Source organism: Mus caroli, unplaced genomic scaffold (genome assembly GCF_978045245.1).
Source record: "Mus caroli unplaced genomic scaffold, Mus_caroli_1 scaffold_3, whole genome shotgun sequence".
Lineage (NCBI taxonomy): Eukaryota > Metazoa > Chordata > Mammalia > Rodentia > Muridae > Mus > Mus caroli.
Genome location: NW_028227258.1, coordinates 153,729,338 through 153,995,122, shown reverse-complemented (window position 1 = coordinate 153,995,122; position 265,785 = coordinate 153,729,338). Strand labels below are relative to the sequence as shown.

General features: G+C 38.8%; 3 protein-coding genes and 2 pseudogenes across 13 annotated transcripts; 2 read left to right on the top strand and 3 right to left on the bottom strand.

Annotated features, from left to right (window-relative positions):
- Positions 1-37,679: 37,679 nt before the first annotated feature.
- On the bottom strand, positions 37,680-37,798 carry LOC115030781 (small nucleolar RNA SNORA17; annotated as a pseudogene).
- Positions 37,799-39,177: 1,379 nt separating this feature from the next.
- Positions 39,178-90,231, top strand: Zc2hc1a (zinc finger C2HC-type containing 1A). 2 transcript variants are annotated; one of them, XM_029475486.2, is made up of 10 exons: positions 39,178-39,284; positions 51,789-51,865; positions 53,214-53,330; positions 58,784-58,925; positions 60,917-61,065; positions 62,670-62,769; positions 63,227-63,326; positions 70,394-70,510; positions 73,224-73,331; positions 89,474-90,231. In XM_029475486.2, the coding sequence occupies exons 1-10, from the start codon at positions 39,269-39,271 to the stop codon at positions 89,637-89,639; spliced, it is 1,092 nt and encodes a 363-aa protein (XP_029331346.1). In that variant the 5' UTR covers positions 39,178-39,268; the 3' UTR covers positions 89,640-90,231. The 2 variants fall into 2 exon arrangements, with proteins under 2 accessions (XP_029331346.1, XP_021014364.1); XM_021158705.3 differs by lacking the exon at positions 70,394-70,510.
- A 10,720-nt stretch (positions 90,232-100,951) lies between these two features.
- Positions 100,952-143,727, bottom strand: Il7 (interleukin 7). Of its 6 annotated transcripts, none has more exons than XM_021157925.2 (5): positions 143,152-143,727; positions 134,073-134,206; positions 106,076-106,156; positions 104,892-105,023; positions 100,952-102,863 (listed from the first exon to the last, which is right to left on the bottom strand). In XM_021157925.2, the coding sequence occupies exons 1-5, from the start codon at positions 143,159-143,161 to the stop codon at positions 102,756-102,758; spliced, it is 465 nt and encodes a 154-aa protein (XP_021013584.1). In that variant the 5' UTR covers positions 143,162-143,727; the 3' UTR covers positions 100,952-102,755. The 6 variants fall into 6 exon arrangements, with proteins under 6 accessions (XP_021013584.1, XP_085692156.1, XP_085692159.1 ...); XM_085836030.1 differs by having other exon boundaries at positions 104,892-104,990; XM_085836033.1 differs by having other exon boundaries at positions 134,117-134,206; positions 143,152-143,229.
- LOC115030595 (uncharacterized) lies at positions 105,129-180,030 on the top strand. 5 transcript variants are annotated; one of them, XR_003836179.2, is made up of 5 exons: positions 141,323-143,173; positions 143,667-143,749; positions 163,066-163,241; positions 163,817-164,004; positions 177,240-180,030. XR_003836179.2 is itself a non-coding variant. In XM_085836034.1 (3 exons), exons 1-3 carry the CDS (start codon positions 142,997-142,999, stop codon positions 144,301-144,303), a joined length of 264 nt encoding a protein of 87 aa, XP_085692160.1. In that variant the 5' UTR covers positions 141,323-142,996; the 3' UTR covers positions 144,304-145,859. The 5 variants fall into 5 exon arrangements, 1 of the variants encoding a protein (XP_085692160.1); XR_015046794.1 differs by lacking the exons at positions 141,323-143,173; positions 143,667-143,749; positions 177,240-180,030 and adding exons at positions 105,129-105,334; positions 122,353-122,483 and having other exon boundaries at positions 163,817-166,647; XR_003836178.2 differs by lacking the exon at positions 177,240-180,030 and having other exon boundaries at positions 163,817-166,647.
- A 13,018-nt stretch (positions 180,031-193,048) lies between these two features.
- On the bottom strand, positions 193,049-196,215 carry LOC110291116 (thyroid hormone receptor-associated protein 3 pseudogene; annotated as a pseudogene).
- Positions 196,216-265,785: the final 69,570 nt, after the last annotated feature.

Below are 265,785 nucleotides of genomic sequence, written 5' to 3'. Positions count from 1 at the left end.
TAAGTGGAAACTAAGGTTAGAACACATTTAGTGTCAGGTAGCCATGCATAAGAAATATTTTATCATAACACTTGGTTTGTAATTACTTTTGGAAGAGGTGGCACAATCAACTCCATCCTGTTTGTTTGACAGAGGGTTTTTATCATGAAACTGGCCTCAAATTTAAGACCCTACTTTATTAGCTTTTCTAGGGCTGGGGTTACAATCAAAGGTAACAAGCTAGGTATGGTATTCTTTTAATTTCAACAACTTGCTCTTTTGTTGGAGAATAGCATTCTCAGAGAACTGCCTGGTGGTTTGTTTTCTATTGTTCCATGGTGCCAGGATATGATCCATCCTGATTTGTCTAAAGTCCCTTCTGTCTGTCCTGTGGGCAATATACCAGCATCTCAAAATTATTGATGTTCCTTTGTCAAGAACTGTATTTCTTTTTTTAGATTGTGGGCAGGGTCTCTGGAAGCCCAACAGTATCCATTTCAAGCAGGTGCCAGTTGGTTTCAGGAGTCAGTAGCTAAGGGAGCCTTCTCTGTCTTCTCATGACTATTTACTTAGAGTGATGGCAACAAACAGAAAAGTACCTGGGCTATATCCAGGGATTTGTTTTATTTTAGTTTATGTTACTTTTGTTTTGGTCTCCAAAGATAGGCTCAAGAGCAATGAGCCCAGGATCTGCTTTGGGGCATTTTGTTACTATGGGTGTTGTGTTTTGTAAAAAAGAAAAAATAGAACGAGGATATGTTTGGTGACTTAGAAGGGGGTGCCTCTGCAGGCCCATGCTGAGGTATAACTTCCTCCTAAGGAATCAGCCATACAATAGATATAGTATGCAGTTGAGTTTATTTAGAACATGGGGGAGTTGAGGAGGGAGTAGAGATAGAGAAAGACAGAGAGAGAGAGACAGAGACAGAGACACACAGAGACAGAGAGACAGAGAGGTTGGGGGACAGAGAGAGGGCAGGCCAGGAATAAGTTGAGAGAGAGGAGGCAGGGGAAGGGAAGAGAAGGGACACACAGGGAAAGAGAGTAAGAGATTAAGAGATAGAGGAGAGGGCAAACAGCCTTCTATACTAAATCAGGCATTCCTGGCCTCATCAGGTAATGGAGGGAGGTGTGCAGGGACAAAGACTAGAAGGGATGCTATAAAAAAAAATAACTTCATGATATTCACAGGAAAGTGGATGGAACTAGAAAATAACCCTATTTAAAAATGGAGTACAGAGCTAAACAAAGAATTCTAAACTGAGGAATAAGGAATGGTTGAGAAGCACAAAAAAAAAAAAAAAAAAGTTCAACATCCCTAATCAGCAAGAAAATGCAAATCAAAACAACCCTGAGATTTTACCTCACACCAGTCAGAATGGCTAAGATCAAAACCTCAGGTTACAGCAGATGCTGGTGGTGATGTGGAGAAAGAGGAACACTCCTCCATTGTTGGTGGGATTGCAAGCTGGTACAACCATTCTGGAAATCAGTCTGTCGGTTTCTCAGAAGATTGGACATAGTACTACCGGAGGATCCCGCAATACCACTCCTGGGCATATACCAAGAAGATGATCCAACCGGTAAGAAGGACACATGCTCCACTGTGTTCATAACAGTCTTATTTATAATAGCCAGAAGCTGGAAAGAACCCAGATGTCCCTCAACAGAGGAATGGATACAGAAAATGTGGTACATTTACAGAATGCAGTACTACTCAGCTATTGAAAAAAAATGAATTTATAAAATTCTTAGGCAAATGGATGGATCTGGAGTATATTATCCTGATTGACTAACTCAATCACAAAAGAACTCACATGTTATGTACTCACAGATAATTGCATATTAGCCCAGAAGCTCAGAATTCCCAAGATACAATTCCCAAAACACATGAAACTCAAAAAGAAGGAAGACCAAAGTGTGACTTCAGTCTTTTTTAGAAGGGGGAACAAAATACCCATGGAAGGAGTTACAAAGTGTGGAGCAGAGACTGAAGGAATAACCATCCAGAGACTGGCCTACCTAGGGATCCATCCCATAAATAACCAACAAAACCGGACACTATAGTGGATGCCAACAAGAGCTTGCTGACAGGAGCCTGATATAGCTGTCTCCTGAGAGGCTCTGCCAGTGCCTGACAAATACAGAAGTGGATGCTCTCAGCCCCACTGGGGACTGAGCACAGGGTCCCCAATAAAGGAGCTAGAGAAAAATATCCAAACACCTGAAGGGGTTTGCAACCTCATAGGAGGAACAACAATATGAACTAACCAGTACCCCAGACCTCCCTGGGACTAAACCACCAACCAAAGGAAATACATGGTATGACTCATGGCTCTAGCTGGCTATGTAGCAGAGGATGGCCTAGTTGGTCATCAATGGGAGGAGAGGCCCTTGGACATATGAAGGTTCTGTGCCCCAGTATAGGGGAATGTCAGAGCCAGGAACTGGGAGAGGGTGGGTTGGTGAGCAGGGGAAGGGGAAGGGGATATCGATTTTTTGGAGGAGAAACTAGGAAAGGGGATAACATTTGAAATGTAAATAATGAAAATATGTATTAAAAAAAAAAGAAAAGAAAGGAAATATCATCCTGAGTGAGGTAACCCAGTAACAAAAGAACACACATGGTATGTATTCATGGATAAGTGGATATTTGGAAAAAGTCTCAGAATACGCACAATACAACTCCCAGACTATAAGAAACTTAACAAGAAGGAAGACCCAAGTGTGGGTTCTTCAAATTCTCTTAGAAAGAGGAACAAATTAACCATGGGAAGCAAAGGGAGGGACCTGGGTGGGAGAGGAGAGGGAAAGGGTAAAAAGGGGGTGGCAGGACCAGGTATGGGAAGAGACAAGAGAGAAGTCCAGAGGGTCCCCAGAGAAGGAATAGAAATAAGTAGCAGTGGAGGATGTAGAAAGTCCCCGACACTAGGGATTTGAGAAGCTCCCAGGATCCAGTGGGCATGATATTAATTGAAATACTCAACAGCAAGGGGCTAGAACCTAAACAGACCTCCTCCAGTAGATAGACATGGCCACCAGTGGAGGGATGGGGCCACCCACCCTTCTCAAAAATTTTAATCCAGAATTGTTCCTGTATTTAGGAAATGCAGGGACAAAAATGGAGCAGAGTCTGAAGAAAAGGCCACCCAGAGACCACCCTACCTAGGGATCCATCCTCTGTACAGACGCCAAACCTCGACACTATTGCTGATGCCAAGATGTGTTTGCTGACAGGTGCCCTGTATAGGTTCCCTAAGAGCCTCTGCCAGCATCTGACTAACATAGATGCAGATACAGCCAACCATCAGTCTGAGCCCAGGGAAGCCAATGGAATGAAGGAGCTGAAGAGGATTGTAAGCCCATAAAAAGAACAACAATTTCAATTAACTGATACCCCTCTCCCCTCCCCCAGAGCTCCCAGGATTTAAACCACCAACTTAAAAGTACATATGGAGGTAGTCATGGCTCCAGCTGCATGTGTGGCAGAGGGTGGTCTTGTCTGAAATCAATGGGAGGGGAGGTCCTTGGTCCTGTGGGGGCTTGGTGCCCCAGGGTAGGAGATGGTAGAGGGGGTGAAGCTGAAGTGAGTGGGTGGGTGGAGGAGCACTCTCATGTAGACAAAAGGGAGTGGGGATGGAATTGGGAGTTTGTAGAGGGGAAACCAGGAGGGGAACAACATTTGAAATATAAATAAATAAAATAACCATTTTTTTTTTTTTTTTTTAGGAATGCTAAACTCTGGGAATGGCAAGAGTCCCAAGGTGAGGTCTCTCCTGTATGGTTTCTTACATAACTCACTCAGACCTTTGTGACTCACCAAGGTTTTCTAGCTTTGTCTCTATCTTTCCCTCTGTGGAAAACACACAGCCAGTCATTTTAATTTAATTTAATGCAAATTCTCCTTATGTTACAGGATCCTAAAGAGAAAAAAAACTTGAGTGGCCTGAAAAAAAATCAGTCTTTAATAACTGCCAGCAAGACTGCCCCAAGCAGAGCATTAATGAAAAGCCCTGACTTTTTTTTTTTTTTTTTGGTGGTGGTGGGGTGTCTGCGAAAAAAATGCAGTTTTAAGTACACACTAAAGGCAGCTGTAGACATCTGCAACAAGCCTATTTACAGAAGCAGAGAAAACAGTTAAAGGTTGGGCACTGGGCCTTTCAGGTCAGCCTTACATTGCATAAAATTAGGGCTGGTTCAGTTTATCTTAGGAATTTATGGCTAGTCCAAAGACACATTTGACCTGAAATAATAATAGCAGTTAAATAAGATTGTGTAATTATAGTTTAGCAGCCCATTACACTTGTTCTGATATAGGAATTCATTAACTTTATTATGGTTATAGAACCTATATTGGAGTCTCAACTGAGTTTTCCACTGCTATGATTTCATTAGACATCCATGAAGTTGAAAATCAAAAAAGAACTAAAAAAAAAAAAAAAAAAAAAAAAGGGACAAAGGACTGGGATGTGAGACTGAATGCCTAGTCCGCAGAAATTCAAAGGATACAGTGGTCCTCTGTGATCTCAAGGGAAATGGGAAAGGAGTGGTCTGGGTTCCCAACTGCCACCATTTTTGTTTATTAATATGTAGTTTCCAAGTGAAAAAAATATGTCTATCTCTTAAAACACAAGGAAAGAAATTTGCTTTTAGAAAATTGTTCGATTTGAAAAATAATAATAAAAGAATACACTGAATAGATCGTATAGAGTCCCTCCCGTCAGTAACATCTCTCATGAATACAGTGAGTGTGTTAGAAGAGATGCAACTGTGATAATCTGTGAAAACTAAATACAATCTGCATATTGCTCAGATTTCCTAGTGTGTGTGTGTATGTTTCTTTGTTTTGAGATAGGGTTTCTCAGTGTAGAACTGGATGTCCTCAAACTTGCTCTATAGACTACCAGGTTGTCCTCAAACTCAAACATTTATGCACCTGTACCTCTGAGTGGTGGGATTAAAGGTTTATGCCATCATGCCTGGATCTTTGTGTTTTTTTTTTCTTATGGCCTCTGTTGGATTATTTGTTTGTTTGGTTCAAATATTCTACCTTCACAATTGGCCTATGAGACAAGGAATGTGTAAGCTGTAATGTAAAGGGCATATTATCAGTTGTTATGTATTAAAGCACTTTTAAAGTAAACTGAATTGCTACATCCACTCCAGTGAAGTCTGCTTGGTAGGCCTAAAAGCCTGGAAGCAGTCAAGAGGCAAAGAGTTTCACGGAAACAGCCTCCTGGAACCTTGGCATTCCCGTAGCTAGAATGCCCTAGATTTGTCCCTGCAATACTGTGGAGGGTCTTGCATGCTTTCTTACAGTATTTTACTGGATAAGAGTTAGAAATCTTGGGGCAAGCTTAGCAAAGTATACTTAGAATCTTCATTACAGTCAGTGTACTGGTTAGTTTTGTGTCAACTTGACACAGCTGGAGTTATGACAGAGAAAGGAGCTTCAGTTGGGGAAATGCCTCCATGAGGTCCAACTGTAAGGCATTTTCTCAATTAATGATCAAGGGGGGAGGTCTCCTTGTGGGTGATGCCATCTCTGGGCTAGTAGTCTTGGTTCTATAAGAGAGCAGGCTGAGCAAGCCAAGGGAAGCAAGCCAGTAAAGAACATCTCTCCATGGCCTCCTGCATCAGCTCCTCCTTCCTGACCTGCTTGAGTTCCAGTCCTGACATCCTTTGGTGATCAACAGCAATGTGGAAAGTGTAATCTGAATAAACCCTTTCCTCCCCAAATTGCTTTTTGGTCATGATGCTTGTTCAGTAATAGAAACCCTGACTAAGACAGCCAGGAATAGTAGACTACATTGCATATTAGAAGAAAGTTGGTGAATTCTTCTGACAAATGGAGATTCCCTACAGTTACTTAAAAGAACAGCCAAGTTACTCTCATATGCAGGAGTTTACCAAGGACTAGGAAATAGGGGGGTTGTGGTATTGCATTATTCATGAGGAGGTCTGCTAGAGCAGAACCCCTGGTGCTAGCTTCCACAAGGCTCAAAGGAGTGGCATAAATTGTGACTAGGGTGTGAAATCCTTACCTGCCATTAGCTGACTCAAGGCAGGGCTGTTTTATCTTTGCTATAAACATTACCTGGTTTCTGTCAGTCCTTTGAAGTCATTCCTTTGTTTTGTGTCAGATAACTTCTAGGTACCTTGCCTGCTGTGACATCTTACTCCTTTGTTTTCTGTATTATATATAACAGATGCTAACTTTGACAAAATTACATTCAGATTCTGCACTCTCTTGTGTTTGTGTCTCGCTGACCCTTGCTCACCTGCAATCAGAAACCCTTTCCCTACAGATAGGAGACCCAATAGAGGTTAGTCTGCAGCACTGAATCTTTTTTTTTTTTTTTTTTTGGTTTTTCGAGACAGGGTTTCTCTGTATAGCCCTGGCTGTCCTGGAACTCACTTTGTAGACCAGGCTGGCCTCGAACTCAGAAATCCGCCTGCCTCTGCCTCCCGAGTGCAGCACTGAATCTTGACACTTCACTCTAAGCATGTACAACTGATGTAACGGTCATTTTCTTCTTTGTCGATTTAGTTGATAACTTTCAGTTTACATTTTGCTAGAGTTGACTACTCTTCAGAAGTCAAAAACCCTCTTACCACCAACACCCTCTAGATTGAACATGGAACAACTTTATCCTCAAATAGGATTCTGCAGTGCAAGCCCAGATGAGCAAAATTGTCTGTCATATTCACAATGACAGTGAATTTTTTTCTTAGTTCCCAATTCCTTTTCTTTTTTTTTTCATTTTTATTAAATATTCCCTTTAGTTATATTTCAAATGTTGTCCCCTTTCCTGGTTTCCCCTCCTAAAACACCCTATCCCCTCATCCCTCAAACTACTCACTAACCCACACACTCCCTCTTCCTGACCCTGGCATTTCCCCTATACTGGGGCATAGAACCTACATAGTACCAAGGACCTCTCCTCCCATTGATGATCAACTAGGCCATGCTCTGCTACATATGCAGCTGGAGACATAAGTCCCAACATGTGTTTTCTTTGGTTGGTGGTTTAGGCTCAGGGAGGTGTTGGGTACTGGTTAGTTCATATTGTTGTTCTTCCTAAGGGGCTGCAAACCCCTTCTGTTCCTTGGATCCTTTCTTTAGCTCCTTCATTGGGGACCCTGTGCTCAGTCCAATGTTTGGTTGTGAGCATCCACTTCTGTATTTGTCAGGAACTAGCAGAGCCTCTCAGAAGACAACTAGAACAGACTTCTCTCAGCAAGCTCAGGTTGCCATCCACAGTAGTATCTGGGTTTGGTGACTGTATATGGGATGGATCCCCAGGTGGCATAATCTCTGGATGGTCATTCCTTCCATCTATGCTCTACATGTTGTCTCCTTCCAGGTGTATTTTGTTCCCCCTTCTAAGTAGGATTAAAGTATCCACACTTTAGACTTTCTTCGTCTTGAGTTTCATGTGTTTGGGGAATTTTACTTGGGTATTCTGAGCTTCTAGGCTAATATGCACTTATCTGTGAGTACATATCATGGGTGTTATTTTGTGATTTGGTTACCTCACTCAGGATGATATCTTCCAAATCCATCCATTTGCCTAAGAATTTCAAATATTCATTGTTTTTAATAGCTGAGTAGTAGTCCATTCTGTAAATGTACCACTTATTCTGTGTCCATTCCTCTGTTGAGGGATATTCTTCTGGATATTATAAATAAGGCTGCTATAAACATAGTGGAGCATGTGTCCTTACTACATGATGGAGCATCTTCTGGGTATATATAGCCCAGGAGTGGTATTGCTGGGTCCTCCAGTAGTACTATGTATAATTTTCTGAGGAACTGCCAAACTGACTTCCGGAGTGGTTGTACAAGTTTGCAATCCCACCAGCAATGGAGGAGTGTTTCCTCTTTCTCCACATCCTCGAAAGCATTTGCTGGCACCTGAGTTTTTGATCTTTCATTGGGTCCCATAAGTTTGGGTATGTTGTGGTTTCATTTTCATTTAATGCTAAAAATTCTTTACTTTCTTTATTTCTTCCTTGACCAAGTAATCATTGAGTAGAGTGTTGTTCAGGTGCCATGTGTATGTGTGTTGTCTTTCTTCTTTTTTATTAGTATATGAAAATTTATTTTGATGTTTTTAGTACAATGCCCCAATAATCCACAACATTATGTATTTATTTCAAAATCCTATTTTGTACTAAAAATTACACTAAAATGTTCAATGTGGATAAATATTTGATCTCAAATATTATTATTCAGCACAATTATTTTCTCATATGAAATTGTTTTTTTTTAATTTATTTTTTTAATTAGGTATTTTTTTCTTCATTTACCTTTCAAATGCTATTCCAAAAGTCCCCCAGAACCTCCCCTCACCCACTCCCCTACCCACCCACTCCCACTTTTTGGCCCTGGCGTTCACCCTGACTGAGGCATATAAAGTTTGCAAGACCAATGGGCCTCTCTTCCCAGTGATGGTCAACTAGGCAATCTTCTGATACATATGCAGCTAGAGACATGAGCTCTGGGGGTTCATATTGTTGTTCCAGCTATAGGGTTGCAGATCCCTTTAGCTCCTTGGGTACTTTCTCTATCTCCTCCATTGGGGGCCCTGTGATCCATCCAATAGCTGAATGTGAGCATCCACTTCTGTGTTTGCCAGGCCCTGGCATAGCCTCACAAGAGACAGCTAAATCAGTGTCCTTTCAGCAAAATCCTGCTGGTGTATGCAATGGTGTCAGCGTTTGGAGACTGATTATGGGATGGATCCCCGGGTATGGCAGTCTCTAGATGGTCCATCCTTTTGTCTCAGCTCCAAACTTTGTCTCTGTAACTCCTTCCATGGGTATTTTGTTCCCAATTCTAAGAAGGGGCAAAGTATCCACACTTTGGTCTTCATTCTTCTTGAGTTTCATGTGTTTTGCAAATTGTATCTTGTATCTTTGATATTCTAAGTTTCTGGGCTAATATCCATTTAACAGTGAGCACATATCATGTGAGTTCTTTTGGGATTGGGTTACCTCACTCAGGATGAGGCCCTCCAGGTCCATCTATTTGCCTAGGAATTTCATAAACTCATTGTTTTTAATAGATGAGTACTACTCCATTGTGTAAATATACCACATTTTCTGTATTCATTCCTCTGTTGAGGGACATCTGGGTACTTTCCAGCTTCTGGCTATTATAAATAAGGCTGCTATGAACATAGTGGAGCATGTGTCCTTCTTACCAGTTGGAACATGTTCTGGATATATGCCCAGGAGAGGTATTGCAGGATCCTCCAGTAGTACAATGTTCAATTTTCTGAGGAACCACCAGACTGATTTCCAGAGTGGTTGTATAAGCTTGCAATCCCACCAAAAATGGAGGAGTATTCCTCTTTCTCCACATCCTAACCAGCGACTGCTTTCACCTTAATTTTTTAACTTAGACATTATGACTGGTGTGTGGTGGAATCTCAGGGTTGTTTTGATTTGCATTTCCCTGATGATTAAGGATGCTGAACATTTTTTCAGGTGCTTCTCAGCCATTCGGTATTCCTCAGGTGAGAATTTTTTGTTTAGCTCTAAGCCCCATTTTTTAATGGGGTTATTTGATTTTCTGGAGTCCACCTTCTTGAGTTCTTTATATATATTGGATATTAGTCTCCTATATGATTTAGGATTGGTAAAGATCCTTTCCCAATCTGTTGGTGGCCTTTTTGTCTTATGGACATTGTCTTTTGCCTTATAGAAGCTTTGTAATTTTAGAGTCCCATTTGTCGATTCTCGATCTTACAGCACAAGCCTTTGCTGTTCTATTCAGGAATTTTCCCCCTGTGCCCATATCTTTGAGGCTTTTTCCCACTATCTCCTCTATAAGTTTCAATGTCTCTGGTTTTAAGTGGAGTTCCTTGTTCCACTTAGATTTGACCTTAATACAAGCAGATAGGAATGGATCAATTCACATTCTTCTACATGATAACAGCCACTTGTGCCAGCACCATTTGTTGAAAATGCTGTCTTCTTTTCCACTGGATGGTTTTAGCTCCCTTGTCAAAGATCAAGTGACCATAGGTGTGTGGGTTCATTTCTGGGTCTTCAATTCTATTCCATTGGTCTACTGGCTGTCGCTATACTAGTACCATGCAGTTTTTACCACAGTTGCTCTGTAGTACAGTTTTAGGTCATGCATGGTGATCCCACCAGAGGTTCTTTTATCATTGAGAAGAGTTTTTGATATCCTATGTTTTTTTGTTATTCTAGATGAATTTGCAAATTGCCCTTTCTAATTCATTGAAGAATTAAGTTGGAATTTTAATGGGGATTGCATTGAATGTGTAGATTGCTTTTGGCAAGTTAGCCATTTTTACTATATTGATCCTGCCAATCCATGAGCATGTGAGATCTTTACATCTTCTGAGTTCTTTAATTTCTTTCTTCAGAGACTTGAAGTTCTTATCATACAGATCTTTCACTTCTTTAGCTAGAGTCATGCCAAGGTATTTTATATTATTTGTGACTATTGGGAAGGGTGTTTCCCTAATTTCTTTCTCAGCCCCTTTACCTTTGTGTAGAGAAAGTCCATTGACTTGTTTGAGTTACTTTTATATCCAGCTACTTCACTGAAGCTGTTTATCAGGTTTAGGAGTTCTCTGGTGGAATTTTTAGGGTCACTTATATATACTATCATAACATCTGCAAAAAGTGATATTTTTGACTTCTTCCTTTCCACTTCGTATCCTCTTGATCTCCTTTTGTTGTCGAATTGTTCTAGCTAGGACTTCAAGTACTATGTTGAATAGATAGGGAGAAATTGGGCAGCCTCGTCTAGTCCCTGATTTTAGTGGGATTGCTTCAAGCTTCTCACCATTTACTTTGATGTTGGCTACTGGTTTGCTGTAGATTGCTTTTATTATGTTTAGGTATGGGCCTCAAATTCCTGCTATTTCCAAAACTTATATCATGTATGGGTGTTGGATTTTGTCAAATGCTTTCTCTGAATCTAACAAGATGATCATGTGTTTTTTTTTCTTTGAGTTTGTTTATATAGTGGGTTATGTTGATGGATTTCCATATATTAAACCATTCCTGCATCCTTGGAATGAAACCTACTTGGTCAGGATGGACAACTGTTTTGATGTGCTCTTGGATTCAGTTGGCAAGAATTTTATTGAGTATTTTTGCATAGATATTCATAAGGGAAATTGGTCTGAAGTTCTCTATCTTTGTTGGGACTTTCTGTGGTTTAGGTATCAGAGTAATTGTGGCTTCATAGAATGAAATGGGTAGAGTATCTTCTGCTTCTATTTTGTGGAATAGTTTGTGAAGAACTGGAATTAGATCTTATTTGAAGGTCTGATAGAACTCTGCACTAAACTCATCTGGTCCTGGGACTTTTTTGGTTGGGAGACTATTAATGACTGCTTCTATGACTTTAGGGGATATAGGACTGTTTAGATCATTAATCTGATCCTGATTTAACCTTGGTACCTGGTATCTGTCTAGAAATTTGTTCATTTCACCTAGGTTCTCCAGTTTTGTTGAGTATAGCCTTTTGTAGAAGGATTGGATGGTGTTTTGGCATTCTTCAGGATCTGATGTTATGTCTCCCTTTTCATTTGATTTTGTTAATTCAGATGCTGTCCCTGTGCCCTCTAGTGAGTCTGGCTAAGGGTTTATCTACCTTGTTGATTTTCTCAAAGAACCAGCTCCTTGTTTGGTTGATTCTTTGAATAGTTCTTCTTGTTTCCACCTGGTTGATTTCACCTCTGAGTTTGATTATTTCCTGCTGTCTACTCCTCTTTGGTGAATTTGCTTCCTTTTGTTCTAGAGCTTTTAGGTGTGTTGTCAAGCTGCTAGTGTGTGCTCTCTCTCGTTTCTTTTTGGAGGCACTCAGAGCTATGACTTTTCCTCTTAGAAAGGCTTTCATTGTGTGCCATGAATTTGGGTATGTTGTGGCTTCATTTTCATTAAACTCTAAAAAGTCTATAATTTCTTTCTTTATTCCTTCCTTGACCAAGGTATCATTGAGTAGAGTGTTTTTCAGTTTCCACATGAATGTTGACTTTCTATTATTTATGTTGTTATTGAATATCATCAGCCTTAGTCCATGGTGATCTGATAGGATGCATTGGACAATTTCAATATTTTTGTATCTGTTGAGGCCTGTTTTGTGACCAATTATATGGTCAATTTTGGAGAAGGTGCCATGAGGTGCTGAGAAGAAGGTATATCCTTTTGTTTTAGGATAAGATGTTCTGTAGATATCTGTTAAATCCATTTGTCTCATAACTTCTGTTAGTTTCACTGTGTCCCTGTTTGGTTTCTGTTTCCTCGATCTGTCCATTGATGAAAGTGGTGTGTTGAAGTCTCCCACTATTATTGTGTGAGGTGCAATGTGTGCTTTGAGCTTTACTAAAGTTTCTTTAGTGAATGTGGCAGCCCTTGCATTTGGAGATTAGATATTCAGAATTGATAGTTCCTCTTGGAGGATTTTACCTTTGATGAGTATGAAGTGCCCCTCCTTGTCTTTTTTTGATAACTCTGGGTTGGAAGTTGATATTATTCGATATTAGAATGACTACTCCAGCTTGTTTCTTCAGACCATTTGCTTGGAAAATTGTTTTCCAGCCTTTCATTCTGAGGTAGTGTCTGTATTTTCCCCTGAGATTGGTTTCCTGTAAGCAGCAAAATATTGGGTCCTATTTGAGTACCCAGATTGTTAGTCTATGTCTTTTTTTTCTTTATCTTTTTTTTTAATTTTTAATACTTTTATTACATATTTTACTCAATTACATTTCCAATGCTATCCCAAAAGTCCCCCATAGGGCCCCCCACTTCCGTACCCACCCATTCCCATTCTTTTGGCCCTGGCATTCCCCTATATTGGGGCATATAAAGTTTGCAAGTCCAATGGGCCTCTCTTTCCATTGATGGCCTACTAGGTCATCTTTCGATACATATGCAGCTAGAGACAAGAGCTCCGGGGTTCTGGTTAGTACATCATGTTGTTCCAACAATAGGGTTGCAGATCCCTTTAGCTCCTTGGGTACTTTCTCTAGCTTCTCCATTGGGAGCCCTGTGATACATCCAATAGCTGACTGTGAACATCCACTCCTGTGTTTGCTAGGCCCCGGCATCCTCTCACAAGAGACAGCTATATTTGGGTCCTTTCAGCAAAATCTTGCTAGTGTATGCAATGGTGTCAGCGTTTAGAAGCTGATTATGGGATGGATCCCTGGATACGGCAGTCTCTAAATGGTCCATCCTTTCATCACAGCTACGAACTTTGTCTCTGTAACTCCTTCCCTGGGTGTTTTGTTCCCAATTCTAAGAAGGTACACAGTGTCCACACTTTGGTCTTCATTCTTCTTGAGTTTCATACGTTTAGCAAATTGTATCTTATATCTTGGGTATCTTAAGTTTTGGGCTAATATCCACTTATCAGTGAATACATATTGTGTGAGTTCTTTTGTGATTGTGTTACTTCACTCAAGATGATGCCCTCGAGGTCCATTCATTTGGCTAGGAATTTCATAAATTCATTCTTTTTAATAGCTGAGTAGTACTCCATTGTGTAAATGTACCATAATTTCTGTATCCATTCCTCTGTTGAGGGGCATCTGGGTTCTTTCCAGCTTCTGGCTATTATAAATAGGGCTGCTATGAACATAGTGGAGCATGTGTCCTTTTTACCGATTGGGATATCTTCTGGATATATGCCCAGGAGAGTTATTGCTGGATCCTCCGGTAGTACTATGTCCAATTTTCTGAGGAACTGCCAGACTGATTTCCAGAGTGGTTGTACAAGCTTACAATCCCATCAACAATGGAGGAGTGTTCCTCTTTCTCCACATCCTCGCCAGCATCTGCTGTCACCTGAATTTTTGATCTTAGCCATTGTGACTGGTATGAGGTGGAATCTCAGGGTTTGTTTTGATTTGCATTTCCCTGATGATTAAGGATGTTGAACATTTTTTCAGGTGCTTCTCTGCCATTCGGTATTCCTCAGGTGAGAATTCTTTGTTCAGTTCTGAGCCCCATTTTTTCATGGGGTTATTTGACTTTCTGGAGTCCACCTTCTTGAGTTCTTTATATATATTGGATATTAGTCCCTTATCTGATTTAGGATAGGTGAAGATCCTTTCCCAATCTGTTGGTGTTTTTTTTGTCTTATTGATGGTGTCTTTAGCCTTGCAGAAGCTTTGTAGTTTCATGAGGTCCCACTTGTCAATTCTCGATCTTACAGCACAAGCCATTACTGTTCTATTCAGGAATTTTTCCCCTGTGCCCATATCTTCAAGGCTTTTCCCCACTTTCTCCTCTATAAGTTTCAGTGTCTCTGGTTTTATGTGAAGTTCCTTGATCCACTTAGACTTGACCTTAGTACAAGGAGATAGGAATGGATCGATTCGCATTCTTCTACATGTTAACAACCAGTTGTGCCAGCACCATTTGTTGAAAATGCTGTCTTTCTTCCACTGAATGATTTTAGCTCCCTTGTCGAAGATCAAGTGACCGTAGGTGTGTGGGTTCATTTCTGGGTCTTCAATTCTATTCCATTGGTCTATTTGTCTGACACTATACCAGTACCATGCAGTTTTCATCACAATTGCTCTGTAGTAGAGCTTTAGGTCCGGCATGGGGATTCCACCAGAGGTTCTTGTATCCTTGAGAAGAGTTTTTGCTATCCTAGGTTTTTTGTTATTCCAGATGAATTTGCAGATTGCACTTTCTAATTCATTGAAGAATTGATTTGGAATTTTGATGGGGATTGCATTGAATCTGTAGATTGCTTTTGGCAAGATAGCCATTTTTACAATGTTGATCCTGCCAATCCATGAGCATGGGAGATCTTTCCATCTTCTGAGATCTTCTATAATTTCTTTCTTCAGAGACTTGAAGTTTTTATTATACAGATCTTTCACTTCCTTAGTTAGAGTCATGCCAAGATATTTAATATTATTTGTGACTATTGAGAAGGGTGTTGTTTCCCTAATTTCTTTCTCAGCCTGTTTATTCTTTGTGTAGAGAAAGGCCATTGATTTGTTTGAGTTAATTTTATATCCAGCTACTTCCCCGAAGCTGTTTATCAGGCTTAGGAGTTCTCTGGTGGAATTTTTAGGGTCACTTATATATACTATCATATCATCTGCAAAGAGTGATATTTTGACTTCATCTTTTCCAATTTGTATCCATTTGATCTCCTTTTGTTGTCGAATTGCTCTGGCTAGGACTACAAGTACAATGTTGAATAGGTATGGAGAAAGTGGACAACCTTGTCTAGTCCCTGATTTTAGAGGGATTGCTTCAAGCTTCTCACCATTTACTTTGATGTTGGCTACTGGTTTGCTGTAGATTGCTTTTATCATGTTTAGGTATGGGCCTTGAATTCCTGATCTTTCCAAGACTTTTATCATGAATGGGTGTTGGATCTTGTCAAATGCTTTTTCCGCATCTAACGAGATGACCATTTTTGTCTTTGAGTTTGTTTATATACTGGATTACGTTGATGGATTTCCGTATATTGAACCATCCCTGCATCCCTGGGATGAAACCTACTTGGTCAGGATGGATGATTGTTTTGATGTGTTCTTGGATTCAGTTAGCAAGAACTTTATTGAGGATTTTTGCATCAATATTCATAAGGGATATTGGTCTGAAGTTTTCTATCTTTGTTGGGTCTTTTTGTGGTTTAGGTATCAGAGTAATTGTGGCTTCATAGAATGAGTTGGGTAGAATACCTTCTGTTTCTATTTTGTGGAATAGTTTGTGAAGAACTGGGATTAGATCTTCTTTGAAGGTCTGATAGAACTCTGCACTAAACCCATCTGGTCCTGGGCTTTTTTTAGTTGGGAGACTATTAATGACTGCTTCTATTTCTTTGGGGGATATAGGGCTGTTTAGATCATTAACCTGATCTTGATTCAACTTTGGTACCTGGTATCTGTCTAGGAACTTCTCCATTTCATCCAGGTTCTCCAGTTTTGTTGAGTATAGCCTTTGGTAGAAGGATCTGATGGTGTTTTGGATGTCTTCAGGATCTGTTGTTATGTCTCCTTTTTCATTTCTGATTTTGTTAATTAGGATGCTTTCCCTGTGCCCTCTAGTGAGTCTGGGTAAGGGTTTATCTATCTTGTTGATTTTTCTCAAAGAACCAGCTCCTTGATTGGTTGATTCTTTGAATAGTTTTTCTTGTTTCCACTTGGTTGATTTCGCCCCTGAGTTTGATTACTTCCTGCCGTCTACTCCTCTTGGGTGAATTTGCTTCCTTTTGTTCTAGTGCTTTTAGGTATGTTGTCAAGCTGCTAATGTGTGCTCTCTCTAGTTTCCTTTTGGAGGCACTCAGAGCTATGAGTTTTCCTCTTAGAAATGCTTTCATTGCGTCCCATAAGTTTGGGTATGTTGTGGCTTCATTTCATTGAACTCTAAAAAGTCTATAATTTCTTTCTTTATTCCTTCCTTGACCAAGGTATCATTGATAAGAGTGTTGTTCAGTTTCCAAGTGAAGGTTGGCTTTCTATTATTTATTTTGTTATTGAAGATCAGCCTTAGTCCATGGTGATCTGATAGGATGCATGGGACAATTTCAATATTGTTGTATCTGTTGAGGCCTGCTTTGTGACCAATTATGTGGTCAATTTTGGAGAAGGTACCATGAGGTGCTGAGAAGAAGGTATATCCTTTTGTTTTAGGATAGAATGTTCTGTAGATATCTGCCAGATCCATTTGATTCATAATTTCTCTTAGTTTATCTGTGTCCCTGTTTAGTTTCTGTTTCCATGATCTATCCATTGGTGAAAGTGGTGTGTTGAAGTCTCCCACTATTATTGTATGAGGTGCAATGTGTGCTTTGAGATTTACTAAAGTTTCTTTAATGAATGTGGCTGCCTTTGTATTTGGAGCATAGATATACAGGAAGGATAGTTCCTCTTGGAGGATTTTACCTTTGATGAGTATGAAGTGTCCCTCCCTGTCTTTTTTAATGACTTTGGGTTGGAAGTCAATCTTATCAGATATTAGAATGGCTACTCCAGCTTGTTTCTTCATACCATTTGCTTGGAAAATTGTTTTCCAGCCTTTCATTCTGAGGTAGTGTCTATCTTTTTCTATGAGATGAGTTTCCTGTAAGCAGCAAAATGTTGGGTCTTGTTTGTGTAGCCAGTTTTTTAGTCTATGTCTTTTTATCCGGGTGTTGAGTCCATTGATATTAAGAGATATTAAGGAAAAGTAATTGTTGTTTCCTGTTATTTTTGTTGTTAAAGTTGGCATTCTGTTCTTGTGGCTGTCTTCTTTTAGGTTTGTTGAGGGAGTACCTTCTTGTTGTTTCTAGGGCGTGGTTCCTGTCCTTGTATTGGTTTTTTTCTATTATTATCCTTTGAAGGGCTGGATTCGTGGAGAGATAATGTGTGAATTTGGTTTTGTCGTGGAATACTTTGGTTTCTCCATCTATGTTAATTGAGAATTTGGCTGGGTATAGTAGCCTGGGCTGGAATTTGTGTTCTTTTAGTGTCTGTATAACATCCATCCAGGATCTTCTGGCTTTCATAGTCTCTGGTGAAAAATCTGGTGTAATTCTGATAGGCTTGCCTTTATATGTTACTTGGCCTTTTTCTCTTACTGCTTTTAGTATTCTATCTTTATTTAGAGCATTTGTTGTTCTGATCATTATGTGTCGGGAGGTATTTCTTTTCTGGTCCAGTCTATTTGGAGTTCTGTAGGCTTCTTGTATGTTCATGGGCATCTCTTTCTTTAGATTTGGGAAGTTTTCTTCTATAATTTTGTTGAAGATGTTTGCTGGTCCTTTGAGTTGAAAATCTTCATTCTCATCCACTCCTATTATCCGTAGGTTTGGTCTTCTCATTGTGTCCTATATTTCTTGGATGTTTTGAGTTAGGATCTTTTTGCATTTTACATTTTCCTTGATTGTTGTGCCGATGTTCTCTATGGAATCTTCTGCACCTGAGATTCTCTCTTCCATCTCTTGTATTCTGTTGCTGATGCTGGTATCTATGGTTCCAGATTTCTTTCCTAGGGTTTCTATCTCCAGTGTTGCCTCATTTTGGGTTTTCTTTATTGTGTCTACTTCCCTTTTTAGGTCTAGTATGGTTTTGTTCATTTCCATCATCTGTTTGGATGTGTTTTCCTGTTTTTCTGTAAGGACTTCTACCTGTTTGATTATGTTATCCTGTTTTTCTTTAAGGATTTGTAACTCTTTAGCAGTGTTCTCCTGCAATTCTTTAAGGGATTTTTGTGCTTCCTCTTTACTGTCTTCTACCTGTTTACCAGTGTTCCTTTGTATTTCTTTAAGTGTGTTATTAAAGTTTTTCTTGAAGTCCTCTACCATCATCATGAGATATGCTTTTAGATCCGTGTCTAGCTTTTCCGGTGTGTTGGGGTGCCCTGGACTGGGCGAAGTGGGAGTGCTGGGTTCTGATGATGGTGAGTTGTCTTGGTTTCTGTTAGTAAGATTATTATGTTTACCTTTCGCCATCTGGTAATCTCTGGGGTTAGTTGTTGTTGTTGTCACTGTTTAAAGATTGGAGCAGAAGCTGTGTTCCACTCACCAGCAGTCTCAAATTCCTGTGGCGGGGGTCGTGGGTAGCTGTCAGTACCCCGGTGCTGGTCCAGCCGGAAGAGGCCTGTGGTCCTACACAGTCCGGTTTTCTGCTTCCCTAACTAATGCAGTCTCAGGTCCCGCGAGCAATTGGATTGGAGCAGAAGCTGTGTTCCACTCTCCAGAAGTCTTAAGATCCTGTGGCGGGTGTTGTGGGTACCTGGCGAGTGTCAGCTGACCCTGCGTCCTAGCTTCCCCGGTGCTTTTCTGACCGGAAGAGGCTTGTGGCCCTATGTAGGCCGGATTTCTCCCTCCCCAACCAAAGCAGTCTCAGGTCCCGCGTGATTGGACTGGAGCAGAAGCTGTGTTCCACTCACCAGCAGTCTCAAAATCCTGTGTCGGGTGTTGTGGGTAGCTGGCAGGTGTCAGCCGACCCTGCGCCCTCGCTACTCCGGTGCTTTTCTGACCGGAAGAGGCTTAGTCTGTGTCTTTTTATTGGGAAATTGAGTTCATTGATATTAAGAGATATTAAGAAGTAATTGTTGCTTCCTATTATTTTTGTTGTTAGAGTTGGCATTCTGTTCTTGTGATGGTCTTCTTTTAGCTTTGTTGAAGGATTACTTTCTTGCTTTTTCTAGGGCATGATTTCTGTCCTTGTATTGTTCTTTTTCTGTTATTATCCTTTTAAGGGCTGGATTCATGGAAAGATATTGTGTGAATTTGGTTTTGTCCTGGAATTCTTTGGTTTCTCCATCTATAGTAATTGAAAGTGTGGCTGGGTATCGTAGCCTGGGCTGGCATTTGTGTTCTCTTAGTGTCTGTATAACATCTCCAGGATCTTCTGGCTTTCATAGTCTCTGGTGAAAAATCTGGTGTATTTCTAATAGGCCTGCCTTTATATGTTACTTGACTTTTTTCCTTACTGCTTTTAATATTCTATCTTTATTTAGTGCAGTTGTTGTTTTGATTATTATGTGTCAGGAGGAACTTCTTTTCTGGTCCAGTCTATTTGGAGTTCTATAGGCTTCTTGTATGTTCATGGACATCTCTTTCTTTAGGTCTTGGAAGTTGTCTTCTATAATTTTGTTGAAGATATTTGCTGGCCCTTTAAGTTGAAAGTCTTCATTCTCATCTACTCCTATTATCCATAGGTTTGGTCTTCTCATTGTGTCCTGGATTTCCTGGATGTTTTCAGTTAGGTTCTTTTGGCATTTTCTTTGATTGTTGTGCTGATGTTCTCTATGGAATCTTCTGTACCTGAGATTCTCTCTTCCATCTCTTGTATTCTGTTGCTGATGCTTGCATCTATGGTTCCAGATTTCTTTCCTAGGGTTTCTATCTCCAGCATTGCCTCTCTTTGGGTTTTCTTTATTGTGTCTACTTCCCTTTTTAGGTCTTGGATGGTTTTGTTCAAATCCATCACCTGTTTGGTTGTGTTTTCCTGTTTTTCTTTAAGGACTTCTACCTGTTTGGTTGTGTTTTCCTGTTTTTCTTTAAGGATTTGTACCTCTTTAGCAGTTTTCTCCTGTATTTCTTTAAGTGAGTTATTAAAGTCCTTCCTGATGTCCTCTACCATCATCATGAGATATGCTTTTAAATCCAGGTCTAGATTTTTAGGTGTGTTGTGGTATCCAGGACTAGCTGAGGTGGTAGTGCTCAGTTCTGATGATGGTGAGTGGTCTTGGTTTCTGTTAGTAAGATTCTTACATTTGCCATTAGCCATCTGGTAATCTCTGGAGTTAGTTATTATAGTTGTCTCTGGTTAGAGCTTGTTCCTCCCATGATTCCGTTAGCCTCTATCAGCAGACCTGGGAGACTAGCTCTCTCCTGAGTTTCAGTGGTCAGAGTACTCTCTGTAGGCAAGCTCTCTTCTTGCAGAGAAGGTGCACAGATATTTGGCATTCGAACCTGCCTCCTGGCAGAAGATGAAGGCCTGAAACAGGTCCTGTCCCAGAAGCTCTTTTGCTTCTGCCTGTCCCTGAAGCTGTGTAGCTTCTGTAGTCGGCACTCTCACCTACACAGTCTAGTCTATGGAGGTCACAGACTGGAGATGGTTCCCCCATGTGCTCCGGCAAAATCCTCCCAGACGGTGTGGACTCCTCTCCTCTGGCAAGGAAGGTACTGGGATGTCTGGAGCCAGAAACAGGGTCTTCCCCAGAAGCTGTGTGGCTTCTGCCTGTCCCAGAAGCTGTTAGCTTCTGTAGTCCACACTCTCAATGGCAACATAAATAATAGAAAACCCATATTCGAGGGCTTTGCCAGAGCTCCTTAGGGAACCATGTTGATTCCCAGACCCCACAGAGACTAATCATTGAAAATCAGCTTTAGTCTGTAGTTATCTGATAAGGTTTCTTTGATCATTTCAATATGTTTTCATCTGTTGAGGCCTGTTTTGTGACCAATTATTGGTCAGTTTTGGAGAACTTACCATGAGGTAATGAAAAGAAGGTCTATCCTTTTGTTTTAGGATAAAATGTTCTATAGGTATCTCTTAAGTCCATTTGCTTCATAACTTCTGTTAGTTTCACTGTGCTTCTGTTTAGTTTCTGTTTCTATGAGTTGTCCATTGATGAGAGTGGGTTGTTGAAGTCTCTCACTCCTATTGTGTGAGGTGTAATGTGTGCTTTGAGCTTTAGTAGAGTTTCTTTTATGAATGTAGATGCCCTTGCATTTGGAGTATAGGTGTTCAGAATTTACAGTTCATCTTAATAGATTTTACTTTTGATGAGTATGAAGTGTTCCTCCCTATATTTTTTGATAGCTTTAGGTTGAAAGTCAATTTTATTTGACATTAAATTGGCTACCCCCGCTTTTTTCTTGGATCCATTTGCTTGGAAGATTGTTTTCCAGCCTTTTATTCTGAGGTAGTGTCTGTCTTTGTCACTGAGATGGGTTTCTTGTATGTAGAAAAATGTTGGATTTTGTTTGCATAACCAGTCTGTTAGTCCATGATTTTTTATTGGGGGAATTGAGTCCATTGATATTAAGAGGTATAAAGAAAAAGTAATTGTTGTTTCCTATTATTTTTGTTGTTAGAGTTGGGATTCTGTTCTTGTGGCTGTCTTCTTTTAGGTTTGTTGAAAGATTACTTTCTTGCTTTTTCTAGGGTGTAGTTTCCCTCCTTGTGTTGGAATTTTCCCTTTATTATCCTTTGAAGGGCTGGATTCATGGAAAGATATTGTGTAAATTTGGTTTTCTCATGGAATATTTTGGTTTCTCCAACTATGGCAATTGAGAGTTTTGCTGGGTATAGTGGCCTGAGCTGGCATTTTTGTTCTCTTATGATCTCTATGACATCTGTCCAGGATCTTCTGGATTTCATAGTTTCTGGTGGGAAGTCTCATGTAATTCTAGTAGGTCTGCCTTTTTATGTTATTTGATCTTTTCCCTTATTGCTTTTAATATTCTTTCTTTGTTTTGTACATTTTGTGTTTTGATTATTATGTGACAGGAGGAATTTCTTTTCTGGTCCAAACTATTTGCAGTTCTGTAGGCTTCTTTTATGTTCATGGGCATCTCTTTCTTTAAGTTAGGGAAGTTTTCTTCTATAATTTTATTGAAGATATTTGCTGGCCCTTTAAGTTGAAATTTCAAAATTTTCATTCTGATCTATACCTATTATCCTTCGGTTTGCTCTTCTCATTGTATCCTGGATTTCCAGGATGTTTTGGGTTAGGATCTTTTTGCATTGTGCATTTTCTTTGATTATCAGGTCGATGATCTCTATGGAATCTTCTACACCTGAGATACTCTCTTCTATCTCTGTATTCTGTTGGTGTATTCTGTTTATGGCTCCTGATTTCTTTTCTAAGATTTTATCTCAAGAGTTGTCTCCCTTTGTGATTTCTTTATTGTTTCTACTTCCATTTTTAGATCCTGGATGTTTTTTTTTTTTTTCAATTCCTTCACGTTGGTGTTTGTTTTTGTTTTTGTTTTTGTTTTCCTGTAATTCTTTAAAGGATTTTTGTGTTTCCTCTCTAAGGGCTTCTACCTGTTTACGTGTGTTCTCCTGTATTTCTTTAAGGGATTTATGTCCTTCTTAAAATCTTCTACCAGCAGCATGAGATATGATTCTTTTCATCCAAATTTTGCTGCTTCAGTGTGTTGGATTATCCAGGACTTGCTGTGGTGGGAGTACTGGGTTCTAATGATACCTAATAGTCTTGGTTGGTAAAATTCTTGAGTTTGCCTTTCGCCATCTGGTAATCTCTTGTATTAGATGTTCTTTCTGTCTCTGGCTGGAGCTTGTACCTCCTGTGAGTCTGTAAGCCTGTGTCAGAACTCCTGTGAGACCAGCTGTCTCTGGCACGAGCAGTGCACAGAGGGCTATGGAACAGCCCCACCTCCTGGGTGCAGATGTATGCCCATAAGATACTTTCCCACTTGCTCTGCCACTTCTGTGGCCCATGTGCTCTTGAGTGTTCTTTCCTTAGAAAGTCACCAGAGAAAAAAATGTGATCTTCCTTGAATCCTGGGGTCAGAGCACTTCCTGGAGGCAAGGTCTCCCTTGGCAGGCAAGGTACACAGAGGGCTGTAGTACAATCCCAATCTTCTGGGTGCAGATGTAGACCTGTAGGACTCTTTCCGGGCTCCTTCGTTCCCAATTACACCTATGAATTTCTTCTCGTTTTTTAAAGGGACTTGTTTATGGTCATGACAGCTAATGTTAAGCAAACTAGACAAGCTGTTGACCTGATCATCTCCACAATTAAAAATATAGAAAGCTTAAACTTTGTGGAAAATTAATGACAATTAAGAATTTTAATTCAAGGCTCAAAGATTACTTGCTTTCTAAAAATTTAGCATGAAAACCAGTATTTTTTCATTATGGTCATCTTGCTTTCTGGTCCTTTTCACCTGTCACACTGTTCTGACCTCATACTCAAAGGAGCACAAACAACATACCTGACATGTCTCATATCATTGTATGCTTTCTGTTAATTGGAAAATGCAATGTTCTCCTAGAAGCACAGTTTCTTCTTTTCAAGTGCCCAGGAGGAGTGCCTGATTCCAATAAAAGAATCTATATTTGCAAGCATTGCACATGTCACCATTCCATTCAAGAGCAAGCCCAGGCAGAATTGCTTTTCATTCACTGAAAAAAAAAATCCCTGGGCTTGAGCTGACTTGTCTTGTGTGTTTATGTAAACCCACAAGTGGCACTGCATTGCTGAAGACCAGAATTCTTCCTGCTATTCTTAACAGAACTTAAATATGTCTCTCGGCTGTTCTACAGCTGTTTTGTCTATTAAATAACACACCAAGTGGCAGCTTTATGCTCCAGATAGAGTGTCAGGAATAGAGTGTTTTTTAAATGAATAAATGAATGAATGAATAAAAAAATAAATAATACCTAAATTGAAAGAACAACATTGATTTCACAAGAAAATAACAGCATCAAAAATTTGTAACTGAAAGTAGCATGGGGTAAGTGACAGAAATATGTTACAATAAAACACACACACACACACACCCTTGTTTAGGAGCAGGGATTAATGTCCATATTCTCTTAAAAGATTTATCATCTTGAGTATTTTATCTTGGGGTCAAATAGTATTAAAAGTCCAGTAATTATTTGAGTTTGAATTCTGATTGAACATATCCTGTAATACTTCTCTGCAATTGCCATAGTCTAAATATTTTGTGAGTCTTATAAACTCCAAAATTTGGCTATCAATATCACTCTTAACTAAGTTTATTTGATAAACGGCAATGAATGCTTTACTTTTTAGTTTACTAAGTGGAACAGATGACATGAGGCTATATTGAAGTACCAGAGGGGATATTAAGTATATTACAAATAGATGATGTAGAAAAGGTGGAGACCTGAGAGACTTGTGCCTTAATGTTCTCTGCCCTTGATTCTGATAACAGGCTTGACTATTGCATGCTTTTCATAAGAACACCTTTTCAAAAGATCAGGAGTTGGAGGTAAAAATATATTAGTTCGTTTTTTCCAAAATGACCAAAAGTGAATAGTATGTTTCATGTTTAATTTACTACATTAGAAATGTCCTTTTATGCAACCCACAGAAAGAATTTCAACAAATGTATTCTTTGTTGTTGTTCTGCCTACGTTATACACATGAGGCATTAATAGAAGAAACTGTGTCCCTCATTTCCTCTACTCATTTCATTAATTCCATCAATGTACCTCAACAACAGATTTAGAATCCAAAGAGTAATCCTAAAAATGAAGTAACAGAACAATAATTTTGACAAAAAACTAATACGATATCCAATTTATGTTGTATTTTTTTATTTGAAGAATCCAGACATTTGAGGTAGAAGTATTATGCTTTGACAATCCAAAGCAATAGGTATGCTCTGCTTCCTTCTGTTAGCCTGTGATTACCCCTTCATGGATGTGTATGTTCATCTATCTTTCAACTGTTCCTTTGAGAGTAGCTACTGCTCTATCTAATTCTTTTTGCAAGAAAATATTCCTTGATATACAATAAAAGTAATTTGCATGCTTTGTTTTCTTATTTTAATTTATAAAATTATGCTTTCTTGCTTAGCCTGTCTAATTTTGCTTGACATAATGATTTCTAGTTCCATTCACGTTGTTACAGATGGCAGGATGCCATCCCTTTATTAAGACTATTTCATTGAAAATATTACTGAAATGAATCCATATTTATTGCTCTGCACAAAACTCAAGTCCAAATGGATCAAAGACATCAATGTAAAATCAGAAATAATAAATCTAACAGAACAGACCATGGGAAATGGCTTTTAACTCATTGGTACAGGAGAAAACTTGTTGAACAGAAAACCAGTGGCCCAAGCAATAAGGTGAAGAAATAATAAATGGGACCTCATGAAACTGAAGAGCTTCTGTAAGTCAAAGGACACTGTCTTTAGGACAAAATGACAGTCTACAGATTGGGAAAAGATTCCCTACATTGAACAATTAGGTTGTTTGGCTAATATCCAAAATATTAGGAAATTAGACACCAGCAACCCAATTAAGAATGGGGTACAAAACAAAACAAAGAATTCTTTACACAGGAATCTTGTATGTCCAAGAAGCACTCAATGAAATGTTCAATGTCAAAGTCATCATTGTTAGCATTCTAAGCTCTGCCCCATAGTAACCAGGCAACAGCCAGGTATGCCTGACTCAATATAAAAGGAGTTGCTTGCCCCCTCAGCTTTGTCTAGCAAATGCTCTAGCATTCCTGCTCCTGCTCTCTCCCTTTCCCTCTCCCAACTCTCTCCACATGTTCCTGGCTAGCCTCTTCTCTCTTCTCTTCTCTTCTCTTCTCTTCTCTTCTCTTCTCTTCTCTTCTCTTCTCTTCTCTTCTCTTCTCTTCTCTTCTCTTCGCCCCTCCCCTCGCCTCTCTTCTTCTCTCCTCTCTCTCTCTCTCTCTCTCTCTCTCTCTCTCTCTCTCTCTCTCTCTCTTTCTCTTTCTCTCTCTTTCTCTCTCTCTCTTTCTCTTCCCCCGTCTCCCCTCTCACTGCAAATCAGGATGTAGCTCTCAGGTAGTGTTCAGTACCATACTGGTTCCCATGCTCCTCACCATAATGACAGTGACTGACCCTATGAAACTATAAGGAAACCCCCAATTAAATAATTTTATGAGTTCCCATGGTCATAGAGTCTCTTCACAACAACAGAACATTCTGGTGAAGTCTCTAGACTAAGGTGCATGTAAATTTAGTTATTATGACAGATGACAATGGTGACACTTGAACAGTTTGTATGCCATTTATATCTGTCCCATAGTTTTCAGCTGTATGATTTGATTTTGACTGTACATTTAGCCAAACAACTTCCTCTCTTTGTATGAAGTTTACTTCTCATTGCAGCATGCCTTAGTAACTTAAACTGAGTATATCTCCTTAAAAACTTAAATTCTTAAACTTGTTCTCATCAATACCATTACTTAAATCAGTTTTCTGATAGAAAATAATTTAGTCAAGAGGAGTAAAATGAAGTCCTCAGAGGTACAGTAATCACACACATCAATTAAGGAAACTTAAAAGGATGATTGTGGTGAAATTCTGATTTATTTCACTTTTAGCATAATTGTTAAGGATTAAAAGATATTCCAGAGAAAATCATTGAAGCAGCCGTCAGAAAAAGGGATGTACAGAGTACGGTTAACTTGGTATGTGTATATGCATTAAACTCACTCTCTCTCCCTCATGACTGTGCATGTGGCACCATAGAGACTTCATAGACAGTTTAAAGCCTCCTGTGTCACAAGACGCAAGAAGTAGATTTATATACTAAGAGAAAAGTCAGTCTATATCCTCATTAGCCCCAATTTCCAATGTTCTTTATCTAAATGAATAGTGAAGCAATAGTTAAAAGAACAATGTGTGCACAGTCACAATGTAGCTGGCTCATCATTACAAATGTTAGCAAAGGTTGCAAATTATTTCTAACCCTACCTTAGTGTTTCTAATGCCCCACTCTTCCTTCCGTCACTCATATCATGTACCTTTTTCATAGGTTATTCTTGTTTTCTGAATAGCATATTGTTTATTTGCCTTAGAAAATAGAGAGCCAGAGCCATTTGTTTACTTTATATGCACTCGGCATGATGGTTTTGGAACATAAGGAAAGCAAGAGTGCTTTGAACATTAAGACAAAAACAATAAGAAATTCCAAAGAGCAAAATAGGACTTTCTGGAAAAAAACCCACTTGATTGGTGGTAATATGGATAGAAAGTCTTTTTGGAAAAGTCAACCCCACTATTACCTTTTGTAAAATGTATTTTTAAAGCTTGTGTACAAGCATATGTTGCTTGTTAAGCATACCCACTCTCATATGCCCTGACCTGCTATTCTGTCCATCATCAATCCTCTTTCTCCCCTAATCAATTTTACTTATATGTTCATATCATAATATCTGCATGATTTCATGTATCTACATAAAATCTAGGAAACACAAGTAAGAGAAAGTTTATAATATATTGCTTTCAGTGATTGGCTTTATTCTTTTAATACTAGTATCTTCAGGTGCATACAATTACATGTTGATTTTCTTTATTTCTCAGAAATTATTTTGTCTTTTAAGTAATATTTACACACATGCAGGTATATTCATTTTTATAACAAATTCAAATCGTGCAACTTAATTGCATCTAATAAACACCCAAACAAAATTCATTCATGGAACTAAAATTGCTTACTCAATTTTCAAATCCTAACTATTGTTGAGAATCAAATATATTTTAAGTATGGTTGTATATAGAGTATATGGGAAATGTAAGTATAGGTGGGTAGAGTAATTTGTTCATCAAAAACATCATGTCACACAGAATCAGAAAATGCACCATCAATATGGTTACATAATTATGATGAAAAGAGATTACTATTAAATGTGTTAATTTTAATGATCATCTAATGGTCTTCTAATGGTCACAAAGCCAGAGACATACTGTTACATGTCTCACAGTGGCATTGTATTTCCTTTATATAATGGAAAAGTAAGTTAATTTAATGAAATTATCTTTTAATCTTCTTTTTTTTATTTATAGAATGATTACCTGCATCTTAGAATATGACAAAGACTGGGATGTAATCACACAGGCCCAAGAACTTGAACTATTTTAATAAGTGAAAGTTTCCATTTAAGTGTTCTTTCATATACTTGTTATAGAACTGAAATTTCTCCTAGTTAAGTCCTAACAGAATACACTAGGGGGCGGCCAAGCATTATTTACATTTTTTCCCTTCAGCATATGCATAATGTATGATAACCATCTGATTTCTTAAGGATTTATATTTTTATAATTCAATTAAGTACAAACAAATTGCAGAAATATTCCTAAATCCCACATTTTACTTCATATTTCATGAGGCATTTTAATATTTTTAAAATCTGAGTAAAGTTCAAATGTAAGTTATGGATTGTTTTCTCCAGAAAACCAGAATCAATAAGACAAATATTTTTGGATAAAATGTATTATACAGAATTGGTTTTACAATATCGAATCTGCTCTCTATAAACTAGAGATCTCCTGGGAACACCTCTGATGGAATTCCTATAAAGTAGGAACACAGAGAACAGGAGAATGCTCCAGCCCAGCAATAAGGCACAGGAGAAGAGTAGTGGGTTCTTCCTTTTTTTTTTTTTTTTTTTGTTGTTGTTGTTATTGATTTAGTGACTCCTTTGAACTTAGTGATGAAGAAGATGATGGTGATGATAACTGTGATGTTGATCACTCAGGTTGGGAGGAATCTGATTTTCAAAGATAGTGTTTGACCTGGCATTTTTTTCCTTCCTTCCTTCCTTCCTTCCTTCCTTCCTTCCTTCCTTCCTTCCTTCCTTCCTTCCTTTTCCCTTCCTCTCCCATCCTCCTTCCCTCCCTCCCTCCCTTCCTCCCTCCCTCCCTCCCTCCCTCCCTCCCTCCCTCCCTCCCTCCCTCCCTCCCTCCCTCTCTTCCTTCCTTCCTTCTTTCCTTTTTCCCTTCCTCTCCCGTCCTCCATCCCTTCCTCCCTTCCTCCCTCCCTCCCTCCCTCCCTCCCTCCCTTCCTTCCTTCGTTCCTTCCTTCCCTTCCTTCCTTCCTTTCTTTCCATTACTTACATTCCAGCCATTGTCCCCCTTCCTAGTCTCCTTTCCCACAGTTCTTCATAGTATTCCACCTCCCTCTTGTATCCAAGAGGGTAACCCCCCCCCCAAGGCCTCCTCCTTCCCTGGGGCCTCAAGTCTCTCTAGAATTAAGCACATCTTCTCCCACTGAGGCAAGACCAGCCTTCTGCTATATATGTGCCAGGGATCTCTGACCAGCACAGTATGCTCCTCTTTGGTGGCTCAGTCTCTGGGAGTTCCCTGGGGAACTTCTGGTCTTCCTATGGGGTTGATTTCCCCTTCAACTTCTTCAATCCTGCCCCAAATTCAACCATAAATGTCCTTGACTTCAGTCCAGGTTGGGTGTAGGTGTCTGCATGTGTCTCAGTCAGCTGTGGGTTTGGCCTCTCAGAGGACAGCCATGCCAGGCTCCCATCTGTAAGCACATCATACCATAGTAGTGTCAGGTCTTGGTGTCCTCCCATGAGATGGATCTCAAGTTGGATGGGTCATTGAAAAGCCTTTCTTTCAATCTTTTCCCCGTTTTTGTCCCTGCAGTTCTTTTAGACAAAAACAATTCTGGACCAGAAATTTTGACTTTGGGATGGCAATCCCATCCCTCTATTTGAGGCCCCACTTCCCTTCCCTACCTCTCAGGCTGCTTATTTCCATCCGTTCTTCTGTTTCTATTTTATGGGCTAATTTGAGGAGGATTGATACTCTTCTTTAAAAGTTTAGTAGAATTCTACACTAAAATGATCTGGCTTTAGGCTTTATTTCTATTATGCAGTGGTGGTAGAGAGGATAGGCTTCTATTCCACTAGGGGCTATATGTATGTTTATATACCTTATCTGATTTTGATTTAACTTTTGTAAGTGGTACGTATTGAGAAAATTACACATTTCTTTTCAATTTCCTCATTTGTTGGAATACAGGGTTTTATAAGTATGCCCTTATGATTCTTTTGATTTCTTTGGTGTCTGTTGTTACACTTCTTTTTTTATTACTAATTTCACTAATTTGGAAATTTTCTCTCTTTTTTTTTCATTAAATTTGGCAAAGGTTTATCAATTGTATTCATTTCCTTAAAGAAACAACTTTGGTTTACTTTAAAATTTTATTGAGAGAGTGATATATATGAGGATTTAGAGAGAGGAAAGGGAAGGGAGAACTGTTTTAATTATATTATAATCTTAAAAAGTAATAGAAAATCATTAAAAATAAGTAAAATTTTCAAGTAATTGAGACTCTATACATTTTCTGTAGCATATGAAAAACCGAGTTTTATGATGTTTTCTAGATAACAAATCAAAAAATGTACATATCAGAAAGTACATAAGAAAGATAGTGATGTTGCATTACATATTAGGAAATTTGTAGGTAAACTTATTTACATTTCACAACATAGAACTTAAAGCAGGAACATTCAAAACAAAAATAATTACCAAAAATTAATCCTCTCAGCTACAACATTACCAATGAAAGCTAGTTAGAACTGCAAGCAGTAGCTTTGTTTTACTTTTTAAAAATAAAAGCCATTTCATTTGCTTAACAAAAAAAGTAAAGAGAGATATTAGAACTAGTGTTAAAGGCTTAAACAGGGATGGGGCAAGCGTGACCACAAATGTAGTATTTACCGGGTTGAATAACCAAAACTAAGGATGTATTAAATTTTTTTCTTATGGATCAAGCCAATAAAAACACTCAATATTCCAGCAGGAAGCACTGATTTGGACTTGCTATGTTATAAAATAAATAAACCTCTTTCTTCCTGCATGCAGAAGAGTGCAAATTGTACCATATTTATCTCCCTGCACAAAGCATAAGTCCAAGTGGATCAAGGACCTCAACATAAAACTGGATACACTAAATATAATATAATAGAAGCAAAATAGCCTTGAATGCATTGGCAAAGGAGAGAATTTCTTGTCAGAACATCAATGGCTCAGTGGTAGGGGCATGGATGGAGTCTCTAGGAAGTCACAGTGACCTGGGTTGGGGAAGGCTTCCAGGAGTCAATGCAGTTGACCTTAGCCAAGATGCCTAACTGTGGGGATATGGATTCTGAACAAGCCAGGCAGAATGATAAGGACACCAACGAAACCACAGAACCTTTGACCCAAAATTTGTGCTGTCTAAAAGCAATGCATGATAGAGATGAAGCAGAGAATGAAGGAATGGCCAACCACTAACTGTCCCACCTTGAGACCTATCTAATGGTCAAGCACCAATCCCTGATGCTATTAATAATACTTTCTTATGCTTGCAAACAGGAGCCTAGCATAACTGTCTTCTGAGAGGCTCTACCCAGCATCTGACTGAAACAGATACAGAGACCTACAGCCAAACATTAAATGGAGGTTGAGGAACATTATGGCAGGGTTGAAGGAAGGATGGAAGGACCTGAAGGAGATTGGAATTCCATAGGAAGACCAACAGAGTCAACTAACCTGGAAAGTCTCAGAGACTGAGCCACCAACCAAAAAGCATACATGGACTGGACTGAGTTCCTCAGCCATCCAGCTCCATTTCCATGGCTTCTTTATCTAGCTCCAGTGGGAGAGGGTGCGCAAGGGTAGAGGGATAACCATGGAGGACCCACCCTCTCAGAAGAATAAAAGAGGGGTTGGGGGAGTGACTCTGTGAGGGGACACTAGAAGAGGGTAGAATTTGGGATGTAAACAAATAAATAAATGAATTTAAAAAATTCATTTTTTGGAAAAAAATATAACATAAGCCAAAAATGAAGAAAGGCATAAAGGGGGGAAGGAGGGTGTCCTGAGAAGTAAGAAGGGTGTGTGTGGATGACAGATATGGTCAGTTTATATTCATATATCTGTATAGATATAAACTATCAAAATAAATAGTTAAGTCATGATTAAAAGATACAGATTAAAACTATTATAATCTAAATCTTTTGTTTGAGTATTTATTCTATAAATTTTTCCTATCAACTTGGCAAGATGTGTTAGTTCAAAGCTTTCTCCCTCCCCACAACCTCTGCTCCTGAAACATCTACTGAAAAAGTCTCTCGTTCTTTCCTGGTAAGTCATTACATTCCTAGCTGAGGCTTGTTGATTCTGGCTGCAAAAGTATTTTTGAGTAGAGTTCAAATAATATAACATTAACATTTTCTGTTTTCAGATTGCAAAAGAGTAATCATGTTTGAATCTAGACTTGGGTATAAAGAACGCTTACCCGGAGTCTTAATATTAGCAACTTGAAGCACTTTGTCTCTTATTACTAAAATATCTTAATCCTTCTAATATACCAAGAAATTTAAATTGAATTCAAGTTTCCTTTCAAATTAAAAAAATATTTATCACATACATATGGACATAAGAAAAACCGAAATGGAAAGCAACATGCTATACTTCTGTTAGAGCATGTGCTTATTTTCTTTATACAGAGTGAAGCTGTTCTAAGCACTTCATGGTTCTTTACAAAAAACAGGATGAAGTAACAAATTACTTTCACTTTTTAACTGAGTAATGGTGTTCTTACAAATGCCACCTTGTGAGCTGGAGAAATGCCTTACTGGAAAAAAAAAAAGCACTAGTTTACAAGGTGCTTCTTTCTATAAAGGACTCAAATTTAATTTCCAGCATCCATACTTGGTGGCTCACAACTGCTAAATTCAGTTCCAGAGAATATAACACTATCCTTCTTCCAGCCTCCATAGGTACCTGTATGCCTGTGGTTGACATAGAGACACAAAGACACACACACACACACACACACACACACACACACACAATGATATTGTGATATTTTTGGTATTAACAAGTGGACATTAGTTGAGTAAGAGCTCTGTGCTAGGTGTGTTGCATGACATATGGTATACAGTATCAAAGACATTTTACGGAGCTATTTTAAGAGATTGAAATTCTTTTGAGATCCTCCCTTTTTGAGAGTTGAGATAATTGTGTTCATGTATATAATTTCTTCACCGGGTCAAACAATTATCTTTTGACAAAGTCAAGATTCAATGTTCAGTATATTGCCTAGAAGAAGTACATTATATCTGAAATATAAAGCATTGGCTTGTTTAGATGCAAAAGCCTGTGAAGTAGGCCAAGAGCTGGGAAAACTGACAGGGTACAGTGCTTTTGTTCTTTGCTTTGTTTCAACTACTTTTTCTCTTGACTTTGACAAATAATTCATTTTGTTTGTAAACAAAATATTTCTTTTTATAGTTGCTTACTGTTTTTGAAAATGTCAATTAATAAGTTAATTTGTATGTTACAAAATTTCATTATAAAATTAAGACTCTTGAGAGTTAAAGGTATATGCCTAAAATTATGCTACAAAAGTGAGCCACTTTTAATTTGTGATTACTTATATATTTTTCTAGGATTTTACAAACTAAACATCAGGATGATTCTTCCCAACCTGTGTGATCATCTTCATCACTATGTTCTTTGTCTTCTCCTCATCTCCATCTACCTCCTCTACGTTCTTCTCTTCCTCCTTTCCTTCTTCTTCACTAAGTTCAAAAGGGACAGATAATATTTAACTGTATACCAATCACTTTTCTAAAAATTAGTCTCTGGGTTATTGCAGTTCATCATATTTGAAGAATTATGCAATTTTTAAAATACTAAGAAATGCTAGGACTCACTGTTTTCACAGTTACATTTTCTTTTATAAATTGTTGTTAATTCATAAAATATATATAAGAGAGTAGAGTGATGATTCTGGAATTTTGCTTTCTTTAAAAATTATTATTAGAAAGTATTTTTGTTTTAATCCCAGGTATGGGGGATGTAGTAAAACTGTTTCAGATTGTCCACTACAGCTAACTATGATTAGCCTCCTGCTCCAGCAGAGGCATGATTTTGCAAGCTGCAGATACTTTTGGTGATTGTGTGATGTTAGAAATTCTGGGAACTTTTCAGAAGGTACATAAATGCTTCAAGAGGCAGGATCAGTGGTTGTTGTTGGTTCAGGAGATGTTGTTTGCAGTTTGTTAGTACTCTAGCTCAAAGAAGAAACAGAAAGAAATTTGATTTCTGGATCTCTCTTCCTCCTCCTCCTCTTCCTCCTCCTCCTCCTCCTCCTCCTCCTCCTCCTCCTTCTTTGTCTATCTAGTGTTAGGGTGGAACCAGGAGGGATAATTTGTGGGAAAAAGAAGAACCTCACTATATTAAGAAGTGCCAGGTCACTTCCTTGTCAGCTCCCTTAACTAGGATAGATCAGCAGGCCCAATACCTTCCCATACCCTACAGTCTGCATGCCTCCCAGGAGATCTATAGTAACCAGGTACACAACCTGCTTGCCTCCCATGAGGTTTGAAGTAACCAGAAACACAGGCAGCCTTTTCTAACCAGAGTCATAGGAGGCTCACCCTAACCAGAGACAGCACTGCCTGCCTCCCAGAAGACTGACTCTAACCCCTGTCACAGAGTTCTATTTGCTTCCAAGGAGGCCAGCTCCAATCAAAGACACCCAATCCAGTTGACATCAGAGTTAACCAGATGGTGAGAGGCAAGCATAAGATCATAAGGTACAGAACCCAATGCAATGTGGTACCATCATTATCCAGTTCTCCCACGACAGCAAGCCCTGGATACCCTAATATGCCTGAAAATAAAATAAAGACCTAAAATTCCATCCTACGAAGATGATAAAGACCTTTAAATAGAATATAAATAACTCCCACAAAAAATTACAAGAAAAGTCAGGCAAACAGATAGAAGCCCTTTAAGAGGAAACAAAGAAATACAGGAAAGTACAATCAAGCAGATGAAGGAATTAAACAAAACAGCTCAAGAACTAAAATTGTAAATAGAAACAATAAAGAAAATACAAATAGGGACAACGCTGGAGATGAACAACTTAGGAAAGAGGCCAGAAGCTACAGAGACAAGCATCAACTATAAAATACAAGAAATAAAAGAGAGAATCTCAGGTATAGAAGATACCATAGAAAATATTTACAGATTGGTCAAAGAAAATACAAAATGTAAAAAGCTCCTAAGGCCAAATATCCAGGAAATTCAGGACATAATGAAAAGATCAAACCTAAGAATAATAGGAATAGAAGATGGTAAAGAATCCCAGCTCAAAGGGCAAGAAACCATCTGCAACAAAATCGTAGAAGGAAACTTCCCAAACCTAAAGAAAGAGGTTGCTATAAGTGTACAAAAAGCCTATACCACATCTAATAGTTTGGACCAGGAAAGAAAATCCTCTCATTACATAATATAACACTAAATGAACAGAACAAAGAAAGAATATTAAAAACTGTAAGAAAAAATGGCAAGTAGTATATGAATGTAAACCTATCAGAATTACACTAGACTTCTCAACAGAGACTCTAAAAGCCAGAAGATCCTGGGCAGACGCCATACAGATCCTAAGAGAACAAAAATGCCATCCCAGGATACTATACCCAACAAAACTCTCAATCACCATAGATGGAGAAACCAAAATATTCCATGACAAAATTAAATTTAAGCAGTAACTTCCCACTAATCCAGCCATACAGAGGATACTGAAAGGAAATCTACAACACTAGTAGGGTAACTACACCCAACAAAACACAAGAAATTACATATTTCACCATAAGCCCAAAAGAAGACAATCACATACCACCACCACCAAAAATAACCAGAACTATCATGTCTTTGATATCTTTCAACTTCAGTGGACTCAATTCCCCAATCAAAGGACAAAGGGTAAGAAACTGGATACACAAACAGGATTCATCATTTTGCTGCATGCAAGAAACACACCTTAGCGACAAAGACAGATACTACCTCAGCTTAAAAGGCTGGAAAAAAAGCTTTCCAAGCAAATGGTCTCAAGAAAGAAGCTCAAGTTGTCATTCTAACATCTGATAAAATAGATTTTTCAACCAAAAGTTATCAAATGAGATGGAGAATTCCACTTCTATTCATTAAAGGAAAAATCCACCCAGAGGAATTCTCATGTCTGAACATCTTTGTTGAAAGTGTGAAGGCACCCTCCTTTGTATAAAAATTTTACTAAAGCTCAGACACACATTCAACCTCAATTCAATACCCCACTCTCACTAACAGGCAGGTCATTGAAACAGAACACTGATGCAAACATACTCAATAAAATTTTCACAAACCAAATCCAAAAACACATCAAAACATCATTTAGCACTATCAAGTAGGCTTCATCCCAGGAATACAAGGATGGTTCAATATACAAAAGAGTAGGCAATCTTGTCTTTCCCTGATTTTAGTGGGATTGCTTCTAGTTTCTCTCCACTTAATTTGATGTTGGCTGTTGCTTTGATATATATTGCTTTTATTATGTTTAGATATGTGCCATGAATTTCTGATCTTTCCAAGAGTTTTAACATGAAACTGTGTCATATTGTGTTCTATTATTGCAATGACTTATTGGTCTGGTATGTAGTCTCTGGCTTCTGGTACACTAATAATACTGGATCCTCACTCAGTATCCTATAAGATATCCTGTTGTTGCCCTGAGTCATAGTAAGCCTTTGGTTTTGCATCTTTATGACTGGCACTTCCAAGCACTCTGGCAGTTCATCACTGGAGTAGATGATGGGGTGGGTCAACATATGGGCCTGGATCTGGGCCTCAGAGTTATCTGATTTGGTCAGCCCTCCAGCTCTCCTTTTGAATATTGGGTCAGCTAAACAGCATCCCGTTATCAGGACCAGCTCTATCCTGCTGCCCAAGTGAGCTACAGGGTGACTCTCCCGAGTGTTGCAGTCTGTGAGGGATCTGGTCAGTTATCCCACTCTCATTAACCAGGGGCCAGATCTCCTACCTGCCATAGATGGTAAGAGATGGAGGGGAGGAGGGTATCTCTGCTTCCTCTGCACAACAACCCAACGGACAAGAGGCAGTGCCAGCTCTCCTACACTTGTGCCCTTAGGGCTAGCTCACTCACAACTCCCACAACTCCCACAACCCCCAGCTATACTGTGCTGCTCAGGTGAGGTATACGGCCTGCTCTTTTGAGTGCTACAGCAGATAAGTAGCAAGGGCAGTTTTCCTACTCTCATGATCCCAGGACCCACTATCACAGGATGCTTAGGTGAAGGATTGGGCCAGTTCTGTACAGCCTTCAAACACCAACATTTCTCTAGGCAGAAGCCCAGAACAGGGGCATCCACTTTGCCTTTGGAGGTAACAGAGTTCCGCTGCTGTATGGCTATGGACCCAGACATGGCCTGGAGGTAACAGAGTTCTGCTGCTGTATGGCTATGGACCCAGACATGGCCTTCTGTAACAATGCAGGACTACATCACCATGGTCCCAGATGACATCACAGGCTACTCACATCAGGATGTTCCTCACTCCAGTTCTGCCTCTCCTCGTGTGCCATGCCCTTCTGTTTCTCCTTCTCTTCCATTTCTCTAGCGCTTACTTGCTCCTCTTACTAGCACCTGGGGGTCTCTGAATGTCTGGGGTTTTCCTGTTCATGCATTATGGTGCTGGTCAGGGGTCCTGTCAGGCATGGCCTATCCCCTTAGGCCTGCATAGCCCTCCACTGGCAGTCATCTCAGGATACCTCTCTGCCCGGACCCCATGGCACCATTCTGATGGTCATCTCAGTCCTGGACACTGTATGCCCCCCCACCCCCACCCCCCGGCAGGCCCCTCATGCCAGACTGGTAGCTTTTCTGACAGGCCTTTTTCCTGAAATGTGAGGTAAATTATTCATGGGTCAGAACACTGAGCTAGACATAGCTTCTCTCCTCTCTGCCATCTACTGACAGACATGATATAGCAGCCACACCTGTAAGGCTTCTAGATGGCAGGACCTCTTAAGGTACTTTTGTTGTTGTTGCTATTTTTATTATTGTTATTGATATTACTGTAGATGTTATGACTAATAAGGCTTGTGTCCATCCTAATGTTTGTCTAAACTTGCAATATACAAAGTAAATGTCTTCTTTATTTTGATAATTCTTTTTGTGTTCTTTTTATTTTGGGGGGGGGGCATTCTTATAAAAGCTGTCCTCAAACTCATCTGATTTTGTCTTAGAAGTATGGCTGGGGGCTGGTGGTGGAGGGGCTCTCTACACCAATATAGGGTAACTAGGTTGCCTGTATGGAGGTCCCAGAAACTCAGAAGTTAGGGAAGCCCACAGCAGAACAAGGAAAGGACTCATGAGATAATTGCAGAATGGGAAGTTTCTTATACTAGTCTGTACCAGACACGGACTCTACCATCTTCTTACCCACTGTGAGCATCTTCTCACAGATAAGACCTCTTGGCATTTGCTTGTTTAAACAAAACCAGAGACTTACTGAAATTGTTCTCAACAGGAAAACAGTGTAAGACTTGTTACGGACAAAATATATTGATAACTTAGTAATGGACACCCCAGAATCAGCAAACAAGATGATTGATTTATTCTTGCTAAGTAAAATTTTCAAAGAGTTTTAGTAAGGGTAAAATGTGTTAGACTGTGAAGCAAAACCATTTGAATGGTTGGATTTCATTTTGACTCTGACAGAAAGACACCTTTGTGTCGTTGATAGGTTAGTTTCCCAGTTTAAAGCGCTTAGTACAGTATAGCCTTGATGAGATGCAGAACTGCAGTAATCGTACGGAGAGCAGGTTGAGGGCAAGTACAGTGCTGGCCAGGGAAAGATTGCACATGGGGGGAGTTTCATTTCTAATTTGGGGCCTAACTTTTTATAGTTAGAAAACTGTTTTCAAAAGTTTGGTACAATCTCAGTTCCACAATCCCATACAGGAAATATGACTTATCTAGGAAACAATGTCTTAGCCCATAGAGCTGTGTCTGAAGAACAAGGCTAGAGGATGTTGCTTGATTTAAAAGGGCAGTGAACCCAGGATGGTGCTGGACAAAGGCCCCCTTATCTTGTTACAAGAGCTCAGAGGGACCTGTAAAAAGACAGTCTCTTACTGACTAGAGATGAGGAGCTCCGAGATGCGGAGGCATTCTAAGCAGGAATACAAGGTGTGAACCTAAATGTGGCTGGAGTGGAACAAGGGCGTGTAAGGATCACGGATTGCCAACAAAAGTAGCTGCGGTTTCCAGGGAGGGTGGTTGGAAAAATCTTGGTGGAAGGAGAGTCCCTCCCGAGAAGCCAGGAGGCGCAGCCCCGCCCTTAGTAGCCCCGCCCCCGTCACCCCGCCCCCCACCCGCGCGGACCAATAGGAGGCCGGGATGTTAGAGTGTAGGAGGTGCGGCCGTGTTGCTACAGCAGGAACTGGGCGGCGGCGGGTGCTGCCTGCGGAGCCTGAGGCGGCGCGCCATGGACGGACTGGAAGGTGAGACGCGAGGGGGATGCGACCGCGGGCTCGAGGGGGCCCGAACGACCGGGGCCTGGACTCCCGGGGCAAGTGCGGCCGGCCGGCTCTGCAGCGAGGTCCCCGCGCTCGCCGACCCCCGCGGCGGAGCTGGACGGCCCCTTACGGGAGCGGTGACCGCGGGCTGCCCGCCGGGCACGGTGCTCGACTTTCCCGCGGGGTTGGAGCCCCCGCGTCCTCACTTCTGCCAGGCCTAACTACCATGTCGGGTCCTTTCTGGACGCCTGAGTTTCCTGTGGGCACTAGGTGTCTCTGGCCAAGTCTTATCTTTGCAAAGTGTATTCTTGGTTAAGGTTCGCGACGCCCGGGTCGCCAGCTCTTGCTGACCCCTTAGGACCTGCCCTGCCTCCAGCGAGCTCTGGACACACACCTTGGACAGTCATAGGTCCATTCCTTCCATTTCTACCGCACCTTGCTCGGAGAGATGCCTGAGCATCTCCCAAGGAAGTGTCCCTGGCGAGCTCTACAGCAGGGACAATAGCTTCAACATTAATGGTTTATTCACGAGGACTGTCTAGGGAAAAGCCAGCTTTGCTTCCTTATCTTCACTTTATCCTGGTGCCTTAGCCATGGCTTCAGATTTTGGTTTGTTCCCAGTTCTTTCCCTTTTCCCTTTCTTCATCCATTTTAATCCCGCGCTAGGACAACATTTTGCTTAAAAAACAAAGGAAGGAAGAAAAAAAAATCTTAACAGTGGTGACAACAGTTTCAGGATTTAAAAAGACTAGGAATCTTTCTGATACACAAGCTTTCAGAAATTTTGGATCCTGGTGCCTTAAAATAGTTTTGTTTTGTTTTTTTCTCATAAAATTGTTTCACCACTTAATATACTTGGAATGAACAGGGGAATTGAACCCTTCATTTTCTTGTATTATAGATAGTCAAATATTTCAGGACACGTTACGAAGTTAACAGTGGTAACTGATAACCTTTCCCCAGTGATTTAAGGGTACAGAAAGAAAATATGATGATATGATTATGAGTTTTATTTCATAATGTTACTTTGCAGTTAAGCTTTCTCCAAACATCTTGAAGGTGATAAAGAATTCTAATAGATCATATATGCTGCAGATTAGCTGTGAAGGTCTTGCTTGGTGTCCCACTCAAGTTAACATGAAATGAGAAATTGTAATGACAGCATACCTTTCAAAAATCTCCTATTTTTGGATCCCCCTGCAGGCAGCTCATTTTAGTGATTTATAACTCCACTAGTATAGGGACTGTATAGAGAATAGAGTTGAAACATAGGTGTGAAGATTTTACAATGCTATCATACTGTATGAAGAGTGTTTAAGAATACTTCCCAGATTTTTACTGATCAACATTTACAGGGAAAGAAATATTCATCTGATGTTTCACTTATTTATCTATGCATGCAAAGAATAAAAAATTGTCAAAGTTCTTGCTATCTAAATCAGAAATTTAGGAGATATAATTGAAAACTAGTATAATATACACTGTGTGTGTGTGTGTGTGTGTGTAGAACTTAAGGATCCTGATGTAGTATGCAATGAGCATGATTCATGAGTCAGGTTTATGTTAAGCAGTACTGGCCCTTAAACTCTCTGATTTTTTTTTTCCTGAACAAACTAAGATACCATCATGTCATGCATTCAATTATAATAAATTAAGTTGAAATATAAGGAAATCGTTGTTTCTGTCTGGCAGAACAGGTGAATATTGGCAACTTTAAGTGATCCAGCAGGTAAAGCTCAAAGTGTTCTGTTGAGTAGAAGAGCAGTGCTTGCTCTCTTGTGGTTTTGTACTGACTTCAGCCCCACTCCACTTCTGTCATCCTTCAAAAAGTGAGTTCCTACAATGTCACAGTTTTCAGAGTTCAAAACTTTGAGTCTTAAGGATACCATTGTTAATCTTTTACCCAGGCTTTCACTTAATAAGCAAGAAGTTGTATTTGATAGTTTTTCTCTATGGTAAAAGTCATAGGACAGCATGTAGTATAAAATCTTCAAGCTTGTTTGCTTTATCTTTGTCATTGAGCAAAAGTCTTTGACGTCTATCTGACTTACATTTCTAGTTGAAAGTAGTTACTGGTCGCCTATTCTTACCCTTTAAAAGGAAATTTAATTGCTTACATATACTGTTTACATTACTGATGGTCTGGGAATTTTATGTCTGGAATTGTCACAAAATGAACTATTAAATTGTACATTGTATTTTGAAGCCATATGTTAAGTTTTCTTATAATTTTGTATAATTAATTGCAGAACTTTTTGCATGGCTTGAGTAATTAGAGAAAAGCCTTTAATCTCTTTTCATGGAAAGTTATACCCTAGACTTATCTAAGGAGCAAGGTAGTAGTTTTAGAATTGGTAAGTTCTAATATCTTACAAGTTTTATCATCTGTAAGATTGAGGTGATAAAATCTAAGGTTTTATCCTTAGATAAGATATTGCCATTGCCTTCATAAAACCCTAAAGTATGCTTATAACAATTATGGTAGACATTAGACAGGCCATTCCTCATCTGGTCTGTTTAATTTATTATCTTAGTATTGTCTCTGAAACTTGATTCGTTCTATTCCACAGATCTAGTGGCAGTCTGCCATCCTACCTTGTTATTACTTCTGTTTTGTTTGAACTTAGCATAAATGTATACTGGTTTACTGAAATGCTGTTCATCTTATCAGCATTCATTTTATTCTTGTTGTGCTTGTTAATTGGTGCTGAGAAGGAATTCAGGTATTTTAATGATCAGGATTTAAATAAGCCTTTATCTGAACTCTTGGATTTTCTTCTTTTCCTTTTTTTCCCTTCTATGATTTAGCGATTAGTGTGTGTTTGTGTGTGTGTGTGTGTGTGTGTGTGTGTAATCTTTTGTGTATGAGTACTTTGTTTGCATATATGCTTGTGCACCATGTATTTGCTTGGTGCTGACAGGGGTTACAGGACATGCCAGATTCCCTGGCGCTGCAGTTACTGACAGTTGTGAGCCCCCATGTGGATATTGGGACCTAAACCCAGGGTTCTTTGCAAGAGCTGCAAATACTCTGAACTAGTTGGTCATCTCTCTCTAATCCACAACTTGGGTATATTATTCACATCAGAATCTCATTGACTATATGAAGTATTAAACATACACAGAAAAAAACATTACCTAAATGTCAAGTTCATAAGGAGGCATATTAGATGCTTAAAGAATTCCACTAAATCTGAAATAGAGCCCATCTTTATTGGCCTACTAGTAAAGAAGCCCAAATAACTGTGCCGGAGACCAACTGGGAACGGGGAGGTAAGTCAAACGCGTGCACATGATGGTTAGTGTTACGGCAGGTGTGAGTGGAAGCAAAGAGGATGCATTTTGAAGATATTTCTGAGATGGGAAAATGAGATATGAACACTTGGTGCAAACGAGTCACGATCCTGACTTAGTGACTCTGGCTTTAGAAATGTGTTTATGCAGCACTTGGGAGTACCAGATCTAAAATAAACAAACCTTGTTGTTACTGGGAAATTATTTACCTGCAGATCTTAGTGATTATCACTAGCAAGTGGGAGCCATTGTCTAGGCAAACCATCCTTAATTGAGTAAAAAACTATTTATAAAACTAAATATTTCAGGGTTATGTGGGATGGGAAAAGTTAGTGGGTGGAATCTTAAGGAAGTTTTAAAAATTGCCAAAGGAAACAAGGAAAGACAAGACAAGAGAGGAATGCGGGGAAGACACGAACCTATAAGCAAGTGAGGGAGAAGTTGATAGTCCGTCCTGGGTGTGGGTAGGAAAGCTAACACTAACTTGTCAGATCCTGCCTATGTGATGAAACCTGGGAAATTCAGGATTGGGAAGAAATACAGAAGAAGAAAGAGCAAGAAGGTTAAAGATCTTAGATTCTTGAACAGTCCCTCGAACTATGGAAAAGCCTAGTCATAGGTTGCAAAGAGGCATTTAAATGTGACATTAGGAGACTGATGGTGAGTAGCTACCTCCCAAGGCTACTCACCATGATCTTTGCTATCATAGCTCTCTGGATCCTGACCCCTTCCCAAAGCCCCATCCTGCGCTAGTTTTGTTCTTTTCCCTTATTCTTTTTTTTTCCTTCATGAGGTTATTCACTTGACATTTTAAATATTTGTTTTTACTTAACTTTCCCACCTAATATTTGATGAGTACAGTCTCCATAAGATTGGGACCTTTCATTTTATTTTATTTTATTTTATTTTATTGCCTTTCATTTCAGATGTTAGAACAGTTTTAGCTAATGCCAGAAAACCAATTAATATTTATTGAATCAAGCAAGGGCCCTATTTTAATATAGAGGATTGGCTTAGAAAGTGTACCTCTAATCATGTAGGGAGGGGGACTGAGAGGGAGAGACTTAGCAGACAAGTGTCAGTATTTGAAAATATACTACTCGGAACATTGATCTTAAGTATTTATTAGTTGTAAAAAGGATTCGTGATGATATAAGTGTAGGGAAATACCATCATTTTCATCTTTTTTTTTTAATTGAAAAAGTAAGAAAGATCATTTAGCTTTGTTAACTAGAATATTTCATAAACATTTGCCCATGTAACAAGGAAGTTGAGACTGACTGATGAAAGGGGAAGCAGTAGGTGCCTGTGCAGACCAGTTAGGTCAGGAAGCACCTAGGGATGAGGAGTGTGTGCAGCAGCATCTGTGTCTGCAGTCATCCCTTCTCAGCTCCTCGGGATGCTGCTGTATGTGCTACGGCGTCCACGTGTGCACGGAAGAATGAAACAGCTTTTATATTCACCATGCTAAGACTGGCAACAAATTGAATAATCATACTCTAACATTAGCTATAGAAATGTGGCCTTGAGAGAGCAAGTCAAGGTTCGTGTTAATTTCGTGAATTGTGGTTAAATAGGTGACATTACAGTAAATGAAACCCTGGGTTAGAGGGACAACTGTATTTAGAAAAGAAATCAGTCACTCTAAGATATTGACTGAGAGATAGAAATCTAGAGCTAGGGCTTGAATATTTTAGGAAAATTTTAATCTTTTAAATCATATTTATTAAGCCAAAGTCAGATAACTGAAGTGGTGTGGATGGTGAAGGTTATATATAGAATGTGGTATGAGTATTTGTAGAAGCTTAAAATAATTTGAAAGGGACATTTTAAGACATTTTGGAGATTGTAGATCTGAAAGCAGATCACCTGTACAGGATCTTGGGAAAACATGGTATAACCAATTTAGGAGTTGTATTGTGTGTTAAAAGTTGGATTGGGAAGAGCTGTGGTTCTTTATAGACTATCCATGACATGAGCAAGCTGACATAACTATACTGGGTGCCAGAATCGTTTCTACCTTTCATAATATCTGTGGAAAATGTTTCCTCCTATTAATTGTATACATTTAGAGTATTATAACCATTTTAGGTAATAGTATGTTCTTTAATATCTCCAATATTGTATGCTAGTATTATATAAAAGTATATTCTCACATATAAGCTTTATGTAAGTTTTGAAGACAGTAAATATAATAACTCTTGATAAAATCAAGTTTATACTAGAGTTTCACAAGGAAAAGTTTTTTTTTTAATTTTAGAATGCTAAAAATATTTTTAAATAGAATATTTTTTATATGTAGGCAGTTTTATATATATCTTCAATGTATCATGATCATATCCACCTACCTACTCACCAGAGACATTTTACAGCACATGCCCCTGTTCTCACTTTTTTTTTTTTTTTTGCCTTATTATTTAATAGCCCGCTAAGTCCAGGCCCAGATTCATGCATATAGTGCATCCTCAGTGTTCTAAGTGCAGTGCCCACATCATGTCCATTGGGAGACATTTCGTGATGGACCTTCCCATATTTCAAGTGCTCTGCTCTTTATGCACCCTTCTCTGAGATGTTGCCTGACTCTTGGCTGAGCAATCAGCAATCACTTACTCTTAGCACTTATTCTTAGCACATCGACTGCTCTCCAATTCAGAAGAAACATCTCGAGGCAAAGCTGAAGGCAGCACTGATCTGTGGGTATAAACATAAATATTGAGAGCACTGGTTGCCAATATATTTAGTCTAACCATGTCTAAAACTATCTGTTTAGTAATAGGCTTCTTCTAAAACCCATGACCACTTTAGCTAGGGACCTTGAACCAGATTTCATGAATCCCCTCCTGTGGAACAGGCCTCAAATCCAATCAAAAAGTACTTAGTTTCTTTGTATTCTTCATGCCACCATTGCAGGCTGGTTGGTATTGTAGCATCTAAGTCCAACACTAGGTAAGACTTTGTATGCCTTGTTCTCTCCCAGCAGCTTCCTGTTTTGTTTTGAATGGAAATGGTTCCCATAGCTCACAGGGAACAGCAATCTTAGGAGGTATGTCTTGTTGGAATAGTTGTGACCTTATTGAAGGAGTGTGCTACTGAAGGTAGGCTTTGAGGGTTCAAATGCTCAAGCCAAGCCTGGTGTCACTCTGACTTCCTGCTGCCTGTTGATCCAGATGAAGAACTCTTGGCTCCTTCTGCAGCACCATTTCTGTGCACGTGATGCCATGCTTGTCACCATGATGATAATGGACTAAACCCCTGAACTGTAAGCCAGCCCCAATTAAAATGTTTTCCTTAATTTAAGTTTCCATTGTCATGGTGTTTCCTCACAGACGTAAAACCCCAATGAAGACACCCCCATAGCACCTTTGGGTATTATTGAAAGCTAGCTACCAGGAAAGATTATTTCAGGTCAGTTCCAGCTTGTTTTCTCTGTCTTGCAACCAACATGTATTATGTCTTCAGCAGTAGGGTCTTAGCTATCTGTACTGGCTAGTTTTGTGTCAACTTGACACAGCTGGAGTTATCACAGAAAAGGGAGCTTTAGTTGAGGAAATGCCTCCACGAGATCCAGCTGTAAGGCATTTTCTCAATTAGTGATCAAGGGGGAAAGGCCCCTTGTGTGTGGGACCATCTCTGGGGTGGTAGTCTTGGTTCTATAAGAGAGCAGGCTGGGCAAGCCAGGGGAGGCAAGCCAGTAAAGAATATCCCTCCATGGTCTCTGCATCAGCTCCTGCTTCCTGACCTGCTTGAGTTCCAGTCCTGACTTACTTCCTTGGTGATGAACAGCAGTATGGAAGTGTAAGCTGAATAAACCCTTTCCTCCCCAACTTGCTTCTTGGTCATGATGTTTGTGCCGGAATAGAAACCCTGACTAAGACACCATTTAATAATGGTGGGCAACCAAGAGCAATGGCAGTAGCTTTGTTGGCTTGGGGGGCCTTTTGATGTCTTTGACCAGTAAATAATAAGGAAATATCCTGTATGTGGTACTGAGATTCTCATTTCATATCCCATGTCTTCTGGGAGAATCATTGTCCACCCATGCAGAGTTCCCGTGGCACAATAAAATCCTTTATTGACTTGTGTCCACCAATCTGAGTGCCTTTTCCCCAACCATGCTTAGTCTCTGTTACAGTTTTCTTCCCTGTGAATTATGTCATCTCTCTACTGTATTTTTGTGTGCTTTAAGATTTGCCAGATTTATGTCATATGGGAGAGCTTAGCATGGTTTTCATAACTCAGAAAGTATGATTACTTCTTTATGTAAGGTAAATAATTCTATTATGTAACATCTTAGTCAAATTTTAGGAATATTTAATGTATATTATCCATATGTGACAAGTGTTAAGCTGAACTTAACTCATGTGATTAGCTTCATATTTATAGTTCAGCTGGTGAGAACCTGTAATGACTAGAAAGCACATTTTCTTTTATATAGATCCCTTTACATTCTCAGTCCTCTGTCTAGACTGGAACTGATTTCATCAGCATAGTACATACTTCCTGGGATGTTCTTTCCTTATGTATTGGCTTTTTCTTACATCTGAGGAATTTGCAAAATACAAGAGAAATGTTTTGTTATCCATTTATATTTCCTACTAACTTAGTTGTGGTGTTTTGTTAAATTTTGGTATGTTGTAGATGCAAAAGAACCATGTGCATCATGTAATCTAACATCCTTATTTTATACCAGAGAGATTAAATTCCTTGCTCAGGGACTTGGTTCCCAGTGATAGAGCTGCGATTAAAAGTTAGATAATATATAATGACAGACTCCAATTATTTTTCCAGTACACTATACTACTATTACTGTCATATCTTTTAAATAATTGCATAGAACAAAATAGAGCTTCTGGTTTTTGAGACCCAATTTATTTATCATGACAACTTTGTATAATTTTTTATTAGGTCTTAATATCAATGAACATGCACACATTAGTAAATCAAAAGGAAAGTAGAAATTTATGTTTTCCTCATTTTGAAAGGCTTTTTAACAATGAGAATGGTCCCCATATACTTACATGTGTAACTATTTGGTCCCTAGTTGGTGGAACTACTTGAGAAGGATTAGAAGGTGTGACTAACTTTTTTAGTGGTTGGACATATGTCACTGGGAGCAGGCTTTGCCCAGTTGAAGCTCTTCCTGCCTTGTACTGCCTCAGGATGTGAGCTAGCAACTACTGCTAGCCATGCCTGCCTGCTGCCATGCTCTTTGCCATAATTTATATGTCATAGACTAACCCTCTGAAACTGTAAGCCCCTAATAAACTCTATAAGGTGCTACAATTATAATGTCTTAATAGCAATAGATATGTAAGACAGAAGGTGATATCAGGAAGTGAGCTATTTCTGTGACAGGCCTGACTATGATGTGGATTGGAGGGATGTGGAAGACTTTAAGACTTTGGACTAGGAAAGCGATGGGATATTATGAGCTGTCCTTAGAGGAGCTTTGAAGACAGTGCTGGGAGCAGTGTGGACTATGGCAGGGCTCAAGAGGTTCCAGAGAACAATATTAGCAGTGGAGATAGAGAGCATTCTTGTGATATTTTGGCAAAGAATGAGGATGCTTTTTCCCTTTGCCCTAAGAATCTGCCTAATCTAAACTGAAAACTCTCTTCATAGAGGAGATTCCAAGATAACCTAGTATTGACTGTATCACTTGGTTATTAGTAATTACACTTTTGCAGATAAACAATGAAAAAGTAACTGAGGCAAAAAGAGATGTACAAAATATACTACCTGAGGAGGAAAAGCACCAGGAAATTTAATATTGGAGCCAAGGTTTGTGCTGAGTGAGATAATGAGAGGCCTGATGTGAAATGGAATAAACACAGTAGTGCCGCAGGGCAGGAACTCACCCCTGCTAGGTTTCCCACTTTATGCAGCAAAGGGCAGCTGATGCAAAGGCAAGGAGAAGTAAGTGGTTTGCTTTGGATTTTACACAGCTTAATATGAAGATTATCTTGAGTATTAGAAGAGACTCTAGACTTTTGAACTTTTTTGAGATTGAAAAACTGGGAAATTTTGAGGTTGGACTAAATGCATTTTGATATGGCTATAAGCTGTAGAGGCCAGAGAACGGAATGTGGTGGTTTGCCCGAGACTGGCCTCTGTGGCTCACATGTTTGAATCCTTGTTCTCTAGTTCGGGGGACTGTTTTGAAATCTTGTGTGGGTTGTTGGAAGATGTGTCACGGGGTGGGGGCGGGGGTGGCTTTGAGGTTTCAAAGGCCTGTGTGATTCACCATCCTTAGCTAGCTTGCTTGCCCTCTGTCTCTGCCCCCTTGTTCCCCTCTCTGCTGCTTCCCAAGCTGACCCTGCTTACTTGCCTGCTCCCTGCCAGGATAGTCATGAACTCACCCACCAAAATGGTAAACCCTCAGTAAATCACATTGGTTGTGGTATATTTACAGCAAGAGAAAATTAAGATACTATCTCTCCACTGCATCCTTAAAACAGAGTCTTGCTAAGGAGCACAAACTGGCCCTACTGTCCTAATCCTCACATCTCAGCTCTAGAGTGCCGTCCATGACTGTAGGAATGGATGGCTCATAGCCTGAGATTAATGCTGCTATATATATACGCTTTTATGTTTATTCTAGTGACAGTGCTTTTTCCCGTTTCAAGACATTTTGAAGATGTTGGATAGCTTGTAAGGATTAATTCCAGTAATTATATTTTATCATATGGTAAAGCTATTAAGTTTTAAAATTTTTACTTAAAACATGAGAGGTGATTTCATTCCTGCTGAGTTGAACAGATAAGTAAATAAGTGGATTGTGATGGCTTTAGAGAGTAATGTTGTGTTGTTTAACCCTTGTGCTCCAGTATATGCCTGGTAACTCGTAGGTGCTCGAGTATGCACTCCAATCATGTCAGTGAATCAGTGAATTGAATTCACTTTTTCTGAATGGTTAAGAAAGAAGTGTGTGTGGGAGTGGGGTGCAGGGATTAACCATGTGGCTTTCGATATGAGTAAGAGCATACTATTAAGCCACACCTATAGCCCCAGGAATTCATTGTCCTGAGGTTTTCCTTTGTACCAAAGTAGATAACCAAAGAAATTCACTTTTAACTAAGTGAACTGTGTGTGTTTTAATTTATAATATTGAATTTTTAGACCATGAAAATATATGAAAACTCAGGAAGGGTAATAGGTTATTAAGCATGTCCAGTTATTTTGACTCATTAATGTAAAAACATTGTCATCTTAATGAGGTTCCGTATGAAAACCACTTCAGCCTTCATAGTCCAGAGCACTGAGCTTCCTCTTAAGTGACCTTTTTAATGCCAGTGTTTAGTGCCAGGAGGAAAAACAAAACAAAACCATCAGGCGAGTCCTAGGCTTGCTTTTCTACCATGCAGCTTAACTACTATTACAAAGACATCTCACCTCCATCTGCCCTGCAGATAGCCACCATTCACCAATGAAATAGGTCAGTGGGGCAGGAGGAGGGCGAGAGCGAGCAAACATTCTTCTGTGACTGCATTGAGGACCTGCTGCTGGGCCATTGTGTTCACTCTCCTGCTTCTCTGTGGACTCACCTCATGGCCAAAGGGCTGATTTTATGAAGTCAAATTCTGCGGGTTTTTTTTTTTTTCAGGAGTTTATTATCCTGAGCAGAAAACACTTTTTCCCTAGTTTGTCTTTATATAAGTAAAGAACTTTAACAGAAGATACGTGGTCAGTTTACAGGTTTCCAGTTTACTTTTACAGAAATCCAGGTATTTTTTAGGGGGGAGGGGAATTTTTAAACGTCTTTATTTTAGGTCTCAAAGCTAAGGACACAGTGTTGTGAGCCTCCATGCGGCTGCTGGGATTTGAACTTGAGTCCTGTGAGCTCCTAGGGCTCCCTGAACTCTGTGTAGCCAGGCGTGGCTGTCCTGGAACTCACTCTGTAGTCCAGGCTGGTCTCGAACTCAGAAATCCTCCTCCCTCTGCCTCCCAAGGGCTAGGATTAAAGGCGTGCGCCACTACTGGCATGTGACCCTGAAACGCATAAACAACAAAAATACTCACCTCACGTTTTAAAAAAGCCCTCAAGGACACTAAAGACAACTCTAACAGCACAGTAAAGCCCTGAACACCCCACCACCACCACCACCCAAAACCCTCTAAATCCTTCTTTAAAACACCCTACAGAGCCCAGAAAAAAAAAAAAAAAATACCCTGGTGTCCCAGGGTACAACGACAACTACAACTCCCAGCATGTTTTGGGGCTAAAATCCTAAAAACAGCACAGGAACCCTAAAAATGACCCTGAAACCGTATGTTTTTGAGTGTTTGGAGACAGTGTCTCAGTGTGGCTGGTCCTGGCTGCACTGACTGTGCACAGAGAGAGTGCTGCAGGCACCCAAAGAAAAGTTCAATCCCTTCTAAAGATCCCATCTCTGTGTAGCCAAGCCTGGCCATCTGTCTGTCCTGGAGTTTACTGTGTGCAGCAGGCTGGGTTTGAACTCAGAGCTCCCCCTGCTCTGCTTAAGTTTCAGTTTAATAGGATAGTTAGGTAGAAAAATAAAGTGTTTAATTAAATCAGTTGCACAGTATCCCAAAGAACATAGATTTATTTTTCTCTTGAATCATTTCAGCAATAAAATTTCTTGTATAATGGTACATGGTAGCTCTGCTTTTAATTACAAATTATAGCTAAGTTTTATTTATTTATTATGCCCAGTGATTGCATGTAAGTATTACATGTATGTATAAAAGTGAGTAATTTATAGGGTACACAACATGCAGTTTCCATAACTAGATGGTCTTAACTTTGGGTGTTCTATTTTATATTTTCTGTTGATAAATGAAATAAGATTCTTTTGATTCTAGACTCCCAGATAAGCTCAGGTGATTAGCTGCTCATACGAGGTAGTTCTTCATACCTTAGAGCATTACCAAGACAGAGCCGATTCTGAATTCTTGTACTTACATAGACATAAGTAATTAAAAGATAACTGTATATTTCCAACTATATCAATTTGGTTTTCCTTGGATTATCACCGTTTTGTGTGTACTATTGTCTTTTAGGTCACTGACAACTCTTAAGCCTTAGGCCATTTGAATTGATAATTTTGCTCATTTTAAAATGAAACTTTTAAATAAGGGCTCTTAACTCACTTATGACACCTAAGAGAAAACATTAAAAACTAAAGGTTTAGGATTTGACTTGTGAACATTTCTAATTGGGCTTTTTTGTTTCAGAAAATGGAAGTGTTGTGCAAGTTGGAGACTTGTTGCCCTGCAAGATCTGTGGAAGGACCTTCTTCCCATTGGCTCTGGTGCGTAGGCTGCTTCTAACCTGTTCGCACTGGAGCGTCACAGACGAGACTGTTTCATGCTTGAGGACAGGTGCTCTGTACTGCTGAACCCTGAGGTTATGCTCGCTCTTCCAGCCTTGTGACAGCGATAGGCCTAGTAGGAGATAGAAACACTCAACATAAATTTAAGAGGCAAAGTAGCTCATAGATATCAATGAAAATGTATTAGCAAAATTGATAATTTCTAGACTTGGTAGTTAGAAGCCCTTGTTACCATTGCAGAAGAGCCAGTTTGTCTTTCCAGGACCCACATGTTATCTTAATGATGACCCGCCATTACCAGGGATCCCACACTCTTCTGATGTCTGTGGGTACTAGACATGCGTGTGATACCCGTACATACTTGAAAGTCTGCTTATACACATAAAAGCACATGTTCAAACCTTTTAAAAGCATTTATAGTGCAATGTTTAGTGAAATAAAGCAAATAATAGGAATGGACAGTGAGTTCATGATTGGCATCAGTACTAAATAAACCAGTTCTTTTCTTTTTTCTTCCTCTCCTTTTCCTTTTCCTTCCTTTGTTTCTTTGTTTCTTTCAGATAAACTGCATTTACTGAAGGAGCATAGGTGTATATAGTGTGTCATCTCAGTCAGCAGACTTTCTGTACTGGACAGAGAGTCGTCTTCTATAGAACTGGTCATTTGAAGACTAGCTAAGATAATTTTAACTGTGCATGCTTAAAATGAACAAATAATTTAGCATTGATTAAGAAAACAATCTGTAGATACAGACCCTTACATATGTCAGGAAAAGTCAGAGTTGAAGAAAACAAGCTTAGGCTCTAGTAGGAGGGAAAATTGTGAGTTCTAGGAGAAAAGGGATAGTTTTATAGGAAGGACACATGCTGGACAACTCTGCTCGCTTTGAGTTAGTGTTGTATTAATCCACTTTTATGTTACCTTATATAACCTAAGTCCTGTGGGGTAACATCTGTAACCCAAGACTGAGTCCTTCTGAGTCTTCTTCTGGTCCTCATGGCTGTGTCTTTACTTATGAGGACTTCTTACTAAAGGCTCTGAGTTATTTCACTGCTGCTTCTTAGCAATGATGAAAACTAGAATTTTAAATGATTCCTGACAAAATCCAAAGATATTCCTCTATAATTTCCTGAAAGGTAGGTGTGGGGGTGGGGTGGTGGGGGAGGGGCAGTGTACATGTTTTGAAGGTTAATCTAATTAAGGAAAGATGTAACTTTTCCTCTGGGTCTTTCTCATATGGTAGTTAAGCAGAACTGACATTTTAGTTTTGCTATTTTCCCTTCTGTAGAAAAGAAAATGTTATACTGTGTTTCTTGATTTTTAACAGAAAAAACATGGACCTATTTGCCAGAAAACTGCCAGTAAAAAGCGGAAGACTTTTGATTCCAGCCGGCAGAGAGCTGAAGGGACTGATATTCCCACGGTCAAGCCTCTCAAACCCAGGGTAACTCTGCCTTCTGAGCACTGTAACTCGGGTTGCTATGCTTTGTGAAACAATTATGAGTATGAGTCTAGGTAAACAAAATTACGTGTTATGTGTTCAGAATAAATATCATCAAGAACATAATTTTATTTTAATTAAAAACACAAATGAGTATAAATGTCACTAATAATGAAACTTTAAAACTATACAAGAAACTCTGGTGTCAGGTGGCCATTCTAGCTGTATAAAACTTCACTGTGAACTTGTTTATATTTATGTGGCTTCCTTAAACTAGCCATATGTTGTTGGGTTTTTTTGTGTGTGTGTGTGGGGGGGGGATTATTTGAATATAGTGATAAAAATAAGTCTAGTAAAGTATATATATATAATTTTTAAATTTTTTACTTTTTGTTTCCTTAAGTTGCTTGGTTCTGGAGAGATTACTCAGCAGTTGCTCCTCTTTCAGAGGAGGCAGGTTCATTTCTCAGCCCTTGTGTCCAATAGCTCCCTTTCTTAGATAAAGTTATTTGATGCTAGGCTAATCTGATATTTAACTTTGTTTTGCTGTCTGTGAATACTTACAGGAAAGAGGGTGAGACTTGACTAAGAAACAGAAACAAGTATTTGAAGTTTTTCATACTAGGTGCCATTTATGTGATTACATTAGTAAACGTAGGCAAGGTAGCTGAATATCTGAGACAATGTGGGCTCATTGATACAGAGACTGACTACAGGGGTGAGAAGCCAGCGCTTTGATGTGCTTCGGTAACATTGACTGCTGATTGGGCCAGTTAGCCTGTGCGTGCTTCTGTTTCCCTTCACAGTGCTATTGAAGCGGCGTCTTAGGGGGTATTGTGGAGCTTACACAAGACTATGATATTCAAACGTTACAGTTTTTTAAAAGTCTTAGTTAAGTGTTTTAATAAGAACAGCAGATTTTAATTCAGTGTGTGTGTGTGTCATAGACACATAGACACATAGACACACACACGCTGTTCACAAGATCCTTGGGTGAGTCACATACATATTATAGTTTGGAAAGCAATTAGAAGACATTGTAGTATTCTTATTAATGTATTTATTTATTTTAAGGAAATACTGTAAAATTACAAGCACGTAAACAATAGAACAAACTCTAATTTTGGTAAAATTAAAGACAAGATGCCTTGAACAGACTACCAGATACACATTAGAATGGCCTAAAGCAATTGAAAACTAAGCTAAACCACCCCAAAGTGACTATGTAGGAAGTTTATGGGATTCTGTGGCCAGGAATCTGACACCATCTAATACATGAGGGTCTTTTCATCTTAAAGGTAATCTCTCTAAGGTGAGTCTTTAAAGAATGTGTGTCTTACACTAGAACTATGTGAGACACAAGATAAAATATGCAAACTTGTATTGCCAGGACCTGGAATGAGCCAGGCTAAAGTTGAACAAGTGAGGAGTGGGGATAGACAGCTGTGCTAGAGGTTTTCAGAGCCCTTCCTGAAGGGAAGAGGGTTAACTAAGTTTTTAAAGTGGTTGTTTGAACAGAGATCCCATTAGTAGTTTCCTGTTTCCCAGAGAAGTGTAAGCGGCAGGTACTTGCGGTCGCACAGGGCCTGATTTATAAGAAACAGTCTGTTCCTCCCAAGGAAGACGCTAAGGGCTGTTCCCTGCAACCTAGCAGTCTTCCAGGCCTTTTCCTCTCCTCATCCCTCAGCCTCCCAGTAGCTCCTCCAATGTTGCTACTCTAGTTGGCGGCATGAGCTTGGGAGAGCAGAACTGAAGCTGAGTCAATTAAAGCCTCATGCAATAGCCAACTTTATTCAGGACATCAGACAATTTGTATTCTGAGGGTTAAGCAAGGTCATGTGAGCAAAGTTGACTTTGAGTTCAAGTTGTATATAGTCACAGGGAAAGGTTATATTACTTTAGGCTTTGTAGAGTCAGGAGGGGAACCCCTGGTTCAAATCATCATCTAAGTGACCATCGGTAAGATGATAGGTAATCTAAAGTAAAACCCATTCCTGCATGGAAGCCACATTCCAGAACAACCAAAGTTGTAGGAGAACAGAAACTACAAGACTCTGTCCTTTTAGTTGTAGTTTTCTCACAAGGTCTCAGAAATCTGCTCAAATAGTTCATTCATGGACCATGATACAGCACACCAGGAAAACCATCTTCATTCAGTGATAAATAATAGAAACACTGTTAGCTGTCACTGATACAAAGATCAGTCTGTAAGGAAAACACATAGAAAAGACCAGCACACCTTGTCATTAGATGAGTAATACTACAGAACAGATAAATGTTATTACCAGTTAGCTGGAACATAAGAACTTTTTCTATATCTTTTATGTAAGAACTATCCATCATAGCTATTTTTAATTAGTAGGAGAGTTTGAGAACTTCATATATGAGCACTGTATACACAGCACTCCTGGTTCAACCTTCCTCCCCTGTCTTTATTATATGCACACCATATGCACACATACACATGTGTATGTACAACCTATTGGATCCATTTAGCATTATTAATATGTACATGTGTCCAGGGATGATACGTGGGGTTGTGCATACACGTGTGTGTGTGTGTGTGTACATATACTGTGTATGTAATTCAGGAATAGATCATTCCTAGAGAAAATGTATTCTTCCTTTCCCAGGAGCCATGGACCACCTGAAGCTCCTAACCAAGGGCTTTTTTCCATATACTTTCATATGTCAACTGGTATTCTCATTATGCTAGTCTTCTCCAGGCAAGCATATTGTTTAGATTTCATATGTGCAATTTTCCTGTTATGTTTAGAGGTCACTATTTTGTACCAGGTGTCCTGTTCTTCTGGCTTTTATAATCTCTCTGTCCCCTTTTGTGTGATTTTTTTTCTTGAGCCTTATGTGTAGCAGGTTGGCTTACAGTTGTATCAGTTGGGGTTGACCACTGTAGTCATGTATTCTCTGCAGCGTGGACCTCTCTAAGAGTCTCCACCTGTTATAAAAAGAAGCTTATTGGATGAGGTGTAAGAACTACACTTGAAGCCGGGTGTGGTGGCTCGAGCCTTTAATCCCAGCACTCGGGAGGCAGAGGCAGGTGGATTTCTGAGTTCGAGGCCAGCCTGGTCTACAAAGTGAGTTCCAGGACAGCCAGGGGTATCCAGAAAAACCCTGTCTCAAAAAAACCAAAAAAAAAAAAAAAGAACTACACTTGACTAGACCAGGCCTACACACATGCTGTACGACCAGTCTAGGCCTGGCAATTAGGATTTTAGTTCTTATTGTTTAGTTTTGGATTTGTATTTTTAAATAAGTGTCTTTTGACGGTGATTAAATGCATATTCTTAATTTAAAAATAAATGCACTAAGAATGTAATTAGGACTAATTAATGTAAGCCAGCATCATGTTTAGTGGGAAAATGACAGAGATGGTAGATTTACAAGTCAGGGCTGGATTCAGTTACATCTAGCACATAAGACTCCAGCTGGTATGATTAAAGAAATAAAGTAACACTTTGTGCATATTGGGAATTATGACATACCTAGAGAACTCAAGGGAATCGACTGAAAAATTATAATGGACAGTAAGACAAATTAAAAAAGGGGAAATTATAGAGGAGTTTTAATTCAGTAACATGACTGCTCTGACAAAGGATCACATCCAAAGACCTTCCAGGTTTGTGTAAACTGGCTGGAATGCAGGCACACACTGCATTACAGTATGATCTTGCCCAAATATAGACATGCTATAGTATAAACCTTTAATCCCTCACAATGAAGGTAAGTTTAGTTTGTAGACGGAAACAGCCATATCTGAAAGTGGCCTCTAACTGAGGAGCAGACAATGTGATGAATCAGAGGAAGATTTGACAGAATGAATCAGAGCTAGGGTCTGCCCAGCTCTTGAGAACTGCACAGAAAGGAGAGGCTACTTTGGAGCAACACAGGGAGAGAGGTGTGTGTGTGTGGTAGTTTTAGTAGTTTTAGCGTAACAGTTTTGCAAAGACAGGTGGCAGAGAGAATAAGGTAGACACAGGTGAAGACAAAAATGAGCCAGAGATTAGAACATATTACCAAAGTTAGTATGAGGCTAAGCAAAGCAGTTTACACAGAAGCCAAAGGAAGTGAGATTGAATCAGTAATCTTGGAAAATTAGATTGTGCTGAGTCTAGAAGCTTCCAGACCTCGGCCTAGGGATAGTTAGAATAGAGAAAGAAAAGCTCTGGGCTCAGCCCAAGCCAGATATTCACAGCGCTTGGGTACAGATTTTATCTCATCCCTCCACCTGAAGAAATAAAAGCAACATTTATAGAAAATGTATAAATATTGTTAGGGTTGATATACTTAATAGATTATTTCTTAAAACAAGTCATAAAAAATCTTATATAGATGAAAAACACAAGATGTTAGGTTACTTATGAATACATTTTGCAGTCAAAGTACAAATCTTCTATGAAGAATACTTGGAATACTAAGAGCATAAATGAAGAAAATTAGATTCCCTAAATTATTTATGAATGAAATGTTCCATTTTTCTAGTTAAATTAATAGTTTTTTTAATGACAAGCCAATTATGAGATGATACAGAAAAGTGCACGTATAAGACTAAGACTTCAGTGGCCATAAACTAAAATTATCCTGTCACATATCACATATACCATAAAGTTTTAATATTTAAAATGCTAACACAAGGACCATCGAAGCAATGAAGTGAAAGGGGAAATGAAGAATAGATTTACACTCATTGCTTAACTTATGATGGTTGTTTCTCTCTGTAGTGGGGTAGGGTGGAGTAGGAAGTTAGCATACAGACACAATGGCATGACCTTTGTTAAATTTCTTTTAAACAAACTGAACTCATGTCATATTCTATGCCAAATGCATGCAGCACACAATGAATAAAATAGAAATAAAATTCAAAAAACAAAGCCAAAACCCAATAGAAAATAGTAAATTAGTTAATAGTTTTAAAATAACTGAAGATCCACAGGAATTGTGCAAAAAAAGGATTCTTTCTTCACTACCTAGAAGAATTATTCCTGAAAGAGTAAAAGTCAGGCAAGAGGTTGCCTAGGAGTATGGGCTGCTCACAGAATAAACCCAGATGGCTTCTGAGCAGGTGAGTGAGTCTTCAGTCTCATTCATCAAAGAAAACCCAGTTGAAGTCCTCAGCACTGGTCTCCACCTCTCCAGCAGTTCAAACCGTTCCGATTCGGTACATTCATCATATGTACAGACAGGAGCACAAAACCGAATCTGAAGTGCAAGCACAGATATTACCTATAGACGTGCCTGTAGAGCAGGCTTTACCAGCATCGATCGGCCTTGAGGAAAATTTTATTTAAAAGTTGCACACAATGTGCCAGTTTTTAATTTGGCAAAGATCACTGGTGGATTCCTGTTAAGAGAACATTTAAAACAATATGTCTTTACCTGAACTTTTGTTTCAGTATATTAAAAAGTATACTTTGATGTTACTTCTTCCTCGTTTATAGCCAGAACCACCAAAGAAGCCGTCGAATTGGAGACGAAAGCATGAGGAGTTCATTGCCACCATCAGAGCAGCCAAAGGCCTGGATCAGGCTCTCAAGGAGGGCGGCAAGCTGCCTCCTCCTCCTCCACCCTCTTACGACCCAGGTGTGTACAGCACTGTGGACAGAAATGTCCATGTGCGCAAAGGAGAGTGCAATCTAGTTTTTAAGTTTATATGAAATAATCTTTTATCAAGAAACCTAATGACACATAGTTGTTGTATTAATGTATTAATACTTTATTATATTAATACTTTGTATCAATGTAATGGTTATAACCGGAGAATCTAGGTCTACAGATGCAGCTTTACGGAGCATAAAAACACACTGCTTCTCAGCACAATGATTTTATTGAAACATAAGCTTAGTGTTTTCAATTATAAAATATTGATATATAGAAACTCAGTTATGCTCTTATACATTCATTAGGATTCAAATAGTCATGTTGCTTGGTTCTTTAGTATCTTCCCTGAAAAGAAAGTTAGGACATTTCTAAACTATGTAAGTAATTCTGAACCTCTTGTGTATAACCAGTTACTCAAATGACGTTTTCAAAACAATGTTTTGCTACAGTTTCTACTGGGAAACCAGAAATTGTACTGTTTATTATTATGAAAGTAAAAACATTATAGCAATCCATATGAAACACTAAGATAGACTTGAAATAATAGGATTGACATTTTGCTATTGGCTATTAGAATGTCCTTAACAGGTTGTTATTTTAACGTAAATAGCCAGCCACATTGAAATAGAATTGGTGCTGTAGATTGGAATTACTTCAAAAAGGAATATTTTTTAGCAAACCTGTATGTGATTATTTAAAACATTTTATTCTAGAGGAGACACTTGCCAGCTATTTTAGTAAAAGGCCAAGTTGTAAGAATTTTAAGTATCGTCTATTGCTAAGACTACTTATGGGACTATTTAGCTTTTCCTTGTCATAAGCCGTACGTAATATGTCAATGAGTGGATAAAGTTAGATCCCAAACAATAACAAGAATAAAAACCTTTATTTTTAAAAATGGGCAATGAAAATACCCATAGAGGGAGCTACAGAGACAAAGTTTGGAGCTGAGATGGAAGGAAGGACCATCCAGTGACCGTCCCACCCGGAGATCCATCCCATAATCAGCCACCAAACACAGACACTATTGCATATGCCAGCAAGATTTTGCTGAAAGGACCCTGATATAGCTGTCTCTTGTGAGGCTATGGCAGTGCCTGGCAAACACAGAAGTGGATGCTCACAGTCAGCTATTGGATGGAACCCAGGGCCCCCAATGGAGGAGCTAGAGAAAGTAACCAAGGAGCTAAAGGGGTCGGCAACCCTATAGGTGGAACAACAATATGAACTAACCAGTACCCCCAGAGCTCATATCTCTAGCTGCATATGTAGCAGAAGATGGCCTAGTCGGCCATCATTGGAAGGAGAGGCCCTTGGTCTTGCAAAGATCTGTACCATGTCTGTACTTTCCATATCCCCTTTAGGAATGGAAGTTGCCAGTTTGTCGGGGCAGCCTGGGCTGTAGGAATTCTATAAGGTTTTGGACTTGCCATACATTTTGTTTTTGGGTGCTTTTTAGACTGTCCCATTAAAAAGTAGGATTTTTTTCTGAAATTTGAGTTATGTCAGTGAAGTTTTGATTTTTAAGCTACTGCTGCCATTTCCTCCCTTTAGAAAACAAGTTTCTTGGTAGTCTGCTTACCTATTTCTTGATTTTATTTTTAAAAAGATTTTAATCTGATTTAATCTGATCTCAGTTTATATTTTAATATGTTTTTACTGTTTAGATACCATAAAATTTATGTCCATAATGAAAACAAATATTTGTTTTCTTTTTCTTTTCTACTGACACTTTTATTTACTTTTTTCTTCAGTTTTTCTCAGAGTGACTGAGATACTGACTTCTTGGACTTTTCCTTAAATAGCCTTACAAAGTTTAGGTCAACCAAGTTGGATGCTGTGTGGGCTTGGACCTCCTGCCTATCCAGTGCCATTATGTATATTTCTCAGCTTGAACTCATGACCTTAAAGAGTCTTCCAGCCCATTAGCCGTATTCTGTCACTGCCTTTGCTTCTCCTTTGCTATGCTTTAGATTACATTCAGTGTCCATATTGCCAGAGGAGATTCAATGAGAACGCAGCCGACAGACATATAAACTTTTGTAAAGAACAGGCAGCACGGATTAGTAACAAGGGCAAATTTTCTACTGACTCTAAAGGAAAGCCAGCTTCGCGGCCACAGGTAAATGGACAGCTTGAAACATTTCTATACATTTGTGAGAATGTGTCTGTTTGAGATTCATATTTTTATGTTTATTATTACTAACACTGAACTATAGATTTTTAATCAGTCAAAATGGATGTGTTATTTCTAAGGGCTTTGGTACAAAATTCAAGTGACAAGTTGAGAAAAAAATAGTACAAATTAATGTATTTAAAGGGTATTTTATTCCTTTTCCTAGTATCACTTTAATTACATCTTATAATGATTTTAGTTTAAAATACATTCTAATTGTTAATGTTTACTCATAGTTCATTTCAAATGAATATCCATATTTATTTTCAGATCATTAGAGTGTTCTAGATATATTACTGCTTATTTTTTCATACTATTTTAGTGCAGGGATATATTTGCCAAAGTGTTTATGCTATTAAAGTGTGCTCTGTCACTGTGCATGCAGTCTTCCTTTGGTGTGGGCTTCATTACCCCTGCACTGCGTGGCTGTGTGCTGAGTGAGATGGAAGTGACTGACTCTTACTGACTTTTCTTTTTATTCTCTCATGAGTACAGAAGGAAATTTGATAAAAATCTTTAGCTTTAATTATAGTATTTTCTGTTTCTCATGCTAATTTTGACACTTATATATCACATACTTGGAAATTTTCTTAGATTGTAATGATGCCTGCATTTGTAATCCGTAATATATAGTGCCCTTTATTATTCTTTAAAATGTCTTTTTATTCCTGCTGATTTTAAGTGTATTATATCTGATAAGAAAATAGTCACTTCAATTTAAGCATTTTAGTTTTGCTTACATGTTTTCTTTTTTTTTCTTCAACTTAAATATGCTTTTGCCAGTCTAGACACTAGTTTTTATAGTCTAATTATTTAGTTCCTTTTGTTTTTAATGCTGTTTCAAAAGCACACTAGGTTGGTTGAATATTTAAACATATACGTGAAATATAGCTATTCTTGGGAAGTAGTGTTAGGTCTTTCTTGCTGCTGCTTCAGCTTTCACACAGACACATGGCTAATTTTCCCCTACCTTATCGTTTGTGATAAGTACAAGACAGGCTCTGCACTCAGTGCCTTTCTGGTGCTGCTTTGATGCCATCTGTCTGGAAACATTCCAAGTTTAGTTGCGTGGTATCAGTGTGGCTGAATGACTTTTATTTAGAAGTCTGATTATGTGCTAGCAGGCAGTTGCTACAGTCTCGGATGGGCAACCATGGGAGCTTCTTCTCTCCTACTCTAATGTTCAGTGCTTTTAAAATGGTTTTCATGGAACTGTAAACTTCTTTTCATAGTTTCCTGAGATATTTATGGTTTTTATAGAAGAGTTGGTCTATGGAAACATTTTTGTCAACAATAAACTTGTTTTGATTTCTGTACTAGAATACTTTGTACGTTTATAAATATTTCGCTTCACTGGATTTAAGTATATATCATCATTATTAAATTCATTCATAATGCTGTACAACTGTCATCATCATCTCTGTAGCCTTTTCTTCATGTGAAACAAACCAAATAAACGCCAAGCATTAGGGATTATGAGTTGAATTACTAGTTTGTATCCCTTAATGTCAAAATGATGTTGAATTTTTTTTAAATTTTCATTATTTTAGTATAAGCCGTCTCCGCTTAAAAAATCAAATCCTCCTGGAAGTACGTCATCAGGATCGTCCCGACTACCACAGCCAAGTACTACTAGCAAAACAATTGTAGGTAATGAGATTCCATGTGACCAATTAACCAGACAAGCAAAGAAAGCCATGCTAGTTGATAAGGATATGCCAAAAGTGGTCTATTTTAGATTATTAAAAAAGTTATACATAAGAAATTTAGCTTAGTAGTTATTTCTGGGTAAAATAGAAGTAACTTTGAATAGCAACTACAGCCAAGGTCCTTTCTTTATTACTTGAAAGGCCACAATGTTTTCACACATTTTTTGTATGTGTACTTGAAACTGTCCAATAAGACAGGTACTAACAGTTTAAAGAGGAAACCACTAAAGTGAGATGTTATAAAGAGCAAGAACTGGATGCATTCCTTACTAATAGTTTTAAATTCTTTATTTTATAACTATAGGTACTAAGGAACTATTTTCCTTGTTAGAGACTCTGTTTTATGTGAATTTTCTTTCATACTATTGTTAAAAAAACTGTTGCCTTTTTATTATAAGGTGTGCCCACGGGTAAAGCATCTGCAGTTAACAGTCCTTTGGGAAACAAACCTCAGACCTTATCTCCTTCTCATAGAGCAATAGCAGCCCCCCAGGCAGGGTAAGTCCGTCCTGCAGTGCTCAGTGCTGTGTTTACAGCCTGCAGTGCTTTCTGTTTGTCCTTGCTCGGCTCCTCTGCTGAAGAGACATTAAGTGACACTGTTAAAATCCCAGTAAAACTGTTTCAGAAAAGTATAGGTGCTCTTCATCAAGATCCTAATGTGTGTGTGTGTGTGTGTGTGTGTGTGTGTGTGTGTGTGAACAGTTTTATTTTGCTGTCTCTAAGGAAATAACATGTAATATTGAAGGTTTAGTAATGACTAGTATTTTGAGGAGTATACTTAATTAAGTCCTTTGTAGTCATGGAGGAACTCACATATGCAGTTAAAGCTGTGTAACTTTTAGGAAAAGTTAGGTGTGCTGAGTGAGATCTCCTTGACTAGAAAATAGTCAAATATTTTTATTCTAATGCATAAAAATTACTAAATGTATAGTTTTGATGGAATAATGTACATAGAGATGTATATATAATGATTTTGCTATGAGAAAAATTTCTGTAGTATGCCTGTATTGTCTGAAGTAAACTAAAATTATGTTATATTCTGTGTTGACAGCGTATATGGACTTATCAGTAAATTATTATTTACTAATAATTGTAGTTTTCATATGCTGTATTCTATATAGATGGCTTTTAGTGAAATCGCTTCTACTTTCAACAATCCATTATAATGTTGGAAAACTTGATAAAATTAGCCATTTTATTATCTAAACACTTACTTTCAGAGATTTACTTTCCTCTGTTAATAAATTACAAAATTACAAAGACAATAAAGAAAACAAAACCAGAAGATTTTGTGTTTTTTAGATATGCAGTTGGTTAAGGAAACATAACACATAATTTTCACGAATACTTTATCTTTGACTCATAGTCACTTACTTTCATGAAGAAAATTTACAGTGGAATATTTGTCAGTTGTGGTTAGCCTTTTGTCCCCACTCAATTCAGACAGCATAGGACATCCAAGATATACAAAGTCTTGGCCTCTGGGGAGAGGCCTCTGTGGAGAACACATTTGGCATGTAAGCATGAATACCTGTGCTCAAATCTTCAGGACCCATGCGACATCAGGCATGATAGTGCAGTAACTGAATGCTAGCCTTCTGCTGGGGCTGTGGGAGGCAGAACAGCAGAATCTCTGGAAGCTCACAGACCTGCTAGCCTGATCTAATAGCAGAAAGCAAGAGACCAGTGCCAAAAAAAAGGTAGAGATGACGACTGATTCCTGACACTATTCTCTTCCCTTCACATGTGCCCCATGGCACATATGCACCTGCATTCAGACACACCAGTATGTATACACATACACACACATATCACATATCTGTATACACACACAGAGTTGAGTGAGATGACTATGTCGGTTAGTGGTGGGATAATTGCGTGGCATGTTCAAGGCCTTAGGGTCAGTCCTCAGGATCAGCAAAATAAACAAATGAGCAAGACCACAGAGCAGAAAGAATAAAAAACTAACAAAATACTGACAGAGTGTACCAGGAGTGACATGCCTTTCCTTACTTATCTTCTGGTGGTTAATAAAAACAGTACTCATTTCTTTTTTTTTCTTTTCTACTGGTCAACTCACTATGTAGTATTGCATAGGCACAAAAGCTAAATCAAAACCTTTTTACCATAACAAAGAGAATTGTTTTTAGTTAGGTTATAGTCCTTTTAGTGTTTTAGGTATTGCTAATCATAAATTAGGAGGCAGTATTTTTCAATACTTGTGTTTAACTGATGACTTTCTCTTTGGTTGGAGTAAGTGGTATGGCAAACTTTAAGTAAACTGTGCACAGAAAGCTGGCTGATAGAATTTTTCAAAAAAGGAATTTTGGGCCTGGGTAGATAGCTCAGTAATTAAAACACTTGCTGTACAAGCACAAGGTTGAGGGTTCTGGACCTAGAAGCCTTGCAGCACTGAGTGGACATAGCGGTCTGCCTGTGTCTCCAGCCCTGAAACGTGGTGTCAAAGTCACCTGATTCAGCCAGCTAGCAAGATGAGCTTTACCAACTAACTCAGGGTTTGATTGAGAGATCTTGCTTCAGTGAATAAAGAACAAGGCTGATTCCTGATACCAACTTCATACATGCAGGTCACACATCCCCCACCTCCAAAAAAAAAAACCACCATCAAAACAAAACAAAAAAACCCACCATCCAAACAAAAACCACATGCATATGTATGCAAACACCACACCCAGGAGACAGAGAGAGCAAGCACAGGGGTGAGTGGGAACACACCGATTATGGAGGTAGACAGTGGGGCACTTGTGTTCTACTGTGCCACTAAGTAAGTGTGCAACCATGAGTATGTCTCTCTGACAACTCTTTGTGACTGTGTTTATAAAGACTTTCATAACTAATTTAAGAAGCCTGATCAAAAACCTGACTTATATGATCCCAAAGAGAAAATATGTTTTACTAACAGGCAAAGATTTTGAAAATATGCTTTTCCAAGTATTCCATGAAATTTAACACTTAGGATGGCCCATAACATACTAAGTTGGCAGTCATATATGTTCAGATTCCCATTGTCTGTATAGAAGGCCCTTCTCCTGGAACCAGAGTCATTGTTTGCTTCTAGTCAATATATTTTCTGCATTATAGTATTAATTGGAGATTACTATTCTCCTGTTACATAGAAGCAGTCAACAGCTATCTATAGGGTGCCAGCTACCATTTCTGTATTAGAATGTTTAGAGCAGCGATTCATTTTATTGTTGTCTTTAAGTGTAAACACCATGGTGATCTAATTGAAGGAAAAAAGATGTCTAGTGTTTTTATGGAATGATGGTAAAACTAATTAATCAGTAAGTTAAAAATTTCATCTATAAACCAGACTCATAGAACAGTGGTTCTGTAAAAGACTTTCTTAAAGTTTGCCTGGCAGTGATGTTTTCCAGTTATGCATTGACTTGGATTGAGGTATTTGGTTAGTTGTAACATTGAAGGGACTGAGAATCATCTGAGCTTGATAAGTGTTAGCACTTCATGATCCTACAGCTGTTTCAAGCATTGTTTATAGCATTTAGCATAGTTCACTTTACTCATGTAGTCTAGTCTTATGAATCATACATTGGTATCATCACATTTTAAAGTTTGTACTTGGAAAAAGTCTTACGTTTGATAATTAAGCTCTAGATAACCTGTGGTTATTTCTATAGTTTTTTAAAAAACAAAATATTCAAATAGATTTTTCATCCTAATTCTAAAATTTAGTTTTATTTAGCCTGGGAAATTTTCAGAAATATGATACAACACTGAGTTATTAAATTCTGTGGCATTTGAATAAGATCACAAACTGACACAGCTGTATTCTTGCAAGCACTGCTTACTTAAATGTTTGTAATTTTAAATATATACCAAACGTATCCTTTCCAATAGCTAAATTACTGTCTTCAGTAATTTACTTCAGTTACTGTAAAAACATAAACCTGTTTATAGTTGATCATAGTAGATGGGGTAAAAAGTAGAGCTGCAGAGTACATGTAAAGAACATCTCTGAGTGTCTGGGGACATGCGCATGTTAATGTGTGCGTGTGTGTGGAGGCCTGGGGTCAGCATTGACTGGCTTTATCTCCTCATGTTTTCAACCAGGATTTATCATTGGAACGCTAGTTCATCAATTCTGCTAGCATGGCTAGCCAGAGCTGAGATCCTCCTGGCATCCCTGGTACTAACGCACAGGATGATACAGGATGATGCTCAGTTTTGTACATGGTTTCTGGGGATACAAACTCGCTTTCTCCTCTTTCTTGTGCAGCACTTTTCTGACTGAGCCACCAGCCCCCTAACCCTGGAGAACATCTTCTAGTAAAAAATTGAATTTGATTATCAATATATTATTGTTTTAAATTAGTAAGAAATGTCACTAGATTTTATATGATAGAAACATGTTCCTTTAATTTTTTCTTTGACATCTATTCATTTTGTGTGTGGATATGTATGCCAAGGAATACAGGTGGAAATCATGGGGCAACTTGTGGGCAATAGGTGTTCTTTTTCTCTCCATGTGCGTCCTGGGGTTTGAACTCAGGTCATCAGGCTTAGCTGAAAGCAACTTTACCTGCTGAGCAACTCACCAACCCAAAACCCTTTTTCTTTTGTAGAATAATATTCTGGCATTATGAACCTAGCATTTTTAAATGATTGAAGCTATTAGGTTAGGGTGGTTTTTGTTTTGTTTTGTTTTGTTTTATTGTGGAGTCGATATACTGAATTACCTGTCATGTATTGGAACACACACGCGCGTGCACACACTCACACACACACACACACACACACACACACACACGCATGCACACACACACACACACACATGCACACACACACACACACACACGCATGCACACACACACACCTGCATGCACACACACACGCATGCACACACACACTCACACACACACACCCGCATGCACACACACACACACACATGCATGCACACACACACGCACACCAGCATGCACACACACACACATGCATGCACACACACACACACACATGCATGCACACACTCACACACACTCACACACACACACACACACACACACACACTCACACACACACACAGTCATTCTAGAGCTTTAAATGTCATAGAATATGACATAGAATACCCCTAACTATACAGAGATTCATAAAATGTAGAGATCCACAAAGTAACAGATGCTACCTGGTAAAATTTTCCAGTATGATTCCAGAAATCCTCTTTTGATTATGCAGCAATCTGTGCTGCTTTCTGTAGTTAAAGACTCTTCATTAACAGGGAAGCTTGTCAGTGGACTTATTCTTTATATCTTTATATCCTTATACCATGGAGCTTTTCTTAGGTTGAAACTTACTTCAAGCCAGAAATAGGTTAAGATTATTACCAAGTATTCCATAACGTAGCCATTCAGCTATGAAGATTTCGAAAACTCCAAACAGTGCTGTAAAAAATCTTGATAATTAATTGACATTTATAAATTTTAGTTTGTGTATACAACCTAACAATAGGAGATTGTAGCAGAACATATATTTTATTTTAGCCCCAATAAAATTTACTAAAATTTGGTCTAAGAAACACTTGAATTAATGTTTTGCCTAAAATGTAATCAGTCAGTATGTAAACCTTTATATAGGGTTTTTAAATGTATATTACAGTGGGTTGAATGTAACTCACATGTCTGGCAGGAACTGTCCCTGGGCCTCCCCTTCACATAGTTTTCACAGTGTGAACGTACCCTGGGCTCTCTATGTGTATTGAAGGAGGCATTCATCTTAGAGAACTACCTGGATTGTGTTCTATGAGCCTATGCATCTCTTTTTGTTTGTCAATTCACATGTAGGATTTAAATCTTTGTTACCATAATTAAACAGTCTGTTTTTAGTTAAAGTTCATGTTTATTCTGTGTGGTGCTGTGGATTAAAGCATTTAAGTATGCTAAACTGAAATTTTCTTAAAATATGATTTTAGTAACTATTTCTCTGAAACAGATTTTATTTCTTATTCATAACCCACAGATGCATTTTAAAAGTAGTGTCTGTGACAGTATTGCTTTAATAATTATTTAACATTTAACAGTTCAAAGAAAGATAGGACTAATTAGAATTTGAAGTTGTTGGATTCTCTAATCTTTTAAAATTAAAGATAAATTTAATCTCAAAGATGTGTAGAAATAATGTTTAAAACATTGACTAAAGGCTGTTTGTAATGTGCACACTACTACATACATACTGTGGACACCAAGTTTGACTACATAGACAAAGAACAGCAAATGACTGTAACATTCCTCCGGAGAGGCCCTTACAATTTGGACTAATAATCAAATTCTTTTTGGCTACTAACCTCTTTAAGAACTCCACTCTTTTGTTTGTTACTCTGTTTTCTGAAAGTTGTAGTGTCTAACACATCAGGTTGTGTCCCTAAGGCTTACTGAGTAACTTAATGAGAAAAACATTAAAGCACAATTGGATGAGCAGATATGTCTTTAAAAGAATGTATGTGTGCATAATATGTATATAGAAGTGTGTGCATATAGTGTATGTATATAGATGTGTGTGTATAATGTATATATATATATTTGTGTATGTGTATATAGATGTGTGTGTATAATGTATGTATATAGATGTGTGTGTATTTAATGTATGTATATAGATGTGTATGTATAATGTGTATATATAGGGTGTGTTTGGGTGTTTGTACGTGTTTACACACATACATTTGAGACTGGATCTCACTGTGCAGTTTTATATGTCTTAGAACTCACTATGTAGACTAGACAGGGCTAAAATTCACAGTGATAGGACTAAAGGCATTACACTACCACACCTAGCTTAAAAATATGTTTTTAATGTTACAGATGGCATGTTTCTTACCAGCAATTTGAGATAGTTTTTCTAATTTGTTAATTTTCCTATTCTCTCTTGTGAATTGGTATTTGTTGATGGTAGATGATTGGAATATGAAGTCTCCAACAGACCCGCAGTTAGCACGAATGTCCACTAGATGGAGATATTGCATACTTTATGTTTAAAAAGGTTTCACAATGGTGTGGTTATAATGTCTTTCCTGTGACATTTAGAATGACCATGTCTTTTAAAGTACAGATCATGGCTTGCCTTTTCACTACATATATTTCAGAAATAAACTCTTTCCTTATTTGAGGGTGAGATAAGGTAAATAGACAAGCACTCCACATTTAGTTACTACACTTTTAAATGCAAGGAAAATCAAAGAAAAATAATAGAGATCAGCGAAAATGAAAATTATTTGTGAATAAAAGCATGAAGTTTCTTCTAGCTTCATGCAAAACATACTTTTCTGATTTATTCCCTACTCAGGATAAATATGGCATTGAATCTGCGTAGAAAGTGGCAGGGTGGCCTGAATGTCCTAATGATGGCACTATATGTACTCAGATCTGTGGCTAGTGTTTTGTCTTGTCAGTCAGGTTATTAAGGGAAGAGGGTGAATTTCTAGTGAATCAGAATGTCTTTTTTTGAAGAAAAATAATCCTTATGTCTACATGATTCTTTAGAAGCAAGCAACAGTAGCAGTTTCCTTATGGGTACACCTTTATATATTTTGATAGTAAGATGGACAAGTTAGGCCCTCCACTTCGAACTGGAAGATATGTGCAAAGGTTGTATGGCAGTGATACAAAGTCAAACAGTGCCTTCAAAAGACATGAGCTAGTACCTGTTCGCAAGTAAGTACTCATGATGCAGTTTGGTTAGCCTTTATCAGATAGTTCTTATAGGATCTATGTTATAGAATACTGTAATTTTCTTACCTTCTATGTAAAAATAATCTTATCTTAACCATTTAAAGCTGTTTTAGTGCTAAATTGGCTTCAAACCCATAAAATATTTTTATAATTATTAAGAGTTTCTATTAAAATTAATCTCAATCATGTTTTTATTCTGTTTAATGTTAACATTTGGCTGGAATTGTGACAGTCACTTTCAAAAGTCATTTTTATGAATGTAAAGATTTTTTAGGAGTAGTAACCTTATAAAGAAATGTGGAGACCGAGTTATATAGTGAAGCAGAAGATGAGCTATAGCTAGGAGAAGAAGATCCTTTAGGGTCTGTAAATTCCACCTGATGACCCAGAAGAGATATGATATACATCTCTTCTGGCCTCCTGGTCAAGAAAACTGGCAGTTGGAATCATTCTTGAAACTCCTTGTAGCATGAGATTTCATGATTCAGAGATTTGGGCTTATAATATCTATCAGTTTTAGTCCTCATTTTTCAGTGATGAAATTAGGATGTAACAAATGAATATTTTTTACATTTTTAAATTTATCATTAACAAGGTTAACAGTGCATCCTTCTTATCATCATGAAATATAATGATAAATTTAACTAGGCATGCAATGAAACAGTTACAGGGAAAGATTATAACATAGCATGGTTGCATCTTTGTAGTTAGTGGTCATTTGTGGAAGGAAGATAGTGTGTTCTGAGCCTTGAAATTGATGCATGTGTCAGGGGAAATTGTCTATGAAAAAGATGAAGTGTAATTTCATAGTTAATCTACTTTCTTATATGGTTGAGCCATAACATGTAAAATTCACATAGACATGTAGTATGAATACTTAACTAGGTTGAGACTGGGAAGAAAAATATTTTGAGTATTTGAGCAACATGTTAAGAACTGATCAGCAGAATTAGTTCTTTCTACTCTTTTCAGAATGGCTCTTGTCTTAGAAGATGTTAGAAAAATAGCCATACAATATCATAGATGTTTAGTCTGATAACCCATATGTTTCTTTAATTTTAATCATTTAAATTTGATATATTTAAAAATATATTTTTATTTATGTATCTTAGTATATTAAGGTGATGATCTGTCTCACAATACCTGTAGAGAGTTTGAAAAGAAAAGTAAAAGAGCACAGCCCCTGTTTGAATGCTCCCCTGACGATTTCTTAAAGAGAGATATTAACTTAGAAACGTATGACATAATTCTAGTTCTACTTTACAAAAGTAGAGTAGAATAAACCTCATACAGACTTGGGACCATTTGAAGAAGTCACAGGTATCTCATAAATGCCTGTAGGGTTGCTTACTTTTTGCTGAACTGACTATTCAGAACAATTGAGTGTTGAATGTGGGAGTTGTAGTGTAAAAGTTCAAGTACTAATCTAGCCACATAATAAATAGCATTACAGATTGCACAGTCTCTAAAACACAGGTCCTCCAAGATGGACATGTGATACAGTATATTTATACAATATCTCAGAAACAAAGAAGATGTCATGGTGAGAGGGGATGATATCAGTATAGTTAGTGTAGTAAGTTTTTGAAGGATAGCTACTACCATATATTTTGAAAGTAGTTATTTAACTACTTCTGCATTTACCATGTAAATAGAGTAGGAAGAATTTCACCCAAAGATTGGGAAACTTTAAAGAGTTTGTAGGGTTCTTTTTTCTTGCTTTTTGCTTGCTTGCAAATAAATAAACTTAGTCCTAAAAGAAGAGGCAGGGACTGATGTCATACTGGCTTTCCGAGTCTTGATTCTGCGGCATACATGGAGTCACCTTGGTAAGGTTACTTAAGTGCTTTCTGCCTCAACTGTCTCAGCCAGCATGAAATTATTTGTTAGAAGTAAATAACTTAGTCATGCAGTACAGAAATGTGTTTAGGGGATAGTAGTTAAGTATTGAAGGTTAACAAAAGTAGTAGTGTAATCAACATGCTGCATTCTCATAGGAGTTTACATCTTAGAACCTTTCTAGAATGTTGACCAATTTACCAGTGAGGAAACTCAAGTTACCATTATTTTTACTATTGCTATTACAAAGCTAATTTTAATATAAATATGTAAATTCCATAACTTTTCATAGTAATGTTGTATCATATTATAGATGTATATGTTTCTTTGATTCCTAAAGTTTCATAATGTGACTTGAAAATAATCTCCCTTATTTCAGATAGTTCAGTCTGTGCAGGTGGTGAAATCAAATCAAATTTTTAGTAATTTATTTTTCGTCACTTTCAGAAAATAAATACTATGTGAAGTAGCAAGCACATTTTCTTATTTTAAATATATCCTGTATTTTTTGGGATAGCAATAATACTTGTGTAACATTTACTTAGGAGCTGTCTATCAACAGATGCCAGTGTCTGTGTTGAGAGCCTTATGAATGAGGCTTTTTAACTAGGCTTTAGAAGGCAGCTGTGAGGCATCAGTCATGCTCTGTCTGTGTGGTACTTTATAAAGCTGATGTTATGGAGTCACCATTACTGGTCACTCATTCTCCTTGTTTCCAGACTAAAAACAATTACTTGGAAGTAATTCTGTTGAATTTCTGCAGCTTGTGTTTTTCTATCTACTAATGTAAAAAGATAAATCAACACATTTTGCTTCATGAAGTGCTTTCTCATCACACTGTCCTTTCCATTTGCAGAGCTAACACCAAGGCTAGAAATATCACACCTCCTAGTTTGGCAAGAAATTCTGTGGCAGGGGTGCTTACCAACAAAAGAAAGACTTTGACCGACAGCTATGCAGCCAGGTATGTTTAGTTCTGCTAACCTAATAATTAGAATGAAAAATAGATAATGTGCTGCATATAATTCGATTTTTTAAATCATAGAACTCAACATGTTTTTCAAATTGAGTAGAAAATGTTGAGGCATGAATACCGTTTTGTTACACTTTGAATTGTAAACAGTCATATACTTCTTGTTCAAGGTTACTGGATTTGTTTACTTTTATATTTTTTTCTTGCATGTTTAAATCTCAAACACAGTATCAACTGTAGATAGACCATATGAATATCACTATTGTCATTTCCACATTTTGACATTGAAGTCTATCCTGAAAAAACAATGTGTTTCACACACACACTTGCACGAGAAACATCAACATTATTTTTGAATGAAAGAATAAGGAGAAAAATGAAAAAAATGAGAAGTAAAAGATAAGTTCAAAGTAGCAAGATTGTCCATAAGAGATGTGTCATGAGACCCTGTGCACGCATGAGCCATGAGTTATAAACTCGATTCTGAAATGTGTAGTACTGAGCAAACAATGGCTGTTGGGATAGTGTTCTTGATGACAATAGTATATATAAATGACCCTAAAAATTCCACCAGAGAACTCCTAAGCCTGATAAACAGCTTCAATGAAGTAGCTGGATATAAAATTAACTCAAACAAGTCAATGGCCTTTCTCTACACAAAGAATAAACAGGCTGAGAAAGAAATTAGGGAAACAACACCCTTCTCAATAGTCACAAATAATATAAAATACCTTGGTGTGACTCTAACTAAGGAAGTGAAAGATCTGTATGATAAGAACTTCAAGTCTCTGAAGAAAGAAATTAAAGAAGATCTCAGAAGATGGAAATATCTCCCATGCTCATGGATTGGGAGGATCAATATAGTAAAAATGGCTATCTTGCCAAAAGCAATCTACAGATTCAATTCAATCCTCATCAAAATTCCAACTCAATTCTTCAACGAATTAGAAAGGGCAATCGGCAGATTCATCTGGAATAACAAAAAACCTAGGATAGCAAAAACTCTTCTCAAGGATAAAAGAACCTCTGGTGGAATCACCATGCCTGACCTAAAGCCGTACTACAGAGCAATTGTGATAAAAACTGCATGGTACTGGTATAGTGACAAACAAGTAGACCAATGGAACAGAATTGAAGACCCAGAGATGAACCCACACACCTGTGGTCACTTGATCTTTGACAAGGGAGCAAAAACCATCCAGTGGCAAAAAGACAGCATTTTCAACAAATGGTGCTGGAACAACTGGCGGTTATCCTGTAGAAGAATGAGAATTGATCCATTCCTATCTCCTTGTACTGAGGTCAAATCTAAGTGGATTAAGGAACTCCACATAAAACCAGAGACACTGAAACTTATAGAGGAGAAAGTAGGGAAAAGCCTCGAAGATATGGGTACAGGGGAAAAATTCCTGAATACAACAGCAATGGCTTGTGCTGTAAGATCGAGAATAGACAAATGGGACCTCATGAAACTGCAAAGCTTCTGCAAGGCAAAAGACATGGTCAATAAGACAAAAAGACCACCAACAGGTTGGGAAAGAATCTTTACCTATCCCAAATCGGATAGGGGGCTAATATCCAATATATATAAAGAACTCAAGAAGGTGGGCTCCAGAAAATCGAATAACCCCATTAAAAAATGGGGCTCAGAGCTGAACAAAGAATTCTCACCTGAGGAATACCGAATGGCAGAGAAGCACCTGAAAAAATGTTCAACATCCTTAATCATCAGGGAAATGCAACTCAAAACAACCCTGAGATTCCACCTCACACCAGTCAGAATGGCTAAGATCAAAAATTCAGGTGACAGCAGATGCTGGCAAGGATGTGGAGAAATTGTTGGTGGGATTGCAAGCTTATACAACCACTCTGGAAATCAGTCTGGCGGTTCCTCAGAAAATTGGACATAGTACTAAGTGAGGATCCTGCAATACCTCTCCTGGGCATATATCCAAAAGATGTCCCAACCGGTAAGAAGGACACATGCTCCACTATGTTCATAGCAGCCTTATTTATAATAGCCAGAAGCTGGAAAGAACCCAGATACCCCTCAACAGAGGAATGGATACAGAAAATGTGGTACATTTACACAATGGAGTACTACTCAGCTATTAAAAAGAATGAATTTATGAAATTCCTAGGCAAATGGATGGACCTGGAGGGCATCATCCTGAGTGAGGTAACCCAATCACAAAGGAACTCGCACAATATGTACTCACTGATAAGTGGATATTAGCCCAGAAACTTAGGATACACAAGATATAAGATACAATTTGCTAAACGCATGAAACTCAAGAAGAACGAAGACCGACACTTTGCCCCTTCCTAGAAATGGGAACAAAACACCCATGGAAGGAGTTACAGAGACAAAATTTGGAGCTATGACGAAAGGATGGACCATCTAGTGAATGCCATATCCAGGGATCCATCCCATAATCAGCTTCCAAACGCTGACACCATTGCATTCACTAGCAAGATTTTGCTGTAAGGACCCAGATATAGCTGTCTCTCGTGAGACTATGCCGGGGCCTAGCAAACACAGAAGTGGATGCTCACAGTCAGCTATTGGATGGGTCACACGAACCCCAATGGAGTAGCTAGAGAAAGTACCCAAGGAGCTAAAGGGAACTGCAACCCTATATGTGGAACAACAATATGAACTAACCAGTACCCCGGAGCTCTTGTTTCTAGCTGCATATGTATCAAAAGATGGCCTAGTCAGCCATCACTGGAAAGAGAGGCCCTTTGGACTTGCAAAATTTATATGCCCCAGTACAGGGGAACGCCAGGGCCAAAAAGGGGGAGTGGGTGGGTAGGGGTGGGTATGGGGGACGTTTGGGATAGCATTGGAAATGTAAACAAGGAACATACCTAATAAAAAAATAAATAAAAAGGTACGTTTTCTCTGAAAAAGTGTACTTAGTCTGTAGGCCTTAAAACTTGTTCCAGGGAGCTTCATGATGAAGACCCTGGGTAACATAATGAACAACTTAAGTAATGTCCTTATTGTAAATGGGGAATAACTTCATGGTGTATTTCACTGCAGACCAAGAAAATGATATCCTATGATTTACTACAAACTTGGGCTGTGTTTGTAGTAAGGGCTGCTTTGTCTCAATGGTCTAGCATTCCCAGTTGTTCAAAATTCTGAGGTAATGCAGGCATAGGTTCAAAGCTCACACTTGTCCGCCCATCAGAATTACCTTGGATCCTCCTTTTGAGATCATTGGCTATATATGCATCTGCTATATAAATGTTTGTATAAGTAAGATGTGAACATAGTGAAATAGATGAATTACTATGCTCCCAGCTAGATTATAGAATAAATGCTGTTTATATCATCTGGGGTCTTGATGCATACATATCAAATATCACATATGAACCTAAATGTGGATTTACTGTGATACGTAAATAGGTTTAAACATGTATATCTTCTTGTATTTTGAATCAAGGTTGTGAGTGAGATTAATATACTGTTAAAAATGTGTGTACCATATAGTATAAAATTTAATATCCAGACAAGTGACCAAAAGAGAAAAAATACTAAACCAGCAGGAGCAGAAATTTCAAACTAGGAAATGCAGTTTTTCTTAAGTGACTGCTGGCTCACAGAAGCAAGATCATTCTCGTTGCCTTTTTAACATTCTAACATCTCACGTGGTGATAATTATGATCATAACAGTCCAAGGTAGCCGACATAGTTTTTCTTAGAAAAATAGCAGATTTACAGACTCAAAATTGTTCTTGGAGGAATATACAGACATGTGGCATGAAAGTATAAAAATGTTATTTTATATGTGTCTATATACTGAAGAGACCAATTTTTAAGTAAATAACATAATATTTGGTATATTTTCTGAATATAGATTAGTATATTAGAACTTATTATAATCTTTTTCTCAGCAATAAACATAAAATATAATTTTTATAAAAATTCCACTTGAATATACAAATTTAAGTCACATGGGAGTCAGTTTTAAGACCCTGAAAATTTTTTGAAAATTTAAACTTTCAATGATAATGAAGAATATATAAGTAAATATATTATACACTTTTCATAAAATGGAATATTTAATACCAAAAATTTATTTTCTAAACCTTTCTGTGTGAATGACTAAATTAATATGCAATCTTAATAGAACTTTCAAATGCTTCATGGCTTTTGGTGTAAAACTAAACAGGACAAGGCAAAAACATATTGTGAATGATGCATGAAGTTAAAAGTCATTCAGATAGTTTGATATTAATTCATGGATAAATAAATAGAATGAACTGATTATAAATAAAGACCTTAGTCACACAGATGGCTAGAAACGTGTCTCATTTTAAGGGAGTCATGCAGATATTTTGTGTATTCTGGAACTGAGACATATGGGGGAAATGAGTTAGGACGCTGGGCATGTAGACCAGTGATTGGAACCCCTGCTGTGCATATGTGTGTATGAGTACACACATGCATGCACACACACACACACACACCCCAATAAATGAGTTAGGTAAACTAAATACCTGAAAATAGGACACTGTCAATAGGACAAAATGGCAACCAACAGATTGGGGAAAGATCTTTACCAACCCTACATCCAATAGGGGGCTAATATCCAACATATAAAAAGAACTCAAGTTAGACTCCAGAGAACCAAGTAACCGTATTAAAAATGGTATACAGAGCTAACCAGAGAAATCTCATCTGAGGAACTCTTGAGTGACCAAGAATCACCTAAAGAAATGCTCAACATCCTTAGGCATCCCAGAAATACAAATCAAAACAACCCTGAGATTGTACTTCACACTATTCAGAATGGCTAAGATCAAAAACTCAGGTGACAGCAGATGCTGGTAAGGATGTGGACAAGGAGGAACACTTCTCCATTGCTGGTGGGATTGCAAGCTGTTACAACCACTCTGGAAATCAGTCTGGTGGTTCCTTAGAAAATTGAAGATAGTATTACTTGAAGACCCACTAATACCATTCCTGGGCATATACCCAGATGATGCTCCAACATGAAATAAGGACATATGCTTCACTATGCTCAAAGCAGCCTTATTTATAATATTCAGAGCTGGGAAGAACCCAGATGCCCCTCAACAGAGGAATGGATACAGAAAATATGGTACATTTACACAATGGAGTACTACTCAGCTATTAAAAACAATGACTTCATGAAATTCTTAGGCTAATGGATGGAACTAGAAAATATCCTGAGTGAGGTAACCCAGTCATACCATGCACTTACTGATAAGTGGGTATTAGTCCCAAAGCTCAGAATACCCAAGATACAATTCATAGACCACATGAAGCTCAAGAAGTATCCCGAGCTTTTGTTCCCGCCGGCAGAAACACACTCAGGACAACCGGAATCTTCTGCAGCAAAGCTTTATTGCTTACTTCTCAGGAAGACCCCGACCCCAGAAAATGGAGTCGCTTATATAGCCCGCAGCGTGACGTTTCAGCACCTGATGTGGCATGACAGCTCCTGATTCGTTGCTCGCCCATGACCCCATTACTATGCCCTGAGAATGGGCAGTGACTAGGAGTGAGTTCACTCTCACACCTGCGTACAAGGCTTGTTTACTAGTTACGCACAGTGGAGGCCAGCGCCATCTTATAATGGCGATTGCTCACGGCATGGCTCTCCAGATCTCCCCCTTTTTATTTTATTAAATTGAGGCTGGACTAGGTCTGTGTAATTATGCCCATCTGCTTGGCTCCTGTCTTAGGTCGTTCCTCCAATGTCACAGCCTTTCCTGTCATAGGGTAACCCTATCACTACCAGGCCCCATGTCTTAGGTTGATCTGTGCATGAGGAAAGTTGCCCGTCCCTGGATACCACAGTGCTATGTGACAGTAACTACTAAATGACCTAGGGCGAACTCTACAAAAGAGGCCAGCCACCAATGTCAACTAATTTTTGAGCATAGATAGCCAGATTTCGGGGGAGGCCCCTTGCTCAATGGCAGCAAGTGCTTGAGCTATCACAACCTTGTCATTTGTTTGTTGGGTTCTGAGCTTGCAAACCATCCAGAGCATGAACAGAAGTCCACAGCAGGTGGCAACATCAAATAAAACCACCCCCACCCATTCCATAAAATAAGAAAATGCAGATAAAATCCAGGAGGAGAGGCCCTCTGTCAATGACAGGTCCACTCGCGTTGAGTTGATCTTTAAAACTGCCACCCTCAGGGCCTCAAGAGTCTCATCGAATCCCTTGGACCAATTTCCTGCAAGATACAAGGAAAGCTGTCTAGACAGATTAGCTGCATAAGTAAAACTTTCATATTGGACACTGGTAATACACAGAGCTTCCAGTTTTCTTTCACAACCCAACTGGGCCATCTGGTATAGAATGCCTATCTTTTCCTCCGCCAGGTCAAGGCGCTGATTCAAAATCATCAGCCCTCCCTTTAACTTGGTACTAGCAGAAGTTTGGACAGTGATGGCATCAGCCAGATCTGCTGAAAGCTGATTTAATTTTGTGCCTGATTGAACCATACTAGCCATAGCGTACTCTGCAGCTATAGCAGCAGCTGCACTGGGTGAAATTGCAATGATCACGACAGCAGTAATGCCAAAATCTCTCTTTTGTCGAAACAGAGATAAGGTGGAGGGTGTTTCCACCGGAACAGGGATCCAACATGGGATCCGTGCCACCATGGCACGGGTGTTCTTTATTACATCCCAACATTGAGAAATCCAACAAGAATCATTGGAACAGACTTCAAATGAATCATTTGAAAGAATAAACAAGAAAGGGGGGTAAACACAGACTGGGGTAGATGGATAATTAATCTGGTTTACCAAAGTTTTATTGAACCCAGTGATCTCTACACTGGTATTAGTATATCCATAAGAGTCTAGGGAGGCAGCATGTATTCCCCAATACTGAGCAAATCTTGAGATGCCAGTAAAAGAAGCCTTTCCAACTGCTCCTCCCTGGATAAAGATCAAAGGATTGAGTTCTGTACAACTGCCATTGACTCCACAAAGCACCCACTTGTGAAAGGGATGCATTGTAAAGTCCTGTATGAAAAGTCCCTTTTTCATAACAAATTCCTTCTCTGTGTCATCTATCATGTTTGGAGAAAAGGAAAACGTTTTACTCTGATCTGCCCAACGAGTGATGGAGGATTGACAATCAGACCAAGGCAGTATCAACCCTTCATCTTCCAAGCTACAATGAGGAGCTATTTTTGGTTGGTGGGGACGTTCTTTGTCTGAAAAGTTAGGTGGTAGAAATGTACCATTAACCCAAATTGCCTTCTGCCAGAAGGTCCGATTTGTAAAGGTTATATCTGCATTGGAAGTATCTTGGGTTGTGCTTACCCAACCTCCTCGGTGCTCATTAAACTTCCCCAAAGCTCGGGCTATGAGGTTGATACATTTTCCTGGTCCATTCATTTGAAAACATAAAGAACCCTGTTTTAATAAAGAGCGATTTTCCCCTAGTGATGCTTGGGTGGGATCTTAGGGTAGATATGGTAAATCTAATGTTTTATTAGTAGTAAAGAATTTTGGAAAAACTATAGCATCATGGCGAACTGGCATTGGTTTAGGGAAAGTCGAGAGAATGGCCCATCTCTGTTCGCCCCTCATACTAGGAACCTGAGACAAGTTCAGCATTGTCAGGATCAGGAGCAGTCCTCGGGAGGTCGGCTTCTTCCACACCATCCTTGATTACTATCTTGCAGGTGAGTCGTTCCGGCAGCCAAAATGGGTTGTCTTCACTCTGTGGAAAAACACAAACAGCTCCCCTGGATCTTATCAAAATAGGATCCGGGCCTTTCCACAGACCAGTTAAGACTTACTTCCATTTGACCATTTCTTTTGGTCTATCAGGGTCTGAGCTATGTCCATCGGCTGCAGAGCCACCTTGCTCATCAAGATTCAAAAAATTAAGTGTAAAGAGTGCCATAGATACAGCTACTCTTGGCACTGAGGGCAGAGACTCATCAACTCCCCCCTTTTGTTTTATAAGACTTGAGTGTACAATGGGCACATTCCACAATGCCTTGTCCTTGAGGATTATAAGGAAGGACAGTCAAGTGAGTGACATCCATTTGATGACAAAATTGCTGAAATTTAGTAGAGGTATATGCTGGCCCATTTTCAGTTTTAAGAATTGTGGGTTTGCCCCAAGCACTCCATGCTTCTAAACAGTGCTGTATAACATGAGAGGCTTTCTCACCTGTTAAAGGTGCAGCAAACATAACACCAGAGCAGGTGTCAATGGAAACATGTAAATATTGATTTCTTCCAAAGGAGGAAATATGAGTAACATCCATTTGCCAGACCTGTAAAGGTCTGATGCCTCGGGGGTTTACCCCTACATGAGGAGTAGGCAGAAATTGACAACAGTTTGACATTGGGTGACAATGTCACGAGCTTCCTTCCTGGTTAAAGTGAAATGGCGGCATAATGTTTCAGCCATCACGTGGAAGCGTTTATGAAACTCCCTTGCAGCCTCTGCCTGCGAGGACAGAGCAGCAGCCGCGATTCTAGTGGCTTTGTCTGCCAAGTCATTTCCACTAGACATGGGGCCAGGAAGGACAGACTGAGCCCTAACATGAGTAATATACACAAGATGTCTTCTATGTAACAGGGCTGACTGAATTTGCTGAATAATGTGAGCAAGCTTGCTAGAGGGTCTAATTAAGCCAGCAACTTCAAGCATATTAATTGCATTGACCACATATAAGGAATCAGATACAATATTGAGCAGTCCCAGAAAAGTTTCAAGGACCTCTAGAACTACCAAACACTCTACAACCTGGGGTGATGTCTCATTATATTGCTTAGATGTTACTTGGCCATTTACTACATATGCACCTATACCAGATTTGGATCCATCTGTATACACTACTACCCCATCCGGAAGTGGGTGTTTGGCTGTTATTACTGAGAACACTATGTCTTGGCTTTAGGCGACCTGTAAAATTGGATGTTTTGGATAATGATTATCAATTTGTCCTGAATAAGAGGCAACCAAGACTGACCTATCTTTAGTTGTTGCTGCCAGGGTTTGAACTTGAGCAGAGGTATAAGGCACAATTAGCATATGAGGTTCTCTCCCAAAGAGAATAATGGCTGCTTTTATCCCCCTAAGTGCAAGTTGAGCAACTGCATTAGGATACCACTCAATGATTTTTGCAGGGGAACCATTAGGATGGACCCACAATAAGGATCCATTTGCCATAAGACTGCTGTTGGTAACTGTGCAGTTTTTAATATGCACAATTCAAATGACTTTGACTCGTCAATGCGTTGTAATTGAGCATCTTGTAAGGCCTTTTCTATCGTTTGTAAGGCTTGACATGCAGCTGGGGTAAGTGCTCTGTGGGAGGAGATGTGGGTATCTCCCTCTAATATGTCAAATAAGAGCTTTAATTCTGCTGATGGAATTTTCAAAAATAGTTTTAGCCAATTAATATCTCCTAGCAATTTTTGGAAATCATTCAAGGTATGTAGTTGATCTTTGCGTATTGCTAATTTTTGAGGAACAATTTTGTCAGGATAAATGAGTGACCCTAGGAAGGCTCCCATTCGAGCAACTTGCACCTTTTCAGTGGCCACCTGCAATCCCCATTGCCCTAACGTTTTTATTAAGATAGGGTATGCATCTTGCAATAATTGTGAATTTTTATGGCAAATCAGAATGTCATCCATATAAATTATCACCTGTAATGATGGAAAATGCTCTTTAAGTGACTTAAGTGCCAATTGCACATACAGTTGACACATGGTGGGACTATTCGCCATCCCCTGAGGTAGGACCTTCCATTTGTATCTTTGATCCGGCTCTAAATGATTAATGGCTGGGATGGTAAATGCAAATCTTTGCCTATCTTGAGGGCATAAAGGTATAGAGAAAAAGCAATCTTTAATATCTATAATTATAATTTCCCAATTTTTGGGTAAGGCAGAAAGCAACGGTAGCCCTCGCTGAAATGGTCCAAATAGATGCATTTGTGCATTAATAGCTCTAAGATCATGTAATAAGTGCCATTTGCCAGATTTTTTCTTAATTACGAAAATAGGTGTATTCCAGGGTGAGGTAGAGGGCTCTAAATGACCCAAGCGTAGCTGTTCAGAAATTAGTTTTGTGGCTGCTTCTAACTTTTCAGAGGAGAGAGGGCATTGAAGAACCCATACAACTTCCTCTGTAAGCCATGGTATGGGCATGAAGCCTTCAATGTTCCCTAGGAAAAACCCAAACCTTGTCTCCCATTATTACCTTTTTGAGGGATAGGTTCAAGTCTACCCTGCTCTCCTTTCCCTAATCCTCTTCCTTCTTTATAGCCCATTTTCTTCATTATTTGAACAGCTTGTGGCGAGTATTCATTAGTCAAGGTCAGTCCTAGTGCCTGTAAGATGTCTCTCCCCCAGAGATTTACTGGGAGTGGTAAAACATAGGGAGTGAATTGTCCTGTTTGACCTTCAGGCGCTGTCCAGCTCAAAGAACAGGAACTAATAGTGGTACAGGACTGATAACCTAAACCTTGCAAAGAACGTGATGACTGAGTAATGGGCCAAGTTTTTGGCCACCATTGGAAAGAAAGGATACTTTTATCTGCTACTGTGTCTAAAATCCCTTTAAATTGTTTTCCTTCTATAACTAATTCTAAGAATGGCCTGGAGTCAAGAGGCATCACTAAGTAAGCAGAATCATTTCCAGTAGAACCAATCCCTCTGGTAGCTCGGGGGACACCAGAGGAAGGAAAACAGCCATGTAGGCTTGGCAAAATTATTAACTCAGCTATTCTATCCCCTTGTGAAATAGAAAAGACACCCTGAGGACAGGAACAGAGAACTTGAAGTTCCCCTTCATAATCTTGATCTATGACTCCAGTGTGAACAATAAGACCTTGTAAGGTAAGGGAGGCCCGGCCCAATATTAGGCCGACACTCCCAGATGGCAGAGGCCCTTTATAGTCAGTAGGAATAGGCTGCACCCCCATTTGGGGCATCAGCAAGAATTGGGTGGTGGTACGGAGGTCCAACCCAGCTGATCCTTCTGTTGCCCTGAGGACTGTGGGGTCCACCTTTTGCCTGTCGAGGTCCCATATGTTTTCGGGCCCTGAGACCTCGGGACCCTGTACTGGTTTTTTGGAATGGTCTCATTATCTAGTGCTTGAGGGAATCCTGGCTGCAGGGGCCTGCCTCGAAAGTCCCTGACTGAACGACAATCTCTAGCCCAATGATATCCTTTTCCACACTTAGTACACAGTCCTGGCGCTTTCCTTTTGACTAGGGCTCTACAGTCGTTTTTTAAGTGTCCCGGTTTGCTACAATTATAGCAGAGTTTGCCGTGTCAGGGCGTTTTTGCCCTTGTAGAATGGCAGCTGCTAAACCGGCATTAGTGAGTGGCCCTCCAAGCTCACGGCAAACCTTCAACCAGTCCTGCAGTCCCTTGCTCTTTCTAGGTGTAATATCCGCCCTGCATTCCTGGGTAGCCTGTTCATAGATCAACTGTTCAATTAAAGGCATAGCTGTCTCTGGGTCCCCAAAAATTCTCCCTGCCGCTTCTGTCATTCTAGCCACAAAATCTGAGAACGACTCCTGGGCGCCCTGGGTAATGTTGGTCAAATGCCCACCTGCCTCTCCCTTCTTAGAGAGTGCCTTCCATGCCTTAACTGCAGCAGCTGAGATCTGAGCATAAGCTTCCCAATGGTAATTTGTCTGGTTATTAGCATGTTGTCCCTGACCTGTAAGCAACTCAAAAAGTCCATGTTCCTTGGTCCCTTTCAATATTGGCATTGGCCCTTACCTGTGCTTGGCAGGAGTCTTGCCACAAAGCTTTCCATTCTAAATACATTCCCATGTTAGGAGATGCGACTTTACTAGGGTCATCCAATCGCCTGGGGTCATTGCCAGAGTTGCAAGCCTTTCGACTTGGGCTACAGTAAAGTTGGCATTGACTCCATAGTTATGGACTGACTCCGCAAGTTCTTTAATCTGTATATACTCCACCGGGGCATGAACGTGCCCGCCCTCTGCGCCTTCAAAGACTGGGAACACTTGCTGCACTTTTCTCTTTTCCTCTTTTGAAATGAATGAATCTGATTGATACCTCTGCACATAGGGCGGAGGTGTGCTAGGACCCAGAGGTTGCAGATCTGAAGACTGCATAGTGATTTGACATTTGTCTCTAGCTACTTTTGCTTTCTTTATGTTATTTTGTGACTGATTAGCTCGTCTTTCATCTGGCTGGTATCTTTCTTCCTCTAAGTCTGTCTCCTCAGAGGAGCTAAGTTCCTTATCCAATTCTGAGCTACTGACAGCTAGTGCCTTGAACTCATCTAATGGCGGGTAGAGGCTCCTTTCCTTATGTGCCTCTCCAGCTCGATCTCTCTTCTTCTCTCCCTTTCCATGCCTTTTTTTAATCTCTCCCAAGGCATTCTTTCCTTTATATCTCTTTTCCTCAGGCTCAAGGCCCGTGGAAAGGCCTAAATTCTTCAGTGCACCTTGTTTTGTCCCAACTTTCACTCTCTCTCCCCACTCTGCCTCTGATACACTGTCTTGAATTTCATCCAAAATTTTCTGCCCTGCCTCTACCATTTGCTGACAATCCTCGTCTGTTAAGCACAATCTCACCAATTTCCACAACGGCATGATCCCTGCTTTAAGTTTGCCATTCTGATGTTCCCTAACTATATCTCCTTTCAGTTTGTCCCAAGAGGCGACAGTTAACGAACCTGAGCAAGCACACCATGGTGCTACATGGTCTATCTCTCTGACCAATCCCTCTATAGTCTTAGTGGCGATTTTCAGGCCACACTGCTTCAGGACCGACCTTAATGCCACTACTACAGAGTGAGAAATTCCCATACTGCTGCTGTCCAGTCCTGACCAAGACTGAAACTGGTCGCTGTCCAGGCGCTGTCCAGGCCTGACCGCGACTGGGAATCAGTCAGCAGTTCCAGTGGTGGAAGCAAAATGAAACCGAAAGGGAAAGTGCAATTGCTGTGCAAACAATCAAAAGGGCGCCTAACTCTGGAGAAATTTCAAGACTGCACGTACCTTGCAGAGCTGTAATGTCCCACAGTTCTGGTTCCGCCCCGCGAATGGGGGATCTCCCTTGTGCAGGTGTGATGGTATAAAGTTCCCGGGTCTTCGGCGCCACGTATCCAGAGCTTTTGTCCCCGCCGGCAGAAACACACTCAGGACAACCAGAATCTTGTGCGGCAAAGCTTTATTGCTTACTTCTCAGGAAGACCCAGACCCCAGAAAATGGAGTCGCTTATATAGCCGCAGCGTGACGTTTCAGCACCTGATGTGGCGTGACAGCTCCTGATTCTTTGCTTGCTCATCACCTCATTACTATGCCCCGAGAATGGGCAGTGACTAGGAGTGAGTTCACTCTCACACCTGCGTGCAAGGCTTGTTTACTAGTTACGCCAGCGCCATCTTATAATGGCGATTGCTCGCGGCATGGCTCTCCACAGCGATTACGGCTCTCTACAAAGAAGAGGGAAGACCAAAGTGTGGGTGCTTTGGTCCTTTTAGAAGGGTGAGCAAAATACTCATGGGAGGACATACAGATACAGACTAAAGAGTGACCATCCAGAGACTGCCCCACCTGGGGACTCATTCCATATACAGCTACCAAACCTGGATGCTATTGTGGATGCCAATAAGTGCTTGCTGACAGGAGCCTGATATAGCTGTATCCTGAGAGGCTCTGCCAGAGCCTGACAAGTTCAGAGGTGGATGCTTGAAGCCAATCATTGGACTGAGCACAGAGTCCCTAATGGAGGAGTTAGAGAAAGGACTGAAGGAGCTGAAGAGGTTTGCAACCCCATGGGAAGAACAACAGTATCAACCAACCAGAGCTCCCATTGACTAAACCACCAACCAAAGAGTACCCATGGAGGGACTTATGGCTCCAGCTGCAAATGTAGCTGTGGATGGCCTTGTAGGGCATCAGTAGGAGGGGAGGCCCTTGGTCCTGTGAAGGCTTGATGCCACAGTGTAGAGGTATGTCAGGGCAGGGAGGTGGGAGTGGGTGGGCGCGTGGGGGAGCACCATCATAGAAGCAGGGAGAGGAGGGAAGGGTTAGGGGATTTCTGGGTGGGGCGGGGAAACCCGGAAAGGGGATAACATTTGAAATGTAAATTAGAGAACATTCAATTTTGAAAAAGGAAAAAAGAAGTAAGTAGAAAAGCAGGAAGATAGGAAGATACTTCCTGAGTAGGTTAGTCCTGAGTAGGTCAGTCCTGAGTAGGTCAGTCCTGAGTAGGTCAGTCCTGAGTAGGTCAGTCCTGAGGAGGTCAGTCCTGAGGAGGTAAGTCCTGAGTTGGTCAGTCCTGAGGAGGTCAGTCCTGAGGAGGTCAGTCCTGAGGAGGTCAGTCCTGAGGAGGTCAGTCCTGAGGAGGTCAGTCCTGAGTCCTGAGGAGGTCAGTCCTGAGGAGGTTAGTCCTAAGTAAGTTAGTAAATGCTGATTGACAGCAAAGAATGTATTTGATCAGAGGAAAGGTGAGTAAACAATAATGCTGCAAAGCCCGAGACCCTTGGAAATCACACAGCGTATTGGGCAGGTTACCATATACAGCCTTTTGTGTGCAAGCCTTTGACAGTTGACACTTCGCTGTCATCTACAAAGTTCATTTTTGAGAACAGTGCAGTTGACTTACCAAAAAATATGAAAAGTAAAATCTTACAATATTTTAATGAGCTAGTAATTTTGTGTTGAGTCTGCTTTATGACTATTTTTGGCTACATGGGGACCATGGACAGAGAGTTGGACTTGCCTGACCGACATGGGTATGTGGGGTTTTCTCTAAATGCAAAGTAAAGGTAATCCATGTAATTAATAGCTCTGGGGTTTGCAGGGAGTAGACGACAGGAAGGAACAGCAAGGATATTGTCAGAAGAAAAATCAATGCCAGAGAAATGTGAAGACAAATGTAAATAATAATACAGGAATATGTATATATTAAATCTATGTAAATAATCATTTCATGCTTACCAGGTGTACTGGCTAGTTTTGTGTCAACTTGACACAGGCTGGAGTTATCACAGAGAAAGGAGCTTCAGTTGAGGAAATGCCTCCATGAGATCCTACTGTAAGGCATTTTCTCAATTAGTGATCAAGGGGGAAAGGCCCCTTGTGGGTGGAACCATCTCTGGGCTGGTAGTCTTGGGTTCTATAAGAGAGCAGGCTGAGCAAGCCAGGGGAAGCAAGCCAGTAAAGAACATCCCTCCATGGCCTCTGCATCAGCTCCTGCTTCCTGACCTGCTTGAGTTCCAGTCCTGACTTCCTTGGTGCTGAACAGCAATGTGGAAAGTATAAGCTGAATAAACCCTTTCCTCCTCAACTGCTTCTTGGTCATGATGTTTTGTCCAGGAATAGAAACCCTGACTAAAACACCAGGTAAACAAAAGAAAATCTTTCCACACAAAACATACGGTTAAACAACATGATAACGAAGAACCTTATATGCTCCCAGTGAGAGCAACATGACTAGCACTTATGTACAGAATTTATCAATGCCTAGTAAGGTTTTAATATTTATTCAAAATATGTACTAATGAGTATTCATGTTGAGTATTTAAATGATCTTTTACATTTTGAATTAATATACATTTTACTGGTAGAAATCTAGTTTGATTTTTGTTATTCTCTCCTGAGTCACGTAATACTATGTTTGTAGTTTTCAAGGGTTACACCAAGATGTAATTTACTCTCACCATGTAATAGTGTGTGTGTCTTCATTCAGAGAATGTTGGTGATGATACAAATGATTCCTCCTGGGACTACAATAGGGAGATAAAGGAGTATGGCTACATTTGCATATCGCCAGTTTTCTCACGGAGGACCACTTGAAATTAATTATTTTTCAGCTGAGATTTTTGTTTTGTTTTGTTTTGAGACCAGGTCCTAACCTAAAGCTTAGTTTTCCAGGAACTCTATTTGTAGCTGAAGGGGCTTTTGATCTTGCCTACCCATGCTAGAGTTACAGGGCTGAGCCACTATATATGACCCACAGATTATTAACTTGAACTAGAGAAATATTAATATTGGAACTATAATTTTAGTTTCTGTATATTAATTGCTCCTTGTTCTGTACTGGCTCCATGTTCTGTACTGATGTGAGTGAAGTTGATTCCTGTACTTCTGTCTCTACTTCTGTAGGCCAGATGGAGACTATACATCTTCAGTTAATGGTGGAAACACTAAAGGCATCGAGGGAAATTCATCTGGACACTTACCAAAATTCTGCCATGAGTGTGGGACAAAGTACCCTGTTGAGTGGGCAAAGTTCTGCTGTGAATGTGGCATTCGAAGAATGATTCTGTGAACAGAATTGCAAACGCTAAGGGTCCAGGTTCAGAATTTAATGAATATTACTTCCTTGACACCAACAGCACTTCTTATAGTTATGGTGTACTAAAGCTATTTACAGTACTCTTTCCCTTAGTGTTGAAACATAATCCTTTGGCTGTATAATGTGTTTATGTATATGTGTGTATGTATATATTCTGTATATAATAAATCTCTTCCCTTCAGCCTGTGTCATTCAAGGAACTACTTAAGTACATGTCAAAAAAATAAGTTGATATGAGATCATTGTCTTAGGCATTGCTCTTTGGCTGTTTAAATATATTAATATACTTGCACAAGCACTGTCACTGTAGTGATGAACTGTGTAGGCTTTAGAATAATCACATTGCTAAAGAGGTGCTGTCGTTAGTGCCCATGACCAATAGTATCATAGGAGAATGAGATAGGAGAATGAGATACTGGAGAATCTGTTACTGAAGACAATGTTATTTATTCATTGTTAGTGGCTGTGAGGTCATTTTCCCAGCTGAACTCTTCAGCAGCTAATGTTAAATTCCTAAAAAAAAAAAAAAAAAAAAAAAAAAAGAAAAAAAAATAGAAAAGGAAAACCTGAGGTCCACTTTGCCCGTAACTTCATGGATTATGAATTGCACATCATTAATTACACATTAGCAATTACAACCTAATTAAAATTTTAAAAATATAGTCTTCCTTCTGTGAACATATAACTATGCAATCCCCTTTGCAGAAACATAGCTTACTCTACTGATTACGGAATGATTGATTCGCCTCTGTCCTAGATAAGGCGACATTTTCTTTTCACTTCCAATCGTGTTCTGAGATTTTTCTATTTCTTTCTCATGGCATAGCTCCTCTGAAGAGTGGCTTTACTTTATTAGTCTTTGCAGTATTAAACATATATAATTATTTAAGGTACACAGACTTTTTTGTAGTATCTTACATGTTTGAAATTTTACTTCTGTGTATGTGTGTTTATAAGAAATTAGTGCATTTTAAAACAGATCACCCCACCCAATAAGTAATAATTGTGGTTTTCATTAATTCTGAGCATGTAGAGGAAGCTGTTTTTTAGTTCCTCGTGGTATATATCGTTACAAGTACATTGAAAGAATATTTACTTTTTCCTATTCATATTTTCTTTAGTGCTTAATGTTGAGGCACTATACATATTACAGTGGAGGTGTATTGAAATGTTTTACATCGCTGGCTAATATAAGTCCAGCTAAGGTGCATATTTCCTTTTCACTGACTAACATGAGTTTTGATCACTCACACCTTCAGTGTATCAGCACTTACTGGTCAGTTGCTTTGGCAGATTATGTCCCACAGTCCTGAGGAATCACTGTTCAGTTGAGTCTGAACTTTAACTCACACAGGTACCAGTAGTGTGTGTTGACATGTTTCTTTCTCATTTGCTGTTTATGATTAAGGATGAATATAGAAACTCATTGCCTAGACTTTCCTTTCTGAACTGTATTGACCTCTTGCATTCTGTTGCATTTTCCTTTGGGAGGGGTTTAAACCTGCGGTAATGAGTCATCCTTTTGCTCACCTTATGCTTCCTTTCTTGTTGGATTTTTGCCCTTATTTATTCTATTTGGTCATATCGATAAATGCATTGAAAACTGGTCAGCTTCTATAAGCAGTAGCAGGCCGAGAAGACTAATCTAAGAAGACACTTTAGATTTTCACGTTAGTAACTTTTTTTTTCTTTAATTGGTCACAGATATCTGAACTTTTAATTCACCAATATGTTTTTGTTATCTAGGAATGAGCACTGTTTCCTTCTGTTGTATTTCTAACTCCATGGAGTCCTTTATTCTACTTAAGGAGTAGCTGGATACATTGGTTTTAAGTAAATAGGCACATGTTTGTTGTTATTGGCTTCAACAGTAGCAAGTGTTACAGCATGCTGCCAAGAGACAAGCCAATCATACCTGAAAGATGTTACAATGATGTTTACCATGCCTCTGTGGTCCATACTTTACTCTCATGCTGCTGTGCTGTACAATAGTTTTTTAGCAGACTTCTTGTGCACCATTCATTTTTATTTATTTTATAATTAGTTTCGAGTATTGTAGAATGAAAATGATTGTATGGTTAAGTTAAAATGGAAGATAGTTATAGATCACTCTGAAAGTTACTCATGGGAAAATATGACCATTGTGACTGCGGTTGTCTCTCACTCACTGGTTTGTTTAAAATTATAGATGACATATCCATTGACCCAATAAAGACACAAAACATAAACTGCTGCTTGTTGTGTTTATAAAGGACAAAAAAGAATATAAATAAAATACTAAGAATAACTTTTTCTTTTTTCTTGGATATTTTCATTATTATCATTTCAAATGTAAATCCCCTTTCCTGGTTCCTCTCCGCCCCCCCCCCCCCCCATACACCCAGAAACCCTGTATCCTATCCTCCCTCCTCCTGTCTCTATGAGGGTGCTCTCTGACCCACACACCCACTCCCATCTTCCAGCCCTGGCATTCCCTTACTCTGGGGCATTGAACACCCTCAGGCCCAAGGGCCTCTCCTCCCACCGATGTGCAACAAGGCCATCCTCTGCTACATATGCAGCCTGAGCCTTGTCTCCCTATATGTGTACTCTTTGGTTGGTGGTCCAGTCCCCAGGAACTCTGGGGATTCTGGTCAGTTGACACTATTGCTCCCTCCATGAGGCTGCAAACCCCCTCAAGTACCTCAGTCCCTTCTCCAACTCCTCCATCGGGGACCCTGCGCTCAGTCCAATGGCTGTGAGCATCCACTTCTGTATTTGTCTGGCTTTGGCAGAGCCTCATAGGAGACACCCATATCAGACTTCCCTCAGCAAGCACTTCCCAGCATCCACAATAGCATCCAGGTTTGGTAGCTGTATATGGAATGGATTCCCAGGTGGGGCAGTCTCTGGATGGTCACTCTTTAGTCTTTACTCCACACTCTGTATCTGTATGTCCTCCCATGAGTATTTTGCTCACCCTTCTAAGAAGGACCAAAGCATCCACACTTTGGTCTTCCCTCTTCTTGAGCTTCATGTGGTCTGTGAATTGTATCTTGGGTATTCTGAGCTTTGGGACTAATACCCACTTATCAGTAAGTACATGGTATGACTGGGTTACCTCACTCAGGATATTGTCTAGTTCTATCCATTAGCCTAAGAATTTCATGAAGTCATTGTTTTTAATAGCTGAGTAGTACTCTATTGTGTAAATGTACCACATTTTCTGTATCCATTCCTCTGTTGAGGGGCATCTGGGTTCTTTCCAGCATCTGGCTATTATAAATAAGGCTGCTTTGAGCATAGTGAAGCATATGTCCTTATTTCATGTTGGAGCATCATCTGGGTATATGCCCAGGAATGGTATTTCTGGGTTCTCCAGTAGTCCTACTTCAATTTTCTGAAGAACCACCAAACTGATTTCCAGAGTGGTTGTCCCAATTTGCAATCCCACCAGCAAAGGAGGAGTGTTTCTCTTTCTCCACATCCTAGACAGCATCTGTCACCTGAGTTTTTTATCTTAGCCATTCTGACTGGTGTGAGGTGAAATCTCAGGGTTGTTTTGATTTGCATTTCCCAGATGAGTAAGGGTGTTGAACATGTCTTTAGGTGCTTCTCAGCCATTCGAGGTTCCTCAGTTGAGAATTCTGTTTAGCTCCATTCCTGATTTTTAATGGGTTACTTGGTTCTCAAGAGTCTAACTTCTTGAGTTCTTTGTATATATTGGATATTAGCCATCTATTGGATATAGGATTGGTAAAGACTTTTTCCCAAGCCCTTTGTTGCCCTTTTGTCCTATTGGCAGTGTCCTTTGTCTTACAGAAGATTTGCAGTTTCATGAGGTCGCTTTTGTTGAGCCTAGATCTCAGAGCATAAGCCACAGGTATTCTATTCAGGAACTTTCCCCCTGTACCCATGTGTTTGAGGCATTCCCCCACTTTCTCTTCTGTTAGATTCAGTGTGTCTGGTTTTATGTGGGAATCATTGAATGACTTGGACTTGAGTTTTGTAAAGGGAGATAAGAATGGATCAATTTGCATTCTTGTACATGTTAACTGCCTGCAGAAGCACTATTTGTTGAAAATGCTGTCTTCTTTCCACTGGATAGTTTTAGCTCTTTTGTCAAAGATCAAGTGACCATAGGTGTGTGGGTTCATTTCTGGGTCTTCAATTCTATTTCATAGATCTACCTGTCTGTCACTGTAGCAGTACCATACAGTTTTATATCACTGTTGCTCTGTAGTACAGGTTGAGGTCAGGGATGTTGATTTCCCCTGAAAGTTCTTCTATTGTTGAGAATAGTTTTTGCTATCCTGTTTTGTATGTTTTTTTCTTTTCTTTTTTTCTTTCTATTCCAAATGAATTTGAGAATTGCTCTAACTCTATGAAGATTTGAGTTGGAATTTTGATGTGAATTAAGTTGAATCTGTAGATTGCTTTCAACAAGATGACTATTTTTACTATATTAATCCCTCCAATCCATGAGCATGGGATATGTTTCCATCTTCTGAGGTCTTCTATTTCTTTCTTCAGAGACTTGAATTTCTTGTACAGATCTTTCACTTGTTTTGTTAGAGTCACACCAAGATATTTTATATGGTTTGTAACAATTGTAAAGGATGTCGTTTCCATAATTTCACTCTCAGCCCATGTATTCTTTGAGTAGAGGAAGGCTACTGATTTGTTTGAGTTAATTTTATATCCAGCCACTTTGCTGAAGTTGTTTATCAGCTGTTAGAATTCTCTGGTGTAATTTATTTGGATCACTTAAGTATACTATCATATCATCCGCAAAATAGTGATATTTTGACTTCTCCCTTTCCAATTTCTTTCCCTTTGACCTTTTGTTGTATAATTGCTCTAGCTAGATCTTCAAATACTATATTGCAGAAAGAGAGAGAGAGAGAGAGAGAGAGAGAGAGAGAGAGAGAGAGAGAGAGAGAGAGAGAGAGAGAGGAGAGAGGGGAGAGAGCATAGCCTTTTCTGTTCCCTGCTTTCATTGGGATTGCTTCAAGTACCTCTCCATTTAATTTGATGTTGGCTACTGGTTTGCTGTATATTGCTTTACTATGTTTAGGTATGGGCCTTGAATTCCTGATCTTTCCAAGACTTTTAACATGAAGGTATGTTGAATTTTGTCAAACTATTTTTCAGGATCTAATGAAATGGTCATGTGTTTTTTTTTTTTTCTTTGAGTTTGTTTATGTAGCTGATTACTTTGAATCGAACCATAACTGCGTTCATGGGATGAAGCCTACTTGATCATGGCAAATGATCATTTTAATGTGTTCTTTGATTCAGTTGGCGAGAACTTTATTGAATATTTTGCATCAATATTTATAAGGGAACTTGGTCTCAAGTTCAATTTCATCCAGATTTTCCAGTTTTGTTGAGTATAGGCTTTTGTAGTAGGATGTGATGATTGGTAGAATTTCCTCATTTTCTTTTCTTCTTCTTCTTCTTCTTCTTCTTCTTCTTCTTCTTCTTCTTCTTCTTCTTCTTCTTCTTTCTTCTTTCTTCTTTCTTCTTTCTTCTTTCTTCTTTCTTCTTTCTTCTTTCTTCTTTCTTCTTTCGTGTTGTTTTTTCAAAAATGAACCAGCACTTTCTATTTCTCAAGAAACAAATACTTTATATTTACATGAAACCAAACACTTCAATACTAAAAACACAAAAAGATTAACACTTCAAACATGAGTGTGCTCTCTGAAAAATAGCAAATATATTTTTGATTTGATGTTTCTTAAGAAGTGATTTAACATTCAAGGTGGAAAACACACATGAGTATACTATGTATCCCGTGAAATGAAGTGACATTTGGATTAGAATTTGTAAGCCATCAGGTCATATATTTAGTTTTTACATCACTTAAGTACATTTCTAGTAATTGAATTTTTTATTAGATATTTGCTTTATTTACATTTCAAATATCCCCTTTCCTACTTTCCTCTCCAAAAATCCCCTATCCCCTCCCCTCTCCCCTTGCTCCCCAACTCACCAACCCATTCCTGGTCCTGTCATTCCCCTATTGTTATATCTCCGTTTTCATTTCTGATTTTGTTCATTTGTATACTGTCTTTGTGTCCTCTGGTTAGTCTGGCTTAGGGTTTATCTATCTGGCTGATTTTCTCATTGAATAAGCTCCTGGTTTTGTTGATTGTTTGTATAGTTCCTTTTGTTTCTACTTGGTTGATTTCAGCCCTGATTTGATTATTTCCTCCTCTTGGGTACATTAGCTTCTTTTTGTTCTAGAGCATTCAGATATGCTGTCAAGCTGCTAGTGTATGCTCTATCCAGTTTCTTTTTGGAGGCACTAAGAGCTATCAGTTTTCCTGTTAGCACTGCTTTCATTGTGTTCCATAAGTTTGGGTATGTTGTGCCTTCATTTTGATTAAATTCTAAAAACTCTTTAATTTCTTTCTTCATTTCTTCCTTGACCAAGTTATCATTAAATAGAGCATTATTCAGCTTTTATGTGTATGTGGGCTTTCTTGTTGTTGTTGTTGTTGTTGTTGTTGTTGTTGTTGTTGTTGTTGAAGACCAGCCTTAGTCAGTGGTGATTTGATAGGAGGCACGGGATTATTTCAATCTTCTTATATCTGTTGAGGTCTGTTTTGTGACCAATTAAAATGTCAATTTTGGAGAAGGTACCATGAGGTGCTGAGAAAAATCTATATTCTTTTGTTTTAGGATGAAATGTTCTATAGACATCTGTTAAATCCATTAGGTTCATCACTTATGTTAATTTCACCACATCTCTGTGTAGTTTGTGTTTCCATGGTCTGCCCATTGCTGAGAGTGGAGTGTTGAAGTCTCCTACTATTATTGCGTGAAATGCAATGTGTGCTTTGAGCTTTAGAAAAGTTTCTTTTATGAATGTGAATGCCCTTGCATTTGAAGCATAGATGTTCCGAATTGAGCATTCTTTTTGGTAGATTTTTTTCTTTGATGAATATGAAGTGTCCTTCCTTATCCTTTTTGATAACTTTTGGTTAAAAATTTTATTCTATATTAGAATGACTATTCCAGCTTGTTTCTTGGCAACCTTTTCTTAGAAAACTGTTTTCCAGCCTTTTAGTCTGAGGTAGTATCTGTCTTTGGCACTAAGGTGTGTTTCCTGAATGCAACATAATGCTGGGTCCTGTTTACATATCCAGTCTGTTAGTCTATGTCTTTTTTTTTTCCCCCTTTGGTTTTTTGAGACAGGGTTTCTCTGTATAGCCCTGGCTGTCCTGGAACTCACTTTGTAGACCAGGCTGGCCTTGAACTCAGAAATCCGCCTGCCTCTGCCTCCCAAGTCCTGGGATTAAAGGCGTGCGCCACCACCGCCCGGCCTATGTCTTTTTATTGGGAAATTGAGTCCATTGATGTTAAGAGATAATAAGGAATAGTGATTTTTGCTTCATGTTGTTTTTGATGTTATTTGTATGGTTGTGTGGCTATCTCCTTTTGGGTTTGTTGAAAGGTTACTTTTTTTGCTTTTCCTAGGGAGTAGTTTCTTTCCTTTTATTGGCATTTTACATCTATTATCCTTTGTAGGGATGAATTTGTGGAAAGATATTGTGTAAATTTGGTCTTGCAATGGAATATCTTGGTTTTTCCATCTATGATAATTGAGAGTTTTGCTGGGTATAGTAGTCTGAGCTGGCATTTCTGTTCTCTTAGTGTCTATATAACATATACCCAGACTTCTTTAGCATTCATAGTCTCTGGTGAGAAGTCTGGTGTTATTCTGATAGGTTACCTTTATATGTTAGTTCACCTTTTTTCCTCACTGCTTTTAGTATTATTTCTTTGTTTTTTTGCATTTGGTGTTTTGACTCTTATGTGTCAGGAGGAATTTCTTTCCTAGTCTATTTGGAGTTTTGTAGACTTCTTGCATGGTTATGTGCATCTCTTTCTTTAGGTTAGGGAAGTTTTCTTCTTTAATTTTGCTGAAGATTTTCACTGGCCCTTTAAGTTGGGAGTCTTCATTCTCTTCTATACCTGTTATCCTTAGGTTTGGTCTTCTCATTGTGTCATTGATTTCCTGGATGTTTTAGGTTAGGAGCTTTTTGCATTTTGCAATTTCTTTGACTGTTGTGTCAGTGTTTTCTATGGTATCTTCTTCACCTGAGATTCTCTCTTCTATCTCTTATATCTTGTTGGTGTTGCTTGTTTCTGTGACTTCTGATCTCTTCCCTAGGTTTTCTAATACCAAGTTGTCTCTGTTTGTGATTTCTTTATTGTTTCTATTTCCAGGATTATTAGATCCTGTATGGTTTTGTTCAATTCCTTCACCTGTTTGGTTGTGTTTTCCTGTAATTCTTTAAAGGATTTTAGTGTTTCTTCTTTAAGGGCTTCTATCTGTTTACCTGTGTTCTCCTGTATTTTTTTTATTAGATATTTTCTTTATTTACATTTCAAATGTTATCCCCTTTCCTGGTTTCCCCTCAGAAAATCCCCTATCCCCTTCCTCCTCCTCCTGCTCACCAACCCACCTACAGTCCCCACACACAATGGGGGAATAGGGAAAGAGACACTCAGTTTTAGGAACAGCCATAGCAAGCAAGTAAGAGGCACTCCTGTGGCAAGGCCTATTCTATGTAGGAGTATCTAAGCTGGCTGCCCACTCAAACTAAATACTGTGACACCTGAATTTTGCTTTGTTTTTGACTGAACAACTTCCAAACATGTCTGCATGGCTTTCCCAGAGATTCTCTTAATTATTTAATAGCCTTTAATAAATAATCATGTTTAACTACCTTGGTATCTGCTCTTTCATATATAAAATCTTCAAAAAATGTGGTCTTATGATTCCCTTTTGTAATGTTTGAGCTTCTGGAAATGGTACTTGAATCTATAGTGTTTAGTGTGAAATTTATAATATTCTGAGTTGAGACATTTTCCCCAACTTAAGGATGGTGTTGGATAATTGTAAACTGAATTTTAAAAATGTATCTTGACTATACAAATGATGCTAAGCAAGCTCAGTGTATTATGGAATTGACTAACATAATATTTAAATATTTTTGGTACAGTCAATATGGAAGTAAAAATAATGGCAATTTTCACTTTAGAAATTGTAATGGGGTAAGATTGAAGATAAATATGAATAAATATAGTTTTTAGGGTACTGTGTTACTGCTGTGGAGAAAAACCCAGGTATGGAAGTGATTAGATAGAAGACAGGAAAGGGAGGCAAAGTGAGTTAAACTTTGGACAGGACATTAAGAACCATTTCATTGAGACAGTAAATTTGAGCATAAGCCTTTAAACAGGGTGAACTAGTTTTTTATGCAGCTGTTTATTTACCTTAGCTTCTAGTTGATTCTATCAAAGAATATTCAATATGCTTGAAGCATGTGGGAAATCGGTACTTTCAGAAGTGGGTGAGCATAGTTGACAGAGTTGACATAGGGTGAACATAGTTGACATAGAGCACACACAAAACTTTGGATCCAGTCCCAGCACAGCCTGAATTGACCTTTGGTACCACATTCCTGTAATCCTAGCATTTGGGAGCTAAAGCCAGTAGCATCAGGAAAACAAGTCTTCCTTGACTGTATAGGGGTTTGAGGCAAGCCTGGAATTTATAAGACTGTCTAAAGACCAAATATAAGGAAAAGCCAGACTAGGACTTGGACTTACTCAGACTAAGATGGGGGTAAGAAAATGACATTTGACTAGGCATGTATTCTAAGTGTATATTCTTTGATATCTAGTTGATGAAAAGTACGAAGCAGTTGTCTCATTCCTGAAAGTGGCTAAGTGTATTACTATATTCATAGTGCTCAGCTTTTAAACAAGTATTATGCTGTAAAACTTAAGGTATGAAGTGGTTTCATTTCTTCATCATACTACACTTCCCATGGTCCATAACTTCTCATCCTTTGAGAACCAATACATATGTAGCAGAGGATGGACTTTCTCTACAGTAATAAGTGGGGAGGTCCTTGGTTCCAGGGAGGTTTGATGCCCCAGAATGCAGGGATGCTGGAACAGTGCAAAAGGGAGTGGGGAGGACAGATGTGGGATGGGGAGGGAAGGGCAGAGGGGTAAACGGGAAGTGGGATATCATGGGATGGGGGCTTGGTGGAAGGTGTAACTGGGAAGTGGAATAGCATTTGAGATGTAAATGAATGGAATCATTAATAAAAATTTTAAAAAAAGAATTTACATTGAAACACTATTGCTCTTTCTCAGATGTTCTGTCTTGCTGTGGAGGCAAAGTTTATTAACTGAAATTATATGATAATTTTAAAGGGACTTTCACGAGTAAAGAACAGATATCTCTCCAAACTATGTTATCTTGAGAAAAGGAGTTAGCAACAAATTCCATATGGGTTAGAAATGAAGTGATTCTCTTAATTCAAATGTCTGTTCTTTACTAATATTTATACTTCTCCACTCCTTCAGCTTACCAATGCCCAACTTTATTTCACATTCACTTATTGCAAGATCACATTGAAGTGATTCACAATGAGCCTCAGCAGGAGAGTCAGTACGCAATAATAGTATAAACTACAAATAGCTAAATCTACTATAATGCCCAGGATAGCTTCAAAATCCAGGACTCAAGGAATTCTCCCTACTCAACCTCCTGCAAATGTACATCAGTGCTCCCCACTTCTTTTCTATTTAGGTATTGATTGGTGCAACAGCACACCTCTCTTTTTCATTGTCTTGTGCTACAATAGTTTTATAGATTCTATTTTTGGGTGAAAAATCCAGGCTAAAATCGCTTACAGAAAGTAATATTTGTAACTCAAAATACCATGGAGATTTTGAAGAACAGAAAAGTGGATCAAATCCTGTTATCTTAGCATTCACATGCATATTTCCGATCAGAGCATCAGAACCACCCCCTACAGATAAAGGTGCTTAAAATTTAAGCAGCATCTCAGTAGAATTTGAAGGATACTTCTAAGTAAGAACTTAATAGACACACAAAGGTTCCATTAGTACAAAGCATGATAAATACCACAGAATTTAAAGAGAGGCATGTGTTTCCATGAAATCTTTGAGGTAGGACTGATGGAATCTCTTGCAACTACCTGTAAGTGGAAGCATGGCCTGAGAGAAAAAAAAAACAAACAACCTCAGGTTCAGGTTTACCATGTTCTCCTACAAGAAAATTATCAGGATAAAGATTCCTTTGCTTCTGTCCTTTTTGCCAGTTGCTAGGAAACAATAAGGGTAACAGAACATAAAAGTGTGGATAACTTCTGATCCACTTAGCACACATGATGAATGAACTGTTGGAACAAAAACCACCTGCAGTTAGTCCTTCATGAGTCAATGAGAAGAACCAATGAAGAAATTTTTAAAACTTTTAATAAGCATTTTAAAATATTATCCTTTATTTTGCCACAATCAGAATATTGTTCAATATCGGTAGGGAGCCATCCAGACAGCCTTGCAGGTATAGAGTTTATCTTACACATGCAAATGCCTTCAGTTTGCTAGCTAAGGGCTTACCCATTTTACCAGTTCCTCAGGACAAAGGACTGACACTTAGGAGATCTGGGATATCTAAGCAAGTTACTGAAAGTCCATTAACAAAATTGAGTTTCTTAAATTATTACATGTTGCAAACAAGTTGAGAGAACTGTTTTCTGGGCAAATGGTGATTATGAAACAAATTTTAAACAAACCAATGGGTGTTTCTCTCAAAATTGTGTTAATCCCAGCTATCTGTACCATTGAGTAGAGCATTATATGGGTTGGGAAAAAGGAGAAGCAAGAAGGCATGGTTACCACACATGGAATGTGCCAGTGGAGCAGGCGCCGGTCAAATACATCCAGCGTATAGATAGCTAGATGCTCAAGTGGCTGGAAAAAGCAAGGAGAGTGGGAACTCAGTACAAGCAAACCCTCATCTCTTTCAGAAATTTGGCCTCTACAACATAGTGTTTCTTTCCATTACAACTGAAGAAAGACAGCAGACTTTAAAAGGATTTAAACAGGCATATACATAGGATATATGTAGGCATCTTGTGAAAGACATGAATTTAACATAAAAAGAATGTTTCTAATTAAGCATATTGGCTCATGTCTGCAATCCCAGCCTGCCTTAGATACAAATAAGACCCTACTATAAAACAAGAAATTAGTGTTTCCTCTCTTAACAAAGTTATAGGGTCCTAGTCTCCTGCTAAATCTTGATGTGAGTGTGTTAAAGGATACGTGTTCAATGAAAATGGGATCAAATGACAGTGCAGCAATGAACAGTCTCGAGATTAGGGAACCTGACAGTGTTATTACAGGTCATTTATGTTAAAAAGATACACTATCCAAAGTAGGCAATTGGTAGTATATGAAAGATATATATATATATAGAGAGAGAGACAGAGAGACAGAGAGACAGAGACAGACAGAATGCCAAAATTAAATATATACATTAATTAAAAGTCTATCATATATTATTCTTTTAAAAATATACTTTTCAAATTGAAAATTCAGTTATATAAGCTTTATTATACACAAGTGTCAAAAGTGACTGAATACTAAGGTTCAGTATCTTTAGAATAAGTGCATTTCTATCTTTAAAAATACTTTTATTTAAAAATATCTGCTATGCTCTTTACTGAAGTTATGTGTTATACATTCATATTTAACTACATTTGTTGATGCCTTAAGTGCCTTAAGCTTCTTTTTGCTGCTGCTGCGGCTGCTTTAAGATAGACTCTTGTTTTCAAGAGCATTATCCATCACCGTGAGCCCTCCAGTATCTCCAGTCTAAAACAGGACAATTCCACTCCCCCAGTGGTTCACCAATGCATGGTTAACCATACCATCATTTTGCTAAAAAGAAAACAGTGGTGACTCTGAATCTTCATAGCCTTACTTTTTGTAGACTTTATAGTGCTAGAAACATTTGGAACGGTTTTAAAAGCATTACAGTTGACATGATTGCTTTACAAAAATCTGTATAGTTGATATATCTCTATATGTATACGCTGACGGCAGCAGTCAGCTGCATTTCCGTGTCCATCATCTCATACCTCACTGTAGACTTCCCAACTGCTTGGTTTATTTGAGTAGGAGGCATCCAGGAACTTGGGGAAGGGTTTTACCCTCTCCAAGTATATGAGCCAGTAGATTCTCGGAGGTTGTTACTACATGTCCTGTTTATATACTGCCCTTCAAAATTTTATTCCAACAAGTTTTTATCTCTCTCAGTAGTCTCTTTAGGAAACATGCATCATTCTTTTTCTGTTCCTTTACGTTTTTTTCTTCCTAGGAAATAAATTCAATTGATTTAATGTAACATTTTAGTAAATGAGTCTTAAAATCTTTACTTTTTATTTTTTAACATATTAGATGAAAATACTATTTAATATTCCAGAATGAAGACCCTTGCATAGCATCTTAAACTGTGACCTGTGTTGATAATTATGATTGATAGGAAAACCAAGGCCTCTATGCTTAATGTTTTATATGTCATTTTCACCCAGCAATAATGGATACAACAGTCAAAAATTTTATAAAAGACATTTTTTTAAATAATGGAAATGAGGCTGGGCGTGGTGGCACACGCCTTTAATCCCAGCATTTGGGAGGCAGAGGCAGGCAGATTTCTGAGTTCAAGCCCAACCTGGTCTACAGAGTGAGTTCCAGGACAGCCAGGGCTACACAGAGAAACCCTGTCTCAAAAAACCAAAATAATAATAATAATAACAATAATAATAATAATGGAAATGAACTTTTCATATGAAAAAACAATGTTAGTGAAAATATTTAACACTGAAGGTATTTAGATTACTATTATACCTGATTCAACTGGTATCTTAAAAAATGGTATAAAAACTTAATGTTTAATAAATTGTGCCTACTATCTTCCTCATGTGTTGGTTTTTCTCACCTAATTAAGAATTTTTAAATGCTTCCAGTACAGTATGGAGAGTATACAGCCAACACTGGAGAGCAATTGTCATATCCTTCTGAGTCATGTGACAGACATAGTTGAGTGGTTCTTCATGGAGTGAAAAATCAGTTAATTGAGCATTTTCTAGGTTAGCTGAAATTTTCAGTACGTCACATATCTTCCTTTATTTTTCTACTGGATAAGCCTATGACCTTGATGATTTTACTTCATTCTGCAAATAAGGATAGTAAACCTCCAACACAGAGCTTGGAGCCGATGTGACGCATTGTGATGCATACGTCTGAGCTCCTCTCTTTTTAATTTAGTCACAACTCATATTTCTATCAATTACATGGTTAAGTAACACAAACATGTAACTTTTAAGTAACTTCAAAGAGTGGATGGCAGCTTTTGAAAAGAAAGATGGGTAATTTTGTTCGTTAATCTTCTCAGCAGAGACACAGACATTTGCAGGTGACTAAGTTGCTGTACTTGAGTAGGAGGGATGCAGTTGGTGCTTCCATGGCATCAGTGCTAGTATAGCATGTCTGTAAGTGCCACATCCTTACATTGAATCACCTGCAATTTGAATAGCCGAGAAGAAAAATATTCCTGTACTGAACATGTGTGAACTAGTTCTCTTGTCGTTATTCTTCAAACTACACATAATAGCTATTTATCATTCACATTGCTGTGGGAATTTTAAGAGGCCTACATACAATTTAAGAGTATATGGGAGGCTCTGTATAGGTTATATGCAGAAACACCATCATTTTCTGTAAGGACTGTGAGCATGGATAGAACTGTTTGTGAGATGTCCTGACCATTCACCATGGAGAGTTATGTATAATAATACAGAAAAAGTAGGTGGCAGTAAATCTTGCTTTTTTTTTTCTTCTGAAATTCTGGAGACACAAATATTCTAAATTTTCAAAATTCTGGGACACGGCCCTTATTTTTATGTTGCTTCTGGGTCACATATTTGTGTACTTTGAATTTTATACTTCAAGTTGGAATGCCTATGGCTTCCTAATGAAGTTTGTGAAAACTCACCTGCTTCCTAACAAAGAATCATTATGTTTTCATATCTGTGTTGATAAACAACTTAATCATAATGGAAATGTAAAAAAGAATCCATAGCTCACAAACCAGCATGCTCATTGTTCAGTGTCCCAGATTGGCTAATCTTTTCAAGCAGATTCAGATGGGCTTACTGACTTTGCAGCCCAGGCATGACTAGCTTTGCAAAGGCTGAGACTTCCTCCTAGAGTAAGGAAAATACTTCTCAACTAAAGCGATAAGCAGCATTAGAGGTCTTTGACAATAGCAGGGAACAGAGGATGGCAGTGTCCTGAACAGGGGGAATGTAATGTGGTTCACAGTGAATAGTCCACTCTTACCTTACTTGTGCAGTTCACCAGTGTTTGTGTGCCTTGTGATACTGTTAGTAAGTGGACATTGAATTCTTCACTGATATTCATTTTAAGAAATTGCTTCAACTTGCGAGCAGCACGATTTAGAAAAGCAGCTTCCTGTTAGAAGAAAAGAGTCAAAGGTGTTGTTAACATAATGCTAGAGCCCTGTCCCTTCGTTACCCCAGCCTCCTCCCCAGCTTTCGATTCCGGTTAATCACATGACTGACAAGTAACAGGAATGAAACTGGCTGCAAGGAGACAGAGAACATGAAGTGCCTAGAATTTGGTTTAATGATTATCTGACTTTTAAGAAGTTGTTTCTTCATTATGTACATGTGGCTTTATCGTTTATGGGTGAACATATTACAAGACCATATACTTTTAACAGGAAAACTAAAGAAGGCTGCTTAAAACACTACTAAAGAAAGGTATGTATGTGTGTATGTGTGTGTGTTTGTTTTTGTTTTGTTTGCTAGCATTTAGAATACTTCAGTTCTGAAAGAATAGGTGGCAGTAAAATAAAAGAAAAAGATGAAGGGCCATGTAACCTAAGACATAGGCTTTTTTAGAAAAATTAGTTAATAAAAAGAATTTATGATTATGTAATACTGTGAGGTTAATAGCTGGGTGAGTTTTAGAAAAACTACCAAATGTCAAAGAGCATCTCTTGCTTCTTTGGGGAAACTTTCTAAACATTTGGAACTTGTGGATATGTTTTTCCATTGTAATTGACCAATTATAGCTGACTTTGGCATAAACTTCAGCAAATACAAAAAAAAAAAAATCAGACTGCCTAAAACTAAACTAACTCTCTCTCTCTCTCTCTGTGTGTGTGTGTGTGTGTGTGTGTGTGTGTGTGTGTGTGAGAAATCATTTTGACAAAAGAACTTTCCTTCATAAAAGGTTTAGGGGGAAAGAGACACTTGTGCCTTCACAGTCAGTGTTTTGAATATTTTCAAAGTAAACAACAGGAAATAAAGACAACAAATTATTATGTAATTTGTATCTCCTGGGGACAGGGTGTCTGTAAAATTAATGTATAATAGACAAGAGTACAATATAATAGGCAAATGATAATCCTGCCATTAGTATAAAAAGATTATGGAATTAATTCTCTAACACAATTGTGTATAAAACCAAGCTTATAGTAAAGTAAATATTATCATTACCTTTGTATCATCACATAGATGTTTTCTAAAAAAGTTTGGTTCATTATTCGGACAATTACTATCAGTTCCTGTCATTTTGTCCTGTAATAATATAAAACAATATAGTTAAATGCATAGAATATCTCTCTCTCTCTCTCTCTCTCTCTCTCTCTCTCTCTCTCTCTCTCTCTCTCTCTCTCTCACTCTCACACACACACACAGACACACACCCACACACACACACACCATTCTAATATTTGATACTAATATGAACAGTTTAATGAAAGTCAATTTTCCTGATTCTACTTACTGGCATCAAGAATTGTTTCTGTTTACATGAAAAAAAATAAGCAAATATGTACAATATCATCTCAAATAAGATTCAGAATCTCTTAAGATCAAACTGAACTAGTTCTGTCCAGTAGACTGGTGATTCCAGGTTATTGGAGCTTCTTAAGGATTTCAGAAAGCCTTAGTATGGATAATATTGTCAAACAGTAAGTAAAGCAAGGTCAAGATTAGCAAGTGCTTCTGAGCTTCATCTATTTGCCACTTAGGGGAGTGTGCATTGTGCATTGTTTATATCACTCATGCAAAGAGGAGAGGTCTCCTGACTTTACAGTGTATGCATTTTCTGTTTTACCTGTAGGAAGCAGTGCCTGAACACATAATTGTTTAAAAGTCAACACTTATTGATGACCGTTGTCAAAGATTTCTACAAAACCCTATATTGAAACTAACTTAAGAAAACAGCAACCTGGTTTTAAGGTTTTTATCTGGCATTTGGCAGATGTGTCCCTGCGTCCTCTAAATATGATCATGTAATAGCATTGAGAAGTATGCCCTTGGAAATTTGTCTGTACCAGTCACTGAAGGCATATGGAATCATCACAGGAGCAAGACATATATTTTCTAAAGCTACCAACTTACAACTAAAGGTAGTGAACAGCTATCTACTAAATCATAAAAAAAATCATTTTTCTATCAAGTTTTATTTAATCCCAAGAATGACATCAAATTATGCATACATTTTTTATTAAACATACAAGTCTCATATGAAATATGTCACTGAATTAAATTCTTAGAGTATTCTAACAAATTTCATAACAATATTTGAAAATTGATGTTGGTTAGGCTATTGCTGTGAGAAACTAATATGATTTCATATGCCTACAAAAGAGAGTGTTAAGCTTTTCTGCATGTTTGCCAAGGATTTGATGAAAACTTAATTTTTAGTATGATGATAGTGTTCCTTTGACATGAACATGTAAGATGTCACGGCTGCCTTCTGAAGCAAACCTATCGAGAGCAGCCCAGAATATGAATTCAAAACGAAAGAAAACAACTTCTTGATTTAACACATGTCAAAATAATAGATTCTTACAGGCATGTTGGTTCATGTAAACATAATTTCTAGTTTATTATAAATATGGAAAACCCATAATATAAAAGTCCAAATCACTATGATCTATGATGTGAATTGCTCCAAGAAAAGGTCTTCAATTTCATTAGATTGCACCTTGCAGTTTTTTTTTTTCTATTACATACTTAACTTTCTTGTGTTAATTGTTGATCTATTGCGGTGAAGAGACACCAGATCAAGGCAACTCTAAGAAATTATTTAACTGGGGGCTTGCTTACAGTTTTAGAGATATAGTCCATGATTATCATGGCAGGAAGCACTCAGGCATGGCAGTAGAATGTTAGCTAAGATCCACAGACAAAGCAGAGACTGGGCCTAGAATGGGCTGTTGAACTCTCAAGTTTCCCTCAGTGACACACCTCTGCAACAAAGCCACATCTAATCCTTCCCAAACAATATTACCAGCTTGGAACTAAATATTAAAATACATGAGACCATGGGGCCATTCTCATTCAAACCACTACATTCAGCTCCCTGGCCCCCATAGGCTTCTAGTCATATCAGAATTTAAAATGCATCAGCCAACTTCAAAAGTCTCCATAGTCTTTTATTTTCAAGACTGCTTACAATACCAAAGTCCTGAGTGTCCTTGAGACTTAAGCCTATTTCTTAATTGTAAAACCCCATAAAAGCAAAAATCAAAATGCTGATCACATACTTCCAACATACAGTGGCACAGAATATACATTACCATTTCAAAGGGGAGGAACAGGAACGCATTAATGAAACACTGGACCAAAGCAAGGCTGAAATCCAGTAGGGCAAACTCCTAATGTCAAAGGGCTGAGTAGATAGCTCTTCATATCTCCCACACTTCCCAGATTTGCTGATAGAAACACACTTATCAATCCTGGGCTGGTTCCACATCCTGCCTGAAGCTTCTCTCCTTGGCAGATACATCATACTGTGACTTTTCCAGCACTGGGGGAATCACCATCACAATCCATCCTTTACATTCACAGCTTTACACAATGGCTTTCCAGGACTTTCCTGCAAAGACTCTACTGCCATGAACCTTTACTTTAATAATAGCTTGCCTAAACCATGGAACATTCCACAATACCTTTCCTGTGTCGCACTTAATTCTAAAGCCAAAACTACATAGCTGAAGCTGCCAACTTCTCCTGCCTGCTGGAGCTGGAACCTGTCCCCTCCTTGTATTGCATTTGCATAAGCTTTCCATTGTTGTTTAGAACAAAGAAAACTTTCAGGTCTTTTTTTCCTTGGTCACAGGATTAGCTTATTGGGGTCTTGCCCAGAGGTTACTACTCCCTTTTTCTATCCAGCATCAGGCCTTTAAGCTTCTTCCATGAATAAGCTCCAGTCCCAAATGTCTTGCTTCTCTTTTTCTCCCCAAACTTTACATTTGAATTTCTCTTTGTCTTGTTTGCTTCTCTTCACTGTAGATGTGCATAAGAATGAATAAAATCACTACTTGGCACAATTAATATTAGGCTGTCTTGAAGTTTCCTCAGCCAATGATTTTAATAGAAAATTCAATTTAACCACAGGTGGATTTGTTGGCAGAAAGTAACCACATTCTTTGCCAAAGTATAGGGAGAGTGCACTCTAATCCAGTTGATACTGTTCTTTTCACCAGTGCTTATGTAGTCCAAATTGTCCTCAGCACTATTTTTTCATGCTTTTATGACCTAGGTCCATTATGCCCCACTTATTATTTAACCAACTTTTCTTGTCCAAAGTTCTAAGGTCTTCCAAACAACTGTACTGGTTACACCTCTATTTACAAACATAATCACAGCACATACCTTCTTCATTACTTTTTAAGTGTATTTATCCTCTAATTTTTTGCTTTAGGTGTGTTTTGTACAAAATCTTACATATGCTAACTTATCAAGGCACTAATGACAAATTTATATTTCAGTCTTTATTTTTCCCTGAAAATGCAAAGACCTCACAATTTTTTTCCATATTTTCTTCTCTGATATTAATTTAGGCTCATTTTCTGTTAGTTCCTTAAGGAGCATAAGAAAAAATGTTAGCATTTTTGATAGGTTTGATAGGTAAAATCTATTTAGTACATGCATGTAGAAGAGTACAGGTGTGTGCTTACACTAGCACATGTGTGGAAAATAGAGGACAACATTTGAGAGTTTTCTTCTGTCTCCTTGTGAGACCCAGGGGTTGAATTTGTGTCAGTAGGCCTCCACATAAGTACGTCTACCCAGTAAGCCTTCTCTTTGGCCTTAATTATTTTTCCAATTTTTCTACTTTACTTATGCTTTATGTTCATTTATTATTAATTTATTCACATTTGTTGGAATCAATAAATAATACTTCTGACTTTATAAATGAATGCTAAAGTTGATTAGATGTTGTTCAGATATTACTTAGCAGTGCCTCCACCTTATGGGAGAATGAATCCACTTCTCATGACTGCTCTAGGCAATTACCAGAAACGTGTTGGTTCAAAAGAGAGAGAGAGAGAGAGAGAGAGAGAGAGAGAGAGAGAGAGAGAGAGAGAGAGAGAAAGAAAAGTAATGCATTTTGTTACATTCCTAGAGATGAGAAATTTAAACTCAGCATTGAGTGACAGTGCACAGGGAGCATCCATAATCTGGCTTTTCTCTCTACTCCTGGCTGCCAACATTCCTGGTGTTCCTGGCTTGTGGCCATACCACCATATTCCATCATTGTGTGTGTCTCCAGTCTCTCAGGTTTCTATTTTAAAAGGCCATTTGCAGTAGCAGAGTTCATCTGGCTTTCCAGTATAATTTCCCCATGTCAAATCGTTGATTTAATCACATTTTCAAAGATTCTGTTACTATAACTTTCTGAGATGAGAATTTGACATGTTTGGGTGACATAATCTAACTTACTATAGAGAAGTATGTTATGCTTTCATAAACATTGGATTTCACCTAAAGACTGACTCTTTAGTTGTAGACATGAACAGATTAGACCAGAGCATACTTTACTCTTGAGACTGGCCTCTTGTGATTTATCTGCATGGGGCCAAGCACCAGCAAGCAACTGGTTCATTATCTATCACTGCATCATAAATTACAGTAATGGCAGCACAAATAATAATAAAAAACACTTTTCTTTTGTTATTTCTAAAGGTTAGAGTTTAGAAGAGGCTGCTGGATCCACATCTGCCATAAAACACATTAAGATGTTAGTCCTCTCTATAGTCACCAGGTTTTGACTTGAAGATTTATTCTCAAGATAACTCATTAGTTTAGTTATTATAGGACCTCTCAGAGTTTCACCATCAGAACTTTTCTACAGGCTTTCTTAAGTTCTTAAAATTCAGTGTCTTGCACTATTTCAAGTGTTAAACAAACAAAAGGTAGAGGTTTTCTACTTTTTCTGATTACGTTTTAGAAGACACATACTGCATTTTTCACCTTATTTCATTGGCTCATGTGGAACTATTATTTCTAGTCTATATTCAACGGGAAGAAATTGAACTCTATTTCAAAAAAGTATCAAAGACTTGTGTAGCCATATGTAAAAATGACCATACTCCTCCGTCGTATGACTCAAATGAATCATTTGGAAATGATGAATCCCAGTATGTATCTATAAATCCGAGAAATGCATGTTATCTGCATGCATTTGTTGTATAGTAAAAGCTATTGATAGACATCAGTTCCTTAACCAAAAATAAGGGAAGTCACAGATAAAGGTCATCTGCTATTACCCAGTTGCTCCATTTTCTGCCATAGAATAGTTCTTTTGGTCTTTCTTATATAAGAAAATGTCAGTAGTGCTCACAGTGAATTCTCATTAGATCACTCTGAGAAAATTTGTACACATTTCTTGCATAAATGGCTTCTAGGTGTCAATTGGCTGCTTCCTTGTATCTAGATTTTGAGATTGATCCTCGCTATCCAAAATATTTAATATTAACATCTAAAAGTAATTAAGATTCAGTAAAGTTTGGTTCTAGATTTTGAAAAATTGTTTCCTATAAAAATGTTCTATTTTTAGTATAATCATTACAACCCATAATTAGACAAATCTTAGTCCATCAAAGTCTCCCAAGAGAGACCTTATAAAATATTCAACTTATCTTCTCTGCTTGCAGAATCATGTTTCAATTGCTACAAAATTTACAGCTTAACAGACTGTATTTTGAACTTTCTTTTTTTTTTAATATTTTTATTACATATTTTCCTCAATTACATTTCCAATACTATCCCAAAAGTCCCCCATAGTGCCCCCCACTTCCCTACCCACCCAATCCCATTCTTTTGGCCCTGGCATTCCCCTATATTGGGGCATATAAAGTTTGCAAGTCCAATGGGCCTCTCTTTCCATTGATGGCCGACTAGGCAGCTAGAGACAAGAGCTCCAGGGTTCTGGTTAGTACATCATGTTGTTCCAACAATAGGGTTGCAGATCCCTTTAGCTCCTTGGGTACTTTCTCTAGCTTCTCCATTGGGAGCCCTGTGATACATCCAATAGCTGACTGTGAACATCCACTCCTGTGTTTGCTAGGCCCCAGCATCGTCTCACAAGAGACAGCTATATTTGGGTCCTTTCAGCAAAATCTTGCTAGTGTATGCAATGGTGTCAGCGTTTAGAAGCTGATTATGGGACGGATCCCTGGATACAGCAGTCTCTAAATGGTCCATCCTTTCATCACAGCTACGAACTTTGTCTCTGTAACTCCTTCCCTGGGTGTTTTGTTCCCAATTCTAAGAAGGTGCACAGTGTCCACACTTTGGTCTTCATTCTTCTTGAGTTTCATGCGTTTATCAAATTGTATCTTATATCTTGGGTATCCTAAGGTTTGGGCTAATATCCACTTATCAATGAATACATATTGTGTGAGTTCTTTTGTGATTGTGTTACTTCACTCAAGATGATGCCCTCCAGGTCCATCCATTTGGCTAGGAATTTCATAAATTCATTCTTTTTAATAGCTGAGTAGTACTCCATTGTGTAAATGTACCATAATTTCTGTATCCATTCCTCTGTTGAGGGACATCTGGGTTCTTTCCAGCTTCTGGCTATTATAAATAGGGCTGCTATGAACATAGTGGAGCATGTGTCCTTTTTACCGGTTGGGACATCTTCTGGATATATGCCCAGGAGAGGTATTGCTGGATCCTCCGGTAGTACTATGTCCAATTTTCTGAGGAACCGCCAGACTGATTTCCAGAGTGGTTGTACAAGCTTGCAATCCCACCAACAATGGAGGAGTGTTTCTCTTTATTTTGAACTTTCTTTAATCGTTAATTTAAAAGAAAAGTCACTTAAACTTGATCAAGTACTTTTTATGCATCAATCATGTAAAATTTAGTAATGAAGATACATCTATGAAAACTATATACTTCATTATCTCAATGTATTATTGTTTAGTAGCAAAAACAGATATTAATCCAATAGCCACAAATAATTACCAACTTGGTAATTGTGAAATTATGAAAGATAAATGGTATTACCCTGGTAGATTTTGTTGTCGTTGTTGTTTTTAACATGACACAAATTAGTTATCTTAGAAGGGGAACCTCAGTTAATAAAATACCTTTATTATATTCATGTAGGCTTGTCTTTAGGGAATTTTATTGATTAATGATTGATGTGGGAGTACCTATACCAATGTGGATGGTTCCAGCATTATACAAGAGCAAACTGAGCAAGCCACAGGGAGAATGCCAGAAAGAACCATTTCTTTATGGTCTCTGCTTCAGTTCCTGCTTTCAGGCTTCTGTCTTGAGTTCCTGCCCTGATTTTCCTTTTTGATAGACTACCACCATGAACTGAAATAAACCTGTGTGCCCCAAGGTGCTTTACGTCATGAATTTTAACCAAGCCCCTGGACCAAGTTCTGCAACAAAAGTCACCCAGGCATAAATGCACAGGGAGGCTCAAAACATAGAAGACAGGAGTCAGAATTAGCTTCCTCTGGAGAGAAAGTTCTATAGCAATGGTGGCTGAATAAAAGAAACCAAAAGGAGGGAACATGCCTATTAACAAATATAGCATCCTAATTTAAAAAAAAAAAGGGTCTGGAAGAAGTTATTCAGTCAAAAAAACATGTTAAGAAACCTCCCTAAAATCTAAAAGTAAAAGTTAACAACTAAGTATACTTATAGTGACAAATGCAGGAATAATGGCTACAGAGACACAGGATGACAAAGTATATGAGAGATATTCAGCCTCACATGTCCCCAGGGGGAAAAAAAAACTGAAAAATAATGAACGACCACATCTGTCTCATGGCTTTTGCAATATCTAAAGTCTAAAACAGACCACACCAAACACTGGACAGGGTATGGAGCAATAAGAATTCTCAGTTATTGCCTGTGGGAATGCAAAATGGCACTTCCATTTGGAAGACAGTTTGGTTGTTTATCTTATAAAATTAAGCAAACTTTTCTTTAACTCAGCAATCCTGCTCCTCAGTATTTACCCAAAAATTTGAAAGCATGCTCACACAAACACTGCAAATAGCCCTTTACAGTTGCTTTATCATTTTCTCAATTTTGAAGCAATGAAAATGTGTCTCAGCAGGTAAGTGCATAACCTATGGCACTCTGGACAATGGAATACTTTGTACTGAAAGAAGGCTGTCAGACCACGCAGGAAGACCTGAGGGAAATTCACATGCATTTTGCTAGTGAAAGAAGTGTTTAAGTATGGATACAGAAAAATATCCATGGCATTTAGCAAAGAGGCTGTGAAGGACAAATGGGCCAGTGAAACTTTTTATATGGGCCTATGATGTGAATATTTGTTATTTGAGACATCAACCCATTAGAGTTTGATTTTACACCAAGAAACAACTCTGATGTAAAATATGGGCACAGGATGATAATGACGTGTAGAATCCTAGACTACAGCACATGCAGCACTGTACTAGAGTTCTGTTAAAAGTGTTCCTGAAGGCCAGTGAAATGGGATTCTATCCTTTTGGGACAAATTTGTTTTTGTGAGATTAACATTGATCTTAAAATTAATTTTGTTATTTGAAGTTTTTTTATGAAGATGAAATGGGAGGTATAACCCCCAAATATTGACGAATATTGATTAAATATTGCATGTTGTCAAATGTCCATAATCCCAGCAATTCATTAATGGAGGAAGGAAAATCAAGAGTTAAATTCATCTTTAACTATATAACACATTAGAGTCCAGCTAGGGCTAGATGAAACCCTGTTTCAAAAAAATGTGTTTATAATAAGCAAGGATAACAGAAATAGCATACTGAGGAAGTAAACACACGCACTGCACACCCACACAAACACACGCATATGCACACACACAAACATGTACAAACACATGAGCACGCACACATGCATACACATATGTAGAGACACATATACAAACACGTGAAACACACATACATGCACACACAAAAACATACACACATGCACATACAAACACACAGGTATGCACGCGTGTGCACTCACACACATACATGCACACACATGTACAAAGTAGCAGGTTATCAAGTGCCTAAAGGCCTGAAAGCCTACAAACATTGAATCTAGACATAATAAAGGATACACTCTGGATACAGATTTTTATAAGAAAACTTAGAAGTAACCCAAATTAGTAAATTTATATTTGAAGAAAAGAAGGACTGGTTCTTTGGAAAATACCAAATGGTTATGAGAAAATGTCATTAGGAGTCATTTTATTGATATGTTCTGTTGTAGTAAATATTTAATCTCAATCAGGGGTTTCTACCCCACTTTTGATCATTCAGTTCCCAGATAAAAGACACAAAACTTTTATATTTATAGTAAGCCTTTAGCCACTAGAGCTGGGCAGAATTTACCCTCTGTGCTATTATGTTTACTTCCCTTCAAATAACTTCGATATGTGACTTGCCATGTTCTGCCTGGAACACTCCTATTCCAACTGGTTAGTCTTCATGGCCAATTCTTATGATCCCTTACCCATGGCATCTTCTTCTTTCCCTATCTCCTCTCTCTTCCCTAACATGGTCCTGCCTCAGACCCCAAGCCCACGAACTAAAACTATGCCTATCTCTCTTCTGTACAGATATCAGCTGTTGGCTTTTTTATTTAACCAATAGATTTAAATTAAGGAGCAAAGTTCCATACATAGCATAATGTGGTGTATGTTAGGATTTCCTCATCCCTGGGGGCAATCAGATTTTGGGGGCTGGTATTTACTATTACAATACACAGGAGAAGAACAACCCCCAACAGTTTTCTTTTGGCAGAATAATAATATGTAGTATTCCCCTAGACTCATGGCATATTTAGTCTTAAATTCTTGGGTACTTTAGCAGTGTCAAACATGGGTTCCATCTTATGGAGCGGGTCTTAAATCAAACCAGAAAGTAGTTAGTTAATCCCATAATATTTGTGCTTCTATTGTACCATATCATACATTACAAGCAGATCACTCTTTTAGATAGCAGGGTTTATGACTGGGTCCATAGTTACCTTCTTTCTCTAGTAATGTGCAGAGTATCTTCCAGTACCATGCATGCTAGTTGATAGAAGTGAAGCTTCTCTCTAGACTCCAGCTCAAACTCTTAGTGTTTAATGAGATATGTAAGTGTTGTCTTCTGCAATAGGGCTTTATGATCAGTGGATGAAGAGCAAACAATAAATAAATAGCCTTGGAAATAGTCTGTGATGTCTGGGGGTTTCCATGGGCCCCTTGTCTAATGACGACTCAAGAAGATGTAACAGATTTAACCCCTTCCTGACACTGGAAGCTTTACTTGTTGCATTGAGTCATCTAGTTGGGATACAATATCTCCTAATATTAATGACTCCATTTAGATTTCTTTCATATATGCATATATTTTGGAAAATTCTACAGTAGCAGGTTTCCATGTGTTTTTTTTAAATATCCTTTAGTGTGAGTTGTCCCTCCTATTATTCCTCCTCTACCCTTTTCTTCCACTACCACCCCTGTTCAATCATATTCTAGTTTCTCCATAATAGTATTCTGTTTCCACTTCCTTAGGAGGTCCTCTCCTGGCCCCTTCTCTCCCTTACTAAATTCCTGACCTCACTGGTTATAAGAATTCTATAGCAAGTCTTAAAAGCCAACCTCCATTAACAAATCTTATGGGCAAAATGTGGCAGAGACTGAATGAACAGCTACACAGAAACCGACCCACCTTAGAATCCATCCCATCTGCAGACAACAAACCCTGACACTATTGCTGATGCCAAGAAGCACTTGCTGACACAAGCCTGGTATACCTGTACTCTGAGAGGCTCGGTCAGCATCTGACAGATGCATAGACTTAAAGCGAACCATTAGACTGATCCTGGAGACCACAGTGGAAGAATTGGGGGGAAAACTGAAGGAGCTGAAGGTGACTGCAACCCACAGGAGAATAATATTAACTAACTGAAGCCCCAAAAGCTCCCAGGGACTATACTACCAACCAAAGAGTCCCATGGACAGAGATGGGTGTATGGCTCCAGTTACATATGTAGCAAAGGATTGCCTTGTCTGGAATCAGTGGGAGGGGAGACCTTTGGTCCTGTTGGACCAGTGTAGGGGGATGCTAGAGAGGTGAGGCTGGAATGGGGTGGGGGAGCACCCTCTTATCTATAAAAAGGAGGGGGATGGGATGGAGGTTTGTGGAGAGGAGACTGGAAAGGGGGACAGCATTTAAAATGTAAATAAATAATCAAAAAGAGCTAACATCCAAATAAGGTAGCTTACATGCTTAAATGTTACTAATTATGCCATCTTCATGCAAATGAACTTTATTCAAAAGTTTTAATGAGCTGAGGTTATAGAAAAGTTATAAAGTCTAAAATACATCTAAATCTTATTCCCATTCACATATTGGTGATAGTTTTTATTTATTTACCAGTGAATATATTGACTTTAATATATTTTATGTATGTATAAATCAATATTTTAGAGCAACACATGTGTTCATAATAATCAATATCAAAATACTAAAACCATTAAATTTTGAGTGGCATTTAAAAGAGCTTAATACTAGGTAGTTATGTGGCTAATAGGAAAAGAACAGTGGAAGCAGGAATCCCAGAAGAAGGAAGCAAAGTAAAGGCACTGTGGTCTAAAAGTTTGATCAGGAAATAGAACCTAATTCTGTTTAATTATACTGTTACGAAGGAGGAGTCACTACAAGGTGAAAATTGGGAAAGAAAACTACAAAGAACAAATTGTTTCTCATGTGTCCAGATAAGGAGTTAATCCTGCATTCTGGAATGACTACTGAGAAGTTATTGTACCAGGTGACAATTTGTTCTAAGAAGTTCTTTGTAATGATAATCTTGTTTAGATAATACTCAGCAATATTCAGAAAATCGTACTTATTTACTTTGTCTGAAAAGCAAATTCAGTGATGGGTAAACATGAATCTTGAGAAGAGAGGAAGAGGAAGAACAAATTATTGCTTGCAATAATTCTGCTTTGCTGGAAATTTGCAATGGTGAGAGTCGATTAAAAGCTATGGCTTCAATCTGGCAATATCTTACTAAACAGACAGGCATGCTTCAGTTTGGAACAGCCATTGGCAAGTAAATTATATGATAATCAATGCCCAAATTGTAAGCCATGTTCTATGATGTCTGCCTAAAACAAAACTGACAAAAACCCAGACATTTATGTGCTGAAGTACATTCAATATGTCCACTGTTTGTATATCTCATTACAAATTATCAATTACCAACTTTGCACAGGTAACAAATCACAGGCATGTGTAAAAGCTAAGGCAATGTCTGTGAAAGCTTTTACTCCCAGTCTTTCCTTAGGCTGCCCTATTCTTAACAAAGGTCACAAAGGAACTATCTGGAAACAGGAACTGCAGCTTTCCTGCATGGACAGTTATTTCCTCATTATGAACATGAATAATATCTTTTCTGGTATGCAAAAAACAAAACATATTCAATTAAGCACACTTATGTACAATTAAATACTCTTAAAAATGTATCCTGAAATTTTTTTTAATTTATTTTTTTTTAATATTTTTTATTACATCTTTTCCTCAATTACATTTCCAATGCTATCCCAAAAGTCCCCCATACCCTCCCCCCCCACTTCCCTACCCACCCATTCCCATTTTTTTGGCCCTGGCGTTCCCCTGTACTGGGGCATATAAAGTTTGTGTGTCCAATGGGCCTCTCTTTCCAGTGATGGCCGACTAGGCCATCTTTTGATACATATGCAGCTGAGTCAAGAGCTCCAGGGAACTGGTTAGTTCGTAATGTTGTTCCACCCATAGGGTTGCGGATCCCTTCAGTTCCTTGGGTACTTTCTCCAGCTCCTCCATTTTATGTAGATCTTTTAATGTGTGCTACATTGTAGTAAATAGCTTAAATAAAAAATATTTAAATAAACAAAGGGATAATTTTATTAGTCTCTTACTTCTTGTGGCCAAGAGAAGCACATGAGACCTGGGCTTGCCATTCTTCTCATTTACTGTATACTCCTAAGGCAACATGGCTTATATTGTGTGTGTCAATTGCATATAAAACAGTAGATGAACTAGAAAAGTCAATGTTTTAATAATTAGTATTGATGGAAATTTACTATAGAAAATTTCAGAGGGAAAATTCAAAGACAGCCCTTCCAGAAAGAACCTTCACAATACTGTATTCTCAAGTACAGTATTTCAGAATATTATTATGAAGGTGCCCCACCAAATGCTTTATGAAGAAAACCAGTTACATAACAAATATTGAAATGGTTGGGTTTTGCTCATGAAGATATCTCAATGCAATCTGTTTGATGAGTTTCAGCATAAAAAGTCAATTGGTAAAATTTGCTAGAAAAACTAATATTAAGTACAAAAGAAAGAAAGATCTCACAAAAAGGCAATCCATATATATATATATATATATATATATAGGCTATTAAACTCACTCTTGTACAGAAATGCATCTGCACTGGATTCAGTTTCCTGGATATGAATATATGTTCTCTACATGGGCTGACTTCCCAGCTTCACTATTGATGCAACTTCAATATACATTGTACTGTTTCCTTACTTTGTGTTAGTAAAGCTGTGCTTATGTAAGACTGGTGATAAGAAAGAATGTTGCACGAATTATATGATTCAACAATTGGCAGATTTCCTTGGAAACCAATGTTCATGTCAAAAACAGACTCACCCCATATTTATTGGAAACCTGGCCACAAAGCCACCTGCACTTGATACAGTGCAACAGACCATGAAATGTGCATAAACTTCTCTGTTATGTAGAAGGGTATTATTATATTTGTCCTCTTGAGTATCCCTCTCAGAGTCTTCTAAGTAGACTAGTTCTATATCAGTGAAACAGAACAGAGACCTAAAATTAATTATGCTATTAGAATTAAGTAATTTTATAGTAAGAATAGACCCTAGAAATTATGTAAATCAAAAGTCTAATTATGAATGAGAAAATTGAGGCTCTGGAAGAATTAGATGATTTATTCAAAGACTGATAGATAATGGCATAGCAGAGTCTCTGACTCAAATGTTTTTACCACCAGTTCAATGTTTCTCTTAGGTTGGATTGACCTGAGGGAGCCTGGTTTGAATATGTTGTGTAAAATGAAAGGTTAGCTCATAGCAATGGTTTTCACACACACACACACACACACACACACACACACACACACACACACACACATTCATGAAGTTTGAGGCCTTTTACAGCTTAGGACTTCACTGGAGTTCTATGTAGTATTTTATTAAAAGAAATAATGGCTAAATTAAAATTTGAAGACTAATTAATAAAGACCTGTTCGTGAATTCTATAAAATGAAAAAAATTTGCATGTTCAGAAAGATGAATTCACGTGTCCTACCACATAGCTAGCAAGTGATCTTCAGGTTCATGCATTATCTATTGGGCCATTACATATGACCCTCCAGACACTGCTCACGATCATCATCAGCGTGTACAGAAAACTTTTCTATGTCACTGTCCTTAGAAATAATAATGACCAATGAATCTGTAGCTTATGCAAACAATCTGCATTCATTGAAAATCAAATAAGCATAGATATTACCACCATATGATCAAAAGCTCCATAATAATAAGCAGTCATCTGGCTAGATCCAACTTTTTAAGAATATAGAAAAAAGAAAGCAGCAAACAATGTTTAATGTTTACACAGGTGGGGATTTCAAACTAATAAAATTAGTATAGCTTTGATAAAATAAGCACTAAAGCACAAGTTTATTAGCTACACAAGAGTTCTCAAAGGCACTGGCACAGGACACCCACTGGCCAAGTGTAAGGAAAACAAGTCTTGATAATAAAGGAGGCTTATGTAAAAGAGAGTGGAAGAAGCCTCCCTCGCTAAGGCAAACTTTTAATCCTGTTGTGGCTAGAGCATTCACTTCATGCTTAGACCTAGAAAAGCCTTCTTCTCTTTCTCTCCAGGTGTTGGAACAATGCCCTCCTGGGGCTCAGAGAAGTTTCTGTATTCTACTTAGTTGTATCTCATGTAAGACTGTGTTTCTTATTTTCAACTATAACATTTTTTCTATAAAAGTGACAATATTGCCAATCACATATCCCCAGAGGTCCAAAGCACACCTGCTACCATTTGTTGGTTTTACTATGGCTCTGTGCTAACATACTGCGGTCAGTCTAGGTTCAAATGTGAATGTTGACAGACCTCGTCAATAGGCTTTCCCTGTTACTTTCTTCCCACATACACATCTCCATCAACCACTCTTCCCCTAAAATTATCCACTCTGTATTACTTGACCTTACAAAATCGAATTCACTTCATCAGACTTAGCATCTATCTACATTTTCTCTACTTACTCAGGGTTCATTCACTTTTAGGTATAAATACTAAACACCCAGATCAAATGAGTTGGTACCTTCAACACTTAAAAATATATAAGTACCCTGTTGTGTTGTAATTATTTCTTTAAGAGACTAATCTTTCCTTTAAAACTGTTAACATCTCTGGCCTCAGACTCAGGATGACAGACCAGTGTTTTGTATAGTTGAGTACATTATTTAACAGTTTATCTTCACAAAAACACAAAGTACATCCTTCAGAATCCTATTCTCCTCCATCTAGTCACTGCAGTTCAGCATAGAACACACAATTCATCCTTCCCTTGGCAGATTACAACTAGTAGATGCTGTGTTAATAAGTGTATAATTAAGCAAACAGTTAAGTAACAGGTCTAGAAAAACTGATGAGATCCCTTGCTGGCTTTTATGAGATGCTAACAACTCATCAGTTTTAAGGTTAATATGCAGTAATAGATGCACACAATGTTAAAGTGGCAACCTAACAGTAATTAAAATGTGCCACAGAGGAATTTATAACCGATTCTGGTTATTTGCTTTACTTTATGGCTGTTTACAACCAACCCTAACTTTCTATATTGATTTCAACTCCTGCCCATTTTCTCCCTCAGTTCCTCCCTACTCCCCCATCTCTCTCTTGTATGTGTGTGTGTGTGTATCTGTATGTATTACAAAGTGATAAACCTAAGGTCTTTCATGTTTTAACACAGTGCTCTACTAATGAGATATATTCTGGAACCTTTCTGGGTTCTTTTATTATTGTTAAGGACACAAAGGGTAAAGCCAATACAAGGTTGAATATGTTCAACGACTCTGGAAGGCAGAAGTGAGATAGGCACCTGTAGAACACGTATTTATTTCTAAAAGGAGATCTGATGTAAAGCTACACAATCTGGTTTGATAGGTTAAGCTATCATGCTGAATGAGGACAGGATGCCTTATTCTACAGCTTTGTCCAACAACAACAAGCAAGCTACTATAGTCAGACTGAAAACACACAAGCCAACAGTTAGCACAAGCCATTACTATACTCAATGGCTTTTATGGTATATAAAAATATGTAAAGAATATAAGTGCTATAATGACTTTATACTGTCTCTGTTATGTTCTAAAAGTTTGTATGAACCCAGACTTAATGGTTGGTATCTTCATTCTCAGTGCGATGAGGCAGGAGCTCTGGAAGGCAGTTATGTCATGAGGATGGAGCTGTCATGAATGGAGTTATATCAATGGAGTTATGTGAATGGATCTTATAAAAGAGGCCTCAAAAGGCTCTCTTGTACTCCACAGTGAGTAGAAAGGGCTCTCCCCATGCTGATGATACCATGTTTTCCTGCCACTGTTTATAAACCACCCACCTTGTTACTTTGAGATGATCACTGGAAAAAATGGCAACTCAGCACTCATGCACCTCAGTATATTTACAGAGTCATCATAAATAGTTTATACACTTGAATGTAAGGTAACAAAGTGTATCCCATAATTAACTTATTAATTCAGTCAGTATATATTGGTGAAGAAGAAATTCTTGGTGCTGAGATGCGTTGTGACTAACAAGGCAGAATCTGCACTCACCAGTAAGTAATTCTGGACAGCAGTAAAAGTCATGAGGAAAATTAATTAATTGACATAGTGGTAGGAGAAAAAAGTGACTCTAAGGGCAACAAACTGACCTAGCACTGTACCCCTGCATTTCTCTTGTCATTGGATTTTCTTTGCTCTCATTGCTGTCTTCCTCTCCCACTTATCCACTCCCTCTCCCCTCCTACTTTCACTCTCTCCCTCTTGCTCTTGTTCTCTCACTCTTTCTCAGTCTCTAATCCTCATAGTTTTTATTTTGAGGTAAAATGGAGAGCAGGTATGCAAGAAGAGCTTTCCCCATCATCCAACCTGCTCTTCGCCTCTGCTGTATTGGCTGTTTTGTTTTTTTGTTTTTCTGTTACAAGTGTCTTGAGGTGTGGCTGTACCCACCCCTGTGGTGAGATCCATGGTCAGTTGGGTGTAAACTCTCTCCCAAGTGAGAGCATTCTTAAAGTCATTCTTCTCATCAAATTCCTCCTTGGAAATTACTTCATCTCAGGAAAATAGCTGTGTTCCAAAAGAGAAGAGAGATTTACAGAGTTTATGTTATATGGCTAAAACTTGAACTGCCAGTTTCTCTTTATTTATTTTTTTGAAATTATATTTATTTTAAGTATTTATGATTAGATATTCTCAGATACTCCTTCCCTTCTCTCGGTTTGATATTGTTATTCTTCCTATGGGGTTGCAAACCCCTTCAGCTCCTTTAGTCCTTTCTCTAACTCATCCATTGGGGAACCTGTGCTCAGTCCCATGGTTGGCTGTGAGCATCTGCCTCTGTATTCATCAGGCTCTGGCAGAGCCTCTCAGGAGACAGCCATATCATGCTCCTTTCAGCATGCATTTCTTTTTTTTTTTTTTTTAGATTTATTTATTTATTATATGTAAGTACACTGTAGCTGTCTTCAGACACTCCAGAAGAGGGCGCCAGATCTCGTTATGGAAGGTTGTTAGCCACCATGTGGTTGCTGGGATTTGAACTCTGGACCTTTGGAAGAGCAGTCAGGTGCTCTTACCCACTGAGCCGTCTCACCAGCCCTCAGCATGCATTTCTTGGCATCCACAATAGTATCTGGGTTTGGTGACTGTAGATGGGATGGATTCCCAGGTAAGACAGTCTTTGGATGGCCTTTCCTTCAGTCTCTGCTCCACACTTTGTCTCTGAATTTGCTCCCGTAAGTATTTTGTTCCATTTCTATGAAGAACAGAAGCATGCACACTTAGGTTTTCCTTTTTCTTAAGCTTCATATGGTCTGTGAATTGTATCTTGGGTATTCCGAGTTTTTGCCCACTTATCAGGGAGTGCATACCAAGTGTGCTCTTTTGTGATTATGTTACCTCATTCAGGATGATATTTTCTAGTTCCATCCATTTGCCTAAGAATTTCATGAATTCATTGTTTTTAATAGCTGATAGTACTCCATTGGGTAAATGTACCACATTGTCTGTATCCATTCCTCTGTTGAATATCTGGATTATTTCCAGATTATGGCTATTATAAATAAGGCTGCTATGAACATGAAGTGAAGCATGTGTACTTGTCATATGTTGGAGAATCTTTTGGGTATATATATGAGCAGGAGTGGTATAACTTGGAACTCAGGTAGTACTATGCCCAATTTCCTAAGGAACTGCCAGACTGATTGCCAGAGTGGTTGTACCAGCCTGCTATCCCACCAAAAATGGAAGATCATTCCTCTTTCTCTACATCCTCACCAGCATCTGCTGTCACCTGATTTTTTTGTTTGTTTGATTGATTTTTTTCAAGACAGGGTTTCTCTGTATAGCCCTGGCTGTCCTGGAACTCACTTTGTAGACCAGGCTGGCCTAGAACTCAGAAATCTGCTTGCCTCTGCCTCCGGAGTGCTGGGATTAAAGGCGTGCGCCACCACACCTGGCCCTGAATTTTTGATCTTAGCCATTTTGATTGGTGTGAGGTAGAATCTCAGGATTGTTTTGATTTGCATTTCCCTGATGGCTAAGGATGTTGGCAGGATCAATATAGTAAAAATGGTTATCTTGCCAAAAGGAATCTACAGATTCATTGCAATCCCCATCAAAGTTCCAACTCACTCCTTCATTGAGTTAGAAAGACCAATTTGCAAATTCATTTGGAATAACAAAAACCCAGGATAATGAAAACTATTCTCAACAATAAAAGAACTTTTGGGGGAATCACTGTCCCTGATCTCAAGCTGTATTACAGAGCAATAGTAATAAGAAATGTATGATATTGGTACACAGACAGGTAGGAAGATCAACGAAATAGGATTGAAGACCCGGAAATACACCTACACAGCTATGGTCACTTGATCTTTGACAAAGGAGCTAAAACCATCCAGTGGAAAGAAGACAGCATTTTCATCAAATGGTGCTGGTTCAACTGGAGGCCAACATGTAGAAGAACGCAAATTGATCCATTCTCATCAACCTGTACAAAGCTGAAATCCAAGTGGACCCAGGACCTCCGCATAAAACCAGATACACTGACAGTAATAGAAGAGAATGTGAGAAAGAACCTCTAACACATGGGCACAGGGGAAAATTTCCTGAACAGAACACCAATGGCTTAAGCTCTAAGATCAAGAATTGACAAATGGGACCTCATAAAATTTCAAAGCTTCTGTAAGGCAAAGGACACTGTCAATAAGACAAAAGGGCAACCAACAGATTGGGAAAAGATCTTTACCAATCCTATATCCAATAGAGGGATAATATTCAATATGTACAAAGAACTCAAGAAGTTAGACGCCAGAGAATCAAATTACCCTATTAAAAATGGGTACAGAGCTAGACAAAGAATTTTCAACTGAGGAATACTGAATGGCCAAGAAGTATCTAAAGAAATGTTCAATATCCTAAGTATTTGTTCTTAACCAGGGGCCATCTCTACAGCCTGATTTGTCCTTTAATTGGTATATTTTGTGTTGTTTTTTTTTGTTTGTTTTGTTTTGACAAACAATTGTAAAAAAGATCTTAAAAGGTAACTTATTTTCTTAAATGATAATGTATTCACTCATGTTCTTATATTTAAATACAGGGAATGTTTTAAAGTCTAGTCTATAATACAATTTAATTTCTGTTGAGGTGGATTTAAATTTTTGTGTCTTATTTGCAATCATTAAGCATAGTATATTCAGATTTTAATGTTTTCAAATTTATAATTATTATATATTTGAGCATATAATGTGTGAAGGCCAGAGGACAACTTAGTAGAACTGATCCTCTTCTATCTTTATATGAATTCCATAAACTGAACTCAGGCATCTAGGTGGGGGCTGCAGCTGCTGCTGCTGCTTCCTCTTCCTCTTCTTCTTTTCTTCTTCTTCTTCTTCTTCTTCTTCTTCTTCTTCTTCTTCTTCTTCTTCTTCTTCTTCTTCTTCTTCTTCTTCTTTTCTTCTTCTTCTTCTTCTTCTTCTCCTCCTCCTCCTCATTATTATTATTATTATTATTTTAATGGCTTTATCTATCCTATCTTGCTATCCATATTTAGGCACAGTTTTAAGTAATAGTTTCTTTAACCACTCTGTGAGAAAATCAATCAAATGCAAGGTTGAAACCAGAGTTTGAGAGAGTTGTTAAATACAATGGAGTGTTTTTCTTCCAAAAGAGAGATAGGACCCTGTTTGAATTTAGGAAAGATAACTCAAATGTCAGAAAGAGGAAGGATGCACAGCAGAGGGTGGGAGTGAGCCAGTACTGCTGTGGAACAAGTCTTGGGGAGATGGGGAGGTTACCTTTCCTGATAATTTATTGGAAAAAGAAATGGTAAGGAAATGTACTAAACTGTGGAATTTGATGATGAGTGAGAGGAAGAAGAGCAGAGTATTAAGGCTGATCCAGGAGGTCAGGATTCAATGTTAGGTCAAATGCTAATGAATTAACTAGCATACAGTAAACACAAGAAGAGAACAATAGTGATAATTAGTTCACTAATATATACAGTATAGGTAACTAGAAATTTCTAATCATATTTGAATTGCTATTTTGAGTTTATAGGAAAACTGTGGATAAAAAGCTATTTTAAATCTATAAGTTCAAAGAATAAGATTCAATCTGTTAAGATTACCTTAAGAAAAATAGAGGCAAAGACATAAGTTACAACTGCATCAACCATTAGATCATAATTTTTAACATCAAGACAACTATTTATTGACAGTAATTAGATCAAACCATTCATAGACAGTGACCATTTGTAGTAGTCATGCTATTTTTAAATATAACCAGAAGTCTGTTATGATAACAAAGAATTAAATAGTGTAATCATACAAGTTAGAATTAAACAAAGTGGTTTTAATGGATAATATACTGTTATAGAAGACTGTAAACTTAGTCATATCAAAAACTTCCTGATAGTTAATGAAAAGTCTACAACAAACTTTTAATCATCATATATTAAGTGCAGACAAACAGAGCATTTTCTCTAAAATCAGGAATGAGCCACGGATGTCAACTGTCCCTCTAATTTGATATTGAGCTTAAAATTTGATACATGCCATAAGTAGGATGGTATGAGGGCCTATGACCCCATCAGAAGCAATGGTGCTGTTGTATTTTATAGAACAGACAACAGATCTCTAAACATCCAAAAGTTTCAGAATCCTACAAGTCCAATAAATTGCTTTCATTTGATATGAAAGACACTTCAACAATCCCATCCACATTTTGCAGTCCCAGAACTGTGACCATCCAATCTACAAACTCCATCACTACTTTTATTCATCCTTTAATGTATTAAAGTTCTCTTCTTCAATTAATGGCCTAGGGTTTGATGCTTATATGGTCCATATGTATGTAATATAAACTTGGGAAGGTTTGTGTGTGTGTGTGTGTGTGTGTGTTTGCCCGCACACACATGGTATATGGCAAGGATGTCACAAGTCTCAGCATTACAGATATTTTCTGAGATAGACCCAAAAGTATCAAATATCTAAGCCTTCTTGACGCCAGCCACCAGTATCACAACTTGTTGTATTATTTACACTTGTTCCCATAGAACCTAAAGACAATCTCTCCCATGGTTGATCTACTTTGACCAAAGCTGATTGTGCAAAAACTTGTGCTTGTCGCATGTGTTTCTTAAAAGGAACCCTTCATGTTTTGTAACCCAAAGACTGCATTTGCCAGTATCACACACAAAAACATGAAAATGTTCCTTCCATAAAAACTGGAGAAGATAATTTTCTATTTCCTGAAGCTTCAGAGACATGAGTATGTCCACAACACTTGCCATTTCTTGTCTTATAGAACCTGGAGATAGTTCTACAGATCATTCACCATCAGGACCATGACTGCTGCCATCACATATCAAGGGCCAGCGCGCTTGGTTCTGTAGGTCTGGGATATACACTTGGAAGTTTACATTATCTGAAAAGATGAAGCACTTCACTCATGAATCTCTTCAATTTATACCATTAAGGTACTCATAGATTTTTGATGTTGGTGATACCTAAAGAAATCATATGGGGGGGCTGGAGAGATGACTCAGTGAATAAGAGCACCCGATTGCTCTTCCGAAGGTCCAGAGTTCAAATCCCAGCAACCACATGGTGGCTCACAGCCATCCGTAACGAGATCTGGCGCCCTCTTCTGGAGTGTCTGAAGACAGCTACAGTGTACTTACATATAATAAATAAAAAAACAAACAAACAAAAAAAAGAAATCATATGGACATTGAACTTGTAACATCATCTGGACTCAGGCAAAGGATCAACTGATACCATACTTATTGAAATGAAAACATTATTCTCACGCAGAAAATACTCAATAAAATAAGTATTTTATTACATATGCAAACATTACTGCAGGGACCTAAGGATCATTAAAAGCCAAGAAACTATGGCTTGGATGACTTCAATAAGAGGAGATTTTTTTTTCCTCTAGGAATAGATCCCAATTAGAAGAAAATCTATAAACTGCCTGTAAAATATCAAAATAAGGAAGTTAAAGAATCTCAGTGAAATACAAGGGGATGTGGATAGGTGACACAATGAAATGAGAAAAGAAATATCAAGTCATCAGAAATCTTAGGAGTTTTAAGATTTCTTCTGCCTTAAATTTAAAGAAACCTAGGGAGCACCACAAACATAAATCTCTAAACTTGGAAGACAGAATAAAGAAAACAACAGAAAAAATGAAAGCAATAAAAAGGACAAATAAAGTATAATAAGTATTACAATATTCAAGGTAACATTAAGAGAACAATTTGTGTTACAGAGGTTCTAGGAGAACTCATACTCAGAAAGCATGAAGACATCATTTAATCATATGAAAGCCAAGGAGTTTCCACATCTTCCAGTGTGGACTCAGGCAGCTGGATCTCAGAAGCTCAAAGGACCTTGACTCGACTCATTCAAAAAAGAGCTTCTCCTGTATATTTTTGTATGAAAAATGTGAAAGTATGAGACACATAGAATTCAAAAATAGTGCAGGTAAAATGTCACAATAAACCAAAACACGATTAGGTTGACAGCAGATTTTCCAAAAAAGTCATATATACTAGATGGAAATAGAAGGAAATATTAAAACTGAGAAAAAAACGGCAACCAAGACTATTATGCATCAAGTCTATCATCTGTAAATGAAGGAGAAATGAGTCCTTTCTAGAAAAACTGGCGGAATTTACCAACAGCAGACAAGAGTTCTTCACAGGAAGCAAGGATGGAAGCAACTGTACAGATTCATAAGCAGGAGAAACACATACAAAAGAAAGAATAAAGCCTTGAGGAAATTGAGAAACACCAAGCTATAAGATAATTAATCAAAGAAGAAATGAAGGACACACAAGACAATAAGACAATAGTAAAATGACCTGTTTTGTCACACCTATAATCCCAGTACTTGAAAGCAGAGCCCAGAGGATTATAAATTTACAGCTTGGCTATATAGCTAGACAGATCTTATGAAACATAAAAGGAAAATGACAAAATGACATATCTTATGAAACATAAAAGGAAAATGACAAAATGATTAAAGTAAGCTTAAATGTATAGATAATAACCTTCAATATAAACACATGGAAGTCACTAATCGAAAGACACAGATTCATGAAATAAAGGAAGAAACAAAAGGCAAGAGCCAATTGTAGAACTATATGTTGGAAACCCAAGTCATTGGCAAAGACAAGCACAAGTTGAAAGTGTTGGAGAAAGATAAACCATGCAGAGAACCAAAAAGCCAGGAGGGTTATACTACTTTGATAAAAGAATCAGTCAGCAGAATATGTATTAATTACAAGCTCATATATTCCCAACACCGAACTACCCAATACCTAAAGCAATTACTTATATGCCTAACAGTAGAGACTCACCACAATGCTAGTTAATTAGAGACTCTGACTTTTTATTTTCACATCAGGGAAATAGTTCCAACAGAAAATCAGCAAGTAAGAATTAGAATTGAATCTTACTATAGAATAAATGGACCCAACACATATGTAGGAAACATTTCATCCAGCAGCATCACACTATGCATTTTCTTCCTTGGGACACAACACATTCGTCAGGATAGATCACATGTTAGGTTAAAAATCAAATACCAGTATTTCTTTTTTTTTTTTTTGGTTTTTCGAGACAGGGTTTCTCTGTATAGCTCTTGCTGTCCTGGAACTCACTTTGTAGACCAGGCTGGTCTCGAACTCAGAAATCCGCCTGCCTCTGCCTCCCGAGTGCTGGGATTAAAGGTGTGCGCCACCACGCCCGGCAGTCAGTATTTCTTTTTTAAAAGAATCATATCATGTATCTTTGCAAGGCACAATCACATTGTTGTTAAGGAGACTTATTGTTATATATTATTATTAACTCTCCATAACTTACAATAATGTTACTGTTTCCTCAGCCTAATGTGTCCTGCAAACCATGTTTTCAACCAACCCTGGATTTGTAATTCACAGTGCATATCATTCCCTTTGTCTTGCTAACCTGAACCTGTGATGTGGGGTTGATCTTTTGCCTTATGAAAATATGTCCTACCAGAAACGTTGATGACTTCACAGGATGATTCCATGTTGTGTATTCTTTCACTCATTGTTATTACCTCCTGCCTAACAGCCAATTATTCCCACAGTGTTTTGCTCTTAACCCTAATGTTTTCCCATAAGAGTCCTCAAAAGCCAATGAGGCATTTCTCTCTGAAATCCCAATTGAGGGTGAGGCAGCCATCTGGTTGGTCCCTTGTCTGACTTTGAATGAAGCTTGCTTAATCAGACAGTTGTGGAAATGTTTCCACCCCTCGGGTCTAACAACGATCATATGTTAAGTTACAAATAAAAAAGTCATATTTTTTTTAAGGGAACCATTGTGTCTTTGTAGAGCACAATGAAATTAAGTTAGAAATCAATGGAGAGTAATAGGTACCACAATCTATGAGATACATTTTATAAGTTCTTTGTTTATACTTTTAATGACTACACTAAAAGTAAAAAAAAAAAAAAATTATAGGCAACCTAACAATACACCTCAAAGATTCCAAACAACAAAATTAAAAGCAAAATTTTAGTAGAAAACAAACTTTAGAGCAAAATTAAATGAAACTATAAAACAAAAGTCAAGTAAATCAGTTAATATTTTGAAAACAAACAAATTTGACAAGTGTTATGCGAAGAGAGAAGAGCTAAATAATCTTTTAAATCAGAAATATAAAATAAATGAAAAATTAAATTCCTTATAATTCTGTATAATTTATATACTTATACATAACCCTTTTCATATTGTATACATATTTATTATATATAAGGAAATATATAAAAGGAGACATTACAACTGATACCACAGAACTAAGCAGAAGCACCAGATACAAATGTGAACATTAGATAGAAGAAGGATCAATGGCTAGCTGCAGCTACTGCTAATAAATACAGACTTCCTTTTGAAGTAATGGACTCTAATCTAGATAGCGATGGCAAACCAATATGCATTTTGGTTATATTAAATGCATCTGACTTGGGCTCTTTAAAATGATTCTGCCATAAATAATCCTTTAGATTTATTTATTTTTATTTTATGGATGTTGGTACTTTTTATGAGTGTATATCTATGTACCATATCAATGTCTTGTGTTGTGGTGGATCCTAGGGAGCTAGAATTACAGATTGATATTAGCCATGTGGGTGCTGGAAATCAAACCAGGAACCTCCTAGAAAAGCATCCACTGCACTTGACTAAAGGAGTCATCTCTCTCCTCTCCCCTGATAATAATATTTATTTAATTTAGTAATCTATCTATCTATCTACCTATCTATCTATCTATCTATCTATCTATCTATCTATCTATCTATCATCCATTTGTCCTTTTGAGACAGGTTTTTTTTAATTAGTTATTTTCTTTATTTACATTTCAAATGTTATCCCCTTTCCTAGTTTCCCCTCCAAAAATCCTCTATCCTCTCCCCCTCCCCCTGCTCCCCAACCCACCCACTCCCACTTCCTCCTCCTGGCATTCCCCTGTACTGGGGCATAGAATCTTCACAGGACCAAGGGCCTCTCCTCCCTTTGATGACTGACTAGGCCATCCTCTGCTACATATGCAGCTAGAGACACAGTTCTGGGGCGGGGGGGGGCAGGGGGGAGGACTGGTTAGTTCATATTGTACTCAATATCCAAATGTCATGAAAAATGAGGAAATTACTGTTTAGTAGGCACTCTTTTCTCTGTCAGTTAGCGAACAGCATAGAACTTTGTGTGCCACGTTTCATTAAACGCTTGTCATTACTACACCTCTTCAAGGGGCAAACCATTTTCCCAAGATATCAATCCTCTTCAATGGAATTATATAGAAGAGGGATCTTAAACAATGTCTTATGAACATTTGGAAGGGACTTTGTCACATAAGGCTTCAGTCTGACTGAAAAGATAATATTATTTATTAAATCAACCTTATAATTTTTACATGTTACTTTATTGTCTATGTGGAAACTCCAAAGAAATGTCTTCAGCAACAAACTCCTGGAACAAAGTAGTCATTTTAAAGCTTGCCAAGATGCAAGGTTAACAAACAAAACCCAAATGTCTGTATAATAATGACAATGAATAATTACAATTTGAAATGAAAACCAGCATTATTCAGAATCCTGCTAATGTATGGGCTGTATCAGTACAGGTCTAACAGTTATGGACGGGATCTGTATGTGGATGGATACAGAACTCTGATGAAAGAAATCAAAGGAAGGTACAATCACCTGGAGAGAATCTCATGGTAATGGCTGAGAAATTCTATTTTAAAGATGTAGATTTGTAGGCATCAGCAAATAAGATGTGTAGATGACAACAAGATATTGCATACATTATAAGGAAGAATTTGACTCACATATATAAGTGAAATAACCAATTTTAAAGGTCAGGGCCAAGAAGTGGGAGTGGGTGGGTAGGGGAGCAGGGTGGGAGGAGGGTATAGGGGACTTTCGGTATAGCATTTGAAATGTAAATGAAGAAAATATCTAATAAAAGTTGAAAATAAAAGGTTGACATAGAACATGATTGTAACTTCCTATCATTCTAGGAAAAACTTGAAGGACAGTAAATATGTAAGCAAATGCTGAAGATTCAAGGAAAGGAGGGGAAGGATGGGTTGGTTGAACATGAGATGGGGCAGGGTACAGCAGTGAACCCATGGAGTGTGGCACTATGCTGATATGGCCCATCCAAAATAACTCCTAACACAGAGAATATAATCTGAAGCAGTGCATAAGCAGTGGTTCATCTCCTGTAGCACATCCTTGATATTCTAATGTCTAGAACTGCAATGGGCAAGGAGAGTTTTGTACCTTTTCTCAGATGATCCATACTGAAAATCTTATTCAAGATATAAAACCCATTATTTAAGGAAATGATCTATTTTCAACAAGTAAGCCTTAACTTAGAGAAAAAATTATGCTGTATACAGTAAAAACTATATACCTGGATTTATATGCAACTACACACATTAAGATAAAGTAGCCGTGTGTTACTTCACACCACAGTTTTCAGATGTTATATTCTGTTATTTTTTTGTCTCCTAATGTAAAGCACATACCAGGATGAATAGGATAAACAGGAGGCAAACAAACACAGGGAGTGGTGATGGATTCCACTTATTTGGAAAACAATGCAACCAAGACCTAAACGGATATGATGAATTCCTAAAGGACAGAGTAATGCCACCAATGAAAGGGGTATAGTTCATCGTTCACTGTATTCTGTTCCATACTTGCCTCCTTTCTTGTCAGCAAGTACCATTGATATATGATAATAGAACTGCATACCGAAAGTATATTCCGAATTTCCCCATAAGTGACAATGTAAGAAAAACAAAACAACACGTACCAATTCATCGATGCTGATCATCAGTACACTCTCATATGCTTTACCTTCTTTGTCTTTAATGTGGCACTCAGATGATGTGACAGGCAGCAGAACAAGGATCAGTGGAGGAATTCCAAAGATATATCTAAAAGAAACTGAACCCAGCAATTAATGAGCAGAGGTTAGATGGCCCAGCATGTTACAGGAGGTTGTTTCAGTGGGATTTAACATCTATGTCTAATAATTTAAAAATACATCTAATTCTGGCACAGCATGGAGCTACACAATGAAATTTATCATAATTAAGGCAGTGCAGCAGCCAGGCTAAGATTAGGCTTTTTGTTTGGTGTGTGGGTTGTATCCACATTTATGCAGAACAGCTAGGATAAAATCAGAAATTTCTGAGAGGTATCCGATGGGGAGGAGTGACAGCTTTGTAGTTGCATTTATGTTAAACATCCCTGAAAAAAAAACATATCTATAATAAGAGAGGTATGCCATGGTTTATTAAGGTTTCTTAAAGTCATATCTTGTTTAACATACATGAAAGATGTCATGTTCAACCATGGTCTCCATGAAGGTAAATCCTGTTTTGTTTTTTGTTTTTTTCTAGAAGAGCAATGTGAAGTATGGTCACCTTTTTGGTGTTTGCACCATGGTGACTCTTTGTGATGGACTTTACAGAGTTTTACTTTGCCCCCTAATCTGATCATGTTAAATCATGTTCGCAAACTCTTTCCCTTATGTCATTATTTTGTGTATCTATTTTCCCAAAGACCTAGATTCTGTTCAAGCATAGCTCTCTTTAAATTGCTTCCCTGTTAGGAAAAGCTCACACAACAGACTCATGACCTCTCAGCTGGTGTTTATGACTACATTGAGTAAGTCATGCCAATCAGAGTGAACTGTTTAATTAAAAGGAAGGAGATTTTAAATGGAATTACTTGGAGTATATAATTAAGATGGAAACCTCTGGTACATAAAAACGTTAAGCCACCTATATCTTCATGAATCTTGCTTTCATTTTTCCCTAAACTCAGTTATGTTGAAAATATACTTACCATGATTTTCCCAAATTAACATTATAAAATCCCAGTGTTCAGCATTTTATGTGCATCTTCTCTATTTAAGAGTCTAAACAATATTTCTCTTACCCAAGGAATTGACATTGGAAACAGCTTAAAGAATGTAAGGATATCATAGGATGCAATCTATCATACTATTATACATGGTATTAAAAAGGCAAGAATATCCACCATAAATTAGCATCTGAGTACCCTTATATATATATATATATATATATATATATATATATATATATATATATATGTAAAGAAAGTATGCTTGTTCGAAATTACAGAATCTCACAGAGCTACAACTATAGACAAAAGAACTACAGGCAACTAAATCATGCTAAGCACAGGAAAGAGCTATCACTACTTTTCTCTCATTTTTTGACCATGTATGCACACCATCCCAGTTCCTAGCTGGCATGGCATCATTCCTCACCTAAACTCTATAAAACCTTCCTTGCTTTTTAGCCCAGATATAGGACTTGACTGACTTCCACTTGTAAGATCGGTGAACCCACTTGAGAGTTGCCTTCTAATAAACCTGCCTGTATTTACTTTTTATCTCGTCAAATCTGACCTAGATCTGCTTCATTGATGGAGAGAAAATTCCTATCATCTTGGTTCAAAATCCGGGAGAAGTTGATCCTCCAGCCCAGCGGGCAGAGACCATGGTTGCATGGGATCTGCTCCTTTCTCTCCCTTTCCCTCTTCATCTGAAGGATCGACCTTGAACTTACCGAGATCCTCTGTCAAGCCATGACCTAGTATTTGGATTCTGAGATATCCTTTACAAGGTTTCTTTACTCCTCACTGTTTTACCCCAGGCTACCAAGTGGGACACTGTATCATAGGTCTCCACAAGTCTGGGAGATGGGCAACACAGAGTCTAAGCCTGATCCTCAGACACTCCTGGGGTGCCTGCTACAAAATCTGTCCAAATTAGGACTGTCTCAGACTTTGTTCTATGGCCTTGCTTCAGTAAACGGCCGCATGAGAGCATTCTTGATGTTAAAATTCTCCATGGATCTTAATCTTAACATTTCTTTTGGTATGCGGGCAAATGGTCTGAATCCCTCTGGCCAGGTTTGTTGGGAACCACACCCTGTCCCTTCCTCTGTATCCAATATTCTAAGGCTCACGTCCTACTAGCAAGGATGTTCACTCCAAAAGACCCCTTGCCTCCAAGGACCTGGATCCCAAATCCAAAACCCCTGTATTGACAGAGCCCAGACTCTTCCCACTTCTTCCCTTTGACACACTCAACCTTTTGTAACTGCAATGGTTGCTCCAAACCATGCTGTTTATCTAATCCTCCTAAAGTGTGTATGGATCACTTACTTGTCTGGAAATTTGATTCTAAATTCTGAAGTCCTATTCTTTAGCCTGCCATGTGTTCCACATGGCTCTGGCTCTTGTAATCCCGCAGGATTCCTTCCTTTCAGTTTGGTTGCACTCTGATAAAGCTTCAGCAGCCCTCCTCCTCCTCTTCCTCCTCCTCCTGGTAACCTGGCTTTTCTCCTCGACAATAGGGCAAGGCCAAACTCACTCCCATGTCCACCCTATCCACTCTGCACAGTCCAGCCTGTCCTGTGAGGAGACCTCATTGCCCATACACTGAGCACATCATCCTCTCCCACACCCCTTAACTTAATGGTCACTCCTATTCCTCCAGGAACTACTGCTTCCATAAACCTATGCCTGGGCCACAGCGACTCTTTTTCCTTAGGCTCCTGAAGGGCTACTGAGACATTTTTCCAACTTATTAAGCCTTTTCTGTGCTAACACTGCCTTCAGGTTAAATATAACATACAGCACTTATTATAAGCTGTTAAACATTATTAAAACATAAAGTTAGTTATCAGTTACCTCCTAAATAATCACATTCTTTAATATGTTCATAACTACATTTATAATTATGATTAATTACCAAACTAAGCTTTACTTAGCCTCCTGTCTATATTTTCAAAGTTAAATAAAAATTGAATAGCCAAAAAACAAATGTTTGTCTATTTAGATATACTGTAGATACACAAATGGTCCTCAGATGCTTCAGAGGTCTATAAAATATGGCATTTAAAATGGTTAATAAAAAAGCTTTTCATAACAGAGACACACCAGCTCCTGACAGCACCCCTGATCTCCTCCAAAGAACACAGCACAGAAGAACTTCTGCCTGAAGCTTGCTCGCTATAAAGTGTCCTTTGCTGCGACTGTTGACAGCACATGGGCCACACTGTGGACAGGTAGGACACTGGGAAGTTGACTGACTCACTTGCCTAGACAAGGTAGGGCAGTCTTTTTCTCATAGTCTTGATGCACACACACAAAAAAGTCTGCCAGATTTTCTTGGTCTGATAGCCAAAATGGATGCCCCACTGACCACAGAGAATCCTTGGATGACTGACTATCCAGGGAGTCCTGTAAGTCTGTGTCATTTTTAATAGGTTCAGAAACTGCTTGCTCTTGCAGTTCCCTCCTTACTCAGATAAAATTGATCCTTCTCAGGACTCTGGTAGGTTTGAGGATTCATTTAACATCAGAAACCAAGACTTCAGCTACCTTCCCAGTCCTCTTCACGTGTAAAAATCAGTCCTCAAACGTCACTCTCCAAGACATGCCACTACTTTGGCTAGACACAATTTATCCCATTATTAGACTGAAAAATTCAATATAAAATTTTCAATATCCCTTTATCTAAAGGAACTCACTTTTCAATGACTGCTCTCAATGATCAGCTACCTACGACTCATGGTAAATATCTGGATAAAAAGAGATAAAAACCCATAGGTGGTCTGAGTATATAAAAGTTTAAACTCAAAGGATGTAAGAAAGTTCTTTTATAATATAAAAGATGTTTTAAGTTAATAAATGCAAGTTATAAAGGTTAAAAGACAAAGAGAAAAAAATTACTTAAAATATATTTAAAAAAAATGTTTCAGAGTCTTCCCCTAGCTATGTTTCTGTTATATTAAGAATTCAAAATTCAAAAGCTTTAATAATAATCAAATTTTAATGTTTCCGAAGCCTGTACTATGACAAAAAGGTGTAAGTCTACTGCCTAACATGTCAAAAATCTCTGTCTCTGTCTCTCTCTGTCTCTCTGTCTCTGTCTCTCTCTCTCTCTCTCTTAACTTAATAAGATTCTTATAGGCTTCAATGGCCCTAAAACTACCCTCATGACTGGTAAGGGTGGCATCTGCATGTTCCTGCTACTCTTACATCAGTGAGTCTGGCCTTGTGGAGACCTGGACCGAGTCCCTCCGCAAATTGTCTAAAGAGTTCCCGCAATACAACCAAGACACATTCAATTCTCTCTAACAGTCTTACTCTTCACATGGCTAGCCTCATTCTTCCTAGCACCTTGCTACCTACTCTTCATCCAGTAACGGATTCATACAAGCTTCTGAGTAACAAACAACTGAATGCTCCTACACCATGCCTCCAGACGAGTGTGATTCCACCTGCTCCCAACTCTCCCGTCCCGCTTCAGCAGAGAGTGGCTGGATCTGAACCGGCGCCCCTATACCCAAAGAGGTCGGGATGTTAGGCTGGAACTCCTGCTCATATTCTGAACAAGCAGGGACACCCCACTTGGAAGCTACCCTCCTTTCCCCAACCCTGCCAAGAACCCCTGCTTGGGAAAAAGAAAAACAAAAAACTCTAGGCCAATAAGTCACCGCTCCTCATCCCTGAGTTTCCTGCAACACACCCCAGAGTGCCCACCCAGGGGCTCAGGGTTTGACCTTGTGTGGACACCATCCCAGCAACTTCTGGCGCATCACCACTCCCTGCTTACGCTCTATAAAACCCCCTTGCTTTAGCCTGGATGTGTGACTTCACTGACTTCCACCTGTGCGATTGATAAACCCACCAGAGAGTGGATTCCTAATAAAACTTCCTTTACCTACTTTTAATCTGGCCTAATCTGATCTATATCTGCTTCAAGAGGGGGAGAAAATAGCAATCACTTTTAAATACCCATAATCAATTGATAACATCTTATCTGCTGCTATTCTGTTTGAAAGTCACCTTCTCATAATACCATTCATCAGCCTTCTCCTCTTACCGCCCTTCACTGGGACACACAGGGATCAATTACTACTCAATTGGATTATAGCCATCTAAATTTTTGTAGAAACTGGCTTTTTATTTCATCTTTTGCCTTATAGGTCCCTAGAAATTATGTTTTGGGGGGACCAGGCAAATGAGAGAGATAGGGAATGTGACTTGAACGCAAAGAAGGAAGTGGTGACGGTTAGTGAGAAGAGATGAGCTCGCATCTATATCTAAAAGTCTTCTCAAAGTCCATTTTCTGTTTTAATACGCTCATTTGCCATACTTTCCAAGATTGCCAGTGCTTCCCAGAATGATGTGAACTTACACCTCACTGGGCAGCACTTTTTCATTGCTTCACACTTGCTTTGATAATATTCGTTACATGTGTGTGCTACATGAAATTTTCAATTCTAAACTATTTTTGCAATGCAGCCCTTCATTTGTAGACTATTTTAATCAAGTAAAGTAGCTGCTGATAGACCAGAGGAGTACCACACATATTTTAATATATTATAATATATACTTAATATTTTATAATACATATAAATAGTATATATATATATATTATAAACAAGGAGATTTAGAGTATAGAGGATTTAGAATTTTGTGTAACTGACTAAATAGCTGAGTTTCATTTCAACTTCCTGGACCTGATCTCTAAAATGAAAACCTTCAAGGCTCTCTTAATGTATGATACATATCCTATGGGTTTTTGGCTCTACCATCAGTAGTGTGAACTTTGTTCTGTGGTTACAGTTATTTCTTCCACATACAAGCACAGTAACAAGTTAATATTTTTCTGGTTTGAAGGTTTATTTAACACTGTTGTCCCAGTGGCATCGGAATTCAGCACTTACCATATTTTGTTACTTTTGATTTATAGCTCACTACTCAGCCTCCACTGAACTTTTCATTAGGTCACAGATAAACCAAACTGTAGAAGCATTACAAGACAAGTGTTGGCTTGTAGTATTGTCTTTAAATCGCTTACAGGGTTTGAAACTGGAGAATTTGTTTTCAGTGGGGAATTTGGTTAAACCAGAATGATAGCTGTCTAAAAATTCTTGTTGGTTTTAAATGTAAGCCAAATAATACATACAATCTTCAACTGCTTAAGTTATGAGGTCAAAGTGGACATAATAAAATTGGCTTCCTCAGTCCATCATATCCTGTCATCTATCAGTTTCTTTTAGTTTTTGAGATTACAACATCATTATTTTATTTCTTCAATCCATTTCTTCCCCTAAACCCTCATATATATCCTTTCTTGCTCTATTTCAAATTCATGACCTTTTATTTCATTAAGTGTTGTGCTCTATCTATCTATCTATCTATCTATCTATCTTCTATCTATCTTCCTAAATACATAAAGACAACCTGCCCAGTCTGTATAATCTTACTTGCACATATGTCTTCAGGGCTGACTGTTTGGATAAACAGTTTGTATGCTCCTCTCTGGGGATGTCTATTTCCCACACTGTCAGCATTTCTTCGTGGCCTGAATAGTTTTTCTAGGGTTGAGACCTTGAGGACTTTCCCATCCTCCTTAAGAAGTGTTCTTTCAATGTCCTTTCCTAAGTCTATTTCAACTAATAATTCAATTTTATAGCCACTTCATGATGTATATATACAGGTCACTAGCAGTTTACAGCAGAGAATCTGAAGCCCAAAGAACAATTCTCCAAAACAATGTTTCTAGGGAAGCAGGAGCTGCATTTGATGCTCCGGTTGAGGTGTCTAGGGAATCCACTATTAGCTACTGACTTACACTTCCTACAACATAACTGCATGCACAGATAGTGAGAGGAAGTACAAAAATTCATTATCTTTTACATGAAGGGGCTTCTTGGCCAAGCTCTGAAACTACAGCTTATGCTCCTATTTCAAGGGAAAGAGTAAATATTTCTACATATTATAAAATTATCTGTCCCCAACACATATACAGCAGAGGACTGCCTGGTCTGGCCTCAGTGAGAGAAGATGCACCTAACTCTTGAGAAACTTGAGGCCCCAGGGAGTGGGGAGGCCTAGTGGAGTGGGGGATGAGGGCATTCTCTTGGAGACAGGGGTGGGGTGGGGGCTGGGGACGAGGTTTGGGGTGGAGAGCAGTGGGGAGGGCAGGACAGGAGAGGTATGAAGTCTGTACTGTAAAAAAAGATTAAGGAATAAAAATAAATAAATTAAAAAATAAAGTTATCTGTCAAGAGTCAGGATATCAGCACTTCAGACCCATGGGCCATGAGATTGGGTTTATAAAAGAACTTTACATTTTTGTTCAAGAAGTATACACACTGAGATGAAATTTCTAATTCTCCTTTACAGATAGATCTTCAGGCTTCCTCCATATTCTCAAAGCTCTATGTTTCTCATTGTTTCCTTTTCTTAGTATACAAATATAATGTATGCTGATTCATAATGAGGCAGCACAATTGAGGGTCAGCGAGTGAATCCTTGTTTACTTGGTGTCCCGACATAACAAAGTGGAAACACAGCACACAGCCTTGATGGAGTTTACCCACGCCTCTAGTAAATTTTGGACCGAAAATGAAAGAAAAAAAGCCACTTACTTTAACTCCCACGAATTTAATATTTTCATATTTTCTTTACTAAGAATATAAGGCATGCCGGATATGGATGTATCTCTGTGAGAAAAGCCTCCTGGTTTAAATTACACCTTTGCTTTTCCTTTGTCCTTTTATCTCTCCAGGTTGTAGGTAATCCAAGGGTTAGAGTGAAGGAGTGAAGCAGAAAGACAATTTCAGAACACAGGGCATTGCAAAGAAGCCAGGGATACAGTGTTTCTAACTGTACAGGGAGCTCCTGCAGGGGCACCTTGGCAGCCTTCCATCATTTTCTTGGGCAGTCTCTCAGGTGTCCACATCTTTTTTTGGTTTCTGATAAGTACTCCCTCAAATGTTTTTGGTTCGCTAGTACCTAAGAGAGGGGAAGTAATTGGACCTAAAACAGTGGGCAGGAAACCAATACAATGTCTTTTTGCAATGGGGTTGCAAAAGGAAAGAGCCTTAGGCTAGATCCTGTACCTCCATAGGTTCTCTTGCTTGAGGAAGTATTTAAAACACCTGCATTTCCTTAGGTGGACCTTCTCCTCACACTCCATTCTGTTCTCATCTTCTCCTCTCTTACAGCACTTGTAAGCATTATATTAGTTCTAGCTACAAATGGATTCCAGCCTCTGTCAATTCTGTTCTTGTCCATTTTAAATCCTTACTTATTTCAAATTAATGCAAGCCTATTAGATTTGATCAGGGAGCTAAGAATTTGTACTCATGGGTACTTAAAGTTCTGCCTCCCTTAAGTAGCAAATATATAGAAGGAAAATAAAATCTGGCCTTTTGCAATCTCAGCCCCAGGACTTGGGTTCCCAGCAAACAAGTCAACTTACAGCCTGGATCGGAAACTCCCAGACTTACTGTGGGGAGAAGAGGGGGCTTTCCAATGATCTGTCCTTTAGGGTTTAAAAGCGCATCCTGGGAGCGACTCTTTCATTCTCCATGAAGTTCTGAGCTGCGAGAGCCCAGCAACGCCCTGAACCCAGGCAGCCTGTGAGTAACTGCACAGCCAGGAAGCCAGGAAGCGCTGCTTTGAAGAGGTACTGGCTAGGGACAAAGTGGCTGAAAACCACTGACTACTGAGTCTTGACTGCAGGGGGCCACCGCGTCGCGGCTCCGGCACTGAAGCTCTGGGTCTGGGGATCTGAAAACCCGGTCGGGAACTGTTCCTCCCCGCCCGCCAGGGTTGTACGCCCAGGTGCCAATGGTTCTGGGCAACTGAGCTCAGCGCGGGTAGTGGCTGACCATGGGAGAGGCCAAGCTCTCAGCCTGTCCAAAGTGCAAGGCCGGACTATTCCCGGACGTGCGGAGGCGCGGGGGCGGGTGGCACCTCCCGGAGTGTCCCAGAGTCCCCGGCGCGCTAGGCGCACCTACTTGTGCGCACCAGAGAGCAGCGCTTACCATGGAACATGGTCTGCGAGAGGTGGGTGTAGTCATGATGACTAGGACTGCAGCAGGAGCCGGCTCTCACCACCCATAATCACTCCCAGGACCCCGGTCATCCACCGGGCGGCCGCAAACCGGTGCTGGGCAGGGCAGTTCAGGCAGCTGACTCCTCTCACCCACGCCACGCCTGGTCCATCCATCCCAAGAGGGGCCGCATGCATCACCGGCCACCCAGGCGCTCTGGCTTTGCCATAACTTCCGTAGGATCTGCCGGCAGAGTTAGCAGGGTACTTTCAGTTTCTACTTTGCGCTGGGTCTTCAGGTTCAATGTTTGGGTTTATACCCTCAGCGTCTTCCCCAGTCACCTGGACCAGGATCAGTGGTTGCTGCGAATTGAAAGTAGCTCAGGAGAAGCCAGCTGGCCTTCTGGATCAGAAAGATTCGGCTAATAGGCTTTTCAAATGACTTCTAACCGCTCTGGCAACTCTGAGACTGGGAGCTAAAACCGCTGGTTACTAATATGTCCACAGAAGCCACAAATGTGCAGCAGAGAAAGCTCGCTATTGCAAGTCAGTTCCACTGAGGAGGCGTCGCTGCTTCTGCTGCCGCCGATGTAAGTCATCTTTAAAAAAAAAAAAAGGAAGTGAAGGATGATTAAGAGGGTCACGCCCTCTGCCCCTCTAGGTTCTCTAGTTTTTTTTTTCTCCGTCATCTGTGCAATGCACCTGCTCAGGTGGGACTTTAAGAACAAATAATTCTTGTGAGTCCATCCAGTCTAGTATGTAAGTGGTAGAGCTTCAGAAAACCAAAACTCGTATTAGTTGGGGGCACATAGAAGTTCTGCATAGTAACTATCTCCCACAGTTATCTCCTGGCATAGCTAATAACCATCGTGATTGTTTCATTAAAGGGTTTTGTTTTGTTTTAATAATAGGCCTGAATTACCGAGGGGACTCCTGATTTAGTGTTGTTTCTTATAATCAGGAGAAACACTGCTTAGGTGAAGGTGGGTTGTGCAAACCAGTAACAAGAGAGATCTGAGATCAGGACCATATCGCTCATAAATCTAGTATTTGCTCTATGCCAGGACTCTTGGTCAGGAATTTACATGTATTTTGGCATCTGGAGTTTTCTGCCGAGGCAATCTGTTTTCTTATCTGCAGTTGAAAGATACACATGGGAACAGAGGCTTCCAGAAGTAACAGAGCTAAGTTCACATGGCTGAATTTGGATAAAAAACACCTGCAATCTGGCTTCGAAGAGTCTGCTTGGAATCTCTTGTGCAAGAGAACCTTGTAAATAATGGAGGATACAGTAGACTAAGAAGACGACTTAGGGTGGTGGGTGTGCTCTTAACGCTCTGGGAAACCTCAGAAAGGGGTCTGGAGTTTGTGGTTCCTAATCTGACATCTGGACAGGAGCTTCAGATTCTGTCTGTTAACAGTGAAAAGAGGCAGAGAGGTACTGTCTGTGCATTTAGAGTGTGGACCGTAGGAGTTCTAACTGGGCACTGGCCTGTGGACTCTGCAGGAACTCTCACTTTCCACATTCAATGTAAAACCTGTTGTTTTAGTGCACTTCCAAAATAAATCCTACCCGGTGCCTGCAGGGCTATTTAAAGACCGCGCTGTTGTCTCTCTTGCTTTCATCCCGCTCAAACCATCAGGAGATTTGACAGTACTTATCTTCACTGCAGCCCTGGTCTCCAGACAGCTCCCATCCACAGAGAAGGGCTATCTAGAATAGGATTAGACTCCAGAGTTGCAGTATGACAGGATGGAAGAGAGCTACTGTGGTGAGAAAGCATTTCAACGGTGGAACATGGGAAAATGTTCAAAAAGGAAAGAGAGGAAAGAGAAAGAAAACAGGGAAGACCTGGCAAATGAAATCAGGAAACTGAGCCTTTCAGGCACACACTTCCAAAAATGTCACTGGAACTCAGATGTGGAGAAAAGCAGTAGACAGAGATGAGGCTGCCGGGGTGGTTAAAGACTAACTCTATAAATATGTCTAGGGTTGTGACGGCTGTTTTTAACTCCCTGACCATGGGGTACATGTAGGTGTACAACTGCTCACATTCTATGCTTTTTTTTCCCCCCACCTGTTGTTGGGCTTTTCAGAGGAGAATCAAAGAACATCCATCAAAAGAGTGCAAGAGGGGAAGTCTGTCTTCCTTTCTAGTACAATCACCAGAAAGGCTTGTGCATAGGAAAAATTGGAGTAAAATGAGGCGAAAGTATCTAAAGTTCCAGGAAAGGAGAAGTAAATGTTTTTTACAGGACTCTGACCCTCAGTTTTAAGAATGTCTTCTGAAAAGAATATTGAGAAAGCATTTGGAATTTCAAAGGTTAGATGAAAATGGACACCTTTGAACTACATTGTATTATGAGAGAATTCTAAGAGAATTAGTGTCATTTTGAAAAAAATCAACCCAGCTCTTTAAATCAGCTATTGCTTTTTAAATACAAATTGAACATACAGATTGACAGGGGTGGATGTTTCATGAATTTTTAGAATGTTGATAATTAAATAAATGAAATAATATTCGAGGCCTGGTACGTGTAACCCTAGCTGCTCAATCAGAGGCAGGAGAATTAAAAGTTCAGTTCCTGATTTGTTTGATGAGTGAAACCATGTCTTTAAAAGTAACAAAATAAAACAGGACTGGTGACATAGCTCAAAGGCTGGGAGCTTGCTTAATTTTCATGAACCTCTAGATTCCATCTCCAGTATCATAAAAAAGAAGACAGAAGTGGAGGAGGAGGAGGAGGAGGAGGAGGAGGAGCAATAGTGGTAGTGGTACTGGTAGTAGTAGTGGTAGCAGTAATAGTAGGAAGAGGGGAAGGGAGGTGAGAGAGGAAGAGGAGGGGAGAAAGGAGTAGGGGATGAGGAGGAAGAGAAGGGGACAGGTGATAGAGGAAGAGGAGAAAGAGGGAGGAGGACGAAAGAGTGAAGAAATAATTACAAAATTATTAACACTGTATAACAGGAAATACTGAAATACATTATAGGATGCTGACTTAGGGCAGAACATTTTTAATAATAAGCAATATTTCTTAAATTTCCATACTTTACAACTATTAGTCAATATAGTTAATTATTTCTCTCTCTGTTGAGCAGGCCTGCTTTGAACTGGCACTCTCTATTAAAACCTCTTGGCTATGGAGGCACTATGCATATACCAACATCCATGATAAAAAATTACTTTCTTGATTAATTATCTATACTCATTTTACCTGATTAAATATAACAATTATCTGTCTGCCTGTCTGTCAATGCACTCTGAGATCTAAATTCCAGTATGCTATATTTTCTAAAGTTCCTACCCTTCTAGACAAAAATATCAAAATAGGAAATACACACACACACACACACACACACACCACTGTAGATATGTTAGGTGTATAGTTGTCTGGGTTCTGTGGTTTGAGAGATCCATTCTTGATCTACTGTTATGGCCAGGAACATTTTAAATTATATTTGGACACCGGAACTCTTCACTTTGCCTTGAGCTTCACAAATTCAGTTGCTGAATTAACTATGCATGTTCACTATGGGTAGCAGTCCATGCTTTTAAGGTGATTGTATATTGAAGGGGAAATGGGTGTGCCATTTAAAAATTCAGTGTGTTGAGAAGGATATAATGAGGCACTATTTTAACCAGAGAGTAAAGGGAGTTTAAGCCCCTTGTATTGTGAGTGTACAAGAAGATCAATCCACTCTTACAGTAAGAAAATAATTTCCTAGCATATAATTCTAAATCAGATATGTATCAAGTATTTGCACAGAATGAATTTTGAGCATTACTAATTGGCAATCTAGCATTTATTTATGTGTCATTTTTCTTGTTGCATTTCTAAATAAATCATAAATTGACAATGATACTATGTTTAAATTGCTACTCTCCAGATTGGAATTTATCATTTTGCTGTAACTAGGATATGTTTGTTATTCATATCACATGTAAATGAGATCCAGGCAATTTTGTCAGGTTTTGCTAATAACACAAAAGAAACTGAGAACCATGTTTCTCAACCTCTGTAAAAAATGTTTCATAAAACTATTTATTTTTGTGGAAGATATATGGAAGTTCAATAATAAAACATATTTAGTCTCATGGAATGAATTCCAGGGCAGGGTGCTTTGACCACTATGTTACTCAGAAAGATTTTTTTTTCTGACAATACAATTAGCGATTAGCAGCTCTGCTGTTGAGATATAAATGTAACATATCATGGATGGCTATAGCAACGGAAAATAATGAAGCTTAAATGCTAAAAGAATGAAGAGGTAATGCAGGTGGAGAGAGATCTTTAGACACAAGCCTTACAGACTAGACAGAGAAACAAAATCTGTGCCCACCAACAAAACCAATATAATGACAGACAAGTGGGAGACTCAGCACCCCAGGAGCATCAGAGTTTTCAAAATCCACAAAGCCTGAAAAGGAAAGGAACTGAAGCTCATACTCCCCTGGATTGCTTAGTCCTGAAGACAACCATGCAGAGAGACATCTACAGAGTAGATATATCTGTGGGGCATGAACTGAGGCAATGAAGTTGAGGCAAAATTTCAGAGATGTTTGGTAGTGATGAAAGGAGTGGTCCCAAGTTTCATGAGCATGTCAGGTACAATGGAAGTTTTCAATTCTGAGGAGGATTTAAGCATATTTAAAATTATAATGACAAAATTCGGTTCCCAAACAGCAGGAAGAATGAAATCAAGAATCTAAATGACCTGCTATTTTTCTTATATTCTCTTCAGGTCAATTTCAGTCTTTTATAATTCTCAACAATAAGAATCTGTTAAGTATCAATAATTTTTGACTTTTTGGATTACTCCCTGCACACTCCCTTTTACACTACTGGCATCACTTTTCCAGTGTTGCTCTGTTACCTTTTAGGAAACACAGCTATGGAGCAATGAGTTGGCTTTACTTGGTTCCTTTGTGTGCTAATGAATCTATGTCTGGCAGTCGGGACTTCTGAAATATATACTAGAGTTGGGAAAGGACTATGCTGTACATTTCTGCTGTTATAGTCAGAGAAATCATTTCTACAACAAACTTTTCATAAAAAAGAATTTGAAACAAATTGAGAACTTTCTGCTTAAATGTCTTGGTAGCTTCCCTTTGTGTTATCCAATTACAATTTGAAGACACCCAGTTGTTTTGCACTCTTGGACAACAGTAACTGTTCCAGTCAGTCTAGAATTTGATGTAGTCAAAGATTGCCTTCTGAGTCACAGACTATACCCTGCTATGTCCTGTGGAAAAATTCATCAGCATGAACAAGTCTTGATTTGCATTGATCATAGAGAACCAGAACTCCTAATAAAGCTATGCCAATATCCAAGAATGCTACCATCCCAACTACCGACAGGCAATTAAATGCCTAAGCTTCTGGTAACATGCTCAGTTCTTACGTTCAGCAGAAATTTAAAAATGTCCTAATATGCAAGACTCCCTAATTTAAATAACTTTATTGTCACATTAGAGGGTTACTTTGTCTTTCTTCTCCTTCAAATAAACCAGGCTTATTCTAGCATATTTTATTACTTTAGATTCTTGGAATAATTGTAAACTCTTATATAGGATACGGAATGATTAGGTATATTATAATAATTGCATTAATAATGTAGTCTAGAGGGATATTGTACCTCCATGTTCTTAGATATGACTGTTACACCATGTTAGGTATCAATTACCAGGCATCCCAACTGCCATGAAAGTAATAACATGAATGTGTGTGTACACCCCCCCCCACACACACATATACACACCCACCCACCCCCCACACACACACACGTACACACACACACACACTGGAATCTCAAGAGGCAGAAATATTAAGTGATTGAGGTTTTTGTGACAGATAATGATTTTTGGAGAGAATAATGGGATGTGATATGGTGCTGGAATATTGCATCCTATGAAAAGAAGTTGTTTACTTTGATTTCCTTTGTGTCTTTGATCAATTAGCAGGTCTCTTGATATTTAGAAGTTTTCTAAGCATGTCTCTCTCTTTTGTGATCTCTTCCTCCCTCCCTTCCTCCCCCTGCCCAGTGTGTGTGTGTGATTTGCCCCTATATTATCTGGTGGAACTTTCATTCTCAGAAAACTTTAAACTTCCATTTAACGCTGCAGAGATGGCCCAGCAGCTAGAATCCTTGACAGCAATGTGTAATGACCTGAGTAGCATTCGCCAAACCCATGAGAAATCTGGTAGTGTACGCTGTATCCAACATTCCTGTGATGAGAAGGGAGACAGAGACAGGAGAATTCCTGGAAGTGCATGGGCCAGCTAGGCTGGCTTATGTACACTAGGATACAAGAGATCCTGTCTCAGAAAAAGAGTAAAACAGGCACTGACAACTAACGACCTCTGACCTCCACATGCATTGTCATATACCCCTCCTGCCTCATGCATATACATGCACACATTCATCAAAATAAAATTTAAATAAAACAATTTTTGTTTCAAAAGTGAGATCTCTTTGATGTTAATTCTAAACTATACAAGATTATTAAATTTCTGAAGTGAATTTCATGGAATTGAGGGCTTTACAAAAATCAAATATTTTGTTGGCTTCCTATTTGATCTCTGTAAGCTTTTCTATACCCATCCTCTATTGTATTTACATGACCATGTGGCCTAAAATGAGACCAAAACAATGAAAAACAAATGTTATTGTGCACATGGTTTTACTGGCTATTCAAGGATAATCCTACAGCCAAGAACTACAGATATTTGCAGGCAGTGACTGCAATTTTCTAAAACCTAATGCAACCAAACCAAGCAAACAGAAACACCACAATAGAGGATTGTCAAGAACTTAAAAAAAAAAAACTAAGTTTCTTAGAATCTAGAAAGCAATTATCAGTCTGGTCACATTCTTAGTTTTTGTTTTTGTTTTTCTTTTTTTCTTTTTTCTGTGCTTTCAAGCTGGGCAGGAGCTATAGTGTTCTTTCATAACTTTAATATTGCTGGAGTCTTAAACCAAAAGTGCTTATCTTGTTGGCCTGAATTAGACTTGGTGCAATTCTTTTCTTTTCTAAAATATAGGATTTTTGGTGAATTTTAAACCACCAGAGACAAAATTTATGACCAACCTGTTCTTCAAAGCAAACTTCTTTGGTAGTTTTTTCTGTCCATTTCACTTCTTTAAGTGTAGCTAATTCAATACAGCATATCAACAAATGGAATTAACTGGAACTTTGCTTCCCTATGAATTAAAAGGAAGCTCAAACAGTACATATTTCTGAAGGACACTGTTCCCAAGTGTGTCTCCCACTTCCACTGAGGTGCACCAGCAGTCTTTCTGCATTTGACTGTATTGGTAGTACATAGCAATAAAGTCCAACTGGCAAAGACACACAACAGTGATGTTTACCTTCCATTTGCCTGTGGAATTCCTTGACAACTATAGTAATTTTATCACTCTAAGTGCATTATGATGATACAAGGGAATTTAGACATCCTGTGTTTTATTTATAAGCATCATATCTCTGTTTGGAAATCGTCAAGATTAACCTATCATTCTGCTTCTCCTTCACGGCCATTCTTTGAATTCAGCACAGTTAACCAAATAGCACTATGTACCATGCAGTATTCTATATACTCAACTACATCAACATACAATTATCAATATAAATTCTACTTAATCATATTCTTTACGGATTATATATTACAACAAAATTTAACCACAGAGTCAATACAGATGCTATCTTTTAATTTATAGATTAAGTAAATTTAAAGAACAAAGAAGTAAAAAATGCTCAGTAAAATTTCTATGTGTGCCCCATGACTAAATTACACTATTTAAGATGTGAAACTTTAACTACCTTGGTTGTGATGATAATACTGGTACCATACTGCCCATTTGTCCATATATAGATAGCCTGTATGTATGTATATATTAACCCAAAGAAGATCACAGTCTCCTGTGTTCAGATACCAATTGCCACATTTCTATGTTATTTTCTTTCCTTATTTGAAAGAATCCAGATAATGGAAGTGAATCCAAAGATATTCATCACATTGCACTTCAGTTTCCTGTAGGGTTTAGTATTAGAGGCTTATGTTGTATATGATATGACTTATATCAATATGTCTTCACACTTCATTTCCATGAAATGATTCTTCTTATTTTGTCTTCTCTGAAAATAATGACTCTCAGTATCCAAATCACATATATTTTATAACACACAATGACTTACTTTTACATTTGTTGCTTATGCAGCTCTTATAGCTTGTAAATACAAATATTTTTCCAAACAAAAGCTTCAAAGCTATTGTGTAACATCTATTTAAATTGTGCTTAACATTTATTTATTATTTCTTGTATCATTCTCTAAAGGACAAATGTAATATGAAATGCTATATTCTAAAGTGAGTTAAATAATAACCTTTCCAGTAACAGTTATTTGATCAAACACATGGTTGAACTAATTTCTCTCAATGATACTTACTTAAAATTAGTTACAGAGAAATACAGGGGACAGAAGTTTTGTGTGGAAAATTTTTCCCATTTTACAATTTCTGGCCTAATTAGTAAATATTTTTCTCCATACTTGAGTATAAATATCTTTCTGTGTACTAGCTATATAATTTGTAAATTCCTAATAATTTTACTGCTAAAATGACATTACAGGTTAGTTTTAGTTTTGATGCAATATTACAAATTCTCTTTGAGTATGCTTCCCTACATGATTTTACATGATATGAACAACACATGTGAAAAAACCTTCTCGGAGGACTCTCAAGCTAAACACAAGTACATACAAGTATGCACGGCTGCTGAGCTAGCTCTCCACATTCTGGTCTTCCTAGTGTGTACTCTAAATTCAATCATTGCCCAGGATCTAAACCTGGAAAAAATAAAGGCAACCACTGCGGCCTGTTGCTAGCAACTGCTCGATGGTAACCATGCTCTCTCATCACTGCAGCTGCCCCGATAGAATTTATTATAGCTCTCTGAATATAGAACTTTTAACTAAGATGTTAAGACACTGTTGTCTTTCTTTCCAGGGCGTCCAGTTTCCCAGCCATGTCACATGACACAAAAGATGCTTCATGATTTATGTCCTCTCATGACACTTAGGTGCCAAATCTTCATATGCAGTCATTTTAGTCAGCATGTCCCGTCCATTTATCCTTAGAATTATGGTTAAGATTTTTTTCCTTGGGTATATGGCAACCCATATGACACAAGTCATTTTTCCTTTCCAATACTTATCAGCTATACTCTGTTTTGACAGTTTTCCAGATTGTAATATACTGGAGACCTAGACCTTTATTTGGTAGTGATACAGGTTGAGTGTTTATCTTGCATTAGGTATTTGATGCATATCTTTTGACTAGATTCATGGTATTGGCTGCTGCACAATTAGATTTTCACAGTATTCAAAATAAGACACCCATCTTTTTTGTGGTTAAATACTCAGTGGACACTCATTTGATTGAGCATCACATATCACATTAGAAGTGGGTACATACATTCATTAGAATGAAGCTAATGTACATGAATGAAGCTATGTGGAACATCTCACCCCTCAGGAACTTAAAATGGGAATGGACTTCACCTTTAAAATCACATTGAATTTGTGATTTATCAGAAACAAAAGTATTAACTAACATATAAAATTATGAATAAAACAAGTTCTAACTTTAAGGGATAGTTCCTCCCATGGGTTTAATAGATATAATTTTTTTAACTGGGATGGATAATAATGCTACAAGATTTTCTCTTAAAAATTGTGTGCAGGTAGACTTAAATCAACGTGTGTGTGTATGTATGTGTGTGTGTGTCTGTGTAAGTTGTATGATCTAATAATAGAAAGACAGTTAATCATGAAAGAGCATTCATATGTTTCCTTTAAAGATTATTATGAACTTGAATGTGTTCATTTGCATTGTAAAGTTAGCTTTGCTCATTTTATGTTCCTATTGTTTCTAAAGAATACAAAGGACATATCCTGTTGAGGCAAGCAGTCTAGAAAGCATCCCAGAGTTTTATTCCAGGGTAGCCTGGTTTTATTTGGAACACTGACTTATGGAAGCTATTTAGTTTCAACAATGTTTATGGTGACTCCTAGTAGTTTCTAGGTGGCCCTGTAAATACAAAATCCAGTTTTGCAAGTGTCTTGGCAGATGGAAGGTTGTATTGCAAAAACTGCATCTATAAAACATGTTTTACAAACTATTTTCACAGTTCTTTTGATAGTGGTTTGAGGTTCATGTTGGAAATTATAAATAAAAATAATCTCAAAAATAAAAATAATAATAATTTAAAATTGTGGATGAGAAGTTGATAATTTTCAAGCTATAGTAATTGATTAATAGATATAAGTTCCAATTAATCTGTTTATATTTCCTCCATATTGTCCAATATACTTTAAGTATTTTGAAAATATCTCATGTCACTCATATTTCATTCAGCCATCCTGCCAGGGTATTATGAGCACAGGAAAAGACTTTTCTAAAACTGGCAATTTATATTGTGACAGACACACACTGAATGAAGAGTAGGATGAGTCTCTGTGCATATTAGCCATTAATATAAATACCAAAATTATCTTGCCATGCTGTGGGTTCATTTCTTAATGAGTTTCCTTCAAAATTCCACCATAAATGTTTGCATCTATTAATTTACTCAGGAATCCATTCCTCAGAATGTTTCTTGAGGATCAAAGATGGCTCTGTGAATGAAGGTGCTTGCTGGCAAATTTGACAACCCAAATTCAATCATTGTGACTCCTATAAGCGGATTGTCCTCTGACCTACACATACATGCCACTCATGGCACACACATACATATAAGTAAATATAATACAAACTTACATTAAATTTAATATATAAATATAAGTAAATGAAATAAAATTAAAATCAAGGTTTTTTAAAAATTTCTCATAAGGTAGGTTTCAGAATTTCAGTATATTATTTTTAAATGCTTGTGATTTGATAATGGGCTTGATTCTTGAAAAATAATAAAACAGATTTAATAATTCTCTAAAATATAGTGAGTTCTTCTTGGAGAATTCACAAGTCCAAATAAGCCCAGCAGCCAGGTAGGTGGGATGAAGTGAGGATCCAGCCTGCTGGGGACTGTGTATCCACAGAGCTCATGTCTGGACTGAGGGAGGGTGGTTGCAAACTAACATTACTAGGCTTTCTAGTCTTACAGGTTAGGCTGAGGGTTTGCATAGTTTACTGGAATTTCCCAGAGTTTAAACGATTCCTCTATTTTTCTGACTTTATAACAATTCCCTTCCCTAATGCTTTCAATCTGTGTAAGCCCTACCCCAACCCTTCAAAAATTAAAATTCCTCTACCCCAAAGATCTTTTTGACTAATTTATATATAGTTTAATGCAAAGAATAAGTGCAGTGGAAAATACCATGGACTCTTCCTGCACTCACAGTTTCCCTTGTGATACTCTGACATGCTTCTCCTTCCATATCATTTGTCTGCATTTAACATATCACAAATTTACTTGATTGTTTTCTTTTCTTGCTACTAACAGCATGAGACATTTTAGTTTCCACTGATATAGCCTCAATTTCTAGAATATTTATGGGCAAAGAATAAGCTCTTGACATTTAGTCATACACATCGGTGTTCCACAGATAAACAACTATAGAGAGAAACTGGCTAAATAATTACACATATTTAACCTTGACAAGAAAAAAAGCATAATAATAATGGAATCCAGTGTATTAATTAGTTTGTTTGTTTTTTCTATAAGAAATGATTACATGCGTATTTCCTTAATTTTGTTCTCAGAAATATCCTATTTTTGAAAGCCAGCCACAGTGTGATTTATTCCACCTCCTCAAATCAGGAAATGACACAAACATCCCATCACTTGTAAGCTCAGCCCTAGACATGAGAGGTATTAGAAATTGACCAAAGGAAGAAACCTGTAGTACTTGAAATAGCTTATCCCACAAAGAGTATTCAGTCCACATTAGATTTTCCTTTTCTGAAATAATGTATTGTAAATGCTATAGGCATTTATTTTGTTTTGTAATCATGACTGCTTTTGAACCTACAGCTCAGTATGTTTTAACAGCTATTTCTTCTTCAATTTCATTCTGTATTACAATGCTCCAGAGCATTGTAATACAGAATGAAGATGAGATGTTAGACTCTCCCACTGTATCCCCCAAGTCTCTGACCCTCTTTACCATATTTTCCACTTGGTTTTTTTTTTTCTTTTCATGCTTCACACTACTGTCTTCTAATGTTTCTATTATGTTATTAATTTGTTTACTTTTAGCGTGTATATGTACATGTGTGTGCATTTTTATTTACTGAGCATTCATTTTATAAATGTAAACTCCATTTGTGGCAAGTCATGAAGTATTTGTGGATGTGATTCTCTTTGTTTAATTTCTCGTGCCTTTTTGTTACCCTGTGGTCTGATAGTGATTATAACCACAATGTGTTCTGGATATGTATTTTAAACTTAGTTTGTAAAAAATAATTGGAGTTCTAGTGTGATAAATAGCTTCCTTTGGAGGGGTAGTTCATTTCCTTTTTCTAAGTAACTCATGATGTTTCCAGTTGGGAACCATCTTAACCTGAGATTTTTGGCTTTACACTTCACAGACCATTCACTTTTGAAACTAAGCTAAAATTCTAAGGAAGGATTGGTTCACTTTGTTATAACTTACTATGAAGAGACAAAATTTAGTCTCTCAGGTTAAAACAGTGAATGTTTGGAGTATTCTTTTTTCACAGCACCCAGACTTTGACTCTAGCTTTATGGCCCCAAAGTATTGAGTACTTTAATATCCAAAGGCATTGAGATTATCTTCAGAGACGTTGTGTGTGTGTGTGTGTGTGTGTGTGTTGGACTTAGTTGCCTGAGTTCTTGTTTTCTCTGATAATTCTGTTTTTAATTGCTTAGAGGTACTTTCATGAATTTTCCTTTATTTCATTTATTCTTACTCACAAGTTTGTTATGAATTCCTAGTGTTACACCAAGACATACTGATTTATATTTTGAGAAGTTCCTTAAAATCTTTTTATCCTTTTCCCACTTGTTTGCAATGTGTTTTTGATTATAGACTTTTATGTTGACAATATTTTCCCTTAAGTTTTCTTAAGGCATTAACTGTAGTTTTCTCGTGCACAGTCAATATTATAGAGATGTCCATTTCACAGCAGGATTTGAAGGAGGAAGAACAAGAGAACACAGGGCATAGTGAAACTGAGGCTCAGGGTATATCTTATATGTCTTACTGGACAAAGGAATGCAAAACACAAGTCTAAGTTTAACTTGGTGGAGAATAAACTCAGACTAGGAGTAAGGAAGTATATACAATTTCCATGACTGTTCACGCTGAAGGATGTTTTGTTATTCTTATTTCCGAAGAAACTGAGATATAGAGATGGCAAATGATACATTAAAGGTTGTTGACTAAAGACAAGGCTGCCTACCTCCCTGTGTGAATTCAGGCTGTGCTCTAAACTCCTACCTACACGTTCCCAGTGAGCATGCTGGTCAGGTAGAAGGAGAAGAAGAAGAAAGGGGAAAAAGTAGCAACAGGGGCTTGAAGCAACTATATAAGGAGAAAGGGGAGGGGCTGGGGTGGAAGAAGGAGAGAGAGAATCAAAGAAAGAAAAATTATTCTGCAAAGTTGATACTGATAGTCTCTCTGTAAAATCAGACAAGAGTGACATGTAGCCTGTCGATATTTGAAAGAGAGAAGATATGCTGTCAAAGATGCTTGGCTTATAGGAGGCTGCAGCTATGAGAACCCATCTCATCACAGTTACTGGAAGACATCAACAGTATAGAATAGAATAGAATAGAATAGAATAGAATAGAATAGAATAGAATAGAATAGAATAGAATAGAACAGAACAGAACAGAACAGAACAGAACAGAACAGAACAGAATAGAATAGAATAGAATAGAATAGAATAGAATGAAAGAAGTTACTACTCAAGTGAAGACCATCTTGATGGTTTGTTGTAAAGCTGGAGAAAGTGCTTTTGCAAATTGTAGAAACTATAAAATTAACTTTTAAAATTTGTAATTGGTGAATTAAGTTGGGTTATATAGGGAAGTTGCTGTGGGCATATATCATGGTCAGTCCCAGGAAGAGTGGCTTCATATCACTTCAAATTTCCTAACAAAGTAGGAAATCCCAGCAGAGAGTGACATCAGAAAGATGGGGATGTGTCAGAGGTAGCAGGAGAGAGAGGGGGAGGAAGGAGGGAGGGAAGAAGGGAGAGAGGGAGGGAGGGAGGGAGAGAGAGAGAGAGAGGAGAGAGAGAGAGAGAGAGAGAGAGAGAGAGAGAGAGAGAGAGAGAGAGAGAGAGAGAGAGAGAGAGAGAGAGAGAGAGAGAGAGGGGAGAGAGAGAGAGAGAGAGAGAGAGAGAGAGAGAGAGAGAGAGAGAGAGAGAGAGAGAGAGAGAGAGAGAGAGAGGCAGTTCTGAGAACTGCCATCCAGGATCATGGGTGAACTGATCATCATGCACAAGGAATGCTGAGTGGGTATAAAGGCGTCTTTCTAGCAATGTCACCTCCAACCTACTCATCCCTCTAGGGCTAGTGAAAAACACACTAATTCTGAGGTCCTGACTGCCTGCTCCCTGCCTCTGCTTCTGAAGCCTCCAGCAGTTACTACCCCTTTCACCAGTTAAACTCCCCTGATTATACTTTGGTTTGTTCTGCACTCTTTTTCTATAAATGTTTGCACTTCATAAATTTGTTCATCATTGCATCAATAATTAATAGTGATGGTGAAGCCATATTCAGCAAAGCTCAAATTTGTTTAATTTGTGTAAGCAAAGCTAAACTTTGTTTAAAAACAAATCTACTTGTTTCTGAACCAAATTTGTAGATTAGGGTTATAGAAAAATGATTATAAATTAGTGTAACTTTTTCATTGATGAAATAATGTCTCAACTATGAAACCTTTTATTCAGAAATGTTTTATGAAGGAATAAGAGTGTGGGTGTTTATGGACATGATGTGAAAGTCCCTTTTGTAGTTTCTGTTCGTATATGGACAGAAAGAAAAACCAAAGATTGGAGCGGGGGTTGGGGGAGGGTGCGATTCTTCCATTTTAAAGTCTATCAACTTAGCAAACATACTGTGTATTTGTGCCAGGACATTCTGGGTCACATAAGAATGATGCACACAAGAATTTTCCGGCCAAGGTAGATGGAGTCTGGTTATGTCCACTGGCGTATATATGTCCAGGTTTAGAGTATTACAATGAGTTAGAAGAATGCTTTATTTCAATGCCCTAAATAAAAATAATTTTGATTTCTTTTATACCATTTTGGTCAAGTTTTGCTTTAGGCTTATGCTAACTTTATGAGATATCTTCCCCCTTTTCTCTCTGCCCAATGACTTGAGCTCTCCTTTGTAGTCTGCACTTTCCTCTGACATTGTAGTGTTAAATGATGGCTTTGCCTAGGCTTTCTTTTATTGTTAATTTGCTGTGCAATGGTTTGATTCTTGAAACACGTATCTGAAAAGATTTTCAAATGTATAAACAGAGAAAAAGAAGATAACTTATGTCAAGACATTAACTCATAGAGAACTTGAAGAAGAAAGGAATTCCCTAAGTAATAGTTTTTATCTCATAGATTTATAATTCTCTCAACGCTGTGGCTTTTATTTAATTTTTTTCTTCCATTCCTTGAAGAACATACTTTTTCATAGAATATGCTGTCTGATTTGTATGTTGTGATTTCTTCCAAACTTTAATGAACTTCTATTCCTCTTAGAATAAAGACAGTGAAACAACCCATTTTATTCCTTTAGTAGGATAAATAGGTTGTCTATGGTTCTCTTTTTGGTTTCTTGGTTTGATTGCAGTCCTCAAAGTTAAATATAAAATCAGTTATGCTGTACCTGGGGGATGTATGGAAGGGATGTGGCCATGACAATCTCTATTTTTGCCTCTTTCTGCCCGGTATGTGATTGTGAGATAGAAAATGTAGGATATTTAAGTTTTAATGTATTGTGTGAGTTCTAGAATGAGTAAGTTGGCAGGCTATGCAGTGATTGTTTGTCCTGGATTGATCCTAGATTATTCGCCTATGTAAACTAGTGAGGTAAAAACCCAAGCAGAACAAATGCCCCGAGACTAGGGACTAGATGCTATTCATGTGGTGACCTGAGTTTTCTCCTTCTGCAAGTTGCACAATCGAGTTGTATATGTTTATGAAATTTTCTCACCCTAGACCATGATAATACCTTTGCCACTATCAAGTCGGAGAATATCTTTAAAGAAACATGGATCTATGTGTGTTGACACAAACTCCTAATCCTGTGTGGACACAATCCTGGGACAAGCTGGACTACACAGAGATCCCTAATTTTATCCACAAAATGAAACCTTGTCTCAGAAGAGAAAGGGAGAGAGAAAAAGAGGAAGAGAGACAAAAGAGGGAGGAAGAGAGAGACACAGAGAGAAGAGGAACACAAAAGGAGGAAAGGAAGGAGGAAGGAAAGAAGGGGTGAGACCTAGAGTGAAACCTATCAATCTAATTTATAGTATTAAAATGTATTAACAATGATATTAAAAAGAGTAGGTCTATTGAACAGACACTGATGACAATGCTCAAGAGTGCAAAGGAGAGGCTGTCCAGATTTTCAGTTTACATAGCCTGGGGCAGAGATAGTCCATGGCAAAGATCCATCTTTCTCAAGGTTGCCATTCTACCCGGTTCCCTAGTGACCCACCTGTTTTGAGACTTGAAAGACCTTGCTTCTCTTCATTGGTACCTAGATATTTTCAGAGAAGGAGATTGTGTATCTCTTAATACTTCTTTCACAATGTCTCTACTTACTATAATTGATAACTCATGCCAAAATTTGTAATCTATTGTTGGCAGCACTTACTAGTTTTAGAACTAGACAGCATTTCTGTCTCCATTGCAATCCTTCTGGATTTTTATCTATGATACATGTCTCAGTTTCTGAGAAGACACAATAGATGGTTTTCACAAGAAGTCCCTGATTTTTTCTCTTTCACATAACTTCAATGAGCAAAACATCTGTGGGCACTTTATGTCTGAATGACAATATGACTCTCTTCTCATGAGGAATTTCCCATGAGAAGTAAGTGCCCCAGACCATATTCATGTCAAGATTATTTACTCAAGTATATTCAGCACCATTCTCTCACAATAGAGTATTACATTTTTACAAGACAGTCATAATGTGCAACATATCAGCAGCCATTTTGAATCCAGCATGTTTAGTGTTATCTATAAAGTATTACAGGTGAAAAATAAGTTGTTAGATAGAACAGACTCTGGGTGACACTGATGTCACAGCATCATTTTACTTCTGTAGATAAAACAGATAAAAGGAATGAATAGGCCTTCTGCACATAAGCTAACCTTGCAAAGCTAGTCATGAAAGCAATCCCTCCCTTCCAGCTCATTTGCTCTCTTTTCCTTAGCAAACACTTCTACCTTGAATGCAATATTGAAGAATTTGCTTGATTCATCACTTCCCATATGTGAGGATCAGCAAATGGAAATAACACATTTAACTAGTAGTTTAGAGGGAATAGTAATATAATAGCATGGATACACTAAGGTGCTTGGAGTGCTGGCACCAGCCTTTAATCCCAGAACTTGGAAAGCAGAAGCAGACAGATCTCTGAGTTTGATGCCAGCTTGGTGTACACAGTGTTCCAGGCTAGTCAGGTCTACATAGTGAGACTATGTCTCATAACAAAACAAAACAGCAAAAAAAAAAATGCATTTAAGGTATCATGTTAAAGTGTCATACATTGTCATACAATGGAATTGGTAGATCAGCAGTTTTGAAGGATAATCTTGTCACCCATGGACACACTGAGAAATATGGTATTATATTTCCTAATATTTAAAATTTGAACTTTTACAAAGGTTTATTATTGTTATTGATGAGTGTGTATGTGTGCATTCACACATGTGAGTGCTTATGTGAACCACAAGCATGCATATTGCCAAAGAAGCCAGAATAGGGTATCAGATTCCATGGCCTCTGCAGGAGCTGAAGTTTTGAATGACCTCTTATAGTTCTCAGCATTTAAACATTAACTACTAATTCAATAGTGTTGAGAGGAGAACTCTTAACGAGGTGATCAGGCCATGAGACTCTGTACTCATGAACAGATTCATTTCATCATTACAAGAGGAGGTTTGTCATCATGAGGCCAGGTTCTCTAGAACAGAGTATAGTCAGATCTTTTGGTTACTGGAAAGTACACTCTTTGGCTGTATTCAATTATGTCCATCACAGAATGGGGGAAGAGGGGATAAAATGATGGCATTAGCCAGAGGACCAGGGTGTCTTCTGCTAGACAGTGTCTTGTAGTCATGACAGGGAAACTGTACCCATGGACTCTCAACAACATGGCCACCTGAGCAAGATCAGCATAATGGCTGTACTGGTCTACAATGTCAACATGCTCAGGTAAAATTTCACAATTTTCCATCATACCTAGATGGGGAAATACAATCAATGGCTTCATCTAAGACAAGGAAAATCAGTCTTTTCCATGGATGGGTTTCCTGATAACCTATCCAATTTCAAGTGGTCAGCCATAGGTGCAAGTGCATAATCAGCTCATTAGTATCTCTTTGTGTGTATGTGTGTATGCATGTACATGTGTATGTGTGTGCTTCTGTATGTATGTATGTATGTAATAATAATAATTATAGAGAAAATGTCATAAGTTTGAAATGTTAAAGGATACATGGGAGGAATTTATGGTGGAGGGGTTGAAATGATATGTGAAATGATTAACAAAATAATTTTTTAAAAATAGAAAAGGTCTATATTTACATAATGTCATTTTAAAGAAAATTCTGGCAATGTCTTAGACAAAGAGGACAGCCATAGGGAAAGACTAAATTTCCTTAGAAATTATGTAATGTTGAGAGAAATATGAACAATGACACCTATTCTAATGTCATCATCCAGAAATGGGGAGCAGGTATTGGAAATTTCTGTAAAAGCCACTGTCTTTATAAAGTAGCATAGAACTTGGCTGAATCATTCCCATGTGTGAAGGCTTTGTGGAAGGAAGTGCTTAAGACCTGGAACAATTAGTGGAAGAGATTTCTAAGCAGAATAGTAAAAAAAACCATGGCCTTCTTGTAAGTGATTTAAACTGAGAGAGAAGAAAATAACTTAGGTATTTTATAATTATATAATTTATAATTATATAATTTATAATTAAAAGGAAACAAGGATGAAGGGTGATGTTGTATGCAGTTCAGAGATCTTCAAGGCTGCCTTAAACTGTCAGAGCCCCAATGATCTAGAAGGGCAAAATTACTCTGGAATACATGCCTCAGTGCAGTCTGTAGACTTGTTCTCTGGTGTCATGGCCTCAGGACTCTGCTATCTACAGTCTTCCACAGTTCTTGGCTATCTTAGCTGTACCTCAATAAGCCTTAGGGTCATCTTGAGTAATGGGTCTAGAGGACACTTTTAGTGCTAAAACCTGAAAGGGATCCAGTGGTGCCGATTTAGCAAGCATGCAGGACAGTAGCCCTGAGGGGAATGACTTCTGGCACCTACATCTAGAAGGAATTCAACAACAGTCTGGAGACTCAGGCACAGACTTGTTGCAGGAGAAGGCATAGAGCTCATGATTTATAGGATATTTTTCTCACATTTGGTTTCAATGGTTTTGTTTTATGCTTTGTTTTGTATTTGTGGAATAGACTTGGAGTTATATCCTTGAGCATACACATTTCACCTAGGGCTTTGGAGTTGAGCCTGATGAGATTGTGCTAAAGCATGAGTCAGAATCAGGTGTAGAGACACTGACATTGCTGTCAATACTGACTCAGTAGAAGACCAACACAGGGCAATAGAAATAACTGACATATTATAGCTTATTCCTTGTTCTGAAGTTACGAATACCAAGTAATACTATCCATGCCCCTCCAGGTGGGTCCTTGATGGTCCTGGAGAGACAAGCCTTGGGGTAGGACTCCTTTGTAAGGTCTGGATATATAATGGAAGAGACTGACAAGCTACATGTGTTCTCTGGAGTCAGACACATGGAACTGGAATCCAGAAAGCCTTCAAGTTCTAGTGGACAACCACTAATTCTGTAAAACTAGGTAAGATAGAGGATAGGAATCAGCCTCTTATTTTTTTTTTAAATTGCAAATGATCATGACCTGTATAAAGAGAAGGCAATCTAGAGCTTGGGCTAGTGGTATATCCTCCCTGGCATCATTACATGAATACATGATGCTAGCATACAGTAATCCTGGCAGGGCCCTAAAGAAAACAAGACCAGATTCAGTTAAATACAGATGTTTCACTTGATTACATGAATCTCTCCACAGCTCATATTGGGGTAGAGAAAAATATGGCAGAAATACACCCTTTGGCTTATACTCTCATCACAGACTAAAACCAACGAAATTAATCACTAGAGTCTTAGGTGGCCAGGCTGATATTTGGTACCCTTATCTCTTGATACATTTTTTTTGCCACCATTACTCCTGCTCCATTAATCTGGGTATTAAAGAATGAGAGGAATGGTGATGTCTCCTCCACTGCAAAGCTGGGCAACAAAGGCAGGGTAGGGTTGGGGACATGAGAGGAAAAAAAGATGTTTGGAGAGAAGTCAATCCACAGATGTCTGTGAGAGTATGTGTGTATGTTCATGCCTGTGTGTGTTTGCCAGGAACCGGAGTACTAAGTACTTGTGAGCCTCCTGAGTGAGTAATGGCAACCAGACCCAGGTCCCCTGTATGAAGAACAAGTGCTCTTAACCACGAAGACATCTCTCCAGCTTGGGTAATGGCAACCAGGCCCAGGTCTTCTGCACGAAGAGCAAGTACTCTTAACCACTGAGACATCTCTCCAGCTTGGGTATATTTTATGCTTCTTAGATGAATAGTATATGCAGACAGAATAGATATCTAGTTACAGGTATCAATAGGTCATTATACACACATGAAAGAATGTACAATTGTATAATTGGAATATATATATATATATATATACACTAATAATTGATATATGTACATGCTGTATAAATGTCATAACATCTGTATCGATGCATGCACATTTATAGTGCATATATTAGAAAAAATACAGAAAACTGAGATACAAAGTGAATAAATAAATAAATTAATGGATAAAAAAATGAAAGCACACAGAGGTACTCCTGTCTTTTAAGAGATCCATTCATAGATATTGTATTATGAAGTTTTACCCCAAATATGCTCTGCTAAATATCAATCCCTGAGTATTATTGGCAGAGAGAACAAGAAATATGAATTTTATTGTGAAATGTGCTTGTGACTATGTAAAACAGACTTACTCTGGTTGCTTTCCCTTCACTTCCCTTTTTGTTTTTCCTTCTCATCTTCCACCCATGTCTAATCTAAATCATGTCTTAAAGCTGATCAGAGACTGCATTTTCCTCTCTTGGGAAATGGCTCTAAAGTTGCCTTGTGGAAACATATAGGAGGTCAAAAATACGAAGATAACTTCTTGGAGGGTTCATTCATGTTATCTGATGGCTGCCTCCTTAAAGCTTGACAACTTTCAGTATCTCACCCCAGATTATGTAATAAATAGACAATAAATACTTGTGAAGGCTTTTATCACACCACTCACTTAATAGCTAGGGGATCATTCTAAAGAAAAAGGAAGCCAGTTTACATGACTTGGTTATTGGGTCAAGCTCCACTTTTCTGTTTGTCTTTAAAATAGCCCTGGCTATGAATACATAAGCAGACACCTTTGTATAAATATACATGATGGTAGAATTCAGGATAATTGTATTTTCTTTTCACAATATGGTAATTTCTGAGAATACTCAAATTCTGAAAGTTTATCCTACAAATCTATTAGTTTGAATCTAGTTTCTAGTTAGAAATTTAGTTTAGTTTGCTTAAGAAAGAAAATGTTCCCTTTTGAAAGATTATAGTTATTAATGTATAGCAATAAAAATTGATTTCGATGAAGAACAGAGGAAATACATGTGTTCATCTTCTTTATGGTGTCCCTGAGTTAATCTAGTGAATGAACAGGATCTTTGAAGCATTTGGTGAGTGCTGGGAAGAAGTACTAGACTCCATAATGGTGAAGAATTTCTGAAAATGAGATCCACTGTCTTAGAAAATCTGCTTTGAGGACACTGCCTTTTCTAGAATACCCCAAAGGGAGACAACTGTGCAGATAGAAGCCTAGGAAAGAAATCAGAAAGCATAGATGGGAGGATCAGCAACAGAATACAAGAGATGGAAGAGAGAATTTCAGGTGCAGAAGATTCCACAGATAACATGGGCACAACAATCAAAGAAAATGCAAAATACAAAAAGGTCCTAACCAAAACCATCCATTCTCCTGCCACAAAATAAACAAAACAACAAATGCACTAAATAAAGATAGAATATTAAAAGCAGTAAGGGAAAAAGGTCAAGTAACATATAAAGGCAAGCCTATTAGAATTACACCAGACTTCTCACCAGAGACACTGAAAGCCAGAAGAGTCTGGACAGATGTTATACAAACCCTAAGAGAATACAAATGACAGCCAAGGTACTATACCCAGCAAAACTCTCAATTACCATACATGGAACAACCAAAGTATTCCATGACAAAACCAAATTCATATAATAACTTTCCATGAATCCAACCCTTCAAAGGGTAATAAAGGGAAAACACCAACACAAGAATGATGTCCTAGAAAAAGAAAGAAAGTAATCCTTCAACAAAACTAAAAGAAGACAGCCACAGAACAGAATCCCAACTCTAACAACAAAAAATAACAGGAAGCAACAATTACTTTTCCTTAATATCTATGGACTCAATTTCCCGATAAAAAGACATAGACTAATAGACTGGCTACAAAAAAAGGACCCAATATTTTGCTGCTTACAGGAAACCCATCTCATGGAAAAAGACAGACACTACCTCAGGATGAAAGGCTGGAAAACAATTTTCCAAGCAAATGGTCTAAAGAAACAAGCTCGAGTAGCTATTCTAATATCTAATAAAATCAACTTCCAACCCAAAGTTATCAAAAAAGACAAGGAGGGACACTTCATACTCATCAAAGGTAAAATCTTCCAAGAGGAACTCTCAATTCTGAATATCTATGCTCCAAATGCAAGGGCAGTCACATTCATTAAAGACTCTTTAGTAAAGCTCAAAGCACACATTGCACCTCACACAATAATAGTGGGAGACTTCAAAACACCACTTTCATCAAGGGACAGATCGTGGAAACAGAAACTGAACAGGGACATAGTGAAACTAACAGAAGTGATGAAACAAATGGACTTAACAGATATCTACAGAACATTTTATCCTAAAACAAAAGGATATACCTTCTTCTCAGCACCTCGTGGTACCTTCTCCAAAACTGACCATATAATTGGTCACAAAACAGGCCTCAACAGATACAAAAATATTGAATTGTCCCAAGCATCCTATCAGACCACAATGGACTAAGGGTGATCTTCAATAACAACATAAATAATAGAAATCCAACATTCACGTGAAAACTAAACAACACTCTTCTCAATGATACCTTTGTCAAGGAAGGAATAAAGAAAGAAATTAAAGACTTTTTAGAGTTTAATGAAAATGAAGCCACAACATACCCAAACTTATGGTACACAATGAAAGCATTTCTAAGAGGAAAACTCATAGCTCTGAGTGCCTCCAAAAAGAAACTAGAGAGAGCACACACTAGCAGCTTGACAACACACCTAAAAGCTCTAGAACAAAAGGAAGCAAATTCAGCCAAAAGGAGTAGACAGCAGGAAATAATGAAATTCGGGAGGGAAATAAACCAAGTGGAAACAAGAAGAACTATTCAAAGAATCAAGCAAACAAGATGCTGGTTCTTTGAGAAAATCAACAAGATAGATAAACCCTTAGCCATACTCACTATAGGGCACAGGGACAACATCCTAATTAACAAACTCAGAAATGAAAGGGGAGACATAGCAACAGATCCTGAAGAAATCCAAAAGACAATCAGATCCTTCTACAAAAGGCTATACTCAACAAAACTGGAAAACCTGGATGAAATGGACAAACTTCTAGACAGATACCAGGTACCAAAGTTAAATCAGGATCAGGTCAAAGATCTAAAGAGTCCTAAATCCCCTAAAGAAATAGAAGCAGTCATTAATAGTCTCCCAACCAAAAAAAAAAAAAAAAAAAAAGCCCAAGACCAGACGGGTTTAGTGCAGAGTTCTATCAGATCTTCAAAGATCTAATTCCAGTTCTGCCCAAACTATTCCACAAAATAGAAGCAGAAGGAACCCTACCCAATTCATTCTATGAAGCCACAATTACACTGATGCCTAACCCACATAAAGATCCAACAAAGATACAGAACTTCAGACCAATTTCCCCTATGAATATCAATGCAAAATTACTCAATAAAATTCTCGCTAACCGAATCGAAGGACACATTAAAACAATCATCCATCCTAACCAAATAGGTTTTATTCCAGGAATTCAGGGATGGTTTAATATATGGAAATCCATCAACGTAATCCATTGTATAAATAAACTCAAAGACAGAAACCACATGATCATCTCCTTAGACCTGGAGAAAGCATTTGACATATCCAACACCCATTTATGATAAAAGTCTTGGAAAGATCAGGAATTCAAGGCCAATACCTAAACATGATAAAAGAAATTTACAGCAAACCAATAGCCAACATCAAAGTAAATGGTGGGAAGCTGGAAGCAATCCCACTAAAATCAGGGACTAGACAAGGCTGCCCACTTTCTCCTTACCTATTCAACATTGTACTTGAAGTCCTAGCCAGAGCAATTTAACAACAAAAGGAGATCAAGGAGATACAAATTGGAAAGGAAGAAGTCAAAATATCACTTTTTGCAGATGGTATGATGGTATATATATATGTGACCCAAAAATTCCACCAGAGAACTCTTAAACCTGATAAACAGCTTCAGTGAAGTAGCTGGATATAAATTTTTTAAATATTTATTATTACATATTTTCCTCAATTACATTTCCAATGCTATCCCAAAAGTCCCCCATGCCCCCCCCCCACTTCTGTACCCACCCATTCCCACTTTTTGGCCCTGGCGTTCCCCTGTACTTGGGCATATAAAGTTTGCGTGTCCAATGGGCCTCTCTTTCCAGTGATGGCCGACTAGGCCATCTTTTGATACATATGCAGCTAGAGCCAAGAGCTCCGGGGTACTGGTTAGTCATAATGTTGTTGCACCTACAGGGTTGCAGATCTCTTTAGCTCCTTGGATTCTTTCTCTAGCTCCTCCAATGGGGGCCCTGTGATCCATCCAATATCTGACTGTGAGCATCTTAACTCAAACAAATCAATGGCCTTTCTCTACACAAAGGATAAACAGGCTGATAAAGAAATGAGGGAAACAACACCCTTCTCAATAGTCACAAATATTATAAAATACCTTGGCATGACTCTAAGAAAGTGAAAGATCTGTAAGATAAGAACTTCAAGTCTCTGAAGAAAGAAATTAAAGAAGATCTCAGAAGATGGAAAGATCTCCCATGCTCATGGATTGGCAGGATCAATATAGTAAAAATGGCTATCTTGCCAAAAGCAATCTACAGGTTCAATGCAATCCCCATCAAAATTCCAACAAAATTCTTCAACAAATTAGAAAGACCAATCTGCAAATTCATCTGGAATAACAAAAAAAACCTAGGATAGCAAAAAATATTCTCAATGATAAAAGAACCTCTGGTGGAATCACCATGCCTGACCGAAAGCTGTACTACAGAGCAATTGTGATAAAAACTGCATGGTACTGGTATAGTGACAAACAAGTAGACCAATTGAAAAGAATTGAGGACTCAGAAATGAACCCACACACCTATGATCACTTGATCTTTGACAAGGGAGCTAAAACCATCCAATGGAAAAAAAGACAGCATTTTCAACAAATGGTGCTGGTACAACTGGAGGTTATCATGTAGAAGAATGCAAATTGATACATTCCTATCTCCTTGTACTAAGGTTAAATCTAAGTAGATCAAGGAACTCCACTTAAAACCAGAGGCAGTGAAACTTATAGAGGAGAAAGCGGGGAAAAGCCTCGAAGATATGGGCACAGGGGAAAAATTCCTGAATAGACCAGCAATGGCTTGTGCTGTAAGATGGAGAATTGACAAATGGGACCTCATAATATTGCAAAGATTATGTAAGGCAAAAGATATTCTCAACAAGACAAAAAGACCACCAACAGATTGGGACAGGATCTTTACCTATCCTAAATCACATTGGGGACTAATAGCCAATATATATATATATATATATATATATATATATATATATATATATAAAGAACTCAAGAATGTGGACTCCAGAAAATCAAATAACCCCATTAAAAAATGGGGCTCAGAGCTAAACAAAGAATTCTAACCTTAGGAATACCAAATGGCTGAGAAGCATATGAAAAACTGTTCAGCATCCTTAAACATCAGGGAAATGCAAATCAAAACAACCCTGAGATTCCACCTCACACCAGTAACAATGGCTAAGTTCAAAAATTCAGGTGACAGCAGCTGGTGAGGATGTGGAGAAAGAGCAACACTCCTCCATTGTTGGTGGGATTGCAAGCTTGTACAACCACTCTGGAAATCAGTCTGGTGGTTCCTCAAAAAATTGGACATAATACTACCAGAGAATCCTGCAATACCTATCCTGGGCATATATCCAGAATATGTTCTAACTGGTAAGAAAGACACATGCTCCTCTATTTTCATAGCAGCCTTTTTTATAATAGCCAGAAGATGGAAAGAACCCAGGTGCCCCTCAACAGAGGAATGGATACAGTAAATGGTACATTTACACAATGGAGTACTACTCAGCTATTAAAAAGAATGAATTTATGAAATTTCTAGGCAAATGGATGGACCTGGAGGGCATCATCCTGAGTGAGGTAACCCAATCACAAAAGAACTCATATGATATGTACTCCCTGATAATTGGATATTAGCCCCGAAACTTAGAATACCCAAGATATAAGATACAATTTGTGAAACACATGAAACTCAAGAAGAACGAAGACCAAAGTGTGGACACTGTGACCCTTCTTAGAATTGGGAACAAAACACCCATGGAAGGAGTTACAGAGACAACGTTTGGAGCTGAGACAAAAGGATGGACCATCTAGAGACTGCCATATCCGGGGATCCATCCCACAATCAGCCTACAAACAGTGACATCATTGCATACCCTAGCAAGATTTTGCTTAAGGACCCTGATTTAGCTGTCTCTTGTGAGACTATGCCGGGGCCTAGCAAACACAGAAGTTGATGCTCACAGTCAGCTATTGGAATGATTATAGGACCCCCAAAGGAGGAGCTAGAGAAAGTACCCAAGTAGCTAAAGGGATCTGCAACCCTGTAGGTGGAACAACAATATGAACTAACCAGTACCCCCGGAGCTCATGTCTCTAGCTGTATATATAACAGAAGATGGCCTAGTCGGCTATCAATGGAAGGAGAAACCCATTGGTCATGCAAACTTTATATGCCTCAGTACAGGGGAACTCTAGGTCCAAGAAGTGGGAGTTGGTGGGTAGGGGAGTGGGGGGGGGGGCAGAGTGTATGGGGGACTTTTCGGATAGCATTGGAGATGTAAAGGAGGAAAATACCTAATATTTTTTTTAAAGTATGGCTTTGGTTTATTCTCAGAACTTTCTCCTTACCACAGCAATGTGATGGACTATTTCTTTTCCTTTCTTTTTTTTCTTTATTTTTTCACTTTCTTATTAGATATTTTCTTCATTTACATTTCAAATGAAATCCCCAAAGCAACCTTACCCTCCCTCCACCTTGCTCCCCAACCCACCCACACCTGCTTCCTGGCCCTGTCATTCCCCTGTACTGGGGCATATGATCTTCCCAAGACCAAGGGCCTCTCCTCTCACGGAGGCCAAGTAGGCCATCCTCTGCTACATATGCAACTAGAGGCACAGCTCTTGGGGGATACTAGTTGGATCATACTGTTGTTCCTCCTATAGGGTTGCAGAACCCTTTAGCTACTTGGCTGTTTTCTAGCTCCTTCATTAGGGGCCCTGTTTTCCATCCAATAGATGACTATGAGCATCCACATCTGTATTTGCCAGGCACTGGCATAGCCTCACAAGAGACAGCTATATCAGGGTCCTGTCAACAAAATCTTGCTGGCATAAGCAGAGAAGTAGTGTCTGGTTTTGGTGGTTGTATATGGGATGGATCCCCTGGGTGGCATAGTTTTTGGATGGTCCTTCCTTCCCTCTCAGCTCTAAACTTTGTCTGTGTACCTCCTTCCATGGGTATTTTGTTCCCCATTCTAAGAAGGAGCAAAGTAGCCACACTTTGGTCTTCACTATTCTTGAGTTTCATGTGTTTTGCAAATTGTATCTTGGATATTCTAAGTTTCTGGGCTAATAACCGCTTATCAGTGAGTGAATGTCATGTGTGTTCTTTTGTGATTGGGTTACTTCACTCAGGATGATAACCTCCAGATGCATCCATTTGCCTAAGAATTTCATGAATTCATTGTTTTTAATTGCTGAGAAGTACTCCATTGTGTAAATGTACCACATTTTCTGTATCCATTCCTTTGTTGAGGGACATCTGGGTTGTTTCCAGATTCTGCCTATTATAAATAAGGCTGCAATGAACATAGTGGAGCATGTGTCCTAATTATAAGTTGGAATATCTTCTGTGTATCTGTCCAGGAGAGGAATTGCTGGATCTTCCGGTATTAATATGTCCAATTTTCTGAGGAACCACCAGACTCATTTTCAGAGTGATTGTACCAGCTTGCAATCCCAGCAACAATGGAGGAGTGTTCCTCTTTCTCCACATCCTTGCCAGCATCTGCTGTCCCATGAATTTTTGATCTTAGCCATTCTGACTGGTGTGAGGTTGTTTTGATTTGCATTTCCCTGATGATTAGTGATGTTGAACATTTTTTCAGGTGCTTCTCAGCCATTTGGTATTCCTCAGGTGAGAATTCTTTGTTTAGCTCTGCACCCCGTTTTTTTAATGGGGTTATTTGATTTTCTGGAGTCCATCTTCTTGAATTCTTTATATATATTGGATATTAGTCCCCTATCTGATTTAGGATTGAGAAAGATACTTTCTCAATCTGTTGGTGGCCTTTTTTTCTTATTGACAGTGTCTTTTGCCTTACAGAAGCTTTGCACTTTTATGAGGTCCCATTTATCAATTATCGATCTTTCAGCACAAACCATTGCTATCTGTTCAGAAATTTTTCCCCTGTGCCCACATCTTGGAGGACTTTCCCTACTTTCTCCTCTATAAGTTTCAGTGTCTCTGGTTTTATGTGGAGTTCCTTGATCCACTTAGATTTGACCTTAATACAAGTAGATAAAAATGTATCAATTTACATTATTCTACATGATAACCACCAGCTATGCCAGCACCATTTGTTAAAAATGCTGTCCTTTTCCACTGGAAGGTTTTAGCTCCCTTGTCAAAGAACAAGTGACATAGGTGTGTTGGTTCATTTCTGGGTCTTTAATTCTATTCCATTGATCTACCTGTCTGTCATTGTACCGGTACCATGCAGTTTTTAAGCACAATTACTGTATAGTACAGCTTTAGGTCAGGCATGGTTATTTCACCAGTGGGTCTTTTATCATTGAGTAGAGTTTTTGCTATCCTAGGTTTTTTGTTATTCCAGTTGAATTTGCAAATTGCCCTTTGTAATTCATTGAAGAGTTGAGTTGGAATTTTGATGGGGATTGCATTGAATCTGTAGATTGCTTTTGGCAAGGTAGACATTTTTACTATATTAATCCTGCCAATCCATGAGCATGGGAGATCTTTCCATCTTCTGAGATATTCTTTGATTTCTTTCTACAGAGAGTAGAAGTTCTTATGATAAAGATCTTTCACTTCCTTAGTTAGAGTCACGCCAAGGTATTTTATATTGTTTGTGACTATTGTGAAGGGTGCTGTTTCCCTAATTTCTTTCTCAGGCTGTTTATCCTTTGTCTAGAGAAAGGCCACAGATTTGTTTGAATTAATTTTATACCCAGCTACTGCACTGAAGCTGTTTATCAGGTTTAGGAGTTCTCTGGTGGAATTTTTAGGATCACTTATATATACTATCATATCATCTGCAAGTAGTGATATTTTGACTTCTTCCTTTCCAATTTGTATTCCCTTGATCTCCTTCTTGTTGTCTAATTGCTCTGGCTAGGACTTCAAGAACTATATAGAAAAGGTAGAGAGAAAGTGGGCAGCCTTGTCTAGTAACTGATTTTAGTGGGATTGCTTCCCGCTTCCCACCATTTACTTTGATGTTGGCCATTGGTTTGCTGTATATTGCTTTTATCATGTTTAGGTATTGGCCTTGAATTCCTGATCTTTCCAAGACTTTTATCATGAATGGGTGTTGGATTTTTTCAAGTGCTTTTTCAGCATCTAAGGAGATGATCATGTGTTTTTTTCTTTGTTTCTTTATATAGTGGACTACGTTGATGGATTTCTATATATTAAACCATCCCTGCATCCCTGGAATGGCCTACTCGATCACGATGCATGATGGTTTTGATGTGTTCTTGGATTCAGTTAGTGAGAATATTATTGAGTATTTTTGCATCGATATTCATAAGCGAAATTGGTCTGAAGTTCTCTTTCTTTATGGGTCTTTATGTGGTTCAGGTATCAGAGTAATTGTGGCTTCATAGAATGAATTGGGCAGAGTACCTTCTGTTTCTATTTCATGTAATTGTTTGAGGAGAATTGGAATTAGGTCTTCTTTGAAGGTCTGATACAATTCTGTCCATAACCCATCATGTCCTGCGCTTTTTTTGGTTGGAAGACTATTAATGACTGCTTCTGTTTCTTTAGGGTATATGGGACTGTTTGGGTCATTATTCTGATCCTGATTTAACTTTTGTACCTGGTATCTGTCTAGTAATTTCTCCATTTCATTCAGTTTTTCCAGTTTTGTTGAGTATAGCCTTTTGTAGTAGGATCTGATGATGCTTTGGATTTCCTCAGGTTCTGTTTTTGTTTCCCTTTTCATTGTTGATTTTGTTAATTAGGATACTGTCCCTGTGCCCTCTAGTTAGTCTGTCTAAGGGTTTATCTATCATGTTGATTTTCTCACAGAACCAGCTCCTGGTTTGGTTGATTCTTTGAATAGTTCTTTTTGTTTCCACTTGGTTTATTTCAGCCCTGAGTTTGATTATTTCCTGCTGTCTGCTCTTCTTTGGTGAATTTGCTTCCTTTTGTAATAGAGTTTTTAGGTGTGCTGCCAAGCTGCTTGTATATACTCTTTCTAGGTTTTTGTTGGTTTGTTTGTTTGTTTGTTTGTTTTTGTAGCACTCAGAGCTATGAGTTTTCTTCTTAAGACTGCTTTCATTACTTCCCATAAGTTTAGGTATGTTGTGTCTTCATTTTCATTAAACTCCAAAAAGTCTTTAATTTCTTTCTTTCTTCCTTTCTTGACCAAGTTATCATTGAGTAGATTATTGTTCAGCTTCCACATGTATGTTGGCCTTCTATTATTTATGTTGTTATTGAAAATCAGCCTTAGTCCCTGGTTATCTGATAGGATGAATTGGATAATTTCAATATATTTGTACCTGTTGAGGCTTTTTTATTTTATTTTATTTTATTTTATTTTATTTTATTTTTACCAATTATATGTTCAATTTGGGAGAAGGTGCCATGAGGTGCTGAGAAGAAGGTATATCCTTTTGTCTTGGATAAAATGTTCTGTAGATATCTGTTAAATCCATTTGTTTCATAACTTCTGTTAGGTTCACTGTGTCTCTGTTTAGTTTATGTTTCCAGGATCTGTCCATTGGTGAGAGTGGGGTGTTGAAGTCTCCCACTCTTATTGTGTGAGGTGCAACGTGAGCTTTGAGCTTTACTATAGTTACTTTTATAAATGTGGATGCCCTTGTATTTGGAGCATAGACATTAAGAATTGAGAGTTCATCTTGGAAGATTTTACCTTTTATGAGTATGAAGTACCCCTCCTTGTCTTCTTTATAAGTTTGGGTGGGAAGTCAATTTTATTCGATATTGGAATGGCTATTCCAGCTTATTTCTTCGTACCATTTGCTTGGAAAATTGTTTTCCAGCCTTTTTGTCTGAGGTTGTGTCTATCTTTTTCCTTGAGGTGGGTTTCCTATAAGCAGCACTAAGTTGGGTCCTGTTTATATATTATATATGTGTTTGTTGAAGGATTACTTTCTTGCTTTTTCTAGGGCATGGTTTCTGTCCTTGTATTGGTTATTTTCTGTTATTATCCTTTGAAGGGCTGGATTCGTGGAAAGATAATGTGTGAATTTGGTTTTGTCATGGAATACTTTGGTTTCTCCATATATGGTAATTGAGAGTTTGGCCGGGTATAGTAGCCTGGGCTAACATTTGTGTTCTCTTAGTGTCTGTATAACATTTGTCCAGGATCTTCTGGCTTTCATAGTCTCTGGTGAAAAGTCTGGTGTAATTCTGATAGGCCTGCCTTTATATGTTACTTGACCTTTTTCCCTTACTGCTTTTAATATTCTATCTTTGTTTAGTGCATTTGTTGTTCTGATTATTATGTGGAGTAATTTCTTTTCTGGTCCAGTCTATTTGGAGTTCTGGAGGCTTCTTATATGTTCATGGGCATCTCTTTCTTTAGGTTTGGGAAGTTTTCTTCTATTATTTTGTTGAAGATATTTACTGGCTCCTTTTTTTTTTTTAAATCTTCATTCTCATCTACTCCTATTATCTGTAGGTTTGGTCTTCTCATTGTGTCCTGGATTTCCTGGATGTTTTGACTTAGGATCTTTTTGCATTTTGCATTTTCTTTGATTGATATGTCGTTCTGCACCTGAGATTCTCTCTTCCATCTCTTGTATTCTGTTGCTGATGCTCGCATCTATGGTTCTAGATTTCTTTCCTAGGGTTTCTATCTCCAGCGTTGCCTCACTTTGGGTTTTCTTTATTGTGTCTACTTCCCTTTTTAGGTCTAATATGGTTTTGTTCATTTCCATCACCTGTTTGGTTGTGTTTTCCTGTTTTTCTTTAAGGATTTATAACTCTTTAGAAGTGTTCTCCTGTATTTCTTTAAGTGAGTTATTAAAGTCCTTCTTGATGTCTTCTACCATCACCATGAGATATGCTTTTAAACCCAGGTCTAGGTTTTTGGGTGTGTTGGGTTGCCCAGGACTGGGTGAGTTGGGAGTTCTGCATTCTGATGATGGTGAGTGGTCTTGGTTTCTGTTAGTAAGATTCTTACATTTGCCTTTCGCCATCTGGTATTCTCTGGAGTTAGTTGTTATAGTTGTCTCTGGTTAGAGATTGTTCCTCTCATGATTCTGTTAGCCTCTATCAGCAGACCTGGGAGACTAGCTCTCTCCTGAGTTTCAGTGGTGAAAGCACTCTCTGCAGGCAAGCTCTCCTCTTGCAGAGAAGGTACACAGTTCAAACCTGCCTCCTGGCAGAAGTTGTGTTCCACTCACCAGAGGAATGTTCGTATGGAGAGTCCTCTAGGGACCTTGGGGGTGTCTGCTGACTCTGCTCCCAAGCTTACCCAGTGCTGGAGCTGACCGGAAGGGACTTGTGTCCCTGGTTAGGCTGGGTTTTCTGCTTCCCTAATAAATGCTGTCTCAGGTCCCTCTCGATTGCATTGGAATAGAAGTTGTGTTCCACTCACCAGAGGTCCTAAGACCCCCATGGAGAGTCCTCTGGGGACCTTGGAGGTGTCTGCCGACTCCGTGCCCAAGGTGACCTGGTGCTGGCGCAGACTGGAAGCCAAAGCCATACTTTTATGAGAATGAGTTTTTGTTAATTTTAAAAGAAACATGTATATATAAATATTCCCATTAAAGAAACCCTCATGGGATGATTTCTCTTTAAATAAAGTCTATCATTGTTCCACAGTAACAGAAGACGTGATATAAATAACAAACACACTGTACAACATATTCATTACAGTCATGTAAAATGTCAGTCTCTTCATTGTTCTTGAGGCCACAGGTTTTGTCTTGTTTGTGAGCCTCAGAATGGTTTTCTCAATTTTTTTTCTAGAATTTTGTCCATTTTAAAAGTGTTTTGCTTTAACTAATTTATCTTCCTTTTTTTTCCTTTTCAGGTTGTTTTCGGTCACCTCCTCTGTTTATGGTAATATTGAGACAGAGTTGAACAGGTTCCATCATGTCTGTCTCTCTATGGTCACCACAGTTGTCCTCATTGCTATCACCTCCTGAAAAAGAAAATAGAGTAGGGGGATTCATTTCAATTGTCTTTATTATATTTAAAACTGTGTATGGCTAATGCAAAATTACATTTTATTCAACCACCATAGGGAGCCTCCAAATCTATGGATTTCCCCCCAAAAAATAGTACTGAAGTGATGAGTTTACAAGTTTTATGTTTCACAATTTAAGACCCAGGGCATACCATTTCACGCTGTTGGGTTTCACCACAGGTTTCACACAGAAAGTCCCTGACATCTTTTCCTGTTATACATGTCACATCATTTTGGTTAACAGTTTTTAGATAGTAAACTATTTTTGCATAGTTTTGATTGTTTTGTAGTTTGAATATTTATAATATTTCAGATACATAATTTAATTTTTGATACTCACCAATCTCTTGCTTCAAGAGAATTTTCATCCCATTCACCTTAGGTCCTAGCTTTAATTTTTCTGGAATATTTTTAGTCTACAAATTGATGATTCTTATTCATATTATTTTGCAACCCCAAATTGAGAGCTTACCAAATCTGTTCATTACGTATTAATTTACTTTTATACACTGCTTATCTGGCCAGTTCTTATCTTCAAATATTTAAGTGGAGTCCTGGGATTCTAGAATTATGAGTCTTTTTCATAGTTGGTGATGTCAGCCTAATACATGTATGACAAATAGGGTCAACATGATATTTTCAGGTCGTTTCTTTCCATCATATAAAATTTCATTTTCTCCCATAGAGAATCAAGTGTTTGAAAAACTTTCCAAAAATATTATGTGCACATGATATGTGGAAGGAAATTATCCAATGCTTTCCTGAAGGCAGAGCTGGCTGTAACCCATAATTGAGAGTGCTAGACCTCCCAAAACCATTCTTCTTCAGTTAGTTATCATGTCCTTGTAGTTTCTGGGGTCTCTCTCTGCCCCATCTCCATCCCTCCTCATATAGACTTATGCATGCATCATGAAACTGTCACCACAGTCGTTAAGGTCGCAAATATGTCCACTATCTCCAAGAACTTCCTTTCATCTCCTATCTCTTGTTATAAGACCACTTACCTTAGTAGTCCAACACTAGGGAGCGGCAGCTTTAAGTGTCCCAAAGTTTTTTTCTTTGCACAGTAATGTCATCAATCTTGTTTTGTGGCTGTGAAAATTGTTGTGTACAGAGGTTAAACAAATTACCCAAGGTCACAAAGCAGATGAGTGAGATCTGGGAACAGATCCAACTCCAAACTGCAGGGTTGACATATTATCTTCCATTGCTTCCCACAGCTGCTGGCAGGCCACTCTCTCCCCCTGCATTAAGTAAAAGCCAGCTATTTTAACTTGCGTTCCTGAGTTGAAGTCAATGGAGTTTAACTGTAATTGCTAGAATGTTATCTCGGTTGAAAAAAATATATAAATAATGAATAGAGGTGAAATAGATCCATCCCAAGTCAGTATTAGTGACATCATCCTTCTTCTCTAACCGCTTACTCTCCTGAAACTGCTTACAAATGTGCAATACTTTCACCATGTTTGCATGAAGACAGCACCTGACTATCAACATTTTAGACCAAGTATTCCTTTGATATTTGCATAGCTGAATAATAATTACAAAGAGCTTGATATGTGGGTAAATAAAGGCTATTTTCAAGTAAAGAAAAAATATGAAGTACATAAACTTGCTGTTTTGAATTTTTCTGTAAAAGCACAGATGTTCTCCAACAAATCTATATAATGACTCAGTCAATGTTAGTCTTCTAGAAGCCAAAAGAGTTCATTTACCTTCCAGCTTAGGGACCTAAGAAATCATAATGTCCTGTCAGCCACAAACAGAGTCAGTAGGCCTCCTACTTCATGGAGATTGGTCCCTGGGCCAGTTGTTTCTGTTTTTTTCATCACAGACACCTGTGAGCATACAAGTCAGGCCCTTCAGTGTGTAGTTTCTTTGAATCTCATCATCTCATGTGGTTCCTGCATTACCTGACCATACCTTCAGACACAGCTGAAGGCCTAGTTTTGTGTGTGTGTGTGTGTGTGTGTGTGTGTGTGTGTGTGTGTGTGTGCGTGCCCTCAGATTCATGCTCTGTTCTAATGCAGACACTTGAATGCTGCCTCCTCAGCCTGCCACAGGAGGTAGCCCTTGACTAATAAAGAAACAGTCCTAAGGAAATACAGTTAAAAGATCGTTACAACATTTAAAGGGTTTCTCCACAGAACAAATTTTCTGATATTAGAAAAGGCTTGCCCACACTCCTTACATTCATATGATTTTTACCCCGGTAGGAATAGCCCTATCAAACAAGGGGGGACTCATGCTTGAAGGACTTATCCATGCACCTTGCATTCAAAGGATCTTTTCATTTTATGAACAACTTTATTGTTATTAATTTTGTTGCAAAGAGGAAAAGTGTTTTCACAGTCTTTACATCCAAATTTACACTGTGTCAGCTATAACATTATTGATAAAATTAAGATTGGTCATTTGGGTAAAATGATGTGTGCCAGAGCTCTATTAAAAGGTCTAGTTTGTTGTAGATGTGTATCTATGTGGAGAAACTATTACTTCCAAACATGGATATGTGTAGTTTAATCTTGGTTAAATATAAATATAAATATATATTTATAAATATAAATAAAAATTGAAATAGACTTTAAATGGTCTATAGTCATCTTGTGTCTTGTGACTTGAATACCATAATTCAAGGTCTGTGGTGTAACTGAAGTAGTACTCAGTACAAAACTCACCTTCTTTCTTGACTTATATCTTCTTTTCAGCATGTGAACTGTGTAATTGGGAACAGCTTCATTAAAGATGATACCACGTTGAAAAACAAAACCAAAAAAAAATTAATGAAACAAAACAACAACATCAAAAACCAAAACTATAAGTACAACAACAAAAAGACATTACAACAGACTTCCAACCCCATTGTACTTCTAATAGTGCATTACACCAGTATGGTTTATTTTACTTACTGAAAAATAAACAACTCTCATTAATTCTGAGGATCTATGAGATCAGACAGCAATTAAGCTCATGTTTACAAGTATTTTGTAGAAATCAACCTCTTGATGTTTATATCTTTATACTTTTATTTCAAATTTAAAACTATGAATATGTTTCACACAAGTGCCCCAGGTTTGCCCCAATCTCACAAATAAATAATGTGTTTTGTAGAAAAATCTGTCCCAGTGGAGAAAACGCTTCAAGCATTAATTTTGACTTGACTTGGAGTTGGTGGTTTTCATCTTTTGTGATACGTTTTTTTAAAGCCTGAGAAAAAGAGCATTAAGCATAGTTCTCTTAATGAGATGAGCCACATGCAAAATTTAGAACTCTCAAGGCTGTGAGGCACATGAAGAAGCATGCCTCCTGGTGCCTGCTGAGCATAGGCTAGCCTGTGCTCTCCCAATTCCATTTTTAGCAAAATAGAACCAACCTATACCCTGTACTCATCTGCTACAAGTTAACATTTAACTCCTTTACTTACCAAACTACATTAGATGTGCTCCTTAGTTTTTTGTGACTCAGAAAAACTTACTGAAAATGGAAGTACAATTTGCAATGAGGTAAATATGGATACTATTTTTGGTTCTGCATATTTAAAATAGCATGTACCACAAGATTTATTTAAACCAAACACTTTTGTGGCATATTTTTCCACTAAAGTTCAACATTTCCATGGTAATGATTGAGATTTTCCCTCACTAATCTAGAATTCTTCCTAGGAAGCCCATTTGTCCCATGCATTAATAAAGTGATCTTTTGTGAGACTATGCCAGGGCCTAGGAAACACAGAAGTGGATGCTCACAGTCAGCTATTGGATGGATCACAGGGCCCCCAATGGAGGAGCTAGAGAAAGTACCCAAGGAGCTGGGGGGATCTGCAACCCTATAGGTAGAGCAACAATATGAACTAACCAGTAACCCCTGGAGCTCCTGTCTCTAGCTGCATATGTATCAGAAGATGGCCTAGTCGGCCATCAGTGGAAAGAGAGGCCCATTGGTCTTGCAAACTTTATATGCCTCAATACAGGGGAACACCAGGGCCAAGAAGTGGGAGTGCATGGGTGAGGGAGTGGGGGAGGGAGGGTGTGGGGGACTTTGGGGATAGCATTGGAAATGTAAATGAAATAAATACCTAATAAAATAAATAAATAAATACATAAATAAATAAATAAATAAAGTGAATCTCAGTTTTTCTTATCTATTGAAAGGTGACCATGGAGCTTAAGTTCTGTTATGAATGAGGTGAAGCAGGACATGCAGAATGCTTAGAAAAGGCTCTTGGCTGCAAATAATCACTAGAAGAATTGTTAGTGATAAGGGACTATGTCCAAATATTTACATAAGAAAAACAAACTATTTTGAAATTTGAGTGGCTAAATAAGTAAATTACAGAAACAAAGCAATTTGAGGGCCAAATGTTAATCAGAAATTTTCAATCCAGAGTCTTGAAAACAACTTTATCCTTCCTGAATTTTATAGGCATATCATGGATTAGAATAAAAATCAGTATTTTAAGAATAAATTCATTAGGGAATCTTGTAGAAACTCTGCTAACCCTTACAGAATTGAATAAAAGACAAATCACATGCTTGGGTTTCTCTTGAACATGCTGAAGTTAATGCCTAATGGCAAGGAAGTTATTTAGCATCTCAACAAGGCAAAGAACATCAGTCATTACAGAACTCAGAATGAGGACCTTGTGTTGAGAGGCAAGTTGTATAAGTAAAGTCAGTGTCAAAACAGATAAGTCAAGTAGTATTTAAAAAGAAGCCCACACTATATAACATAGAATAGAGACTATCTTAATTTTAAGCAATGGAGATCTTTCTATCAGATAACTTAAATGAGCTCAAAAATCCCCCATTTGGGCCATGAAGATTGCTTACTGGGTAAAGACACTTGCTGTCATGCTTGATGAACTGAGTTCTATGCACAGGAAGAAGGAAAGAAGCAACTCCTTCAAGTTGTCCTCTGACCTTTGCATATGTAGTGCAACATATGACCCTACACCCCAAATGAATAAATGGAAATAATAATAATAAATATAGAACTTCACAAATAACTTTCTTTTAGTTTCAAAGTCCATTTCTTGGGAAAAGTTGAATGGACCACTTAAATAGTGCTAACTGTTATATAAGTGCATCACTGAGGGTTAAAAAACCAAAGAGCTAGAAAATTGATTGGGAAATAGAAATGAAATACATAGTTTTCTCTACAGAATAAATCAAAACAGAAAGTTTTCCCAGGAGATTGGTCTTGGGCTCAGGCAAGGAGAATTTCCTGAGCACAGTGGAAATGAAAAAATGCTAATAAACTAAGGTGGAACTCACTGACAACAGCAGAGAAATGTCCTATGGATAAAGGTAAAAGACAAGGAAGCATGTGTGTTTTGGCTGTTGCAAACAGTGAGCAAACAGATAACACAAACTTTTCTGCCAAGAAAGGGTAACCACATTGGTTTGAAGTTCAGATTATACTACTTGTGTTGATTTAGCAAACAAAATATGACATGCATAAAATTCTTCAGTAAAATGAAACAGAAAGGAGACCTTATAAACAGCGTAAAATAATATGATTAATTCTGTAAGCAGAAAAACAGAAATGCTCTAAAGAAGGCTAGAAGAGAGCTAATATCCAAAATATATAAAGAACTCAATAAGTTAGACATGAAAACTCAACTCAATTAAAAAGTGGGGTGCAGAACTAAAAAGAGAATTCCTAACAAAGGAAACACCAATGGCAACAAAACAAAACAAAACAAACAAAAAACAAGCAAACAAAATTCCCCAAATGTTTAATGTGTTTATTAAACACATCAGGAAAATGAAAATCAACCTGACTTTGAGATTCTACCTTCCACCCATCAGAACAGCTAAGATCAAAACCTCAAGGGACAGCAGATGCTGGCAGGGTTGTACAGGAAGGGGAACACTCTTCCACTGCTGGTGAGAGTGCAAACTTGTACAATCGTTCTGGAAATCAAACTGGCCAGTTTCTCAGAAAATTGGGAATACTTCTCTCTCAAGACACAGCTGTACCACTCCTGGTCATATACGCAAAAGATGCTCCACCTTACCACAAAGCATCTTATGTTCATAGCAGCTTTATTTGTAATAACCAGAAACTGGACACAACTCGTATGACCCTCAACTGAAGAATAGGTATAGAAAATATTGTTAATTTACACAATGGAATACTACTCAACTATTAAAATTTGCAAGCAAATGGATAAAACTTGAAAATATCATCCTGAGTGAGGTAATCCAGACCCAAAAGGATATGCATGATATGTATTCACTTATAAGTGGATATTAGCCATAAAGTATAGGATAACTATGCTGTAATCCACAGACCACAATAAGCCAAATAACAAGGCCCAAGAGACCATAGTTGAATCTCTCCAGAAGGGAAAACAAAATAGGTATCAGAGGTGAATAGAAGGAGGGACCTGCTGGGAGAGGGCATGAGTAGGAAAGTGGGTGGGTCACGGGAGGCAGGTGTAGGAAGAGCAGGGAAGACAGAAAGGGAATTTGCCAGGGGGTCAGTGGTAATCTCCAGGATGTGCCAGAGAGCAGGGACAGAGGTGGGGGCACGGTATCTATAGGGGAGACTCTAGTTAGGATTCCTAGTAGTGAGAGATAGGATCCTGTCCTGTAGCCAGGCAGGACTCTCAGTGGAGGGATAACAACAGTAACCAATAGCCTCCCTCAGCCCTGAAGTAGGCTGATCCAGACTTTGACCTTGCTGCCACTGTGAAGGAAATTACCTAAGGTGGAGCCTTCCGATCTAGATGGGTCTTTTGTTCTGCCACCTGCCACTGCTCTCTCCAAGACACTGCTCCTGCTTAGAAGCACCTGATACATTCCAGGAACATCCTATTCTTCACATCACCTACAGGCTGGCTCCAGACACCAAGAATGGACTGGCAGGGGATGGGCCTTCCCCCCTTTTATAAGCACACTCTCTTAATAAACGGAAGGCCTTGAACAGAATCATATCTTGGCTCCATTAACTTTGAGCTAAGTCTCTTTCAGCCCCAGCCTGCCTCCCTGGTATGCTCGGTCCTTGTAAGCTGCAGGCCGGCATACAACAGTAACCCACCCACAAAACTTTCCACTCCAATATGCCCTGCCTCCCAAGTCATGCAGGGACAAAGGTAGAGCAGAGACTAAGGGAATGACCAACAAATGACTGGCCCAACCTGAGAACCAAACTGTGGGTAAGTGCCAGTTCCTGAAACTATAAATGATATTCTGTTATGCTTGCAGACAGGAGCCTAACATAAACTGACCTGAGAGACTCCACCCAGCAGACAATGGGAAGAAATGCTGAGATCCACTGCCAAACTTTAGATGGAGCTCAGCAAGTCTTATGGAAGAGTTAGGGAAATGATTGAACTCCACAGCAAGACCAACAGACTCAACTAACCTGGACATTTGGAAGCTCCCAAAGACTGACCTACCAAACAAAGAGCTAGGGCAGGTTGGAGCTAGGCCCTATAGAAATATAGCAGATGTACAGCTTGATCTTCATGCTGGCTCCCCAACAACGGACCCAACAGCTGGAGTTGTTGGCCTTTTCCTGGATCTGTTGCCTACACGTCGATCCCATTCCCTTAAGTAGGCAGCATCTGTTTGATCTCAGTATGGAAAGGACACACCTAGTCCTTCAGGGACTTGATCTTTTGGGTGTTGGGGAGGGAATAATGATGTGATACCCAGAGATGGCTCCTCCTTCTCAGAGGAGAAGGGGGGGTATGATGGGAGAAGGACCTGCATGAGAAGAGAGGGACTGATATTGTGATGGAAAGTAGATAAATAAATAAATAAACAAACAAACAAACAAACATTTTAGAGAAAAAGTTTATGGATATAAATTTACAATTAAAACTAAAGTTCACAAAGAGATTAACCATGGTAAATGAGAAAGATTGTGATATAGATTATACCAGAAATTTGTATATTCAGTACAGATAATGAATATCTAAAATCAAAGGAGCATGTAATCAAAATATATCAAACCTATGTGATCATGCTTCTCAAAGACAAAAATTAAGACGATGAAGAGAAATTACTCAGAGTTGAAGTTTAAGATTTTTTTATAGTTGATTAAAAGCATGGATCCTTGTCTCTGAGATTCATAAATTATCCTTATACAGATAAAATGAAAATGAAATCAATGCTTTAATACATCTTGGTTTTGCAACATAATACCTAAAGAAAAGAGATATTTAGAAAGCCATAGAGAAATGAATTGACACACCAATAAAATCAGCAGAAAATGTTTATAGTGAGGATTGAAAAATAACCTGATGTTTTCAGCACTCTTCATAAGGGAATATAAATATCCCAAGTTCGTGTAACAAATGTGGAACAGATATATACAATTGGAAACAATTTTTTCCTACACAGAATACAAAATACAATTAAATGAATAAAAGGATGTTGTGTGTGAACACTCAAGTGAATATAAGCACGAATATGGATCCATGATTATAATAAACATATAAAATGATCTTTATATTTTGAAATAAACTGCTGAGATGTGGAATTCTACACAGCAGAGGTGTGAAGTGTGGAATAGAACTCAGACACAAAAGTTGCAAAAGCAGGGAAAGAAAGCAATTTCTTTTTTTTTTTTTTTCACTTGCTAATTTAAAGTTTTATTCCTGACCACCATGGTAGTAAAAAGTTGTAACCTAGGGTTTGCATATTTTATTTATTTATTTATTTATTTATTTATTTATTTATTTATTTATTTTTATTACATCTTTTCCCGGCCTCTGCTGGGGCACAAGTCCCTTCCGGTCCACTAGAGTATCGGGGTGCCTTGCCAGAGGAGTCTCTGGACACCCGCAAGGACCCGCACAGGACTCCCCACGGGATCCTAAGACCTCTGGTGAGTGGAACACAGTGTCTGCTCCAATCCAATCATGTGGAATCTGAGACTGCATTAACTAGGGAAGCAGGCAACCCGGCCTCTGCTGAGGCACAAGTCCCTTCCAGTCTACTTGAGCACCAGGGTGCCTTGCCAGAGGAGTCTCCGGACACCCTCAAGGACCCACACAGGATTCCCCACGGGATCCTAAGACTTCTGGTGATTGGAACACAACTTCTGCCAGGAGGCAGGTTCGAACACCAGATATCTGGGCACCTTCCCTACAAGAATAGAGCTTGCCTGAAGAGAATACTCTGACCACTGAAACTAAGAAGAGAGCCAGCCTCCCAGGTCTGCTGATAGAGGCTAACAGAGTCTTCTGAGGAACAAGTTCTAATCAGAGACAACTATAACAGCTAGCTTCAGAGATTACCAGATGGCGAAAGGCAAACGTAAGAATCCTACTAACAGAAATCAAGACCACTCACCATCATCAGAACGCAGCACTCCCACCCCACCTAGTCCTGGGCACCCCAACACAGCCGAAAATCTAGACCCAGATTTAAAAGCATATCTCATGATGATGGTAGAGGACATCAAGAAGGACTTTCATAACTCACTTAAAGAAATACAGGAGAGCACTGCTAAAGAGTTACAGGTCCTTAAAGAAAAACAGGAAAACACAACCAAACTGGTAGAAGTCCTTAAAGAAAACCAGGAAAACACATCCAAACAGGTGATGGAAATGAACAAAACCATACTAGACCTAAAAAGGGAAGTAGACACAATAAAGAGAACCCAAAGTGAGGCAACGCTGGAGATAGAAACCCTAGGAAAGAAATCTGGAACCATAGATGCAAGAATCAGCAACAGAATACAAGAGATGGAAGAGAGAATCTCAGGTGCAGAAGATTCCATAGAGAACATTGGCACAACAATCAAAGAAAATACAAAATGCAAAAGGATCCTAACTCAAAACATCCAGGAAATACAGGACACAATGAGAAGACCAAACCTACGGATAATAGGAGTAGATGAGAATGAAGATTTTCAACTTAAAGGGCCAGCAAATATCTTCAACAAAATAATAGAAGAAAACTTTCCAATCCTAAAGAAAGAAATGCCCATGATCATATAAGAAGCCTACAGAACTCCAAATAGACTGGACCAGAAAAGAAATTCCTCCTGACACATAATAATCAGAACAACAAATGCACTAAATAAAGATAGAATATTAAAAGCAGTAAGGGAGAAAGGTCAAGTAACATATAAAGGCAGGCCTATCAGAATTACACCAGACTTTTCACCAGAGACTATGAAAGCCAGAAGAGCCAGGACAGATGTTATACAGACACTAAGAGAACACAAATGCCAGCCCAGGTTACTATACCCGGCCAAACTCTCAATTACCATAGATGGAGAAACCAAAGTATTCCATGACAAAACCAAATTCACACATTATCTTTCCATGAATCCAGCCCTTCAAAGGATAAAAACAGAAAAAAAAAAAAAAAAAAACAATACAAGGACAGAAATCACGCCCTAGAAAAAGCAAGAAAGTAATCCCTCAACGAACCTAAAAGAAGACTGCCACAACAACAGAATGCCAACTCTAACAACAAAAATAAAAGGAAGCAACAATTAATTTTCCTTAATATCTCTTAATATCAATGGACTCAATTCCCCAATAAAAAGAAAGCAATTTCTAACTTGGCATTTTAATATTAAAAGTTTTAGGGTAGCCATATACAGAAACATATAAATTATATGAATACTTTTTAAAGTATAGGATAAGGAAATAAAGTGAGAAAAAAAATGTACACAACCTCACGATTTGCCTTTAGACCTTTGTTAAAGGAAATGGAATCATAAATTAAGACACATAGCAAGCAGAAAATAAAATGGCAGAACGTTCCAACTGAATCAATAATCAGAGTGAATAGAATGTATATGTATATTATAACAGAAGTAAATATAAATTTGTCATTTTTCACAATTAAAAATAAGTAGCATTATATTGAGAAAGCATCAGCTATATGCAATATAAGGTCAACAATTTATGGATAAAAAGGATGACAAAGAAAAATTTCCTGAAGAGATATTAACTAGAATAAACCTCATAAACGTGATCTAATAAAAACTTAAGGCAAATAAATAAGAATAAAAGGGACTATTACTTAAAGACTAAGTAACCACTTAATCAAATGACTATACATCCTTTGGCTATTGTCTCATGTGCAGTTGGCAGTTTATGTGGCCTTGTTCTCGCTTGTGTAGTTGGTCTTCTTAGTAATCGAAAAGTTATGCTTTACTTCTAGTTTTAATTATATACATTAAAGTTTTATAAATATTTTGTCCTGAAAATTTTGTTTTCCCTTTTGAATGTTTATATTATTGTTAAGGGTTGGTGTAGGGTTTTTTCTGGATGGAAATGAGAACCACATTAGTCATGGCACAGTATTCCTGAGCAGGTTAGCACCTCCCATCTAAAGTTGAGTGCAATGAAGTGCTCAGTGACAGAACAGCACTCTTTTAAGTGTTTCCAAGATTGAGTGACTGCTGTGTTTGACTCTTATGGCTACAAAGATTCCAAAGCCACTGAGGTAGTAGCTCGTAAATACAAGGAAGGGGTTCAGTTAGAAAATGAGATCTCAAATCTTTAGACTTTGAAGAAACATTTGAATATCCAGAAAATGACTATGATAAATGTAAAGCTTCCAGCCCCTTATTTTTCGAAGGTCTCTGACAATGTCTCCAAATGAGCAGAAAGAAGACTTATTTATATTGATTGCAGAAGGTAACTTCACACTATCCTGTGTGAATGGAAAAATATCTATTAGGAAGGGTTGTGACCCTGATTTTCAAAGTAATAGTGTTTGGGAAGGTGTAGACAGTTGTTAGTGAATTTCTGAAGGACTCCACATCAATTTGAAGGTGCAATTTGTCCTTCTTTCCATGTCAGAGGAGCCCAGCTTATGGAAGGCTCCTTAGCAACATTTCCTGGTATAATTGCCTTATAAGATGACTATTCATAAGATTTATACCAAACATAATAATCATTGTCAATTTTCAGGATATTCTAGAAAGATATATGTGAAAGGACTAGAATGAAATTCTACTCCAAAGTGAACTTTTAAAGTGTATGAACTTTTAGAGCAAATGCATTGATTCAGGTGAACCTATCAGAAGTGTTGAATCTGATGTGCTACTTTGGTAGAAAGAAATGACACACACAAGAACACTTGTTCCTTGGTTGGTGGCTTTGCTTGTGAAATTATGGAAGTTTTAGGAGGTGACTCTTGCTGGAGGAAGTATGCTTCCATGTGCAAGCACTGAATTACTTTTACTATTTAATTTTATGTGTATAGGCTGCCTGTGTATTTATGTATCCTGTTTGTGTCTTGTGCCTGCAGAAGTTTGAAGAGGGTCTTAGATCTCCAGGAACACGAATTTAAAATGGTAGTGTACTACCATGCGGGTGCCAAGAATTGAACCTGCATCCTAGAGATGAGTAGCCAGTGTGTTTAACTGCTGAGCTATTTCTACAGCACCTCACTAAAGGGTGAAGGTGGTGAACTTTGAGATTTCTGAGCTTGCAACTTCCTTACCTCTGCACTGATGTCTGCATAGAAAGGCATGCTTTCTCCGTTTCTTGCTCCCGCAGACATATTTGTCACTTGCTTCTGCACCTTCCCTTCCTCTGAAAACATATGCCTAAGTAAACACTTTATTTTAGAACATAATTGAAAAACAACCAATACCAACAGGTACTCACATCCTAAAAATATTTAGATTCCAGCTAACAGCTGTCCGTGGAAGAGGCCATCACTAATTGGGCCTTCGCAATTATATTCCCAGATAATGCAATATTTATTTGTCAGAAACTAGCTGGAAACATTTGGTACTATGTTTATTAGGGTGGAAGCTTCAGCTCACTGGGATGTTTATTTGGGCTAATTAATCTCATGTCCATAATATTAAAGCCAACTTACACATTAGAAAAGAATTTCTTGATCTACATAACATGAAGATTTTCAAGCTGTGTGTGAGAACCATATTTAAGAATTCCTGGGCCAGAGAGATGAGTCCGTCTTCAACAGAACATGCTTGTTCTTCCAGAGTACCAAGTTTGTTCCCAGTGCCCATATCAGGAAGCTCATGGTTGCCTGTAATCTTGCTTTTCAGGTTACTGTAGGGACTCATATTCACAGACACATACTCACTACTCCTCTCACCACACATAATATGCCTTAATAAAAGAATATTTCCTCACATACACACACACACACACACATATACACATATATATATAATAGTTGGGTGTTTTGACTGCATACAAGTCTGTGAGCCACATGCAAGAATTGCACAGAGGCCTGAAGAGTCTCTCAGTTGCTGTAAGACTGGAATTATAGCTGCTTGTGAATGTCCATGTGGGTGTTGGGAATTGACTCCTTGTCAACCACCACTTCTTCTCTGATTCCTGGCTGTGACAACTCATTTCCCACTTACCATGATACCCCTCATATCCAAATCAATGAAGCCATATGATCATGGAATTACTGAGGATATTTGTTTAATAATTATAGTAGCAGCATCTATTTAATATGTCATATGTGAATGTTCATGTACAAGTCTACAATATACAGCAGAGAATTATGCACAAACAAAAATAAATATACTTGAATCTTTGATTTTAGAATGGATAGGGTTAGGATTTAAACCAAAATATTTTAGCTCAGATTTTATCTTCTACAGAACTCTTTGCTCTTTGTAGATATATGTTAACAATAGCTTACAAAGAACAATAAGAGTGTCGGGACTCACCACAAGTAACTAACATTGTCATATAATAGATGCATATTTTCATCAAGGAGAGATTGTACAATTATTTGAAGAATGGTCATCATGGAAAGTGTTCTGTATATGAGGTGAATGCTATGAAAAAATGTCACTCATGTGACCAAGTATGTGTATGGTTTTTGAGCTTATTAAAATCTTCTGCCTTGAGATCCTGTCTTCAACTATTATCCCAGTATGCTAGATATCATCACATACATTTACACTGTGGTTTCTACACCTAAGACTCTGGGGAATGGCGGAATAAGGGGCACAACGATCATGAGAGCTGGAAGACAAGGGCATCTGTTGTAAAATAAGCATCCAACAGTAGAGTTGCCTGAACAAGATCCATACTGCAACACTACCATTTGACTGCCAATATGGATGGGAGGAAATCACACACTGTTCTGCATTTAGATGAAGAGACAATGTCTGCAGAGAGGGAGAATTAATTTCCTACAGGGACAAGCTCCCAGATGGCCTTTCTATCACAGGTGTCTAATTCTGGATACTGGTACGTGTAAGTAATACAAAATGGACTTGTGTGTATTATCAAGATTCTCTAAAGTATAAAAGCTAAGAGATTTATTAGACTGACCCATAGGATATAATCTGTGTAGTCCAGCAATGGCTATACCACAAGGGAAGGGACAAAAATCTAGTAGTTATTCAAGCCATGAGACTGGATGTTTCTGGAGTCCCAGTTTGGTGCTGGAGTCTGGGAAGATTCCTCAAGTGCTGCTGCTTTTCAGTCTCCATTGGAATCCTGAAAAACTTGGATATAACAGGGTAAATGAACTTGCTAGTGAGAGTGAGGGCAAGCAGGAAAAGAAAAAGCTTCCTTTATCCACATGCTTTTATTTGGGCTGCGACTAGAAGGTGTTATCCAGACTAAAGTCCATCACAAATAATCCTATTAAGACAATCTCTCTAATTATCTTTTTTTTCATTTATTGTTTTTATTTGCAGGAGGAGTTGAAACAAAAATTTAAGGGTGTTTTTCTCCCCTAAACATGAATCATTCAAGTAAAACCAACATAAGTATTGAAATTAGCAAAGTATAGGGAAGTATGCACAACAACCCAAGAGCAAAGGCTGGAGAGGGAGGAGGGTGCAGATGGCGTCCAACAGATGCGCGCAGGCAGCGGTTCACCTGCTGGGGACCGCCGCCCCGGAAGGCAAGCACAAGGACCCTTTAATGAGGATGCCCCCCAACATCTGAAAATGTTTCAACCCAAAACGTAAGGTTAAAGAGAAAAAAAAGGAAAAACTCAAACACACACAACCCCACAGACCACCCAGCCATAACCACCATCCTTAATCATAGGCGTTTCTTTTCATTTTATAAAAAGATTAATAAAAAATATTGAAAAAAATTATTTTCTCATCTTGTATTTCTAAAGATAATAGAATTCAGAAGCTTATTAGAAAACCGTCCAGAAACTGCCCTCCAGTTTCCACTCCTCTTGCTGAAGACCAGCAGGCCTACAAAGGTTGGGACACTGGAGCTGCTGGTGGAGAATGGGAAGCCCAGCCCAGGAGAAATTAGACAGAGCAGGGTGCATGGGGAGGCTGGGAGCAACTCCACGGGATACATGGCTGTGTAGAAAGGGGAACACGAGGTGGTCAGAAAGGCCTTAAACTCCTCCCTAACATACAAAACCGGTTTGTACAAGATCCAAGCAGTTTGGTCCCAAACTGAGGTGAACACTTCAATTTTTATTCACATGCTTTGTTTTCTCTTAAGAGTCAAAGTTGCCCAAATTAAAATCTTTACACTAATATTACTATATATCCCCTAAAAAAGAAGAAAAAGAAAAAGGATTTCTTAATAAAACTCAGGACAGGAAAAGACTGAAAACCAAATTCCCATTTAGTTCCGAATGAAATGAAATGAAATGAAATGAAATGAAATGAAATGAAATGAAATGAAATGAAATGAAATGAAATGAAATGAAGAAAACTTGGTTTATAATTGGGGTGGGAGTGGGGGTGGGACAACAAAACCAAAACAAAGTCCAAGCATCAGCATCCTTCTCCCTACCCTGCCCACCTCACACCACCAGCAGCAGCAGCAGCAGCAGCCCAGTGTGTGGTCTGATCTAGGCTCGGTGGCAGCGTCCTGTCCTCTGTCCAGTGAGACGGATGGCACCAGGGACACACTCTGCTGTCGTGGGATGGATTCTGTGTGGCTAGTGGGTTGTGGGGTGGCGTTTTCAGGATCTTCTTGAGGCTCCTTGTTTAGCTCCACCAGCCTCTCCCAGCGCCTTTCTCCCCCAGGCAAGGGCTCCATCAAGAGCTGCCCCTACTCAGCTGAGGGCCGTAAACTGTCCTTTTCTTCTCTGTTCTCTGTCCCACTCTCATCGTCTTCTATCTCTCCCTCCTCCCCACTGAACTTGTCATGGGCCCATTTGGGGCTGGTACTGGACTTCTGGAACATGAACCGGCCCCGCCCCCGGGAAAGGCTCCTTGGCCGCGGCCTGGGCTCCTCCACTTGTCGCTGCCCTCGCTTTCCCGGTCGTCATGCAGGTAATACTTCTGGCTCTTGGGCGTGTACTCTGGATCCCATTCTTCTTCCCGGCTTCTCGTTTGAAAATCATTGTTGCTGTTGTTGTTATTGTTACCAGAATAGTTTCCTCTGCCCCATCCTCTCGCTCTTGCACGAAATTGAAAGGTTCCCCGAGCTCTGCCGCCTCTTTCATTCGGACCCACGAAGTCTTTGGTCCCTAATCTGGATTTGTCGAAACCTGAGGTGCTCTCCTCCCTCTCTTCTGCCTCCTCAGGGTACTTCTCTGCTTTGTAGGACTGGGAGGACTGGGAGGAGGAGGAGGAGGAGGACCTGGGCCGGTCTCTTGCTCTGTGGTGCTTCTTCTGCTTCTTTGATCCTTTGTGGGTTTTCTCTGTCTTTTCAGTTGATCTTTCTCTTGAGTGGCTAGAGTCTCTGGAATCCACTGACTCTCTTGATTTACCTCGCTTAAGATCTCTCTCCTTATGATTTTTACGACGTTCACTATCAAGGTGAAGATCAACAGGATCATCTTTGTATTTTCCCTCACCCTTGTAGCCAGGTTCCCGTGGACTTTTCAATTCCTCATGAGTCAAACCATGCTTTCTGAATGTACTGGGGCAAATGTCTATCCTCCTGTGTATCTCTGGGCTTTTCTTATTTTTAGCTGCTTCTTGTTCATTTCCTCTCTTTAGGTATTTAGTAAAGCGTTCATGCAATGTCATTCCAGAGGATCCAAAGTGATGCTCTTTAACATGATGAACAATGGTCACTATGTGCTGAGCAAACAATTCTGAGGGGCTACGCTGAGACTGAGCTGACAGTATATGCTGGAATGGAACGGAATTCCTGCTCCTTTTTGTTGCTATGGACTAGATCCCGACAGAGCTTTCGTTCCTGAGCCAATAAACCACTAGGTCGTGCAAGGTCCTCATCGAAGGAGTCCATCCGGACATTGACTTGGGTCTTCAGGGTAATGGAAAAGGAAGACTTCCCCGAGGAAAAGTCTCCTTTGTTTCCCAGCTTGTCACGGCTCTCAGAGGTCTTCCTCGGGGGCGGGGATGAACTTTTCTCCTGGACTGCCTTGTATGCAGTCACCCGGAAATTCTTTTCTGGCACAAAGCCCCTGTGCCAGAAAACTTTCGCTCCTCTTGGACCCTCCACGCTCCTCCTTTCGGGATCTCTCTGTGAAAGGCTCCTCCTCCATTTCCTCTGCCTTCCTCTGCTTTTCCTTCCCTGCGTGCAGGCTCTCCCACTTGCCTGACTTCTCTTCCTCCTGGCTTTTGCTTGTACCGGCTATGACTTTAGACATAAATTTGGGCTCATCATCAAACTCGGGTTCCTTCCTTCCCTTACTTTTGTCCTTATCGTGCTCATCCATCTCCTCCTTGTGGAAGTCAGCCATCTTTTTCTCAAAGTCATCCCGAAGCTTATAACTTTTGGGCGACTGGCTGCCTCGGAAGGGCTTCTCAGAGTCCGTCTTGGGAGCAAATGAATCGGATTTCATTTTGACATCAGCATCAGAGAAGCCTCCTTTCTCCTTCAGCTTCTCCTTATTGGCATTTGTTTGTTTCCACTCCTTATCCTTCCCATTCTCTGTCTTCTGCTCCTCCAGATACCTTTTTGAATATGCTGCTCCTTCCGAAGCAGCACTCTCCTCTTTCTGAGATGAACCATATTCAGAGCCAGTAGCTGGTGGACTCTTACCCACAGGGCTCTTTTTGGATAGACTCAAAGACCCAGAGCCATGGTCGAACTGACCTTGGTGTGCTCCAGACTGATATCCAGCACCCCCTGACATAGATGAGCCCATCTGGGATGCATTAGAAAGTGGAGGACTGGGTTTTGGCACAGGGCTAGGGCGTGGTGACCTTCACCTAACCACTGCAGACTGGAGGGGGCTTTTGAGAGCTGGGCTTCTCTCCCGGGGACTCAGATCAGAAACCGAGGCCCGTGATGCAGAACCAGCATAGGTGGTGGCATCTGGCCATGGCTTTGAGCTCTCAGACCCTTTTATATCTTGAGAGGTGCCTCCAAGAGAATGTCTGCTCCTTAGCCTCACCTCCCTGGTTATCACCAGTTGCCTGAGGTGGCCGGCTATCCTTGGAAGAGGACTTTTTCTCTTTTGTAGACTTTCGCTTAGACGACTCAACTCTGTTGTGGTTGGAGGATGACCGGGAGGATGAGGAGCGTCTTGACCTGTCAGAGGATGACTTGTCAGAGTTCCTAGAATGGCTCCTGGACCGTGGTGAAGGGGACCTTCTCTTTGGGGACCGGGATCTAGAACGGCCCCGACGAGGGCTGTATGCTTGCTGGTAGTTCTGAAAATTGGAATGGTAGTTTCCATAGCTACCTCAGTTATACTGGCCCCATGGATAAAAGCCTCGGTTTCGCCCGTGGAAGTAATACGGCCTCCTGTAGCCTCTGTTGTGACCTCACAAATCTCAATTCTGATACTCTCTGGGGTGATTCCTTTCTCTGTTATGAGCTGGAGAATATGATCTGGAACGAGACCTAGAACAGCCTGCGCTTCCTTGAAAGAGAGACAGATCGGCTTCTGGACCGAGACTTTGAAGACGAACGAGACCGAGATCTGGATGCAGATCTTGAGAGAGAAGAGCGAGATCCAGACTTGGATTTGTTTGTTTTTGACATCTTAGAAGAGTTTACACCTTGACCGGCTGGAGCGACTACAGCTGCAATCTCGCAACGGCACAACTGGCCTGAACCTCTCTAATTAATCTTTATAGGTACCACTTACCAAAGTTAAATCATAAACAAATAAACAATTTAAGCAGACTTATAACCCTGGTGAACTAGAAGCTGCCATTAAAGTCTCCCAACAAAAAAAGAAACAAGTAAAACAAACAAACAAATAAATAAAACAAAAACAAAAACAACAAAACAAACAAATGAACCAGGGCCAGCACAGAATTCTGTTTTAGCACAGAATTCTTCCAGACTTTCAAAGAAGATGTAATGGCAATATTCCTCAAATTATTCTACAAGATAGAAACAGAAGGAATATTGCCAAATGCATTTTATGAAGCCACATTCACCCTGATATGCAAACCACATAAACACCCATCAAATAGAATTACAGATCAATTTCTCTCATGAAAAACTATTCAATAAAATACTTGCAAACTAACTCCAAGAATACATCCAAAAGATCATCCATCATTATCAAGAGGGCTTCATCTCAGAGATGCAAAAATTATTCAATACACAAAAGTAAACACCTGCAATCCACATATAAACAAAATGAAAGAAAAAGACACATGATCATCTCATTAGGTAAAGAGAAGGCCTCTGACAAAATCCAACACACTTTCAAGATAAAATTCCTGGAGAGATGAAAGATAAAAGAAAAATATTGCAACATAATAAAGGTGGTTTGCAGCAATTCCATATCAAGTTAAATGGGGAGACACTCAAGCCAATTCTACTAAAACCAGGTACAACAGGTTGCTTACTCTTTCCATATCTATTTAATAGAGTTTTTTAAGTTTTAGCTAGAGCAATAAAACAATTGAACAAGATCAAGGAGACACAAAGTGGAGAGAAATCATCATATCCTTATTTGCAGACGATAAGATACTATATATGTGACACTAAAAGTTCTGTCATGGAACTCCTACAACTGATAAACACTTTCAGCAAGTGGCTGAATACAAAATTAACTAAAAAAAAAAAAAAAAAAAACAACAAAACAGTAGCCCTCCTATATACATTGATAAGTAGATTGAGAAAAAATATCAGGGAAATAACACTTTGTAGTAGCAACAAATAATATCTTTGTGTAACTCTAACCAAGCAAGTAAAAAAAAATTATATGATTAAAACTTCATTGAAAATTGAAAAATATATCAGAAAATGGAAAGTCTCACATGCTCACAATCTGTAGGATTACAAAAGAAATATTGCCATTCTGCCAAATGCAACTTAGAAATTCAATCCCCATCAAAATTCTAATATAATTCTTCATAGGTCTTGAAAGGAAAATCTTAGTTTCATACAGAAAAACAACAACAACAACAACAAATAAGATAGATTAGCTTAAAAGCAATCCTAAACAATAAAAGAACTTCTCACCATTCCTGATTTCAAGTTGCATTCATTATACAGGTATAATAATAAAAACATCATGGTACTGTCATCAAAACAGACAAGTTCATCAATGGAATCAAACTGAAGTTTCACACATAAATTCTAGTTTTTTATAACGAGGCCAGAAATACACAATAGCGGAAAAGAAACTATCTTCAACAAATGATGCTGGTCAAACTGGAAGTCTGCATGTAGAACATTGCAAATAAATCCATATGTATCACCCTGTACAAAGCTCAAGTCCAAGTGGATTTAAGTACCTTACCATAAAAGAAGATACAATGAACCACTGGGAAATAGCCTTGAACTATTGGCAGAGATGAAAATTTCCTGAGCAGATCACTGATAGCACAGGCACTAAGTTTAACAATTAATGGAAACTCATGAAACTGAAGTTTCTTAAGATAACACTAGGACAAAACAGCAGCCTGCAAAACAAGACTATATTTTTACCACCCAATGTCTGATTTAACTTAAGGCCCACTCCATAAAATGAACACATACATGATACTGCTTGAATCACTAAGAACTAGATATAAGTATGGAGGACACCTGGAGAACAAGGACCCCTAAATCAATGGAGCTTTTACGAAGTCATGGTGACTGAAGCAGCAAAAATAGGGCAGACATGGGTTTGCACCAGGGTTTGCTACATATATATTATAGCTTTTAGGTTACTATTTATATAGGACTCTTGATTGTGTGCATGAGTGAGCCTCTGATTCATGTGACGTCTCTTGGGGCTCTTTTCATTATGTTAGGTTGCCTTGTCCAATTTTGCTGCGATAATTTTTGTTTTGTCATGTTTTGTTTTGTTATATTTGATTTTATCTCTTAGAAAACTGTTCTTTTCTGAGAGACATTAAGGGAGGGAATCCAGATGGAAAGGGAGGTGGGGAGGAACTGTGAGGAATAGAAGGAGGGGAAACTAGTATCAGGAAAGAAAAGAATGTGTGTATGAGAAAATAATCTATTTTTAATAAAAGGTTAAAGAGGAAGGAAGGAAGGAAGGAAGGAAGGAAGGAAGGAAGGAAGGAAGGAAGGAAGGAAGGAAGGAAGGAAGAAAGGAAGGAAGGAAGAAAGGAAGAAAGGAAGGGAGATAGAAAGAAGTAAGAAAATCACTCAAGTTTTAGTTGATTGCAGGTGTAGTCATGTTGATAGCTACAATGAGCCATCTATAAAATTGGGAAAGGGTTAGGTCACTTGGAGGGGAGAAGTGTGTAGGAGTGATACAGATGCACTCAGGTATGAAGTTCTCCAAAAGAAAATTGTTAAGCAAATAAATTAATAACACAATCTGCAGGAGGTTGAAAAAAATGGGATGAGATAGGTTTTCTCCTCTTCATCTTCTATTTTATATTCTGAACACCCAGCAACATTGAACAAAATGTATTCATTTATTTAATCTTAAATTAAATATTGGATGACCTATGGGGAAATCTGTCTTCCACTCTGATATAGGAAATGGAATACCTTGAAGTATGCCCTCTTCCTTATCATCACTGTAGGCAGATTAATGATCCACATAGTAGCACCATGGGTATTCAAGGTGTACCTGAGATTTATATTATGAATTGCTTCAATGAAATAAATATTAGTGTAAAAATCAAATTCAAACACTAAATTTTAGTTCCTTTAAAGTAACAATTCTTTTACATTCTTCAAATTATGTTTTTTATTGAAATATGGTGATGTGGTCATCCAGGTTCACTCAGATCAAATATTTGTGGTCAATGCCTTTTCTTCCATATAATCAATGAAAAATAAATTGGAAATTAATAGTTAATTTTCCTATCTCTTAATATGTTGGTTTTATTATCTGTTTCAGTTCTTGCTGTTTAAATCTCTTAAACTTAAAGCTACCTTCCCTCAGATGTGAGAATACCTTTACACAATAATAAAATTAAATGTGGCTTTCATTTGGTAGATGGCAGTATTACCCATCAGCCTAACAGTTGTATATCGCTGCTGCTGAAAGAATGACCTGCTGGTGCTGAAGAGGAAGCATCCTGCCAGGAAGCAAAGGAGCAGACCCATTAATTCCCCAGCAGACATGAAAAGTGAAGCTCCTAAACAAAGGTAAGCAAAGATATGTGTGTGTGGAGACAGGGAAATGGGCTCCAAGCACAGCAGAGCATAGCTACACATTAGTTAAGAGAAGTGCTGTAAAGTAATTAATATTGATATAGCTTGGCATTCAGTATAAGTAAACTTAAGAGATCTCATCTCATTATGCTTATCATTAGAAAAATAAGGAAACTAAGAAGCTTTGTAAAAACTAAGAAGCTTTGTAAAAACAGTGTTGCCATGGACCAGGCTCAATTGGCCCCCCTCAATCCGTGGGAAATTAGGAGTTCTGGTAGGTGGGCATGGAGTTGGCAAGGAAAGGGTGACAAACAGACACAGACACAAGGGAGTGCTGTATCTGGATGTAATTTTTTTCCAAGCAAACACCAGGATTTTAATACAGAAGAAAAACAAGAAGGCTAGGCAAATACATCTGTCAAGGTACACTGATTCTTAATAGAAAGCAAAGAAAATATATACATAAAAAGATGGCGGGAGCCAGGCCATGTTTACAACTGAGAATAGGAACAACCCTTAATTAAGATCAGCTAAACACAGAAGCCAGGTGAATGCTCTGATACAATGCTAGTATATTGTTAAATCCACCACCAGGGTTCCTTTAGTAAATACCTGATTATGCTATTCCTTGAGACTAGTGAAAAAACCTGCACAAGGGGAATTCTGTACTACTAACTCTCTCATGAATAATACTACAATCCACCTATTTCCTAGGCCATTGTGTATTTCTGTGTTTGGGTGTGATTTGGCTATTGTCCTAAGTACTTACTATGGAGACTAGCCCTGAGCTTTCTAGCTCTATTCAAGTAAATTGTAATACCTGATTATTTTCACTGTCTCTACCAGAGGTAAATTTGAATGTTACTGAATAGGTAACATTCTTACTGAATTCCAAGCTCAGGGTCAGCTCAAGGACTTTCTAGGAACCATTGGAACACTGGTAGAGGCTTAGCTATATGTCAAAATCAATTCTTAAAGGCACTTATAATAAAACAATACTGAAAGAGAGCACATGGATCCATATACCAGACTAATGCGGAAACAGGTTTTGAGTATATGTGCTATTGGAATGCCAAGGTTCCAGGAGGCTAAGTTTCTGTGAAACTCTTTGCCTTAGGACTGCTTCCAGGTTTCTAAACCCGTAATGCAAGTCACTACTGGAGTGGATGTAGCACAGTGTGAATAGTTTTAAAATGTCAAAACAGGCAATCATGCTTATGGTTCTGATATTAATGTTTGACCCACAGATTTTAATACATGTTAGAAAATTTCTGCTTAAGATATACACTTATAATATTTCCTCTATTGTTTTATTCTCTAATGCAGCTGAATTTCAAGCACTTATTAAATGTCTACTATTACAATTTACTTGAAGTTGAAAGAAATGCTGTACCTAGACTGAAATGAGGCTTGTATTGGGCACTTTTCTGTCACTGTGGCATAACAGTTGAGAAAAACTGCTATAAAGAAGGAAGGTTTATTTTGTCTAACAGTTTCAGAGTACCAGTCCATGGTCTGTTGGTTTTGATGTTTTTGGGCGTGTAGCGAGGCACACTATCATGAAAGGAACATGTGGGAAAAAAACTGCAGGAGCCAAACAGAAAGAGGCATAAGAGCCCTCATATCTAAATACAAAGAAAAGCCAGCGACCTAACTTCTTCTCACTAGGTCCACCACTTTCCAAGAGTGGCAAGGGTTATCTGATGACTAAGCTTTTAACATATAAAATTCTGAAGGTATAGTTGATCCAACTATAACAACACTTCTAAGTTATCAAAAGCATTTAATATACACTCACATCCAGTCTGCTGAGAGCATGCTTCTAAGTCTGCCTGACTATAAGATTCAGCTATGATACATTGAAAGTATAAATTCATGTGCTTCAGTCATGGATAAAGAATCAAAGATAATTATGTAATAAATATTGCAGGTGAATTTGTAATCTAGTAGATCAGGGAGATATGGTCTCTAAGATTCCCTAGCTTTGCTGCGATTACCTGGAGGGCTTTTAAAAATCAAAAATGCCTTTGACCTCCCAACCCCTTGGGATCACTACAGCTGAGACAGCATTGGTTTACTTCTTCAGGTGTGCCTTTACATTTGGGTTTGCTTTAATTTATGTACCTCAGAGACAGAAGAAGTTTTTGGGACTACTTTTCTGTTGAGGTGGGCCAGTGGCCCATATGTCTGGGTTCTAGCCTGGGAGGCATCTTGGAATCTGGAAGAAAAGAGGGAACTAGGTGGTACGAGATAGAATGGAACCAAGACATCAGTCTGATCAAGGTTCAAATTTACTATTCTGAGACACGGGGTTATGAAGAAGGGGGAGGGGCCTATTCCCGCCAAATCTTCCTTGGAGTTCAGTTTCAGTTGACCACGCGTTGGCTCCGGAACAGCTAGGTGGCAGGTAGTAGCAGTGGGAGTGGCAGAATGATAGGGTGGCAGGCTCCACGCCCCCCCCCCCCCCCATGCTCTCTAGTGCTAACAGTCAAACCTGATCAGCCAGATTTCAGGCTGAGGGGGGAGGTTACATCTCCTCCCTGTTGTTAATATAAAAAAGAAAGGCTGGGCTGAGGCATAAAATTTATTTATGCTCTATGGTTTTGCCTGAATTCTTAGGGCCTAGTGAAGAAACCTGTCTCAGTGGGATTTCCTAACTTTCTAAACCCTTATTTGCATAAGACTGTCCTGTCTATCCTAGTAAACTTCTTGCAGACTAGCCCTGAGGTGTTGGCTCTGTCTTTTATAATGCTAATTAGTTACTAAATAGGTAACTTCCTTGCTGAATTCCAAGTAGTCGGCTTACACAGTCTTTCTGGGGCATTGGAACACTGACGAGGACTAAACTGTATCAGGATACAATTTTAAAGGCACTATAGTAAGATAACACTAAAGGAGAGTACGTGGATTCTCCTCAACAGCCTTGGGTGACAGACAGGGAACAGAGAGGAGTGGGTGATGACCGGCTCCTTAGCACAAAGCCATTTGGCTTGTTAGGATGGGAGGCTGTGAAAGGCTTGCCCTTTTTACGGTATGGCCTCCAACCTCTCTCCTCCCTTTGAATTAAACTTAATAAGGCCACACTTAACTGAGGTGATCAAATGATCTTCTCATCCTTGGATGAGTGGGCATTAACCATGACTGGGGGAGCATTGACCTGATTCCTCCAGTGGGTGCTGTCAGAACCCACAATCATGGCTGTTGGTATCTTTTGGGGAGGGGAGGCAGAGCCTTAGAAAGATACTTTTGATTGTAACTGGAACTAGATACCAACCTCCATCCAAACCGGGTGTGTCTCCCAGGGAACTCAGAAATGGTCAAGTTGGACCTTCTCCTGCAGTGCTTGGCCTTGTACTCACGCTGTTACCTATACTGTATTTGTATTATCAAAAACCAGCATGAACAGTTCTGAGTACTGTGCAGCTCCCAAGGGAGAATTGTCAACCTCAGATTCAGCAAAGCCTCTTCAAGAATTATGTCACTTGTAACACCATACTTTGTGGCTCTTAGGATATATTAGGAGCTGGAGGTCACCCTCCTCCTCCCTAATATTTCCACAGCCTGAGGAACCAAGGGGACCTTGCAATAGCAGCAAGGGTGGAAAACTGGAGACCAGCTAAGAGACTAAGCCCATCTTATCAGAATAAAAACCATATTCTTCTAATATCTGAAATTTCCACCTTTCTAGTCCTAATAGCAAACTTTAATCTCAAATCAGGCCGTAAGCCACAATATGTGCTGGAATGCCTTTAGAATGAAAATTAGTAGCTGCCACCTGCACGCTCTTGGGGGCGGGGATGCACACCCACCACAGTCAGGCTGAAGGGTGTTTATTGACCTGCTTGAAAGACAAAATCGAGACAATGAAAAGGTAACAATACAAAGCTTCTTTGGGGGAAGTCCAGATATTTATTCAGTTGCAAATTAGCAAGGCTCAAGCTCAGTCTCCGGCCTCCTAATGGGCCATAGAGCGCGATTTTCTTATTTGTGAAAAAACACAGACTGAACCCCTACCCCAGATTAGAACCGGATCTGGACCCTTCCAATCATTAGTTAGTGGGTCCCTTCATTATACCCTGGCATAAGAATTAGAAGTAACTGGATGCCAGTGGCGATCCGCTACAGACTGACCTTTAATATCAGTTTGCAAAAACTTTAGAATGAATAAAGCAAAGGCAAGATGTGCCTTTGGTAACTTTGGGGAATATAAGTGCCCCTGTTTTCTCTTAAAAGGCCAGAACTCTCTAGAAGTGGAGGCTGTGTTCTAAATTAACTTTGCTATGTATTTAAGGATTTTAGCTATCAACAATAGGAATCTTTAATATTGGAATAAATATTAGATCAGTTCAAGATTGAGTTAGAATAACTGGTCACATGGAAGAAAAGAAAAATCATTATGACTCTATTAAATGACTAATCTTACTAAGTCAGAATATACAGTCTCTGATGCTCTTTTGCCATAAAGTTAAAAGGCTTGAAGCTAGTCCAAACTGGAAAAATGGCAAGCAAGGATGGGTTGAAGACATGTACCCAATTTAGCTTCCTTGTCACTTCAGTCAGGGGAATGAGTCAACTCACCTACCAGCTCATCACAAGAATTAACCATCATGCTTCTGCAGCGTTCTGTGGAGAGAACCTATGTTTTTCCCTTCCCTAATAAGGTAGCTGTTTAGGTTCAAACCATAAGCCAATAAGTAGATCCTTTTAAGATACTATAAAGCATAATTAAATTCTTTGACATCTAAATTTCAAAATCCTAAAATAAAAGTATGATTTAAATAGTGTGCATGGGAATGCACTAAATAATATGCACAGGAATATAATTTCTCCCTTCTTTGTCTTTTAAGAAGTTAAAGTTTTAAAGTTTTACAATACCTTGTCCTTAGAATTAATAACTTGTTCACAAAACATCTCAAATACTTGACTGTTATAGTCAGTATTCATGTAACATGGGCATTGACTAATTGCACTTTCAATTGTTTCTCTTAAGTAGCAGTTGTAACTAGAAAGCTTGAAAAATTAATAATAGTCACATGTACATAATTCATTTATTTATTAACTAGAAATAAGAGTATTTATTTGCAGCAATTTATTATGTAAAGGTCCTCAAGAATTAACACTATTATGTGGAAACAAGTTGTAACTGAGGACACTAAGAAGAAAGAATTATATCTGCACAATTTTCAAGAATATTAAAATATTATCTTAAACCATAACTGCTTTGAATATACAAATAACGAGGTTATATATCCAATCTATCTTATATGTACAAAATATAGACTGCCTGAGATATAAATCTAGCATGGCATTGTTTTAAGATGTCCAGGCAATCCAGAACAATTTATTAAATGTCTAAAAACCACCTTCTTAAAAGGACAGCATTTTTTATATGAGTTGTATATGCATAAGCACACGCAGAGCGCATTACCAATAATAATAATAAAAAAACAAATGAAGCAGTTACATTTAGACCAGAGAATATTAAATTTTCTAGCTACAGTCATAGAATAAAAAGCACTTTATCATTAGCTAAACACAATAATCATGAATGCAGAGAATTTTCTTATGACAAATCATCTATCAGCTTTTTCTGCCCCAATATCATGAGGTTGTATACTCTCTCTCTCTTTTTTTCTTTAAAGAACAGTTTCTCTAGCAGGGGCCCTCCTGCTGTGTGCCTGTTTCTTGGTTAAAGTGTGTGGCCACTCTTGGCTTTGATGAACCACCAGATAAAGTTTTAGCCATCTTTATTATCCAACATAAAACAAAACATTCATTCATTCAGACTGGATATGAACATACATGAATTGAACATGTGAACAGATTGGTGCACCAGACATTAGACAAAAACACAAAGAGGGCAGAGAACTTCTGCTGTAAGGCCTAGAGAAAAGGAAGCAGGGCACCCCTGAAATTTCCCTCTGCTTCTGGGACATTTTCCTCCCGCATGATGCAGTTTCTAACTGTGGCCACATGCATGATTATTAAATCCCTATTAATGAACCCTTTCTTTTCTCACGCCTAAAAAAGTAGTTCCTGGAAGCTGCGGCTAACTGCCTGTTACATTCCTAGCTCCTGATAATCTCACTGCTGAACCTAAGTGAATTTAGCATGCAGGTTTAGCACCGTTTCAACTTAGCCCTTACGAACCTTCTCCAGTACGAATTTTCCTTAATTATTTTCTTCTTCCATGGAGCTCCAAACCAGCAGTGCTTCTTCCAAATGTCCTCTGCCGTTTCCCAGCCTCACTTTGGGCACCAATCTGTTGAGGATGGCCAGCCGCCCACATGTCTGGGTTCTAGCCTGGGAGGCATCTTGGAATCTGGAAGAAAAGAGGGAACTAGGCAGCCGGAGAAAGAATGGAACCAAGACATCAGTCTGATCAAGGTTCAAATTTACTATTCTGAGACACAGGGTTATGAAGAAGGGGGAGGGGCCCATTCCCGCCAAATCATCCTTGGAGTCCAGTTTCAGGTGACCACATGTTGGCTCCGGAACAGCTAGGTGGCAGGTAGTAGCAGTGGGAGTGGCAGAATGATAGGGTGGCAGGCTCCACCCCCCATGCTCTCTAGTGCTAACAGTCAAACCTGATCAGCCAGATTTCAGGCTGAGGGGGGGAGGTTACACTTTTCTATGTTGTTGGTTATGGAATTAAAGAAAATATCATCCAAAATTTACATTAATACATATTAAAAATCTGCCACACTACAAGTATTTCTTAAGTTTATCAAACTAGTTAGATTATTATTTATATTTTATAAATGTAAGGTTTGAAATAATAAGAAGCATGCTTAGACTCATAGGACTTGAAATGCATACAAATACTAAAACTATGTTTGACCCAAGTGTGTTAGTACACAACTATAATCTCAGTATTGGGGATGGAGCCAGGAGGATCAGAAGTGCAAGGATATCCTCAGTTACAGAGAACTTTGAAGCCAGCCTGGGCTAAAGAACGTAAACAAACAAGCAAACCAAACCTAGTTTGCTTGAATGTGAAATCTAAACCTTTGTTATTTTGGTGACTCACTTTGGACCTGTCGTATGTCTGTAGAGACTATATATTCTCACACAGAGTATCACCTAAAAGGGAACAAGTGACACTAGAAAACTATGTTGTTGTTTTTCCATGTAAAAGAGTGAAATGAAGAATAGAAAGGCAAGAGATAAAATCTGGGCAGTGAGGTAGACAGCAGGAGCAAGCATACAAGAAGAGAAGGCTGACTCTGGTGAGTGAGGCATTGGAGTCTCAACTTCATTATTACTGAGCTAAAGGGATCAAGCAGACCAGGGATGATTTAGAATGGACAGCCTTGCCTATGGAAAACATAAAAGGAAACCACCTTGGATTGAAGAATCGGTGCTTAAATATTTACCTAGGCTTTGGAGGTTAAACTTTTTTCAATTTTCATTTTGCTAGTTTCTCTTAATATATTACCCTAAATAATATAGGGCATATTGAGGCCAATGCCATAATTCCCAAATAGTCCTGAAACTGCTGAATAGTCACTGAGATAAAACAGTACAGGGTACACAGTACAGGGTAAAACGGAGTACAGGGTAATGTTTGTTTTTCCCAGCAAGTGGAATTCCAGAGCTTCTTGACTAGCCAAACAGTGCAGACATTTATCCGCAAATAAAATGCTTCAATAGACATTGCATCAAGAATCTTAATTCAGTAACACAATTTTAGCACTTTTTTGAACAACCAGAGAATATAGTTGGGTGTTGGCCACCTAAAAATAGCTTATCTCTCTTATTACATGAAGGAATTATACTTATTATCATAGGTCTTCTAAACAGAGCAGCCATTAGAAAATAGAGAGTATGTGAGAATAGAAAGAAGGGAGTCATGAAAGCTTTGACTCTTAAAAACATTGGTTGAGGTGAGGTACCTGAGCACAGACCCTGAGACATAACTGCCACTTAGGTTAGGTTTCTATAGAGCATACATTTTGTCATAGCCACAATCATGAGACTGTGTCAAACAAAAAGGAAACTCTATAGAATTATTTTGCATATGATTGAATGAAATACCCATAATAAAAATTCAATGTTTATCAATATATTGTAAAGTTAGGAATTTCTTTGTCCTTTTGATTATTGTTTAAACATCAAATGTGCCCAGTGTCTAAAATGTTGCAGAAGTATATTTTGTGCTTCTGATACAATGCAAGCAAGATAAATGTTCCCTACACTCAACTCAATAACTACACAAACATGTAATGGATATGTGTTAAATTATATATATATTCAATTATATGATAAATACACCATCTGCTAAGAAGTCCTTAGATTTGAGGAGGAATTTTTTTTGTTTGTTTGTTTTGTTTTGTTTTGTTTTTTGAGACAGGGTTTCTCTGTGCAGGCCTGGCTGTCCTGGAACTCTATAGACCAGGCCAGCCTCAATGGAGGAGGAATTTTTTAATTGAACAAAATTTTATAGACACAAAAAGAAGATAAATAATTAAGAAAGTATATTTAAATTCAAATCTATGTGAATCTATGTGGGGAAGTTCATTTGTAATAGTAGAATTGTAACTTAGCAGAAAAATAAATTCCAGCTTATTTAGTAAATAATGTAGATGTGAATATCTGTTTACTTTTTTATAAAGTACTGGAAAACTATTAATGAATACACACACACACACACACACACACACACACATATATATTCTTTATTTGCTGTGAAGAGGTACCATTAACAAGAAACTCTTATAAAGGAAAATACGCAACTGTGGCTGATTTACAGACATGGCAGCATGCAGGCAGAGACAGTGCTGGAGAAGGACCTGTGAGTTGTACATCTGGAAAGCAGTCAGTGGCAAGTGAACAATACACTGGGAATGGCTTGAGCATCTCATGCCTCACCCCAGTCCCAGGTGACATACGTTTTTTTTCTCTAAAAGGCCACACCTATTCCAACAAGGATAAACCTCATAGTAGTGCGATTCCTTATGGGCCCATGGGGGCAAATTATTCAAACCACACACTGTGTGTGTGTTTGTGTGTGTGCTTGTGCATGTGCATATGTGTGTGTGTGTGTGTGTGTGTGTGTGTATTTATATCAATCCTTGATATAAAAATGGCAGGAACATAGGTTTGGAGGCATCAAAGTTCACTTTCCAGACAACAGGGATCCATTTAAAGTATCAGGACTGGGGTAAGTCTGAGTAAACTCACAGGCCACACATATAAAGGACAACAGCCAGACCTGGAAGGGCATAGAATACAAAACATCTGTACTTTGTCAAGCAGACCTTGACAACATCAACAACATTTTTTGGAAGATGATGCCAACAGAATATTTCACATTGAAATCACACACTTGTGTGTTTACAGAGGTAAGCGAGAAACAGACTGGGAAGGGGTGAGTGACCAACCCTGGGGTGTGCATGTGTAACAGGTTAGTGCCTTTGGTGAGAAATCAGGAAGATGACCTGATTACAGAGTTCAGAAACTGAGGACAGAAAGGACCTGTATGTCTAAAGCCACAGACTGCAAATAGAGAGCAATAGGAAATCGTGAAGAAGAGGGAATCATGCAAATGGGTTCCTAAGGAACCAAGGGAAGGGTTCTAATTAATTTTCAAAAGTCTGGAAGGTGAACATGGAAGTCTTTAATGTGAACAGACCATTGGTACTATAGCTATCAGAAATGAGACAGAGGTGTAATTATATGTCTATTCTCTGTAGAAAATCTGAAGTATAAATAATCTACACTTAAAAATTGTATATACGTTTAGCAAATTGTATCTTATATCTTGGGTATCCTAAGTTTCTGGGCTAATATCCACTTATCAGTGAGTACATATTGTGTGAGTTCCTTTGTGATTGGGTTACCTCACTCAGGATGATGCCCTCCAGGTCCATCCATTTGCCTAGGAATTTCATAAATTCATTCTTTTTCATAGCTGAGTAGTACTCCATTGTGTAAATGTACCACATTTTCTGAATCCATTCCTCTGTTGAGGGGCATCTGGGTTCTTTCCAGCTTCTGGCTATTAAAAATAAGGCTGCTATGAACATAGTGATTAGCCCAGAAACTTAGGATACCCAAGATATAAGAAACAATTTGCTAAACGCATCAAACTCAAGAAGAACGAAGATCAAAATGTGGACACTTTGCCCCTTCTTAGAACTGGGAACAAAACACCCATGGAAGGAGTTACAGAGACAAAGTTTGGAGCTGTGACGAAAGGATGGACCATCTAGAGACTGTCATATCCAGGGATCCATCCCATAATCAGCCTCCAAACGCTGACACCATTGCATACACTAGCAAGATTTTGCTGAAAGGACTCAGATATAGCTGTCTCTTGTGAGACTATGCCGGGGCCTAATAAACACAGAAGTGGATGCTCACAGTCAGCTATTGGATGGATCACAGGGCTCCCAATGGAGAAGCTAGAGAAAGTACCCAAGGAGCTAAAGGGATCTGCAACCCTATAGGTGGAACAACATTATTAACTAACCAGTACCCCGGAGCTCTTGACTCTAGCTGCATATGTATCAAAAGATGGCCTAGTTGACCGTCACTGGAAAGAGAGGCCCATTGGACTTGCAAACTTTATATGCCCCAGTACAGGGGAACGCCAGGACCAAAAAGTGGGAGTGGGTGGGTAGGAGAGTTGGGGGGAGGGTATGGGGGACTTTTGGGATAGCATTGGAAATGGAAATGAGGAAAATACCTAACAAAAAATATTTAAAAAAGAAAATTGTATATAAAATATTAGCACATTTAAGATTTGTGTATGGAGTAAGACAATTATCTACCTGAATAGATGTGGAAATGTTATTATTTTATCTCAGCATCTGGCAAAGTTTCAGTAGCTCCTCAGAGAAGGACACAATAGAAATAATGATTTGTCAAGACTTTAAAACAGTTTCTTCACTAAACTGTCAGTTCAGTTGCATAATAGGAATGTGCATAAAATATGAGACATTTTATAATGTTAAATATATACATTTGATAAATGACAGTAAATTAATACTAAATAGACTTGTTATTTACAAAAATGGAAATACTTTGGTTATTCTAAGGACATTTGCAAGATTATTATTTTTAAAATGCCAATTAAAAATAAATGTATCTATTTTATGCATGTGAACACACTGTCACTCTCTTCAGACATTGGATTCCATTACAGATGATTGTGAGCCACCATATGGTTGCTGGGAATTGAACTCAGAACCTCTGGAAGAGCAGTTAATGCTCTTAACCACTGAGCAATCCAGAAGATGTTCCAACTGGTAATAAGGACACATGCTCCACTATGTTCACAGCAGTTTTATTTATAATAGCCAGAAGCTGGAAAGAACCCAGATGTCCCTCAGCAGAGGAATGGATACAGAAAATGTGACATATTTACACAATGGAGTACTACTCAGCTATTAAAAACATTGAATTTATGAAATTCCTAGGCAAATGGATGGATCTGGAGGGTATCATTCTGAGTGAGGTAACCCAATCACAAAAGAACTGATTTGATATGTACTCACTGATAAGTGCATATTAGCCCAGAAACTTAGACTACCAAGAAACAATTTGCAAAACACATGAAACTCAAGAACGAAGACCAAAGTGTGGACACTTCACCCCTTCTTAAAATTGGGAACTAAACACCCATAGAAGGAGTTACAGAGACACAGTTTGGAGCTGAGATGAAAGGATGGACCATCCAGAGACTGCTGCACCCAGGGATCCATCCCATAATCAACCACCAAATGCAGACACCATTGCATACTCTAGCAAGATTTTGCTGAAAGGACCCTGATATAGCTGTCTCTTGTGAGGTTATGCCAGTGCCTGGCAAATACAGAAGTGGATGCTCACAGTCAGCTATAGGCTGGAACACAGGACCCCCAATGAAGGACCTAAAGAAAGTACCCAAGGAGCTAAAGGGGTATGCAACCCTGTAGGTGGAACAACAATATGAACTAACCAGTACCCCCAGAGCTCATGTCTCTAGCTGCATATGTATCAGAAGATGGCCTAGTTGGCTATCATTGGGTAGAGAGGCCGCCTGGTCTTGCAAACTTTATGTGCCCCAGTACAGAGGAACACCAGGGCCAAGAAGTGGGAGTGGGTGGGTAAGGGTGCGGGGGTAGGGAGGGTATGGGGGACTTTCGGGATAGCATTTGAAATGTAAATGAAGAAAATACCTAATAAAAAATTGGAAAAAGAAGAAAATAAATGTATCTTTTTAACCTAATAAGTAAAAACAGTTGGTGTAATTATAATTTAAAACCTCCTTGGATAAGACAGTATTTGTTACTCAGAACCTGAGTATATTCAACCTAGTGACCCATGGAACTCTATTTATTTACCTAAGTTTCTATAAAGTTATAGTAGAAAGCTATTTTTTTTTTAATTAGGCTTTACTGTGGATTACAAGGGAGTTCCCACAAATCAATCTCCCATATGGATCTGTCAGGCAGGTTGCTTAATGTCAAGTATCACAAACTCAATAACTGAATCTTTATCCAGCATGGAGATGAAACTGTTTCTCATCTCAGATTACCTCAGCAAAAGCAAGTCACAGACCCATAAAAGCAGTTAAATCAGACCAGCTACAGCAAGCCAATGTGTCCGTGTGTGTTTATGTTCACACATAGCTTTATGACGCTGAAATCTAGTCTATGTACTCAGCAAGTTCTTACAAATAGCCTCCAGTTGAAGTTAATGCGCAGTGATATTGCGTTTTCAAATATGTTCTAGTACAATGTTATCGTGTAATGCTTTGGTATAATGTAATATAACAGTATATTTTCAAGTATTTTGTATGTCAAAAAGATTCTTTTAATCACTGAATTATTGAATTGACTAGATAGAAAGAAAAGGTTTTAAGGACTAGTAGAAATATAATAGAACTACTGAAAATAATTAAGCTTTAGAACAGTGTTTCTCTGAGGTGCATGGGGATGTCATCATTCTGTCCATCTCTTTTAAGATCATTTAACTTTAATGGATGATATAACTTTTCCCATGATTAAATTCATATAACCTAATTAAGTGTAAATGTAAAAGGAATAGAATTTTGTTAGATTTTCATAGCAGGACTTAGAAATATTCTGAGATTGCTATATATTCTTTAGAGAACTCTCAAATCTGCAGGTAGAATTTATTCTCAAAAATCTCACTTCTACAGCTAGGTGTGGTGATGAGTCCTTGCATTCCCTACACTAGGGAGACTGAAGCAGGGAGCGGGGAGGGGGGTGTCTTGAGTTCTAGGCTAACTTTGGTTATGCAGTGAGTTCAAAACCAGCCTTAAATAGTGAAACCTGCTGCCAGAAATAAGTCGAGGATTAGAAGAAAACTAAAATCTCAGAGTCAGACTGTAGGAGCTAAGAGTGGACTTCTGAGTGGAAAGCAGACAGTTGAATAATCAAGATGCACAGGTACTTTGAAGAACCCAGATTTTCGGCTGGCATTGTTCTGTATTTCAGAGAAAGCAGACATCCTGCTGGTGGTCTTAACCTGACTGAATGTCTATTTCCATAGTAATGCACTTCATTTATTCCTTAGTTTGGGATTTGAAGCAGCTGATCCCTGTTGTTGAATTAGGGAAGGTTGAAAGAATCTGAGGAGAAGGGCAACCCTGTAGGAGGACCAGCAGTCTCAATTAATCTGGACCCCCAAGATCTCACAAACACTGGACCACCAAACAGACAGCATACAGCAGCTGATATGAGGCTCCCAACACACATACAGTAGAGGACTGCTGGGTCTGTGTTTATTCAGGGATGATGCACCTAACCCTTAAGAGACTGGAGGCCCCAGGGAGTTTAGAGGTCATGTAGGGTTGGGAGTGGGGACATCCACATGGAGACAGGGGATGGGGAGGAGGTATGGGATGTGAAACAGTTGGAAGATGGACGAGGGGGAGGGGGAATAAAATATGGAGTGTAAAAAAATAAATAAAATAAATTTAAAAAAATTAAATGGTTGCTATGAAAGACTGCAAGGCCTGTGCTTAGGCAAACCTACTAGGACTCTGACTCCATGTCTGAAATGAGTCAAAACTCAAGTGTTTTGCCTTGTTCTCATTTTAGGAAGTCTGTGCTACAAATGAGTTTTTAGTACTCCAGGCTGTGGGACTCCAGGTGCTGGAAATATAAGCAATTATGTTTCCCTCTCCTAGCAGTCAATTAGCGACAGACACATTGTACTAAGCATAGTGTGCTTAATTTACAGACACATAAATAACTGACATATTCCTTTGGCATTTCAACATGAGAAAGACAAAACTTTCTCAGTGGCTCTTATGGATATCATATCCATTCTGAGAATGAACTAGCCAGGAACCAAAATGAAATTTAAAAATAAGCAGGGGTGCAGAACAAGAGAATTTATATATAACAAGAGCAATGCATCTCCTAGACTAGGGATATTTTATTTGGTTGTGTGTTTTATTTTATTTTTGTTTTTAATTTATTGTGTGTGCTAGATGTTTTATTTGATTGTGTGTTTGCTAAATCTCTTTCCATTTGAGTGTGTATAGTGATGAGCAATAGTCCAATGGGAAGAAGTCCCACCTCAGAGCTAGCTTGACGGGTTCCCAACAGATACCTGTTACCTTTAACCCCATCACTGTGTTTTCCTTTGTAATAGTTGTATATATTTTACAAAGATGAGGGGGAGGCATTTTGAAAGGCCTAGGGATGCCTATTGTAAAAAGTTGTGTAAAAAGAAGAGAGTGGGGCTGGTGAGATGGCTCAGTGGGTAAGAGTACCCAACTGCTCTTCCAAAGGTCCAGAGTTCAAATCCCAGCAACCACATGGTGGCTCACAACTATCCGTAATGAGATCTGACTCCCTCTTCTGGAGTGTCTGAACACAGCTACAGTGTACTTACATATGATAAATAAATAAATCTTTAAAAAAAAAAAAAAAAGAAGAGAGTGTTGGGCAGCCTCCTCCTCTCACTAATTGAGACTCTACCTGAGTGAGTTTTTTGTGGAGGGTTGTGTGGGGCACTGTCAACTCAAGACATCATTTAGGTATCAGTAAGTTGTAGGCTCAACTACTTCAGATACTGATTTGGGGTCATGATTAAGGACTCCACATTTTAAATATCATGTAAAAACCAGGAAAAGAAAAGGGAAAGGACTAGGATATAGATAAGAAATATTGAATTACTTTCCTCTTCCTCTTGGTGTTCTCTGAACCAGGGCATTTGTTCACATTTCTCTTTATTAGCCTTGGGAAGCAATGTTTCTGAGATGGATTGTGTCTCAGTACATAATTAATATAGTCCTAACCTAGTTAGAGCATTAAAATCAGGCAATAGCCTGGCAAGCCACACTGAATTATGAATCCCACCAAGGTATATTGTAGCCGGTGGTTCTCCACCATCTCTCTCTTTTTTTTAATTAGGTATTTTCTTCATTTACATTTCCAGTGCTATCCCAAAAGTCCCCCATGCCCTCCCCCCTCCACCATCTCTTAATACATGCTTGTCCTCTACACTGTGCCTTGCTCACACAGCAGAAGAAAGAGTTAAACACCATCTTTTGTTTCTATTTGAAACCTAGAAAGGGTTGCTTTCTGATGGGTTTTCATCACATGACTACAGGCCCATCTGGACTGGAAGATAAAGCTTCCCTTGAATCCCATAAAGGACACGCATGGGTTCCAGACCAGAAACATTACTAAAAGGCGTCTAACAATTTGTTGATGCTCAGTGTCATCCAAAGGGTTCAATATCCTCTGCATCCTTAGAGAATTCACTTACAACCTGAGAAGTGCAATAAGCTGGTGTTAAATTAGCACCTCTGTTTGCTTTTTTCTTAGACTTGTCAAAAGAAAGATTAATGTGCAGGTTTTCTGCACTCAACTATAGCTTTTCTTAGAGGAATGTGGTATCTACATCAAAATCCCATTTAGATGCAGAAAAACTCACTTGCAAGCAAAGATGATCTTTTCACCTTTCTTCTAGTTTCCCATTCTTATTTTTTTCCTAGCAAGCAAACATTTACTTCTATTTAGGTGTCTTTCAGCAACCTTCCCAACCCTCTGATGCCATGTATTATTGTTTGAGTCTCACTAAGTAAGATGGAAAAAAAATGAGAGTTCAGCAAAGGTGGAAACAATGAGAGAAAAACCTGTGGGGTCATTTTACAAATGGAATCGCTAAATAGCAGTGCTTCTTGCTGGGTAATAGCATAGAACCTTTAAATCACAGAGATTAGAGACAGGAGGTCTGGCAGGTCACCTTGTCTACCTCCTGTAGCAGCTTTGTGCATTTCCCATGAAATGACATGAGTCCTGAAGCATTTGCTGCAGCCCTGGGGGGACTTGCTCCTGGGTAATATATATCCCTGTTGAGAAAATTTCCCAGGGAACTGCCAAGCTTTTCTTTTGTTTAATATCACATTGTTCTGCATCTTTTCAGCCTTTGGAAATGCAATCATACTTATTCTGGTTCCTTCATCCTTAAAACCAGCAATCTTGTGACATTGTGGCAATGCTCGTGCCTCCTTGTCTAATAATTTGAGCCTATTGATACCAATTTGTGCTTCATAGTACTGCCCTTACAAATTAGAAACTATTGCTGAACCTAAAGCCAAGAGTTATCCACTCTCTATTTCCATTCATCCTGAATGGAAGATATGACCTGTTCTTCATTTGTGTGTGTATTCACTTCTATGAAAATGATGGTATTAAAGCCAGTGATTGGACATCGTGACTTCAATAGGATGAAGAACATTCTTATTTTGCTAAAGACACAGCCCAGGTTCACTATCTCATGGACTTAAATGCTCACTAGCGTGTCTGACTATGTGAGGTAGCACTGACTGTGAGTGTTTCAAAGCTTGTGCAGAATCTGGCATTGTGGTTGTCCCTTATAAAAACATTGTTCTATCTTTAGGTATTTAAAATGCCACACATTACAGCATCTTCAGAATATAAGCCCCATATTTTGAAGTTAAGCACACATTTCCTCTGTATTAGAAATGAATGTGGAATCTCCACTTAAGAGTATTGCTGGGCAAAAGTCAAATGAATTTTAAAGACCAGACTTCACTTCAATATGCTCTGACTTGTTCAATGGAAAGACTTTTGCACTCATCACTATCATGTGGCCTCTGGCGATACACTCTTCATCCCTTAACATTTCCACTAAGGTTTTACCATAATACATCAGGGCTAAGTTACAACATTTAGAAAATAGTGTAGGGAAGGCTTTGGGGCAACAAAAAGGCCATGCATACAGAGAGTTTATCATGTAAATTATAGTTTGAATTCTTGGGATTCTAAGTCTCAAAATTTTTTTGTTGTGTGTGAATGGGTGCCTGTCTGTCTGTCTGTCTGTCTGTGTGCATGTTTTTGTGTGTGCAGTTGCACGACTGTGTGTCAGTGTACATGTTGAGGCCAGAGGAAAACCCTAGGTGTTACTCTAAAGTGCTACCTACCACTATGAGAGTAGATAGTGAATCTTCCATTGGTTGGAAACACATGAATTACACTAAACTGACTGACCAGTGAGACCTAGGGATCCACCAGACTCTGTTCCCCAGCTTCAGGATCCCAAAAGCAAACCACCAGAGTAGGCTTCTTATGTTTATGCTGGGTCCTTGCTACGCACACTCCAGTGAAGTTTTCTTGGCAGGCCAAGAGGCCTGGGAGCACTCAGGAGGCAAAGAGTTTCACAGAAACTCACCTCCTGGAACTTTGGCATTCTCATAACCCATATACTCATATCCTATCCCCGAGTTAGTCTGGTGTATGGATCCATGTGCTCTCTTTCAGTATTATTTTATTATAAGTGCCTTTTAAGATTGAATTTTGACATAGCTAAGCCTTCACCATTGTTCCAACTTCCCAGAAAATCCTTGAGGTCAACAAACTTGGAATTCAGTAGGAATTCAGTGAAAAGGTTATCTATTCAGTAACATTCAAATTTACTTCTAGTAGAGACAGTGAAACTAATTAGGCATTACAAAGAATGGAGCCAGAATAGCTCAGGGCTGGTCTGCATAGTATTTACTTGGAACAATAGCCAGTCTTACCCAGACAAGGGAATTCACAATGGCCTAGAGAACAGGTGGGTTCACCATGAAAGAGTTAGGGAATCCCCCTGAGACAGGTTTCTTCACTAGGCTCAAAGAAACAGCATAAATCAGGCTTTTACTAAGAACCCTGTTGGTGGGCTTACCAATAGACTAGCACTACACCTGGCACCCTTCTTAGAGGTAAACAGCAGGGCCTGGTCCCCACCTTCTTTTGAGTATACATTCCTTTTGTATTGTGTCACTGTAACTTGGTGGATGTATCTCGCCTGGTTTCTTGTTATTCTTCTGTATAAAAAGTATGATGCTCGACCTGAAAGATTACATTCAGGTTCTACACAACCTCTTGTGTTGCATCTGTCTGTCAGTCTGTCTGTCATTCTCTGAATCCTTGTCCATCTGCAACCAGAGACCTGTCCTACACAGACAAGGGACCAAGAGGGTCTGCGGCAGTTCCTCAGGTTCTCAGGCTTGCTAGACAATCAGTTTATAGCCAAGCTGCATCTACATGTTCACCCCTATAAAATGGTCTGATCTCTCCACTCAGTGGATTTTTTTTTCTTCACCTAATAGCTCAAAATACAGGCGTTATGGTATCCCAGAGTCAAAACTCTTCCAACTCTACAAAGATGCTAAGGGAAAATATTTGTCCTTACTCCTGAAGAGTTTGCTAAAGATGGGAGATACTCATGCTCCTGGAAAACAACTAAGCAATGGGAAATGTTTTTATGATATTTTTTCAAGAAAGTCAGAATACTTTGGGGTTCAACAAAATATTCCCTTATCAAACCAAAATGATCTTGTCTCAAGCTTTTCTACTACAGAAAGAAGACTGGGGGAGGGGGCAATAAAAGGAGTGGGAGCCTGAGACAGAAACTCGGAGTAGGCAGAAGGCAGTGGACAGAGGGCACTCACCAGGTTTCACACACAATATCTCATCTACTTAGCTCCTAAATGATTTTCAGGTCAGTCTGTGTGCCTCCTCCAGCTCATAGGCTTCCATCTACGTGCACTGCTCTTATTTTTCAAAGACATGTGGTATTAATGAGACAATAATTTTGGTAAAGTGTTCTAATTTCCTTTGAGAAAAAAGCTATACAACTTTATTGTTTTTGTTGGTCCTATGTAACTAATATTACTCACATTTATTTCATTTAGGGAAATAAAGTCTAAAAATCAGATGAGTGGATTTATTGCATTTTGGATTTAGCAACTTTGCACATGTGGATACTGACATAAAAAAGTTGCAGTTAAGATTTTGAGGCCAATAGTACAAACCTTAGCCCAGTATGTGTAGTTTCTAATGCTTAAAGATCTGAGGGGTGAGAAATGAGGAGATACTTGATACCCTAGTCTTCTCCATTAACTCATTGTCAAACGTAGAATGTAGCAACAATTCCCTCATTTCTTGAGGAAATAATAGTAGATAAAATACAAAGTATTTATCTTTCTGAGAGAACAGGGTTTCCTCTCCTTCATGTGTAAAGGGCAGGAAAACTACAAAATGAACATAGAGTCATGAATAAAGCCATATGCAAACAAGAAGGCTGGCACTACAGGTTCCAGTACTATCATTGTGGAGCGCTATATTTATGCTCATCTAATCACTTAGAACAAGGAACGAGTAGAAGAATAAGAACCTAGAATTTTATGTGGCAATTACATTCTTAGTTATCATTTGACTGAGTTTGGGTTTTGTTGTGTTTTTTTTTTTTTTCCCAATATGCTCTAACTTCTTTGCAATTGGGATAGTTGTGCACTTTGTTAAGTCAGGACCTATGTTTGAAGTAGAAAGAACCATCTATGTGACACTGTTAGTAACACCTTTACTGCCTAGGAAAATGCACATCTTACGCTGTGCCTTACATTTCTTGCACTTGGAGCTTGGTCTAAGGCAAAGTATGCTAAAACATTATTCTATGCCATTTACTACAAATTTCCATAGGTAAATCTTTCTAATAATTAAATTTTACCTTGTATTTCTCCACCTTTTGTTGAAAAAAAAGAATAACAAATAATTCTTCCAGGATGGGGGAAGTAAAAACATTGTAATACTTTGGGGAGGTTTTTTTTTAAAAAAAAAATATTCTAATGAATGCGCTGCTAGTATATAATTAATCAAAACTAAGTTGATGTTTTGCACTAAGGTGCACATATGTCTGGGACAAAATTTTCATTGACTGATGTAAAATAGGCCAGAACAAATTATTCCTTCACCAGAGTAAGGGACGAACAACCCCAACCCAAAATACAAAGTAGGTTTTCCCCTCCCCAGTCCTGCTTTCCTGCTGCCTGCCCATTACACAGAGTTGACTAGAAATCGGAGGCAAACACAGGAAGTGACTAGAATGCAGGGCATGTAGACAAGTACTTATGGAAAATGAATATTTGAGATTAGAAATAGTTTCTCAGCCTCACAACTGCTTTTAACTCTTTTCTACATTTTCAATTGAAAAGCTTCATTATCACCTCTTGTGCATACTCTGAGCCAACTCTCTTGGTATCTTGTTCACTTTAAGCAAATTATTTTCATAATTAAAAGAAGAGAAAAATATACCTTTGTAATGCAACATCTTATATTTAATTTAAACAGGGGAATGCTTATTTCTGTGAAAGTCTAGTACAAGTACAATACAGATAGTAAGTGTTGAGTGTATTGCTTAAGTGGATTCATTGAATTAAACATAGGCTTAACTACATTTCCTGGGTAGCTCTAGGTAGTTAGTCTTTGAGGAAGCAGAAAACAGACCTTGTAACAAAATAATTCACAGTAGTGTAGTGGAAGGGACCATGGGTTAGTGCCATAGCCGTGCATGCAAACAATGTCATTTAGAGGCAGAATAGAGTGCTGTGGAGTCATTGATTGAGAAGTAGCAATTCACCAGGAAAGGCATGAGGGAAACTCACAGCACTGTTGTGACAGTTTGCTCTTAAAGGATAAGTGAAACCATCCCACATTCATCAAAGACAGTTTCATGTTCACTTGAAGATAATGGTTAGGGGAACTCAGTAAATAGGCTGGACATTTCAAGTTTAGTTTGTTGAAACTGAAGAGAAATGGTGTAAGCTGAATCTTGAAACTGGAAACTCTATCTAGTATATAATCTTAGGATAGTGCATAAGGTGCTGCTCTCTGGGTATCAGGAAACCAATGGGCTTTGACCTCAAAACAACATTTTTTTGTTTGCTTTTCTTTTAAAGGAAAAAAAAAAACCCTATAATCTTATCACAAAAAAACTAATGTCTATTATCCCAAAGTATGTATCATGTTTGGGCCTGCTAACTGGAGAACCATAGACTGAATGGCTTACGAGGAACAGAAAAGTGTTTTCACACATCTGCGGTTTGAAAACCTGGCATTGGGTCTCATGGAGCCCTCTGCCCCCATGTTACACTCCTTCTGCTCATGGGATGGGCAAAAGAAAGGTCACTCTCTGACGTGAACTCACAGGAAACCTAAACCATTTGTCCATGACAGCCTTCCTCTCATCACAAACTCTTACTCAGCATCCACACCTTTACCTTGAGTGTATGATTTCAGAGGAACTGTACTTTCTACACCACTACAGACATAAGGAGGTTTCTCAGTGGCAATGAGGACAAGGAGCAGAGATTCTTAAAATATTCTCAAATATAATTAATGCTGGGGTGGAGGGGGTTGGCATAGAATTGGGGTTCTCATATTATATCATTAAGATGAAAGCACAGGAGTCAGGTGAGAATTTGAGTTGTCCAGAACACCTTTTCTTTCTTTCTTTCTTTCTTTCTTTCTTTCTTTCTTTCTTTCTTTCTTTCTTTCTTTCTTTCTTTCTTTCTTTCTTTCTTTCTGTTTGTTTTTTTTTTTTTTTTTTTTTTTTTTTACAAGACAGGGTTTCTCTGTGTAGCTCTGGCTGTCCTGGTACTCACTCTGTAGACCAGGCTGGCCTTGAACTCAAAGATCCCCCTGCCTCTGCCTCCTGAGTGCTGGGATTAAAGGCGTGTGGCACCACGCCCAGGGTAGAACACCTTTTCTTAAGTGTCAAGAATTTACTTAATATATCAAGAATCATGGGGGTATATGAAGGAGGAGAGAGATTTACCATGTGTCCTTACAGAGGATTGGAATTGGTTTCCCAGCACCCCATGATGGCATTGCAACTCCAGTTACAGAGCATCCAATACTTCCTTCTGGCTTTGGGGTCACTAAGCACACAGGTGGTACACATATGCATCTGAAAAATGCATACATACATATAAAATGTAAACAAGTAAATCCTAAAAGTACTATGTAGCTCTGTAGGCTATAACAATTGATAAATACATCTACGTTTATATTGGAGTTATGTGGTGGCAAAGTATATTGTTCTCATGGAAATAAAATCTTTTTTTGACTTAGTAGCTGAGAAATAAAGGATAGATACAAATATGGATGAAATCAGCCTATAATTAAAGCAGTGGATATGCATATTAGAACAAGATTGTTCGATCCAAAACAATTAGACAGTTCTAACTCAACACTCTGCCATATACAGAATGTGCAAAGAAAAGAGTGGGTATAGCCATGAGGTATCCAGACAATAGAGCATGGATTGCAGATAATGAAGTGAGAGCAGGTGTAGGGAAAGAGGGCAACATGATGAAGCATCGTATGTACTCTATAGGATTCAGATAAACTGGAACAAATGATTATATATAGCATTAGAAGGCTACTGCTGAGTTTGATGAGAAAAAAACATTTATTGATGGTGTTGAGGCTAGTCCCTTCATATCCAATCTCAGCCTCTGCAACCTTCCCACCAAAGAAAACCAAAAATAAACAGTAACCAAAGCAGACAAACAAACAAATAACCAAAAACTAACCTCCCACCAAAAAAAATCCTGCCATGGAAATTGTAGTGTGTTGCACAGTATACCTTTTGCCCCAAACAGCTTTATTGCAAATGTTCATTGCAATGAGTATTTGCCTGGTTCAAGGCCTCTGGCTTCCACTGCACTATCTGACTGAGTGTTGCTTCATGTTTCATATTGTAAATCTAGATAGTTTAACAAGTAGCACTTTTTTCATGAACTCTTTGGCTCATGTGATGTAACAACCTTTGGAACATATTTACTGAAACAAATGGCATAGGCTGTAATGAAACAGCTCTCTATATATTCCACAGTAATAAATTTTTGGGTGGGGAGTGAATTGATAAAAACCTGGGAAAATGTCACAAGTAGCAAATAGAATGAGTGGGAGTCAGGAGGAGGCTGGGGAACAAGAGAGAGAAAGGGGAGAGCAGGAAACAGTGGGGGAAGCCTGGAGGAAGACTCCTTTGTTACAGCTGGCCACAGGCTGCATTATTGCATAAACACTATGTAATTTGACTTTCCTATTGTGACTTATAGCATATGAAATGTTAGTCAGGTACAGAATAAAACTCAAGACACAAATTGTGATGGGCCAGATGCCAACAAGATTTTGTTGACAGGAGCCTGATATAGCTGTCTCCTGAGAGGCTCTGCCAGTGCCTGGCAAATACAATGGAGGAGCTAAAGAAAGGACCCAAGGAACTGAAGGGGTTTACAGCCTGATAGGAAGACCAATCATATGAACTAACCAGTACCCCCAGAGCTCCCTGGGACTAAATCACCAATCAAAGAAAACACATGGTGGGACTCATGCCTCTAGTTGCATATGTAGCAGAGGATGGCCTAGTAGGCCATCAATGGGAGGAGAGGCCCTTGGTCCTGTGAAGGCTCTATGCCCCAGTATAGGGGAATGCCAGGGCCAGGAAGCAGTAGTGTGTGGTTTGGGGAGCAGGGGCAGGGGGAATGGGATAGGGGATTTTTGGAGGGGAAACTAGGAAAGGGAATAACATTTGAAATGTAAATAAAGAAAATATCTAATTAAATAAAAGGGGAGGGAAGAAAATTCTTACCAATCTGTGGTTGTACATTGAGAGGTTTCATTGAGAAACATGGCAAAGAAGGAAAGATATCTTGTTTTATTTTTTTATTTTTAACAGTGATCAACTTGGACCTTGTCAAGCACATTCTGGAGCTGCATTTACAGACAGGGAGGATGATGTATATGCAGACCTCCTGAGATCTTCTTGTTGAGTCTGACATGCATCCCACATGACCTGGAGTAGGCAGGAATAATCCTAACTTTAACCCACCTGCTAGCCTTGCTGGTTTATTGGTGACTAAGGTGGGCTTTGTGATAGCCAGTTTATACTCAGAGATGATGTGAAGGAGATCAAAGGTACTTTAAAGAGGGCTTTCTGTCAGGAGCAAGAGGAAGACCTTTCATGAACCTAGAAACAATTTTCTTGATGTAGAGGACTGAAGGCCACAGAGCTGTTGCAAGTCTGCAGGCAGCTAGCACTCCAAGGTCTGGAAAGGTATAGTCTTCAGAGCTCTCAATCAAAACAGATATAGCTGAGAAATCCGTAAAAGAGCTAGAGGGCAAATTAAAAGTCTGATGGATCTCAGAACATTTTCTGCCCACAATCACTCTGTGCCACTTTAATTTTTTCATTCTGACAGGGTCAGAAAGGAGGGAAAGTAGAAGAAAAAAAAAAGCCAACACCGTCTACCTTGAATTCTCAGAAAATTGTTTTACTGCTGGACTTTGCTGGATGTCTTATTCCACAGCCAGTGTTAACAAGAAAGGAGAAATTTAATCAATATTATAAGATGTTGTCTTAGTCAGGGTTTCTATTCCTGCACAAATATCATGACCAAGAAGCAGGTTGGGGAGAAAAGGGTTTATTCGGCTTACACTTCCATACTGCTGTTCATCACCAAGGAAGTCAGGACTGGAACTCAAGCAGGAGCTGATGCAGAGGCCAGGAAGGGATGTTACTGGCTTGCTTCCCTTGGCTTTCTTAGCCTGCTCTCTTATAGAACCAAGACTACTAGCCCAGAGATGGCACCACTCACAAGGGGACCTCCCCCCTTGATCACTAATTGAGAAAGTGCCTAACATCTGGATCTTGTGGAGGCATTTCCCCATCTGAAGCTCCTTTCTTTGTGATAACTCCAGCCTGTGTCATGTTGACACAAAACTAGCCAGTATAGATGTCAAGTCAGTATTTCCTTATCTCAGTATGTTGCCTTAAAAAGTGATACAATGGGAACATCTATCAAACATCTGAAAAGTATGGAAAACTAGAGATATGAGTGTTAGATCTCTTTGTAGGCTATGCTTCTTAGAATTTTCTCAACTGGAATACATTATGTTTTCTAATGAACTGCATTTCTTCATTGTATTTAGTTTCTACATGCAACCATCAACTATTTCTTTTTGTTCCCTTCCTCCCCCTTTAAAAATGTGTATGGGTATGTAAACATGTGCGTGTGTGTCCCATGTGTGCATGTCTGTGGAGATTGACATCAGATATCTTTTTCAATTACTGCCCATCTTATTTTTGAGACAGGGTCTCTCATTGAATCTGAAGCTCATGATTCAGGTGGACTTGTAGACCAGCCAGCCGGATCAGCCCACCTGTCTCTCCAGTGCTGTAATTGCAAGGTAACATTACATCCAGAACTTTAGTTGGGTCCTGTGGACATGAACCCAGGTTCAGATGCTTATATTGCAAGTTCTTTACAAACTGTACCAGTTTCCTGGCCCCAAGTTCTTAATTTTTAACTACAGATAGTTCTCCATTTACCAGAGTCTTTCCCAATGATGACAATGGCATCTGTTATATATCTTTCTGTCAATCTATTGTCTATTTGTTATTGTCCATATTAAAGCACAATAACATTTAAATTACTCTCATCCATCTATCCATCCCTCCCCACCTCTCACCTCTCTCCATCTCTGCTTTTTCCACCCTTTCTCTTACTGAAGACTTTTAACCTCTTCACAATATAATATCACTCCCCCAAACAAAAACAAGATGCCATTTTGGAAGGTGCCATTTTGCTTTCCTCCACCTGTTCCTGGTCTACTCCTTTCACCATTTTTTCCTTTGTCCCTTTCAGTGATTTGTGGTGTGCTTACTGGCTCTTCTCACAATGTTACTTCCCTTTTTACCCACATTATTTTGTAATCCTTGTGTCTATTCTCTAGACTGTCACCGAAGTTTCTACACTGCACATGCAAACCTACCATCTTCAGACTTAAAACCTTCTTGTTATTGTACAGTATAGAGAGAACTAACTTCCAGCTTTGAACATAGAGTGGTATTTAAGACTGTAAAAGGTGGTTATGGTTTGTCTTACCCATTACACCCCCTCTTCTCCATATTCTGTTCACAATGTTCAGTTCTGTTTATTCTTTTCTCAATAATGAGCTGTATAGCTTTAGATCTCTACCTTGTACTGAACTGTTCCTTCTGCTCCAGTGACCATTTCCTTTCTTCTCATATTCCTTTCCTTATCTTCTTCTCAGATATCAAATACCCATCTACATACAGCTTTCCATTGAACATTGAGCAAAATCAAGCATGCACATTGCACATCATCTACTTCCTTTATTCTGTATTTTCTTTGGTTTACAATTTCTGAACTTCCCCAGTAATAAGTGACATTCTTCATCCTGCTAGACTCTGTGGATAAAGTGAATTCTATGGGTTAGTTACTAAAGCTGGTGGACTTTTAAGACTAAAGCTGATTCAGTTCTTGTACATACCATACATTTAAATACCATCACCCAACTTAACCACAACAACATTAAACTGAGAGTTTTGTATCTGAAGAAAGAGACTCAATTTGATCATTATAGTTTCCCAGAGCCTATGACTATGCCAGGGCTCTGGAAAAAGTGCCACAAATCCATGTTGCTGAATGGAGTGAATTAATGAATGGCAATATCTCTATGAAAAATGGCCTATCATAATTGCCATTGGAAAAACAGAAAGCATGGAAGTGGTGATGTGACTTAATTATTACACATAAAATAAATAGTAGTTGAAATAAAATGAGCTCACACTTTACTCAGTTCCTTCTATATTTTAATGAGATATTGCTCTATCCAATTAGGCTTGGGAATAGCTTTCATTTTAGAAATAACTATTCAAAATCTGGAAGCAGAGGAACCAGTCTTTACAAAAATCACAACAGACAAGCATCAATGAGAAGAATAACTAAAACCTTTAGCAAGAATTCTGTGGTTAGAAATGAAATGTAAGTGCTCCAAGAAATTTCAAATGCATGTAATGAATATGCTTAGAAAGTGAATTTTAGGCAATGAAGAAATAGCTCAGGACTGGAGAGCAATGGCTCCTCTTCCAGAGAACCTGGGTTCAATTCCCAGCACTCTCATGCTAGCCCACAACCATCTGTAACTCCAGTTCCAAGGGAATGAATCTGATGCCCTCTTTGGCATCCACAAATTGAAAAGGATGCACAGACATACATGCAGAGAAAACACCCATACACACAAAATGAAATACATGAAACTTATTTAATAAAAAGAAAAATAAAATTTAAAACAGTAAGCGCAGTTTCACACAGGATGGTACTCATAATTCTGAGCACTTTAATAGTCTTTGTCTGGTGAGAGCTGGGTTCATCATTGAAGCAGTTATCATTCTCTTCCTATGACTGAATATTTTACTCTGTTTTCCTTATCACAGAGTATGATGACCACAGATATAACAACTGGCTAAAAGTTATATATTTTATATAAAATTAAAAAGTAGAATATGTCTTGATTGTTAGGGATCTTTAAAGTCTCACAGCTGAAGGCTATCACAAAAATATTTACTTTAAGTTTGTAATAAAATACTATTAAAATCTAAGTTGGTTGTCATGGAACTGCTCTTTGTGTGAAACTCTTGAAAATTCTCTGTAGGTATTGGACCTGTTGAATGTTTGGGAATGACACATTTTCAGTCTCTAACTTTTCTATAGTTTTGATGCAATAGAAACATGATTAAGAACACAGCTCCGGGGAGTTATTGGTGAGGGAGGCCCTAGAGATGCCCAAAGCATCACAGTCTATTTCCATTGCCTTCTTGTCCACCAGCACAATGTGGGAAGGAAGACCAACTGCTATAGTCACCACATACTTGGACACATGACATAGAAAAAAATCAAACTGAAGTTTCTTTTTTGCTGGTCATCATTCATAGTACCAGAAGATGCTCTGAAGATTCCTAGTGGGGAGCAAAGTCAACACTTATCTTACCCAGCTGGAAACCCCATATACAATACTACAGTCAAGATACACCTACTGGAACAGAAATGCCAAGGCTGTTTGGGGAATAACCATTGCCTTCAAATTCGACTTCAGGCTTGCTCCATGGGAGGTACCATATACTTGATACTGTAACCATGCTTAAAAGTATATGGCTGGGGAGGTCACAGGCCTTAGGAGGAACATAGTACTAATGTGCTAAGTAAGAATGTACTCAAAGCATATTTTGAAATTTAGTGTTTATTCTCACAAACCAGTGCTGCTCCAAGCCTGGGTAAGGGAAGCTGCTTTTTGCAGTGGGCATCAGTGAATGTAGAGATGCCATAGTGTTGAGAATAGTGACTGCCGAGTGCTCAGCCCCACAGACGTATCTGCATCACACCACCAGGGGCCTGGAGAATGCTACGAAAGAAGAAACAGAAATAGCATAAGAAACAAGGATGAGGAAGAGCCTAGGAAATGCTCTTTCCTGCTTATGACATGGCCACTGTCGTCAAGACCACATAGCTTTGTAAGTAATTATATGTGCAAGATCTGCAACACAGATACATACATACATACATACATACACACACACACACACACACACACACACACACACACACACACACACACCAGAGTAAATCATCTAAAACCAACAAAAACAGGAGGAAAATTAGTTGGAAAGAAAGGGTAAGAAAGAATGGAAAGTGATTAAGATAGGAATTGATGCTAACTGTGATCAGACTACACTGAACACATGTATAAAACTGTTAAAAAGAAAAGCAACAGGATAGCCCCAGGTCAATTTTGTTTTGGTTCACGTTATGGCTTTGCTACTTAGTAGCTGCAAGTGTCTCACATGTGCAGCTAAATGCCCCGTGCCTCAGTTTACACAGTTGTGTAGGAAGATGAATAGGATCTCATGATGTGTGAGGAAACAATATGTCTGATTGCAAAGGCCTGTCACAAGAAATCAGTTAATAAGGTTAGTTTCTATTGTAATGTCTGTGGAGACAAGCTAGCATAAAACATAAACAGGATTCTTGAGACTCTCCAAATTTCAATGTCTGGCTTCTCTGATTGAGAACTGTTTAAATATTAGTAAGTAAGATAATCGCACAGCAAGGTAACATGGGAAGCCAGGAGAATGCAAAAATGAAGAATGGTCCTGTTATTCAAGTGACAAACCATATAGACAAGCCACACAGTGATACCTGAGCACTTAGAGCAGCTGGATTTGCAGTTGTCCATAAACACCTCATGCAATTCTATCTACTGACATGAAAATAGAAGTCCATTAATTCTGATAGATTTGACATGCTCCCTCCCATGCACAGCAGGCAGCTGGAGAGATAGAAAACACACTTACCTCTGCTACACTCATCGCTCCTTATTTAATTCCCAATGCTAGCAAGAAGGGCACTTCTCCAACACTCTGAATAACAACTCAGAAAGTACTTTTGAAATAGTCTTTAATAGAAATCAGAACTATTCCTTCTTTCTTTTTTCTTTTTATTCTCATGTCACCAATCTTCCAGTAAACCGGGGAGGTGAACACCATGCATGTTCTCCCCAGTGCTCTCAGTCTTGATATTTAATCCCAGAAAGCTCAATATGTGCCATTGGGAAGTTCTGCAGTCAGCTGTTCAGTGTAACAAGATTCCAGCCTAGTAAACATACCAGTCCTAGGACTGCCACCCAACAAAATGAGAGTAGCTTTCTGAGGTAGCACTGTCTGTCCAAGCATGAGCACAGTTCACTCGACAACAGAGAAGGAATGAAAATTTGTAGGTTTAGGTGCAGATTTCACAGTGTGTCTGTGACCAGTCAACTAGAGAGCTTTTGGTTTGATCATGGACTGAACTTGATCGAACCCCCATGATACTCTTTAGAAATTATGCTGTCTACATTTTCCACATAATTAAGGTTCTGGGTGTTTAGAAGTATATTTGCCTAGATGTTAACTTCTACTCACTCACTCATCATCATGACAACCATTTCTGAACTTAGTGAGCATTGCGTATAGCATCAAAGCTGGCTAACTTGTCTCTTTGCTTAGTAGGAAACATTGATGTTAAATATACTAAGAAGATCTAACATTTTCTTCAGACTCAAAATTAATATAATTATCATCAGTTCTCCATGATTCTTCATTCAGCTGAGATGACAAAGTCTCCTATTTCACATTTAGCCACCACTGAGAAAACACTAAAAGCTTTTTCTCAGACAGTTATTCCCACAAATGTCAGGCTAGCAGACATGACATGCTCCAGAAACTCACTTTAATTTGGGTAACAACTAAGTGCTTGTCATATGCCAAGTCACTGGAACTATTTTCAGCTCAATTCTGCCATAAGGAAACCAGCAAGCTGTCCCCAAGCCTTCTTAATTTGCTTCTTTAGCTCCCCCTAGCAGCACACACCACTTCCCATCACAAAAGAGGTTTTAGTATGTTTCGGGTTTCCTGTGATGTGATAAGCATCTCTTTATTTAAGGTATGAGAGGCTTCTGCTGCTGCCCTGTTCAGCTTCTTCTTAGAAACATAATTCTATGCCTCTCTGCTAAGAATGTATGAAGTTATTGTGTTAAGATTTGTTCTGCAAAGAAAATAAGATATCAAGATGCCATTCTGAGCATCTTATGTGGATCATGTGGAAAAGCTCATGTGTGTGCTCCAAACTTCTGGGAATGTCTCTGACTTCTTATGATGAACGTGGGGAGATGTTCTGAAGAGTAGGTCTTGATGTTTCTTCTTTGTCCTTGAGATGAGAACTAAATAAAAAAAATGCCTTCAGTTCATGTGGTTGAAAATTGAATATGGACAATGTTACAACACATCTATACCAGCGACACAGGTATTCAATATGTGTGATTTTATTAGTATCTTGTGTCTTGGCGCTGAATCTCCACTATGGCTAAAATGCCTTCACTACAGTCTATGATTGACTGGTTAAGGAGTTTCTGCTACTCCAGTCAATATTGGGTCTTTGGGAAATGCAAGTAATATAGATGGGGATACATTGGTGACAGAGCATATTCAGAAAGGAAATTGAGGAAGGATCTAGTCTTGGGAAAATGGATATTTTAACCCAGTAATGTGTCTCTGGAATGGATGAAGTAAAGAATGCAAGCAGGGAAGACATCATTCCATGAAGAGTTGGGTGGTCACAGCATCTTGGCAGCATTGCTTGAAATTCTTTACAGTGCAATGCCTAATTTATGCTGTGAGTGGTGGCACTGGCCATGCCAGGAGTATCCAGATAGGGATAGTGTTTAGCATCTTCAATGTGCTTGACTTCTTAAGTTGGAACTTCATCCATCCCATGAATTCTGACAGACAGTGGATGCTTGTAACTCATTCATCTTATGTTGAGGTAGTATTACACATTCAAGCAGCTATCTGCAAGTCAAGGTAGTTCTTAAACTCTAAGTCTCATTATACTATATTTTGACCATTTTGTAAAATAAAGAACAAAACAAGAAAAAATTAAAATATATACAAAATGTAATCTATTTTATTCTTAGATTAATTTTTAATTGAAAATAGATTTTTCTCTCACACAATACATGCCGACTAGTTTCTTCTCCATCAATTCTTCCCAGATTCTGCCAAACTCCACTTTCCCCAAGATTCAATTCACTGCCATTTCCTTAAAGAAAAATCAGGCCTCCAAGAGACAATAGCCATAGAGAATAAAGCAAGAAAAAAAAGACAAGACAAAAGCCCTTATATCAAGTCTGGACAAGGCAACTCAATAGAAGGAAAAGAATCCCAAGAACAAACAAAAGAGTCAAAGATACATCCACTCGGATGTCAGGAGTCCCACAGAAACATCAAGATAACAGTCTTAACACATATACAGAGAGGCTGGTATAGAGCCATACAAGACATTTTTACAGTTTCAGCCTCTGTGAGCCCACATGAGCCCTGCTTAGTTGATTCAGTGGGCCATGTTATCCCCTTGCCCTTCGCCCCTTTGACTTTCTCAATCTTTCCTCCTCTTCTTAAGGACTTTCCCGATCTACAAGGGTAAAAGCCCAACAAAGACCTTATGTGTCCTTATGATTTCTGGCTGTGGGTCGCTGCATCTTCTTTCATCAGCTGCCAGAGACTGGACAAGGTATCAATCTAGGAATATAGGAGAATTGGTTGGCTGCTCCCACGTGATGTGTGCCATTATTGCCCCGGCATATCTTGCAGGCAGGACAGATTATAGGTATAGGATTCTATGGCTGAATTGGTGTCCAGGTTTCTCTTTCAGGAGTCTACAGAGTACTTTTCACATTTAACAGTCTAGAATATAGAGGTGAAGTTTCCTCTGAGGCACCAAACGAACCTTTCAGACAGTGAGTTATGTGAATGTTGTCCTTGGCAATAGAGCCTTGCTATCAGCTTTTAGAGAACTGACCTTCTGTCCTAGCAACAGCCTGGGCTGCGTGGGGATCAACACAGGATTCCCTAGGCCAATAATTCAATGGAACTGGAAGCTTTTCCTTTCTACAAAAGCTGGCCAGGTCAGACTCCACTATTACCAGTCCTCCCTAAGGTCACACTCATAGATTTCAAGAAGTTTTTACTGCACTAGGTTTCTACACCACCCTCCAGCTCCAGCTGTCTCTCCTCATACTTTCTTCCTTCATCCTTCCCCACAAGTTTGATCCTTCCAGAGCCGGTCCCTACAACACCCCCAAGTCTTCTTTCACAATCCTTTATATTTCCCCTTCTTAAGGAGATACATGCTTCCTCCCTGGAGACTTTCTCTTTACCTAACCTTTCTGGGTCTGTAGATTGTTGTATGATCATCATTCACTTAACAGCTAATATTCCCTTATAAGTCAATGCACACCATATTTATTTTTCTGGGTCTGGGTTCCTCACTCAGTATGAGTTTTTACTATTTGCATATTTTTGCCTGTAAATTTCATGATGTTTCCATTGCTCCACATTCATGCCAATATGAGCTATCACTTTTATTATTGATCTTAGCCATTCTAGCAGGTGGAAGATGGAACCTGAAAGTAGTTTTGATTAATATTTTCCTAATAGCCAAGGATATTACGCATTTATTTGTTTTGCAGCCACCTGAGAATCTTTTATTGTGAATTCTGTGTTTAGATGTGTACCCCAATTTTAGATGGGTTATCTTTTGATATCAGAATGTTTTGAGATCTTTGTATATTTTGGATATTAGTCCTCTATAAGGTATGGAGTTGGTAAAATATTTTCTCACTTTGTTGGCTGCTTCTTTATCTGATTGATGGTAACCCTTACCCTACAGAAGCTTTTCAGGTTCATGAGGTCCTGTTTATTAATTGTTGATCTTAGTGTCTGTGTTACTGTTTTGTTTAGAATAGTCTGTGTGGTTGTCTCCTTTGTCAATGCATTCAAGACTATTCCCCACTTTTTCTTCTATTAAATTCAGTGTATGCAGTTTTATGTTGAGGTCTTGGATCCACCTGGACTTGAGTTTTGTGCTTGGTGATAAATATGGTTCTATTTATATTCTCCTACACACAGACATCTAATTTGACCAGCACCACTTGTTGAAGATGCTTTTTTTCCCCACGTGTGTGTTTATTGTTTCTTTATCAAAAATCAGATGTCAACAGGTGTTTTATTCCTATGTCTTCAGTTTGATTCCCTAGATGAACTTGTCTATTTTTATGGCAATATCATGAGTTTTTGTTTCTGTTTCTGTATTATTTGCTATTCTGTAATGTAGCTTGAGATCAAGGATGGTGCTACCTCTTCATCAGAGAATTAGGTCAAGGGGAGCAAAATAAATTGACCAAGGAAGAAAATGTGAAACTCAAATATGGAGGTCACATCCTGGCAGCACACAACACTAAAGGCAAGACTTGGTGAAAATGATAGAATTGTGTCTTTCTCCATACCTTACTACCACAGTAAGTCTCAGACCTCAAGAAAAACAGACACAGTAGGGCAACTGCACAGAAGAATTCTTAGCAGTGGAGACAATATGCACAGGACACAAACAGACCCTCACCAGACCAAAATTTCTACTCTAGAAAGGGGAAGTATACTCAGTGTCCTGTCCTTAGCTAAGGATCTATTGGCCATTGATAGGCACTGGGAGAGGGAGAGACTCAGGGTTGTTGTGTTATTGGTTTGTTTGTTTGTTTTTGTTGTTGTTTTTCTTGAGGTCTGGTAGTTAAAACACCTTCTAGTGAAGGTAGGACATCCAAGTGTATATGGACATATGGACAGCAAAAAGTATACTTGATCCATTTCAAACAAAGGGGGGACAAGCGATAGGTGAATGGGGACGTGGAGAGAGAACACTGAATGATGGAGATGCACATAGTGAATCATATGAAAATTCAAAAAGCTACCAACATGAATTTAAAAATGAAGCAGAAGAAAGCAACTTTGACTCAGATTTACACATTATAAAAATTAATTCAAAATGGGCATCAAATTAAATGAAATGTAAATTGTGAAAAATTTAGGTAAGTGATTCTCAACCTATTTGTTATGACCCCTTTGGGGGTTGCCTATCAGATATCCTCCATATAAGATAACCATGTTACAAATCATAATTGTAGGAAAATTACAGTTCTGAAGTATCAATGAACATAATTGTATGGTTGGGGGTCACTACAACATAAGGAACTGTATTAAAGGGTGGCAGCATCCAGAAAGTTGAGAACCACTGACTTAGAAGAAAATATATAATGTGGTGATTGGTAATGAGATTTTTAGATATACCAAAATCACAAATAATGAAAGACAGTAAGATAAGATAGACTCCAAAATTGAAATAGAGGCTTGCTTTTAAAATATGAAAAAGATATGCTGGAGACAGAGAATATATTTGTGAGACACACTCTATTTAAAAATTTTTTATTAGATATTTTCTTCATTTACATTTCAAATGCTATCCCAAAAATCCCCTATACCCTCCCCCCTCCCTGCCCCTCTACCCACTCACTCCCACTTGGCCCTGGTATTCCCTTGCACTGGGGCATATAAAGTTTGCTAGACCAAGGGACCTCTCTTCCCAATGATGGCCGACTAGGCCATCTTCTGCTACATATGCAGCTAGAGACACGAGCTCTAGGGGTACTGATTAGTTCATATTGTTGTTCCACCTATAGGGTTGCAGACCCCTTCAGCTCCTTGGGTACTTTCTCTAGCTCCTCCATTGGGGGCCCTGTGTTCCATCCTATAGATGGCTGTGAGCATCCACTTCTGTATTTGCCAGGCACTGGCATAGCCTCACAAGAGACAGCTATATTAGGGACCTTTCAGCAAAAGAGACACACTCTTTAAAAATGTATTTAATACAGAAAAACACCAAGACTCAATCAAGAAAAGAAACAGCCTAGTTTTTAAAAATGGGTTCAAAGAGCTTAACAGATATCTCATCAGTTGTTTCAAAAGCTGATGCCAAATAAAAATAGAAAACCACAATGTGAAATCATAATGAAATTCCCCTGTACTTCTACCAGGAAAACTAAAACCCAAAGTAGCTGATACTACAAATTGCTGGCAAGCATATGAAGAACTAGGAACTGTCCTTGTGACAGCAAAAGGGTTCAAAGATTATAAAGGACATATTGTTAGACTTGCTCTTCATGAATGATTAGTTACCAAGACCACTTTCTCAGGTATTATCAAGTGATTGGAAAATTTGTAGCCATCCAGGACTATGCCTAATCCTGTTTATAGAAGCTTCATTCAATATAGCCCCAAATTGGATTTAATGGCATGCCCTATACTACAAAAATGGTTAATCTACGTGTTACATGTGTAGAACTCAATGTTACCCATTTATAAAAAAATGAATTGCAAACCATGTTTAGAAAAAGCAGATGAGTATTAAATGAGTAATTGTGTAGTCTAATTAGACTACACAAAGCTATAGTTTCATTTGTATGGAATTATAAATTAGCCTAAACAACAGACCCAAAATGAAGTTCAGCGTGAGATCATACTTTATAATTTCTGTAACCTAGGTTACATAAATCTGTCCATTTTCTGAAAGCAACAGAGCATTAGAGCAAAGGGTAACATTCATCGGTGAAAACTGAAAACATTGAAAGAGATGGAGGTTCCTAGGACATAAGGGAAAATATCACCAAAGACTTCCACTCTAGGATGAACTCACTGCTTATTGTCAGTGAATTGCTAACGTTTCAACGGAAAAGAAACTGGATAAACTCAAAGGGAAAAATAATCACAGTGAGCACTGGGAAAGGCCACTTTTAAAGACATCACAAAGGAATGGTCCTGAAAATGTGTTCTTTATACTGAATGTTAACACATTTAAGTGGATGGTAGATAATTGGGTGTATCTCTGTAGGAAAAAAATTTCAGACAGCGGTAGGGAAAGGAAGATACATAGTCCATGAAGGAATGGATTAAAACCACAGAAACAATAGGGACTCAATTATATGAAAATAGGCACAGGTTGTTAGGGTCTTAATTTATCCATATACTGTGTAGTAGAAAAATGTATTGCATACAATTCCACAAACTAAGGAAGTAAAAACACAAGGCAATAGCATTTTTGGTTTCTGGTGATGCCTGTTTTCTTGTGCCTTGTTGCTTTATTCTTAGGTGGCAAGAATGATGGATCCTCTTGGGGCCCTTTAAGTAAGGGCAGTAATCCTATCTAACTGGCCACTGACCATGTGATATAGTCACCTGCAAAGTTTCTACCGCCTAGGATTAGCACATTGGTGCTAACTTATAACACATAAGAAGATGTATATATTCACAGTCTGGAATCACACGTAGAAATATTCACATGTATAGAAGTGAATTACTACATGTATACATATGAAGCATATAACCCTATTCTCCGGTCCATGTGGGTCTGGAAAATTAACAGATACAATGACCATCCCTGGGGCCTTCCATCTGGTTTTATATTGTCCTTCAAAAAAAAGTACTGTGACACATTAGAGATGTGACTACTTTTGAGAAAGGGTAAGGCCTGTGAGGGCTGAGTCAATTGACAGAATCTCAATAACCATAGCTGAAAGTGTTTGAATATAATAAAAGTAACATTAGAATACTACACAAATTTAAAAAAAATTATTACATCATAAATAATTGAAGAAATTAGTAAATGGTACAGAATAGACAAGCCTCTGTACATAACTACTCCAGGTAATTTATGGAGAACTTTGACCTTCTTTGGGATGGAATATCTGTTCGTTCTCTATAGGTGGGAATGGGCTCCAGTGGTTGTCTGTCTGTCAGTGGTCTGGAGTGTCAAGCACAGATGCACAATGCTGAGCCATGCCATTTATGATTTCATAGATGGGAAGAAGGCAAAGACAGCAGCGATTACAGTGTAAAGAATGTGCTCACAACCTATGATATGTTGGCAGTAGATTACACGAGCCATAATTCAATCGAATTGTCAGAATATGTCAGAAGAAGAAAGTATGAAGAACTATGTTGCATTCAAGAGGAAATGAGACAGGCATGATGGATAAAGGAACTGTCATATGCTGGGAAATAAAAGACAGGCAGACCATATAAGAAAATAGAAATGAGTTGTGAACTTCAGTTAATAACCAACTATCTTGTTACAATAATTGTGAAAATAATAGCTCACCCTAAAGCTTGATATTAACAGTTAGGAAACTAGATCCAAAATCTTGGTTCATAATTTAAAAACCCAAATCCTTGTATGTTCTGAAGCAATTTTATTTATTGGCAGCATAATTTACCATCTTAACTTACCTTATTTGTGTACATCTTTGAGAGTATGTGTGTTCATGCTTGCATGTTATCATCTGATAGTCATGTTTTATTCCAAATCCATATATACATATGAACATAATATATCTTCATCATGGCTTACCTGTAAAAACCATCATTTCCAGTATTAGATTGCTTTCCTGATATTCTTCCTCACAGGTAGTCTTTCTGGCCTGTACCAGTTAGAGAAGCAGGTTTTCAAGCATGCACACATGGCCACACAATTTTAGATTCCCCCCTGGGCACAGATAGCAGACATTAGGGAACACTGAAAGGAAAAAAGGAGAGCCAGTTTGGGGTTTTTTCCCCCCATTTACTTATTTAGAAAGTATTACCTTTCTAAATTGTAAAATATTTGGAATACTGGAATCCAGTTTTCTTCAAATACTTCATTCAGTGATTGTTAATTATTAGGTTCTGGAATTTTGTGAGAACTTACAAATTTACATAAGAGATAACCAGAAGATGGCTTATTAAAAATAGCCTCCTTATAATGATTTTCAGTTGTATTTCTTATTATTCTATGAATCAAACAATTTTCCTGTACATAGTCTGGAACTGCAGGAGCTATTTGGGGAAAATTGAAAGAATTCTAGAACTACAAATTAAAAGTGATGTTTTCTTCTAGGCTGAGATGACTCATGTCCCCAAGTATGTGTTATATAGTCATGGGATTTCTTGGCTTGCAATTAAAGAATTTAACTGCTCAGGGTATTGATTGGGTTTGTGCTACACTATGTTTTCACTGGGCTAAACTGAAGGATGTCCTGGCTCGCTGGCTTAAACTGTCCTACACCACAAGCAGACTTAGCATACTTTGATCCTCTCTTACTGACCTGTGACCTATTATGGACATCCCTAGAATCATTGCTCATTTTTAAAATGATGTAATTGTTCACTTACAACTTTTCTTCCCCCTGATAAGCCTCACAGTGCAGTAAAAGAGGGATGTATTTTCTCAAGCATTACCTAGGTCTAGTGTTGGTCTAAGTGACACTGATTTTATTTTCATTTAGAGATGATAACCAAATAGCCAGGACATCTGCACTGTGGTCCTTCTTTGGAACAACCTAACTCAGATGCTTCCTTCTTCCTGTTTATAAGCCCTGGGTGTTCAGGAGGCCTTTGACTCTGATTCCCTTTCCAGGACTGGTCTGCTGAGGGCACATATTTTCCACATGTTTTTACTGAGATTGACTGTCATTCTTCCTTCCTCACAAACAAAATTCCATTGTGATTTTTTTTTTCTTCATTTGTGTCCATTGAATTTCCACTATTTTCATTGGGATTTTGCTACCTTCCTCTTGTCACTACATATCTGATGTCCAGGATAGTTTCATTCTAGAACAAGGCAGTACTCCTTCTGAAACCAGCCCTTGCTGGTTTCTTTGGAGAGATTATCTTCAAAGGTGTAAGGTGGTCCTATAAGAGGGCTTAAATAGAAAATTACATTTGTCTTTTGTGAGCCTCTGTCCATCATGCTATTGAAAATTATAAATCACAAAAGTGGGCTGGTTAAGGGTCACAATGACAGTGAGTTAGTGAAGAACCATGTGAAGGCCATGTATGAAACAGCCTCAGTAGCATGTAGCTAGAGCCATCTTGGATAATTGGGTATGGAAACAGGGGAAAGGGCAAGTACTTGAATTAACTTCAACCCAGTGACTTCAGTTCTCAGCTTGTTCTATGTGCCTTTTTACCACCTTTCTTGATAACCGAGAGCCTGAGATTCTGTCCAGAAGAACAAGGTTTAAAAAGTAAGTGGAAAAATGAGAAGAACACAGGAGGAGCTGAGGCAGTGAGAGGTGGCATCTGGAGTAATGATGCTGAGGAGAAGAAACCCCAGGACATTTATACCTTTGCTCTTAACACCTCACTCTGCTTTTCCTCCTGAAATGACTCTCCTGAAGTGACCTCTCTCACCCTCACCTCAGCTGTACTTGACAACACAAAGAAAAGATCAGTTTCTTGTAGATTATTTCTTTCAAAGGGAGAAATTTAATTTACTCATTTATAAACAGAAAAGATTATTTACTTTTCTTCTTTTTTTTTTTCTTTTTCTGTTTTCTTTTTGAAGACACAATTCTGCTATACAACTTGGCTGGCTTAGAACTCAGTGCAGACTAAACTGGCTTGAAACTTTTGAGCAGTTCACCTGCTTCAGCCTCCCAGGTGCTAGGATTGCAGGCCCATGAAGTCATGTTCTTTTGGCATGGCAGCTTTCAATGAATTGATACTGGATCAATAAGTAAACATGGGTTTAGCCTTCAACACATGAAGCAATAATCATACCCTCATGTGGGCAACATTTAAGGCTCCTTGAATGACTGAATGAAGCTTCCATTTGGGTAAAAAGAAGATCCAGGCTCTTTCCCTCTTTCTCAGCTTATTTCTTTCCTGTAGACAAGACCACGTGTGAGGAAGGAGTTGAGCAAGGTGTGATGGCTCATGCCTTTAATCTCATCACTTGAAAGGATGGGACGGAGGATGGCCTTTAATAGGCAGTTTGGGTGGCATAACAATTGTAGACAAACTTATACTCCAGTGTGAAACCCCCCAAAAAAAGCAGCCAAAGAAAGAAACACTGTAGAAGAAATATTATCTCCGATCCATGTTAACATATAATAATGGACATTATTCCTAATTTTCTACAAAAATAACTATAATACATTTAGCTTTTTGTTTTCAAAAACATTTCTTGTCAAAACTTCTAGATTTAGAAAGCTATGCTTTAAACTACATGACTCAATAGATTTGATGATTTAAAATTTGGATATGTTACTATAAAGGAAAATTTGCTTAATGTGAGATAAGTTGAGGCCGGAGAGGTAGGAGCATATGGTGATGGCAAGGCAGGTAGCAAGTGCTAGAAGACACATGTGTGTGCAGTTGTGTTATCTTCCCCTTGTCAGTTCCAAGAAGGCCATGTTTCCTTCTCAGTGAAAGTTCCAGGAACCTCTTAAAAGATACCCATTTCTCCAATTTGTCATGAACACTATTAGGCACAAACAATAATTGCTTCATAATGGAAGTGCTATGCAAAACTGCACAGGGATTTTCTTGGAGACTCTGTGATCTTTAAGGTAAGATTCGAAATGGCATGCAAAATAAATAGATAAATAAATAGATAAGTATACAGATAAATAGATAAATAAATAAGTAACTAACTAGGGAGAAAGTCTTTTCCAGAGACTGAGAGAGGAAGGCAGCAGTCTCACACACTCTGCTGCCACTTACTGCTCCACCAAAGCAATGAATGACTCACATGTCCAAATCTCTTAATTGTGACTTACCTGTAAAAGCATCATTTCCAGTATTAGATTGTTTTCATGATATTTATCATTATTATTATTATTATTATTATTAAATCTGTGTTTACAGTCCAGTCTTTATCCCACTCCTAGTCTGCCTTCTGACAGTTCCTCATACCATTCCTCCTTCCCCATCTCCAAGAGGACATCCCCACCCCACCAGTGCTCTAAACTCCCTGGGGCCTCTAGTCTCTTGAGAGTTAGATGCATCTTCTCTGATTGAACCCATACCCAGCAGTCCTCTGCTCTATATGTGTTGGGAGCCTCATTTCAGCTGGTGTATGCTGCCTGGTTGGTGTTCCAGTGTTTGAGAGATCTTAGGGTCCAAGTTAATTGAGACTGCTTGTCCTCCTACAGGGTTGCTCTCCTCCTCCTCACCTTCTTCCAGCTTTTCTCTAATGCAACCACAGGGGTTGGGTGTAAGTATCTGCAACTGACTCAGCTATTTTTTGGGCCTCTCAGAGGGCAGCCATGCTAGACTCCTGCTGTAAGCACACCTTAGTATCAGTAATAGTGTCAGGCCTTGGAGTCTCCCCTTAAGCTGAATCCCAATTTGGGCCTGTCACTGGACCTCCTTTCCCTCAGTGTCTTCTCCATTTTTGTTCCTACAGTTCTTTTGGACAGGGACAATTCTGGGACAGAGTTTTGACTGTGGGATAGCAACCTCATTCCTCTACTGGATGCCCTGTCTTTCTAATGGAGGTGGATTCTACAAGTTCCCTATTCCCATTTTTCAGCATTTCATCTAAGGTCTTCCTCTCTGAATTCTGAGAGTCTCTCACCTCCCAAGTCTCTGGTACATTCTGGAGGTCCCCCTACTCCCCACTTCCCAAGGTTGCCTGTTCCATTCTTTCTGCTGGCCCCCAGGGCTTCACTCCTGTTCTCCCCCATTACCTGATCATGTTCCCCTTTTTCCCTCCATGTCCCCTTTCCTACTGAGGTCCCTCCCTTCCTATACCCCTCCCTTACGATTGCTTTCTTCTCCCTCCTTAGGCATCCTCACTTGGGCCCTTCAGCCTTCTTGAGTTCTGTGGATTGAATCTTGGGTATTCTGTGCTCTTTTGGCTAATATCCACTTATTAATGAGTTCATGCCATGCATGTCCTTTTGTGTATGAGTTACCTCACTCAGAATGATATATTCTAGTTCTATCTCTTTGCTTGTAAAACTCATTATGTCCTGTTCTTACTAGCTGAATAGTATCCCATTGTGTAAATGAATCACATTTTCTGTATCCATTTTTCCATTGTGGGACATCTGAATTGTTTCCAGCTTCTGGCTATTGTTAGTAAGGCTGCTATGAACATAGTGGAACTCATGCAGTGGGACATATTTTGGGTATATGGTTCATGAGTGGTGATATTCTTATGCACAGGGAGTCTTTTCCACTTGTAACAGTTGAAGAAACAGGTTTTCAAACATGCACACATGGCCATACACTCTTAGAATTCTCCTTTGGCACTTGCAGCACACATAAGAGAAGACTGAAAAGACAAAGGGGGAGACAGGTTAGGACTTTCTTCCCATTCATTCATTCATTCATTCACTTTATATCCAGATCTCAGCTACCCCTCTCTTCCCCGTCTCCCCTCACAAGGCCCCTTCTCCCATCCCTCCTTACCCCTCATCTCTGAGAAGGTTATGGTCTCCTCCCTGCCTCCACCACCAAGTACCAACTCACCCTGACATCTCATGTCACTGTAGGATTAGGTACATCCTCTCCCACTGAGGCCAGTCCAGTTAGGGGTACAGGATCTACAGGCAGGCACCTGAGTCAGGGTAAGCCCTTGCTCCAGTCGTTGGGGACCCACATGAAGATCAAGCTTCATATCTGCTGCATATGTGCAGGGTTGGGGTGGGGATAGGGCTAGCTCGAAAGATGACTCAGCAGTTAAGAGCACTGGTCCTGAGCTCAGAAGTCCTGAGCTCACTTCCTAGCACCCACATGTTGGTTCACAACCATCTATAAAGAGATCCGATGCCCTCTTCTGGCAGTCAGGTGTACAGGCATCAGTTTAATATTTCTCAACAAGCTCACAAGAACCGACAGAATTCTTTTAATCCTCAAGCTGTGGATCACAACCTGTTTAGCAAACCTCTATTTCCAAAACTATTTACATCCCAATTCATAACAGTAGCAAATGATAGTAAACTAAGCAGCAATAAAAATAATTTTATGGTGTGGGGTTACCAAAACATGAGGAACTGTACTACAGGGTCGCAGATTTAAGAAGATTGGGAACCAACTATAACATTATGTGAGGCAAAAGCCTGGAATTTAGTGACTGCAATCTTGAAAATAACATTTCAACCCTAGATAACCAGGAATCTCTAGGTCCTGATCCTAACCCAATGGCTTTGTATATGAGTAGACTCACTACTAAACACTATAACAATGAGCACAGTCAGTTCTTGCATTTGAGCTGCTCAGGATTTGTTTCTTTAGTAGTATTTCATATACCCATCAATCTGCACTGCTACTGCAGCTTCTTAAAATACAAGCAGCCACCAGGCAAACTACAAACAATAAGCAAACACCAACCAGATGGCAAATTGCTGACTCATCTGAAAATACCTGCTACAAAGAAATATTAAATTATGCCCCCACATGTCATCTATTTTTATGCTATTTTTGTCTCTTGTTTTATTAACATTTCTTAAAGAACCAATTTTATTTTAGTTGAATTTGTTATTGCTCGGAATATTAGGATGAGGAACACATTCTTAATTTTCTTATTTGTCCTTATTAATTGCAGAGTTTGGTTCTTTTAAAAATGACTTTCCAGGTTTTAATAGATACTATTAAACACATGTATTTTTAAAATACGTTAGAATGATAATAACTGCACTTAGTTCTCAAGATAGCCCCTCTCCTTTCTTATACTTCACACACAGAATTGCTTGTGTAGAAAATATTCATTTTCTACTTCATGGTAGGATGACATTACCTCTTAGGCTATAGTTTAATTATTTCAATAATTACCTTCATGTATAGCAAAGTCATCAGTTCAGAGGTCATATTAGGAAACATGATGTTTAAAGTTTGTCATCTTTTGTAATTTTCTACTTGACTCTTGCCTCTCTTCTTGCATCTTGGCAATGTGAAAGTAATGTGTCTAGGGATAAAAGTATGTGTGTCCATGCTCCACTATGTTCATAGCAGCCTTATTTATAATAGCCAGAAGCTGGAAAGAACCCAGATGCCCCTCAACAGAGGAATGGATACAGAAAATGTGGTACATTTACACAATAGAGTACTACTCAGCTATTAAAAAGAATGAATTTATGAAATTCCTAGGCAAATGGATGGACCTGGAGGGCATCATCCTGAGTGAGGTAACCTAATCACAAAAGAACTTACACAATATGTACTCACTGATACGTGGATATTAGCCCAGAAACTTAGAATACCCAATATATAAGATACAATTTGCTAAACACATGAAATTCAAGAAGAATGAAGACAATAGTGTGGACACTTTGCCCCTTCTTAGAATTGGGAACAAAACACCCATGAAAGGAGTTACAGAGACAAAGTTTGGAGCTGAGATGAAAGGATGGACCATCTAGAGACTGCCATATCCGGTGATCCATCCCATAATCAGTCTCCAAACGCTGACACCATTGCATACACTAGCAAGATTTTGCTGAAAGGACCCAGATATAGCTGTCTCTTGTGAGACTATGCCAGCCAGGGCTTAGCAAACACAGAAGTGGATGCCCACAGTCAGCTATTGGATGGATCACAGGGCCCCCAATAGAGGAGCTAGAGAAAGTAACCAAGGAGCTAAAGGGGTCTGCAACCCTATAGGTGGAACAACAATATGAACTACCCAGTACCCCCCGGAGCTCGTGTCTCTAGCTGCATATGTATGAGAAGATGGCCTAGTCGGCCGTCAGTGGAAAGAGAGGCCCATTGTTCCTGCAAACTTTATCTGCCTCAGTACAGGGGAACACCAGGGTCAAGAAGTGGGAGTGGGTGGGTGGGGGAATGGGTGGGGGAGCGTGTGGGGACTTTTGGGATAGCATTGGAAATGTAAATGAAATAAATACCTAATAAAAATAAAATAATAAAAGGAAAAAAAAGTATGTGTGTCTGTGTTCATTAATAATACCTGTCACTCTGCTTAAGTTGTGATTTCTTTTTAAAATCAATATATTTATAATGTGTATGGGTGTTTCTTCTGCATGTACATCTGTGAACCTTGTGTGTTCAGTGTTCCTGAAGGCCAGATGGCCTTGGATCCCATATACTAAACATAAACTTACAGATGGTTGTGAGCTCTTTGTAAGTACTGCGAATTGAACTCAGATCTTCTGGAACAACAATCAATGCTCTTAACAACAGAACCACCTTTTTAATTTCAAGTTGTAGGTGTCAAGCCCTCATAGGGTTACTTTACTGAATGTAGGGATTACAAAAAAAAAAAAAAAGTCAGTCAAAGTTTTTTATTCACAACAATCAAAATTAATTTAAATCAAGTATGTGATGAATTTGAGGTGTTTGTGGTGGAGAGCTGGCCTGTGCCACATTCCACAACTTCATTGCAGCCTCTGAGCACATAACAGGCACAGATTTTACAGGACATGCAATCATGCCATGTAACGTCAACCAGTGCTGCCTGAGACATCTTGGCAGTTTCAAGATGATCACACCAGGCGACACAGTGTATTTACCTTGCTGCAAAGTTTTTTGGTTTTATAATGACTTAATTATCTCTTATAGTATAATGGTTTAATTATGAAAGCCATTAAAGATGTTCCTACCACCATTCTTCATTATGAAAGTAACAAATTAGTATGCTTTTGGATTGTATTTGGTAGGGTATTTTATCTTTAAAATAATTTGTGGGGATAGAGGTCAGCAGCAGCAGCAGCTATGAACACTCGTTGCTCTTGCAGAGGACCTGCATTTAGCTTCTAGCAATCAGATGGGTGGCTCACAGCCATCAGTAACCCCTGTTCTAGTGGAACACAACAATTACATTATATGTGTGTATATGTATGTATATGCATGCATATACTATTGAGCATGTGCTGTAGGTGATAATTAAAGGTCAACTTGTGCGAATTAGTTTTTCTACTGTGTGTGTTTTGGGGATCTTGCTCAGGTTATCAGAGTTGGAGGAAAATAGCTTTATCTTCTGAGCCATGTTGCCAGGTTTCATTTACGTTTTCAAAAAATATTCCCAATGATATTTGGCTTGATATTAGCAAAATAAAATGGACTAAATACACTTCTTCTATTTTTCAAAAAAATGTTTGCCAAAGTGTCCACAACATAGATAAATACAAATTAGACATATCACCGGAAGATCCACTCTACCTCTCAGGATTGGACATGAAGCCAACATTTATTTTTTTATGTAAAAATGCACAGGCACATTCATCTCTCAGGCATGCATTCAGTTATGTTCATTGTTAATAAATTCTACAGCCTGACAATTACCACAACCTTAGGTTAAAACCAGTTCATTAAGGTTCATTGTCAAGAAGTGTCTGACTTTTGTACTTACTTTATGAACCTATGTGACATGTAAATATCTCAGGTGTGAAAATCTTTGCTCTGTGGAATGAACTATTTATCTGTCTGTCTGTCTGTCTGTCTGTCTGTCTGCCTGCCTGCCTGCCTGCCTGTCCATCTATCTATCAGCTTCTCTGTGTAAGTATATACATGTACATATTTTTGAGCATCTGTGCCAGTCAGAGGACAACTTGTAAGGATTAGTTCTTGCTTCCACCATAGAGGTTTTGGGAAATACCTCAGCTCTTTTGATCTGAAGGCTGTATTTATGATAGATTTATTAAGAACAATGACATTCCATCTATCTAATAATCCATCCATCTTACCTCTGTGCTACAGATTCCCCTTTGGGCTCCCCATCACATGCTCATTAGATCTGTTGCACCCTCCCCTGTCTTTCCACTCTTAAATAGCAGCTGATGGGGGCATTAGTTGTGTGACATGATTCTTTATCCTAATCTTTGGAAAATCTAAACAGCTTAGTTACTTAAACCATTCATTCCTTTCCTTTTAAGCATAGCATTGTGAAAAACAGAACTATATGTCCCAGTTTTAGGATGTCTTGTTGGAAAATTCTGCCTGCAGGATGTCCTGCCTGGAGTGTTTGTCTCTTCTGCAGTTCTGACTAAATAAAGGGTCTCTCTCTCTCTCTCTCTCTCTCTCTCTCTCTCTCTCTCTCTCTCTCTCTCAATCCCTCTCTCTCTCTCTCTCTCTCTCTCTCTCACACACACACACACACACACACACACACACACACACACACACCACAACTTTATTGGACATGTTCTTAGCTACAATTAAGAAAGCAAAACTGAATGGCCATTGAAGGTCATCGTGAGGCACAGACTGCAACCTTTGCACTGTGGTTACTATATGAATGAATGCTACTCTTTCTTCAAAAACAGATATGGTTAGACTATTGAGGTGGCTTAGTAGATAAGGCCCTCGCCAAGCAAACATGAAGGCCAGAGTTCAGATTCCCAGTAATTGCCTAAAGGACAAGCAAGTGTGGTAGCCACCTGTAATCCCAGCACTTAAAAGGAAGGATGGGCACCTGGGGCAGTTGGCTCTAAGCTAGCTGAGGAAGCAAGATATGCATTAAATGGGACTAAATAAAATGAAGTGTTGAGAAGAAACTGTGATAGTGATCTCTTGCCTCCACACAAGTACATGTGAATAAGCATGGGCTTACATACTTGTGAGCATTCACACACAGTGGGACATAGTTAGCATCCCAAAGCAATGACTTTCTACTAAGATGTGAGCTGCTGGTTCATCTTGCAAGAAACTATGAGATGGTGGTAGCTAATAGGATAGTCCTTTGTTATTTTCTTAGGCAAGTGAACTCATTTATTTACCACAAGTTTATACTTATCAAAGGTTAATTAGGAACCATTTTTTCTTTGTAATACCAAAAGACACATGGTAAACATATATTGGTGAATAATTGAGCATGGTATTGCATTTTGATCATAGTCTATAGTGATTTTTAGGAAAGTCAGTGTTGACAGTGTTTTGCTTTATAAACTGTATTTTCCTCTAGATTGTCAGTACAGCTCCAAAGAGCTTAAAATAAACATTTGTTTGGTTTTTTAAATTACTTTGTTTTCATGGGTCTAAGATACTAGCCTGGCTACTTGTTTATTCATAGTTAGAGTCTTTTTTATTATGAATTTAAATTTGGATCAATGGCAATGAGCACTGGTGCTAACTCTCAGCATGCAAACACTTATAAAGAGCATACAGATCTACACTGTACACTTGGCTTGTTAACAGTGTTTGAAGGAAAACACAATGGAATTTTTATAAAACAAGAATGTGTTCCTTACTGAAGAAATGGCATGTGGTGTTGCAAATGTCCCCGCAGTGCAGTTTAGGGTTCAATTCCTCTGGAGCAGAGATCCAGGAACTAATTATGAAATTTCCATTACAGTGATTAAGATTGGGTGACCCAATGCTAGTGGTGGTGAAGTTTCCCCTTTCTGTGATTCCTGCATAATATACTAGCCTGGAAAAATGTCACTGCATGGGGAAGTCATTGCTGTGTGGGGAAGTCATCCTTGCCTAGCTTGTATCTGGAAAAAAAATTCCACGATTTCTTTACTTTGTCTCCAATGTCTTCTATAATTAGAGATACAGTTTTACAAGCCAACTCTTGTGAAATATAATCTCAGGCTAACAGGAGTTGAATTTTCTCCTTATTCAGAAATAATTATAACAAAAAATTGGGAGGATGTGAATCCTTTAATCAAGGTTTCTGCAGATGTCTACCGGTATCTAGGACCCAAATGACTCTGAGGGCTGGGAGATGGAGTAGGTGGATTTTTTTTTTTTTTTTACTGTGGTTTATAAGTTTCCCTAATAAAGCTTGTTACTTAACAAGCATGGCACATGGCACATGGCACATCTGGACCATTTCTATGTCCAGCAGTAGATTTCCTCAATGTACTACTCGAATTTTCCCTGCTCTAGTCTACCCAGCTTCTGTTTAGCCATTGAAAAATGGACAATGTTTGTGACCTGAAAAAGAACAAAACTTTCTTGGCTTTGGGAGTGATGAGGAAAGCTGGAACTTTTACAGGTTTCCAAGCTATTTATTTTTATCAGTTTTCCACTTCCAAGCCTTGTGGGGCATTGGGCTTTGCACAGACAGGCTGGTCTCCAGTTGAGCTGAGGTCTGAACCCCAAAGTCATAATTCACCTTTATGACACTGTAGGCATTCCTTTATGCTCCTGGAACTCTGACCCCTGCCTAACTTACCACCCCCCTACAGCCCCCACAAGAGAAGCATGGTCAGTAGTCACATAGGCAATGGCCCAAGCTTCTAACCTTCAGGCTAAACTCCTCCCCATTTATCTAGCAACAGTGAAGACCATAAAAGGGCTGTTCAGCCCCACCTCACTCTTCCCTCTCACTCCTTTGTTCTCTTACCTCTCACTTCTCTCACTCCTCTCTCCTCTCTCTCTTACTCTCTTTCTCTCTAGCCTTTAGCCCACCTCTCTCTCTCTCTCTCTCTCTCTCTCTCTCTCTCTCTCTCTCTCTCTCTCTCTCTCTCCTCTCTTTCCCCCTGCATTTCTATAATAAAGCTCTAAAACCATAGAATGTCTCTGCTTATCAAGGCCCACTGTGCTTGCAGGATGGGACAGGCTTTCTCCTAATGAGTCATTTCTAATCTCCTGTTAGAAGGCCTTCCTGTGCTCCAGTCAAGATCTGCTGCACTCACTCTCATCAGTGTTGGGAACCTCTTCCCTCATCCCTCTTTCCTACAATCCTGGTGGCTTTAGCAAAGTAGCTCCGGGGTTCCCAGGTAGGGCTGCCCCTTGGTGACCCCCTGAATAGTGGGTCAGAGGCTTGATTGCCCACCCAGGGCTGAGTGGAAACTGTATGGCAGCTCTCCCATGCCTGGCAGACTAGAGAATTGATAAAACTCTGGCGGGGCATGGGTTCCCCCCCTCCCCTGGGCCGCCTTCTTTTGTTCCCAACAAAACCTAATTCTTTGTTATGAGTTTTCATGTGAGCAGAGGAGATGTTAGATGTTAGCTGATGATATAACGATGAAGAAAATAATAAAAAATGCCATAAAGTAGGATGGAGCAGCTATACTTGCCGTAAACTACAGTGGATGCCAGTTTAAAATCTGAAATGTCTATTTCAGAATCGTTCTTTTTCTACATGTAGGACAACTGGAACATTATGGACAGCAGTGAGAGAAAATTAACCCAAGTGATAAGTGCCCATATATGAGGAATGGAATGGTGGTGCATTTTTGTGATGTGCTTTTTGCTACATATACCTTGATGTGAGTACTGCACCCAATAGAAAAAGATAGGAATCAAGAAGGAAAAATCGCTTGTTCTTTCTTTTTTCAATGAACCAAGCAAGAGCATGACAATAACAAGTAGGCCTTAAAAACGTGATTCCAATTGAACACCACAGAACGATTTATAACCTCTTGAGCCACATCAGTATAGGTGGAGGTGACAGACTCCCATAGTCCTCTTCAAGGGAAAGCACGACTTTCCCTTGATTGTGTCAGAAATGAGTTATCTGCTTCTACCATACAGCCTATGAGCTTTCTTTATCCACTCTGCTGCTATAGAAGACAGACAGTTTGGCCTTCTCTCTATACTCAGGCAGCAAAAACAGACCATTCAATTCCCTGCTACTCAGAATGGAAGGTGATCTCATGCAGAGTTAAGATTTTCACTAAAGTTTAGCAGCAAAGAAACCACATCTTGCACAGTCAGAGATGGAAGCTGCAAAGACAAGGAAGCCTGAACTTTCCCAGCTGATAACAGTACCAAGATGTCTATAGATGGGTCTCATAACTTAGTCTTAATTCTGTTCGCTACTGAAGAAACACAGTTTGAGCAATCAAGCAAGCCCTGTGAGGTAGCTTTCAATGTACATGGATGGAATGTTTAAAGTATTATAAATACTATCAGGTCCTATAAACCATAAGAGGAAATGAAGAGATGAAGAAGAAAAATACTCTAAATTGATGCAGCCTATACTGGTACATGTCAAGATGAATATACTGTGAACAAATGTTGGCTATGATGGAAAGAAGCTCATTTATTTCTGGTTGGAATGTAAAAATAGCACAAATTATATGGAAAAAAAAACTTGACAGTTTCTTATCATCCTGCGTAACAATCTCATTTTTCAAAACAACCCAAATAAGTTAAAACTATTTCCCTGAGAACATGCAAACCTAGATATTATCCCCCCTTCAATGGTTACACTTCCAGCATGGGAAAAGCCTGGGTCGTATATGGGAAAAAGGTTAAGTGCTGCAGAATATTAAAACACTTTAATATGACCAGGTATTAAGTGAGGATTAATATTTATATTTGTGACAACTTGCATGTCTCTGAAATGTCTTAAAATGTGAACCATGTGGGTCACATTTGACATTATTCAATTTATATAACATCACAAAATAACCAAATTTTAGAGATAGTATCAATTAGAAATAGGATAAAGATGGGAGTGACTACAGACAGGCAAAACAAAAAAATGTTTATGGAAATTATTGTACTGGAACTATGGTAACCCAGGTTCAGTGTTGAATGCTTGGCACTTGTTTGAGGAGTATTAGAAACCAGGAGATGGTACCTTGATGAAGGAATATTATCATTTGGGGAATGCTCTGAAGAGCACTTGTCACAGTCAGCTCCTTTTCTGTTTCCTGTCTGCTATGGAGTGAAGCAGCTACTGCACATGCCCCCTCTGCCAGATTGTTCTAGTCAGGCATATGAGTAAAGGCAACCACGGATGAACATGTGAAAATGGACAAAACATACAGTCCCTCCTCTTTTTTTTTAATAAGGCATTTTTTATTAGATATTTTCTTCATTTACATTTCAAATGCTATCCACAAAGTCGCCTATACCTTCCTGCTCACCCTGCTCCCCAAACCACCAACTCCCGCTTCCTGGCCCTGGAATTCACCTCTACTGGGCATATGATCTTCATAAGACCAGGGGCCTCTTCTCCCATCGATGGCCAACTATGCCATCCTCTGCTACTTATGCAACTAGAGACAGAGCTTTGGGGGATACTGGTTAGTTCATATTGTTGTTCCTCCTATAGGGTTGCAGATCCCTTTACCTCATTGGGCACTTTCTCTAGCTCCTTCATTAGGGGCCCGTGTTCCATCCAATAGATGACTGTGAGCGTCCTCGTCTGTATTTGCCAGGCATTGGCATAGCCTCATAAGAGACAGCTATGTCAGGAAACTGACAGCAAAATCTTGCTGGTATATGCAATAGTGTCTGGGTTTAGTGATGGTATATGGAATGGATCTCCAGGTAGGACAGTCTCTGAAGGGTCTTTCCTTCCATCTCAGCTCCAAACTCTGTAACTTCTTCCATGGGTATTTTGTTCCCCATTCTAAGAAGGAGTGAAGTGTCCATACCTTGGTCTTCCTTCTTTTTGAGTTTCCTGTGTTTTGCAAATTGTATCATGGATATTCTAAGATTCTGGGCTAATATACACTTATAAGTGAATGCATATTTTGTGATTGGGTTACCTCACTCAGGATGATACTCTCCAGATGCATTCATTTGACTAAGAATTTCATGAATTCATTGTTTGTTTGTTTGTTTTCTTTTCTTTTTTTTTTTGTTTCTGAATCTTTTCAATTTTTTTTTGACATGTAATTTTTTTTTTTAGGTATTTTCCTCAATTACATTTCCAATGCTATCCAAAAAGTCCCCAATACACTCCACCCCCCAGTCCCCCACCCACTCACCCCCACACCTTGGCCCTGGCATTCCCCTGTACTAGGGCATATAAAGTTGGCAAGTCCAATGGGCCTCTCTGTCCAGTGATGGCCAACTAGGCCATCTTTTGATACAAATGCAACTAGAGTCAAGAGCTCTGGGGTACTGGTTAGTTCATAATAATGTTCCACCTATGGGGTTGCAGTTCCCTTTAGCTCCTTGGGTACTTTCTCTAGCTCCTCCATTGGGGGCCCTGTGATCCATCCAATAGCTGACTGTGAGCATCCACTTCTGTGTTTGCTAGGCCCCAGCATTGTCTCACAAGAGACAGCTATATCTGGGTTCTTTCAGCAAAATCTTGCTAGTGTATGCAATGGTGTCAGCGTTTGGAAGCTGATTATGGGATGGATCCCTGGATATGGCAGTCTTTAGATGGTCCATCCTTTCTTCACAGCTCCAAACTTTATCTCTGTAACACTTTCCATGGGTGTTTTGTTCCCAATTCCAAGAAGGGGCACAGTGTCCACACTTTGGTCTTCGTTCTTCTTGAGTTTCATGCGTTTAACAAATTGTATCTTATATCTTGGGTATCCCAAGTTTTGGGCTAATATCCACTTATCAGTGAATACATATTGTGTGAGTTCCTTTGTGAATATGTTACCTCACTCAGAATGATGCCCTCCAAATCCATCCATTTGCCTAGGAATTTCATAAATTCATTCCTTTTAATAGCTGAGTAGTACTCCATTGTGTAAATGTACCACATTTTCTGTATCCATTCCTCTGTTGAGGGGCATCTGGGTCCTTTCCAGCTTCTGGCTATTATAAATAAGGCTGCTATGAACATAGTGGAGCATGTGTCCTTCTTACCGGTTGGAACATCTTCAGGATATATGCCCAGGAGAGGTATTGCTGGATCCTCTGGAAGTATTATGTCCAATTTTCTGAGGAACCGCCAAACTGATTTCCAGAGTGGTTGTACCAGCTTGCAATCCCACCAACAATGAAGGAGTGTTCCACTTTCTCCACATCCTCGCCAGCATCTGCTGTCACCTGAATTTTTGATCTTAGCCATTCTGACTGGTGTGAGGTGGAATCTCAGGGTTGTTTTGATTTGCATTTCCCTGATGATTAAGGATGTTGAACATTTTTTCAGGTGCTTCTCTGCCATTCAGTATTCCTCAGGTGAGAATTCTTTGTTCAGTTCTGAGCCCCATTTTTTAACGGGGTTATTTGATTTTCTGGAGTCCACCTTCTTGAGTTCCTTATATATATTGGATATTAGTCCCCTATCTGATTTAGGATAGGTAAAGATCCTTTCCCAATCTGTTGGTGTTCTTTTTGTCTTACTGATGGTGTCTTTTGCCTTGCAGAAGCTTTGCAATTGTATGAGGTCCCATTTATCGATTCTCGATCTTACAGCAAAAGCCTTTGCTGTTCTATTCAGGAATTTTCCCCTGTACCCATATCTTCGAGGCTTTTCCCTACTTTCTCCTCTATAAGTTTCAGTGTCTCTGGTTTTATGTGGAGTTCCTTAATCCACTTAGATTCGACCTTGGTACAAGGAGATAGGAATGGATCAATTCGCATTCTTCTACATGATAACAACCAGTTGTGCCAGCACCATTTGTTAAAAATGCTGTCTTTTTTCCACTGGATGTTTTTAGCTCCCTTGTCAAAGATCAAGTGATCATAGGTATGTGGGTTGATCTCAGGGTCTTCAATTCTGTTCCATTGGTCTACTTGTCTGTCGTTATACCAGTACCATGCAGTTTTTATCACAATTGCTCTGTAGTACAGCTTTAGGTCAGGCATGGTGATTTCACCAGAGGTTCTTTTATCTTTGAGAAGAGTTTTTGCTATCCTAGGTTTTTTGTTGTTCCAGATGAATTTGCAGATTGCCCTTTCCAATTCGTTGAAGAATTGAGTTGGAATTTTGATGGGGATTGCATTGAATCTGTAGATTGCTTTTGGTAAGATAACCATTTTTACAATGTTGATCCTGCCAATCCATGAGCATGGGAGGTTTTTCCATCTTCTGAGATCTTCTTTAATTTCTTTCTTCAGGGACTTAAAGTTCTTGTCATACAGATCTCTCACATCCTTAGTTAGAGTCACGCCAAGGTATTTTATATTGTTTGTGACTATTGAGAAGGGTGTTGTTTCCCTAATTTCCTTCTCTGCCTGTTTATCCTTTGTGTACAGAAAGGCCATTGACTTGCTTGAGTTAATTTTATATCCAGCTACTTCACCGAAGCTATTTATCAGGCTTAGGAGTTCTCTGGTGGAATTTTTAGGGTCACTTATGTATACTATCATATCATGTGCAAAAAGCAATATTTTGACTTTTTCTTTTCCGATTTGTATCCCATTGACCTCCTTTTGTTGTCTAATTGCTCTGGCTAGGACTTCAAGTACAATGTTGAATAGGTAGGGAGAGAGTGGGCAGCTTTGTCTAGTCCCTGAATTTAGTGGGATTGCTTCCAGCTTCTAGCCATTTACTTTGATGTTGGCTACTGGTTTGCTGTAAATTGCTTTTATCATGGTTAGGTATGGGCCTTGAAATCCTGATCTTTCCAAGACTTTTATCATGAATGGGTGTTGGATTTTGTCAAATGCTTTTTCAGCATCTAACGAGATGATCATGTGGTTTTTGTCTTTGAGTTTGTTTATATAATGGATTACATTGATGGATTTTCGTATATTGAACCATCCTTGCATCCCTGGGATGAAACCTACTTGGTCAGGATGGATGATTGTTTTGATATGTTCTTGAATTCGGTTAGCGAGAACTTTATTGAGGATTTTTGCATCAATATTCATAAGGGAAATTGGTCTGAAGTTCTCTATTATTGTTGGGTCTTTATGTGGTTTAGGTATCAGAGTAATTGTGGCTTCATAGAATGAGTTGGGTAGAGTACCTTCTGATTCTATTTTGTGGAATAGTTTGTGAAGAACTGGGATTAGTTCTTCTTTGAAGGTTTGATAGAACTCTGCACTAAACCCATCAGGTCCTGGGCTTTTCTTGGTTGGGAGACTATTAATGACTGCTTCTATTTCTTTAGGAGATATGGGACTGTTTAGATCATTAACCTGATCTTGATTTAACTTTGGTACCTGGTATCTGTCTAGAAACTTGTCCATTTCATCCAGGCTCTCCAGTTTTGTTGAGTATAGCCTTTGGTAGAAGGATCTGATGGTGTTTTGGATTTCTTCAGGGTCTGTTATGTCTCTCTTTTCATTTCTGATTTTGTTAATTAGAATACTTTCCCTATGCCCTCTAGTGAGTCTGGCTAAGGGTTTATCTATCTTGTTGATTTTCTCAAAGAACCAGCTCCTCGATTGGTTGATTCTTTGAATTGTTCTTCTTGTTTCCACTTGGTTGATTTCACCCCTGAGTTTGATTATTTCTTGCCGTCTACTCCTCTTGGGTGAATTTGCTTCCTTTCGTTCTAGAGCTTTTAGGTGTGTTGTCAAGCTGCTAATGTGTGCTCTCTCTAGTTTCTTGTTGGAGGCACTCAGAGCTATGAGTTTTCCTCTTAGAAATGCTTTTAATGTGTCCCATAAGTTTGGGTATGCTGTGGCTTCATTTTCATTAAACTCCAGAAAGTCCTTAATTTCTTTCTTTATTCCTTCCTTGACCAAGGTATCATTGAGAAGAGTGTTGTTTAGTTTCCACGTGTGTGTTGGCTTTCTATTATTTATTTTGTTATTGAAGATCATTCTTAGTCCATGGTGATCTGATAGGGTGCATGGGACAATTTCAATATTTTTGTATATGTTGAGGCTTGTTTTGTGACCAATTTTGTGGTCAATTTTGGAGAAGGTACCGTGAGGTGCTGAGAAGAAGGTATATCCTTTTGTTTTAGGATAAAATGTTCTGTAGATATCTGATAGATCCATTTGTTTCATAACCTCTGTTAGTTTCACTGTGTCCCTGTTTATTTTCTGTTTCCATGTTCTGTCCATTGGTGAAAGTGGTGTGTTGAAGTCTCCCACTATTATTGTGTGAGGTGCAATGTGTGCTTTGAGCTTTACTAAAGTTTCTTTAATGAATGAGGCTGCCCTTGTATTTGGAGCATAGATATTCAGAATTGATAGTTCCTCTTGGAGGATTTTACCTTTGATGAGAATGAAGTGCCCTTCCTTGTCTTTCTTGATGACTTTGGGTTGGAAGTCAATCTTATCAGATATTAGAATGGCTACTCCAGCTTGTTTCTTCCTACCATTTGCATGGAAAATTGTTTTCCAGCCTTTCATTCTGAGGTAGTGTCTATCTTTTTCTCTGAGATGAGTTTCCTGTAAGCAGCAAAATGTTGTGTCCTGTTTCTGTAGCCAGCCTGTTAGTCTATGTCTTTTTATTGGGGAGTTAAGTCCATTGATATTAAGAGATACTAGGGAGAAGTAATTGTTGCTTCCTTTTATTTTTGTTGTTAGTGTTGGTGTTCTGTTTTTGTGGCTGTCTTTTTTAGGTTTGTTGAGGGATTACCTTCTTGCTTTTTCTAGGATGTGGTTTCCGTCCTTGTATTGTTTTTTTTCTGTTATTATCCTTTGAAGTGCTGGATTCGTGGAAAGATAATGTGTGAATTTGGTTTTATCGTGGAATACTTTGGTTTCTCCATCTATGGTAATTGAGAGTTTGGCTGGGTATAGTAGCCTGGGCTGGATATTTTGTTCTCTTAGTTTCTGTATAACATCTGTCCAGGCCCTTCTGGCTTTCATAGTCTCTGGTGAAAAATCCGGTGTAATTCTGATAGGCTTGCCTTTATATGTTACTTGACCTTTTTCCCTTACTGCTTTTAGTATTCTATCTTTATTTAGTGCATTTGTTGTTCTGATTATTATGTGTCGGTAGGAGTTTCTTTTCTGGTCCAGTCTATTTGGAGTTCTGTAAGCTTCTTGTATGTTCATGGGCATCTCTTTCTTTAGGTTTGGGAAGTTTTCTTCTATAATTTTGTTGAAGATATTTGCTGGTCCTTTGAGTTGAAAATCTTCATTCTCATCTACTCCTATTATCCGTAGGTTTGGTCTTCTCATTTTGTCCTGGATTTCCTGGATGTTTTGAGTTAGGATCTTTTTGGATTTTGTATTTTCTTTGATTGCCGTGCCGATGTTCTCTATGGAGTCTTCTGCACCTGAGATTCACTCTTCCATCTCTTGTATTCTGTTGTTGATGCTCGCATCTATGGTTCCAGATTTCTTTCCTAGGGTTTCTATCTCCAGTGTTGCCTCAATTTGGGTTTTCTTCATTGTCTCTACTTCCCTTTTTAGGTCTTGGATGGTTTTATTCAATTCCATCACCTGTTTGGTCTGGTTTTCCTACATTTCTTTAATGGATTTTTGTGCTTCCTCTTTAATGTCTTCTACCTGTTTAGCAGTGTTCTCCTGCAATTCTATAAGGGATTTTTGTGCTTCCTCTTTAATGTCTTCTACCTGTTTAGCAGTTTTCTCCTGTATTTCTTTAAGTGTGTTATTAAAGTCCTTCTTGATGTCCTCTACCATCATCATGACATATGCTTTTAGATCCCGGTCTAGCTTTTCCGGTGTGTTGGGGTGCCCTGGACTGGGCGAAGTGGGAGTGCTGGGTTCTGATGATGGTGAGTGGTCTTGGTTTTTGTTACTAAGATTATTACGTTTACTTTTCGCCATCTGGTAATCTCTGGGGTTAGTTGTTATCGTTATCACTGTTTAAAGATTGGAGCAGATTCTGTGTTCCACTCACCAGAAGTCTCAAAATCCTGTGGCAGGTGTAGTGGGTAGCTGGCAGGTGTCAGCCGACCCTGCGCCCTAGCTACCCTGGTGCTGGTCTGACTGGCAGAGGCTTTTGGCCCTACTCAGGCCGGATTTCTGCCTCCCCAAACAAAGCAGTCTCAGGTCCCGCGCGATTGGACTGGAGCTGTGTTCCACTCACCAGAAGTCTTAAGATCCTGTGGTGGGTGTTGTGGGTAGCTGGCGGGTGTCAGCAGACCCTGTGCTCTAGCTACCCCAGTGCTGGTCAGACCGAAAGAGCTGTTTGTTTTCTTTTGGTTTTTTTTGTTTGTTTGTTTGTTTGTTTTTTTGTTTTTTTGTTTTTTTTCCGAGACAGGGTTTCTCTGTGTAGCCCTGGCTGTCCTGGAACTCACTCTGTAGACCAGGCTGGCCTCAAACTCAGAAATCCGCCTGCCTCTGCCTCCGGAGTACTGGGATTAAAGGCGTGCGCCACCATGCCTGGCTGAATTCGTTGTTTTTAATAGCTGAGTAGTACTCTATTGTGTAAATGCACCACATTTTCTATATGCATTCCTCTGTGGAGGGAAATCTGGGTTCTTTCCAGCTTCTGGCTATTATAAATAAGGCTGTTATGCACATAGTTGACCATGTGTCCTTATTACAAGTTGGAACATCTTCTGGGTATATGCCCAGAAGAGGAAATGCTATATATTCTAGTAGTACCCTTTATAATTTTCTGAGGAACTGCCAAACTGATTTCCAGAGTGATTGTACATGCTTGCAATCCCACCAACAACCGAGGAGTCCCCCTCTTTCTCCATATCATCACCAGCATCTGCTGTCACCTGAATTTTTTATCTTAGCAATTCTGACTGGTTTGAGGTGGAATCTCAGGGTTGTTTTGATTTTCATTTCCCTGATGATTAAGGATATTGAACATTTTTTTTCAGGTGCTTCTCAGCCATTCAGTAATCTTCAGTTGAGAATTCTTGGTTTAGCCCTATACTCCATTTTTAATAGGGTTATTTGATTTTCCATCTTCTTGAGTTCTTTATATATATTGGATAACAGTCCCCTATCTGATTTAGGAATGGTAATGATCCTTTCCCAATCTGTTGGTGGCCTTTTTATCTTATTGAAAGTATCCTTTGCCTTACAGAAGGTTTGCAATTTTATGAGGTCCCATTTGTCGATTCTCGATCTTACAGCACAAGCCATTGCTGTTCTGTTCAGGAATTTTTACCTTGTACCCATATCTTTGAGACTTTTCCCCACTTTCTCCTCTACAAGTTTCAGGGTTTGTGGTTTTATGTGGAGTTCATTGATCCACTTAGACTTGACCTTAGTACAAGGAGATAAGAATGGATCAGTTTGCACTCTTTTAAATGATAACGACCAGTTGTGCCAGCACCATTTGTTAAAAATGCTGTCTTTTTTCCCCTGGATGGTTTTAGCTCCCTTTTCAAAGATCAAGTGACCATAGGTATGTGGGTTCATTTCTGGGTCTTCAATTTTGTTCCATTGGTCTACCTGTCTGTCATTGTACCAGTACCATGCAGTTTTTAATCACAATTGCTCTGTAGTAAAGCTTTAGGTCAGACATGGTGATTCCACCAAAGGTTCTTTTATCATTGAGAAGAATTTTTGCTATCCTAGGTTTTTTGTTATTCCAGATGAATTTGCAGATTGCCCTTTCTAATTCATTGAAGAATTGAGTTGGAATTTTGATGGGGATTGCATTGAATCTGTAGATTGCTTTTGGCAAGATAGACATTTTTTACAATGTTGATCCTGCCAATTCATGAGCATGAGAGATCTTTCCATCTCCTGAGATCTTCTTTAATTTCCTTCTTCAGAGTTCTTATCATACAGATCTTTCACTTCCTTAGAGTCATGCCAAGATATTTTATATTATTTGTTTCTATTGAGAAGGGTGTTGTTTCCCTAATTTCTTTCTCACCCTGTTTATTCTTTGTGTAGAGGAAGGCCATTGACTTGTTTGAGTTAATTTTATATCCAGCTATTTCACTGAAGCTGTTTATCAGGTTTAGGAGTTCTCTGGTGGAATTTTTAGGGTCACTTATATACACTATCATATCATCTGCAAAAAGTGATATTTTGACTTGGTTTCCAATTTTTATCCCCTTGATCTCCTTTTGTTGTTGAATTGCTCTGGCTAGGACTTCAAGTACTATGTTGAACAGGTATGGAGAAAGTGGGCAGCCTTGTCTAGTCCCTGATTTTAGTGGGATTGCTTCCAGCTTCTCACCATTTACTTTGATGTTGGCTACTGGTTTGCTGTAGATTGCTTTTATAATGTTTAGGTATGGGCCTTGAATTCCTGATCTTTCCAAGACTTTTATCATGAATGGGTGTTGGATCTTGTCAAATGCTTTTCAGCATCTAAGGAGATGATCATGTGTTTTTTTCTTTGAGTTTGTTTATATAATGGATTCATTGATGGAGGTGATAAATGCATTCTAATTTCATATTCTTCAGGCACTTTCCTTTGTAGATAAGGGTACTCATGGCATTCCAAATTAATTGAGTATAAGTCTTGTTTATGTTCTACTTCAGTCAGCAAATCAAATAAGTTACCAAGGGAGGACAGAGACCTGCCCTGCAGAGAGCGCCATCTTGGCTCCGGGACTCCGCCGAACTTAGTCTACAGGTTAGAGTGAGGACCACAGAGGCAGACAGCTTCTGGGACAGGCGGGAGCCACAGAGCCGCTGAGGCAGCACCCTTTTGGGGCCGCAGACATCCGGCACCCTCCCAGTCGGAGGACAGTGACCTGCCCTGCAGGGAGCGCCATCTTGGCTCCCGAGCTTAGTCTCTACAGGTCAGAGTGGGGACCACGGGGGCAGACGGCTTCTGGGACAGGCAGGAGCCACAGAGCCGCTGAGGCAGCACCCTTTTGGGGCCGCAGACTTCCGGCACCCTCCCAGCCGGAGGACAAAGACCTGCCCTGCAGAGAGTGCCATCTTGGCTCCGGGACTCCGCCGAACTTAGTCTACAGGTTAGAGTGAGGACCACAGAGGCAGACAGCTTCTGGGACAGGTGGGAGCCACAGAGCCGCTGAGGCAGCACCCTTTTGGGGCCGCAGACATCCGGCACCCTCCCAGTCGGAGGACAGTGACCTGCCCTGCAGGGAACGCCATCTTGGCTCCAGGACTCCGCCGAACTTAGTCTACAGGTTAGAGTGAGGACCACAGAGGCAGACAGCTTCTGGGACAGGCGGGAGCCACAGAGCCGCTGAGGCAGCACCCTTTTGGGGCCGCAGACATCCGGCACCCTCCCAGTCGGAGGACAGTGACCTGCCCTGCAGGGAGCGCCATCTTGGCTCCCGAGCTTAGTCTCTACAGGTCAGAGTGGGGACCACGGGGGCAGACGGCTTCTGGGACAGGCAGGAGCCACAGAGCCGCTGAGGCAGCACCCTTTTGGGGCCGCAGACTTCCGGCACCCTCCCAGCCTGAGGACAAAGACCTGCCCTGCAGAGAGTGCCATCTTGGCTCCGGGACTCCGCTGAACTTAGTCTACAGGTTAGAGTGAGGACCACAGAGGCAGACAGCTTCTGGGACAGGCGGGAGCCACAGAGCCGCTGAGGCAGCACCCTTTTGGGGCCGCAGACATCCGGCACCCTCCCAGTCGGAGGACAGTGACCTGCCCTGCAGGGAACGCCATCTTGGCTCCGGGACTCCGCCGAACTTAGTCTGTACAAGTCAGAGTGAGGACCACAGAGGCAGACAGCTTCTGGGACAGGCGGGAGCCACAGAACCGCTGAGGCAGCACCCTTTTGGGGCCGCAGACATCCGACACCCTCCCAGCCGGAGAACAGTGACCTGCCCTGCAGGGAGCGCCATCTTGGCTCCGGGACTCCGCCGAACTTAGTCTGTACAGGTCTGCTGACAGAGGATACTCAGAATCCCCAGAAGAACAACCTCTGAACAGAGACAACTATAACAACTCCAGAGATTACCAGATGGCGAGAGGTAAAGGTAAGAATCTTACTAACAGAAACCAAGACCAATCACCATCATCAGGACCCAGCACTCCCACTTCGCCCAGTCCAGGGCACCCCAACACACCTGAAAAACTAGACCTGGATTTAAAAGCATATCTCATGATGATGGTAGAGGACATCAAGAAGGACTTTAAAGAACTACAGGAGAACATGGCTAAAGAGTTACAAGTCCTTAAAGAAAAACAGGAAAACACAACCAAACTGGTAGAAGTCCTTAAAGAGAAACAGGAAAACACATCCAATCAGATGATGGAAATGAACAAAACCATACTAGACCTAAAAAGGGAAGTAGACACAATAAAGAAAACCCAAAATGAGGCAACACTGGAGATAGAAACCCTAGGAAAGAAATCTGGAACCATAGATGCAAGCATCAGCAACAGAATACAAGAGATGGAAGAGAGAATCTCAGGTGCAGAAGATTCCATAGAGAACATGGGCACAACAATCAAGGAAAATGGAAAATGCAAAAAGATCCTAACTCAAAACATCCAGGAAATACAGGACACAATGAGAAGACCAAACCTACGGATAATAGGAGTGGATGAGAATGAAGACTTTCAACTCAAAGGACCAGCAAACATCTTCAACAAAATTATAGAAGAAAACTTCCCAAATCTAAAGAAAGAGATGCCCATGAACATACAAATAGCCTACAGAACTCCAAATAGGCTGGACCAGAAAAGAAATACCTCCCGACACATAATAATCAGAACAACAAATGCACTAAATAAAGATAGAATACTAAAAGCAGTAAGAGAAAAAGGCCAATTAACATATAAAGGCAAGCCTATCAGAATTACACCAGATTTTTCACCAGAGACTATGAAAGCTAGAAGATCCTGGACAGATGTTATACAGACACTAAAAGAACACAAATTCCAGCCCAAGCTACTATACCCAGCCAAACTCTCAATTAACATAGATGGAGAAAACAAAGTATTCCACGACAAAGCCAAATTCACACATTATCTCTCCATGAATCCAGCCCTTCAAAGGATAATAACAGAAAAAAACCAATACAAGGACAGGAACCACGCCCTAGAAACAACAAGAAGGTAATCCCTCAACAAACCTAAAAGAAGACAGCCACAAGAACAGAATGCCAACTTTAACAACAAAAATAACAGGAAACAACAATTACTTTTCCTTAATATCTCTTAATATCAATGGACTCAACTCCCCGATAAAAAGACATAGACTAACAAACTGGCTACACAAACAAGACCCAACATTTTGCTGCTTACAAGAAACTCATCTCAGAGAAAAAGATAGACACTACCTCAGAATGAAAGGCTGGAAAACAATTTTCCAAGCAAATGGTCTGAAGAAACAAGCTGGAGTAGCCATTCTAATATCAGATAAGATTGACTTCCAACCCAAAGTCATCAAAAAAGACAGGGAGGGGCACTTCATACTCATCAAAGGTAAAATCCTCCAAGAGGAACTATCAATCCTGAATATCTATGCTCCAAATACAAAGGCAGCCTCATTCATTAAAGAAACTTTAGTAAACCTCAAAGCACACATTGCACCTCATACAATAATAGTGGGAGACTTCAACACACCACTTTCACCAATGGACAGATCATGGAAACAGAAACTAAACAGGGACACAGTGAAACTAACAGAAGTTATGGATCAAATGGATCTGGCAGATATCTACAGAACATTTTACCCTAAAACAAAAGGATACACCTTCTTCTCAGCACCTCATGGTACCTTCTCCAAAATTGACCACGTAATTGGGCACAAAACAGGACTCAACAGATACAAAAACATTGAAATTGTCCCATGCATCCTATCAGATCACCATGGACTAAGGCTGATCTTCAATAACAAAATAAATAATAGAAAGCCAACCTTCACGTGGAAACTGAACAACACTCTTCTCAATGATACCTTGGTCAAGGAAGGAATAAAGAAAGAAATTAAGGACTTTTTAGAGTTCAATGAAAATGAAGCCACAACATACCCAAACTTATGGGACGCAATGAAAGCATTTCTAAGAGGAAAACTCATAGCTCTGAGTGCCTCCAAAAGGAAACTAGAAAGAGCACACATTAGCAGCTTGACAACACACCTAAAAGCACTAGAACAAAAGGAAGCAAATTCACCCAAGAGGAGTAGACGGCAGGAAATAATCAAACTCAGGGGTGAAATCAACCAAGTGGAAACAAGAAAAACTATTCAAAGAATCAACCAATCAAGGAGCTGGTTCTTTGAGAAAATCAACAAGATAGATAAACCCTTAGCCAGACTCACTAGAGGGAACAGGGAAAGCATCCTAATTAACAAAATCAGAAATGAAAAAGGAGACATAACAACAGATCCTGAAGACATCCAAAACACCATCAGATCCTTCTACCAAAGGCTATACTCAACAAAACTGGAGAACCTGGATGAAATGGAGAAGTTCCTAGACAGATACCAGGTACCAAAGTTGAATCAAGATCAGGTTAATGATCTAAACAGCCCTATATCCCCCAAAGAAATAGAAGCAGTCATTAATAGTCTCCCAACCAAAAAAAGCCCAGGACCAGATGGGTTTAGTGCAGAGTTCTATCAGACCTTCAAAGAAGATCTAATCCCAGTTCTTCACAAACTATTCCACAAAATAGAAACAGAAGGTACTCTACCCAACTCATTCTATGAAGCCACAATTACTCTGATACCTAAACCACAAAAAGACCCAACAAAGATAGAAAACTTCAGACCAATATCCCTTATGAATATTGATGCAAAAATCCTCAATAAAATTCTTGCTAACCGAATCCAAGAACACATCAAAACAATCATCCATCCTGACCAAGTAGGTTTCATCCCAGGGATGCAGGGATGGTTCAATATACGGAAATCCATCAACGTAATCCAGTATATAAACAAACTCAAAGAGAAAAACCACATGGTCATCTCCTTAGATGCGGAAAAAGCATTTGACAAGATCCAACACCCATTCATGATAAAAGTCTTGGAAAGATCAGGAATTCAAGGCCCATACCTAAACATGATAAAAGCAATCTACAGCAAACCAGTAGCCAACATCAAAGTAAATGGTGAGAAGCTTGAAGCAATCTTTCTAAAATCAGGGACTAGACAAGGCTGTCCACTTTCTCCATACCTATTCAACATTGTACTTGAAGTCCTAGCCAGAGCAATTCGACAACAAAAGGAGATCAAAGGGATACAAATTGGAAAAGATGAAGTCAAAATATCACTTTTTGCAGATGATATGATAGTATATATAAGTGACCCTAAAAATTCCACCAGAGAACTCCTAAGCCTGATAAACAGCTTCGGTGAAGTAGCTGGATATAAAATTAACTCAAACAAATCAATGGCCTTTCTCTACACAAAGAATAAACAGGCTGAGAAAGAAATTAGGGAA

What these genes read in the sequence shown, in the direction of transcription:
- Zc2hc1a (XM_029475486.2), top strand. An exon ending in TCAAGCCTCTCAAACCCAGG is followed by an intron (nt 53,331 to 58,783) that starts GTAACTCTGCCT and finishes CCTCGTTTATAG; the next exon opens with CCAGAACCACCAAAGAAGCC. An exon ending in ATAGCAGCCCCCCAGGCAGG is followed by an intron (nt 63,327 to 70,393) that starts GTAAGTCCGTCC and finishes ATATTTTGATAG; the next exon opens with TAAGATGGACAAGTTAGGCC.
- LOC115030595 (XM_085836034.1), top strand. Translation starts at nt 142,997, where the DNA reads ATGGGAGAGGCCAAGCTCTCAGCCTGTCCAAAGTGCAAGGCCGGACTA. An exon ending in TGGAACATGGTCTGCGAGAG is followed by an intron (nt 143,174 to 143,666) that starts GTGGGTGTAGTC and finishes ATATGTCCACAG; the next exon opens with AAGCCACAAATGTGCAGCAG.
- Il7 (XM_021157925.2), bottom strand. An exon ending in ATCTATGTGATGATACAAAG is followed by an intron (nt 105,024 to 106,075) that starts GTAATGATAATA and finishes TTCTTCTAACAG; the next exon opens with GAAGCTGCTTTTCTAAATCG. An exon ending in TGGTGAACTGCACAAGTAAG is followed by an intron (nt 102,864 to 104,891) that starts GTAAGAGTGGAC and finishes TTTATTTCCTAG; the next exon opens with GAAGAAAAAAACGTAAAGGA.